At 45.2% G+C, this 288,358-nt stretch overlaps 2 protein-coding genes across 2 annotated transcripts; one reads left to right on the top strand and one right to left on the bottom strand.

Moving 5' to 3' along the window:
* Positions 1–3,071: 3,071 nt before the first annotated feature.
* Positions 3,072–193,098, bottom strand: TRRAP (transformation/transcription domain associated protein). The gene is given in 74 exon segments (XM_072982772.2): positions 3,072–4,377; positions 7,721–7,915; positions 9,011–9,214; positions 15,031–15,051; positions 15,053–15,151; positions 15,153–15,217; positions 21,243–21,460; positions 22,833–23,058; positions 38,014–38,275; positions 39,706–39,905; positions 41,594–41,684; positions 45,786–45,950; positions 50,067–50,268; positions 54,382–54,482; positions 57,576–57,841; positions 60,047–60,242; positions 65,059–65,250; positions 72,461–72,596; positions 74,772–74,884; positions 76,686–76,823; positions 80,094–80,381; positions 81,903–82,022; positions 83,028–83,174; positions 84,877–85,056; positions 89,178–89,391; positions 90,469–90,590; positions 91,171–91,373; positions 94,447–94,593; positions 98,822–98,947; positions 100,371–100,584; positions 107,246–107,392; positions 110,078–110,188; positions 110,328–110,462; positions 110,900–111,058; positions 115,055–115,261; positions 116,752–117,018; positions 118,553–118,681; positions 119,026–119,224; positions 120,668–120,849; positions 122,125–122,289; positions 124,182–124,301; positions 127,461–127,580; positions 129,591–129,611; positions 135,314–135,382; positions 137,784–137,954; positions 139,923–140,044; positions 142,567–142,663; positions 144,248–144,409; positions 145,815–146,075; positions 146,749–146,946; positions 148,002–148,219; positions 149,617–149,816; positions 150,953–151,104; positions 155,539–155,739; positions 157,279–157,535; positions 158,523–158,688; positions 161,934–162,125; positions 163,998–164,192; positions 164,410–164,507; positions 166,030–166,357; positions 169,293–169,527; positions 172,033–172,111; positions 173,080–173,218; positions 176,368–176,464; positions 177,940–178,028; positions 178,925–179,002; positions 179,437–179,562; positions 179,753–179,809; positions 181,691–181,774; positions 183,114–183,218; positions 184,450–184,560; positions 186,809–186,858; positions 188,438–188,609; positions 192,961–193,098. Coding segments are annotated over 73 exon segments (11,535 nt in total). The 5' UTR covers positions 188,538–188,609; positions 192,961–193,098; the 3' UTR covers positions 3,072–4,092.
* Positions 193,099–198,376: 5,278 nt separating this feature from the next.
* TMEM130 (transmembrane protein 130) lies at positions 198,377–219,912 on the top strand. The gene is made up of 8 exons (XM_020808798.3): positions 198,377–198,599; positions 207,338–207,637; positions 208,923–209,094; positions 211,081–211,253; positions 212,223–212,307; positions 215,566–215,768; positions 217,314–217,426; positions 219,158–219,912. Exons 1-8 carry the CDS (start codon positions 198,515–198,517, stop codon positions 219,338–219,340), a joined length of 1,314 nt encoding a protein of 437 aa, XP_020664457.3. The 5' UTR covers positions 198,377–198,514; the 3' UTR covers positions 219,341–219,912.
* The last annotated feature ends 68,446 nt before the right edge of the window (positions 219,913–288,358 follow it).

The following is a 288,358-nucleotide window of genomic DNA, read 5'->3' on the forward strand; positions in this document are numbered from 1 at the left end:
GGATGGACCCAAAAGGGGATAATGGGAGTATGAGCAGTACATTAGCCTCTGGGAGGTCATAGGTCTTCCATCTTTGGGGTAAAGGCTGATTTTAAGCCAAGGGACACAACCTGAGAACCAGGGTGGCACAGGCTGTAGAGGAGAGGGAAATCCTTCTCTTATTCTTCCAGATGTACCTCAGAGGGTTGTAGCACAGATGAGGAGCAGGAGAGCCATAAAGGAAAAATGGGATGCAAATGTGTAAATAAAAAGGAAGTTTGGAGAAGCTTTGCTCAGTAACCCGTTTCCAAAGTTTCCTGAGAAACTTCCAGAGACCTTGAAAGCAGTTGAGACACTTCATTGTATGGCATGGAGAAAGGTCCACTGATCCTGAAGGGCTACCAGATGTACACCCTCTGCGAGAGGCAGAGTCTTCTCAGGGAAAGGTCCGCCCACATTCTCAGGCCTCATCTTACAGCCCGCACTCAAGTGCAATAAAATGCCAGGTTTCTGCAGCCGAGACACCATGGCTGTCTCTCAAAGCAAATGCTGTCTGATCACCTGATGTTAAATTCAGCATGGACCACGTGCAGCACACGCGCACGCGCGCATACACACACACACACACACACACACACACACACACACACACAGAGTACTCTTGGGTCACCAATATCCTCTCAGAAGTGTATATGCATTTTGAACAAAAATTAATTTGGCTCAAAAAAGTACAGTGGTGCCTCGCATAGCGACGTTAATCGGTGCAGCAAAAATCGCTGCAAAGCAATTTTGTTGCTATGTGATTTTAAAAAGTCCATAGGAATGCATTAAAAGGCATTTAATGAGTTCCTGTGGGCTTAAAACTCACCTTAAAGCAAAAATCCTCCATACGGCGGCCATTTTCACTGCCCGGTAAGTGAAAACACAGCGGGCGGCCATTTTGCAACTGCCGATAAGCTGTTAGAAAATCATCACTTTGCAATAATCGATAAGCGAAACAGGGTACTGATCATCGCAAAGCGATTTTTCCCCATTTAAAACATCGCAATGTGATTGCAAAACATCATCGCTATGTGGTTTCGTCATTAAACGGGGTACCCGTTAAGCGAGGCACCACTGTACTCTTGTGCTCTCGTCAAGGAGGGGAGGGAGATGCCCCCAAGCACCTCCCATACACATCAAAAAGTTTTCTAATTTGTTGTTGTTGTTGCTTGTAGCACTATGGGGCGGTATATAAGTCCAATGAATAAATAAATAAAATAAATAAAAATGGCCACTAAAAAGCCAAAGGAGGCTTTTTCCCCCCTACATTTTTCTTAGAAGAAATATGGAGATTGCAGGATGAACTGAGGAATGGGGCTATTCTGCAGCAATGTGCCCAGTGAAAACATTAATTTTTTGTTTCATTTTTGAGTCCTTGGGGTGGTGGTTTTTTAATTGTTCTTGTACATAGGTCCCTTAATTTAACACAGAAGGCACTGTCACTTTCAGGTGTTCCAATTCGGAATTTCCCCCATTTATGTTTTCTGTTGCTTTTCCAAAAAAGCCCTAACAAATCTTGATTTAAAAAAAGCAGAGGTAAGGCAACACAGCATCAATCTACTCCACAAGCAGGAAACAATACACTCAACCACCACCACCACCAAACAGAACAGCCCCCCTCCCTCCCACCCCCATGAAAATATATACTCATAACAGAATGAATGCACTGTCAATTAACCAATTTTTAAAAATCAAACAGCAACAGCAGCACACATGGCCCCCTCTCTCAAGGGGCGTGAGGACAAGAAAAGCAAGTGAGCAAATAAAGGTGAAAAATGCAATCAAAGCATAGACACCCCAAACCGAGATGACTAGAAAATGGTAAGATTTCTCTCCTGCTTACCTCTTGGCTCTTCCCTTCTCTTCTGTTCTTTGAGTCCAGCAACAGGCAGGCAGCAAAAATAATCCAGGTAAAGAAAGGACCAAAGGGGTGTGTGTGTTGAATCCCCAAAGATATCAGGAGGTATTTTTTTTAAAAAAATCCATGCTGGCACAGTCAGGCAACCCAAGATTGAGGGTATCAGGAGCTCACTCACCGCAAGAAAGAAGCGAAACAAGGAAAAACCAAGCACATCCTCTGCTTTCCAACCAATTCAAACCCTTTTACAGCACCCCCTCCTCCTAGAACTGTTCTAAGTGGCTCCTAACAGTAGCCCTCGTGATGCTGCCAGATGAAAAATTTCCTGGGCTATTTGACACACGAGGGGTGAAGGAAAGGTTGAACAAAAAAGAGAGTCTCATTTGTCACCCCTCGCCTTTGATGAAACACAAAAGTCCCATCTCCACCCTTTAAACAAACTCACAAGAGAACTAGGATTTTTTTTCAAGTAAAGATGAGTACATAAAATCTGGGAACGTACTATTTAGGAACAAATTTGCAGGAACTCAACTAGCATCATAACAGGAGAGGCAGGAAGCCTCTATCAGACAAACATTTCACCCAACAGCTATCACAATCCATTACAGTTGGCCTTCCTGGCTGAGGTTTTAGAGGGCCAAAGGTTGGCTGCCTTCTTACACAACTGCCGGATAGCTCAGTGGTTTAGGGATTTGGCTGTGGAAATAGAAATTGGGAGTTCAATTCCCCACTGTTCATCCTGGGCAGGGGCTCAGCTTGATGATCCACAGGGTCCCGTCGAGCCCCTGCAGTTCTAAGATAAGGATTTTTATTATTCTTATTCTTATAAACACTGTGGCTACAGCATGATCCACTGCTACGTGTCTACACCCTCTCTGAACTAATTATTCAAATGTTAATTATCCAGCAAGCATATGATGTTCCAGACCTTGTTTGAAGAAGCACAAATGGCTAACAAATTAATTTATTGCACCAGGCTCTCGGGCTGTACGGTTTCTTGTTCGCAAGTTGATTTAATATCAGCTCTCCAAAGAGAAACGCAGAACTGAATTACGATAAGGATACAGAGATGCAGGACTCAGAACAACTCTGAGCAGCCCACCATCCCTCTATTTGTTCTGGATGCTTTTCCTGTTCCCTTTTTGGCCACTGCTGCTGGAAGTCCATTACAGGGAAATAAGCACCACTAAAGCATTTTAGAAAATATTTATTTTGTCCAAAAAAGGTTCACTCTGTACAAATTTGAACTGCGACATTCTCAACACAGTGAGGTTTATAAAAATGGCTAACGCGGACCCAAATAAAAGCGATTCCTTTTTTTTTTCCTTTTTCCTTTCTTAAATTACAAAGGTAAACACTACAAAACGGTTTCTCAACAAGCTGCTTAATGATATATATTTAAATGTGTCAAATCTCAAAAAGAAAACAAAAATGAGGGGGAACACCACCAATTTATCATATATACTCTTTGATTTGCGCTGCGTTGGTTCCATCCGAATACCTTCTCTTAATGGAAGTTAAATTTGCTTTTATGGTTTTCCTTTTATGTATGAGTCACTCAACAAGACTGCGGCAACAGGTCCATTCTGAACTGTACAATGTTCTGGCAGGATAAAACTAGCACAATTCCAATTTTTTTTCTTCTTCTTCACCTAACAACCTAAAAAAAATGGAGGGAGGCAGGGGATGATTTTTCTATACATGTCATTAAAAAAATTCTGTACAAACTTCACTTTAATGGATGTCTATTTTTGACTGAGTCAAAAGGGTACTTAAGCATATTTTGTACCAATATGAAGAAAACACTTAAAAAAAAAAGAGTTCACATAGTAAGATCCAGAAAGCAGGGATACAACTTTCTTTACAATGTTTTTTAAAGGGATTACATATAGGAAATGGGAAAATCTGAATCTCTTTAAAGTTATCTTTGTTCGCACTTGCAGCCGCCACCTTTTTTCTTGAATGGGATCACTGCTGAATAAGCATGCAAAATGACTCGAGAGGGTTTTGCTGAGAACGGCAGCACTTCTGTAAACAGGATCACACCAAAAACAGTCAAGAAAGTGGGGATCGAGACAGATGAACTGTCAAGGAGGCAAGGAGCAAACTTGAAAAAAGAACAACAACAACAAAAACAAAAACAAAAACTCAACCATTCTTCTTCCATATTTGCTGTCTTCTTGACTACAGCGCTAGAGCGTCACAGCGCTACATCAGAGCCACGGGTGCCAGGCGGGATCCATGCGGCAGAGGTTGTCGAGGGAATTTGCCGCGGCGACCAGGGTGTTGACTTTGCTCTCTCCTCCTTCAAACTGTGCCAGGTTATGCAGGCGAGTCATGATGGCGGTAACAGCTTTCTGAACCAGCGAAACCAGCTGCTGGCTGTCCATGTTCTCGGGCTGTCCAGCTGCCGAAAGCGGGGAGGACGTGTCCTCCTGGGTTTTCTTGTGCCAAGCAATTATTTCATCGCGTAGCACCGTCTTCAGGATCCCGTCAACCTGCAGGTTGGAGAGGAGAGGAAGGGAGTAGGGGAGGAAAAAAAAGAGAGAGAGATAATTATGTTTAACTAGAAGGAACTGTCAAGGGGATTATGGATTTAACAAAATGGGAATGAAAGTACACCATGGCACCTTGACCCTTCTGCATAAATCGAGGGGGGGGGGGAGGATATGCTGGCAAGTTCAAACCACTGCAAAAAGCTGTGTTTATTTAAAGCCATTTAAAAAACCCTTTGCAATATTTGTTTTTAATTATTGTTATTGTTGGAGTAATAGGCAACTACAAAGTATCATTGCATCATCATCCATGCCATTCTTATTCTTTATTTATTTAGAATATTTTGCCCCGCCCCTTCTCCTAAGAAAGGATGTTCTACATAATTAAAAACACAATATGAAAAGTTAAAAACAATATTCAAATATTGTTCAAATATTTAAGAAGTTTTAAAAGTTAGGTAAAAGCAATACTAAAAACCAGATTCAGAAGCTACAAAATATAAAACCTCCTGTTTATTGTCTCCTAGATAACCACTCAGGGAAAGCTTGCCTGAAGAGAAAGGTCTTTGCCTGCTTGCAGAAGGACAGCAACAATGGGGCCAGGCTGGCCTCCAGTGGGAGGGAGTTCCAAAGTCTGGGACCAATGACAGAGAAGCCCTCTCCTGTGTCCCCATCAATCATATAAAATTATTACCATCATTATTTCATTGGGTTAACCAGCAACTATGAAGTATGTTCCTCATCACTTAGAAGTATTATTTCCCTTTGGGAGAATTGAACTTTTTTGATATACCCGTGTATTCTCCTTAAAAAGGAGATTTCTCCTTAAAAATGACATTTATGATTGTTTACAAGTGGTAAGAGTTTAATTTTAAGGTTCTTTTTTTAAAAAAGCAGGTGGGTGAACAGTGTAGAATAGCTTTCCCACATACAGTAAACACTAAGACAGGTTTCTGGAACTATTGTCCAAAAAAACTGGTAACATCTGGAAGCTCTGCACTGCATAAATGATACATCTGTAAAATGTCACTGGGTCTCTTCATGCCTTCAGGATCTCCCCGTCTTGTTCCGCTACACCTAACCCACTCCTTAGCCCTTTCATTTCATATGTCCGTAAGTTTATGTGTGCAAAGACGGATGTTTGTGTCCCATAAGCATAGACACCACGTTGCAAGGTATTCTCCAAGGTGGTATCTTTCAGATGTTTTAGACAGCAAATATTCCCATCCCCATCTCCTGGGAACCCTGTCTGGAGCTGATGGGAGCTGTAGTTCAAAACATCTGGAAAAGCAGCCCCCCAGACGGCTGCCAATGTATAGTCTCAGAATTCCAGAGCACCCAGGTGTTTGGGGGGGTCAAAACATCTGGAGGATCAAAGGCTCAAAGCCGGGGCTTAGAGAACTTAGGCTGCCTCTTCAGAAGGTGCTGGATTCCAATTCCCATAATCCCCTGCTTGACAGGCCATGGGTGAGGGATGAGAAGAGCAGTGGCTCCTCTTAATTAGGCAAGGAACAAGTTCTTCGGACCTGGCTGGCAGAAGAACAATCAAAATACAACCTCTTCAGATGTTAGCAGATGATTAACTCCCGTCCTCCCTAGAAAGTACAGTCAATGGCAAGGAATGCTGGGATTTGAAGTCCAATAGTATTTAGAAGGTCGCAGGGGCCTCTAAGGCCATGGTGTCCACCCGCCTGCTCAAGGCAGGAAAGCAAATCTGACAGAGGATTGTCCAATTTTCTCTTGAATGCCTTGAGAAAGGCTGGACGAACACATGCATAAGTGTTTTTATCAACAGCATTATTATGGAGGCTTTGCACTCAGTTGGGGGAGCCGGTACCCAAGGCTTATATATTTTAATCCTCTCCACTCCCTTCCCCCCTTTACTTCTGCTTCCATTTAAAAAGTTAAGGAAGGATTTATCAAAACTGCAGAGGCACAGTCTTAAGATGCCTAATTATGAAACTCACACAACGCACCGTGTGCTGGGCTTTTCATGCAGGAGGCGGCGACTGCCAGCCGCCACCCAGCTGAGCGACGTTTCCTCCTGGGGAAATCTCACAATTTAAAAGAAAAATCAGCCCTGTTCTTTGAGGGAAGTGCCCCCTGCCAAGAGCGGGAGTCCATCAAAGCTCCCGCTGTATCTCTTGGCTTCCTAACAAGCTGCCAAGATAGATTCCTCTTTGCGGCATTCTTCCGAGAGAACTCAGTAAGGCTGCATTTGTCATTCGCATCCCCCCCCCTTGGCTGCAAAACCCAGCATTTGCTGGAACCGAACGACAACCACCGAGGCATATTGATTCCAACCCAATGGGCTGTCGGACTGCAATTCTGCCTGAGAAGCTGGGCTGAAAAGGCCTCTGCTGGACAGTTTATAGATCGGCCGTTTGGACAACGGAAGTTAAATCGTTCCCTGATGGTCTGGAAAATTCTTTCGGGAGAGGGTAGAAAGAGAGAAGGCTTGGGTCTGGAGGGGCTTCCACTTGGTACAGAATCCACTGCACTGATTTCTGTGATGGTGGCAGGCGAGAGGCACTTGTCTGTGGCCCGTGGACTGAGCAAGGGGGAAACACCACCTCAGAATTTAGCAGAACATCCCCACTTCCTCTGGTCACCGAGTACTCCAGTCTGCACCATCATGCCTGGAGCACTGGAGACCTGGGTTCAAATCCCCAATGGATCATCAAACTTGCTGGGCAAGCTTGGGTCAGCATTCTTAGCCTGACCTACTTCACAGGGTTGCTGTGAAGCAAAAATGGGAGAGGAGCTTCAAGCACCTCTGCCTTCGGCCCACTGGAGAAAAAGGCAGGATATAAAGACAACTGATAAACAAGTACCGTATTTTTCCATGTATAAGACTATACTTTTGTCTAAAATCTTTAGACTAAAATTGAGAGTCATACACGGAAGCTGAGGCAAGAACAAACACAAGTGGAGGGGAAAGCAGGGATCAAAGCGATCCTGCAGGGCTTTGATCCCTTTCCCCCTACACTTGCTAAGCCCCACTTAGATTTGTTAATTTGGGGTTAGAAAAGTGGGGGGGCCTCTTATACGCGGGGGTGTCTTATACACAGAAAAATACGGTATATAAGTATCGAGCAGCACAGTATGGATTTCTTCAGCCGTCTGGTCTGTCAGCAGGCGCGAGAGAAGAGGATGGCAACTGGTGGCTCTCCAGATTAATATTCAAGTCTACTTTATTAATGGCTCAATATGGGGGGGGGGGTGTGAAATCAGCAGAAACAGCAAGAAGAAGAGGAAGAAGAAGAAGAAGAAAAAGGAGAAGAAAGAGAATAGGAAGAAGGTTTAATGGAATTATTTTGCACTGAAGCATCCGCCAGAAGCTTACCTTAAAGTTTGGTTGGGCAAAACAGCGTGCGACAGCAATCATTGAGGCGGTGAGCGGACCAGAGACCCCAATGGTGGTCAGGAACTCGGAAATGTTCGGCGTGAGTCGGAACGGGACAGGGCGATTGGCGTCGAGATCTCCTGTGGCATCGTTGATATCAAACCGGAAATACGCCACGTTTAGTTTGCCAGTATCCTAATTGTTTTAAAGAAAAAAATATATATATCTATATATCTCTATATATGCAATTCTGAGTGGGTGTACAACTTTATACAAAAGCCAAAGCCTCCCTTTAATGTTTTTCCTTGGGCTCAATGCATTAAACTGGAATAGAATGTAAAGCAGCTTCCAGAAGCAGTTCAGCTTCACTGGCCTCCAGCTCAGGCAATACCTCTTAAGAGCAACAAATGATTGACAAGAAGGTACCCGGCAAGGTATCAATCTTGAATAATGGACTTTGCGTTGGTGCGAGTAGAGATCAGGGGCAGAGAAAAATAGATCCACTTGAATGTCAACTCTGAACGTACCCAAGGATGTCTGTGTGTGCTTCGAATAAGGGGTTGGAGGGTAAATGTAACATTTAGATCTCACATCTCCACCTTAGGTCCTTTCTAATGTAAGACTGTACATTTCAGAACCATTTGCATTCAAATCTATTGTGAGGTTTATGCTCTGACAGTGCAAGGCGATGTGAGATAACTAATCCATTTTATGAAGGGTGGGTCATTCATATTACATTTGGAATCACCGCTTTCTAATGAATAAATATGGATGAGAGCTTAGAACGGCCTTCCTACAGATGCTGTGGAATCTAATTTCCATCAGCCCCGGCCAGCATGGTCAGGAGTTCTGGGAGTTGTAGTCCAAGACACATCTGGATGATGCGTTAAAACCAGTGAAAACCAGGTCTGAATGCCAAATCGCCAGGAGCTGGGTGTCATTCCCTATCTCTCTGCTTGGTCTACCTCCCAGGATTTTGGTGAAAATAAAACTGGCAGGGGTGGACTTGGGGAGAACCTTGAAATCCACTCTCGGGAAACCCAAAACAGTCATCGTATAGTGGTTTCTTCATTTAACGAGGCAATCATTAAGCGAGGCACCACTGTATATTATTTGCCAGCTATCACCATGCAGGCCAACACGGGTGAAAAAGCAGAATGTATTCTTTGTAACAGCTAAATTTGTGCGGGGTTTTCTGATTACGAGGACCCGCTCAATGTGATTTCAGTCCGGTGGGGTCACCCAGGGTTGACCCATGCGACAGTGCGACCCAGCCCCAACCCTGCGCACCTGGGCGATCTGCAGCATCTCCGGGTTCAGCCTGTTCAGATGGAAGACAAACTCTGCAAAGCCGATCAGGGCCAGCTGGATGGTGAACATCTTCCGAAATGTCCAATAATCCATGGCGTTGGGGAAGGTGTGCAGCGCCCACTCCTTCAGCATGCTCCGGGGCACCATATTGCTTTGCACCTCTTTCAGGATATCACGGAGAACCTGGAAGGAAGAGGGAGAAGAGCTGTGAGAAAAGGGGGGATTTCTCTCGGGCAGAAACAGGGAAACTCATATGTGTGTGTGTCTGTGTGTGTGTGTGTGTGTGTGAGAGAGAGAGAGAGAGAGAGAGAGAATGGGGAACAGGACCCAAAACTGTGGTGTGTTTCAGTGTTTTCGGAAGGGGAAATAACAAGAGCTGGGAAAACACCAGAAAAGTGTAAAAGGGGGTGCTGATCATCTGTCTAGGGAGCCTTAGGAGGCCAGATCGGGGACAAGGGGGTTCCAGAGAGGCCTACCCTGGCTTGAAAGCTTTGGGGCGAGGTAAAGACCAGCAGTATTTTAAATACAATGTACCGCTATCAAATTATACCATTGAGGCAGATCTACAACAGAAGGAGGCTGGTGGCTTCTAAGGCCATTTGGGGGGGGGGGGTCGGTCTTCCATCATTCCCTTTTGATGAAGTTAGAGGAGAAGGAAGAAGAAAAACGGTGTCTCCAGAAAACACAATCCTCCTTTGCAACAGAAATGTGAAGTACGCCTCCTTTCGCCTTAGCCGACAAATCGATCCGGGTGGAAAACGAAAGGAACATCTGATCATTTCTAGTGTTTCGGGGATCCGGGAAGGTCCGGTGAGTCCCCGGACCTTGCAAAGCGGCCCATTTCTAAACATCCACATGGCACCAGGAATGTCTTTCCTGCCCTGCATCAATTCTTGCAAGTGTCGAACCCCTTGGGAGACGGTCCCGGCTTTTCCCAACCTACGGAATACTCAGGTACAAATGGGACCAGCTTCCAGTGCCTGGTTAATGCAATGCTGCCACACACTGCGCATCCGAGTTATGCCTCCCATGTAAACATCTGTGAACTACCTCCGTATTTAATTACTACAGCATGGACTGGCCTAATTAATTAGATAGAGAAATAAATAGGGGACCTGCTCCGGTGCACTAGAAAAAAAAATGATAATCACACTTGCTTAAATTAAATTACTCAGGGAGACTCAATTCTCGCTACCTGACGGGGAGGGCCTCAAAACATGTAGTACAGAGAATTTATAAAGAGGATATTGTCCATACCTACTCATTTGAAATAAATCTACAAAATTAAAAATGTTTATTAAACCTTAACTCAAATACACCTGGAATCTACAAACTACATGGCAAATGGACCCATGAACACTTTCATGCATTAAAGGGACACCAAAAGTTTCTGTGAAAGACTGACTATCTTCACTTCAATCTTTTAAAAAACATCATTTGCAATAACACTCATTCGACGGTAAGTTCTCCCCAGTTCTCCGTTGACCTACTGAAATGATCCCCTACCATCATAAATGCAGAGAGGCCCCAAACCAAATGAGAGAGCTGCTCCAAGAGACTTCAAATGTAATGGAACTGAAAGGGAGTATTTTGTCATAAAAGACAAGCAAGAGAGAGAGGATGGAGGATGAGAGGAAGGAGAGACAGAGGAGGGAGAGGAAAGCAGAGAGATGGAGGGAGGGAGAGAGAGAGATGGAGAGAGAGGTTGATGGAGGGAGATATATGCCTTATACATATACATGATGATGATGCATATATATTTACACACACACATACATACATGCATATATACGATACATATATACGTATGTATACATATATATATATATTTACTTATTTTTATTATATTTTACTTAATATTAACATTTAATATATTTTCAACCCATTAATATAATAATTTTACGATTACCACATTAATATTATGTCCTCATTTTTACTATTATTAATTTAATTACCATATTACTTTATTTTACCATTATTATTATCATATTTTACTACAACATCATATTATTTACCACATAAATACATATACATTATCATATATACATACCATACTATATTTTATTTTTAATACATTATATGCTCCATTTTGTCCATATTTACTTATTTTTATCATATACGCTCTATGTCCATATATTTATATTTATGCATATACATATATATATTTAACCTATTTTTTACATATATTTACTACATTATTGATTACATTTACTTTTTACTTACATTTACTTACTTTATCATTATTTACTATTGATGCACACATATTTACTTACAGAGAGAGAGAGAGGGAGAGAGAGGGAGAGAGAGAGAGAAAGTGAGGGAAAGAGAGGGAGGGAGGGAGGAGGGAGAGAGAAAGAGAGAGAGAAAGGGAGAGAGAAAGAAGGAGGGAAGAGAGAGGAGGGAGGGAGAGAGAGAGAGGGAGAGGGAGGGAGGGAGAGAGGGAGGGAGAGACAGAGAGGGAGAGAGGGACTGAGGGGAGGGAGGGAGGGAGGGAGGGAGGAAGAGAGAGGGAGAGAGAGAGAAAAGCAGGGAAAGAGAGAGAGGGAGGAGGGAGAGATGGAGAGAGGGAAAGAGAGGGAGGGAGGGAGGGAGGGAGAGAGGGAGGGAGGGAGGGAAGAGGGGGAAGAGGAGAGGGAGGGAGTGAGGGAAAGAGAGAGAGAGAGGGAGGGAGAGAGAGAGAGAGCGAGGGAGAAAGAGAGGAGGGAGAGAGGGAGAGAGAAAGTGAGGGAATGAGAGGGAGGCAGGGAGGGAGAGACAGAGAGGGAGAGAGGGACTGAGGGAGAGAGAGGGAGGGAGAGGGAGGGAGGGTAGAGGGAGGGAGGGAGAGGAGGGAGGAGGGAGAGAGAGGGAGGGAGGGAGGGGGAAAGAGAGAGGGAGGGAGAGAGAGAGAGAGAGAGGGAGGGAGAGAGGGAGAGAGAAAGTGAGGGAAAGAGATAGAGAGAGAGGGAGAGAGAAGTGAGGGAATGAGAGGGAGGCAGGGAGGGAGGAGGGAGAGACAGAGAGGGAGAGAGGGACTGAGGGGAGAGAGAGAGGGAGGGAGAGGGAGGGAGAGAGAAAGTGAGGGAATGAGAGGGAGGGAGGGAGAAAGATGGAGGGAAAGAGAGAGGGGGAGGGAGGGAGAGGGAGGGAGGGAGGGAAAGAGGGTGAGAGGGAGGGAGAGAAAGAGAGAGAGAGATAGAGAGAGAGGGAGAGAGAAGTGAGGGAAAGAGAGGGAGGGAGGGAGAGAGGGAGAGAGAAGTGAGGGAATGAGAGGGAGGGAGGGATTGGTCATTTCATTATTACATTTTATTTCATTTTATTATTTTTTATTTCATTTTACTATCATTACATTAATTTTATTACACATTATTACACATTACGTTCAATTTCATTATTTTTAATTTTATTTTATTTTACATTATTCTTACTATCATTATTACTTTATTTCATTTCATTACATTTCATTTGATTTTTTTAAATTACACATTTTATGATTATTTTTGATACATTAACGTTGATACGATGATGCATTCCATTACTATTATTATTTTACATTACTTTACATTATTATTATTTTAATGATGCCATTAATAATATTTGATTTTAATTTCATTTCAATACATTTTATTACAATTTCATTTTTTTCATTACATTTTATTTTATTACGTTCATTATTATTCAAATCCATTATTACGTCTCATTTTATTATTATTAGCTTTCATTTTATTTTTTACCATTTTATCATGTCATTCTATTTTATCATTTTATTTTATTTTATTATATTTTATTATTATTATTCCATTTTTTATTACATTTACTATTATTTTTATTTCATTTTATTTATTTTATTATTATTCATTTTTAATTACATTTTATCATTTTAATTTTTATTATTTTTCTATTTTATTATATTTTATCCGATTATGTTATTATTACTATTATTTCATTTCATTTAATTTCATTACATTATTACATTTCATTTAATTATTATTATTACATTATTTTATCAAATATACCATTCTATTATTACATTATTATAATACATGAATCCATTATCATTAAATTTTATTTTATTATTTCCATTTTATATTATTTGATGATGATGACATAAATTCTATCATACTAATACTTCTATTTATTTTATTTTATTTGATTACATATTTAATCGATTATTACATTTTATCATCATTTCATTTTGGAAAGAGGGAGGGAGAGAAAGAGAGAGAGAGGGAGGGAGAGAGAAAGTGAGGGAGAGAGAAAGTGAGTGAAAGAGAGGGAGGGAGGGAGGGAGGGAGAGAGAAAGTGAGGGAAAGAGGGAGGGAGGGAGGGAGGGAGAGAGAAAGTGAGGGAAAGAGAGGGGGAAGGAGGGAGAGACAGAGAGGGAGAGAGGGACTGAGGGGAGAGAGAGGGAGGGAGAGGGAGGGAGGGAGAGAGAGAGGGAGAGAGAGAAAGTGAGGGAAAGAGAGAGAGGGAGGGGAGAGAGTGTGAGGGAAAGAGGGGGAAAGAGAGAGGGAGGGAGAGAAAGAGAGAGAGGAAGAGAGAAAGTGAGGGAAAGAGAGAGAGGGAGGGAGGGAGGGAGGGAGGGACAGAGGGACTGAGGGAGGGAGGGAGAGAGAGGGAGGGAGGGAAAGAGGGGGAAAGAGAGAGGGAGGGAGAGAAAGAGAGAGAGAGAGAGGGAGAGAGAAAGTGAGGGAAAGAGAGGGAGGGAGGGAGAGAGGGAGAGAGAGAGAAAGTGAGGGAACGAGAGGGAGGGAGGGAGGGAGGGAGAGACAGAGAGGGAGAGAGGGACTGAGGAGAGAGAGAGGGAGGGAGAGGGAGGGAGGGAGAGAGGGACTGAGGGGAGAGAGGGAGGGAGAGAGAGGGAGGGAGGGAGGGAGAGAGAGTGTGTGGGGGAAAGAGAGAGGGAGGGAGAGAAAGAGAGAGAGAGGGAGAGAGAAAGTGAGGGAAAGAGAGAGAGGGAGGGAGGGAGGGAGGGAGAGAGGGACTGAGGGAAAGAGAGAGAGGGAGGGAGAGGGAGGGAGGGATAGAGAGGTAGGGAGAGAGGGAGAGAGAGTGTGTGAGGGAAAGAGGGGGAAAGAGAGAGGGAGGGAGAGAAAGAGAGAGGGGGGAGGGAGGGAGAGAGTGTGAGGGAAAGAGGGGGAAAGAGAGAGGGAGGGAGAGAAAGAGAGAGAGGAAGAGAGAAAGTGAGGGAAAGAGAGAGGGAGGGAGGGAGGGAGAGGGAGGGAGGGAGGAGAGAGAGGGAGGGAGGGAAAGAGGGGGAAAGAGAGAGGGAGGGAGAGAAAGAGAAAGAGAGAGGGAGAGAGAGAGGGAAGAGAGAAGAGTGAGGGAAGAGAGGGAGGGAGGAGAGGGAGAGAGGAGAAGTGAGGGAATGAGAGGGAGGGAGGGAGGAGGGAGAGACAGGAGGGAGAGAGGGATGAGGGAGGGAGAGGGAGGGAGAGGGGAGGGAGGAGGGTGGGAGGGAGGGGGAGGGGAGGGAGGGAGAGAGGGAGGGTGGGAGAGGGGGAAGAGAGAGGGAGGGAGAGAGGGAGAGAGAGGTGGGAGAGGAATGAGGGGAAGAGAGAGGAGGGAGGGAGAGAGAGTGAGGGAAGAGAGAGGGAGGGAGGAGAGGTGGGGAGGGAGGGAGGGAGAGAGAGGGAGGGGGAGGGAGAGGAGGGAGGGGAGAGAGAGAGAGAGAGGGAAGGGAGGAGGGAGGGAGGAGGAGGGAGAGGAGGGAATGAGGGAGGGAGGGAGTGAGGGAGAGGGGGAGGGAGGGAGGGAGAGAGGGAGTGAGGGAGAGAGAGTGAGGAGGTGAGGGAGGGAGGAGAGGTGAGTGAAGAGGGTGGGAAGAGAGGGTGAGGGGGAGAGGTGGAGGAAAGAGGAGAGAGGGAGAGGGAAGAGGGAGAGAGAGAGAGAGTGGGAAGAGAGAGGGAGGGAGGGAGGGAGGGAGGGGAGTGAGGGAAAGAGGGGGAAAGAGAGAGGGAAGGAAAGAAAAAGAGAGAGAGAGAGAGCGCCTCCAAATGCGTTCGTCACAGATCCAGCACCTGGTGGCTGGCCTGGGTCCCCTCGCGCCTGGACAGTCGCCAGTCGGTCGTAGTAGCGTGAAATCGGGCTGTCGTGCTCAATGCCCTTCTTGGTGCAGCGCTGCTTGTAGATCTCCACGAGGGGAGAGAGAGGAGGGGTTGTCTTCCACCAGGCGCATCTGCGGAGAGACGGCCACCACTCGGGGTACTGGGGACGGGAGGAGGGAGAGAAAGAGCGGTTGAATACAATGTCTGAAGAAACACAGCTGACAAGCCCCAAATATATTTCCTCCTTTCCTAGGACATCTCTCTAGCAATCAAGCCTTCACAGGTATCCATAGGCCAATGGTTCCCAATCTTGGGTCCCCAGGTGTTCTTGGACTACGACTCCCAGAAATCCTGGCCCGTACAGCTGGTGGTGAAGGCTTCTGGGAGTTTTAGTCCATGAACATCTGGGAGCCATTGCCATAGGGTTCTTCCTACATCCTTGGCTATGGCTTGCCTACTGTCTTCTGTCATGCCAAGACCTCCTGGTCCCTTGGATCTGGACTCTTGACAGTGGGATCAACCTTCCCTCCCAAGATCTGTGAACACTTGGTCAGGCTTGGAAGGGCTAAAAGGGAAGGTGAGCAAAAACTTAGGCAAAAAGGCTTTAGTCCAGAGGGGGAATGTGCAAAAATGAATGAATGAATGAATGAATGAATGAATGAATGAATGAATGAATGAATGAATGAATGAATGAATGCATGCATGCATGCATACGTACTGCATACATGATGAGAAGGACGTAAATTATGGAAAATGCACATGAATTTCCATACAGGAAGGAAAAAATATATAACATTGCAACCAAGATGGGATGGGAAGGTAGGTGAGATTTAGAGAAACACAGAGAATATTCAGAGCTTTTCATGTCACTCTGCAATTAGGCAATTTTAGACCAAGACTAAGGAACTTTGGGCCTCCAGATGTTTTCAACCACACAGCCGCCAGAGCATCTTCCCTTGGTCTGGTTTTGTTCTTCTCTTTCTTCAAGGTGAAAAGCTGGGGAAACAGGCCTGTGACAAGCCAAAGTTGCAGCTTCAGATGTCACGACAACTCATGGTTTGAACAAGCCAAAATCCAAACACCTACATCCAAAAGCAAGGTTCCGATGGTGACTTGTTTCTAGTTACTGAAACATGGCTTGTAGAGAGAAGTGGGTTTCAACTTATCACCCAACAAAGGTTCAACAGACCACACCACGGCTTGCCATCATCTGTGAATGTACTCATTCATTATCGACACTCAAAGAGTTCACCAGAGCTTCATGGCTTTTCTGGCAACTGAATTTACAAATCACATGACATCAAGTCAAGTCTGACTTATGGCATCCCTGTGCATGAGCCGTCTCCAAAATAACCTGTCCACAATGGCCCTGCTTAGCTCTTGTAAAGTCAAGCCTGTGGCTTCCTTTAGGGAGTCAGCCCATCTTGTGCTAAGTCATCCTCTTTTCCTGCTGCCTTCCATCTTTCCCACCATTATTGTCTTTTCCAGAGAATCCTGCCTTCTCATGATGTGCCCAAAGGAGGACAGCCTCAATGTTTTTGCCTACAGAGATAGTTCAGGTTTGGTTTGATCTACTCCTGGGTATCTACATTGCTCTCCTCCAGCACCACATTTCAAACAAATTCCTTTTTTTTCAGCTTTCTTCATTGTCCAGCTTTCACACCCATACATGGAGATCAGACATACAAGACTGTGGATGATCTTGGTCTCTAGTGACACATCCTTACACCTGATGGATATTTTCGAATTCCTTCATTGCTGTCCTATCCTTCTTCTGCCTTCTTGGCTGCCATCTCTATTTCGACTAGATGACTAAACTACGGTGTACAAAAACCTTGAACTATTTCAGTTTCTTTAAGGTCAATCAAGTGGGACGTGGTGGCGCTGCGGGTTAAACCGCAGAAGCCTCTGTGCTGTAAGGTCTGTAGATCTTCGGCTGTAAGATCGAATCCACGTGACGGAGTGAGCTCCCATCACTTGTCCCAGCTCCCGCCAGCCTAGCGGTTCGAAAGCATGCAAATGTGAGTAGATAAATAGGGACCACCTCGATGGGAAGGTAACAGCGTTCCGTGTCTAAGTCGCACTGGCCATGGGACCACGGAAGATTGTCTTCGGACAAACGCTGGCTCTATGGCTTGGAAACGGGGATGAGAACCGCCTCCTAGAATCGGACACGACTGGACAAAAATTGTCAAGGGGAACCTTTACCTTTAAGGTCAACCAAATGAGGGAGGGTCCCTATGAAAAGCATGTGCTTCCTCATGGAGCTACAGAGATCTAAAAACAGAAAATCCTGTTTTAGATCATAGCTCAAGAATCTCATTGACAATAGAGAAAAAAAAAGGAAGGTAATTTTCCAAAGGTTTCTTTCAAACAACAGGCTTGCTAACTATGTCATTTGGTCAACAACTGAAAGGAAGAGGCGTTGAGAGATTAATCCCTGTAAGCAAAACAATGTGGTGGCTGCTAAATTAGCATGCAGATATCAGTTCTCCCAGGGCTGTGATGATGATTGAGTGAAGTGCATTGAGTGCCACTCTCCACCTCTCTCAGCACCTTCGAGAGCTATGTTGTGAACGAGAACTCGCCAGAAAGCACGGCTTGTTTTTTTTTACGAGACACCAGTGCTCGCAAAGGCATTTCTGAGTGAGGAATTGCACAGCCCTTAAAGGAAGGAAGACAGACCACTGAGTGTGTATGTCCCCCCCCCCACCCACCCGCTGCTACGCCGTGCCATCTGGAAACCCGGAAACCCATGGCCCCTTCGTTCCCTTTTATGTAAGAGACAAGCATAATTTTTGTTCAGATAAGAATCCACCGACTGCTGACATGCCTGCTTGATCCGATTAAGCCATGAAACACAGTTTCTCATTCCAAATATGGGAAGAAGAAGGGGAAAAATGCAGCCCAATGCTGGCTCAAAATTATAGGAGGCTAGGAAGAAGAGCAGCAGCTAGAGCGAAAAGGCCTAGCCAACAGTGCGGAAGAGACCTTCAACAGCAAAGTCATTTCGGGATTGCCGACGTTCTGCTGGGCTGCTTTTAACTCAGCTTTACAAGGGGGTGCTGATAAGTATTGAGCCTTTCCCAGAAAAAAAATGAGCTAGGAAGCTGTAACTGCCAGACTATTCTACCTATTCCGCCAGGAAGTTAATGCACTTGCAACATCTGCCCTGCAGCTTCTTAAGGCCCTGCAAATAAAATCCTTCCAACTGCTGGTGTAACCACTCATTTGTGGAATTAGTTGTCTACAGAACAACATCCTTAAGAGAACAGCATTCTTAACAGCAAACCGGTCAACATCTCCAACAAAGGAGACTCTGACACCTTCCAAAGATGAGCAGGTGCCAATGGACCTACAGAGTGGAATGACAGTCGTGCCCCGCTTAACGATTACCCCGTATAACGATGAATCCACTTCACAACAATGTTTTTGCGATTGCAATTGCGATCGCAAAACGATGTTTTAATGGGGTTTTTTTGCTTTGCGACGATCGGTTCCCTGCTTCAGGAACCAATTCTTCGCATTATGACGATCAAAACAGCTGATTGTTGGGTTTTCAAAATGTCCGCCGGCTGCTGAAAATGGCTTCCCGCTGTTTTTAGGAGGCATTTTTCGCATAACAGGCACCCGAAAATGTATGGAGGATCCTTGCTGGATGAGCAGGTATTCAGCCCACTGGAACGCATTGAACGGTTTTCAATGCATTTCAATTTTTTTTCGCTTGACGACATTTTCACTCTACAGTGATTTTGCTGGAACGAATTAACGTCATCAAGCAAGGCACCACTGTAGTGTCAAGTTTCCCCAGAGTAGACCACCCCCTTATTCCTTAGTTTTTCTCAACTGGCGCTTACGGTTTCCATAATTCACTCAGAAGCACTGGTAGGAGAAAAGAATAAAATGTTCCATTTCCTCAAAGTTTTCCATAGATTAAAACAAACAGTATTCGGAATGAATAAAAAATTAACTCCTTATGTGAAAACAGCTGAACTGGTTAACCAGCTTCACAATCAGCAACATGGGTTGCTGGACTGACTACATGGATCTAAGTCTCCACACACTGGCTAACTGAAAAAAAATGCAGGAAAAGCATTCTTGAGAGGTGTGGCTCTCTTCGAAATCTGGGGCAGAAACGGAGCAACAAATACTGGATTGACTGATGCTCATCCCAGCCCAGAGAGGTCCCTTCCACCTCTCAAAGCCAGTGCCTGAAAGTTGCCAACAATTCCAACAAAATCTGCAGAACTACTTCTTGGGGCTTTGGTTCCGGATCCTGTCCCCTTTTGGTCACCCTCGTTTGGACTCATCCCAGGTTTTAATTAGACTTCTTGAAACATTGGGGACGACGATAGTATGCCAGGGACGGTCCGCCCAAAGCCGAACAGAGAGGGACCCGAGCTCGGAGGCAGCCGGTCACGGGGGATAAAGCCAACTTGGAGGGAAAAACCCTTTCCTTGCCTGCGGAAGGACTCGGGAAAAGCAGGCCAACCTGAGGTTCTCAATGGTTGTTCTGGGTTTTTCGGGCTCTTTGGCCATGTTCTGAAGGTTGTTCTTCCTGACGTTTCGCCAGTCTCTGTGGCCGGCATCTTCAGAGGACAGCAACCTGTGCTTTCTGAAGATGCCGGCCACAGAGACTGGTGAAATGTCAGGAAGAACAACCTTCAGAACACGGCCAAAGAGCCCGAAAAACCCAGAACAACCATTAGATCCCGGCCGTGAAAGCCTTCGCAAATATACTGAGGTCCTCAGCTTGGTAGCAGCAACAGAGAAGGCCGTCCCTTGTCTCCTCGCCAAGCTGGAACGAATATGATTTAAATCCAATCGGTTTAAAAGCTGTGGGTTGGAACTTTTTTAAAAATGATTTTCTAACAATTTAAATTTTAAAAATAGATTTTTTTAAAAAAAAATTAATCATTTTTTAAAAAATCATCGCTTGGTATCCACCTTTGCCCAAATGCCACCCGCGACAGTGGTAGGACCAAGAGAAAGGCTTTCTTTGAGGATTTCAAAAGCCGAGTGGGCTCAGAAAGGGAGATGCATGCTTTCGTGGAGCTTGGATCCAAGCGATGCAGGGCTTTGTAAGTCAAAACCAGCACTCCGACCGGGTCCCAGAAACAGACCAACAACCAACAGAGCTGTTATAAGGGGTGGTGTGTGTGTGTTCATGTGCTCCCTGTAACTAGCTCCAGTTGCCGTATTTTTCCGTGCACAGTGGTGCCTTGCTTGACGAGGATAATTTGTTCCCTCGAAATCGCTGTTAAGCGAAATCCTTGTCAAGCAAAACGAAAAAGCCCATTGAAATGCACTGAAACTGGTTCAATGCGTTCCAGTGCGCTAAATACCTCAGCATCCAGTGAAGATCCTCCACAGGGCAGCCATTTTGAGTGCCTGTAAAGCGAGGAATCCATCATGAAAACACAGCGGGGAGCCATTTTGCACAGTGGGTGGCCATTTTAGAGCCGCTGATCAGCTGTTTCAAAATAATCATTTAGCGAAAAATCGGTTCCCGAAGCGGAACCGATCATCGTTAAGCGAATTTTTACCATTAAAACATCGTTTTGCGATCACAAAAGCAATCCCAAAACCTTCATCGTCAAGCGGTTTCATCATTTAATGAGGTAATCATTAAGCGAGGCACCACTGTATGATACTTTTTCCTAAAATAGAGTAAAAATTGAGGGTCATCTTATACACGGAAGTAAGGGGGAGGGATCAAAGGGCTGTAGGACCGCTGCCCTTTGATGGTGCAGCCCTTTCATCGCTGCTTTGCTTATAGTAGGAATGAAGTAGACAACCCCCCCCCTTTTCTTATTTGGGGTTGAAAAAGTGGAGTTTGTCTTCTACATCGGGTCGTCTTATACACGGAAAAATACTGGCTGCGGCGTTTTGGATCTGCTGAAGTTTCCGGACAAAAGCAGCCCCACTTACAGCACGTTAAAACAATCCGTTACAGCAGTCTGATGTTCTTTTAAAAGGTGTGGCTCAATTATAAGGAATCCTAGCAATTTCTCAGCTAGAGCTGCCTAGCCCCCTTCTCCAAAGACTGCAGAGTATTCCAAGAACTTCCACCTAAAGAGAAATCACGGAATTCCTGAGAAATGACTCACAGCGCTCCGGACAGCATTAAACGGATACATCGATGCAGTGTCGCTCCACGTGCCGCCCGCTATTGGCGCACTCACCTGTGAAAAACAGATGTCTCTTGGTGGTTTCCTTCCTCTTCTCCAAACAGGGGTTCAGGAGGCGAAGGAGCTGTAAAACACGCTCTTCTCGGCGGGACTCGGTCAGGCAAGCATCGTTCATGACGAGATACGGGTAAATCTTCCCATTATGGCCTCGGATATAGAGTCTTCTGGCAGCAGTGTTATGCTTTTGTACTATCTCCACTCTGGGCATAAATCTATTAAGAAGAGAGAGAGAGAGAGAGAGAGAGAGATAAATACACCTGACTTTTCAAAGCTTAAAGTTTCATTTCTCTCCTCAAAGATGAAAGCTAATTTTTTTAAAAAGGGGGATTGAAATGCCGTACTTAACGCTAACAAAGGGAAGCATATTAGTGACCGCGCTGCTGCTCAGACCAACACTCCCATTATGAATTTTCATAACGACGCAACCTTTTAAGCAGCTATTTTCCCCCCCTTCTGTTATGCTGCTCAGCCAAGATTCAGTATGAAAAGCTTCCACAGGTGTGTGTGTATCACTCTCTCTTTGGTCTTCTTCAAATTGAACAACAAAAGTTCCTTGGTTTTGAACACAAAAACGGCGTGGAACACAGAAAATGGTGTAGAACGGGTTCCAATTTTTGTCCTGCTCGCAATGAACCCACATGAGGGTGTCTCATGGGTGTGTAAGCACAAAGCTGAAGAACTTTGGAATTTGAAGCTTTTTGGAACTCCAAAGAGCCAATCTTAGTATACCTTAAAAGGTGAGGGAATCAAGTGGAGGCACATCCTTGTTTAAATGGATTTAATGACATTCTTTAAAACCTGCCGTCCTCAAAACTGAGAGCCATCGTATGCAGCAGCAAGAGTGTTGACTCAGGAAAACTGGATTTAAACCCTCGAAAAAACTCACAGGGTAAAGTGGGGTCAGTAACCTCCATCTCAGCTTGACCTCCCTCAGAGGGTTGATGTTAATGAGGAGGCGGAGAAAATAAATGAAGTAACAGACAAATGCCTGTGGACAGCCATGTGCTCAACAAGACCCAAAAAATCACAAAGGGATATTTTAGACCAAAGATGAGAAAGCAGGCCTTCTCAGTGGTGGCCCCTCCTCTGTGGAATAAGCTTCTACCTGACGTGCCGGAGAAGCCATCCCTGGTGATTTTTAGGAAACCACTAAAGACAGAACTTTATAAAGCAGCCTCCAAGAACATATCCCAAGGGTTTCTTCTGTTTCCTTGACTCCCCACACAGCCAACCACCCGGGGAGACTTCCTGTCCTGCCTCCTTGCCAGAATGGTCGGCTACTCAGGGAGGCGGGGAAGTGCCGGTCGGGCTCCTTCCCAGAGTGATGTGATGATGACAACGAAGAACCTGAGCACTAGTGAGTGGACCGGCTGGTTCTGGAGGGGGGGGGGAGAGGGAGTGTGGTGTCATGATTCGTATCCATATCCCCAGGAATACGAATACAAAGAGCCCACATCTAGTCTACTGCAATGGACTAGCAACTGGATTTAGTCTCACTCGGCACCTGTAACTAGTTGTAACTAGAACTACTCCACCACAGAGAACATCCGAAGGATGGCTACCTTTCCACAAACTCTACTTTACCTTGCAATCTTGATGTAATAATGCGTCGGTTTTGGCATCAGGAATTCCCCAGGAATTTCGACTTCAGCTGTTTGGGCAGAGAAGTTGCTCAGAAAGCGGCATTTTTCCTCGATGAGGAAGAACTTGGGAAGCTGTTTGGTCTTCGCCTCGAGGATTTTGATCCATTTCTTCAGCTTCGAGATCAGATTGTGAAGCTTCATGGAGCCTGGCACGCTGAAGTCAAAATCTAACGATTGAAGGAATACGTGTTTTTTTAAAAAAAAACAGTAATAATAAAATAACAGAAACACTGCTGGTGAAAAACAGGAATTATGCAGCTACCCAAATCGTTGTGGTGAAAAAAGTTAAGCGTAACTAAGGTCCACCGGCTGCCAATCCATTTCTGGGCACAATTCAGAGTGCTGATTCTAACCTATAAAGCCCTAGATGGCTTGGGTCCAAGTTACCTCAAGGATTGTGTCACCCTTTGTGAGCCTGCTTGAGTGTTAAGATCATCAGGAGAGACATTTCTCTAGGCCCCACCCTTTCACTGATGGGTTGGGGGGGGCGGGAGAGGGCCTTCTCTGTGGCTGCTCCCAGACTTTGGAACTCCCTCCCACAAGAGGCCCAGCTGGCCCCCTCTTGGCTGTCCTTCCACAAGCAGGCAAGACCTTTCTCTTCAGGCAAGCTTTCCCCGAATGACCGTCTGCCTGCATGGGGTCCTCAAAGGGAGGGTTGTACCTTCCTGCTTTGAATGTGTTTTCGGTGTTGCTTTTATTTTTACTGCTTTTGAGGGGCATTGTTTGTTTTATCTCTTTTTTTTAACTATTTGCATACTTACCGTTTTTAGCTTTAAAGATTGTCTTTTAAGGAGGAAGACAGTGTAAAAACATTTAAAATAACATGATAATAAACTATGTTTGATGTCAACATCCTGCATGGTTAGATATATCAAACTGCATTCCTCCCTGTCCAGCTAAAATTTAAAAAGGAGGAGCTGCAACAACAGTAACATGAAGGGAATCTGGGAAAACGATTATTGGGTAATTTAAAATTATTATAGCTATTTGATTTCAACCTAACACAAACATTACCAAGCCAAGCCATGTATAAAACAGATGAGCCTTGTTGGCTAAAGGTGATTAAAAATGATCTGTTCCCATTTACACAGAACTAAAACGGCAGAGATTAAGCATTAAATCTGCTTGTTTCATCATTTATTCCAACATCATGTGGGCACTATTTTCTTATCAGGCAATGCTTGCACCTGATTTTTTTTTTTGAAAAATACCGTATTTTTCACTCCATAAGACGCACCTTTCCATAAGACGCACCAATTTTTCAGAAGAAGAAAACAGGAAAATATAATCTGTTTTCTTCGCTCCATAAGAGGCACAGACTTTCCACCCCCGTTTTGTGGGGAAAAAGTGCATCTTATGGTGTGAAAAATACGGTAATAATATTATGAGCTTCTCATCCCACACTAAGGTAATAAATTCTGATAACTGCTTCATCAGTGGCTTAGTGGTAAATTTATAATTATCGGTGCTCATGATGACAGTTCTTTTAGCCAGCCCCTTCCACAAGGAGAGTCCAAAAAGTGCAGTAATCCAGACTGGTCCAGGAGCAGGTCTTTTGTAAAGTGAATGGCTCTTAATTGTCCATTCAAGACCAAACTGCCTTCAAATACTTTGTAGCACAAGAGGATATTGCATTAAACTCTGTTCCTGGGAAAACCCATGTCTCTCCAAGCCATTTTTAAAATGGCAGCTGATCTTGGTGTGTATGTGTTGTGTGTGTGAACATGGAAGCCTCACAGAGTCAAAAACTTTCTGAATAAAACCATTACTCAGAAAGGTTTTGACTCTGTGAAGCCTGGCATCAGTACAATCCTGCGTATCTCCCACTGGCCTGAGGTAAAAATGAAGCTGGATTTGGATCATCCCACAACTCTCAGGTAGGACCCAAATGTGATCTGGGCAGCTATCCATGGAGAGCAGCTGCAGTTCCAAATGAAAACTAATTGAAAAAAAATTCTTACACATGAAAGCAGACCCGGGATCAAGTAGAGATGTATGCCCTTTCCCCAATTCCCCAGGTACTTCACATATATTGCACCTTTTTGATGCAGTGTTTGGCTTGTACGAAGGCTGATAAGTTGCACTAAAGATGGCCCATTCCATCACTTAGGACTTGGTGAGTCCATTGACTCAAATGAGCTTACTCTTGCTGTGATTCACTACACCGAGGCCAGTTGTAACTAGAGTTGGCCCATTTGAATCAATGGAACTTAGGCGTTGACGGAGCAAATCTCAATGAGGCTAAGCCACAGGATTTCAGGCAATAACCCTTTAGAGCAATGGTCCCCAACCTTGGGCCTCCAGGTGTTCTTAGACTACAACTCCCAGAATCCTTCACCACCACCTCTGCTGGCCAGGATTTCTGGGAGATGAAGACCAAAGGTTGGGTATCACTGCTTCAGAGGAAGACCTTTAAGAGGGAGATGGCCTCTGAAAAAGATCCAATTGCTAAATGAGGAGGCAGGGTGGAAAGAAAGCCAACTGACTGTTTTGGAAGGAATTGTTGTTTAGTCATTGAGCTGTGTCCGACTCTTCGTGACCCCATGGACCAGAGCAAGCCAGGTCCTCCTGTCTTCCACTGCCTCCCGGAGTTGGGTCAAATTCATGTTGGTCACTTCGATGACACTGTCCATCCATCTCGTCCTCTGTCGTCCCTTTCTCCTCTTGCCTTCACACTTTCCCAACATCAGGGTCTTTTCCAGGGAATCTTCTCTTCTCATGAGATGGCCAAAGTATTGGAGCCACAGCTTCAGGATCTGTACTTCCAGTGAGCACTCAGGGCTGATTTCTTTCAAAATGGATAGATTTGTTTTCTTTGCAGTCCAGGGGACTCTCAAAAGACTCCTCCAGCACCACAGTTCAAAAGCATCAATTCTTCGGCGGTCCGCCTTCTTTATGGTCCAGCTCTCACTTCCATACATCGCTTCTGGAAAAACCATAGCTTTGACTATACGGACCTTTGTTTGCAAGGTGATGTCTCTGCTTTTTAAGATGCTCTCAAGGTTTGTCATCGCTTTCTTCTCATGAAGCAGGCATTTTTAAATTTCACGGCTGCTGTCACCATCTGCAGTGATCATGGAGCGCAAGAAGGTAAACTCTGTCACTGCCTCCATATCTTCCCCTTCTGTTTGCCAGGAGGTGATTGGACCAGTGGCCATTATCTTAGTTTTTCTGATGTTGAGTTTCAGACCATTTTTTCCACTCTCCTCTTTCACTCTCATTAAGAGGTTCTTTAATTCCCCCTCACTTTCTGCCATCAGAGTGGCATCATCTGCATATCTGAGGTTGTTGATATTTATTCCGGCAATTTTAATTCCGGCTTGGGATTCCTCCAGTCCTGCCTTTCGCATGATGTATTCTGTATATAAGTTAATTGTGAAAGGAGAAGAGTGGGGAAAACCAGAACTGGAGGACAGATGGAATGGATTGGCTGAAATCCTCAAGAGAGAATGTTCTGAAACCTACAATCCTTATACTGTCCTTTCCTCAATAAAACACCAACTTCTACATGCCAAACGGTGACATATAAAAATAATTTACAAGCAATCTCTGTAAGCAACCATTTCAAAGTGTACTGGAGTCTTCAAAACATTAAGATTTTTATTTAAGGTTCCACTGTGCTCAAACACATTCCCAGCCATTTGAGTGAAAAAACGCTCCATCCCCCATTCAAAACGTCCCTCGCCGTCTTTTGAGCACTTTCCCAAAAAGTTAGGTTAGAGCAATTTCTGCATTCCCTATAAATCCAAGGGGGATTCGTTTGATATGACTTATGGGGGGGAAGGAGACAGAAATATTCCACAGAGACTCAGCTGTTCATATACAGGTGTCTACTTGAATCTTCAAATGAACCTTTAAAATGTCTATTAGACATCATCAAAAGAGATCCAGGCTAGATCCAGCCCAGAGGGATTGGAAGGGGTGAAATCAATGGGTTGCACTGATTTCGGGATCCCAGTCACGTGACCTCCAGGAACTCTCTTGAGAGCAAAGATCACAGAGAAACAGGAAAGCCATCAGAATGCTGGATGAGGCTCGGAAGGATTTAAGTTCAAACTCTCTTTGGCCACAAAGCTGATGGGGTGACCTTTGGGTCTGTCACTATCTGCCCTCCTCATGGGTCAGGAGGATAAAAGCAGGGATGATGGATGATGATGTACACCACCTTGAACTCTTGGGAAGAAAGGCAAAACATAAAGCCAGCAGACATCTGAAGGATAAGGAGGTGTTGAACCGAATCGGTAGATGCGGGGCCCACATTGATGATGTTGTGCCCATTTGGTTAAATGAATTTATTAAGAAAAATGGCCATCATCTGCCATCTGGAACACTGCTTCAGGGCTACAGACTCACGGAACAATGTAGTTGGAAGGGCCCTACAAGGCTATCAAGTCCAACCCCCTGCTCAAGGCAGGAATACAAATCAAAGGGTATCTGCCAGGTGGTTGTCTAAGTTTCTCTTGAAGGCTTCCAGCGTTGGAGCACTCACGACTTCCCAAGGTCATTGGTTCCACTGTTACACCGTTCTAATGGTTAGGAAGCTTTTCTGGACATTTGGCTTCCTGTAACTTGAGTCCACTGTTGCATATCCGGCACTCTGGAATGATCGAGAACAGATCCTGCCCCTCCTCTGTAGGACAGCCTTTCAAGGATTTGAAAAGTGTTATCCTATCTCCCCCCCTCAGTCTTCTTCCTTCAAGGCTAAACATGCCCAGTTCTTTCAGTCTTTCCTCATAAGGCTTGTTTTCCAGCCCCCTGATCATCCTTGTTGCCCTCCTCTGAACGTGTTTCAATTTGTGAGCATCCTTCTTGAAGTGTGGCATCCAGAACTGGACACAACACTCAAGGTGAGGCCTAACCAGTGCTGAATAGAGGGGGACCAGCATCTTGCGGGATTTGGAAACTATACTTCTCTTGATGCAGCCTAAAATAGCATTGGCCTTTTTTGATGCCACATCACCCTGTTGGCTCATATTTAGCTTGTGATGATTCTATGATGATTCCAAGGTCCTTCTTGCTCAGAGTATTGCTGAGCCAGGGATCCCCCATCCTTGCAATCAAGTCAATTCTGACCTATGGTGACTCTTTTAACAGTTTTCCAGGTACAGAGTATGCAGAAGTGGTTTACATCCCCCTCTCTTTTTTCTGGGGGTATCCCTGGGACGGTGCAGCTGGCCCAAAGCTACTCAGGCGGGCTTTTCTCCCAGTGGGGAATCAAAACTCCCAAACCCTGGCTCTGAATCCAGATATCTAAACCACTGAACTATCCAGCCAGAAGGACAATTCGTAATAATTTTGTCGTAAAAAAATTAAAAATAAATTATTTTTAAAAACACACACACACCAAACTAAATTTTTTTTTCCAGAGTTGTGATCAAGACTGAAAATGACTGCCAGCCCCTCATGGCAGGTCATATTGGATCTTCATGCGGCCGGCTCCTTTTAGACCAACCGCATCGACAGGGTTATAAAAATCCGATTATAATTCCAAGCCTACCCCCTAGTGAACAATCGGAGTAAATCACTCGGATGGGGAAAAGAAGAGAAGCAGAACAGAAGTGTAAGGCAGGCCACCGTTTGCCTCCAAGGGCTCTCTGAAGCTCCGGGGAAATGAAGTCACCAAATGGAAAGTACAGTATTCTCACTAATGATATGCAAATAATTTAAGCAAGAATATTCAGCAGTGTTAATTAAAAAAAATAACCACGGATTCAAGCCATTCATTTGACCATAGGAGATATCTCCAGTTGCTGAAAATATCTATTTTAGACTGGTTTTCCCCCCTTTGTGTTTGGCTTCTCAGTAGCAGATGGGAATGACAGAATGCGTGCAATTAATTAGCTGTCTTTCTTCGCATTACAGGAGATCCCGTACAAAGCGGGTCTGAGTAAATCCAGACTCTAGAAAAGGCCAAGAATTACAAGCAATATGAATGGCATGGTGTGGCTTCCTTGCTTTTAAGACAGCTTAATTAGGGAGGAAAGGAAATCTCTTTGATATCAATCCCAATTTAAAAAAAAACACCAACTCTTATGGCCTGCACTGCTTTAAGGGCTATAGAATGGAAAAGAGGATGATTTTTTTTTTTAATATAAAGAACCGACTTAGTGAATTTCCTCTGCAGGAAGAGTGGTGGGGCAGGGAGAGAGAGTTGGATTAAGACTTCATTATTGCACAGAAGTAGCCGTGGCCAGTTATTAAAGGAAAGAATGAAATGGATTAGAAAGTTCACTAACTATATACGGCAACCTTCTCCAATAGGAAGCATCTCCAGATGCAGGAGACTATGAACATCATCCTCCGCAGAATTGGAAGGTACGGCTGGTTGAGGAAGGCTCATATGAACTATCTGGGTCTCCAGATGTTCTTGGACTAAAACTCCCAGAAGCCTTCCCCACTAGCTGTGCTGGCCAGGATTCCTGGAAGTTGAAGTCCAAGAACATCTTAGAATCTAAGGTTGGAAACCACTTTGATACATCTGATGCTCATAAGTTATGTGACTACATTTCCCAGAATCCAGCAGTTTTCACAACTAGTAACAAAGAACCGTCTAGGAGTCCTTCAACCTCCAACTGCCTTGCTCCTTCCAACCTTGGAAGCAACCTCTGACTGCTTGAGGCAGGAGGACACCTCACCTGCTCCTCTTGTTTGCGCTGCCAGCTGTTCTTCCTTGATTGGTTAAGAGGAGGGGGATCTGCTCATGGGCCCAAATCGGAGAGGAGCAGGTGCCATCCAAAAGGATGAAGGCTTTGAGAAGAGGGGACGTGGTGGCGCTGCGGGCTAAACCGCAGAAGCCTCTGTGCTGCAGGGTCAGAAGACCAGCAGTCGTAAGATCGAATCCACGCGACGGAGTGAGCTCCCGTCGCTTGTCCCAGCTCCTGCCAACCTAGCAGTTTGAAAGCATGCAAATGCGAGTAGATAAATAGGTACCACCTCGGTGGGAAGGTAAAATGGTGTTCCCCAGTCACGCTGGCCACGTGATAACAGAAAGTGTCCTCGGACAAGCACTGGCTCTACGGCTTGAAAACGGGATGAGTGGCGCCCCCTAGAGTCGGACACGACTGGACTAAAAATGTCAAGGGGAACCTTTACCTTTAACACTTCCCAGAGATGTTAGATAGGGTACCTCCCTCCCTACTGAGGTTGCACAGTTACCTGTAGGGGCCTCTGGAGATGGAAGCCAGCACAGACAATAAGAGGCTTCATTATGCTCCTAATGAGTTGGCCACATGTGAGAGAAGCAACTCAGCCCCTCTAACCCACCACATTGTCCTAATTTTCTTTAAGACACCCCCCCCCCGGAAATCAGGATGTTCTGAAGTCCTTTTCTATCCCATTTTAGTTGCAACAGGGAATGCAAACGTAGAAAAGAAGACTTAGAGATGACAGGCCAAGCTCTCCCTCGTTCTGCACCTCACTCCTTCCCTAGAACATCTCCCGCCAACCTACAGAACTCTGCCTGGCTGCCTGAACCAAGGTTAAACTTAATTTGGACACATAAAAGTAGATTAAGTCTTCCCAATGAGTTGCTCTATTTTAGAAAATATCTCCTTTTACAGTGGTGCCTCGCTTGACGAGGATAATCCATTCCAGTGAAATCGCTGTAGAGTGAAATCCTCGTCAAGCGAAATTAAAAAGCCCATTGAAATGCATTGAAAAGCGTTCAGTGCATTCCAATGGGCAAAATACCTGCTTGTCCAGCAAAGATCCTCCACAGGGCGGCCATTTTCGGGTGCCTGTGCAGCAAAAAATGCCTCCTAAAAACAGTGGGGAGCCATTTTGAGCAGCCGACAGCCATTTTGAAAACCTGACGATCAGCTGCTTTGATTGTCGTAATGCGAAGAATCGGTTCCCGAAGCAGGGAACGGATCGTTGGAAAGTGGATTTTGCCCATTAAAACATAGTTTTGCAATCACGGATTTGTCGTCAAGTGGGGTAATCGTTAAGCGGGGCACCACTGTACAGTACTTTAGTTGTACCTGCTGAGGTGGGAATACAAGTCTCCAGAGGGAAGAAAGAAGTCTTAAAGCAAACAAGGAAGAACCAAGAAAGCATAAAACACACCAAGCACAGAAAACCAGAATACTTGCGTCATGCAATGGGAAACCAAGTACAGATCACTACAGCTGAAGGTAAAATAAATACTGTACAGTGTTTCCCCGAAAATAAGACAGGGTCTTATATTAAATTTTGCTCCAAAAATTGCATTAGGGCTTATTTTCAGGGGATGTTTTATTTTTTTCATGTACAACAATCTACATTTAAGTAAAATCATGTCATCATCTTTTGGCTGCTGCCCAATGGTGGAGTGTGGGGCTTCACTTAACTGGGGCTTATTTTGGGGGGGGGGTAGGGCTTATATTACAAGCACCCTGAAAAATCATACTAGGGCTTATTTTCAGGTTAGGTCTTATTTTCAGGAAAACAGGGTAGGAAAAATTCAGGAAGGAGAGGAGTTTACTGACTTGACAAACGGAGTTTGGATATAACATCATTATTTAGATGTGCTACATCCCAAGTCTGAATAACCATGACAACGTCTTATATTCAGGAGGAGGAGGAGGACGAAGCACATCAAAAACAGAGTCGGAAATGTATGTAAGGGGGGGGGAAACGCCTTGAGAAACTCAGAAATTGTGGGGGGTCAGTTTCAGTGAGTGATAAAGTTTAAACTGCCTCTGGCCAGAATCCTTGTATTTACGTAATGGCAGTATAAATCAAATGACATAAACCACACCAGCACAATGCCGTTAATCAATGAGTTGTTGCTTCCTTTCCTCACCGGGCACCAACTTGGCAGGGGGACCAGCAATGCAAGCGTGAATTCTTTTAACTAGCAGCAATTCACCCATTGAGATTTATTCCCACCACTTGACTTGACACTAGTTTCGGTAAGCAAAATGAGAGTCAAGCGTGATGTAATGGATTCAAATCCCTGCTCAGCTATGGAAACTCTCTGGCTAAAACCACACGTTGAATATTTCACACACCTTTAAAAATCCCATTAGGGCATGGATGGCGAACCTATGGCACGCGTGCCACAGCTGGCACACAGAGCCATAAGTCGCCATAGAGAAATACTTATGCATCCTCCAATCCCGGATTTCGGCACTCCCCTCTGCTGGTGCAATGGTCCAGCGGAGGGGTGCAATGGCAACCATTACCGGTCTAGCCCAATGGGGGACTGGAGGACCAGTAAGTATTTATTACTGCCTATGGGGGGGGGGGGGGAAACCAAGCATTTAACCCTTGCAATGCAGGAGCAGTTGTGTGTTTTTTTAAAAAAAACAAAAACCTCAGCATTTGGGTTTTAATTACAGTACAGTATTGGCACTTTGAAATAAATAAGTTGATTTTGTGTAGCAGTTTGGGCACTTGGGCTCAAAAAGGTTCACCATCAATGCATTAGGGTGACTATAAGTCAGATATGATCTGAAGGCACATAAATTCAGAATTGCGGCCACTGATTTTTTAAATTTTTTTAAAGGTGCACAGAGATCCAAACCATGCAAGGATAGGACCCCAGTCAGGACAAAAAGACCACACAAATTAAGGATTCTTCCTCAGCTGTAGACCACTATGGTAATTAACTTTGGCATTAATTCAGCAGCATAGAGTCTATTGCTACTGCAAATTAATCAAACACTTATTTTCTGAAAAATGTATTAAATCCCAAGACTCCAAAAGGCAAGTATATTAAGCAACTTAAATGCAATCCTTTCCTTCCACTCTTCCTCTTTAATTCAAAGCCCAAGTTTAACAGATTGAAGCAACCTCATCATTCACTCACTAAAACAGGGATTTTAATCCTGAAACTACTTGGACCTAAATCATAACAGAACAATAAAAATGTTCCAAATCTACAAAAAGATACCGGAAAGTTTCCCAAAAGTAGACAATCCTTTTAGTATCTTCATTGCTTTAACGGGTTTTATCTCAGAAGTTGAGAGGTATTGGTTCTGTTCGTTTGAACATGAGGTACGAAGTTCATACAAATGAAATGTAGTCCATTTTGCATATGGTGCCAACACATGCAAAACACACACACAGTGGTGTCCAACTTTGGCCCTACAGATGTTCTTGGACTACAACTCCCAGAAGCCTTCACCACCACCTCTGCTGGCCAGGAGTTGAAGTCCAAGAACATCTGGAGGGCCAAGGTTGGGGACCACTGCATCTAGATGCCTTCTTCCAGCTGGGGAAGAAAGAGAACTAGGGATGTGCAGGGATCTCCTGAGGAAATCTGAAGGCCAGTATGGGGCTTCCAAATGAATCTCAATTCAGACAGCTAACTTCAGGCATCTCTGGACTCAGAAACTTTAAAGTTTGCATTAAAAAAGATAAAAAAGGAGATTTGTACCCTTCTGATTTCCATTGCAATCTAGACAAAAATTGATCCGACTGGCTTAGCTTTGCTCAGGAATCAAATCCGGCAATTCTGCCTCAACCCAGATCTGATCCTAATCGGTCTGAATCGGGTCGATTTCTTTAATATCCACAACACAGCCCACCTTCAGACTGAAGTCGTTGCACAACACAGCTTCCTTTCATTTCAAAGGGCTCACTCTGCTGATTCTGGCCAGGATCCAATGGCGTATTTCACAATTGCCTGCCAGGAGAAGCAAAGATTTCCATGCCCTCGCATGGAGGCCAGGAACCAGCTCAGCAAGCGCGTCTCAACTTTCCACAACTGGTTCTCACAGGACGCGTGTCAAACCGCCCGGGGGGAAAAGTGGGACCATCGGTTCTTGCTAAAGCAGCAGGATCCGCTGGAACTGTACGACTGGATCCTGCCCAACACTTTTTAGATCAGCATTTCCATTTTTGGCAGTAAGCATTTGGCTTGGGCTGCTGCTGCCATGGCTGAGCTTGAGCGCCAGATGGTGATTTTGGCAAATGAAACGGACATTTGATAAACGAGCTGGCTAATGAAATCAAAGAGTAAGCCCTGAGTCCACATTCTAAAACACAGTATTCTTTGAAACCTTCCAGATTCTTTTCCATCCAAGAAAATTAGCCGAGCTTCTGGAGTACACAGTCAATACGTATCGGCAGAAGCTGTGACGGGACCCTTCGGAATTTCCCGGCAAGGATGAGTGAACAAAATCTGCCACTTACAATAGAATCATAGAATCAGAAAGTTGTAAGAGACCTCTATAAAGTCATTGTGTCCAACCCCCTGCCCAGTGCAGGAAAAAAACCAAAGGGTATCTACCAGGTGGTTCCCTAAATTTCTCTTGAATGCCTCCAGTGCACTGGAGCACTCATCATTTCTCGGGGTAACTGGTTCCACTGTCATACTGCTCTGTTAGGAAGTTTTTCCTGACATTCAACTGAAATCTGGCTTCCTGTAACTTGAGCCCATTGTTGTGTGCTCTGAACTCTGGGATGATTGAGAACAGATCCTGCCCCTCCTCTGTATGACAGTGTTTCAAGTACAGCGGTGCCTCGCTTGACGAGGATAATCCATTCCGGCAAAATCGCTGTTAAGCGATATCCTCGTCAAGTGAAATAAAAAATCCCATTGAAAAGCATTGAAAACCTGTTCAATGCGTTCCAATGGGCTGAATAACTCACCGTCCAGCGAAGATCCTCCATAGGCCGGCCATTTTCAGCTCCCTGTCTTGCGAAAAACCATTCCTAAACACAACGGGGAGCCATTCTGTACACCCAGCGGCTGTTTTCAAACCCAACGATCAGATGTTTTTGATCATCGTAATGCAAAGAATCGGTTCCCAAAGCAGGGAACCGATCGTCGCAAAGTGAAAAACACTATTCAAACATCATTTTGCGATCGCAAAAACTTCATCGTTAAGCGATTTCCTTGTCTAACGAGGTAATTGTCAAGCGGGGCACCACTGTATTTGAAAAGTCCTATCATATCTCCCCTCAGTCTTCTTTTCTCAAGAGAATGATGTTCTTTGCTAACAGCAGCCATTTGACTTTGATCCACCATGGATGGCAGGCTATCATCATTCCAAATGGCACCCTTGGTTTAAAAAAGGAACAAAAACAAGAATACCATCATGTGAACACAATAAAAAAAATAGACCAAAATTAAATCTGTCCAAGATCAGACTGATCTTGAACATGTACAAGTTAAACATTGATATTCACTTATATAAATACCCACACACAAATGAACATTTGACCTCTTTACTATCAGAAAGTGTAGAGAGAGAGAGAGAGAGAGAGAGAGAGCTGGGGATAGATTAAGAAATGATTCTGTGGGCTGCCCCTCACTGGGTAGGGGAATCAAATGAGCCTATTTCAGAACTCAGCTGGATTCATTGTGCAACCTGAATCCCATCGAGTTTGGGGAGGAGGAGAATTACCTCTAAGAACAATGTACTTTTGCAAAACTTCCTTGTTCAACAGAGTTTTAGAATCAACGTCCATCATGTCCTCCTTTTATAGAATATGCCCCCGTCTAAGAGGACAGACGGAAGCTGAGATGACACAAGAGAGCTACTTGTTAGGACTCCGACACTAATGTACTGCTGATCCATAAATAATGGAAAGCAACAGTGGTTAATAGAAAGTGAACAGTAATGGCACTAAGCCTTCCAAACAGTCTTTTCAAAAGGCCGAGAGTAGCTATCGCCCTATCCAGCTCAAATGGGGAAAATTCACCCAAGTAATTTCATGATCATCCTGTATCCACCTTTCAATTACGTCATCTCTGCAGATGCTAGTTTGAGCGGAAACATCCACGTTACTGTTCAGTTGCTGAATTTCAAGAGACTTATTCCTGTCCCATTTTAACCATAAACCTGGGGTGTCAGGAAATTATGGATACCCCAGTGTGCTGTATTGTATAGAGTGAGGAACTAGGATTCAAATCCCCGCTCGGCCATGGAAACTCCCTGGAAGTGTGGCACTGGTAGAACCACGCCTTAAATATCATACTTGTCTTGAAAGCTTTATTAAGGTCGCTATCATTTGATTCCAGTTTGATGGCACATAACAGTAACCAGGAAATTACTTTCTTATCCACAAATGGTTTCTTATAATTCTGTTTTCTAAGCACTTAACGTATTCAAGTCTTTTGTCAAGTAACCACCCAGAAAAAGTGTTCTTAAGGTCATTTCACAACATTTCACAGTAGATGTATTAACTTATCTGATGACTGAAACTTCCGTCACTCACTATGCTGTTGTGCCCAATTATTCCTGAATACAGTAGTGCCCCGCATAGCAACGATAATCCGTTCCAAAAAAATTGTCGCTATATGGATTCGTCGCTATGCGGGACAAAAAAGCCCATAGGAACGCATTGAAACCTCTTCAATGCGTTCCTATGGGCAAAAAACTCACCTTAAAGCGAAAATCCTCCATGCGGCCACCATTTTCGCTGCCCGGTATGCGAGGAAAGGGCGCAAAAACGCTGCGGGTGGCCATTTATTTTTCCGGCAGCCACTTTGGAACCACCAATCAGCTGTTTTTTAAACATCGTTATGCAATAATCGGTAAGCGAAACGCTTACCGATCATCACAAAGCGATTTTTAGCCATTGAAAACATTAAAACCTCATCGCTATGCAGATTTGTCGTTAAATGAATTGCTCGTTATGCGGGGCACCACTGTACTCTGCAACGTTGGCCCGCAGCAGAAAGGGTTAGGTTCGGATAGAAACCAGTTTCTCAGCTTTGATGAGGAGCAGCAACGAATGCCAGGTTTACCTGTAACTTGCCTCCTCTTCTTCCACACTGGCAAGGATTTCAAAAGATTTTACTTTTCAACTAAACACAGTTCTTGCAACATCAAATTGTGACTACTTCAAACTGTGGTCAGTGGGGGGGGGAGGAATATATGAAAGCATGGTTTAATCTTGGCTTGTTTTTGCAAATCGTACTGTGTGACAGGGTAATGACTTTCCAGAGATTGGTGAAGTATAACTGCCATCATGCCCTGCCAATGTCCAGGCTGCTGGAAACTGGAGTCCAACATCATCTCAAGGTCTACAAGTTCCCCAGCCCTGCTATAGACAAGCCACCACTTCCAGTATTTAGATGTCACAGGAAACAGCTGTAAGGGGAAGCGAAAATTGTTCAGTTTCCTTTTCTCAGATAGGAACCATGAGAAAAATCAAGCTTGGGGCTTGTTTTAATAGGAAGGAATCCGAGTACAGTGGTGCCTCGCATAGCGACGATAATCCGTGCAGCAAAAATCGCCGAAAAGCGATTTCGTCGCTATGTGAAAATAAAAAGCCCATAGGAATGCATTAAAACCCATTTAATGCGTTCCTATGGGCTTAAAACTCACCTTTAAGCAGAAATCCTCCATACGGCAGCCATTTTCGCTGCCCAGTAAGCGAGGAATCGGCACGAAAACACAGCGGGCGGCCATTTTTTTTACCCGGCAGCCATTTTGGAACCGCCAATCAGCTGTTGGAAAATCATCACTATGTGATAATCGGTAAGCGAAACAGCATACCGATCATCGCAAAGCGATTTTTTCCCATTTAAAACATCGCAATGCGATCACAAAATCTTCATCGCTATGCGATTTCGTCATTAAACAGCGCGCCCGTTAAGCGAGGCACCACTGTACTCTCTTACGTGTGAATCCTTCTAATTCTGGACTGATACTTAATATTGCTTAACTCTTTTCTTAAAGAAGCAGCAACCGTTCTTTTGGATAAGAATTTAGGGTGGAAAAAAACATTTCCACAATCCATTTTCAAGGATTCAGAATGCAGTTAAAATGAATAAAAATCAGCATGGGAGAAAGTCTGCCTCCACTCCATCCTGAACCCTTCAAACTGAAGTAATCATCTACAAAGCCAGCTCAATGTGACAACAGAATGGGGCAGGGCAAGATACTGAATTAACCTCTTTGCATATTAATTTTTGTCGCCGTTGGAATGCCTGATTAGAGCTACTGCCTTTTAACCCCATGGTTCCCAACCTTGGGTTTCCAGATGTTTTTAGACTACAACTCCCAGAAACCCTGGCCAGCACAGCGAGTGGCGAAGGCTTCCGGGAGTTGCAGTCCAAGAACACCTGGTTTCAGCCCAATGAGCCTGCCCCCTAGTGGTCAACACGGAGCATGCCCAGGAGCCGGGGTACGAGAGATAGGTTGAATGGCGAGCGAGCCCCTAACGCCCTAAGGAGGACTCACCCGTTGTGAACTGTCCTTTCAGTTTCTGAAAGACAGGATCTTGAGCCGTCGCCTGGGCCCTCCTGGCTAGTGACTCCGAAGCGGCGCTGGAAAACATGGTGGAAACGTTGGAGACGTTCTCCAGGCCGACGCCAAAGGTGCTGACCAGCTTCTTGACAAAATTCAGCGTGTGGGGGGTGATCTTGGCATCCGAAACGGCCCCGCTTTTCTCAAAGGCGACCGAGTAACACTTGGCAAGGCCTTGCTGCAGCTGCCGGAGGACCTAACGCCGTAAAACACAGACACACAGAGAGGACAAGAGAGGCCTTTTAAGGAGGAACAAAATACGCACGCTGTGCTCCATGGATTCCTGCAGAGATTCATGTCGCCCTGCCCAACCCTGGGGACTTTGCATGCGCAGCACAACCCCATCGCGTTTGGGCAGAGATGTATTTTTCATCACATTTAGCATTAATATTAATTGTGTGTCTATATGCAAGGAATTGCTTTCTCTCAAATCAGAGGTGATATTCCTTCTTCACATGGATGGCTCTCTAGCTTAATAGGAAGGAAAACTCCAACACGTAGAAGAGGACGGGATGGGCAAAGAGGATGGGTGGTGTTTTAAAATCCCCATATTACATGTCTCCCTTCAAGAAGGCTGGGGCTGGGGCACTGGACCCCCGTGTAGGTCGAAACTGAGGTTTAACTCTAAATCCCACCCCCAAAATCCATGCATAACTCTTAAGACCCCCCTACAAAGCATAAACAGTTGATTAACACAGTGGCCTTCAACCTTGGGCTTCCAGATGTTCTTGGACTTCAACTCCCAGAAATCCTGGCCAGCCGAGGTGGTGGTGAAGGCTTCTGGGAGTTGTGGTCCAAGAACATCTGGCGGCCAAAGATCAGGGACCACTGGATTAACACACAGAGAAAGAACCACTCTCTCTGTCGGGGTGCTCCTCCATAACATTGACAATCCTTTCCATACAGTACCGTGTGTAATGAGCCTTAAAGGTCCTTACGAACCCCTGATCTCGAGGCTAGAGATGTATCTGGGGCCAAGGAGACCAATTTGACGCCTTCTGTGTTGAACTCGTAGGGTTCTGGGTGGCCAAGGGCACAGTATTTATTGAATATTTATGTATTTATTTCTTTATTGGGATTTCTTTATTGGAATACAGTGGCGCCTCGTTTAACGAGCGCCCCGTTTAACAACAAATCCGCATAGTGATGTGGATTTTGCGATTGCAAAACGGATTGCATTGCGATGCTTTAAATGGCAAAACATTGCATTGCGATGATCGGTAAGCGTTTCGCTTACCGATTTTCGCATTGCGATATTTAGAAAACAGCTGATCAGTGGTTCCAAAATGGCCGCTGGGTAAACAAAATGGCCACCCGCAGCGTTTTCGCGCAGTTTCCTCACTTACCGGGCAGCGAAAATGGCGGCCGGATGGAGGATTTCCGCATAGCGGTGAGTTTTTTCCCCATAGAAACGCATTAAACGTGTTTTAATGTGTTCCTATGGGGTTTTTTTTGCCCCGCATAGCGAGGAATCTGGATAGCGACGATTTTTTTGGAATGAACCATCATCGCTATGCGGGGCACCACTGTATTCATTTGTTTCTTGGGGGGGAAATTCCATGTACCTCCCAAATCAGGCTGCTCAGACCTGTGCAACTCAAGGGAGAGGTGGAATTGAAAAAATACCTCCTCGTGCCAGTTCTCCCGGAACCAGACCATCTGATCCACAATCCCCTCGAGGGAAGAGAGAAGCGTGGGGTGCAGTTCGCGCTGCATGTGCATGATCCGGCTGCAGCGCCACATGGGAGCCGTGGCTCGGATTGGGCCCGGATCCGAAGCCGAATGGGACTGGCTCCCCACGGAACTTGGCTGCTGCTGCCCAGAATCTGAGAGAGAGAGAACATGATGAACGAGGAACATGAATACTTTAAAGCACTCCACAGCCTGGAAAGTAAGTTGCCATTTCACTGAACATCAGAAAAGAAATTGCAATCTTGTTGCACATTACAGACACGTTATTAGCACAATCGTTTACAGGCGCAACTGGTTGCAACAAGGCCCTTTTTTTGCTTCAGTTTTAATATAATTCTTGGAGAAAAGGTTTCCAAGTAGATTTCGAGCTGGGAAAAAAACATAACTAGCTTTATGCTTCTGTCGAAATGCCTGATGCTTACCGTGTTTCCCCAAAAATAAGACATGGTCTTATATTAATTTTTGCTCCAAAAAAACACACATTAGGGCTTATTTTCAGGGGATGTTTTATTTTTTCATGGACAACCATCTACATTTATTCAAATGCAGTCATCTTCTGGTTGCTGCACAAGGGTGGAGGGCGGGGGGCTTTCACTTAACTGGGGCTTATTTTTGGAGTAGGGCTTATATTAGGAGCATGCTGAAAAATCCTACTAGGGCTTATTTTCAGCGTATGTCTTATTTTCGGGGAAACAGGGTACCATAAAACTGGTGTGCCACCGACAGCGAAAGTGTATTTCCAAAATGAACTATCCAAGCAGGCTTTCCTTTCATAAAATCTCATGACCAGACTAGACTCTAAATTGACATTAACCAGAACGGTCATTTCCCTGAAGGACTGTCCATAAAGAAGACAGTCCTACTGTAACCTATGTAAAAAAAGAAAGAAAGTAAGACAAAGCTGTCCTTCACACAAAAGGGGAAAGACCAAAATAACTCCACAATAGGGAGGGAAATGTTTCCAGAAGATGCTAAACCTCCTTCGTTTTGTGTCTGTGTGTTTCAATGTGAACGGCAGGAGAAACGTTAGCGCTCCACTCTTAAGGCAACAGGAGAACCAAAGAAGGCTCGTTGAAATGACAACCGTTATGTTCCCACTGATGTAGAATTTAGGAAAGAATGATGATAATTATTAACTTTATCCCTATATCTCCAGCGTGTGTTGAATTACAGGCAAAAGTATTTGAGATCAGATCCAAAACAAGCTAACATGGGGGGGGGGGCATCAGAGAAGTCAGAAACTACCCCAGTCTTTAAAGCTATTAAGTTGTGTTCAATATTAAACAGAAATCCACATCCTTCCCCTGCCTCCTCCAGCAGGCACCCACTAAGAGCCAGCGTCCCGGGCTTCCCTCCCCTGCCTCCTCCGGCAGGCACCCACTAAGAGCCAGCGTCCCGGGCTTCCCTCCCCTGCCTCCTCTGGCAGGCACCCACTAAGAAGCAGCGTTCCGGGCTTCCCTCCCCTGCCTCCTCCGGCAGGCACCCACTAAGAAGCAGCGTCCCGGGCTTCCTTCCCCTGCCTCCTCTGAGTAGGCACCCACTGGAAGAGGCAGGGGATGGAAGCCAGAACACCCAAGAAACATCAGTGCATCCAAAGAGCGAGCCATTACGAACTTTTGGTTCATGCCCATCTCTCTAAACAACAGCTATGATTTAGCCAAGGTCTGTTTGATGATACTGTCAGATTTGTAAAGTGCTTTTTACAAGCACAAGTGAGTTCAACAAGGACTCTGCCTGTTAGCTGACCTTAAAGGACCCCACAGCTCATGTGAATGGCTAATCTGAGAACAGGCCACTCAGGACAAGAAGTTTGGGAGCTTACCGCTTTTATAGCGCTCACGTTGTTCGATCTTCAGGGTCAAATAGAGGGTCCGGATAGGAAAGTAGACCGCTTGAGGGTAGACTCGCCCGACCTATTTAGTGATAGAACACCCACACAGAAATCAGTGGTTTTAAGAGAAGTGTCATGATTCCTGATGTTTTCCTTTCCTCTCTTCTCCTATTGTTTGCCTTCCATCTTGTTGAATTTGTTTATTATGCAATAATCCTTTTTATATTTATCTGTGTATTTTATGTTGTAAGCCGCCTAGAGTGGTCATAATTGACCAGATAGGCGGGATATTAAATGAATGAATGAATGAATGAATGAATGAATGAATGAATGAATGAATGAATGAATGAATGAATGAATGAATGAATGAATGAATGAATGAATGAATGAATGAATGAATGAATGAATGATCTGGTAAACCCCCCAACTGGTTTACGCCTAAACTTTCCTATATGAAACCTATTCCTTGGCAATTAAGGACGATGGCTGAAGTTGAGCCAAACTTCCTGTGCGCATCTCAAGCTCCAACCACATCTGGCCAAAGATGGTCTGCTTATCTTGAACATTTTAATTACTCTTTGATTTTGCCTGTATTTCACGTGCATCCATGACTTTGAATTAGGCAACCCTCTGATAAGAATAAAGAAAGAAACCCCCTCTAAAAAAAAAAAGCCTTGTACAGAATGAGTGAATTCCGGGACACACTCTGACCCCACGGGAATGTTGACTTCCTGATGTTGCTGGGTTGTAACTCCCAGAAGGCCTCACTATTTATTCCGATGCTTAGGGCTGATGGGAGCTGCAGTTCCATTCTGGAGAATGGCACTTTCTCTATGCCCAGTTTATGTCCTATTTAATATACTAAGGCTGCTATACAGTTACCTGGTGCCAGAAGCAGGACAGAAGCATGGGGTGTGGGGGATGCACACAATGTGTTTTTTTCTCTCTCTCTTGCTCCCCCCTCCCCAATTGGGGCCGGATCCAGAGAAAGGCTTAACATAATATAACTCCAAAAGGGGTGCATTTCTCCTCGACTGCCATGTCAAGAGACCCTGACCAAGATTCTATCAGGCTCCTTTGTAAGCCGAGCATCTGCATAATGAGAGTGCAGGCCAAAGACTTTAAAAGCCTCACTGATGCAGAGACACAAGACGACACAATTTAGTCTTTAAATAAGACCACAATTCCCAACGAGCCAAGCACTGCCTGTGAGCTGGGCCCATTAGAGCGTAACCTTACTCCACAAAACTGCCGCACTCAGGATGAAAAACGGCTGTTTAATGGGATGGGGTGTCCCTTTTACCAAGCGGAGGTTTCTCGGCTCCTCCAGAAGGCAAACTGCTGAACACACACGAAGGCACCCCCCCCCCTTTAGCCTTTAAATCTATCGGTTTCGGTGTCTATTAAAGGAAGGAAACCATCTATCGGCTCAGATTGCACAAGGAAAGACAGATGATCAGCTGTGGGGAGAGTTCTTCTTTAACATCCTTTCCCCCCCTTAATAGACACAAACACACACACACGCCTTGAGCAGCTATACGAGGATGCAGGCTACAGCTTTAATGGTCTGCAATGAATTAAGTTCCATCTGCATTAAGCCACCTGAGATCAGTGGAAATTGTGCAGTTGAAATACACCTAGAGCAAGCCAACAGAAGAGAGTGCTTTGTCCCTGTCTCTTGCGCACTGAAATTAGAGGTGTATATGCTCAGATCTCTGGCTGCAGAGCCAGAAGCTGAGAGTTCGATTCCCCGTCCCCCCCCCCAGTTGCCTGGGGCTGGACTTGATGATCCAGAGGGTCCATTCCAGCGCTGCAGTTCCGGGATTATTAGAATGGCTGGATAGCCCAGTGGTTTCGGCATCTGGCTGCGGAGACAGAGCTGGGGAGTTTGATTCCCCCACTGGGCCTTGCTTGACAGGGGTTGGACTGGATGATCTCTAAGGCCCCTTCCAGCTCTGCAGTTCTAACAGGATGATGATATTTGTGGTTCCGGAGGAACAGCACCCAGATCACTGTGGGAGGCGAACTCAAAAAACACAAACATCCACATCTTCCATTGAACTGTTCCTTTTAAAGAAGAGACTAGCTATTTAGGGAAGTAACGGGACTGGCTTGCCTGCATCGTCTCTCTGTTCTTTTCTGAACCAGACTGAATTTTTTGGTACTACTGGATCAAGCCCTTAAGGGTTTGGGACCCCGCTCCTTCTTGAAGTATCTTCTCCAATGAACTTCTGCCTGTGCCACCCAATCCTCCCAGGCCGTACTCTTGCAAGAGAGTCCTACCAAGAGAGGCAAAAAAAGACCTCCGCTAGGCGATGCCTCCATCATTGTGGAACGGGCTTCTGTTCAGAGATCTACCTGGCCTCCTCCCACCCAATTTTGGAGAGGATGCTAAAGATCGAACTTTTAAAAGAAGCATTTAAGCGACAACCCTCTTTCTGCAACAGTTGTGGATTTGCGTCACCTGTTCTGCCATCATTTGGGTTTGTGCCCCCCCCAAAAAAAGGTGTGGCGCTTAAAGCACTCTCTGAGTGGTTTACATTTTAATTATGCAAGCGACACATTGCTCCCCACCTCTCCCTGCCACCAGCAAGCTGGGTATTCATTCTGCCAACCTCGCGAGCCTGGAAGGCTGAGTGAACCTGGAGCCGGCTACCTGGGATTGAACCCAGGTTGTGATCAGAGTTTCAGCTGCAGTCCTGCAGTTTAACCACTGCACCGCGAGGATATCTTGGGTTTAATTTTTGCTGGTGTCGGTGATGTTGGTTTATTGGAAGGCGTTCCGCTTGGGAGGGTTGATTTTCTAATCTTTATTGTCAACCGCCCAGAGTGGTGTGCGTCACAAAGTCGGGTGGTATATAAGTATCAAAAATAAATAAAGAAACGGAGACCGCCGTCCCAATCCAGTGAAAGCAAACCATGCTTCAGGTATCCTTAAAATAAACAGCCTTAAGATGATCACGGCTAAGGGACACCCCTATTTCCAGGAAGCCAGATGTGCCTGGCATTCCCTGGCTTGTCGTACCGGAATGCCAAGCAGTAAAGCATACGGCGCAACATCCGTCGCTTTATCATGTCCACGGATGCCAGCTGTAGCACAACTTGCACAGAAGGGAGAGCACATTATGGCCCTAACGTCTAATCCAAACAGACTACAGGAAATGTTTCTAGCTGGCTGTTGGATTTCTTTTTCCGTCCTCCCACAATCCAGCCTTAGAGGGGGGGGGGGGGGAATGTTTACAGCCCTTCTACAGCGCAGCACTTCTAGAAGCAGAACCTGAATGAGAACAATCATCTGACCATTCAGCAGCAGCACGCCACCGCTGAATCAAGCCTTCCTTTGGTGATCTTGGAAACCGGCTGGATAGCTTAGGCTTCTGGGTACAGAGACAAAGATGGCAAGTTCGAATCCCCGCTGTGCCTCCTGTGAGCAGAGCCAGCCTGGGTAGCCTTGGGCCAGCTGCACAGTCCCAGAGTGCCTCCAGTGGAAGGGAATGGTAATGCACCTCTGAGTCTTCTCTACCTGGAAAACCCTGGAAAGTGTGGCCATAGTTCAGAATTGACCAGATGGCACACAGTTATTATTATTTAAAACTGGCTGAATAGCTTAAGTATCTGGCTATAGAGCCGGAGGTTGGGAGTTCAATTCCCTACTGTGGCTCCTGGGAGAAGAGCCAGCCTGGGTAGCCTTGGGCCAGCTGCACCGTCCCAGGGATGTGCCAAGGAGAAGGGAATGGCAAAGGACTTCTGAGTACTCCTCCAGCTAGAAAACCCTGAAAAAAGTCATAAGTTAGAACTGACTTGACAGCACACTGCTATTATTTTGTGATTGTGGAGAGCATGCAACTGAGTCATCCAGTGTGGCAAAATCGCAAAAGGAAGGCATCCATTTGAGGCCATCTGCCACTGCCGATGGCGTCCTCCTCATTGCACAGTCACTATTGTGGAACAGGATCCCACCCATAGCTTCCCACTCACCTTTTCAGAAAGTGTATCTGTTCACAAACACATACGAAACAAGGATCCAGACACAGCGCTTGGCACAGTAATTCTAAATTACAAGAGCCAGAATCCCCATCCAGCATGGTCTGTGGGGGCATTCTGGGAACTGTAGTCCAACTGGCTCTGTCCATGGGTCCCTCTCCCCTCCCCCCCCCAATCTACGGCGGTAAGGCCAACGCACCTGACTAATAAGGTTCAACAGGAGTTTGCCCTCTGACCCAACCAGGCAGGTTAACAGCTGCGGGATCCACGCCAGCCACTGGATTGGAGGGACGCCAATGCAGTATTTGTCAATGGCATCCGCCAGGGTGTTCTTGTCGTCGTCAAAACTCAGCAGCCAGAGGACCTGAAAGCAAAAAGGAGAGCAGGAGTCACTAGCATCACATCCTGGGCAGAAAGAACACTGGGAAAATAAAGGTCTCCATGTCATACACAGAGTGCCGCATCTACCTGCTGCCAAGACTGTAGCAGTGACAGAAGCCAGACCCCACTCCACCCGACTTTTTACATTTTAACACAGAGACGTATTACTGAGTCAGACCCCTGGACCACTGGGTCCAAGGCCAACCACTCTGTTAGGCAGTGGCGTTCCAGGGGTTCAGGTAGGATCTCCGGCCAAGGTACTAACAAGACTCAACCGTGCTCATCGTTTGAAATCAGGTGGGATCAGGTAGGGTCAAGGTAGTAAATGCAACACTAAAACACATTAAAAGCAGTAAGGTACAACTATCCATTTAAAAAACCCACTCAGGCAACCCTTCATTCAGGGAAAGCCTGCCTGAAGAGAAAGGTCTTTGCCTGCCTGCAGAAGGACAGCAAAGATGTGGCCAGCCGAACTTCCAGTGGGAGGGAGTTCCAGAGTCTGGGAGCAGCCACAGAGAAGCCCCTTTCCTGTGTCCCCCTTCCGTAAGTGACCTCTCACCAGGTCCTAACCTATGGAAAGAGAACTTCTTAATCCACTGGCAAACTCTAGCAGGCAACACGAGATGTCTAGATCCTGGAAACATTAACATTTCTAGACTCCAAATCCTAAAAGCTGCACTTTTCTTCCTTTCTGCCTACAAATCCCAAACTACTGCAGTTGTCCTTTTTGTGATGGCTGCTCCCAGGATGACGTAACGCTGTCTGGAGAATTCTGGGAACTGTAGTTCCCAAAAAGTAGTATTTCCAAGCACTTATAAGTAATGTAGCCTATCTACCTGTACCGATGCGACTGTTGCCAAGGCATGCCCTTTAAATTAGCTTTGGAGATTCCAAACTTCAGACCCCAACCCCGTCACACAAAGGAGGGGCACATGGACCCCATCCAGATGTTGCTGGGACAGCCGGCACAGTCAACTGGGAGAGACAGTTAAGAGCTGTGCTCCCGTCACAACACTCGCTGGCCCACGTATTCCCTATTCACACTTTATGCTGTGGATCTAAATCAAGATGTATGTAAAGCTGATCAAAAGGCATATCCTGGCCCATAACATCAAAGGTCTTTGGACAGGATCACCTTAGGATATTCTATTGGAACCGTAAGGACATATTCTACACAGTAGCACACACCGTAGCAGGAAGATTCATTTCCTGTGTTTACAAGCTATGAATGTTTTACACAATGTTTGCACAACCTGATATGAAACAGCTGCAGGGTTGAAATTGGCTTCCTAGCGAAACCGGCAGAGTGGTGCTTTCTCAAACACGGGCGCAAAGAGGCAAGAAAACTGGATTTTCGTCTTGACTCGTTTTACAGAGCCACAAAAACACATTCCTAAGTATGTCCGATTTGAAACCCTCGCAATGCTGAAGAACGCCCTTCGAATTGGTTTGGCGACTCGTCAAAAGGACTCTGGAGCATTAAATACAAGGCAGTACGACAGTCCTTTGTGAAGAATTAGTGTGGGGGGGGGGGGTTGGAATCACATCAACTTAAAAAAAAATTGGATTTAAGTGGGAGCTCAACCACAGCACAGGCACCAGCAGCCAGAATCTATTATTAACTTTTCATCTCAAGACAGTACAGTGTGCGAGAGAGATGTTTCTAGACATGTTTAGACTTTTTTCAAATGGAAAGCACAGTAATAACTGTAATGAACTTCTCATTCGGGTAAATGAATCGCCAGTGTTGTATGGGAAGCAGAGTCTTGGACTGGGGCTCAGAAGCTTCAGGTGCAGCCGAGAAACTCACTAGAGTGTTCCTGGGCCATTCCCTCCATCTGCCACATCTCACAAGGCTGCTGGAACAACAGCAGCAGCAGCGTATATACTGGCTGTTGTGGGTTTTTCAGGCTCTTAGGCCGTGTTCTGAAGGTTGTTCTTCCTAACATTTCACCAGTCTCTGTGGCCGGCCTCTTCAGAGGACAGTACTCTGTGCTCTGGTGTAGTTGGCTTGGGAGTGGAGTATTTATGACTGTGAGATCAGCTTTTGTCCTTTTCAGGAGATGGGTGATTATGGTGATCAGTGTGTTTTGTTGTGGATGTATGTACATTTTGTTGTGGGTGTATGTTGTGGGTGTATGTACAATACACCCGCAACAAAAACACACTGATCTACCATATCACCCATCTCCTGAGAAGGACAAAAGCTGATCCAACAGCTATAAATACTCAACTCCCAAACAAACTGCACCAGAGCACAGAGTGCTACTCCTGTCCTTTGAAGATGCTGGCCACAGAGACTGGCAAAACATCAGGAAGAACAATCTTCAGAACACGGCCAAGGAGTCCGAAAAACCCACAACAACCATTAGATCATGAAAGAGCCCCCACACACACATACACACACACACACACACACACACACACACACACACACACACACACACACACACACAAACACAAACACACACACACACAGAGGGAACAATAAGGCTGTCCTCACACTGCAGCAGCACAAGAGAAATGGGATTCTTTAAGAGACAGAGAGTGACGGAAGGAGAAAGTGATCAGGAATCCACATATATTCACATAGAGAAATTATACTATGACTCTGGAACTCCCTCCCACGGGATGCCCGGCAGGCCCCATCTTTGCTGTCCTTCTGCAAGCAGGCAAAGACATTTCTCTTCAGGCAAGGCTTCCATCTTGGACTGAGTGTGATTTTTAGATGGATTGTTATGCATTAACTTTTTTTTAAGTACTACTACTCTTTTCCATAAAGAAGGCCGACCACCGAAGAACTGATGCTTTTGAATTGTGGTGCTGGAGGAGGCTCTTGAGAGTCCCCTGGACTGCAAGGAGATCAAACCTATCAATTCTGAAAGAAATCAAGCCTGAGTGCTCACTGGAAGGACAGATCCTGAAGCTGAGGCTCCAATACTTTGGCCATCTCATGAGAAGAGAGGACTCCCTGGAAAAGACCTTAATGTTGGGAAAGAGTGAAGGCAAGAGGAGAAGGGGACGACCGAGGATGTGATGGCTGGACAGTGTCATCGAAGCGATCAACATGAATCTGACCAAACTCTGGGAGGCAGTGGAAGACAGGAGGGCCTGGCATGCTCTGGTCCATGGGGTCATGAAGAGTCGGACATGACTAAACGACTAAACAACAACAACAACAACGATTTTTCATTTCTCAGATTGGTATTTGTTTCTTCCTTTTCAATATTCGTATACTTCCTCTTTTTAGCTTTCATGTTATACTTTAATAATATAAGTTGAGTCTTTATACTCACTGTTTTCAGCTTTAAATATTGGCTTTCAGCGTTCGTAGCTTTAAATATTAGCTTTCAGTGATGTAAACCACCACTGTATACTCCTTGTTTTCAACTTCAAATATTGTCTTTCTACAATTAAGCCACCTTGCATCGTTTTTCATGAGAAAGGTGGGGTAAAAATATTTTAAATAAAATAATCATTTTAAAAAAGGGAAAGCTGTCAAGACGGATGGGACATGGAAGCCACTGGCTACCCATCTGCCCTCCTCATGAACATACCGGTTGCTTTCTTGCACGGCCAACAGCTGCCAGCAGCTTGCTCTCCCCAGTGCTAAACCCAAACCAACTTCAGCTAAGAGCAAAGTGTTTATTGGGGAACCTTTCAAAAGGAATCCTTTTCTCTTGCGTGACTGAGGACCCCAAAACGGAGCCCGCCAAGGCAGCCACGTCTGCGCTTTGCCCAACACCGTCTCGGAATGAAAGACACATTCGTCCCCGTGAACTCTAATGAACTTTGCCGGAACGCAAGAGGCCGGTGGTCTGTGCAAGAATTACGCTGACTTCCCTTGACAGCCGGGCTTGGCATTTAATGCTTATGCTTTCCAACATTTGCCGAAGCCTCCAGCCTAGTGTTCAAAATGCGCACAACATGCGCTGTATCCGTGTCCTTGTCACAACAGCCCACATCCAGAAGGAGAATCTGTATGTCAGGCAAAAAAACGCAGCAGCTTTGATCTATTGCTCTGCAGACGCATAAACACACACACACGCAAGGGAGAAACACGCCTTCGCACCAACATGTCCCTCCCGATGCTGCTCACCTTTGCTAAATATTTCCTGGATTTGCTCTCATTCTGATGGCGGCAGGCGTGCAGGTAGCAAGTGATCGCCGAGACCCCGAGATGCAGCTGGCGCTCCTTCACAAAGATGTTTTCCAGGTAATCACCCCACATCGCCCAGGCTTTCACGAGGACATCATGCATCTGGACGGCCGCGGAGAAAGCTTTGTTGGCTTCTTCGGACCTGGAGAATGAGGGAAGGGGATCGAAAGGTCACAGCACTTCAGTCGGCGCAAACAGACTCGAAGCGAACAAAACAGAGCCATCAAGGCTTTTAGGAAGAAGTCATAAAAGCATCTATCTCTGTGATGCAAATGGAAATGCACGCTTCTTCCTTTTCTTAAAAATGCATTGTTTGTATTTTATTTTCTATTGGTATTTTTCTAATTTCTAGATGCATCAGGAAAAACATTACCCACAAGGAGAATTCATTCATAAATCAATTAAAAGAACAAGGTGCTTCATAAATGGTTAAATGTAAACCTAACAGGTTCAAAACATTCTTCCATGTGTTTTTATATGGAAAGCTATTATTTTTAATTATTTTTTAACATTTGAAATCATTTCTTGTTTTTAGCTCTCTCTTTTTTTTTTAATGATGTAAGCTGCTGTGGGTCCTTTTATGGAAAGATGCAGGGTAAAAAATGTTTTAAATAAATAACATAAATAAATAAAAAAAGTTTACAACTGCAATGTATATCCAGTGGCTCTCAAGATTTGCCTTGCATAGCCCTGAAAGCCATCAGCCATTTCTCTTGACAGTACAGCCGGGGAGCAGCGAATAAAGTGCTTTGGGTTGGCTTCTCAGATTGCGGCTTTCGTGTTGCTAATAAGCAGCAGAGAAAGTGCTACCTGAGTACGGCCGACCTCTTCCAACCCTCCCAGCAATACTGAAAAATGTGGATTATAGCAAACTCTACTACTGATATCTATACATATCATGGTCTCTGGCTCCTTCTAGTGGCCAGTTCTTGTAACTTCACCTTTAGAAATATAGATTTCTAACATTCTTCTTTTTAATATTTCAGACCATGAATAAGTCCATTAGCAGATACCGATCCTGCAGATACGAGGGTCCTACTGTAGTGCATTTCTGTGCGAGTGTTGTGTTCCTGAATTCCGTAGGGCACCTTGAAATGTGTTAATCAAGGCCGGTATGCAATTACAGTGGTGCCTCACTTAACGGGCGCCCCGTTTAACGACGAATCCACATAGCAATTAAGTTTTTGCAATCGTTTTTTCGATCGCATTGCAATGTTTTTAATGGGAAAATATCGCTTTGCGACGATTGGTAAGCTGTTTCGCTTACCGATTTTCGCATAGCGATGTTTTCCCAACAGCTGATCGGCGGTTCCAAAATGGCTGCCGGGTTAAAAAAACCGGCCGCCCGCTGTGTTTTCGCACCCATTCCTCGCTTACCGGGCAGCGAAAATGGTGGCCGTATGGAGGATTTTCGCTTTAAGGTGAGTTTTTTGCCCATAGGAACGCATTAAACGGGTTTTAATGCATTCCTACGGGCTTTTTTATTTTGCATAGTTACGAATCCGTATAGCGATGATTTTTGCTGCACGGATTATCGTCGCTATGCGGGGCACCACTGTACTTGAACAAAAAGGTAGGATCGTAGATGAAATACATTCACACTTTTCACTGCTTGACATGGACCACGATTCTGATGCAGATCTTCTGCAGTTCACTGAGCATCTACGCATCTCTCCCTTCTAAGCAAGAGGCTAAAACAGACATCAGTCATTCCATCTCGGCAGAGAAACGGGAAGCAGGAAACGTTGTGTGCCCTCTTCCTTCCCATCCATGCAGCCCCTCTCAGTTTTCATTAAGTTTCAACCAGCCACCTAACCTGCAACTACAGCCTACAGCCATAAAAAAATTGATGGGACCCAGAGAAAGACATGGCAAATGGAAAATAACCTTATCTGTCAAATAGCTTATTAAACAGCTAATTAGCCTGGGAATTACTCAGCCCCCTCTTCATCTCCCCCCGCCCGCAACAGCTTTCTCTGTCCTAGGCTGGCACAGTACGGCACCTTATTAAGCAAGGAGAAGGCAGCTAATGACCTTGCCTTATTACTGTTTTTCTTCTGCTAAGAACGGCTTTGGTCTTTATCCTTCCCACTTCTCCGCTGCCTCTTTTTGAGTTATTCAGCACAGCCACCAGCACGAACACCTCCCAGAACGGACCTCCCTTCCAGCTGCCTCGCAGGTCGGCCAAGCAGAAGGCAGGAGGAAAATCTGTCCATTGGGCAAGTGATCTTAGGGGTCTCAGGCCAGGTAACAACTAGGAAAGGTTCACACATCAACCCACCTTTGACATCCATTCTGAATACACAAAATGGGAAGAACTGGCTCTACTATAAAGCTTGGATATGGACAAGAGGATAGCGAAAGCTAGCTCTGGAAGACCATCTTCTGTGCAAATCATGGACAGGAGATCTGTAGTTATTTAACCTACCCGTCTTCATGAAAAAGGGTGAAAAAAAACTTTCTGAACCAGGACCTGCAGTTATACCTTCTCTGCTAAATTAATTACCTCTCCCCTATTAAAATTCACTCTAGGTTTCCTCTGGAGAGGAGCTTGATCACATCTGCCGTCAGCAACTGTGAAGCTGAGGAAGATCTATTTTGACAGCAGAGAGATTTTTTCTCTCTCTCTCTCTCCTTTTTTGGCCTCAGAAGTGGCTCCACCAGAATGGCAGCGAACATCCTCATCAGACCATTCGCCGTACTTTGCCTCAAGTTCAGTCTGGAATGATTCTGATAAGCTTAGCTCATAGACCACGGCAAGAGTCAACCCTTACGGCTAGTATGAGCAGGTGCGTTTCTGCACTCAAGAGGAAATGAGATCCTTCGTGGCGAGAGTAATCCACTATTACAGATCCAAAGGAAAGCCCACCTCACTCTTACATTCCTGATCTATACATCATGATGGGTAAAACAAGATTTAAGCAGCCCATCTTCTTTTGTATATGCTTTTAAAAAAGAAGTTATTACTTCTGAAGCTTCCATTTTGCAATAAAATGCAACTTTTGCAGGAAATAAAGCTCATTCTTCTAAATCTCTATTTGATCTCAGTCTCATTTTTTAAATCTCTGATAAAGGAGACCACAGAGACGTCTGTTTAATGCCCAGAAATCAAACAATAGATTTAGATTTGGTAGGATTGCGGTATCTATACTGAAAAATGCGGAAGTACAGTATTGAATACTATACATTGCATGGTCTCCGGCTCCTTCTAGTGGCCTGTTCTGGTAAATACACTCTGGAAATATCTATAAATATGTATTTCTGAGGGTTTTTTATTTAGTTTTTCAGGCAGCAGATGAACAGCAGATATTGATTCTGCAGATAAAGGGGTCCTACAGTAATCATATGTTTGTCCACTCTTTATCTATCTATCTATCTATCTATCTATCTATCTATCTATCTATCTATCTATCTATCTATCTATCTATCTATCTATCTATCTATCTATCTATCTATCTATCTATCTATCTATCTATCTATCTATCTATCTATCTATCTATCTATCTATCTATCTCCCCGTACATTTTGTAAGCATTAAACAACCACTAAATCACATCCTACCAACGTGATTCTCAACAACAGCCTTGCAAACCTGGGTCTCACCCTTAATCCTTACCCAAAATATTGAAATCCTTCTTACAAACACATCCAATTTCCCAACCCAGTCACCATCCCCCTCCCCCAAACTGGCTTCCAGTCCTTTTGCCCTAGACAACCTCCTTCCACTGGGCGTCCTCTAGGCATTTTTGGATCAAAACTCCTGTAACCACAAGGCTATGCCGTCTGGAGCCGATGAGCGTTCCGGTGCAAAAACAGGTGGAGATTCAGTTGCCAGAAAATAACTATTGCTTTAATTTCCAGGAAGGATCTTGCCCTAGCTATAACAGAGAACTGCACTGGTGGTAGGTAATGAAGTGAGGCAATGGGGGGGGGGGAAGATCTCTGTTTATTGGATTTATTTGCTATTTCAGCACAGTCCGTGTTCAAGTCTGGAAAGGGGAGAAAAACAAATCATTTTGAAAGATCCATGTCCCTGGTTACTTGCTTTCATGCAATGCACGTGGGGAAACACAGCAACACAGTGGGTGACAAAACCCATTCTTCCTACAGGGCTGCATAGGGGGTAGATGATTACTACTACTACCCAGACGGGAACAATCGTTTCTATGGTCTTATTTCCTTCTTTGCTTAAGGCCTGACTTGCGCCATTCCCAGCTGCGCCTTCCCACCCTCCTCTCTTCCCGCCTTTACATACTTGTTGATCTGCGCTAGGAACATCCCCTTCAGTGCATAGAACTCGGCAGTCATCTCCTTGGTAAAATACTTCAGGTTTGTCGATTCAATCACCTCCAGGCCCTGTTGAACAGAGGGTTGCATAGCCGGGTTTGTAAAATATTCATCACAGCTAGATCAAAAAGTTAAACTCCCATCCCGCCCCCAAATCCACAAATCAGGATTTCTTAAGTTTCTTTTATATGTTTCCAAATGTAACAGAGAGGTAGACCACAGCACAAATAATTTGTTCTTGCTTAGAATGATTTCCCCCCCCCCACAAACAAGCAATGAATTTTTTGCTGATCAAGTTGCCATCACAGTGGCATTCCACTCTCGCACACACAAACCATGGGAATTAGATTTGGCTCGTTCCGATTATCTGAACAGAAACCTCCGAGGCCGTCCCACTGTATTCTGCAGAACTTCCCAGTAAGTCCATTTAGGAGTGCAGTCTTAACATCTCTAGAACACGAGATCAAGTTTGCAAGGATACTGACTAAAAGCAAGATGGTACAGACCAGACCTGTGAGCGCTCTGTACTATAAATGTCAAAAAAGAAAAAAAAAGAAAAAAGAAAAAGGGGGAAAAAAGAGAAAAATGTCGTGGCATCTCAAAGACTAACTGTTACATTTTAATGTGACCGTTTGTATACAAGTCCACTTCCTCAGATATAATAAGAGAGAAATACAACACAGTACATAAAGGGACGTGGTGGCGCTGCAGGTTAAACCGCAGAAGCCTCTATGCTGCAAGGTCAGAAGACCAGCAGTTGTAAGATCGAATCCACGCGATGGAGCGAGCTCCCATCACTTGTCCCAGCTCCTGCCAACCTAGCAGTTCAAAAGCATGTAAAAATGTGAGTAGAGAAAAAGGTACCACCTCAGTGGGAAGGTAATGGTATTCCCACCAAGTCTAGTCACGCTGGCCACGTGACCACGGAAACGGTCTTCAGACAAACGCTGGCTCTATGGGTTGGAAACGGAGATGAGCAATGCCGTCTAGAGTCGGACACGTCTGGACAAATCGTCAAGGGGAACCTTTACCTTACATATTTATACATGGCATCAAAATACATATTGTGGTTGGTTGGTTGGTTAACAAGTCAACGGGTATCTACTGGGTTTTCCCAAAAATAAGACAGGGTTTTATATTAATTTTTGCTCCAAAAATGCATTAGGGCTTATTTCCAGGGGATGTTTTATTTTTTTCATGTACAACCATCTACATTGATTCAAATACAGTCATGTCATCTTCTGGTTGCTGCACAAGGGTGGAAAGTGGGGTTTCAGTTAACTGGGGCTTCTTTTTGGGGGTACGGTTTATATTACGAGCATCCTGAAAAAAATCATACTAGGGCTTATTTTCAGGTTGGGTCTTATTTTCGGGGAAACAGGGCAACTGGTATAATATACTGGTATATTCCATTGGAACTTGTGCTGTAAGTATTCCGACTCAGTGGCATATACCTGTATATCAAAGAGGCTATCACCCCACTGTTAAACACCCATTGGCTTCCCATCCATCCATCCATCCATCCATCCATCCATCCATCCATCCATCCATCCATCCATCCATCCATCCATCCATCCATCCCACCATCCAACCATCCAACCATCCCACCATCCATCCATTCTTCCATCCATCCATCCATCCATCCATCCATCCATCCATCCATCCATCCATCCATCCATCCATCCATCCATCCATCCATCCATTCTTCCATCCATCCATCCATCCATTCTTCCATCCATCCATCCATCCATCCATCCATCCATCCATCCAACCAACCAACCAACCAACCAACCAACCAACCAACCAACCAACCAACCAACCAACCAACCAACCAACCAACCAACCAACCAACCAACCAACCAAGACCTCTGTATTTTGATGCCATATATTCACATTTACCATGTTCTCTCTCTCTCTCCTCTTATGTCTGAGGAATTGGACTTGTCCATGAAAGCACACATTAGAATATAACAGTTAGTCTCTAAGGTGTCATCATGTTTTTTCTTTTTTATTTGTCCTTTTATTTTATTTTTTTATGTTTTGTTTTGACCTATAATGCCTGCACAGATTAACGCAGCTACTTTTTCTACAGCAAAGTAAAATAGAAAAACCGTCACCTTCCGTCCAAATTATATGCAAGGGAAACTAAATTGAGGATTGATGGATTACCAGGGGCCCACCTTGTCCTGCAGCACTGGGCGTGGACCATTTATTTCAAAGAGAGGCGTACCCCCCATGCCCTTTGGTATTATTTACTCTCAAAGCAATGCAATGACATGAAGCCACCAAAAAATATGAAAGCCCAGGAACACAGGTGTATTGCTTTGAAAAAGGCATTCTTTTGAACTAGAGCTCTTTGAAGACCCTACCCATTGGGTAGGCTTGACTGAATTAGCCTGGAAGCTGTTGCTTAACAAAGTAACTTCTCCAAGCTTCTCATAGATGGGAACAGCACAGAGGGCTCCAAATCATGATAGCGCCATCATCACCTCCAGGATAAAAAGACAGAGGACTCAATAGGAGATGAGCCACACGGTGCTCTTCCACTCAATAACCTCTGTGTGGGCTTCTCAGAGGCATCTGGTTAGCCACTTAACAGGCAACCACAGCTTGAGAAAGTTCCTTTTTTGGACTACCAGAACCTCCTAGTCAGGTTTCTAGACTAAAGCTCCTAATATGCCCCAGCTAGCACGGGTAGCTGTAAGGTAAAGGTTCCCCTTGACATTCAGTCCAGTCGTGTTCTACTCTAGCGCACAGTGCTCATCCCCATCTCCAAGCCATAGAGCCAGCATTTGTCCGAAGACAATCTTCCGGGGTCACATGGCCAGCATGACTAGACACGGAACGCCATTACCTTCCCACCAAGGTGGTCCCTATTTATCTACTTGCATTTTTACATGCTTTCAAACTGCTAGGTTGGCAGGAGCTAGGACAAGCGACGGGCGCTCACTCTGTTGCGTGGATTCGATCTTATGGCTGCTGGTCTTCTGACCTTGCAGCACAGAGGCTTCTGCGGTTTAAACTGCAGTGCCACCAGCCCCCCCTCAAAAAGTAACTTTACACACTCTGCGCACACAGTAAGGAAGAGTTCAAGAGGAAAACCAAACTAGGCAATCCATTCCTTTTATTTTAAAAATGCCTTCAGGCACGTAGGAGAGTTACCTGCATGCACTCGTTTTTGCCCATGACTCCAGCCAGTTGGAGGTAGCATTTCACCTGCTGGCGAATCTTCTGGAAGCAATCCACGATGGGCACCGTGGGGATGGTGTGAATGCGGCTCAGGATGTCCAGCGCCACGTTGACCAGCCCTTGTTTCCGGGCTATTTTCCCATACTGGATGATGGCTGACGCTGAAGCATGCACGCCAAGCATGGCATTGTTGGAGCTGGGATCATGTTGAGAGCTGTTCTCGTACGCGCTTACAATGGCTGGGAAAGACGGAGAGAAAGCCAAAGTCTGATGTGGAAAGCAGCCACGAGATAAATCTACACATCTCTATTGTTTTTTATTTAGACCCTGCTTTTCTTCCACACAAGAACTTACTCACGTGATGCATATCCGAGATTCCCAAACCTGCTTTACGTCAGTAAGAATACTGGATCTGGTGCCTTTTAGACTACAGTGGTGCCTCGCTTAACGGGCACCCCGTTTAACGACGAAATCGCATAGTGATGAAGATTTTGCGATCGCTTTGCGATGTTCCCTATGGGGAAAAATCGCTTTGCGATGATCGGCACCCTTTTTCGCTTACCGAATATTGCAAAGTGATGATTTTCCCCCAGCTGATCGGCGGTTCCAAAATTGCTGGTGGGTAAAAACAAATGGCCGCCCGCTGTGTTTAGGGACGGATTCGTCGCTTACCAGGCAGCAAAAATGGCCACCGTATGGAGGATCTTCGCTTAAAGGTCAGTTTTAAGCCCATAGGAACACATTGAAGGGGTTTCAATGCATTCCTATGGGCTTTTTAAAATCACATAGCGACGAAATCGCTTTGCAGCGATTTTTGCTGCACCGATTAACATCGCTATGCGAGGCACCACTGTATATGCTCAAGGATGATCTCAGTGTTTTATTAATTTTTGTCATGTAAAATGTTGCCAACGCTGGATGTTTCTCTTATCTGTTAAGGATTACCTTGTTGACTCAACCATTTTCCTGATTGTTAATGTTGCCACTTGCCCCTGTTTTTTAATGAACTGTTTTAATGGGTCTTACTGCCTAAAATTGTTTTTAGTCATTTGTTGTTGCTATTTTTGTATTGCTTTAAATCACTCTGAAATTTAAAAAAAAAAAAAACAGCACACAATCCTGAGGAGAAGGAGACTCTTAGCACTGCAGAACTAGAAGGGACCCTCTAAATCATGGAGTTCAGTCCCTGTCAAGGAGGCATAAGTAGGGAATCAAACTTTCAACCCTCTGGCTCTGCAGTAAGATCACTTAAACCACCAAGCTATCCAGCAGTTAAGGAGGAAGAGGAGAAGGAGATCCCTCAATTATCTTGATCTTATAAAGCTCCTCCTTTGGATGCTCCTACTGTAAAGCGAGTATAAAACTAACAATCAAGTTTGGGGGCTTTGGGAAGGGAACCCAGCATGTTCAGTCTATGAGATTTTCTCGTTTTTCCAAAGCAATTCTGCACTTTTCTCAAAATGTACCCATTTCTATCAGCTATTCTCCCCCAGGAAATGTGTGCGCCCCTTGCTGTGATATACTCTTGGTTGTGTACAATTCCGTGTACTACCAGAACATATTGATATGTTACTTTATGGATGAACGTTGACTCTAAAGGCTGGGGAAAGGCGTTGTCTAGACCACTGGTTCTTAACCTTGGGTTACTCAGGAGTTTTGGACTGCAACTCCCAGAAGCCTTCACCACCAACTGTGCTGGCTGGGGGTTCTGGGAGTTGCAGTTCAAAAACATCCGAGTAACAAAGGTTAAGAACCACTGGTCTAGACGTTGCCTAGAGGGGCGGGGTAAAAATTGAATGAATGAATGAATGAATGAATGAATAAATAAATAAATAAATAAATAAATAAAAATAAATAAATAAATAAATAAATAAAATATACATGCATGCTTCTCTCCGTTGGGATTTGAACCCAACCCATGTCTCATCTAGTCCTAACTTGGAACTCCCATTTATGGAATACAATCTTTAAAAGATGCCTCCCTGAGGCCACACTGAGCCACTTTAAATTTACAAATTGAAATTTACCCAGGAGCTCTTGAATGACTTGTGTTTAAGCTGCATTAGCCCTTATTCTGTTCAAAACTGCACCTATCACCAACTCATCCACCCCACCTTGGTTATAACCACTTAAACATGTATTCTGTTTTAGTCTCTGAAACATACAGATGCAAAGTCCTGAAGGGAAACCTAAATTCTAACTGCTATCTCAAGGCAGAGTAGACCTACGGAATCAACGAGATTCACTCAACAGTTGACGTGACGTTCAACAGGTTTTCTCCAGATGGAAGTAGACGCTGGATTTAGGACAACGTCATCTACTCTGGCAAAAGAATATGAAAGAGAGCCACGCACTTCCCTTGTTTGCTTGGGAAATGGGGCTTGGGACACCCCTATCAGTTTTTTTTCTCTAGAAAACTGTATTCCAGGCTCGGCTGTCCTCACCTTGGTAATGATGTTGCCTCCACATGAAAATGCTGCTCCAGTGGGATAAGTCGTCCGACACAATCGGCAGCCTGTTCCTCCAAGTCTTAACCACTGTTTTCATGTCATGCAGGCTGTTATTCCTCCCGAGACTGGCCGGCTGCAAGCCTGCGTTTATTTGGGCCGCTTCTTGAAGCTCAATGATCTGCTGTGCCGCCTAGGAGGAGGATTGAAGGTTGATATGAAATTGGAGCACATTCATCCTTCTTTGCCCACTGGAGGAAAGTCGCTCTTAAAACAAGTACTGTACCAACAGCAGGACAAGCCAACTGGGTTCTTTCGCCCAGTGAAGGACGCTGCAGTCAAAGTCAAAATAAAGTTAGCTTTTCTGCTAGCAATGACGTAACACACTACGTCGTCCACCCTCTTCTAAATTCCCAAATAAGGACAACCGTTCTGTTCAGAAACAGTTTGTGGGCAGCAGGGTGGAGCTAGACCTACTTGGGTTTCAAAGCCTTCCAGTTCAGGCCTTCACACCAGGTGAGCTACATTTAGGTACAGTGGTGCCCCGCAAGACGATGTTAATCCGTTCCATTGAAATCGCTGTTTAGCGAAAACATCGTCTTGCGAAAAGTGTTTCCCCATTGGAATGCATTGAAATCCGTTTAATGCGTTCCAATCGGGAAAATAGTCGTCGTTCTGCGAAGATCGCCCACAGGGAAGCCATTTTGTGAAGTGCCAATCAGCTGTTTAAATCGCTGTCTTGCGAAGCATCGGTCCCGAAAACACCCATTTTGCGAAGATCACCCCTAGGGAAGCCATTTTGCAAAGCCACCGATCAGCTGTTTAAATCGTCATCTTGCAAATCATTGATCCCCTGAAAAAAAAGTCTTGCAAAGCACAGACCGAAACATCACCCAGCGAAAATCGGCCATAGGAAACACTGTTTTGCGAAGCGCAATGGCGATCGCAAAAACTCGTCACCATGCGGATTTGTCATTTTGCGGGGTAATCGTCTAGCGGGGCACCACTGTATCTGTAAGGTGTCCAGGAGGCAGTGGAAGACAGGAGGGCCTGGCGTACTCTGGTCCATAGGGTCACAAAGAGTCGGACACGACTTAACGACTAAACAACAACAAGGGGTCCATCTGTGAGGGAGAGCACCCAGAATGGAGGATGATGGATCTGTAGTCCTCCCCAAAATTCCTATCACTATTATGGGATAAACGTCTCAGACTATACAAAGGCTGTCCTACCTAGAGCATACCATTCTGCTGAACACACAGTTTAGCTAACTGATGAGTAGGCAAGTCAGTGCCCTACACTATTTTCAAACTACATCTCCCATCAGCCTGCCCCCTGGTGAGAGATTGTTGGAGTTGCAACTCAACCGCATAAGATGGACGCTGTGCCATGAACGTATCAGCACACTGGCAAGGAGCTTGATAGCTGTAACACAGTCACATTAAGATCATTAGCCGGTTAACCGGAAGACAATATACCGTATTTTTTGCTCCATAAGACACACTTTTTTCCCTCCAAAATGTGGGGAGGAATGTCCGTACGTCTTATGGACCGAAGGCAGCAATTTCGTCGCCACTGGCCCCATGGGGGGGAGCGTCACAAGGTGAGCCTTCCAGGACCCTTGCGAGGCTGCCCCACCCACCCCCACGGGGCCAATGCCGGCGAAATCGCCAGCTTCCAGGTGGGGGAAACGTCGCAAGGGTCCTCAAAGCTCACTCAGACCCTTGCAACACTCCTCCCACCCCCGCACAGGCCAGCACCGGCAAAATCACCAGTTTCTAGGAGTGTTTTGAGGCTTCCCAAGCCTCAAAACACTCCCAGAAGCTGGTGATTTTACCCCCCCTGGCCCCGTGGGGGGGTAGGTGGGAGCGTGGCAAGGGTCCAAGGGAGCCTCCCAGGACCCTTGCTACGCTCCCCCCACCCCCCACCCCTCCACAGGGCTAGCCCTGGTGAAATAGCCAGGTTCTGGGAGTGTTTGGAAGCTTGATAAGCCTCCAAACACTCTCAGAAGCTGGCGATTCTACCCCCTCTGGCCCAGTGGGGGGGGGGAGCGTGGCAAGGTTCTGAGGAAGCCTCCCAGGACCTTTGCCACACTCCCCGCCCCCTGCACAGGGCCATCACCGGCAAAATCGCCAGTTTCTGGGAGTCTTTTGAGGCTTGGGAAGCCTCTGAAGAGTCCCAGAAGGTGGCGATTTTGCCCCCTCTGACCCCCGAGGGGGGCAGGGTGAGTCTCTAAAGCATCCTGGAACACACCCTAGGACCCTTTGGAGGCTCACCCTGCCCCCCCCGCTGGGCCGGGGGGGGAATCGCCAGCTTCTGGGACTCTTCTGAAGCTTCCCAAGCCTCAAGTCCCAGAAGCTGGCGATTTCGCCCCCTAAGACCCCCGGGGGGGCAGGGCGAGCCTCCAAAGGGTCCTAGGATGTGTTCCATAAGATGGACCTCTCCATAAGGCTCATCAATTTTTAGGAGAAAACAAATTATTTTTTTCCTGTTTTCTTCTCCTAAAAATTTGGTGCGTCTTGTGGAAAGGTGCATCTTATGGAGCGAAAAATATGGTAAATGACGCATCCCAAACTCCGCACCGGTTAACTTCAAACTACAGTGGTGCCTCGCTTAACAGGTGCTCCGTTTAGCTACAAAACCACATAGCGACGAATTTTTGCGATCACAAAAGCGATCGCTTTGCGATGTTCTCTATGGGTGAATTTCGCTTTGCGATGATCGGTTCCCTGTTTCGCTTACCGATCATCACAAACCAATTTTTTAACAGCTGATTGGCGGTTTCAAAATGGCCACCCGCTGTTTTCTGGGGACGGATTCCTCGCTTTAGAGGCACCGAAAATGGCGGCCATATGGAGGATTTTCGCTTTAAGGTGAGTTTTAAGCCCATAGGAACGCATTGAAGGGGTTTCAATGCATTTCTATGGGCTTTTTAAAATCGCATAGCGACGAAATCGCTTAGCAGCGATTTTTGCTGCACGGATTAACATTGCTATGCGAGGCATCACTGTACTCTTCCTGAACATGCATTCTGCATTGGGGACAGAAGAGAAAGCAGGAGCATTTTCAAAGCTGCCACAGAAAGGGGAACCGAGTAAAGTTTAAGTAAGCTCTGAGATGCTTACAAACTTTACCCAAATTTAAATCCTTGGCAGAGAACTGAACCGAAGCAAACCATTCACAAGCTACTTCCTGAGAGATAAACACTTGCGTTAGCTATTAATCAACTAACTAAGATAACTGTCTCTCAACCAGAAATAAAAAAAAGTCAAGTCTATGCTTGCAGGCAAATCTGTAGAAACAAAATAAATTAAACAATGTAATATTCTCTCTCTTCCCACCCCGGCCCATAATCGCCACCGTATCAGCTCTCACAATAGCTTCACCTTCATCCTTCTCCCATTCATCATGTAAATTTAATTTTCTAGCAGGTATTTAATCACTCCCTATCTGATGGAGGAAAAAGTAATTACTGCTGAGTAGCTTCATTGCTGCGTTGGTAACTTTGTCGTTCGAGGCCTATTTCAGCCATTTTTGACAAGGAGGATATAAATCAGGAGGGGCAGGCCGGGCGGCTACAGCGGCCAACGTTTTGCACCCAAGACTCTTTGGGGGCCACACAGAATGCCAACAATAGGGAAAGTGTGGAATTTAAAACCAGAAGAGGCCCACAAGTCAAATGTTGGAATTTGGTGGTGTTCAACAGCCCAAGAGGGCCCCTGTGATCCATTTCGAAGGTGAATTACTACCCCAGGAGTTGTGGTTCATTGGGGGGGGCAGATTTTTAAAGACAGGGCTGAAGGATGATGCAAGCAACCCACGGGGGCTGCACTATGCCCACTGTGATATATACCAAGATTTTAAAATTGGTTGCGAGCAAATTAGTTCAACCTTGGCTAAAATCCTATTACAGTGGTGCCCCGCATGACGACGATAATCCATTCTGTTAAAATCTCTGTACAGCAAAATCGTCGTAATGCGGAAAAAAACCCCACTGGAATGCATTGAAAACCGGTTAATGTGTTCCAGTGGGGAAACACCTCATTGTCCAGCGAAGATCGCCCATAGAGAATCGCCGATCAGCGATTTCGTCGTTCAGCGGGGTAAGCAGCTAGCGGGGCACCACTGTACTTATGTAGCATATGAGAGCAAGCCCACTGGATCGGTGGAGATTGGGTGAGTCAACTCCTCCACAAATTCCATTGACTTAATGGGCCTTCTTCCAGATGTGACTTACTACGCTATGCAACAGGACTGCAGCCACAACTTTTTGGAAATAAGTTATATTTTGAATGGCAAACATAAATGGCACCCTTTGAGTAACAGGGAGAGGTGGATAAGAACACACAAGAAAAAGAAATTTCCACACATCTGCTCCAGGAAATGGAGCCTCCCGCTTATTAATCCTCTTAGCCCCTTTAGAGATGACTATTTCACTTAAGAGGAATGAGGGGAAGGGATTTATGCATTAAACCAGGAGAAGACCATAGGAGCTGCTTCTTCCCCAAGCCAGTATACAGATGTTTAAAGCCTAGCATACAAACGGGAATAGGGAAATACCCCTTCCCGTTCCCTTTCCACTACCCAAATCTCCCCTCAGAAGGCAACGCTTTTAATTTTTGAGACACAGCACCCAAACCTGCCCTCCCCCCGGACAGCCATCACTCTCCGCCTCACGAATGAACGAAGGTGCTCCATTAAACCACAGTGGCAAAGAGCTGCTGATAAACCTATCGTCTTCAAATCCTTTCAAATAAATGTTCCGCTTCATTTCCATATCTTGCTCTCTGCTCAGCTCCTGGAGGCAAACCTAGAAACAAACCTTGGTGGAGATAGCTGCATTTTAATTTGTAAAGAACCCTGGAGTACCAGAGGGAGGGGAAGATACTCAAAGATACTCTCCCTCCATGCTTCCTCCCATCTCCTCTTTGCTTTGGGATTACTACAACGAAGGACGGGAGGAAAAGCGCAGCAAGGCCGATCTCTCTCTCTCTCTCTCTCTGCCTTACCTGGAGAAGGGGAGTGTGGACGTGCGACACCACCTGGGGCAGCCTCCGCCACTCACGAATCGCCAAGCCACTGGCCATCTCCACCAGGCGCTCAATGAAGTTCAGCTGTTGTTCTTCAGGATGGCAGATGGCCAAGTAGCCCCGGTACATATTGACCTTCCACGCCATCTCTTTGGGGCAACTCAGCTCCACCTTGGAGGCAAACAGGTTCCAGTTAATTAAGAGACACCACTTCCAACACTAAAATTTTTTAACAAAAGAAAGGGCAACCGGGTTCACAAGTCATGGGAAAACACTGCTAACTTGTTTCCCAAAGATTCAAGTCATAAGACAGGAGATTTCAACTAAACATTAGAGATAATGCTATACAGTGGTGCCTCGCTTGACGATTACCTCGTTAGACAAGGAAACTGCTTGACGATTAGTTTTTTGTGATCGCTATTGCGATTGCTAAGCGATGATTCAATGGTTTTTTTTCCGTTTTACGACAATCGGTTCCTTGCTTCGGGAACTGATTTTTCACTTAACGACGATCAAAAACAGCTGATCGTTGGGTTTCAAAATGGCCGCCCGCTGTGCTTTAGGATGGATTCCTCGCATTACAGGCACCGGAAAATGTCCACCCTATGGAGGATCTTCGCTGGACACTGAGGTATTTCGCCCATTGGAATGCATTGAACCGGTTTTCAATGCATTTCAATAGGCTTGTCATTTCGCTTGACAAAGATTTTGCTTAACAGCGATTTGAACGGAACGAATTATCCTCGTCAAGCGAGGCACCACTGTAACAGTAAGAGCCGGTCAACAGTGGAGTGGACTGTCTTTGAAGATGGTGGTCCTAAATTCATGGAGGTTTTAAACCCATCAGTCAAGGATGTGTTAGCTGAAGATTCCCTACATGGGCAGGGGGTTGGATGTCGTGAGCCTTGGGGTCTGTTCCAGCTCTACAGTTCTTATGATTCTGTAAAGGGAAACTCTGCTTTGTGCTGACTGTAATGAAGAACGTGATTTAGAACCACTTGTTCGCTTTCATCCTCCATGTGCTCAGAACTCAGTGATGGACACCTACTATCCGGGCTGCAACTTACCTCGTAAGGGAGAGCATCAGCTCCTAATTATGACTTGCTAACAGGCTAGCAACAAATTACACCTAACACCAATGGTGGACTGAAAAACCAGTCCAATCCTCCTCCCATCAAGCCAATCAAGATTTGCGGGTAGGATGAAGTTCGGGGACGGAGATCCTAGATCCAAATGCTAGTCCCAACAACTAATTTAACTGCTGAATAACAAGCCAACATTTCTGTAAAACTCCACCGATTTAATGGGTCTTCTCTAATTGAGTCTAGCATTCGGATATTGGCCATTAAAGAAGATCTTGGTTGCGCAGTCCCAGGGCATCCCCAGAAGAAGGGAATGGGAAAACACCTCTGAATATTCTGAAAAACCATGAAAACGGTTGCCATAAGTCCAAATTAATTTAATGGCACATAATGATGATGAATGACACAAACCCTGGATTGTACGCTATGGCTGAATTCCATGTGTGTATACACCCGTGCTATGAAGATATACACCACATAATTTATTAGATTTACCTGTTTACTGAGATTTCAAGATACCCTTTAAATAACAGTCCTCATAGCCATATTTTTTTTTCATTAAACATCTTGGACAAGCTTAACCTAAAACAGAAGTCTGATACGCTGGGCTTACTGCTTTTAATTAGTTTAGATATTCTGGACCTTGTTTTGGGGAAGAAAAACCACCCAATGCAGCAGACAAAAAGAGCCAACAATTACGGTTACTAAAATACCTTTTCCCGTGCATCAGCTGAGTGGAAACTGAGGTTATACAAGAAAACAACAAAGACTGAAGTGACCCCCTTTCAGACGGAGAGATCTGCTACAGTGGATTAACAGTAGATAAATAGGGACCACCTCGGTGGGAAGGTAAACAGCGTTCCGTGTCTAAATCACACTGGCCATGTGACCACGGAAAGATTGTCTTCGGACAAAACGCTGGCTCTATGGCTTGAAGAGCGGGATGAGCACTGCCCCCTAGAGTCGGACATGACTGGACAAAAATTGTCAAGGGGAACCTTTACCTTTAAGTCCCTGGATGCAATTTTGTAGATAAGATAGCTTTTAGTGTTTTATCTGTTTATTCAATTGTATTTTAATCAGATTTATAGTTTGTTTTTAATGTATAACTTATATTTTTAATTCTACTCTCTTTAATACTGTGAGCCACGCTGGGTCCCTTTACTGGGAGAAAGGTCAACAGCCAGGCAATCAATCAATCAATCAATCAATCAATCAATCAATCAATCAATCAATCAATCAATCAATCAATCAATCAATCAATCAATCAACCAACCAACCAACCAACCAACCAATCAATCAATCTAAAGTCTGAACTGTTTTAACACTTCAGAAGTGATAAATCCCTCTTATTATGGGAGGCATCTGACATCCAGCACCCAGAAAATTTGATCCTCAATTTTAATTCAAACTTAAATAAAGCTAAAAGTTGATTCTTTCCAGAATCTCACATTTGCTAGCTTCTAATGTGGGATGAAAAGCAATGCCTGCTTCCTCATCTATTCAACAACTCCCATGGTGGATATATATTTTATAACACTGTTTTTAAGCCTGAGCCAAGATGGAACCATGTATTAACCGTGTATTTCATTAGCTAGCTGGATAGCTCAGTGAGTTGGGTGTCTGGCAGTGGAGCCAGAGGTTGGGAGTTTGCTTCCCCCACTGGGCCTCCTGGGAGTAGAACCAGTCTGTGTAGCCTTGGGCAAGCTGCACAGCCCTGGGGCTCCCCCTAGAGGAAGGGAATGAATGGTACCCCATTTCTGAGTATCCCCTACCTGGAAAACCCTGAAAGGGGTCACCATAAGTCAGAATTGACATCATGATGATGATGATGATGATGATGATGATGATGATGATGATGATGATGATGATGATGATGATGATGAACCCTATTCCATTATTTAAAGCAAATTCTTTTTTTACGACATAATTTGCAAGATCACAAAGCGCAACAGTAGTCTGGATGAATACAAATGTTTCCCAATGAACTGCTGGACAGTTCAGTGGTTTTAAGCATCCGGCTATGGAGCCAGAGGTTGGGAGTTCGAATTCCCACTGGCCCTCCAGGAGAGAGGCTGGATTCGATGATCTATATACAGTCCCTTCCAGCTCTGCAGTTCAAAGCTTATTATATTATCGTCTCCTAAAATGGTCATCCAATGTTTTAATCCCTAAATGTTAATGAGATTTTAAAAAGCCTTCTTTGCCATGATTTGGGAACACTGGCATCAAACTGCTGGTCAATTTTTCTCTCTCTGTGTCCTGAGTTCTCTCTTTTAAAAGGAGCAGTCAAAAGCTACCCCCAAATGCTGTGTTTTATTCTAGGAGCTGCTCTGAATCACATTAATATACTGTATACCACTTTAATACACCTCTAGCAAAAGAGCATAGCTGCATAGCTACTACTCAGCCAAATATGCCCCTAACATCCTTGTATTTATGAATGCGGCTCCTGGCACATTTAAAATAAAACCTCGACAAACGTGACAAAAATCCCAGCAACTAGATTTGCAGCTCCACTATTTTCCTTATAGTTCATTAGTCAAGGCGTCGTTATTGAAAAATCTCTGGTACAAACCGCCACTCGCCAGAGCGCCTCCCCGCCGTCACAGGTGACTGTCACGTCCGTTCAGCCTGCAAGCCTTTGCCAGGAGAAGCTGTCAGACGCAATCAATTCACTTGGCTGCAACTCAGGGCTTCAACGCTACCCCATAATTTATTCTTTATTACACAGCCGCAGGAAGACCAGGAGAGAAAGGGGGGGGATCCTCCCACCCCACCCCCGATAAACGTGCACACGCACATGCTTATTATAAAATGATCACATAATTATGTAAAGGATCGGGCTCCCTTAGGTGAGGCACAGGACTGAGCTACAGAGCTTTAAAATTCCAAACAAATAGGAATTTGCAAGACAAGTTTTTTTTTTATGTTGTCGCTCTTCAAGGAAGGCGTCCAGGAGGTGAGATGGGGAGGGCCGTATTATTTGCCCCCAAGCAGCCCATGGCTCACAGGGGCTTGATGAAGTTCCTGTTTATTTTTTGTATACAGTGGTGCCTCGCTTTACGATTTCCCCGCATTACGACAAAACTGCTTAACGACAATCTTTTTGCGATCGCAAAATGATGGTCTGAATGGGGGAATTTCGCTTTGCGATGATCGGTTCCCTGCTTCAGGAACCAATTCTTCACAAAACAATGATTTTTAAACAGCTGATCGTCGGTATCAAAATGGCCACCGGGTAACTAAAATGGCTCCCCGCTGTGTTTAGGGATGGATTCCTTGCTATACAGGCAGTGAAAATGGCCGCCGTATGGAGGATCTTCGCTGGACGGCGAGTTATTGCCCCATTGGAACGCATTGAACAGGTTTCAATGCATTTCAATGGGGTTTTTATTTTCATTTTACGATATTTTCGCTTAATGGCGATTTTCCTGGAATGGAGTATCGTTGTTAAGCGAGGCACCACTGTACCTACGTACAAAACCCTCCAAAATCCCCTTTCTCTCCTGCTGCATCTTAATATTTTACATCTTGGATTTTTACATATTTGTTGGTTTTATTGTTTTTAAATTTTGTAAAGCTGCCCGGAGTAGACCCAGTCTAGATAGGCGGGGTATACATCTAATAAAATAAATAAAAAATAAATTAAATGCACTGCACAATGGGGGAGTGGTAGCATTTAAAGGGCGGATTTTCTTTTTAAAACCAGGTCCAAACTACCCACACCTCTCATTTACCTGCAGCGCTGTGCCATGAAGGTGAAGAGGAGGCGTCCTGTTTTAAAAGGAAAACACCACTTTGAAAGATTCCACCTTTGTGGGCTACAAACCCCCCAAAATCATGCAGGGGTGAGCGCTGGCAAGGGGCCCTTACTGCCCCCCCAAAGGCCAGCCTCTCTCTACATAAGAGGTGGCAATCCACACAATCAAACCTCAGTTTTTAAGGACACACACACACAAAATTACTTTTCCTGACAACAGTCTGAAGTTTCGATCCCCCATTAAAAAATTCAGAAAGGCTCTTCTCTTGAAACCCTTTTTTTATCATGAGGTGTTTACTTCAATCAGCTCTTTTCACAGCTGAATGAGAAAGATAGCCGGCGTGATTCATAGGCTTAGTCAAGCTTTTATTATTATTTTTATTATTATTAATCCAAAATCGTTCTTCGGGAATATAACCAACACTAAAGACACAGAATTGTTTTGACCTCCTTTGTCAGTGTTATATATATATATAATGCAGTAACGGGGCACTGTCAGTTAAGAGTCTCACTTATTTCTCACCAAAAACTTAGCTACATATACAGGAAAAAAAGTTGTGGAACTGATTTTAATGGAACAGCTACACAGACCTAAATATAGTCCCCAGCATCCCCTCAATCACAAAAGACCAAATACAGTGGTGCCTCGCTTAACGATTGCTTCGTACAACGAAAAATTCACTTAACGATGGCTTTTTCAGAGCGATTTTGTGCTTCACTTAACGATTTTCCCTATGGGCGGTTTTCGCTTAACGATTTTGGGACCATGCTTCACTTAACGATGACAGTTTTAGGTCCCCTTGTTTCGCTTAACTTTTTTTTACAGCCCCGTTTTTGCTATTTTTAAAATATTCTAAAATGTTTAAAAATGTTTGAAATGCTTGGAATCGCTAGTGCACCTAATAAAACCTTCGTTAACTTAATTTGGCTTTGTTCTGAGTCTTTTTGAATTTTTTGTGAATTTTTTTCTCCCATTGAAATGGGCTTCAATGCATTTCAATGGGTTTCGCTTAACGTTTTTTCCTATGGGGATTTTCGCTTAAGGATGGTAATCCGTTCCAATTGGAACGGATTATCCGGTTTTCAATGCATCTCTATGGGAAATGGTGTTTCGCTTAACGATGTTTTCACATAGCAATGTTTTTTTTGGAACCAATTAAAATCGTTAAGCGAGGCACCACTGTATATATTTTGAAATTGTCCCCAAAAATCATTGTGCACCTTCTGGGACTCTGTGTGTGGGGGGGGAATTCTGCTACATTTTGATAGCTTCCCTTCACCTCTGCCCCATTCCTTTTTTAAAAATAAACATGTGCAGATAAAGTGCACACACAAACACGTAAGCGAGCCCTGTGACACAGTGGTTAAATTGCAGTACTCCAGTCAAGATTCTGCTCATGTTTGAGTTTGATCCTCATTCTGCTCATGTTTGAGTTTGATCCTCATTGGATCAGGTAGCCTGACTCCGACTTTCATTCTTCTGAGGTTGGTAAGCTGAGAACCCAGCTCAAAGGATGGTTTAAATGGAAGTTTTTCGTTTAACTATGATCGGTTCCCTGCTTCGGGAACCGAATTTCGCTTTACGATGATCAGCAAACAGCTGATCGTCGGGTTTCAAAATGGCCACCGGTTGAAGAAAATGCCCCCCCCCGCTGTTTTCTAGGACAGATTCCTCGCTTTACAGGCACCGAAAATGGCCGCCTTATGGAGGATCTTCACTGGACGAGCAGGTATTCAGCCCAATGGAACGCATTGAACGGTTTTAAATGCGTTTCAATGGGCTTTTTAATTTTTATTTTTGCTCTACAGCGATTTCGCTGGAACGAATTAACATCGTCAAGCGAGGCACCACTGTACTTCAATATCACTGAGTGATTTATAATTTCCATTTAACATATTTGGATGGAAATAAGACTTTCACATTACCCTGGGGGCTTGAGTGATTTTTTTAAAAAAAACTTTTAGACAACATCTCCCGGAATCCACCAGCCAGTATCTCAGTGGCTATAATGAGAGAGGAATTTGCAAAAAATTTGCAAAAAATGCAGATTCTCAGTAACCTATTTTGTCTTCACTGAGGTTAGCAAAATTGGAGTTCATCTCCTCCTCTTGTTCCTCTGACTGCAACTCCTGATGCCTCAGGGACTGCAGCGATTCTGTTATGCTTTCATTCCTTCCCTTTTGAAAAAAAATTCCCCAAGAGCTGGCTGGCCTCCCCAGACAAAGGACAGTGAGCGATTAACAGCGGAGTGACTTGCCTGAGCTAAATTTGCAGACGCTCAATCAGCATATTCTTTCCCTGGAAGAAACCACTAAAAACATCAGCAACAAAAACCTGAGGGTCTCTCAGGAATAAACTTTTACGACCAGGAAAGCCAGCTGGCTGGCTCCCTTCACGAGTAATTCCAGCCACACACACCATAAACACCCAGTTTTCACCCGATAAGCCTTTGCAGGGTTGCCACAGAAGGACTGGACTCTGTATTATCAAGGTTGAAAGAAGATTGCCCCGTTTACCACCACAAAAGACACTCACCTGCACCAGGGCTTCTTTCATGGCTGTCCAGTTGGAGACCCGCCATGCACATTCCAGCACGAGGTAGGGGTTGATATGGCCCTTTGACTGGCCGTACTCGGTCAGCGCTTCCCACTGGTTTAACTCTTTAGAGCACCTTGGGAAAAGAAAATATAACAGCAACCCCATTGGTTAGGGAAATGCAACTTTAAGTATTTCAGGGGTTTAGGTATTTAGCTATGGAGCCAGAGGTTGGGAGTTCGATTGCCCTCTTTGACAGGGGCAGCACACGATGATCCAGAAGGTCCCTTCCAGCTCTGCCATTCTAAGATTAGTATTATAATATTATTACTGTATTTTTCTGTGTTTAAGACGCCCCATGTATAAGACATCCCCCACTTTTCTAATTCGAACTTAAGAAATCTAAGTGGGGCTTCGCAAGTGTAGGGGGAAAGGGACCAAAGTGCTGCAGGATCGCTTTGATCCCTGCTTTCCCCTCCACTTGTTTTTGTTCTCTCCTCAGATCGCTTTGATCCCTGCTTTCCCCTCATTTGTTTTTGTTCTCTCCTCAACCTACTTCTGTGTATAAGACGACCCTCAATTTTTCGTCTAAAGATTTTAGACAAAAGTATAGTCTTTTACACAGAAAAATACAGTGTTATTCCTTACAGTCAAACACACAAAGGCTGGCTGTTGTAGCCAAATTCTACTTGACACCTTTCACATGATTTAAAAAAACAAACAAACCCTCCCAGCATGCCAGTGTGGAGTAAATTTTGATTTATTTATTTCTTTAAATAGCTTTGGGAAATATAAGACTCTGTAACTTATATATATTAGTCCTGACATGGAAGCATTCACTTACTTTGAAAGGGAAATAGGAAGTTATCTTAAAGCTGTACGCTAAATTTTAAAGCAGCACACAGTCCAGAATGAACAATAAAAGAACAACAGTCTAGTCTGAGAAGGGCTTTTAAATGGATCATTGTGCCTTGTTGCTTTCAAATGTCTTCTTGCCGTTGATTTTTTATTACCATTTTTAGTGTCACATATTGTTTGATTCCTTTTAAATATCTGTAAATGCACTGTGTTTAACTTTCAAATATTGTCTTTTAATGATGTGAGCTGCCTGGGGGTTGGAGGAGAAAGGCACAGTAAAAAAATATTTTAAATACATAAATTATTTGTAAGCTTCCTAGAGTAGTGCTTGGAACTAAATCAGGCAGTATATAAGCAAACTGAAACAAAGTACGAAAGTTTGACTTGAAGCTTTACCAAGCAAAAAGAACGGGATGAGATTTCTTCCTTTACCAGTTTTAATCAGAACTAGAGATGGGTATGAACCACCAGTTTGTGCTCATTCGCTTCTTAGCTGAACAGGTGTACAGCACTTCAAAGCACCGCCTCCTCCTGTGGACATCCACTCAGAGGCATTACTTGGAGGAGGCGAGGTAGAGAAGCCAGGGTTTTGCCTCTGAGGGGCCGCCTGCCAGAGGAGGCGGGGCTGGGAAGAGCCAAACTCCTGTTCAGCTGAGAAATGAGCCACTGTTTCAGCGGTTTGTGCCCATCTCTAATCTGAACTACTGTATTTTTCCATGTATAAGATGCCCCCATGTATAAGACACCCCCCACTTTTCTAACCCAAAATTAAGAAATCTAAGTGGGGCTTAGCAAGTGGAGGGGAAAAGGGATCAAAGCGCTGCAGGATTGCTTTGATCCCTGCTTTCTCCCATGGGGTTTAGCAAAAGGAGGGGGGAAAGGATCAAAGCAATCCCGCAACTGCACGATCATTTTGATCCCTTTCCCCCTTATAGAGCCACAGGATTGCTTTTGATTCTTTGTCCCCTCGTTTTGATAAAACCCATGGGACTTAGCAAGCAGAGGGGAAAGCAGGGATCAAAGTGATCATGCAGTGCTTTGATCCTTGCTTTACTTTTGCTAAGGCTTAGCAAGTGGAGGGGAAAGCAGGGATCAAAGACCTGCAAGAACAATTTGATCCCTGCTTTCCGCTCCACTTGCTTTTGTATTCTCCTCAGATTACTTCCATGTATAAGACGAGCCTCAATTTTAGTCTAAATTTTTTTAGACAAAAGTATAGTCTTATACAAGGAAAATATGTTAATTTTTTTTCTGCTGATGTCTGCTCCCTAACAGCTTGAATCCAGAATCCAGTGGTATCTGAGCCACTGCTTTTTTCTGCCTATGGCTCCGCCCACCACTACAACGTCAACGCAATAACTTCTTCCGAAATTAAATTTAGGATGAAAGAAGGCTCTCCCGCTTTGATTTCGCATCCCCCAAACTTAGGAGTGAACTGAATTAATCCACCTACCGGATCCAGTGGTCCTCCCAGAGCTGATACTCCGGGAAAATGGCTGGAGAAGCGTTACTTCTCTCATGTTCTTTCTTTGCTTTCTCCATTGCTTTTTCATAGGTTTCCTGAGCCTTGAAGAAATGGAAGGACACTTCTTTGGTCACTCGGTCCGACAAAAAGAGACGGGCGCTTAAACAGATGCTTCACCAGTCATTCCACACTTTGGAGCTGGGGATCGGGGGTGGGTAAAATGTGCCCGTGGGAGACATCTGCCCCTGACCACCACAGGTGAAAATGCACGCCCCACTGGCATCCCTCCCCACTGGATTTGCACATCTGGGTACCAGCCAGCCCAGCAACCAGGTATTGGGCTTTCTTGTAATAGTGAACTATTCGTTCACTAACTGCTGTTAGTGAACTAACATGCCTGAAGGCAGGCAGATTGGCCTGGTTATCCCAGTCACACAACACATTTACATCCTTCTGTCAAAATCCCTGTTCTTGTTGCAGTTCTGATTGTTCCACTGACCATGCTGCCCAGAGGATTCTGACACCCATAACTGGAAAAGTAACTTTTTCCAGGCTCTGGACATGCACAGAGCAATGGAGGGGTGTTTGGAGTGAAAAAGCCAGAGCAATGCGGTAGCCCCACAACAAGCTGCTGCTGAAGGCAATAGGAGGAAAGACTGAGAGAACTGGGCATACTTAGTCTTGAGAAAAGAAGACTGAGGGGAGGCAGGACAGCTCTTTTCAAATACAGTGGTGCCCCGCATAGCGAGGTTAATCCATTCCGGATTAACCTTCGCTATGGGGAAACATCGCTAAACGGAACGGAAAAGCCCATTCCAAATGGGCTCAAAACTCACCGTTCTGCGATGTTTCCTCATGTTCCGGTGGCTATTTTGGGTGTTCCGGCGGCCATTTTGGGTGTTCTGGTGGCCATTTTGGAACCGCCGAACAGCTGTCCCCCCATCGCAATGCGATAAAACATCGCTATGCGATCGCATTAGCGATCGCAAAATCCGCATCGCTATGCGGATTCATCGTTAAACAGTGTGCTCGTTATGCGAGGCACCACTGTACTTGAAAGGTAGTTAAATATAGGAGAGGCAGGATCTGCTCTTGATCATCCCAAAGTGCAGGACGCGTAATAATGGGCTCAAGCGACAGGAAAAACTTCTTAACTGTTACAGCAGTATGACAATGGAACTAATTACCTCTGGAGGTGGTGAACGCTCCAACACTGGAGGCATTCAAGAGAAAATTGGACCACCACCTGTCAGATCTGCTTTGATTTGGAGCCCTGCCTTGAGCAGGAAGTTGGACTAGATGGCCTTATCAGCCCCTTCCAACTCCATGATTCTATGGTATAGACAGCCCTGGTTGTTGGAGGTGCGGAGAGCATCTCCCAACAGACAGATCATCTCAAGAAGCCAGGATCTTGTACATCTTCCAAAGAAGAATCGGAAGCAAGAAACAAACCTTCTCAATTTAAAATTATGTTTCTGATGGGCAAAAGGTGACCGTCCGAGCCCAAAACAACTAAGGCGCACATCCCAGAAGGGTTAAAATACCTTCAAGCTTGTTTGGTGCATTCCACTTCAGTGGCAGTTAAGGACCACAACATCATCGGTCAGATTGATATTCAAACATTGCCCGTGTGTGTGTGTGTGCAAAGGCCCCTAAGCTGTAACAAGCTATTTACATTGTTAGGTGCAAACAGTATAGAACACAGCAGAAATAATCCCAGGGGCTTCTGGTGAGCATCTAAGCTTGCAAAAAAGCCTTTAATTAAATTTGAGGATGCCCTGCTCAGATGTCAGCCGGGACCGGGGAACAGGCATCATCAAGGTTACCAGCATCGGACAGAAGAGTGCTTCTTTTCCCAGCGCTCCCCAAATTTATATGCCTCATTTCAGTCTAATATACTACCTGTTCGAAGAAGCCATGCTGCTCGTAAGCTATAGCCGTTGCCGTCTCTGGGAATTTACAACGCTTCTGCCACAAGCCGGCCCACATGTCCTCCTCCTGTAACAAGGCGTACAGCTCGGCCAGCGAATCGAGAATTTCCTGCGCAGGAGGAGGAGGAATGGCAGAAATAGAACACAATGTGATATTCCAGCGGCACAAAACCTCCCGGGAACAGCAAAGGACGAAAATCGGCAACAAACATTTCATGCAGTAAGGCGGCAATGTGGAAAGGTCAGAACTAGCCGGCTGGAAAGCTCCATGGTTTAGGTCTCTGGCTGCAAGAGCCAGAGGTTGGGAGTTTGAATCCCGACAGAAGAGCCAACCGGTGTAGCCTTGGGCCAGCTGCACCGTCCCAAGGTTGCCCCCTAGAGGAAGGGAATGGGAAACCACTTTTGAGTATTCTCTACCTGGAAAACCCTGAAAACGGTCACAGTAAGTCAGAACTGACTTATCAACATATTATTATTATTATTAGGATTATTTTGGGGGGCAGTTTGCCCAAGCTTGTGGGCCAGGATCTAACCATGTATTTCCACTGGACTGCACTGATTCTTGTACAGCAGTCTGTTTTGCCCTCTTCCACACCTTGCAAGCCCTACTCTGGAGGGCTGGGAAGCCTTTTGGAGCAGGCTTTAGGGGCCATGGAGGGAGGCTGCTGGAAACGAGGAGCTGCCACCTGCAATTCCACAAACAATGGATTTTAAAGGACGCTACTGGATTTTGGCCTGTCTTCTGGAGGTGACGTCCCGGAGCCTGCGTGGCAAGACCTTCCACAAGGGAATTCCTTACGGAATTCCTGGAACAACAATAAATAGCTTTTATTTACAGTCATACCAACCAAAGAATAAAGATTTTTTTTTAAAGGAACAAATTATGGAGGCAGGGCAGAAAAAATGAAACAATGATAGTTCTTTGGGGAAAACGATGAAAACTGAGTCCTATTCACCACTTCTGAATTAAATTTTAAAAACTAATGATCGGTTAACTTGGTTATACACCATCCGACGACATTTAGAAACTGTGGCATTTGTTCAGAAATAAAAACATTGGCTCAGACCCAAACAACTAATAATAAAATCTCCTGGGCTCCAACTGGAGATCATTTTTTATTTTAGAAGAGAGCAAAGTCTAAAATTCAACCTTTATCGGAGCACTAACATATATATCTGAAAAAGCAAGCCTTCAAATCGTGTGGGACTATTCATCAGGATGGCACCGCAAAGCTGGAGTTTGGAAGAGAAACAGAAAAAAATCTAAACAAAAAATAAATTTTTAAAAAAATAATCCCATCTAGACAATGAAGCTCCAGCCTCTCTCTCAACATATAAAGAAATGTTAATCACCCAATAAACTTTCCATTATTGTTTTGCTTTTTTGGAACTATATGGCTTCCTCAGAGCAAATGCACTCAAAGGGTGGTGAGTTACACATTGCCTCGTCCCCCAATAAAAACTGTGACAGACAATGCTTAAGAGATAGTTTATACCTCCAAAAAACTGTGGGAGTAATAACTTAGCTGCGTGCAAAACCTTTTGTAAATCTGCCCTCCACAGCTTTCCGAAAGGAGACAGTTCTACTGTACCAAAGAAATCACATTTCTCGATTTAGAAACAACCAAGAATCTTAAGAGACAGACAGCTATCAGAAACAGAATGGGGCATTAGAGTGACCTACAGCTGTACCAGCCTTTCCCACATGGGTGCTCTCAAGACTGGTCAGCCTACAACTTCGACCCTAACTGGGGAGGCTGAGCGACACTACAGTGCTGCCTCACTTGACGAGGATAATCTGTGCCGTTGAAATCGCTGTTAAGCGAAATCCTCATCAAGCGAAATTAAAAAGCCCATTAGAATGCATTAGAAACTGGCTAATACGTTCTAATGGACGAAATACCTCATCGTAAAGCGAAGATCCTCCATAGGGCGGCCATTTTCCAGTGCCTGTCTTGCGAAAAATGCCTCCTAAAAACAGCGGGGAGGGGAATTTTGAGAGCCAACGGCTATTTTGAAAACCGCCAATCAGCTGTTGAAAAAACATCATTTAGCGAAAAATCGGTTCCCGAAGCAGGGAACCGATCATCGCTAAGCAAAAAAACCCCATTCAAACATCGCAAAAACATCATTGTGAAGAGGATTCATCGTTAAAAGGGGTAATCGTCAAGCGGGGCATGACTGTACTGTCATTCATAAACTTCACAAGAACCTGATTTCATTAAGGCTTACAAACAGACCAAACTCGTCCAATACGTCTAGTCAGCAGACACTTTGGTGGGATCGTTGTACCCAAAAGGCATTAGAGGCTGACATGCCAGGGCCCACCTCCACAGTATATTGACAGGGTGGCGTAGGAGGCATGCAGGAAGAGAAGAGGAAACAACACTGGAGGCTCATACAAGTCCCACATTATCACAGCTCTCTATTATTGGTGCATCCAACCCATGGCTTGTCTTCTGCTTACTAGACAGGCGCCTAACTAGCCCCAAGTAGAACAGACTCATTGAATCAATGAGATTTATGTAAGCACTGACATATCAGCAGCTCATTCTGTGCCCAGGACTCAACTGTGATTTACTACATGGGGGTCACCAACTGAAACATGGGGAAGCTGCTGTTTTGAGAGAGAGAGGCCCATTGCTCACGGGTCATGTGCCCCCATCATGTGACTTAACAAGCAACAGGCATTCTCTATGAACAGCTGCTTGCTGTTGTGACTGACAACCCATGCACAATTGTTGTTGTTCAGTCCTTTAGTCGCGTCCGACTCTTCGTGACCCCATGGACCAGAGCACGCCAGGCCCTCCTGTCTTCCACTGCCTCCTGGAGTTGGGTCAAATTCAGGTTGGTTGTTTCGATGACCCTGTCCAACCATGCACAATAAGTATCAGTAAAATTCTGGGATATTCGCAAGTCTTTGGTACAAAGTCCCTTTTTTCCCCAGAAAAAAAGGGAGGGGTGGGTGGGTTCCGAGTCACGAGTCAAGTGCGAGCTACGGGGGGGGGGGGATCGAGTCAAGTCACCGCTGTGACTTAAATCCAACTTGACAGCGAGTCCCAAACTTAGTAAGATTACATCCAATGGACTTAAAATTAAGTTGGAACTAGCCACTGGATTTAGGCCACAGCTGGCAGGGAAAGAGCATCTTTTCATCCAAAGCACAGAGAAAATTGAAATCACTTTCTTTTCGTCTCCCTGTTTCTCCACCATAGAATGATGGGAGTTACTATTAATACAACAGTCTGTACAGATCTGAGCTGGAAACAGGACCCAAGAAAGAAAAAGCAACTGTGCATACATGCATTATTTGCTCAGCAGGTTTATTTATATTTTTAAAAAGAAAGCGACGGTGCCTAATGCAAGCCTTGCGCCCTACCTGCTGCGGAGGAGTTATGCTTTCCTGCTCATAAAACTCTGTGGTCTGTTTGGGCTTAATCTGAAGGCTGAGACCTTTCTCGAAGGCTTGGTGCTCCAGCATCAGCGTCGAGCGGAACCAGAGATTGTGAGTTTTCCCCAGGTATTTGAGCACGCAGGGCCGGATGGGGATGGGGGGGACGCACTGGGACATGGCTTCCACAAAGCAGTTGAGCGCGCTCGGCTGGCAGTCGCGCTGCACCTGGTGGCTCCCGCTGCACAAGAAAGGGCTGATCTCCCCTGCTAGAGCCTGGAAGGGGTGGAGGGGAGAGGAAAAAGACCATCACGCAAAGGCTAAAAGCTTAGGAATCCACGCAACTCCATCGCGACTCTGTTAATGCATGCAGTCAACTCCAGCGCTCTCGAAGAGCAAGGACGTGGAACACTCATACTTCCTGTCTTCAAAATACCCAACCTGGCAGGCTCATTTAATAGACCCTGAAGCTTCTTCTCTCCACCGAGAACTGGCAGGTGGCTATGGTCAAGGGTAGGTGAAAGGAACGTTGGGATCAGGTCGGTTGAAGAATACAACAAGGCGGTGGCTCATTAATTCCAGAAAGTGGGGAGCTACCCTACACAGCCATAGAACCTCCTGCATGACTCCTCTGCAATGAGTTTGTTGCCTCTGCATGAGTTTGTTGCCTATCAGACTCCGTGTGTGTCTGTACAAAAGTGAGTGAGCAAATAAGTGTGCATTTGTGTCACGGCTCCACCCAGCATTCTTTTTTCCTCTCTTCTGTCCCGCCATCGACCCCAATGGCCACCATCTGCCACCAGGACCACACAGTCTTGTCTGATCTTAGGAAAAGACCCAATTCATTTCCAGAAGTTTGGGAGGGAACATTTCGGTTCCTCGAAGTCCGATTCTGAACTACAGTGGACCCTTGACTTACAGACGGCTTGACTTACAGACTTTTTGAGTTACAGACTTCTCTGGCCGCAAAATTTAGGTTTGACTTGCAGACTGAGATTTGACTTACAGACCAGAAAAAAACCAAAATGGAACAAAAACGGCCTGTTACGGGATTAATCGGTTTTCAATGCACTGTAGGTCAATGGAGACTTGACTTACAGACTTTTTGACTTAAGAACCGCCTTCCAATACGGATTAAGTTCTCAAGTCAAGACCCCACTGTATGTGTAGGGAAAGCGCTCCTTCCTCCTCTAGTCTCACATTGTGGAGGACCGACCGTCAACTGCAAAGAGCCTGATCATCGTTTGGAGACAACACACATGCCTTGTTTGGATGCAGCAACCTTATTAAAACCAGAAGCAGCTACTTGAATCCTGAGTGTGTGAGGGAAGAAGGAGAGTAAGCCAAAGGAAAATTATTCCTAAGCTCAGATAGGGTTGCAACGTTTAAATTATTTTTATGGAAGATTGAATGGTTCTTCCTAGAGGATTCATGATGCAGAATCCTTAACGTACTTAACATAACCTAATAATGGAGTGGGTGTTTCTTCCAGAAGTAATGTTTTAACTGAATCTGCCAATTCAGACCATTGCACAGACTCAAGAGCTAAATGAACGCCATCAACCCACAGTTCTTGAAGTGACTGTTCTGATATACTGTCTCTTTCTAAGGAAGTTTGAACCATCTCCTTTTCTCTGAAGTTTAAAGGATATTCTTTCTGCAAATCATTAATACACAGAGTAAGGGGCTATAAAAGATTTGTGCTTCAAAATTAAGGCAGTGAAATGTTTCTGAAATTCACATTACTGTTCCACATCCCCCCTCCAACCAGTTTAGTTTTTTAAAAATTGCACTCACATGTTGCTGTCTATCCGACAAGATTTTCCACAATCTGGAGAACAGCTGGATCCAGGTTTTCTCAGCTAAGGGCGTGGAAATGTGACACAGCTGGACAAACGCACTCAGCAACGCACCAGTCTTCAAATAAAATAACCCAAGTTAGTGCAATGAACAACAAACGGTCTCCTTTATCACTAAAACCGCTATTCAAGTCACAGAAACTTAAGCAGTGATCCCCATCTCACATTTAGCGATACAACTTATGGACCTACACAGCACGTTTAAAGAAATATAACTAATGTGATCTATCTTTTTCCTAATGCGAGCTATCTTTTAACCTCTCTCAGGAAGACATCAAGCCTCAAAGTCTGATGGGTTTAGGGGTTCAATAAAAACCAGTCTTTTTACTTTAGCTCTCTCTACTTATGAAGAGTCTGGACCTCTCGCATACTGGCATGATTGTGTTTTTAATGGAAGTGCGCACCATTTCTCTATGTCTATTTCTTTAAAAGGTTCATAGATCACACCACTCAGGGCCGTTTGTGCGTATAAGAACAAAGGATCAATAAAATCACAACTTTTATGGTAAATATAAACACGCCAACAGAAAAGATACCCACGTTTTAAAGTATTAAGATGGTAAGAGGCAGCAGTAAAGCTTAAATAGTAGAACTAAAACCCAAGATTCTTTTCGCATTTATGGACAACAAGCTTCAACTGCAGAAGCGAAAACTATGATCTAACATTTTTGTTGCTTTAAACCTCTGAGAAGTAGTGCCAAAAAATAAAAGGACAATCATAACAATAACTACAATAACATATAAATAAAACAATACAAATAATAGTACAGAAGGACCCCCCATATCAGTGAGGGATCCCCCCTGCAGATGCTGTAAAAGGCAGATTATAGTGAACACTATTATAAGAGCAAATGCTATACATAGCACAATCTCTGGCTTGCTCTTATGGCCAGTTCTCGTAATTTCATCATTAAAAATATACTTTGGGGGGATTATTATTGTAATATTTTTAATATTTTCAGACCGCAGATAAAGCAATCAGCAGATACTGGTCCCGCCGATAAGGGAGTCCTACTGTAGCTGAAGTCACCGTCACCTAAAAGTGAGGCATCAACAAACTAACCTTCACTTCTCGCAGAGAATCAAGGAATTTATCATGGCGGTTGGTCAGCATGTGCAGCTGGTTTCCAATGTCCTTTTCAGAAAGATCTTTGGTTTTAGGGGTGCTCGTCTGATCCCCCGGAGCCAGCTCAATGTCTATCTCCACATCCTGGAAAAAAAAATTTTAAGGGAGGAGAAATTGGGCGGGGAGAGAAAGGAGACGTTTTTGCCGTTATTCACCAGGTACCCAAAATGTCCCGATGGGGAATCAAGGTGTCAGTTTTTTTAATGCTAACTGCTGCTGGACACCATTTTCCAGGCATGCCAATGGAGGGTAAAAGTCAAGTTTCACTTGACATTTAGTCCAGTCGTGTCCGACTCTAGGGTGCGGTACTCATCCCTGTTTCCAAGCCGTAGAGCCAGCGTTTGTCTGTAGACAATTTCCGTGGTCACGTGGCCAGCGCGACTAGACACGGAACGCCGTTACTGTCCCACCGAGGTGGTACCTATTTATCTACTCGCATTTGCATGCTTTCAAACTGCTAGGTTGGCAGGAGCTGGGACAAGCGACGGGAGCTCACTCTGTCGCATAGATTCGATCTTATGACTGCTGGTCTTCTGACCCTGCAGCACAGGCTTCTGCGGTTTAACCCGCAGCACCACCACGTCCCTAAGGATGCCAATGGAAGGTCGCAAGAAAGATTAGGGAGTGAGTGAGTGAGGAGCTGTCACCGTGCTCGCTCTGTCTATGTGAGCCACACAACGATTCTGTCTTGCATTTTTTTGAGCTGTAGGTTTTGCTGGTGCATGGCGAGCTATGAAGCAACCTTTCAAGGAACATTGGTGAGCCTTCAGTTCACAAAGGCCGGCAAGGAGGGGGCACTGCCGTCTTCTCAAGGGGCCCACGTGGAAGACAACAGTTTTGTCCAAGATGCCTCACAGGGTCTCGGTTCATGCTTTAATCTCATTATTTCTGAAGAAGTTTCCCAGGGAAAGGTTAGAAGATTGGAAACCCCTGCCCAAGTCTTGGGGAGAGAGGGTTGTAGTGAAAACAAAAGAAAGAATGGAGATAGTATTTTAAGATCTTGTTTTGGGAAGGGCCGCCAGTGAAATAGCAAACCTCCGGGCTCCGGAGGCATGAGATTCAAACATGGGCACTTCTCTTCGATGGGCATTTCCAACGGTTCAGTGGTTTAGGTTTCTGGCTGTGGAGCCAGAGGTTGGGAGTTCGATACTCCACTATGCTTCTTGACAGAGGCTGGACTCAATGATTCAGAGGGTCCCCTCCAGCTAGGCAATTCTAAGATTATTATTATTATCTCACATTTTGTAGCTGTGTTGACTACAAGTTAGGGACCAATGAAAATCTGGGGAGTCTGGATTGGAAGCTACTGGTCAAAGGCAGTAAAGCCTGATGCTACTGGAATACAACTCCTATCATCTGGGACCACTAGCTATGCCGGGGGGGGGGATAATGGACACTGTAGAAAAACAGTATCTGATGCTGAGATACTAATATGTAGATTTGATTTTTTGCTCTCAGTGCAAGAGGACCTCGATTCAGTTTTCAGAGAAAACTCTACACACTGGCAAACAGCTCATGTCTTTTCAGGGTTTGAGTGTGTCAGCTCAGCTGGCCGGGGGTCTGCCTGGCAAACAGAAAGCTCTTTCACTCTTTAATCCACAGCTAAAAGGATTCAATCACTGGGACTGGGAAAGATCTCTGCCTAAGATTTCCAGGAATTATCAAAGCAGGTAATAGAGAGCAAAGCAAGCCTCAGCCTAAGGCTAACCTGTGTAGCCTGGCATGCCACATTTCATCATGCAGGGTGGGAGAGGGGGTTTATATTGCTATCCAAGAAAGGAGTTACCTCTTCCTTCGATTCACTGTTTTCTCTCTCTCTTGGCTCTTGCTTGACGTGCGTCACCATCGCAAAGGCCGCCCTATCGTGACTGTCTGCCAGGTTGATCACGTTCGTGATGGACGGGAGCATGGCACCTTGGCAGCTGGTCCCAATCGTCGTGTTCCTCTCGCATACAGCCAAAAGGAGCTAAGGGCGTTTAAGAAGACGGTTTTCATCGCAAGTTCTCCTAATTTCAGCTTGAATAATTACTGCACGCCTGGTTTTACTACTGTGTGTAAATGGCTTTTTGTGCAGATGTGCGGCTGAACATCTCTCGTGATGGCTTGAGGAGTGACACAGGGCTGTGAGATCCTTCTCGTCTCCCCCAGCACACATCCCCTCCCTTATCTTACTTTGTTGGTTTTAAATGGGACGCCTAGAGCAATGCTGAACTTGCATCTTACAACGAAGGCACACCAAGCCCAACCTAAGGATCAGTCTGGTCATGAAAGAGAGGACAGAATACAGTGGTGCCCCGCACAGCGACGATAATCCGTTCTGGAAAAATCGTCGCTATGTGGAATCGTCGCTATACGAAACAAAAAAGCCCATAGGAATGCATTAAAACATGTTTAATGTGTTCCTATGGGCAAAAAACTCACCATACAGCGAAAATACTCCATACGACCGCCATTTTCACTGCCCGGTAAGTGAGGAATCGGCATGAAAACACAGCGGGTGGCCATTTTTTTTACCCAGCGGCCATTTTGGAACCACCGATCAGCTGTTCTAAAACCATCGCAAAGCGATTTTTCCCTATTTAAAACATTGCAATGCGATCGCTTTTGCGATCGCAAAAACTTAATCACTACGCGGATTCGTCGTTAAACAAAGCGCTTGTTATGCAGGGCGCCACTGTATGTGCTTGACAGTGTTCAAGGAACTCACAAGCCTGGAAGCCCACAGACCTGAATCAAGCTAATGTCAACATGGAGAAAATGGTGCTGGCAAACCCCTGGAAGGTCTTTACTACATTCACCATGGGGTTCTACTATCCCTAAGACTGGGTTTTGAATACCTAGCCAGGTCGTTCAACATCTGGATGAGAGAACTTTAGGGCCCCCAGATGTTCAATCCCTAGACGTCCCAGCCATCATTTCAGATGAGGAGGAGTTACAGTCCAAAACACCAGAAAGTCACCATCCCCTGATCTCTGCCCTGCACAAATCCAGCTGCAGCATGGTGACCTTCCTCATCTTTGAAAATAGCCACTTCTGTTTTGGTTGGGAAAGTGTGAAATGTCCAGGCATTGAATAAAAGAAGCTCGGGTTGCGCACATGAGTCTCCCCTGCCTTCTTCCTGACACGGCACTCAGCACAGTCTGGGCAGCCTTCACTTTGTCTGTGAACTAACCAGAGTTTGCCATGTCACCCAAACTCAAGGGATGACAGCTAGGTCAAGCTGCCATTAAAAAGAGGGTCACCGCCATAAACCATGGCTTGGTTTCTGCCGGTCTGAACTAGCATCTGATTCCTAATTTGAAATGAACTAGAAATCACAGCGAACTCTGTCTAGTCTTAAAAGGGAAGTGGATGCTTCCGTTCTCTCCTTCAAAGCTATAGTGAAAAAGGCATGCTCTGTTCATACAGCGGGGTGGGTGGGGGAGATCTCAGATTCAACATCCCCATCTATTCCTTGGGGTGGGGGATCTGAGGCTCTCCAGATCACTTCCCCGCAACGCCAACCTTTGTGGGTTTGCCACTTCCTAGCCAACCTTTAGCCCCTTATTTGAAACAGCATCTCCTATGTTTGCCACTGGCCAGTGGGAGCTTTGCCCTACAATATGCTAGGAACCAGGCCTTTTCAGTGGTGGCCACAACACTCATCCTCGCTCGTGGATATTCTCCAACCTCCTGGCTTTCAGGAAAGTGGGTTAAATTTGAGCTCTTTCAAGAGGCTTTTGGAAACATCCTGCCTCTGTGAGAAATATATCAACCCACGACGTGTAAATTTTATCTGGCTTAGCTCCTGACCTATGGAGGTTTCTGTTAATATTAGATCTTCTCCTTGGTCGGGTGGGTGGGTGGGGACTTTGAATTGTTGTACACCAACAATCTTCAACAATCAATCAATCAATCAATCAATCAATCAATCAATCAATCAATCAATCAATCAATCAATCAATGTACCTACCTACCTACCTACCCTACCCCACCCCTTTTACCTTTGGTTAGTCCTATAACAGGAAGGTGTACCTCCCCCAAGATTTCAGTGAAACCGAATTTGGCTTTTGGCGAACCCCCCCCCTCCACATTTGCCCACCCTCAACACAACATATTTGAAAAGGCCTTTTACAGAATAGGAAGAATTCTTTCCAGGAATTCTAATATGTTTCCAGACCACTACCAGCCATTTCTCTCTTCTCCTTTCCAACCTAAAATACACAGTTTTAAGAATTACAGTTTCTAAAAAAGCCATTCATCTCTTGAAAGGAAAAGTTTCAGAAGTAGAATGTTTTTATAGATCTGGCTCAACCCCCTTCAGGGCTTTGTGTACCGATTCTTTGGCGAGGTAGGGGGTAGCCGGCGACATAAAAGTAATTGCTTCTCATTCCGTTTCCTTGTTTAGTGCTTAAGTGATTGTTTAGTATTCACACAGCAAGCACTTACGTTATGTATTGCCTGCACGTTATTTTATCTTCAATCAGGAAGTGCTTTGTATTCCTGTAAGCTTTAACCTTCCGCCTTATTAACTTGATTTATCCTTCACTGTTCAACACAGATGCCTGTGTTACAGTGAATCCATGAAAGGCAGGGGGGTTGTCAAAGAAAAATCAAAACGAAAGGCATGTTGTGCGTATAGTATCCAAGATTCATCAACAATAACTCTGACTGGCTAGTAACTGCCCACTTTAAGTGGCCTGTCTATTTGTGTACAGGTACCAAATGCATTCTGAATGGTCAACATTTACTAGAATGTACAGTCATGCCCGCTTAACGATTACCGTGCATTGTGATGAATCCGCTTCACAACAATGTTTGTGCGATCGCAACTGCGACCGCAAAACGATGTTTTAAATGGGGTTTTTTCGCTTTGCGAAGATCGGTTCCCTGCTTCAGGAACCGATTCTTCGCATTATGACAATCAAAACAGCTGATCATTGGGTTTTCAAAATGGCCACCAGGTGCTCAAAATGGCTCCCCGCTGTGCTTAGGGACGGATTCCTCGCTATACAGGCACTGAAAATGGTCACCTTATGGAGAATCTTCACTGGACAATGAGTTTTTAGCCCATTGGAACACATTAACCGGGTTTTAATGCATTTCAATGGGTTTTTTATTTTCGCTTTATGACGTTTTCGCTCTACAGCGATTTCGCTGGAATGAATTAACGTTGTTAAGCGAGGCACCACTATACACAGACCTCGACCAGTTCCCTCCATGAAATAAAGCCCTACGAGAAAAGACTGGAAGAACTGGGCACTGTTTAGCCTTGAGGAAAGAAGACTGATGGGGAGATAGGATAACACTTTTCAAATACTTGAAGGATTGTCATCCAGAGGAGGGGGCAGGATCTGTTCTCCATCATCCCAGAGGGCAGGACACATAACAATGGGTTAAAGTTACAGGAGGACAGATTCAGACAGACTATCAGGAAAAACTTCCTAACTGTTAGAGCAGTATGACAATGGAACCCATGGCCTTGGGAGGTGGTAAGCTCTCCAAGGCTGGAGACATTCAACAGAAAATTGGACCACCATGTCTCAGATCTGCCTTGAGCAGGGGGTTGGACTGGATGGCCTTACAGGCCCCTTCCAACTCCATTATTCTAAGAGTCTACGATTCATGAACAGGGTGAAATAAAAGAGATTTTTCAACAAAATATTGTACTGTCACCCACAAATTGACAAACCTGCGCTCTGTGTTCTGCTTTTTTCCTGCACCTTCTTTGCCACCTCCTCCTCCTCCCTCCACTGTTTCACCTTTTCCAGTTCCACGATGTCTTTTTTGAGGTGCGGCGACCAGAACTGTACACAATACTCCAGGTGCGGCCCTATCAGTGTTTTGTACAAGGGCATTTTCATGTTGGCTGTTTGATTTTCCATCCCCTTTTTAATGAGACCTAGCATAGAATTGGCCTTCTTCACTGACGCCGCACACTGGGTTGACCCTTTCATCCAGCTGCCCACCAGCACACCGAGATCTCTTTCCTAATCTGTCATGGGCAGCTCAGAACCCATCAGCTGAAAAGTACATTCCACCACACCCTCAAGACTTTTAAGTTATTAAAAAAAACTCAGCAGAAATTTGGATGATGTGTCTCCCTACCTCAATGCACTGCTTGATCCAGAAGTGGTTTCCCATCGCTTCCCAATTTTGAGAACACGTTATGTACAGCAGGCGCTCGTAGACGCGACGCTTCATGGAATTGTCGAAAACCTCAAAAAATTTGGCTCGGATAAGCGGCTGGGCGCAGCGAAGTCCTGACAGAAAGGCTGGCTCTAGCTTAGCCGTCAGCTCGCTACCCGAAAGGTTTTCATCCCTATGAGAAAATGGAGGGATTTTAAACTGAGAATCTGGAAAGATGCAAGAAGAGGTTCGTAACAAAGGCAAGTCAATATATACCAGCTGGGGGATGAGTTTGGAAGAGAAGAGTTGGAAACCTAATAACTCTTCCATTCACAAATACTTTGCCCTTTGGAAAAACCTCTTAAGTATTGTTTTTACAATAGCCACATGGATCTACTATGGTTCAGAAATAGGCGTGACCCAAAGGTAAAAGATAACAGCAAAGTTCATGCTTTATATACAAAATGCCCAAGGGTTAATCCGCAATGAATCTTTACTTGAAATGATCTGAAGTTATAAAGAACAGAAAGCCTTTGGTTTGAGACCTTATAGAGGGACGTGGTGGCGCTGCGGGTTAAACTGCAGAAGCCTCTGTGCTGCAAGGTCAGAAGACCAAGCAGTTGTAGGATTGAATCCACACAACGGAGTGAGCTCCCGTCGCTTCTGCCAGCTTCTGCCAACCTAGCTGTTCGAAAGCATGTAAAAATGCGAGTAGATCTGAACCTCAAAACCCTCAACGCCTCCAAGTGAGGGTCCTTCTAACTATGAGCTGCACAGCTTTGGCATGCCTGACATGCCCGTGAGCTGGAAATCTGCCCAGTTAAATACTTGTTGTAAAGCGATTAGATTTTTTTTCACCCTATTCGAAAACAGTCCCGTGAAATACAAACAAAGAAAGGGACTTTAAAAAAAATTAAAAATCCGATTTACCCAGCTATTAGGAAATGAAACATTCTGCACTTCTGCAACCCATTATTATTTATGGTACAGACAAATTCTGTCAGTTTTGTATGGAGAGAAAAATGTAATGCAGCATACAGATGGTGCAGGAAATACTTCTTTTCATTTAAAAAGGAGTCTGGTTTAGGATCAGAAGAGGACCACGTACACTTCCTCAAATTGTGAAGAAATTGACTGTTATTTTAGCCCCGTCCCTCCCCTCCAAAACTCCAGATCAGCATTAAAAGATGGATGGTATGTTATTAAGGTCACACATGGGACAAATTATGGACGAGTAAGCTGAACCAGTTGATTAATTGCTATAATTTACCTATAGACGTAGTTAACAAGGTCTAAGAACTGGGCATTTAATTCAAGGTCTTCTGGAAAACGTTTTTCAATGTAGGTCATCATTTTAACCAGCAAAATGGACTTCTCTCGGAGGGTCGGTATCTATTTTGGGGGGAAAAAAAAGAAGAACATAGGTTTGCCCAGTGGAGAAACCAAGGAGAGCCTTCAAACACATGTCCTGACTCTTGTGTGGCTGTTGCAACATCTCTGCCCTCATGTGCAGTGGTAAACGGAATAATATCTAACATCTGACACTCTTCCAGCAAATAGGAATATCTTGAACATTCTAACTTTCCAAAATGCACAGCAGAAAATGTAACCAACTCAGCTTTTGCCACCATGCTGAATCCATTGCGGGTTTTCGTCCAAACTTCAGCTACCTATGGTGCTGAACCTATTTCAGAACCTTGGATAGCTCCTGTTGAGCATGGACAAAAACCCAAAGTGGATTCAATGCCACTGTAAAAACTGGAGCCACCAGCCTCTTGGCAATGACTTTAATCAGTGGTTGAAGTATCTGGGTGAGGAATTATAGGTCGGGAGTCCAATTCCCCACTGGGCCTCCATGAGAGGGGAAGGATGTGATGACCCATAGGGTCCCTTCCAGCTGCACATTTATAATTATTTGTCCTTCTTCTGAAAGGACTTTCATACAGTTCACATCAACCCTTGGAGGGGTTACCTGGTTGGTAGCCAACGAAGAGTTATTTTTCACCCACTCTTCCACTATTTTGACCACAGCACGGAGAATCTTGGTATCATTGGACTTTTCAATGAGTGACGTCAGAATAGCCTGGATGAAATTCTTCCTCATTTCCATGCTCATTACAGCAAGGCGGGTTTTGACCAAATCCAAGCTCAGCATGACCAGTTCGCTCGTCCCAGCTACGGAGGGAATCGAAACACAACTGTGCATGTTATTTGACAACCTATGTGTGTGGGGGTGTGTGTGAATGAATGTTCTCCATTGGTTAGAGACGTTGACCCCTTCCCCAACAAGCAATGGGAACAGCTTTCAATTCAGGGGACCATTTCATAAGCCATAAACCCATTTCTGTGTACGAGGCTCCTAAAAAAAATGCTGTCATAAAGTCATGCAAAATAGCTGCCAAGCACCCGGGAATGGAAATATCGTTTTAAGTATTATCATCTCTCCGTATTGAATTTAAAATTTTTGAAGGGAGGAAAATAAACACACATATTAGATTTCTACTCCGATGAAGACATAGGATGATGGGCGTTTTGATCCAGCACATCTGGAGGAACGCCAAGTTGTAGAAGTCCGGACAAGAAGCTTCCCCATTTTTTGCAATATAGAATAGAGATGGGCAGGAACCCAACGATGAACCAGAAAAACTGATGGATTGGGATTTGCAGTTCAGTTTGCAACTCAGTTTGGGGATCCCATTTCGCTGAAGCAAAACAAAGCACCAAATCCCCCCCCCCCACACCAAAGCACTTTATTTTGCTTCAGCAAAATGAGATCCCCAAACTGGGCCAGCCTCTGCATCCATGCCCGCCACTCAACGGATCCAGGGGGGGGGGGATCAGGCACCTGCGCAGAGGTAGCACCCGATCTCCTAGAAAGGAAGCTGAGCTATGGCAAGGATGTGGAGGCAGTGGCTCAACAGGATCAACTAGCGCCCCCCCCCCCCGACACACAGGGCACAAGACAAAAACTGTACCACAAACCGGTTCAGTTTCCAGCACATTAGTGGTGATTTGGGGTTCGAGGCTATCTGTGAACAACGAACCCTGATGAACCACCATTTTCCAGGCTCATACCCATCTCTAATACAGATCCTTCTTCAGTCCATTTGTTAAGGAGATCGTCTCTAGCTGGCTCTTTTAAACTAAGGTTCTATTTGAAACCCAGTCTCCGGCCTTCCTTATACAGTGGTGCCCCGCATGACGACGATAATCCGTCCCACTTAAATCGCTGTTTAGTGAAATCGTCATCATGCGAAATCCGTTACCCCATTAGAATGCACTGAAACTCGGTTTAATGCATTCCAATAGGGGAAATACCTCGTTGTCCAGCAAAGATTGCCCATAGGGAAGCCATTTTGCAAGCGCCGATCAGCTGTAAAGATGGCTGGCCTGCAAAGCATGGGTCCGGAAAACACAGGGCAGCCATTCTGCAAAGCCGCCGATCATCGTCGTCTTGTGAACCAACGGTTTGCGAAGCACAGACCTAATCGACATCCAGCGAAAATCCCCCATAGGAATGATAGTTTTGCGAATCGCTACAGCAATCGCAAAAAGTCATTGTTATGCGGATTCGTCATTTAGCGGGATCGTCGTCTTGCGAGGTACCACTGTGTAAGGACTGTGTTGCTTCACTAGACTGCAATACGTTTTCTACGAAATCTGCATTTTCGCCCAAGGCAAGATATGGTGACTCCACCATTCTGTCTTCATTATTACCAGTATTACTGGATGTATTGTGATACCCATCTGTCTACTAGTGATGCACCAAGTCTGCGTGGATGCACGCGCACACACCCCAACTATTTTTCACCTACCAAGTCTGATTTAACAGTTCTGGAGAACTCAAGAGCTTGTACAGCTTTGTGCAACTGTCACCAGCTGGGTGGTTAATTTTCAAAAGGAACTCACTATGCTATTCTTTACTTCTCAGCAGAGAGGTGGCTGTTATTGTTATGACTGCGCCAATCACAAATGCAATTCATTGTGTTGAATGGAATTAGCGCCTCGCGTTGATAGCTGCCCAGAAAACCTACAGAAAAATACTCGCTGATTCCATCTGTTGTTCAATTCCAATTATCACACTTTGCAAATATATGTTTGTTGTTATCTGCCATCAAGTCAGAACCAACTTGTAGCAACCCGAAGAGGGCCTTCAAGGTAAGCGAGATATTTAAAGGGTGGTGTTACCAATTCAACTCCCCCATGGCTGAGTCGGGATTTGAACTCAGGTCCCCTGAGTTCTACTCCATCTCTCCATCCACTACAACACACTGTCTTTGTGTAAATATTTGCAAAATAAAGATAAATGACCGAAACAAAGTCATCTTGCTGTTTAATATTAATAAGAGAAAGGCATAAAACTGGAAGAATTTCCATCTATACACTTGCAAAAAAATGACTTAAAATATCCTTTTAAATCAACATTTGAAATTAACTGAAAATTTTACTCATTATACCGTGAAAGGAACTTTGTAAGTACAGTGGTACCTCGACTTGGGAACTTAATCCGTATTGGAATTAAGTTCGTGTGTTGAAAAGTTCGTAAGTCGAGTCAAACTTTCCCATTGGAATGCATTGAAAACCATTTAATACATATCTGCTGTTTTTCCTTCTTATTTCGAGGCGTTGTTCGTAGGTAGAGGCGTTAGTTCCCATAGGAACTAATGCAAAGCCAGTTAATCCGTACTTTACCACTAGGGGTGAATTTTTTTATTTTTTTCTTCTTTTGACCTAAGGTGAACTTAGATCAAAAAAGGACAAGAAAGGTGTAGTTTTTCTTTTTGGTTCACAAGGTCGAAGCCACTTTTTGCAAACGGAGCCGTTCGTAACTCGAATCGTTTGCAAGGAGGGATGTTCGCAAGTCGAGGTACCATTGTACATGACTTTTACTGTAACTTTGTATCTATACTGCTCAGTAACCCAAAAAGTAACTGGCTATAGGTAACTATTTCATGAACAACTAGTTCCTTCTGAGCTCTGGGACTTGTAGATGTTCCCATGAGTTGCCTTCCTCGTGGATTCTGCTTGGTTCTTCCGGACGAATGCAGAACAGCTTGAGTTATTCATTCTAACACTGTTGCCGTTTCTGTTCTCAGGTGCACCAACCCTGACGAGGCTGTGGCAACCACTATGGAATTCAGGGGCTTTGGGGTAGGCTCTCTAAAACTGTGAAATGCAGAGATGACCATACTTGGGGGGGGGGGAGGGTGCAACATTCAAGGAATGAATGGCGCAGTAGAGCAATTACCCGTGTTCGCTTCCGCCGTTCCCGCTTGCGATTGTTGGTTCAGATGCTCCCTCACCATCTTCTGGAGAGACCGCATGAAGACCGAGATCAGTCGGTCGATATAGCTGGGATTGTTGCTGCAGGCAGACTTCAGAATCATCAAAGTTCCTAGAACAGCACAACAGAGCAAAAGAAAACCCGACATTACCCAAGACGTTTCTTTTCGAAAACTGAATCCATTTGTCGCTGTCCGGTTTGGAACAAGCCAATCAAGAGTCCTTTCCTTTTTAAAAACGGCAGCAGATCAAATATCTCACTTTGCCCAAATCAGGACAAATTTACTACTGTCTATAAACCTGATGGGACGTGGTGGCGCTGCGAGTTAAACCGCAGAAGCCTCCGTGCTGCAAGGTCAGAGGACCTGCAGTCGTAAGATCGAATCCACACGATGGAGTGAGCTCCCGTCGCTTGTCCCAGCTCCTGACAACCTAGCGGTTCGAAAGCATGTAAAAATGGGAGTAGATAAACAGGTACCACCTCGGTGGGAAGGTCACAGCATTCCGTGTCTAGTCGCGTTGGCCACGTGACCACGGAAACTGTCTTCGGACAAATGCTGGCTCTACGGCTTGGAAACAGGGATGAGCACCACCCCCTAGAGTTGGACACACAACTGGACTAAATGTCAAGGGGAACCTTTACCTTTATCTATAAACCTGATAAATATATATTTAAAAGGGTAGACCAAGAGAGTCTTGCTCCTCGTACAGGAACATCCCAAATAGGCCGGATGAGGAGGCTAATCCTGAGAGAGGCCCGGAGGGAGAAGATGGGAAACCAGGCCTTCTGGGCGGTTGCTCCTCGGTTGTGGAATGAACTCCCTCCCATAATCTGTCTCGGCCCTTTGCTCGCAATTTTTTAAAAAGTCATTAAAAACCTTGTTATTTGGACAGGCATTCCAAAACGTCAAGACTTGAGGATTCAGCTGGGCTTAGTTAAGCCCACTTGGTCAAGTCTGCCATTTTAAATGTTTTTAACATTTTATGTAAAGGTGGGTTTTCAATGCGTATGATTGCATTGTTTATTTGTATTTTTTGTTATTTTTACTTCCTGTTCTGTTAACTGTCTTTTTATGATGTTGTTTGTTGTAAAACTGCCCAGAGTGGCCTTTGGCCAGATGGGCAGTATAAAAAAAATGAAATGAAATGAAATGAAATGGAATGGAATGGAATGGAATGGAATGGAATGGAATGGAATGGAATGAATGAATGAATGAATGAATGAATGAATGAATGAATGAATGAATGAATGAATGATACATTAAAACTGATTAGAAAAAGGAAGTTGTAGACTGATGAAAACACATTCTGAAATTCACATAGACAAAACAGGACCAGTGTATAACAAAACTCTCCAACAAATTTCTCTCCTACTCTTAATGTAATCCAACTTTACTTAATTTAATTCTGTACAGCTAACACACAAGCGAGGTGGGGGGACCTATAAAGCCATCTGCACCACATACCCCTCCGCGTTCAACCTGAGGACTCCCATCCACTCCTACTTCCCCACCCACAGAACTCAATGGTCTAAAGGCTGGGGTAGAGCAGTTGAGCGTCTGGGACTAGAAATCAAGGGTGCCAGCTCAAATCCCCTCTAAGACATAGTGAGTGAAGTTGGGTCACTCAGCCTTTCGGCTTGATCCACCTCACAGGGATGTTGCTCTGAGACTAAGGCAGGGACAGGAAGAAGCAAGTGCGCTATTTGGAGCTGAATAGATGAAAAGTAGGACATCAAGTAGAGTAGCTGCTGGATAGCTCAGTGGTTTAGGCAACTGGCTGCAGAGCCCGAGGCTTGGGAGTTGGATTCCCCCACTGTGCCTTCTTGGCAAAGGCTGGACTCAACAATTCATAGGGTCTGCGATTCTAAGATTATTATTAACTAACACACTCGCCCTAACCGGTGTCATTGCAAAAGACTAAATGCAATTGCCTTTTTCTATACCTACAGGTACTCAAAATATCGGCCTTGAACCTGAAAAATGGCCAGACAGAGTGGCAGACGTACAGAGCAATGCTTGCCCTCCAATCTGCTCTAACTAGAATGGCAGCGCAATCCAAACACAGTCCTTTAATCTCCCTATCTTTTGCTATCCAGACAGATAGCTCAATACTGTGTTTCTCCGAAAATAAGACAGGGTCTTATATTAATTTTTGCTCCAAAAAAAATGCATTGGGACTTATTTTCAGGGGGTGTTTCATTTTACAGTCGTGTCATCTTCTGGTTGCTGCACAATGATGGAGGGCAGGGTTTCACTTAACTAGGGCTTATTTTTGGGGTAGGGCTTATATTATGAGCATCCTGAAAATCCAACTAGGGATTATTTTCAGGTTAGGTCTCATTTTCGGGGAAACGGGGTAATTCTACAGAAATTCCACTAACTGGTTGAGACATTCCACTCTGAGTAGTCAAGGGAATAAGTAACTTACTGTACTTCATTTTCCCAAGGCCTCTCTCTCTCTCGCCTCCCTTTTCATCAAGGGTGCGTGACACTGGTGTATTCTTTATGAGTCTGCAGCCCGGTTACTTTGGAAAGGGAAGGAGAGGACCTTCAGTAATACTGTATACGAACTCAAGAATAAAAGGTTTCAGGGGGGGTGATGAGGCCACGAGGCTCTATATAACCTTGGAGTATTCTGAGCTCATGATAAAAAGAAGGATTTCTCTCCCCGCAACTTTGGTCAATGGTGTTCTACAGCACACCCTGACACCTGACAAATAGCCAATTCCCAAAGTGAAATTACAGCTGTCTACACAGATCGCAGCCCGGGATGGTGAAGGACATTTGCCATTTAAAGCAGGCAGCGCTCCAAACCAACGCAATCTCTGGCCCGGCGTTATTGACAGAAGCAATTCCGTGGCCAAGCTGGAGAAGGACCCCACTTGCCAAACGGTCTCATCATCTCAACGCATCGGCAGTACCCACACGGCCTCCGCTCTGGACAGATCTAAAGAGGAAACGCCATCCCTCGGCTTCTTTAATCAAAAGTTAATATGTGAATGAAAGCCGAGATTACGGAAGATCTGAAGGAAGGGAGGCAAGACTCCCATAATTGCCTCTGGAACAAGTTTATTGTACCGGAAATAAAAGCACAGAAAATGTATGGAGGTTATAGACAGTTGGCAACAGAGGTCCCTCCGCTGGCACACATGCCTTTATTTTGACATCGAAGTACATCCTGTACTCTCTACGACGCGGTGGACAATTTTGCCAACTTTTTGGCATCCTCTCCTATAACTGTTTTAGGTCCGTAAGGCACCCTACACAAAAATCCATTCTGAAAAAAAAATTAAAACTGTGATTTTAAAAATGGAAATCAGATTTTAAAAACATTTATTAGTGAAGGAGCTGCGTGACACTCCCCCATCAATTCTGTTAACATATGGAAGAGGGTGGATCCCATAATACAAGTCGCTCATAAGCTACTAAGGCTCTGGTTTACGTTTTAGGTTGATGAGGGATCAGAAAAAGCACTTAAAAGGGGGGGGGGAGGGAACCACCACACTCTGATTATGCAGCGCCCTTCCTTCCTTAACCTTACTGAGCTTTCAAAAGACATCAAAACTGAATTATATTGTCGGGGTTTTGAACTTTTTGTTTTCTTTCAAGAGCTCTGGTTAACAACAACAAAAACCCTACCGACAAATCATTTTAATTAATAAAGAACAATCATCATAAATTTTATTTCTTATTTATTACGGTCGAATAAAAATAAATTATTTAGATAAAATCACATAATATCAGATAATTGTGGGAGGCGTTGTGCAAGACTTGTCACCATCCATGAGTCGTCCGGCTCTTTTAAAACATAGCAATGAAGACAGAAGTTCTATGTTAACCAACAGAACTGAAGGGTATAAAAGTTTACAAAACATCACACCAAACACATCATATCAACACAGCAAAGTTTCCGCCATGTGTGACTTGCTGAAACAGCGGGCATCTCCAAGAAGGCACCGGGGTGAAAATGAACCACCAGCTGGGATGGATGTGTCACATTAAGACTCAAAACGTTCAACTCAACCTTAAAGGTAATCCGATGAAACTGGCTGAGTCACATAAACACAATCTGATCTAACTTCATAGGGTTTCTGTGACAATAAAGGTGCAAATAAAAGGTACAGATGGAAGCTGCTGGTTGCATTCCCAGGGCATGGGGTCAACTTATAGGACTGGGTGCATGCCCAGGAACACAACTGGCACCTCGTGAAAGTGTGGCAATCTTCCACCCCAACTTAAAGCATCAATAGGATTCTGGCATTCTCTCAGCTCAAGGTGGTCAACGGACGACACCCTTTTCGACCCCACACAAACGACGTGACGGCCCAGGAAACTTACCAAAAAGTTGAGAAGGGTTGGCATTTGTGGCTTTTTCATAATTGGTAAGCCCTTCGTAAATAACTTTCCCGACAGCAGCGTAGAGACACTCCAGCTCTTCATATTTAGAGGCAACGCTTGAAGTACCTAGACAAAAGGCAAACCATCAGGAAGGCCAGACAGATTACTTGATAGGCATCCAAATCTTATTGCTTTTCGTTCAAGCTGGAAGACAGCTGACATGGGGCAGAAGCCACGACGCCAGGATATTACACTGTTTGTAATATGCTGCTATACCCTTTCTTATTGAGTTTCTTTAACAGGTCAAGCAAGGGCTGCTGTCTACCTTTCCGATCTGAAATGCTTTGTATCTACTCAAACAATGCAAGATTTATGAAGACGCTTGGCTTCCAGTGAGAACACTGAACATTTAGTTGCAACAACTTCAGAAACAAGCGCTACGCATCTCTTCCGAAGCTAACACACACACACACACACACCCCCGGTTAAACACAAAGAGGCTTACTTTCAAGTAAGCGATGCTAGACTTCAGTCTTAGGGCTCAGAATGTCCCGCCGAATTAATAGGACTCTTTAAGTCAACACTTCTATAAGTCCCACTGATCCAATGGGTCTACTCGGGACTAATCACTGGGCTTAACTCTCAATCTCCTTTCTTCCTCTTCCCACTTACTTCCCGTTACTTAAAGCCTGTCTTTACACCCAATTTCCCTTCCTTGTCTTATTAAAACAGCCATGTTCAACAACTGAGAAACGGCACCTTCAAAGCAGAAAAATGGTAATTGCAAAAGACATTAAATTTATGACACGCATTTCTTGAGCCAAAGTAATAACTGACACAGGTTATTAAGTTTTTATGCCACTGGATAATGATGTATTTCTCGTGATTACTTATTTCAACTTTTCTTTTAATTGGGGTGGAAAGTGCAAGCTCAAAAACTCATCTGTGAAAAAAAAAACAGCACAAATGAGACGGATGCGCATACGGAGATATAACGTCCTCTCTGAAATGGGCAGCGTATCTCAAAACTGGGTGGTGGTGGTGGTGGAGGTATTCCAGTAAGAGTGTCCATACCAGGGTAGGGACTCATGCGTCACAACTCATTGTGGAATCCAGCTCAAGTTACACTGATGACTTGACTTGAATTCAACTTGGGTATTTTTTGGGAACACTCGAACTCGACTCATTACTGGCACCCATGTTTCCGAATCACATTTTCGACTCCCTATTCGGGATGCGCCTCCCTATCTGCTCCTGCCACTGCTGCAGCACCCCCTCCACGAAGGCAGCAAGCCTGGCTTCCTTTTCAGGTTGCTGCCTCCACCTGCGCAGCCAGCTGATAGGCTGGCGCCTGCGCAGAAGCGGGCTCTGGGAAGGGAAGTCCGCCTGCTGCCTGTACGCATGCGCATGCGCCCACCCGGCTTCCCTTCCAGGCCTCCTGTCCCTATGCATGCACCACTCCCGGGGGCAGGGCAAATGACTCGAGACTCTTTGGGACTCGGGACGCGGGCCAAAGACTTGCCCACATCCCTGGTCCACGCGAACATACTTGGTTCTGTAGGAAAGTTGCTCATCAAACGGGAAAGCAGGGTGTGGACAGCTCTCAGGACCTTGGTGTTCCCGCATGTCATGCAAGAGGCGATCCCACGCTGCAGAGGTTTGAAGCTGCTCAGAATCGCCGGCGACTGTAGCACGGTCAGGAGGAAGCTGAGCACCTCCAATCCGGTACAGATATTGGCGAAGTTAGCTTGGTTAGGCTGTTCCTGGAGTGAAAGATCAAGGGGAAACACAGAAGGTCTTAAGACAGACACACTTGACACCATAAAAGACTTATTTGTAAAACCATATAGAGTCCCTACAGTCAGAAGAGACACAACTGGAAAAATGACAGATCATCCTCTTAGAACAGCAGAGCTGGAAGGGACCCTATGGATCATCTAGTCCAACCCCTGCCAAGAAGGCCCAGTGGGGGAATCGAACTCCCAAACTCTGTCTCTGCAAAAATGCAGGAACCGATACCCAACAAAAATGGCTGGATAGCGACTCCAGAGGCCCCGATAGGTTTTCTGCTTTTGCATTGAGCCTCGTAAGGAGGTCCTGTTCTGAAGGTGAACCAACCTGCAGGAATGAGAATCTATCTTTTTTTTCACTGGATGAAACCATGGGTGGCTGAGGGGGGTATTAAGAGGCTTGGGGCCACAAATGCGGTGTGGGGGACACTTTGTCCATTAATACTTTAGGGAAATTATGTCCTCTTTTGGAAAAAAACAGCAAGTAAACCTCAAGTCTTGGGTGGGGAGGAAGGGAGGAAGGAACCTTGAGTAATTCATGTTGGGGAATGTCAAAGCTGGCCTTGGATCACTACATTTGCCCATTCCTGGGCCAGACAAAGAAACAGAATGATCTGGGATCAAGCTATATCCTAGGTTCCTAAAGCACAATAAATATCCCAACCAATTCCTTGTGAATATGGCGGTCCCACCATATACAGGCTCGACTGCTAAATAAATAAATCCTAGAAAAGGAAGACTTCTTTCTGGGCATCCAATTTATTGGAACATAAGAAATCAAGAGGATATTCAGAGGAAAAGACTTAATTAATGGCAAAAGGATAAAAAAATCTTTTGGGACTGCAGGGGAAAAAATCTCTTTAAAGAGCCATAGGCAGTTTTGTGAAGCACAAATGTGTCAATTCTCTCTATACGGTGGTCCCTCGCATAACGAGCACACTGTTTAACGATGAATCCACATTGCGATGCGGATTTCCCCATCGCTAATGTGAGGGCATGCTCGCATTGCGATGGGGGAACAGCTGTTCGGCGGTTCTAAAATGGCCACCGGACACCAAAAATGGCCACCGGTACACTCAAACTGGCCACCAGTACACTCAAAATGGCCGCCGGTACACCCAAAATGGCCGCCGGGGACACCCACAATGGCCACCAGAACACAAAAAAAATGGCCGCCGGGGCACCCAAAATGGCCACCGGAACATGGGGAAACATCGGAGAATGGTGAGTTTTGGGCCCATTTGGAACGCATTAAACAAAGTTTAATGCATTCCAATGGGTTTCCCCGTTCTGCTTAACGATGTTTCCCCATAGCGAAGGTTAATCCGGAATGGATTAACCTCGCTATGCGGGGCACCACTGTACTTGGACTCTATTCACAGCATCATTTGGACATCCTATCTGGATCATGACAAAGCAAGGAGAGTTGGACTAAACATGAGGAAGAACTTCCTGATCAGTCTTGAGAACGGAAAGGACCACTTCAGGAGAAACTGGGCTTCACTGAAGGCTTCTAGACAGAGGTTGGATGAACATCTGTTGAGAGATGGCCTTAGCTGTGGATTCCCTGCTTTGCCGAGCAGGTAGACTCAATGGCCCTTGTGGTCCCTTCCAGAGTTACAATTCTCAGATTCTACTGGGCTCCCAATGTGAGCTCCTTTTGCCAAGCCACTCAAAAAAAAAAAAAAAAAACAACCCTCCAACCGGTGCTAGAATAATAGATTTGCATTCAATTATTCAGAACGGGGAAGGGAGGCCAAAGATAATTCTTACAGCACTATGTAATGCTGCTTCATTTGTAAGAAGACAGACAAGGTGCAGAGGAGCTGCTAAGTAATTCAGCTTGATCTTCCCTAGTACTTCAGAACTAAGTGCTGAATTTTAATGGAAGCGCTCTCAAGTTGACTTACAAAGCAAGTCAGAAGACAGCATAGAGAAAGCAGCGAATGTTTGAGAAAAAAGAAATGGAGAAGCATCACTGTTCAGAGAAACAGCAAGGATCTCAAATCAATCTGTAAAACACATACACCCGCAACCTGGTAATAACCTGTAAAAGTAGCTTGCTGTTCAGCTGGTAGCAAAGAGCAAGTACATTCAGAACAGAACATAATACTTGTACAGTGGTGCTTCGCAAGATGAATGTAATTCGTTCCGCGACTAGTGCTGTCTTGCGAAAAAATCGTCTTGCAAAGAGCAGCTTCCCACAGGAGTGCATTGCAATGCATTCCTATGGCAACCTTGCAAAACGAATGATTTTTTTTTTCATCTTGCGAGGCATCAGTCTTGGGAAAAAATCATCTTGGGAAGCATGGCCGTAGAAGAAGCCGTCTTGCGAAGCACCATAGTGATCGCTAAAACCATTCGTCTTGCGGGTTTTTTGCCCCGCGAGGCGTTCGTCTTGCGAGGCACCACTATATTATGGAACAAGCTTTTATGGGCTGCAACACTTCATAACATGCATGACACATTGTCCTGACATCCCGGCATATGGATGGAGGTAGTCAGGTAGGCGCAAACTAAGAGCAGTGGGCTTCAGGAGAAATGAAAGGCAGGATACAAAGGCCAGCTATAAAATAAAATGTCCTCTACATGTCATTCGCTTCTGCACTCACAACATCCCCAGACACAAAATGCATGAACCAGAAACTACACACCAGGAACCAGCATGGTACCTATTACAAGATTAAGACTAGAGAGAACTACTTTCAGATCTCACTTAGCCACAAGACATATTGATTTAATGGCCAAGATCATTTATAAACCAACTCTTATCTATCTGTCTGTCTGTCCTGTCGTGTCCTGTTCTATTCTTATCCCACCTTTCTCCTTAAAAAGGACCCAAGGTGGTTTTACCTTCCTACACCTTACTGCTTTGGATGTGTTTTGGTGTTGCGTATGTTTTTTGTATCATATCTGTTTGATCCTTTTCAGTAATTGTATACTCACCATTGCTAGCATGAAATGCTATCTTTTAACCATGTAAACCACCCTTGGGTCCTTTTAAGAAGAAAGGTGGGGTCAAAATATTTGAAATACATTTAAAAAATGATGAATTCTATCAGAGTGGTCTGGTAGTCCAGATAGGCGGGATACAAATCAAATAAATAAATAAATAAATTAAAAGACAGTATTTAAACAGCGGTGAACGTACAAATACTGAAACAGATCAAACTAATACCATACTTAAAATGTAAAAAAAGCAACACCAGAAACACAATCAAAGCAGTTAGCTAAAACAACCCATTTAAAAATCCCACCCGGGCCGCCAGTCACTACAGTCACCTGGTACAGTCACTTTGCCTGCTTGCGGAAGGACAGCAAAGATGGCGTCAGCCAGTGGGAGGGAGTTCCAGCGACTGGGAGCAGCCACTGAGAAGACCTCTCCCAGGTCCCCAGCAAAAGCATCGGTGAGGATGGTGGGATTGAGAGCAAGGCCCATCCTAACGATCTTAATGCTTGAGCAGGCTATTAAGAGGAGATAATATGGACCCAAGGCGTTTTGGGCTTCAAAGATTAGAATTCCAAATTGTGCCAGAAACGGATCAGCAGCCCGTGGAGCGGTTGTGACAGGGGAGTCATATGTTCCCCCAGGCTCACTCTGCTTGCTCGTTAGCTCAATGGGGACAAGAAACCTAGATTTCCCAGGTACAGGACCCACACCTTTGACTGCCATGCTCCATGGAAGCCACAGCAACCCAACCACACGAGACGGTTGTGAGTGTATCTTTCTTGACAAGAGATGGGCAAGAACTACAGCTGTTCATGCTGGTTCGTTTAGCAATGAGACAGGTGTTTGGCACGTCAAAGCCCCGCCTCCTCTGGTGGGCACCCAATCAGAGGCAGCGCCCTGGTTTCCCTACCCCGCCTCCTCCAGGCCCTGCCTCTGAGTGGGTACCTGCCAGAAGAGGCGGTACTTGAAACCGCCACACACCTGATTGGCTGTTAAACAAACCAGCACAAACCACCGAACCAGAAGTTCATGTCCACTTCTGGTTCTTCTCCATATACTTGCAACTGCTCATACAGTGATGCCTCGCAAGATGAATGCCTTGTGCAATGAAAAACTCGCAAGACGAAACCATTTTACAATTTATTTGGTGACTCGCAAGACGAATTTTTCTATGGCCATGCTTCGCAAGACGAATTTTTTTTCAATGCATTCCTATGGGAAAATTCACAAGATAAAATTTTTGCAATACGAAATGACTCGTGGAACAAATTATTTTCGTCTTGTGAGACATCACTGTATTTTCATGTTCTAATGTTTCACAACTCCCAACTCACTTGCCCTAGCTCTTAAACTAGTGCCTTCCTTGTACATCCTACACACAGGGAGAGACACACATTTCTAAACACGGAAAGAGAGAGAGACACACACACACAGACACAGCTGTTCCAGTGTTTTCGTTGCTGTTGGCAAGGGTTGATATTTAGGAAAGAGGTAAAGAAATATAGCCATCAAAACATTCCTTTTGGATATACAAAATCCTCTTTCCTTACACCATTCATTCACACCATAATTTACAGCCTTAATTTCCTCCACAGGAAGCCATGTTCAAACGAGCCAACGAAATGCAAAAACCAAAAGTGTAATAATGTATACAAGGAAAACACATCGTGGCTAAAAAGAACCATATAAAAACATATCACAGGAGCCAAAACATCCTAAGCTAAATAATGGATTTTTAAATGAGATGTTGGAAAAGAAATATTGGCAGAAACCAGAGAGAGGAAGGAAGTCTAACCTTCCCTAAGGATTCTTAATGGTTAATCTCAGGAGGTATGAAATTGGTGTCTAAAAACCTACTAGGGTTGTGTTGCAAGAAGGCTGCTCATTGCAGCTGGCTAAACACCTTTTCCATCGTCCTTACTACAGCAATTTGGAGGAAAAACACTGGCTGACTTCTAGACATATGAGGAAGCCAGGGTTAGTGAGTGTAGTGGTTAGAGCAACTTCTTTCCTCCACCACCACTTGATGTTCTCTAGATCACTGGTCCCCAACCTTGGGCCTCCAGATGTTCTTGGACTTCATCTCCTAGAAATCCTGGCCAGCAGAGGTGGTGGTGAAGGCTTCTGGGAGTTGTAGTCCAAGAACATCTGGAGGTGCAAGGTTGGGGACCACTGCTCTAGATCACTGGTCCCCAACCTTGGGCCTCCAGATGTTCTTGGACTTTATCTCCTAGAAATCCTGGCCAGCACAGTTGGTGGTGAAGGCTTCTGGGAGTTGTAGTCCAAGAACATCTGGAGGTGCAAGGTTGGGGACCACTGCTCTAGATCACTGGTCCCCAACCTTGGGCCTCCAGATGTTCTTGGACTTCATCTCCTAGAAATCCTGGACAGCAGAGGTGGTGGTGAAGGGTTTTGGGAGTTGTAGTCCAAGAACATCTGGAGGCCCAAGGTTGGGGACCACTGCTCTAGATCACTGGTCCCCAACCTTGGGCCTCCAGATGTTCTTGGACTTCATCTCCCAGAAATCCTGGCCAGCAGAGTTGGTGGTGAAGGCTTCTGGGAGTTGTAGTCCAAGAACATCTGGAGGTGCAAGGTTGGGGACCACTGCTCTAGATCACTGGTCCCCAATCTTGGGCCTCCAGATGTTCTTGGACTTCATCTCCTAGAAATCCTGGACAGCAGAGGTGGTGGTGAAGGGTTTTGGGAGTTGTAGTCCAAGAACATCTGGAGGCCCAAGGTTGGGGACCACTGCTCTAAATGTGTTCTCCGGGTGTATTCCATCGGCCATGCTAGCTGGGAATCACAGGAGTCAGAACCTATCACAAATGGCTGGGAAAGGTTGACTTAGCACCATGGTCCCCCAGATGTTCTTGGACTAAAACTCCCAGAGGAATTAGGAAATCACTAAGTCACTTCCCCCCCCTCCGTGGATCAAAGTGGCCAGTCTAGAAAAAGGAGCAAACTTTGCTCAGCCTGTAAGATCATTGGTTGTTATCAAACCAGCTGAACTTAAAATAAGTTATTTCAGGGTTTTTTGTTTTTGTTTTACAAGAATAAAGGAAGAGCGCTCTTTTTTGCTACTCTGAGCTTCTGGAAGGAAGACCTGGATTAGGAAAAAAAATAAAACAAAATAAAGATCACTCCGATAAATGCTTGAGACGTTAATAGCAGCGGCCAGCTCATCTCAACGAATTCTCTAGGAGCTGTAAAAAGCAACACACACATCAATACCAGCATCCTATCAAGGTTTCAACGCAAAGCCTATCATTCACGCCAAGCATCCATTTCCAATTCTCAGCCACCCGACTTTTTTTCCCCTGCTAATCCTGATGTCAAGAGAAGGGCAGGAGTAATTATTTGAGACTCTAAATCAATTCCATTAAGCCGAACATTTTCCAAGTCGTGACATCAAATTAAATTGGCAATTAAATAGGCTAACATGACACTTCAAGTTCTCTGTGGCAAGCCCTGTGCTGTTTACTTCAGCATCCATACACACACGCATACCGAGAGGGAGCGAGGACGAGAGAGGGAAGGGGGGATTTTCACAGTTTCGAGATGAATCAAGAAGTCTGGAACACCATTGACACCTCATAATGCAGATCAGATCGTTTATTAAGCCCTGGAATTATAACTGCACCTTATTGATGCTCAAGAGTTACATCAGCCTCCAGCCCAACTTACCACCGTCATTAGAAGCTTATCGAACCACTGCAATTTGAGTTCCGATTTAGGCCACATGTCCGGCCGCAAAGCTGTCTTCAGAAGGTTAACGCAGCGCCGAGAAAGCAGTTCTCCCGGGGAACCGGCAGTGTTTGAGTTGTCATTTACCTAGCAATTAAACAAGAATAATTACCAAGTGGCAAGCATTTCTCATCATCATCTTTTAGAACCCATTCATATTTGAATGCCATCATGCCTCCTGCGACAACTGTAACCTCGTTTCGCTTTTCCGAGAACACCCATTAAAGCAAGAAAAGGCATTATTTTTAAGGCAGCCTAGCTAGAGTATTAAAAATTAGTTGAAAAAAAAATCCCAGTACCCAGAATCTCCCAGCTGACCATGGAATTCTGTGAGCCGAACTCTGTCCTCCCTCTACAGATTACAGTGGTGCCTCGCATAGTGACGTTAATCAGTGCAGCAAAAACCACTGCAAAGCGATTTCGTCGCTATGCGATTTTAAAAAGCCCATAGGAATGCATTGAAACCCCTTCAATGTGTTCCTATGGCCTTAAAACTCACCTTAAAGCGAAAATCCTCCATACGTCGGCCATTTTCGCTGCTCGGTGAGCGAGGAAACACAGCAGGTGGCCTTTTTTTTTTACCCGGCGGCCATTTTGGAACCGCCGATCAGCTGTTAGAAAATCATCGCTGTATGATAATCGGTAAGCGAAACAGGGTACCGATCATCGCAAAACGATTTAAACCGAATCATCGCAAAACTGATCATCGCAAAACCATTTAAACCATCGCAATGCGATCGCAAAAGCAATCGCAAAAAGTTCGTCGGTATGCAAATTCGTTGTTAAACGGGGCGCCCGTTAAGCAAGGCACCACTGTATTGAGAACTGCCTTATTGGTCTATCTATATTTGCTGTTTGTTTTTAGTATTCTATACTCCGGTCATGATCAGAGTCTTCAATGCAGTACTGCAGTTTACCCATTGGGCCATGAGACTTGCATCTTAAATAATAAAAAGATACGTTTCATGGCCCAACAGTTAAACTGCAGTACTGCAGTGAAGACTCTGATCAGGACCTGAGTTTAATCCCAGGATCGAGGTTGACTCAATCTTCCATCCTTCCAAGGTCAATAAATTGATTACTCAATTCAGGGGTGGGGGAATGTGTAGCCTGCATAATTAAATTGCAACCCACCGAGAGAGTGCTTTAAGCTCTATGGGGCGGTATAGGAGCAGCACATTTTGCTTTGCTTTTTATTTATGTTACGCTTGTTTCGCTTTGGATGTAAACCAGCCAAGAGGAGTGCTTGCCATTCATTAGTGCATTACACAAGTCAAATCAATCAATCTTCTATCCTGTACTGATCAAAGTGTGATAAAGCAGTCAGCCACCAAATCTGAGTTATGACGTTTGCTTGTTGCAAGGAACACACTGTTAGGATTAGCTGTGGCAGTATTGATTTTATAACCATTTTTAACATACTTGTTTAATTCTTTTTAAATATTTGGACACTCACTGTTCTTAACTTTTAAATGTTATCCATTTAATGACGTTAAGTCGCCTTGGGTCCTCTGGAGGAGAAAGGCGGGATAAAATTATTTCAAATAAATAAATGAATACCGTATTTTTCCACGTATAAGACTATACTTTTGTCTAAAATCTTTAGACAAAAAATTAAGGGTTGTCTTATACACGGAACTAAGCTCAGGAGAGAACAGAAACAAGTGTGGGGGGAAGCAGGGATCAAAGCTATCCTGAAGCACTTTGATCCCTTTCCCCCACACACACACACCCTTGCTAAGCCCCACTTAGATTTCTTAATTTTGGATTAGAAAAGTTGGGGGGGCATCTTATACAGGGGGTGTCTTATACACGGAAAAATACGGTAACTAAATTAACAGTCCCAACTGTTTAGTATTTTGATAATATATCCTAAAGACTATGGCTTGCCCTTAAAGGGAAACAGAAGCTTCTGAACACCGTCCCATGGCTACAAGAGAAGAGGAAAATGTGGAAAGAATCCACAGTTTAACTGAGCTGTGTGAACCGTATACACCAGGAGCTTTAAAAAATCTTTAAAACCAGGAATTCTCAATTTTTGGCACAGCACGAGTTTTGTGACTTCATTTCCCAGAAGCGCCCACCAGCACAGCCAACAGGCAGGGATTCTGCGTGTTCAAATCCAAGGTATCCAGAAGGGCTTTTTCAGTGGTGGCTCCACATTTTTGGAACATATGCCCCCTCTATTAAAACCACCCTGCACTCTATTAAAACCACCCTAAATCATCTGCCATTTTTATCATCAGGGAATACTCCCCCCCCCCCCCCGGTATCCTCTAGTTTTCAATCTTTCATTTTTTATGCCCACTACAAGCTGCTGTGAGGAGCTTACTGTGAAGAGTGAGAGACTGAACATCATCAACAATAATACACCCGCTATGGTCATGCACAATAACATGTCCCCCAGGGGTCTCAAACTTTCTCTTCCCACCACGACCAACCCTAAGCTCCTGTCATCACAAATCCTTCCACTGCAGCTGAAAAACAACTCAGCAGTAGAAGGGGAAATTGGATTTTAATTTGGGGGGTGAGGGGCATAGCATGCAGTTGTTTATTTTTACAGATATGATTTAAAGCACGTTTAATTTAATTGCTATTTAAATCTGCCTGTGCCCCAACATTAGACCTTAATGGCCCTCACCTACCACCACTCCCAGTTCGAACAGGGTCAACTCAAAGGGGATTTATTTAAATGCAGAATCAACCTTCAGCGGTCAATTCAGGGACTTGACTCTGATTCCAGCGGCATTCGGTTTCCAAAGGTCACCATACCTGGCAAGCAATTCTAATGAGGAAGTTGACGACCGTGTCAGTGTGTTGCTTCTCGATGGGTTTTGAAAGCAGGGCATCCGCTCCCGGCAGGGACTGGCTGCGTCCAAATACCTAACAGCAGAAGGACGACCACATCAGCCCTACAGCGCTATATCACTGTCCCCAAACTCGGGGTCGTGGGATATTAAGAGGAAAGAAGGGGGGGGCATGATTCCCAAAGAGAGACAGACAGTCAGAAAAACAGCCTTACAGCACTTATTCCTCCAGTGGCCGTCCTGAACCGCTTCACTTCTTGGCCAGAATCGACCGAGAGTCCTCTTTTCATAGCAGATGAGGCAGAACTGGCTCCTTCGCCACTGACCCCCTGGTCCATATCCGAATCCGGCTGGAGGAAAGGGAACAGAATGTAAGCCGACCTTTCTGGATCAGACCAAAATCTGTGCGAGTCCAAAATTATTTCTCACAGTGGGCCGCCAATGGCTTACAGCAGTGATTCCCAACCTTGGGTCTCCAGAGGGTCTTGGACTACAACTCCCAGAAATCCTGGCCAGCACAGCTGGTGGCGAACGGCTTCTGGGAGCTGCAGTCCAAGAACATCTGGGGGCCCAAGGTCGGGAACCACTGGCAGGACACAAATACCACCGCATCCTCAACCTCACCATCCCCAGCAACTCAACAGATGGGGCCATATTGCCCGTGACGTACAACCGGACTTGTGCTCTCAATGGCCCTAAACTCCAGAAAACAGCTTTGGAGTCTGGAGTTGGTGTAGAAATGCAGAGACTTTTCACAGCAGGTGCCAAATCCACTAAGCCCCCTTACCTGCTGGTCCTTGATGCGTTGCAGTTCCCACTTGATGACCACTTCGGCCAGATCCACTGCCAGCTTCCGTTGCTCGATAGTGACGCTCGGAGTGAAGCCGAGCCGCTGCATGGCGCTCACCATGTGCTGCACCAAATGATGTCTCACTGGATAGTAAACCTGAGGAGAAGCAAAACTCCCCAATGTTAGTCCCCATGTTAATATGTATGTACAATAGGATCCCTAAATCCACAGGGGATCGGTTCCAAGTCCGCGCAGATACTGAAAAAGGTGGATCACTATTTTCATAGTGAACACTACAGATAGCATGGTCTCATGGACAGTTCTGGTAACTTCATTGTTAAATATATGGATTCTTAAAATATTTTTAATATTTTCAGACTGTGGATAAGTGAATCAGCATATACTGATCCTGCAAATAAGGAGGCCCTACTGTACCTTCGAGACATCACCTTGCCAACAAAGGTCCACATAGTCAAAGCTATGATTTTTCCAGTAGTGATGTATGGAAGTGAGAACTGGACCATAAAGAAGGCTGACTGATGAAGAATGGATGCTTTTGAATTGTGGTGCTGGAGGAGACTCTTGAGAGTCCCTTGGACTGCAAGGAGAACAAACCTATCCATTCTGAAGGAAATCAACCCTGAGTGCTCACTGGAAGGACAGATCCTGAAGCTGAGGCTCCAATACTTTGGCCATCTCATGAGAAGAGAAGACTCCTTGGAAAAGACCCTGATGTTGGGAAAGTGTGAAGGCAAGAGGAGAAGGGGATGACAGAGGACGAGATGGTTGGACAGTGTCATCAAAGCAACCAGCATGAATTTGACCCAACTCCGGGAGGCCGTGGAAGACAGGAGGGCTTGGCGTGCTCTGGTCCATGGGGTCACGAAGAGTCAGACATGACTTAATGACTAAACAACAACAACTGTCCCTTCAAGCACACACTGAGAGTTAAAAAAGGAGAAGGCCCTCTCTCCTTTCCTATGATTTACTATAACTAGAAAAAACACCAGAAAGTTAAGTTTTCTTGCTGGGCTTTAGTATTGTTTCAGTACCCTGATGTTCTAATATCTTGATTCCATTTTGTCTGTTCGAATTTTCAGTACTGAAGTATTCATAATTTTATTGACTGCCCTTGTTTATATTTATTTGGGAACAGCCCAACAGCATTGCCTGTTGAGTGGTATTATATCTATTTGGAACTAACAAAAAGAGCTGAAAGGGAGGATCTGTTCTCAATCATCCCGGAGTGCAGGGCATGTAATAATGGGCTCAAGCTACAGGAAGCCAAATTTGGGCTGAATATCAAGAAAACGTCCTGACTGTTAGAGCAGTACGACAATGAAACCAATGACCTCAGGAGCACTCCGGTGCTGGAGGCATTTAAGACAAAATTAGACAACTGTGTGTCAGATTTTTTTATTTGGATTCCTGCACTGCACGTCGACTGACATTTCCCACTGATTTCCAGGGGTCTAACATCAGTTGGTACTGACCACAAGATTTCCACCTCTATTTTCTACACCTTAGGATGGAATCAGAATGCTGGTGTAAAGACACTGCAAGCAACATATTCAAAGGGAGAAACAAGAAATGGTTTTTTGGGGGGGTGTTGACCCAAGAACCTCAGAATTTCGGTTCCCCCCCATACAGGGACATGGCGGTGCTGCAGTCGTAAGAGCGAATCCACGCAACGGAGTGAGCTGCCGCCGCTTGTCCCAGCTCCTGCCAACCATGCCGTTCTAAAGCATGTAAAAATGCGAGTAGATAAATAGGTACCATCTCGGTGGGAAGGTAACAGCGTTCCGTGTCTAGTCGCGCTGGCCACGTGACCACGGAAGATTGTCTTTGGACAAAACGCTGGCTTTATGGCTTGGAAATGGGAATGAGCACCGCGCCCTAGAGTTGGACACGACTGGACTAAATGTCAAGGAGGACCTTTACCTTTACCCCCCTCCTATGTTGATAAAAATATGCCTCATAAGTTGTGATGCTAGGCAGAACAGAAATGGTCTAACCTTTCCTACCCAATTCAAGCTGTACTAAGTATAGGTTGCTGACAGACCTAGTCCATCAATTTTCTTTGAAACCTAAGAGGGACCTGCAATGAAGAAAAAAAAAGGCAAGCCTTCTTGTTTAACTCTAGTATTTCAAGTGCCTCTGGCCAATTGATTACAGAATCTTTTCATCTTAAGTTTGTGATTCGCTCCCGAGTCCACTAATAGGGAAAACCTTTGGGGTATTATTCTGAAATGGCAAAACCAACCGACCGCTCTCATTCACACCGTAAGCCAAATGACTGAGAACACGAAGAAAGAAAGGAGAGCCATTCCCTGGAACAAGGATTGGAACGCAAAAATGACTCCTCTGACCCTCAGGCCATTCAACGCAGGCCATGCTTTACAAAGTACTCTTTCCTGCAATAAATCATTCCAAATTTGATTTGTGTCCCTGCCCTTCGGGAGCACCTACGAGGGCTGCGGCAGCGTGACCTGTTTTGTGCCATGCAAACACTTTTCATGACGTTTCCTGATTTCACAATCATCTGTTGCCATCATTTTACAATTAAAAAAAACAGATCTTAGACATTGTCTTTGAATGAGGCAAGCCATGTGGGTTCTTCTTAAGAAGAAAGGCAAAGAAAAAATATTTCAAATAAATGAAATAAAATAAAATCTTTGATCTGCACAATATCTGATTCACATAATTTGCAGCAAATATCAGAGAATTGGAAAAACAAACAAATCCAGAAGCTTGGTTAGAACCAAAGAATGTATTTGGAGTCACTACAGTGGTGCCTCGCTTAATGATTGCCCCGCATTACGATGAATCCGCTTTACAACAATCATTTTGCGATTGCAAAACGATGGTCTAAATGGGGGAATTTCGCTTAGCGATTATCAGTTCCCTGCTTCGGGAACCGATTTTCACTTTACGACAATCAAAAACAGCTGATCGTCGGGTTTTCAAAATGGCCGCCAGGTGCTTAAAATGGCTCCCCGCTGTGCTTAGGGACGGATTCCTTGCTATACAGGCAGCGAAAATGGCCGCCGCATGGAAGATCTTCGCTGGATGGTGAGATTTTACCTCACTGGAACCCACTGAACAGGTTTCAATGTGTTTCAATGGGGTTTTTAATTTCACTTTACAATGTTTTCGCTTAACAGCGATTTTCCTGGAACGGATTATCATCGTTAAGCGAGGCACCACTGCACTTTCCTTTAGATCATTGCTGACCCACCTCAAGTGAGCGGTGTTATTCTCTATTTTCTCTATATGAAACATTTTAAATCAGGAAACAAAGATGGTCAACTATTTTATTGTATGGATTAAATAAAAGAACCACACGGCGGTCTTCTCTTTTGACTGAACGGATGGAGGAGAGCCACTGAAACAATCGGATTTACAGAAACATAAGCAAATGACTTAATGGCCCGGATCTAGCTCTAGTTAGCTGAACAGTCATCGTTGGGACTAAGCCAGTGGTTCCCAACCTTGGGTGATCCAGATGTTCTTGGACTAAAACTCCCAGAAGCCTTCACCACTCGCTGTGCTGGCCAGGATTTCGCAGAATTGTAGTCCAAGAACATCTGGGGACCCAAGGTTGGGAACCACTGAACTAAGCCCTTGGATTTGGGTCCAATACTGCAGGAACATCTCTCTTTTCCAATTCCACTATTTGGGGAACTCTTGGATTTCAGCTGAGAGGTATTATCTTCATCTCTAAATATATTCTCCGTAGAGAAGTAAATGTGTCGTCCCCCTAATATATCCAAGTGTTCTCTAGCCAATATTCAGATTTTGACCTGGTGTAGGTTTCTCCAGATTTTCCATCTCTCCAAAAATCATTAATGCCTTGAAAATTGATTGGGATAAATTATGTGCACATTTAACTAATTTACAAAATAACATTAAAGAGAGAATTAAAACACATACAACACCCCGTACATGCACATAACCACACATAACATTGTTTTTTAAAAATAATATAATCACAATGCAACTCCAAAACAGCCAGTTCTACCCCATTCATTAAGTTACTGGCTTTGCAGAACAACAGATCTTTTTCAATGGGAAACAACTAAAGTAGTGCGAACTTTTGCACCCCACACCATTGACATACCTCCTAAGAATATGATCAAGTGAGTAAAATACCTTGAAGTGCTGGACGATTAAATGCAAAATATGAACCAGCTGAGGAACTGTATGACCCTCTTCGACTATGATCTTCCTTGTCCAGTGGGTCAACATCTGGTGCCCGTCTTCCATTCGAGCAGGCACGGCTGGCGTGAGGATCGCCATCGCTTGCCTGACGATGGCCCGGGCTTCCATGGCGTGAGCCTTCAAGAGACTATGAAACACCTGGAAAGGAGGAAGACACAGACGGAACAAAAACGTAACGCAGGAAAGTCAAGAGAGGTTTTGAGAATGGATCCGTGACGCTTGGACAGGTCAACGGTCAAAACGCAACCATCATTGTCCATCACAAGAGAAGGTGGTCATCCAGGTATATTTTCACACCTAAGGCCTTCTCAGAGGTCCTTCCATCTCCAGTTCCCCAAACCTCCTCCAAATTCACAACCATCAATCAGCCTTTTAAAAACAAGCTTGCTCGGTAAGTTCGGGGAGCCCAAACTCCCTATCCAGCCATGGCAGAGCAGACATCATTTGCACAGCATCTTTAGCCCCCGTTGCTCCACCGAAAAAAAGGGTGCACAGACTCTTTCTCATCTTCCCACATCCCTAAAAATTCCTCCTTTTCATTTTTGTATTTAAATATTGTCTGCCCCACGCTGCCTCTTGGGACTGCCGCCGAGCTGAGCCGGCATTTCCCATTTGGGTCTATCTACTCACACCCTGGAACGCTTATTTGAACGGAAGCCAAAAACAAAATTACTTTCTCCCAAGCAAGAAGATAAAGGACACGCTAGCTGAAATCCTGTTGCTTAGCACAGCTAGGCGGCAAAGGGAGCAACCCCGCTGAATGGGTGGAGATTTGGGGAGTCAATTCCTCTTCGAAGTGCCACTGATTCAACAGACTTACTCTAGTTGCAACTTACTATGTTAAACAACAAGATTTCAGCCACCACGGTCTCCTTACGTTCACTCTGCTGTTGCTTTTACTGGATGAACTTTCCACTGTGGGTGAACCACGCACAGGAGGGCATGAAAGACGCAGCCACGCACGCATGTAAATAACCGTCTTCCCCGAAAATAAGACCTAATCTGAAAATAAACCCTAGTAGGATTTCTCAGGATGCTCATAATATAAGCCCTACCCAAAAAATAAGCCCTAGTTAAGTGACATCCCGTCCTCTACCCTTGTGCAGCAACCAGAAGATGACACAGCTGTGTTTGAATAAATGTACATGAAAAAATAAAAATAAAACACCCTCTGAAAATAAGCTCTAATGCTTTCTTTGGAGCGAAGATTAATATAAGACCCTGTCTTATTTTCGGGGAAACACAGTAGTACAGTATGGACCATTTTATCCACAGGGACTTTGTTCCAAGCTGCCCCGCAGATGTCGGAAACAGCGGATAAAGGAAGCAGTTACTTCCAGTTCCTCTGGTGTCCGTGCAGGGTTGAGAGAGGAGATTTTAGCCAAGTGTTGCAAACTGGGTTTCCTGCCCTCCTGTTCGCAAGGGAGCCTTTCCTGAAGCAAGCAACTACTATCTCCCTCCCTGCCCCACAAATGAGGCTTTTCCATGTCACCGGAAGCTGCTTGTCACAGCACAAATGTGTTTCTGTAAAGCCACCTTTATATAGCCTAGTCTCTGATTCCATCTAGTGGTCAGTCTTGATAATACACCTTAAGAATGTGTCTGGGGGGATGCTTTTTTATTATTACCTGTAAGACGATCTTCTTGTGAATGGCAAATTTAGCAATGATGTGGGCGAGGAGCAGGTGCCCGCTATACTTGCAGGCCGGGTCGACGCATGCCTTGGACAGCAGGCAAGGCCACGCAAAGGTCATGAGGCGCCGCAGTTTGCTGTTCCGGTTCTTGTTGTTGTCATGGATGTGGTGTGGCGCGTGCTCCACCAGGAGGGTGGCAAACTGCAAGAGGTAGATCCGGAGCGAATCCAGCATGTCCGGCTGCTTCTCTGGATCCAGGACCTGACCCCACAAAGGAGAAAAGGAGATGGGGCTTCAGAGGCGCGGCGCCCAAAAGGCAGTACAGTGGTGTCCCGCATAGCGACGATAATCCATTCCAAAAAAATCGTCGCTATCCGGATTCGTCGCTATGCAGGGCAAAAAAACCCATAGGAATGCATTAAAACATGTTTAATGTGTTCCTAGGGGGGGAAAACTCACCGCTATGCGGAAATCCTCCATACGGCCGCGATTTTCGCCACCTGGTATGCGAGGAAACCGTGCGAAAACGCTGTGGGCAGCCATTTTGTTTACCCGGCAACCATTTTGGAACCACCAATCAGCTGTTTTAAAAACATCGCAATGCGAAAATCGGTAAGCGAAACGCTTACCGATCGTCGCAATGCGATGTTTTGACATTTAAAACATCACAATGGGATCGCTTTTGCGATCGCAAAATCCACATCGCTATGCGGATTTGTCATTAAACGGGGCGCTCGTTAAGCAAGGCACAACTGTATCTCTCTCTTCCAAGCAAAGGCTAGAAGCAGCTGGAGACGGAACCGACCCCCGAAGGGCACGTAACCTGCCTTGCTTTCTGGGCTGGGCTGTTTCGGCTACACACCGGAGTTCTTCCATAAGGCAGCAAAGGGCTCCCAGGTACTGGGATGATTCTGCTCACCCAGGCGAGCCACTCAGATGCACACAGCAGAAGTACCGCAAGGTGTGGAATGTGTGTGGCCTTTCTTATGGTTAGACTACAATTCCCATCATCCCTAGCCGGTCATAGTGAAAGGTGAAGGACAGGAGGGCCTACGACCCAGCAACGTTATCTTGCCCACAGAGTTCAGGCTGGGGGTTTTTATTTCCCTGGGGAACAGGAATCATGACAAACTCTGAGAAGTCTGACAGCCTAGATCTCAACTCTTGGCACAAAACAAACCCTGGACAGCTGCCTATCTTTCAGCCCTTCTCCACCCATGGGCAAGTTAGGCTTAGGCTCTTGCACTGGAACCAAGGGAGCAGAAAAAGAAGAATTTCGAATATTAATATGCCAGAAATGGCTTTCCTCTAATGAGTTCAAAGAGATAAACGTGATTTTATGGCTCCCCAGTCTGCCTCAACCACCACCTGATACAACTAGCCCAAGGTCGCCTCGTGAGCTTCATGATTCCCCCAAGACTGGGGTCAACGATATATCCTCTACACCACCTTAACGTGAAAACATTACACACTTTGGACAAGTCACATCCAATACGTGTTCCTCTGCTTTTTAGGCTGAACTACCCAAACTATCTCTGGAGGCCAAAACATTGAACACTAAGGCTGTTCTACTTTGGGCGCATCACGAGAAGGCAAGATTCTCTGGAAAAGACAATAATGGTGGGAAAACTTGAAGGCAGCAGGAAAGTAGGAAGGCTATGGATAGACTTCCTAAAGGAAGCCATAAGTTTGGATCTACAAGAGCTGAACAGGGCCAGTTGAGGACATTTTGAAGATCATTCATTCATAGGATCGCCGGAAGTTGGAGTTGACCTGACGGCACGTAACAACAAACCTTGGTTATGAACACACTGGTGATGCTTTCGGGGTTATCCCCTTCTGGGTTAGGGGGGCCCAAGAGTTGCTCCCCTTCCCCCTTTTCAAAGCTGTGCAAGAAAGCCGGATTCAGGATGTGTTGCAGAACCTGCAGATCAGAAACGAGGGGAGAAAAATCAGAAACAATAAGAAACATCCATGTACTCCTTCAAAGCACGAGTCACCTGCTATTCTAGCAGAGCTACAAGCACTGAACATAACAGGATCCTGCGGATCCATCGAGAAATTAAGCTTTCTCTGTCAAGATGAGCCCCATTCAAAACAAAGTTTGATGAATTGCCGGCTTCACCACTTCTTGCTCTTCTCTGGGCCTGGCATTTTCGCCAAAGTGGCCTCGCTAATTATCAGTGACATTTAAAGCAAGCAACTTTGGAGGCCTAGGGAAACAAAAAGTTAAATAAATACCAAACTGGTTTCAATTCATTTGCTTACCTTGGCTTTCAGTTCGTCTCCAAAGTTAGGATCCGCAAAGTCAACAAAACGGAAGAAAAGAGCCCGTTTTTGGGGAATGGTGTAATTTTGGGGGATTTCTTCCTCCATGTATTCTTTCAAAAAAGTCATATTGCACAGGAAACGCCCCGTAAAGGCTCGGAGGAGCTGGAAGAGCAACTCAATGTCACCGTAATTTCTCCTGAGGGGGGGGGAATAAAGGGCAAAAAGTTAAGAATCAGCCAGCTAAAACAAAACAGATTTACAAAATACAGTGGTGCCTCGCTTAACGAGCGCCCCATTTAACAATGAATCCACATAGCAATGAGGTTTTTGCGATCGCAAAAGTGATCGCACTGCGATGTTCTAGATAGGCAAACATCGCTTTGCGATGATCGGTAAGCGTTTCGCTTACCAATTATCATATAACGATGTTTTAAAAACAGCTGATCGGCGGTTCCAAAATGGCCGCCGGGGAAAAATGGCCACCCACAGCATTTTCGCGCCCTTTCCTTGCTTACCGGGCAGCGAAAATGGCGGCCGGATGGATGATTTTCGCATAACGGTGAGTTTTAAGCCCATAGGAACGCATTCAAGGGGTTTCAATGCGTTCCTATGGGCTTTTTTGTTTCGGATAGCGACGATTCCAGATAGTGACGATTTATCCGGAACGGATTATCATTGCTATGCAGGGCACTACTGTACTGGCTATACTCCAAGAGGGGCAAAACCAGTTACACCCCAAGGGCCAAGCACCAGAGACATTCTTGGGAGTCGCATTCAAGCAGGAGGCAAACCCCAAAAACACTGCATCATTTTTTACCTTAGGCCTCATTTTAAAAGTCAGCGAACCTCAAGAAAGGCATTTTAAACTACTGAAAGAGGGGGAAGACACACATAAGCTGGGAAGCCACCCAAAGATGGTGTTTTGAGGAACGGGTGTCTGGGGAAGACCAAAGGGCCACACTGGGACCACAAAGGGGGCCAGGTTCAACTCTTGGGATTAAGGATTCTCATTCCTGTACAGTAGGACCCCTGTATCCATCAGTATCCACAGTTTCACTTATTCACCATCTGCAAATATTAATAGAAAAAAATCCAGAAAACCCTATTTTCACATGTATTACCAGAACAAGCCACTGGATGGAGCCAGAGGCCATGCTATGAATACAGGTACTTGTTAATGAGGAGTACACAGCATGTTCCCTAGTGCCATCTTGTGGCCAGTTCTGGCAATGCATATGAAAATATGGTAGTAGGTCTTTCCGGCTGTCTGGCCATGTTCTTGAGGTTTTCTTCCTAACGTTTTGCCAGTCTCTGTGGCCGGCATCTTCAGAGGACAGGAGTCAGAACTCTGTCTGTCGTCTGGTCTGAGTTCTGACTCCTGTCCTCTGAAGATGCCGGCCACAGAGACTGGCGAAACGCTAGGAAGAAAAACCTCAAGAACACGGCCAGACAGCCCAAAAAACCTACAACAACCACCGATGCAAAAAGCACGATTTCTCTCTACATTTTGGTTGGGGCTCTAGGTTACTTTTCATCCTACGTCTCGCTTCTCTGCATGCTTAATTCAGAATCTTGTTACCGTGACCTCCAACGGCAATGTTTGCTACCGGGAGAGCACTGCGTTCATGGATCTACGTACTTGCAATAATTCAGTAAGCAATATGCCAGGAGTTTGGGCTCCTTCCAATTTGTTGCCGCCATGTTCTCTTTCCGGTGCCTTTCCTGAAAAGCTTCGCTGACCCACACTCGCCTGAGTTGGCTGACTAAGGAATGCTGGTTGGCCAGCCAGCATTCATCGTTCTTCACAATGATGCTTATGATCTGTTGGAACGAACACAAAATCATTTGTACGGATGTTCAGTTCTTCAATAGGCTTAAGCGGGTGCATCATTAGGGCCACTTAATGTTCCCTTTCCAGTAATTCCGGGAAGGGGGTGGACAGGTGGGAAGCATTAAGAACCTCCCATCTTTTGAAACCATAAGCGAAGCTGGCCTGTAAAGAAGGGGTGGAAAGAACCAGCAATACCAAGCAAGTACCGAACAATACGTTTCCGAAAGGTCAGATACAAGGAACCAAGGACATGTATTTTTATGTTAATTAAATGTTATTTTTTAAAAAACCCAGAAATTTAGGGACAGCACATTAAAATATTAAATATTACCATTTAATATTAATAAACACAGGATTATTATTAACATTATTCCTTTCTGTCCAATAAAGGCTCCCAAAGCGATGTAGAAAAACAAAAGCAACTCTTTAAAACAGATATAAAATACATCTTTAAAACCAATTTCTGAAAGGCATTTAAAAACAACTTTTCTTTATTAAAGGCTTAAAACTCCGAATTTGGTGCATCTTTTGGCTAAAGGAGTTGTTCCATACACTCGACGCACCTGACTTCTCTCTGTCCAACTCGACTGATGACCACCTTTATTGCATTCTGTATACAGTGGTGCCTCGCTTAACGGGCGCTCCGTTTAGCGACGAAACCGCATAGTGACGAAGATTTTGTGATTACTTTTGCGATCGCTTTGCGATGTTTCCAATGGGTTTTTTCACTTTGCGATGATCGGTCCCCTGTTTTGCTTGCCGATCATCGCAAAGAGATGATTTTTAACAGCTGATTGGCGGTTCCAAAATGGCCGCCGGGTAAACAAAATGGCCGCCCGCTGTGTTGCCTCACTTTAGAGGCACCGAAAATGGCTGCCGCAATGGAGGATTTTCGCTTAAGGTTAGTTTTTAAGCCCACAGGAACGCATTGAAGGGGTTTCAATGCATTTCTATGGGCTTTTTAAAATCGCATAGCGACAAAATCGCATCGCAGCGTTTTTGCTGCACGGATTAACGTCGCTATGCGAGGCACCACTGTATAAGGTCTACCATCAGTTTAAAACGATTCTAAGAACTGATCTGAAAGCCGCTTTTTAAAGACCAAAGGCCCTACAGAGCCGTGGAGTCTTGGCTTATCTGCTGGAAACTCAACAAGGATGGAGTTGCCCCTTCTAATACACTAAAGAGATATTCTCAAACCAAAACAGGGGTGGTTTTGGGGGGCTCAAGAAGGCAGCAAAAAACGAGTTGAAGGAAAATGGTACCTTGATCGCCTGAAACTGGAGATCCAAGCGCATCGTGCTGGTGCTGGGGGAGCCCGGACGGACGGCTGCTTGGGTACCGCCAGGTAACAACAGGGTGATGAAGCGGTTCGGGTTGGCCGCCAGAACGTCACGCAAGGGTTTCGCATCTTTATGCTTCAAAAAACTCTGATGTAAAAGGAATTGAAAAAAAGGCAAATTCTGATGAGGGCATGGGACTCAGCCATAGTTCAATTACAGCCGGACACACGCTAGCACTTCTGCGCTTAAAATCGGGTGCACCGATTCAATGCTCAAATTTAATCATCGTCATCATCATCTTGGAACTGAAGAGCTGGAAGAGACCCTATGGATCATTGGGGCCAGCCCCCTGTCAAGCAGGCACAGTGGGGAAATCGAACTCCCAAACTCTGGCTCCACAGCCAGAGATCTAAACCACTGAGATAGCCAACAGTACTGGATGTTATAATAGTGGCGGAAACAATAAAAATGGCAAACTGTTTCAATGGTGCACATTCTAGTGCCTATGAAACATTGATTCTTTTTTAATCATAATTCTCTCTTAGTCAGTATGGCCCTCAACCACATTGCCTGGAGAATTTGGGGAACCACTGTTCAAAAAAGTAACTTTTCCAATACGTAAGGCCTGCCCCGAACCCACAGTTCCTTCTCTGTACAGCTTCTCACTCTTGCCAGACCCAAGATGTTGTCAAGGCTGACACAAGCACCCATTTGATTGTGTCATTTAACAACCACCAAAGATTCAAATGTTGTGGTGTGCATTACCCAGTATAATCCCCATAATGACCTTGTAAGGTGGAGGGGAGCCCAGCACAGAACTCAGAAGCACAGAAACCCTTAGACAGCACAACCAGCAAGTAAAGCCCTCTGGGAACAAGAACGGGGGAAAAGTTACATTTCCAAACCCTTAAGCAAGACTATCGCCCATCCTACAGAGGGTGGAAACAAGGATAGAAGCAGCTCTCCTGCATTCATCAAGCAAGTTCATAGCAGAGAAGAGACTCAATCCAGAAGCTTACTGACTGATTAGTTTTACCATCTTCAGCCTAATTTCCCCAAATTGCTGTCCTGCAGAGGGACAACACCCACATCTCTCTAGTCAACATCACTGAAGAGGTTGGGATTTCTACTCCAAAGGAACTGGCAGGCATGTGTCTGAGAGAGGCTATGATACCCGCTTGGGACACATCCTGAGAAGATAGGATTCTCTGGAAAAGACCATAATGCTAGGAAAAGTGGAAGGCAGCAGGAAAAGAGGAAGGCCAGGCTTGAGTCTACAAAAAGCTGGACAGGGCTGTTGAAGACAAAATATTTTGGAGATTTATTTATTTTTATTTTATTTATTTTATTTATACCCCGCCTATCTGGTTGGTGAGGACCATGAGATGGCTCATTCGCAGGGTCGTCAGGGGTCAGAAGCAACTTCATGGCACATAATAACACAATGCCAGAAAACCAGTGTAGCCTGGTTTGAGTCGGGACAGACAGATCAAAAAGTCCCTGGTTTGCATCTTCTCGAACACCATGAGAAAAAAAGCAAACTAAACCGCATATTTGAAGTGAAATCCTTGCTAAGCAGTAAGCATAGTTAGGTAAAGGTAAAGGTTGCCCTTGACATTTAGTCCAGTCGTGTCCGACTCTAGGGCGCGGTGCTCATCCCCTTCTCCAAGCCACAGAGCCAGCGTTTTGTCCATAGACAGTTTCCATGGTCACGTGGCCAGCGTGACTAGACACGGAACGCTGTGACCTTCCCACCGAGGTGGTCCCTATTTATCTACTCGCATATTTAAATGCTTTCGAACTGCTAGGTTGGCGGGAGCCTAGTTAGGCAGAGTCAAAGTAATCCTTAATCATTAACGTTGCAAGAAGGCCGGATGGCAGAGGGGAGTTTGTGCTCTGGAAAAACGGGAGTGTATCCCTCAGTGGCTCTCACACTAAACACCTTGATCAAGCTTAAGGGGTCTAAACAGCTGCGTCTCTGCCTCTCCGCCAGCCTGCCGACGGCCTTGATCTCCCTATATAAATGGAATACCAGTTACCATGAACATTCTGCTCCACTGTGGATCATTTAAAGTAGCTTCCATCATAAAGAGCTCCACGGTCTGGGATGGATGGCGCGTCAGAAACTTGATTAACGGCTCTCGGAATGGGCTGCCAGCCTGCGAAAATAAATCACCAGGACGAAAATAAGCTTCATTTAGCATGTGGGCAAAACTCGGGAGTCGCTTGGGGTTGTATTCCTGGGACAAACACTCCTACCGATTAGAAATGCAGGGCTCGGGGCTTCTCCTTCGGCACGGCTGAGTCGACATCATTTTCAAGGAAGAAGGGTTTGAAATTCTGTACATCTCAGGTTCCTGTCTTTCTTTCAAGGCTCGGGATTAGAGATGGACACAAATTGCTGCTTTGGCTGTTCGTGCCAGTCCATTTAGTGGCTGAACAGGTAGGTGTTCGGCGCTCCCCAGGCCTGCCTCCTCCGTTGGGTGCCCACTCAGGGGCAGCATCCCGGCTTCCCTGCCCTACCTCCTCTGGGTGTTGCCTCTGAGTGGGCGCCTGCCAGAGGAGGCAGGCCTGAGAAGCGCCGAATGGCTGTTTGGCGGACAAATGAACTGGCACAAATCGGCAGTTCGTGCCCATCTCTAATCAGGATGTAGATAGTTTATGGGGTGCCCACTCAGAGGCAGCGTCCCTGCTTCCCCGCTGTACCTCCTCCAGGTGTTGCCTCTGAGTGGGCGCCTGCCAGAGGAGGCAGGCCTGGGAAGCGCCGAATGTCTGTTCAGCGGACAAACTGGCACAAATCGGCACTTTGTGCCCATCTCTAATCAGGATGTCGACAGTTTATGTTATTTGCTTCTTAATTTCCTACATGTACCTTACGCCATTCAACATCATCATCCTCTAGAAGAGAGCAGACAGGGGCAAAACAAGCTGACAATTCAAGTGTCATCAAAACAAAAACTTGAGCAATAATTTGGGGGTGTGTGTGTCGATTTGCTTCGTTTTTGCCTTCCAGCAGGGGGGAAAAAAGCACAGAAGCCAGAAAATAAAAAAATATGCATGAAGCAGCTTTCTCCCATCTGGATCCCACCAGGTCCTGGACTAAAGATCCCATCCTCCACAGCCAGCATAGCCAGTGGGAGTTGTAATCCAAGTATTCTATTGAAGGGAATCAAACAGCCCTCACATGTGTTTTTGAGATCATTTTCAAACAAGAGCAGGAAAGTTCTGAGGACCCTTCCCCACGGCCCAGTATGCTACAACTGGTATAGCTAAGGAGTTGGAACTCCCAATGGTTTGGGGTTCAAATTTCCACCGTGGTTCCCAAAATGGGATTGCTGAGATCCCCCAAAGGTGTGATCTGCTTTGGGGATTATGTGCCTTGGGCACCTCGGCAGCCTTCGGACAAGCGGTCTGGTTTCTGCAGCGCTGCCAGAAAGAAGAAACGGCAAACCATTTCCAAGTACTTTATGCCTAGAAAATCCTGGGAAGGATGTCAAATCAATGGAACGTAATTATTCATTAGAGCTTGCCGTAAGCTGCAACATGCCCCCGAAATTGAAACGTCCACTTCCAGTTGCTTAAAAAACAAATCATTTATTGATGAACAAGAGGGGCCAGGGAGGTGAACTTTGTTGGGGGGGGGGGTGGAGAAAGAAAGGCAAGCTTCCCAGAGATTCTGTGAATACAGAATCTGTCTTACTGGGGAAAAAAATTGTTGGTGGTTTTTTTTCCCCAGAAATGAGCGGATTGAGGGACCTCAATGCCAGCCCATACTTCAAAAGCCTGAGAAGATTAACAAAGAAGATTTTTGGTCAGACTGCATGAGACACCAGCTTCCTAACTAGAAGCTTGAGCCTTAAGGGATGTTTCTGATTTTTTTTTCATAGCCCAAAATTCCTACAAATCCCCCAAGCTGCCAATCCGCTCACTTCTAATTGATGATCGATCAGTGGGAAATAAATGAGCTTTGTGTGCAGGCTAAAAGCACAAACAGGGCAGTTTTGAGAGAAAACGTCACTAGACAAATGCCATTTTATCACCTTCTAATTGCAAAAGGGGAATCCCAGTGTGGCATAGTTGATAGATAGATGGAGTCAGACTCTGGAGAACAGAGTTCAAATCCCACTTGGCCATGGAAACCAACTGGGGATGTGGAATTGGTAAAACCACTCCTTAAACGTCTCATTTATAGAATCATAGAATAATTGAGCTGTAAGGGGCCTATAAGGCCATCAAGTCCAACCCTCTGCTCAATGCAGGAATCTAACTCAAAGTACAGTGGTGCCTCGCTTAACGACGATAATCCATTCCGGGAAAATCACCGTTAAGCGAAAACATCGTAAAAAGAAATTAAAAACCCCATTGAAACGCACTGAAACCCGTTCAATGCGTTCCAATGGGGTAAAAACTCACCGTCCAGTGAAGATCCTCCATACGGCGGCCATTTTCGCTGCCTGTATAGCGAGGAATCCGTCCCTAAGCACAGTGGGGAGCCATTTTAAGCACCCGGCGGCCATTCTGAAAACCCAACGATCAGCTGTTTTTGATCCTCGTAAAGCGAAAATCGGTTCCCGAAGCAGGGAACCAATCGTCGCTAAGCGAAATTCCCCCATTTAGACCATCGTCATAAAGTGGATTCGTCATAATGCGGGGCAATTTAAGTGAGGCACCACTGTACTTCTGACAGATTACACCTCCCAGGTTGATTTGTTCTACTGTCGTACCGCTCTAACAGTTCAGAAGTTTCTTCCTGATAAATTCAGCCTAAATCTGGCTTCCTGTAGCTAGAGCCCATTATTACGTCTCCTGCACTCCGGGACGATCAAGAACAGATTCTGCCTTTGAAAGCCCAATTAGGGTCGCTATAAATCCATTCTGACTTGACAGCACAGAACACACATAATTGCAAAGCTCGTTCTTAGGGCCCTTTACCTGGCATTGAAACAATTATGAAGGTGATAAGTTTTTCCAAAGGGGCATTCCACAACTATGGTACCACTGCTAAGAAGACCTATTTCTTGGTCATCCCCCCTTCCCTTAGGAGGGGACCCACAGCTAGACTACTGAAGCTGATCCCAAGGGACAGTACATGTGGCTGCCTCTTCCAAAGGCAGATTCCCTAAATCTACATTAAAATCTTTTGTCAGCTCATTAGACTCCATGAGACCTATCCCCAAACTTATTTTTGAAACAGAAGACAATACGAGCCATCAAACAGAACTGCCCAAGGGATTCAGAGCCATGCCAAATACGATTAAGGCAAATATTACAAAGGGAAGAATGGAAGCAATTAAGGAAATTAAATGTTCCCTTATTACCTCTATCAACATAGCCCGTTCTGTTTTCATGACAACTTCCAGCAAGGGTTTAACGAGCGTCTGAGGCGCGGCCGGGATCAGATGAAACAGGTTTATAATTGCTGAGCAAATCTTCATTTCCTACAGGTAAAACGGAAACATTAGCAAATATCTTTTTTTTTTTTAAGTCAGTGTTCAAACACGACACATTCTAGCTGGAGCCATCTCCCCTCTTCTGGATGGGGGCACAGCTGTCAAACCATGGTAAGGCATTAAACCACAGCTACTTACCCCTGGGCTCTTTTGCTGCATTTTTAAAGTTTTCCTTTTAAAAAAAAAAAGAGGGAATGGCCATCGAGGTACCCAGGAAGTCTAATCCTTGAGGCCACCAAAAGGTGCGTGACTCACAAAGTCGGAACCGGTTGTCAAAAACTTGACTTGTGCAAAAGCGATACAGGAATACATCTGTTCAGCCTTACGGGGGCCAGCATTACGTTTCACCTGTCCCTAGGGACTAGCTACTTCAAAATACATTCCTGCCCCTCTTCACAGTTCCCCTAGAGCAGTGATTCCCAACCTGGGGTAGGACCCCAGGGGTACAAACCAGGACATTTAGGGGTATGCAAAAATATTTATTTATTTATTTAGATTTACACCCCGCCCATCTAGATCAAAGGTCTACTCTGGGCAGCTTATAACCCTGATTATTGACCAGAAAAGTCACATACATTACAGTGGTGCCTCGCTTAACGGGCGCTCCATTTAGCGACGAAACCGCATAGTGACAAAGATTTTGCGACCACTTTTGCGATCGCTTTGCGATGTTTCCAAAGGGGTTTTTCTCTTTGCGATGATCGGTACCCTGTTTCGCTTACTGATCATAGCAAAGGGATGATTTTTAACAGCTGATTGGTGGTTCCAAAATGGCTGCCGGGTAAACAAAATGGCCGCCCGCTGTGCTTTTGCACGGATTCCTCGCTTAAGAGGCAGCGAAAATGGCCGCCGTATGATCTTCGCTTTAAGGTCAGTTTTTAGCCCATAGGAACGCATTAAACAGGTTTTAATGCGTTTCTATGAGCTTTTTAAAAACGCATAGCGACGAAATTGCTTAGCAGCGATTTTTGCTGCACGGATTAACGTCGCTATGCAAGGCACCACTGTATTTATATCAGTGAGGAAACCCCTTGAAAGTTTCTTCCTTCTCTCCCCGCCCACCCTGTGCGTGCCCAGCCAATTGGCTTCTGCTTCAGGACGGCATCTGCTCCTGGTTCCGCCATTAACATGGAAACTTTTGCCTCCTGCTCCTATCCTCTCAACAGCTCTCCGTCTGGGACAAAACTCCTTCCGGATTTTAACCCCTTCACTGGTGTGTTCATGCACGCTGCTGGAAGCAACGAGGAAGCCGCCTGAAGATGAGGGGGCGGAGCGTTTCCCCCTTAGCCCCGCCCTACTAATAGGAACGGTACAATTTATGGAAATGGGCTGCCAAGGGGTACAGAAAAAAGGTTGGGAACCACTGCCGTAGAGAGAGTATGGCTGTTTCTATGTTAATCACACAGACAGTTTCCTGGAAGGAAGTCAAATACCATAAAAAGAAGGGAAAGGATGTGTGCATGCATGAACCCTGCAGAGTAGTTTCCATACGGTAGTTGCATTTCCGGAAGCAAACTCTTTATGGGAACGTTTTCCAACTGCCCTCGAAAATTAGTTTTACGGAAGAGACCTATCACCTCTAACGTTGCTTTTTAAGCCTGTTCCTTTTGGCATGAGCTCCTCAAAGCATTTCACTTCAAAACATCGAGAGGCGACAGCGCCGCACCCCAAATTTCCCAACAAAACAGAAAACAAAAAAGAACATGCTGTAAAAGTCCTTCCACGGGTCACAGTAAAAGGTTACTCATACCACTCCGCCACAGACAAAAAGAATAAGGGGGAAGAAGAAAAAACAACAACATAGGACAAGTCACAGCACTGCACTCAAAGGCACAATGCAGTTTGCCCGGGACGGAACAAATACAACTCGGAACAAACCATAGCAAAAAAAAAAAAAAAAAAAAAAAAAAAAAACACCAGGAAAGACAGAAAGGAAAAAAAGAAAGAAAGAAAGAAAGAACAACTTCTTGGGTGCCTCCACTGGAAAGAAATTCTCACCTCTACCCCTTCCATGGCAGGCTGAACCGAAAGAAAAGCAAAACGAAAAATCACAGCGTGAACAAGAATAACAAACAAAAAAGAAGACACAAATGCAAAGTATGTGTGTGTCTGTGTCTGTGTGTACACACACACATGCCGTGCTTCAGGTTTGCAGTCCGAAACTGGCTTCTAGTAGGTTTGGTTTCTCACCTCAAACTGATAGAACGGAGACAAGGAACGTCTCCCGCACTCGAAAATGCTCTCCTAAGGAATGGGGAGGAAAAACATCTCTTTTTTTGTTTCCTTGCTATTTGTATACACACTGAACATATACAAGTTCCCATATAAAAGGAGGAGGAGGAAGAGGAGGAGGAGGAGAGAGACAACCTGTACACAACAAAGGGGCAAAAGAATACTAGGATTCATTAAGACAATGAAAGCAGATTTCGGTATTATCTTAGGAGACAGATAAGAGGCCATGGAAATGGGGACAACAACAGAAAATCCTTTTGAAGGCTTGACGGAGGAAGAACTGAACCAATCAAGCCGACGATCACCAGATCCACCCATCTCCCGGTGAAAGGTTTCAGGAACATCACTATAAACCTTCTGAGCTAAAACAGAATGCTGACATTTGAAGAGGGAGCGATATTACCAGTGAGGAGACAACAGGCACAATACAGTGGTGCCCCGCATAGTGACGATAATCCATTCTGCAAAAATCGTCACTATACGGATTCGTTGCTATGCGGAACAAAAAAGCCAATAGGAATGCATTAAAACACGTTTAATGTGTGCATTCCTATGGGCAAAAAATTCACCGTTATGCAAAGATCCTCCATACGGCCGCCATTTTCGCTGCCCGGTAAGCGAGGAATGGGCATGAAAACACAGCGGGCGGCCATTTTTTTAACCCGGTGGCCATTTTGGAACCGCCAGTCAGCTGTTCTAAAAACATCGCTATGTGAACATCGGTAAGCGAAACAGCTTACCAATCATCGCAAATTGATGTTTTACCATTTAAAACATCGCAATGCGATCACAAAAACGATCGCAAAAAAATAATCGCTATACGGATTCGTCGTTAAACGAAGCACTCGTTATGCGGGGCACCACTGTATGTGTTTTTTACCACCAGCTGGATAAAAATCAGACCAAGTCATTAGATGCACATGAATGGCTAGAGCAGTGGTTCTTAACCTTTGTTACTCAGGTGTTTTTGAACTGCAACTCCCAGAAACCCCAGCCAGCAGAGCTAATAGTGAAGGCTTCTGGGAGTTGCAGTCCAAAACATCTCAAAGGTTAAGAACCAGTGGGCTAGAGCAGTGGTCTCCAAACTTGGGCCTCTAGATGTTCTTGGACTTCAACTCCCAGAAATCCTGGCCAGCAGAGGTGGTGGTGAAGGCTTCTGGGAGTTGTAGTCCAAGAACATCTGGAGGCCCAAGGTTGGGGACCACTGGGCTAGAGGATGGAAGTGTAGTCTTCTTTAAAAACAAAATATGGACTGGTTTATCAATCTGCCCAAAGAGAAGGGACGCTTTAACAAAATATGTGAAAGATTTATATGATGTCATTGATACATTGCGATGACCTATGGTTTTAAGCAATCAACCAATAAGTTAAAGTATCAGCCACAAAATATGTGTTAGGCCAAAAGAGTTTAGAGTGCATTGCTCCAGGCCTTTCAAGTTCCAGAGTTCAGAAAATTCATTTTGGGGATGACGGAAGGAGTGGCTATGCTGGCTACAGAATTCTGGGAATTTTCATCCAAAAAAAAGTAACTTTTCCAACCCTGCGCCATGAAGTACATTGGGAAACTGTGGTCAATTGGTATTTTTCAGCTGGATTTCTCTCACAGGGTTGCAGAGGCGATAGCTGGAGGGGTTAAACGTCAGGTACAGCACTTTTACTTTAATGAGAAAAAAGGCAGGAGATGGAGTAGAGCAATTTTGCTGTCGAACATTTTTGGATTAACGGAAGGCGTTTCTCTGGATGGACCTCACGTGATGTTTGCCTACTGGTGTCCTGTGAGCATCTCCTTAGTAACGCTTTATGCATCAGCCTCAGTTTTTAAGCCACAAAGCACAGCTTAATTAGGATGTGGAATGCAAGCTTTTGCAGGCCTGCAGATATAAAAGCAAAGAAACGTGTTTTCTCCCAACGGGTAGGGAAGACGACTAATGAGTCCTAGTATGCAAAAGAGTGCAGTGGGGAAGGAGTGCTAAAAGTGAAACTCAGGCCACCCAACAATCGAGTTCTGTTGCTTCCACTTGAACTGCTAATCTCTCCATATTCTTCCAGTCTTCGTCCTCCCCATGTATCCGAAAAACCTCTTCTGGAGATCTTGGAACCCCCCGGGAGCAGTTTTGGGGGCCACGCATGGTTGCAGTGGGAAGAAAAGGAAATCCCAATTCTGCTGGCACAGGATACCAAAGATCACCAGTGAATATCGGCCTTAACATGTTCATGCGGGCAGGCGACATGTCCCCTTGCTCTAGAACAGGACGGTCTTCCTTGGAATGTTAAGGGTTACAAAGGACTCCTAGGGGATATCCCGACTCAAAGCTGCACTGTGCATTACCTTGGAAGGGAAGAAAACCACACCTCCCCAAGGGCAAAGGAAGGTCATCCCGTTGGCTTTGGAGGCTGGTGACTCCAATTCCGCAGGGGCGGTGAATCTGCTCCAGGTTTTAGTCTGAGCTTCAAAGGATCTGAAACACGTCCAATGCTTCAGATAGTTCTTCTCATGTTCAGGTTAAAACCTGGGGCAGATTCAACAGCCCAACAAAATCAGAAGTTGCCAGTCTCTAATACATGAGAACCTATTCTACATACAAAGGAAGAGGAAGATCAGAAGACAGCAGGGAGACATAAATAAGAGTCACCTCATCTGAAAAAGGCGGATGTTGGCCATGGCTGCTACTCAACTCTCCTGCAACTGTGATCCAAGAACTTTCCTAGCTTTAATCCAAAGTGTTACTGTTAACCCTGACAAATGCAGTAGTTTTCAATAGCTATTCTGGCCAAATGAGAAATTTGCTTTGGCTCCTGGCCCCTTTAAGACAAAATATACCGTATTTTTCGCTCCATAAGACGCACCAATTTTTTAGGAGAAGAAAAAGGAAAATATAATGTTTTCTTCGCTCCATAAGACGCACAGACTTTCCACCCCCCCTGTTTTGTGGGGGAAAAGTGTGTCTTATGGTACGAAAAATACGGTACCTTCCAAGAAAGCTCTAACACAGTGGTTCCCAAACTTGGGTAACTCAGATGTTCTTCGACTACAACTGCCAGAAGCCATGGCCACCACAGATGGTGATGAAGGCTTCTGGGAATTGTAGTCCAAGAACACCTGGATTACCCAAGGTTGCGAACCACTGCTCAAAGCTACTTCCCAAGAAGTTAAGACTGCTGTCTGCCAGCCTTGTTGTTATGCCTAGCGGTGAATTATAATCACCCCATGAATCTACAGTTAACATCTAGTAGAGTTTTCCTTTTATGATCATGTACTGCCGAGAGAGAAAACAACACAGCCCACAGAACTAAGCCAGATTGGATTACTATCGGTGATCATTTCCAGGTTATATCTTTCTTGACGCAGTGCGGAAAAATCACTATCAAACTAGTGTTTATGCCGTTCATGGACACTGGTTGGGATCAAATGATGGGCTTTCACAGCAAAGGATCATACTGGTCCAGCTAAAACGGGTGAATCTCAATAATAAAGTGCATCATTGGGTCTCATTCACGATCTGCAATGGTCCTTTACAGCCACTAGAAAACAACTTGAATATCACAGAAGGTATTGACCCACCATCACCACCCCGTCCCTATGACCCAAACAATTAGATCATAATAGGCTAACCTTGCAAATAATAAGCACTACCTCGCCATTTTCAAGAGAGAATGAAATGAAACTCCAGGTCTGGAGGATGTACAGTGGCGCCTCGCAAGACAAAAGTAACTTGTTCCGCAAGTAGTGCTGTCTTGCGAAATTTTCGTCTTGCGAAAAGCGGTTTCCCATAGGAATGCATTGCAACGTATTCCTATGGAAACCTCGCAAGATGAAAATAATTCATTTGTCTTGCGAGGCATCAGTCTTGCAAAAGACATTTGTCTTGCGAAGCACGGCCACAGAAGAAGCCATCTTGAGTGATCACAAAAAACATTCATCTTGTGGGTTTTTCATCCCACGAGGCATTTGTCTTGTGAGGCATCACTGTATAGCTTAAAAAGTCAGATACTTGAGCGCACTATTCATCTTTTTTTCACCACCTAGTTGGCCAATGGGGAAAAACAAGCCCCAAACTTAAGCTCCCATTTCCTGGGTAAAGCCCAAAATAAGAGGTTAATTACGCCTGAAAACCTTTAGTTGCAAGAAGCTGGATGCTCACCAAAAGAAAACTGCAGAGAAGATGCTAATGCTAACCATTACTACTACTACTACTACTACTTACTACTACTATTTATTATTATTATTATTATTATTATTATTATTATTATTATTATTATTATTATTATTATTATTATTATTATTATTATTATTATTATTATTATTATTATTATTATTATTATTATTATTATGCATAAACGTACGGTAGCAATATATCCCATACCAGTCTGGAATGAAAGTCTGACATAAATCAGCCAGTAGAACTCTATATAAAGAGTCCCCCCCCCAAGTTGCTTTCATAAACTAAGTCCTAGGGCTTAGTGTTGCTTTTATATAAGCCATCTATTCAAACAGTCATAGGTATTAAATATAGCAATCAAAAAAATAAAGATGGAGGAGCTTCCACGATGTATAATTTGTCAGGTTGGGCACGGACTCTCTATTAGGTCACAGTGTTCTTTTTAAATATAGATTACTGTTAATGACAGTATTTGTGATTCTAGTTTAATTCAACCCGCTAAGACTAATTGCCAGTGAAATCAATAGCAGTCTAGCCAACAGAGTTTTCATAATGAAGACTTCCAGAGTTCAATCCACCTGACAAAATACACACCCTTGAGTGGCCTCCTTATGTCCTTCAAGGACATGACACCAGTATCACAGGGTGGGTGACAAGAAAACACCAGCCACCAATATCAAGTCTTAGGGCCGTTGACCAAAAGTGTTTCTTTAGTAAATGGCAGCTGAAATCCTATTGCGCAACTCCCCATGCCCAACGGAGATTATGTCATCATTAGCAGCAAGCTAAAAAGGATGAAAAGTGAGTGTAGGATGCAAGTAACTCATACGTAATCTCATGAAGTTGCTACACCCAGAAATCTCCCACAAATATTTTTTATTTTGTCCCTAGAGGTGGGCATAAGCTGTCGATTCGTCGGTTCGTCCTTCAGATGAATGGGCGTTCGGCACTTCCCAGCACTGCCTCCCCCAGTGGGTGCTCTGAGGCAGTGTCCAGAGGAGGTGGGGCAGGAAAGCCGGGATGCGGCCTCTGAGTGAAGGAGGCGGGGCTGGAAAGCTCGGAACACCTGTTCCTCCAAAGGAAAAACCAGCACGAACTGCCGAATCAGTTCGTGCCCATCTCGATCCGCCCCGGCTCACAATATATTCACCACTGGGTGTATGGTGCTGCACAACAGGATTTCAACCTGCATGTCATAAACACACTCTTACAAACAGCTGTCATTAAGTAGATCAGAATCAAAGCAAGCTGTTAACGGTCCCTTTCCTCTGACATTTTACTGAGTTGACCTGGGCATCTCATGCCGCAGAAGGCGACCAGTCGACTTACGTTTCCATCGCTCCTCTGCCCTCCTTTGTGGGTTATGACGACCACCTCCATCCATTTGCGCAGGTGTTGCTGCAAGGAAATCCAAGACTGAGTTACTTCCTACCATCTTCCGACGTCTGCTAGCCAAGAAAGCGGGCATGGTCCGTGCAATTACTGACAATAATTATTGACAACAGTATTTAAGACCATGGTGATATCTTAGTCATTCTGGGTTTAAATTTAGTCATTTTGGTCTTTCTTACTTGAGGAGGCAGGATTGGTTTTTTGTTTGTTTGTTTTTTTGAGGGTGCTGATGGCTTGTATCCAAAAAAGGTTTTATGCCAAATTGTCTTGTGATACCTTAAGGGCTGATGTGTTTTATTTGACATATTTCATTCATGGACTTCAGCCCATGTCCTCAGATGTCATGGAGTTTTGAATCTTTGTCCAAATAACAGCCGCTAAGAAGGTCCTCTACCCTTGTCTTAATCTGTAAGAAATTTGCATGTACGCCTGAATGTAGAACATATTCTAATAAATGTTCCTATCGTAGTTTCAGACCAAGTGACTTCTCCAAATCACTACACGCTAAGCTCACCAGGACCACCATTCTCTCTGCAATCATGTTTTTTTTTTTCTCATGGGACAGATATACCATAAAAAAACAAGGTTGTATCAATATCCCTTCTTGGCCTGTAACCCACCACATCCCGATTGACAACTTCAAGGAAACATTTTGAGCCAGAGAGGAAGCTAATTTCTACTGAAGTTAGTTTTTACAACCTCGCATGCTGCCTTTTAGTAGGTGTGGCTGGGATGACTGTCAATCTATCCAGCACTAACCAATCATTCCTTCCCACCTCTGAAATGAGAGCCCCGCCTCTCTGCTGAGTGTTCTCGTCCCTTCTCTTTCGTGTGTGAAAGGCAGTTGTGGGTTTGCTGTCTATCTGTTCACAACTGTAAGTAATGAAGCATTTTTAGTCGTTCTCCTACAAATGTCATAGAGTGAGTTATTGAGAACTTAAGTGCCAAGTAATGAAAAAAAAAAGGGGTGGGATATCTGGGGAATGTGTAGCTATTATCCTCCGTGAGTCTCTTCACTTGTACTGCATAGCAAAGGAATTCTAACAAGGAATTCGAAACTCTGCAACCATCGCTTCCCGCCACCAAAATTGAAGCCTAACTCGTGTGACCGTCACTGAGCTAGACTGAATGGCTGGAATCCAACTTATTGGAAAACTGTAGGGCGACATGATCAAGGTTTTAAGTATCTACCGCCTCGGTTATCTGGACCAGCGGTTGGGGTAAGGTGGGGCACATGCACGAAGGGGCACTCATGTGGGCATGCGGGCACTCGCATGCATGCACAAAGGGGCAGGGGATGCTCGTGGGGGGCACGTGCGTACTCACACACATGCACAAAGGGGCTGTGCAGGGTAAGTGGGAGATCTTTCTCTGCAGCCCAGTCCAGCCCAGGCTACAGACCCCTGGTCTGGACACCCCCTTCTCTGCAGACCACAAAAAAACAAAAAACAAAAGTAGGCTTCCATCCTCTGTCTGTCGGGGAACAGCCCACCGAGTAATGGGATTTGCTTGTGTTAGAATTCAAACTGTGATAGGAAGGGAACTGAGGATTGGTGGAGAGACAATAGGCTGCTAAATAATAACTAATGGTGTCTGTAATGCCTGTTAGCAGGAATTGGCAGAGAGAAAATATAAACACAGAGAGGGGGGAGATAAGCAGAAGCTGAAGTAGGAGAAACTGTCCTGGACTACAGTAGAGGAATGGCCAAGGAAAAGCCACTGGTTCTACAATAGGGCTGGGGGGGAAATGAAGCCTGCAGGCTATATATGGTTCTCTGAGCCCAAATGCAACAGCCACCACCTTTGGGGCCTCCAGGAGCCCCCCACCACCACATTCACACAAATATGTTTTGTGCATGTCCTCTGGATGCACGGGGCACCCTGGAACCTTCTCGCACACACCGCTCAAAAATTAAAAATTTTTTAAAAATGGCCACTAGAAGGCACCAAGATAACTTTTTCCTTAGAAACCACTTATTTTTCTATGGAAAAAAATGGGGAGGGGAGGTTATGGGAGAAAGTGGTGGTTGGACTCTCTGAGGTCAAGGAATGGGACCGTGCATCAACTAGAGAGATCGCCCGTCCCTCTTCTATAATGTCAAGAGCCAAGACTGCACTTGCAGACTTCTCCTTTCTTATGGGGAGCAGAGCAGTGGGACCTATTGCAAGCCCCCATTCTTGAACAGCTCCTTGCCTGCAGAAACAAGAACAGAGGCCGATGCAAACCCCACTTTCCAGAGCTGTAAACGTTTATCGAAACAGTCCAACCCATCTGTGATTCCTTCTCGTAAAAGGAAAAGAGGCACCCTCCAAGCTGGAGTTCGCTCGCCGTCAAGGAAGGCAAAGCCAGATCTGTTCGACAGCTGTGCGGCTTTCGGTCCAAAACACCCCGTTTCGAGATTCTTACCATCATCTGATCGCAAAACTTATCGTTAAAGGAGTTCGGGAAGAGCCTCGTCACGGAGGTGAGGCGGTTCACCACATTGAGGGTCAGACTTCGGTAGTCCCCCAGCATCATGAGCAAAGGCCTCATGTGCGTGTGGATCTGGTCAACCTCGATCGTAGCCCCTTCCAAAAACTGCAAGGAAACAAAGCAGGCACTGACGTGAGAAGTCTCTGTATTCACGACTTTATCCTAGCTGTGCTTTAGGGCTGCACACTCAATGAACCACGCAGCATGACCCCGCCGACCCTAAGGGCCAAGTTTGTGCAAGTTTCCCCCCCCCTTTCTTTTTGGAGAACAGTAAGAGCTTTAATTCCTCAAAATGCAACTTTTTCCAAACTCTGCACCATTGCAGCTTCTCATAAACGGCTTTTCTAAGCAGTAGAGGAAATCTGCACATCCTGTACTGCAATTTGCCACCAACCTGAGTAAAACAAGCGAAAATAAAGAAGACCTGGGTTGCTTAAAGTGCTCATTTTAGAAAATCATCATCATCTGCCATCAGGGCAATTCTGACTTAGGACGACCCTTTTCAGGGTTTTCCAGGTAGAGGATACTCAGGAGTGGTTTACCCTTCCCTTCCTCTAGGGGGCAACCTTGGGACTGTGCAGCTTGCCCAAGGCCACCCAGGCTGGCTCTACTCGCAGGACCCACAGTGGGGGAATCGAACTCCCAACCTCTGGCTCTGCAGGAAGAGACCAAAAACCACTGAGCTATCCAGACAGCGATATCCTAAACCAATATATCCTAAGAGCCAACTTTCCTCGCCTGGTGCCCTCCAGATGTTTTGGACTGGGCTTCCTAGCGTTCCTCCCAACTGGGAATGCTGCTGCTCAGCATTTATGGGAGCAGAGGGTCCCAGACACTTCTACCAGGGGTTTCCCCGAGAAGGAAACAGTAAGAACGAGCACCTCCCTCGAGGAAAGCAGCTCTCTTCCCTTAGAAGCTGCAACTATAGAGAAAACTGCTGAGTGGGTTCAAGGGCCCAACTGCAGGAGGTAGGGATCAGCCATGAAACCAATGGATCCAAGGGCACAAACCCTCCCCCTGCCAACACTCTGCAGCCTGGAGGGCTCATCCGCTGAGCAGGGAGACTCTCCGTCCCGCCTCCGACAGCAAAGACGTTGTGTCGACTCCTTACCGTAAGCTTTTTTTAGATGCCCAAATCCTATCACCAGGAGTTTGGAAAATTAATATATTTTTTCCAAATACTTTAAGAAGTCTTCAGCTTCATTACCGGGGGGGGGGACCTACACTCATCTCCAAAATGAGGTAAAGGTAAAAGTTTGCCTTGATATTTTTAGTCCAGTCGTGCCCAACTCTAGCACGCGGTGCTCATCCCCGTCTCCAACCCATAGAGCCAGCGTTTGTCCGTAGACAGTTTCCGTGGTCACGTGGCCAGCGCGACTAGACACAGAGCGTTGTTACCTTCCCACCGAGGCAGTCCCTATTTATCTACTCACATTTTTACATACTTTCAAACTGCTAGGTTGTCAGGAGCCGGAACAAAGCGACGGGAGCTCACTCCGTCGCATGGATTCGATCTCATGATGGCTTGACTTCTGACCTTGCAGCCCAGAGGCTTCTGCGGTTTAACCCGCAGCGCCACTACGTCCCCTCTCCAAAATGAACCCCGTACCTATTGTCTGTCCCAATGCCTTTTAAAACTCTCCCTTTCATTCTGAGCTGCATAACAACTAAAGGCAGCCATCAACCGTCCACCTCAGCAGTTTCGGGACTGTCATTAGACACACATTCACGTGCCTTTACAACTTCAAGATCAACAGCCCACTCCTTCAGATTACGGGACCAGTAACAGCACGCCATCGCCAAAGCACCTTAGGGGGGAAAATTGCTCCCAGCTTCTTAGGTGGAGGGACGTGTTTGTGAGACAGTGGGAAAGTTGGTGCCATGAATACGTCAGCCCTCTCTCCCTTCCAAAACACGGGCCCATTAAACCTGCACCGTGCAAACGTGGATCTCGACAGAGCAGCCATTAATTCCAATAGCAACTGAGTTCCCTTGTTCCTTCGGTGGCCCAGAAAAAAAAAAAGAAAGAAACAGTCAATACAAAGGAGCGTTGTTTCAATCAGCGCTACCAACCTTTCTCATGCAAGCCTCTCCGGCCTCCTGCAGTTCATTGTTTGTTGAGTTAAGTGCTTTGAAAAGCGCGGCAATGATTTTCTCCCTGGACTGTGGCAAGTAATTGCAAGCAGCTAAGGCATCTGCAAAAATCAAAGGGAAATTAGGCTTCCTTATTAACTGGGAATCCAAAGCGGAGCGAGAAAGGAGGCTTTGTTTTCCTTTCCAGGCGACAGCGCCTTTGATTTCTTCCAAAAAGCGTCACAGGCTTGGCCAGCAGCAACAGGCAGCCGCGGGAGAAGGGGAAAGAAAGGAGGAAAGGAAAAAAATATAATTTAGCACTTTTATGAGCAGTCCGGGTCCAAAGAACATTTAGAATTCTGGACCGCTGCTGTGCCTGAAGAGAAAAAGAAAACATTCTGAAAAGGGGGGGGAAGGACCTTGAGGTGGATCCAGATTTAAAAGTTACGGACCATTTCTGCTAATAATAAATAATGATTAGGTACTGTCAAGAATTAGGGTGACTTCTTCCAGGATACTCTAGGCATAAAGTACTCAGAAGTGTTCACCAGCTGATCGGTCTCCTACCTACCTACCTACCTACCTGTTTCAACCTACTGTTGTTGTTTAGTCGTTTAGTCATGTCCTACACTTCCTAACCCCATGGACCAGAACACGCCAGGCCCTCCTGTCTTCCACTGCCTCCCGGAGTTTGGTGTCAAAGTCATGTTGGTCGCTTCGATGACACTGTCCAGCCATCTCGTCCTCTGGCATCCCCTTCTCCTCTTGCTTTCACACTTTCCCAACATCAGGGTTTTTTCAAGGGAGTCCTCTCTACTCATCAGATGGCCAAAGTATTGGAGCCTCAGCTTCAGGATCTGTCGTTCCAGAGAGCACTCAGGATTGATTTCCTTCAGAGTGGATGGGTTTGTTCTCCTTGCAGTCCAGGGGACTCTCAAGAGCCTATACAACCTATACCCAACCTATACAGCACCCCATAGTGCTTGGAGAACTCTCTGGGAGGGTTACAACAAGGACCACTCTGCCCCTCCGCTCATTTTACTGACCTCAGAAGGATGGAAGGCTGAGTGAACCTTGAGCTGTCTACCTGAACCTGCTGGGATCAAACTCTGGCCATGAGCAGAGGCTAGACTGCAGGACTGCAGTTTAATCACTGTGCCAAAAGGTTCATTCTGGCCTTATCTTCTGGGGTTGCTCTAGGACTGCATAGCTCTCCCAAGGGCACACAGCCTGCTCTTCTATCAAGAGGTACAGCAGGGAGTTGATCTCTTCGATTTTTAGCTCCACCACCAGATACTCCAACGCACTGAATTATCTACCCAGTTACCAAAGTACTTCACAACCGCCATGGTTGAAACCATCACCAACCGCATCCTCAAGACGTTGGTCTAATTCCAGTTTGAAGCCATCCAGGTTGGCAGCCAGCCCACCGTTGCATCCCATGGTAATGAACTCCAGGGTCTAACTCTGCAAAGGATGTGAAGTAGTTCCTTTGATGTGGCATCAATGCTCCCATCAGTCAGTATCATTGGCTGAAACCCTTGAGGGCAAGGACCTCTTGCAAAGGCCTGCTAGTCAGAGGAGAACCACCGCGGGACAAGATCAAGAAATCATGCATAATAATCATCAGGATCATGTGCCGTCAAGTCAATTCTGACCTATTCAACCTTTTTTTAAGGGCATACTTGGAAGTGGTGTCCCATTCCTTTCTTCTTGTGCAGCTTGCTCAAGCGCTCACAGGCTGGCTCTTCTCACAAGAGGCGCAGTGGGGGAATCGAACTCCCAGCCTCTGGCTCCGTACCCAGAGATCTAAACCACTGAGCTACCTAGCCAGCTATCCATGTCCATATCCGTGTCTCCATATATCTCCAAATCCACATATCTCTATATCTCTATCCATATCTATATTCATGTAATTCAGTCACTGCTTAGCTAGCTGCTCCAGAAGACAAAGACAGCAGCCCATGGGCTTTGTACATAAAGTAACCCTTGAATCATCATGTCCAGAACAGGGAACACAGCGCACCATATTAACTTAGCTCAAGCTCTTGCTGCCAGCAAATAAATTTTAGGAGAGACTTTTTTTCTTTTTCTCTTTGAAGCAGGGTCTAAGAAAGGCGGAAGCCCCCAACCATGTGTCATGGAGAAGAGGGCATGGCCATCTGGGGAAGTCCAGGTGACCAGAGTCTTCGCTTCCGGGGGGGTTGTCAGATTAGAAGTTCTGCTTATTAGAGATGGGCATGAACCCTCGGTTTGGTGATTGGTGCTGGTTCAGCAGACGGCTGGACAGGTTAAGCATTCCACCGCTCAGCACCCCGCCTGCTCCGGCAGGCGCCCATTCCGAATCGGCATCCGGAGGAGGTGGGGAAGGAAAGTTGGAACACGCTGCTTCTGGGTGGGTGACCCCCAGGGGGGGGGCGGGCAAACCTTTTGGCCCTCTGCCCAATCAGCATGAATCGCTGGTTTGTGGCCCTCTCTAATGACCGTTGACATCATTCCGACCCTGCTCAGCCAGATGTTCCAGAAGACAACAGAGCAGCCGATGGGGTTCCACGTATCAACCCCCCCTTAAAAAAAAAACACCATCTTTCAACATCTGCTACCTGAACATATTGCAACTATATTTAAAGTGGTTTGGACTTACTCAATGCTGCGATTCGAAGAGGAACCAGGGAGGGAAGGCTCTTATAGCATGGCAATTTCATCAAGGCACTGTCTTCCGCCTCGCACAAATTCAACAGCTAGAAATAAAGAACCAAAGGGTTTAGCCCTCTAACCATTTTCAGAGGGGCTGGTCCTGTTACCGCCTGGGGGGGCAAATTTCTCCGAGTCCCGAGACTAACTCTGACTTCAAAATTGCTTTGCCAATTATCATCATAAGACACTCCGAAGCAGAACGTATCTCAAAATATTCAGTGTTGCATTTCAAAAGGCTCCCCAATCACTGTCCATTTGTTTCCGTGCAAGTACGTTATTACCGCCTGCCCTGTAATTACTTCGGGCAGTTCGCGTTGATTTAGAGATACATAGAGACAAATTATGAACAATTACGAAAGCCAGCTCATCTGCATCATCCAACCCCCGTTTCCCAACGGACTCTCCTATCAAATGGACCCCATGCCGCCCTTAACAGGGATCATCCCAAATTCCTAGCCGGTCACATTAAAAAAACAAGAATTCTGTTTCATCTTACAGAGACCCTGTTATTAGAAAAATAAAAGACGTTTGATAGGAGCAAGGGGAAAACCCTTTAAGGAAACCTTGGCAAAGATAAAATAGGGATAACTAAGCCAGAAACAGGGGGTGACAGGCAGTACGTAAGATGCACCCCATACTCCTAGTAATCAGATCTGTCCAGTTTTTCCCCACCTCGTTTTGGGGGGGGGATATTTGGAGCTCTTATGGGGTGGAGGGTGTCATTAAGTGAAGAATTCTGCTTTCTTAATTTCTTTTTCTTAATTTTTTTTTCCTTATTAAGAAATGGAGAAAAGAAATCAAGTTTCTTCATTTTTCATTACTGCAGATGGAAGTCCTGGGGGGGGGGCAATAAAAGGATGCCCCAGGGTCCACATAACGGTCGGTTCTAGTATAAACTTTATAATATCCATGTGTTACAAAAGAAGAATGATCACAGCTCACTTCTGTCCCCTGAAAGGCTGTAAGTCTTAGATAAATACAGTGGTGCCTCGCTTTAGGATTGCCCCGCATTACGACGAAACCGCATTACGACGATCTTTTTGCGATAGCAATTGCGATCGCAAAACGATGGTCTGAATGGGGTTTTTTCGCTTTGCGATGATTGGTTCCCTGCTTCGGGAACCAATTCTTCACAAAACGACGATTTTCCTCCAGCTGATTGGCGGTTTCAAAATGGCCGCCGGGTAACTAAAATGGCTCCCCGCTGTTTTCTGGGACAGATTCCTTGCTGCACAGGCACCGAAAATGGCCGCCCTATGGAGGATCTTCGCTGGACAGTGAGTTTCCAGCCCATTGGAACGCACTGAAGGGGTTTCAATGCGTTTCAATGGACTTTTTATTTTCGCATTACGTTTTCGTTCTACAGCGATTTCGCTGGAACGAATTAACATCGTAATGCGAGGCACCACTGCATTCTCAAGATGACACCCAAAGAGTCAAGATTAAGAGCAACAGAGAGAGGGTCATGTAGACCAGTGGTTCCCAACCTCAAGTCTTTAGACTTTTTTTGGACTAAAACTCCCAGAGGTCTTCATCACCAGCTGTGCTGGCCAGTTCTGGGAGTTGTAGTCCAAGAACACCTGGGGACCGAAGCTTCAGAAGCGCTGATTTAGATGCATGCCAGGTACCTCCGTATAGAATACTTTGTGCTCCATCACATTGAGATCCATAGTGAAAAGCCTGGGCTGAAGGGTGGTGCAGAACGTGTTCCCTTCCATCAAACCAATCTGAGCGTTGGCAGGCTGGTGTCTCAGCAGGTGCTTCTTCGGAGGAACCATGTCTTGGAGGACCTAAGAAAGAGACAGCAGAGTTAGGTCAGCTCTGCATAGCTTGAACATCGCCAGCCCAAATTCCACGCCATCCCTATCCACGCGAAAAGTCTCAAAACAAAACAACGCAGGGCCATCGGGGAAAAGACTGGGATCTAACCAATCACCCTTGAACTAGCTGACTTTCTACTTGCAAGGTGTTCCTTGTTGGTGCTGTTGTTACTAGTAAATCATAACCGTCACTTCCACCTATCCCCAAACTCTGAAGACAACAATGGTACATAGCGGTGGTTTCCCAATCTTGGGTCTCCGGATGTTCTTGGGACTCCAACTCTCCAAAATCCTGGCCAGTAAAGCTAGTGGTGAAGGCTTCTGGGAGTTGTAGTTCAAGAACAGCTGGGGACCCAAGGTTGGGAACCACTGGTATAAAGAATTGGAGACAGGCAGTAGTAAGTCTCCATCTGTCCAGGTGAATCTGGATAAAACCACTTCTCAAGCAGATTCCTTAAGTTTCCAGTCTCCATTTAAGGGCTGAAGTATCTCCCATCTCCCTGGCCTTAACATCTGGCCAGGATGATCTCTGAGCTTTTCCCATTCTATTATTCTCACCTCCTGGCAAATAGAAGGGGAAGACATGGAGGTAGTGACAGATTTTACATTCTTGGGCTCCATGATCACTGCAGATGGTGACAGCAGTCACGAAATCAAAAGGCACCTGCTTCTTGGGAGGAAAGCGATAAGAAACCTCAACAGCATCTTAAAAAGCAGAGACATCCCCTTGCCAACAAAAGTCTGAACAGTCAAAGCTATGGTTTTTCCTGTAGCTATGTATGGAAGTGAAAGCTGGACCATAAAGAAGGCTGACCGCGGAAGAACTGATGCTTTTGAATTGTGGTACTGGAGGAGGCTCTTTAGAGTCCCCTGGACTGCAAATGGAACAAACCTATCCATTTTGAAAGAAATCAACCCTCAGTGCTCACTGGAAGGACAGCTCCTGAAGCTGAGGCTCCAATACTATGGCCATCTCATGAGAAGAGAGGACTCCCTGGAAAAGACCCTGATGTTGGGAAAGTGTGAAGGCAAGAGGAGAAGGGGACGACAGAGGATGAAACGGTTGGACAGTGTCACTGAAGCGACCAACATGAATGTGACCCAACTCCGGGAGGCAGTGGAAGACAGGAGGGCCTGGCGTGCTCTGGTCCATGGGGTCACAAAGAGTCGGACACGACTAAACGACTAAACAACAACAAACACACTCAGCCTAAGGAAGAGTTTTGGAGGATTCGAAGCTTTCTTTCTTGAATGCTATTTCAGCAGGGCGGTCAATCTATTTCCCGAGTCTGCTTTTTTCATTATGCGGTTCATTCCGCCAGCTCATGTGGTCACATCCACCAGGCAGGCCTTGGGGAAGGAACAGGGGCCTCACCTCTTTATGTGGCTCCATGATCACGGTGACGCTTTTCCCCGTGACTTGGGCGAGGACTTGCAAAGAGTGCATCGCCTGCTTCCGCACGGTGGAATTTGGAGAGGTCACTTCCCGCACCAAGTCATGGGTCACGTGGTGGAAAGATTTCTCCTGAGCGGTGAGGATGTCTTCCGTCTTCTCCTCATCCTTCAGAGGAGTCGCGCACCGGATCAAGAGCTGCTCGAGGGTGGTTTTGGCCATCGCCACTGCTCCGTTCGAGACCTACGCCAAGGGCAGTTCAATTAGGGACCAGTAACGCAAGGGACTCTCAGTCAACCAGGCTGTCAACCACATCGCAAAGAAAAGGCAGGCTCAAGAACAGATTAAAAGGCTTTGCAGTTCAGCGACAGACCGAATACTGCGCCGATCAATTGCAGTAGCTAAGAATGACTCTGCTATTGATCATTCCCAAGGCACAAGGGCTTCAAAAGCCTCAGCTGTTAAGCCCAAAGTGCTGGAAGCAGAGTTTATTACAAAATTTCATTCAATAAACTTCAGTTCCCATGGAAAATCTTGTTCATCCATCCCCAGAGTGTTCTTCTCGCGCATGTTCCATCACTCTGAAACGCTGCTAAGTAGCCCCCTAAAGTCCCTGGTATTCTACGCAACCTAGTGTTTAGACACACATTTTATCAAAGAGAAAAAAAGCTAGCGCAACACATAATGATTCTGTTCCAAACTTGACTTATGGACCATCCTTGTATCTCTCTGGAAAACAAATCCTTTCTATCCTTGCCTTCAATTATGATGAAGGGATTTGGTGACACAAATATCAGGGTTCCCGTTTCGCCAAAAGGTTGTCAACCACCGTTTAAGGACGTTAAGGGTAGATTTGAATGGGGAGGTCCAGCTCCAAAGCAACTGACCGTACGCCCTAAATCTGTTGGGAACATACCTCTCCGGTGAGGTCCATCATGACAAACAGCAAGGCCTTGAGGAAAGTCTGCTGGTTCTGAAGCACCCAAATGAGAGGCAGCCGCTCCATGAGAAACTTAATCGACACCACGCCGCCCAGCTTGGCGTACCAGGCTTGCTCGTAGCAGCAGGCGCAGAGACGTTCCACGATGTAGGAGAACAACGGGAGCTGGCAAGCCTAGAGTGGAGGAAGAGACCGGCACACATGTGGATCAGCTAGCCAAGGGTACAAGAAGCGGGCACTAGCTGCACGCTTTGGCACATAACCAATCACGTACAGAGTGGGAAACTAGGGGAACCATCAGGTTCACCAGAGAGAGAGAGAGAGAGAGAGAGGCCACTGGAAGAAGAAAATGGCCACACAATGGACAGCCCTTGCCAACCGATTTCTCCAACAAGATGCACTGGGAATGTTAGCTGTACCTAGGTGTGATTCAGGGGACACGTAACCGTGGTCCCTGCATTAGGGAAAAAGCAAGTTACAAATACAAATCAATCAGTGGGCCCCAATCTCGGGTCGCCCGGGTGTTCTCGGACTGCGGCTCCCAAAAAGCCTGGCCGGCACAGCTGGTGGCTAAGGCTTCTGGGAATTGCGCTCCAAGAACGCCCGGGTGACCCAAGGTTGGGGACCACTGAAATAAACCAATCAACGGGACACAAACCTACTTGAGTCAATGGGAGGAATACACTAGGGCAATGCATATACAGTGGTGCCTCGCTTAACGAGCGCACCGTTTAACGAAGAATCCGCATAGCGACCCGTTTTTTGGGGTTGCTAATGTGATTGCATTGCGATATTTAGATAGGCTAAACATCGCATTGCGATAATTTCTGCACCCGGCAACCATTTTGGGAACAGCTGATTGGCGGTTCCAAAATGGCCGCCGGGTGAAGAAAAGGGCCGCCCGCACCATTTTCGCGCCCTGCCCTCGCTTACCGAGGGTGCGAAAATGGCAGCGCTATGGAGAAACTTCGCAGAACGGTGAGTTTAAGAGCCATTCTATGGCATTTTCCGTTCCGTATAGCGATGTTTCCCCATAGCGACGGTTAATCCGGAACGGATTAACCTCGCTATGCGGGGCACCACTGAATCTTGAAATGCATGCGCCTTTCAGAAAATACATTACAAGGAAGGGTTTTAAAAAAGGGGGGGAAGACATGCATGGACCAGGTGAGAACGAGGAAGTCCAAGAATGCAGCTCAAGCTGATGTGCATAGGTCCAGCTTCCTCACCCTTTCCTTTGATCCCAGGATGATGCTGGCAACGTCGTTCATCACTGCTAGCGCCACCTCCCCTATTTTGCAAAGCTCCTTCTCCTCGTAGGCCATGCAGATGGCGATGGCATCAATCAGCACCAAGGGATCCATGCCTTTCGATCCGTTTTCTTCACTATGAAACATGGCGGTGCTAGGCTGGCTCCCAACCTGGTAACATTGAAGCAAGAAAGGGCCTGGAAGAGAGAGAGAGAGAGAAAAACAAAGGGGGGAAAGATAAGCAAACGTAAGATTCTTCAACTAGACAAGATTACACAAGCAAGCCTACTTGTACAGGAAGAAGAATTCACCCACTGACATTTCGGTGCACACTGCTCTTGAACATGGAGGTTCAACGTAGCCATTTATTTTACATTTCCTTATTAGCTTTCTACCCTGCACCATCGCTATCACTGCTAATTCTAAAGCTGCCTAGGTCAATCAGCTGTTACCAAATTAAGGGAAGGGGAAATTCCATAATCCTGCATGGTGCGAAGAAGCACTTTATTCTGCCTGCTGCCTTAAACTTTCTGCCAGACCGTTCCATTAAGCAACGTCACGCCTTTACTGCCTCCCGAGTTCTGGTGGTGTGGTCAGGAAGCATCCTCTTCCTTCATATGCAAAAACTTAACGGGGTTCTATCAAAGGGGCAGAAAATGTCCTGTCCTGAAGCCACATGGTGCACTTAGTATTATTAAAAAAAAAAAACTCTTGGATCGTTATCACTCCAAGCCTCCATAGAACCAACTTCCCTAGCAAACCCTGAAGGGACAAGGAGAAGACACAGGGAGCAGGAAAACATTGGAAGGTGTCAGACCCTTTGCCCATTTAGCTCAACTTTGACAGCAGCAGAAGAGTTTCGGGGAGAACTCACTCCTCGCTCTGCAAGGAAATTGCTGGTGTTCCCCAGTAGTCTCTCATCCAACCGGATCTGACCCTGCTTAGCTTCCAAAACCAGACAAGCTCAATGGGGTTTAACAAGGGAGGGCAGAAAACGAAAGAAGAAGAAAAAGAGAGGAAAGGGTCGGAGCCTGGTGGCCTTGGTTTTGCGAGGGATTGTGAATCCGCTCCAGCTTTTAGTCCTCCCTTCAAAGGCGCCGAACATGTTTTGAGGAGGGGACTCATAACTTTGGATAGTTGCTATAAAGTTTCTACTAAACCCCAGGAAGGATTCGTCACTCTTGCTAGATCGGGAGGCAGCAGCTTTCACGAGTTGTGGCCTGGACTCTTTTCTCTCTGCCTCTACCTCCTTTTGGCTTCCGCTCTAAAGCAACCGATACAGTGCTCTTGAAGATGGAGGCTCAATACAACCATTTCTTTTATAGTTCCTTATTCGCTTCCTGCCCTGCTCCATAGCCATCCCTGCCGTGACACCTTCCTCCTTGAACATGGGTGGTTTGACTAAACTAAAAAAAAAAAACACTGGCCATCCCATCTCACTGCATCCTTCCGGCTTCGCCAACATCCCCGCCTCCCATTACAGCCAGGTAACTTGTATTTAGCAGTCTGATTTTTTTTCTCTCTCTCTCTCCTAAATATGTGCAAGCAGATGGAGCGTGTCTCATTCCAAACGGCGAAGCTATCATTTACTCACCACACTGCTGGGCTACGGCCACCATCGTATAATGACGAATTAAGCTGGCCACAAAGGGAAGCGCGCTGGGGCGTAAATCTTTGATCACGGCCGACATGAAGGCCCCCGTCAAGGCCTGCTCAAAGGTTTTGCGGGCGGGCGTGTCCTGGGCTTTGTACCGGTGGGAGATGATGACGCTGGGAATAGACTTCTCCGTGAAGCTGCAAAGACCAAGGTGAAGCCTGGAGATGCAATCAATTATGGCACTGACGGATCTCAAGACAGTAAACGCCATGTTCTAAACCAAGCCGGGACAATCTTGTCTGTGCATCCAGTGTTGGAGCTAAAAGCACTTGACTGTACAGTGGTGCCCCGCATAACGAGCGCTTCGTTTAACGATGAATCCGCATAGCGATGTGCTTTTTGCGATCATTTTTGCGATCGCATTGCGATGTTTAAAATGGTAAAACATCACTTTGCGATGATCGGTAAGTGTTTCGCTGACCGAACAGCTGATCGGTGGTTCCAAAATGGCCACCGGGTAAATAAAATGGCTGCCCGCAGTGTTTTCGCGCCCTTTCCTCGCTTACTGGGCAGCGAAAATGGCGATCGCATGGAGGATTTTCACAGAACGGTGAGTTTTTTGCCCATAGGAATGCATTAAATGTGTTTTAATGCATTCCTATGGGCTTTTTTGTTCCGCATAGCGACGAATCCGTATAGCGATGATTTTTTTGGAACGGATTATCGTCGCTATGCGGGGCACCACTGTAATTCTGCAGATCTGGGCCAAATTATAAACAATCTTGATGGCTTGTTGGGAAGAAAGGGCGGCAGGCAAAAAAACCTGACACCTCCCCTCCCACATCATAAACCACACTGTGGTTTGTTAATATGTGTATCGTTGCAGGGCATAAACCCACTTCTGCAAACAAGCCATGGTTTGCCAACCCATCAAAACCCATGTTTTATTCTGGCTTGTTCCAAACATGGCCTGTTCTGGGTTTCCTTCCTCAGCTGCCCACTCTTCAAGATATCGGTTGACAAAAGAGGGTAAGAGGAACCCGCATTAGATATGGAGGCACACCATCAGTTGTTTGATCAAACTTGTTGTGCAAACTGAGGTTTAAGGAACAAACCATGATTAACACAAGTTTATAGAAACAGAAGGTGCAAATGAACTTACTGCTAACTGGAAGGTACGGACAGTAACCCATACACTTTCCAAATCCCTCACCTCCTTATTTTCATTTCTTTCCTTCCTAAATTACAAGTAATCGGCCATCCTCAAGAACAAGGCATAATCTACCAAACAGAGGGGTTTTAATGTTTCCTTTCTGCAAAAGAGTCCTCTTACTTGGGATGCGCAAGAAGCTGATACAAAGCATGCTTGTTATCATCCAGGTTCATCATGGCCACCAAGAAGCATTTGATCACCTCCCAGGCCTGCCTCCGATAGTACGGCTCTGTGTTGGCACTCTTCAAGCAGTCCAGAGCCGTTTCGATAGCCTTGAGAGAGAACAGAGGGAGAAAAAGGAAAACATTTTCTTCAGCAGGCACAGACAAAGAGCAGAGCTTCGCGCCGTGCAGAACTCAGGGGAGTCCATGTTATGCACAAGATAGGAGGGCCAATGACTCTCAAAGGGGGTTAGACGCAGGACACGTTGAGTTGGCTTGGCTGGAGTTTAATGATGGCCGTCAGCCTAGTTAATGAAAAGCAGGTCAGGCCTGATTCTTGTAAATGCATTATTGAACAGTCACAAAAGCTTAAGCTTATTAAAAAATAAGTATCCTTCACATCCTCTAGGCAGGAAATAAATAATGCAAGCAGCCAGAGCAAGGAGATCAAAGGTCCATCTGTTCCTTTGGAAGGGAAGCCACGTGGACATCTGGGGCAGGTTCCAGAGCCACCCCATCACACAGCTGAGCACCTGATTAAACAGAACTAGAGAAGGGCACGGACCTCTGGATCATGCCAGTTCGTTTACCAGCTGAACTGGTGTTTGGCGATTTCCAGCCCCATGTCTCCTGGCTGGCACCCACTTGGAGATGGGGCCCCAGCATCACCTCCTCTGGATGGTGTCTCTGAAGGGGCACCTGCCAAAGTCGGGGCTGGGAAGTGCTGAACATCTGCTTGGCAGGTAAACGAATCAGCAATTTGTGCCCATCTCTAGACAAAATTCTTCCATGAAAAATAATTCCTTTCAAAAGATGCAATAGGATTAGAGGCAGTTGCTGGAGACAACGAACAGGAAAGGGACTGTGTATCTGGGCCCCATTTCTAAATTTCATCAAGACATCACACTACTGTGGATGAATAGAATACAGTGGTGCCTCGCTTTATGATTGCCCCGCATTACGACGAATCCGCTTAATGACAATCTTTTTGCGATCGCAAAACGATGGTCTGAATGGGGGAATTTCACTTCGCGATCATCGGTTCCCTGCTTCGGGAACCGATTCTTCACAAAACGATGTTTTTTGAGCAGTTTCAAACTCGCCAGGTGATTAAAATGGCTCCCTGCTGTGTTTAGTGATAAATTCCTCGCTATACAGGCAGCAAAAATGGTCGCCGTATGGAGGATCTTCGCTGGACGGTGAGTTTTTACCCCACTGGAACGCACTGAAAGGGTTTCAATGTGTTTCAATGGGGTTTTTATTTTCATTCTACCATGTTTTCGCTTAACAGCTATTTTCCTGGAACGGATTATCGTCGTTAAGCGAGACATCACTATACAGATGCAGATGAGCCTTTGGTCAAATCCAGCAGAGGCCTTCCTCCATGATCGATATCTTGTAGACAAAACTACAATGTCTTTCTCCCCCGAAACTTGAAAAATCAACGGAGTTAGCACACGCTTTCCCTTAAACCCAACTCTGTGTAGCCCAGGGGTCAACTTCCTGCCTCCCCCAGGGAAAATCCAACAGCCACAAAACCCAACCGACAGGACCACGACCAGCAATCTCCCCGCTTTAAATTGGTCTCTCCCACTCCACGACTCCCCAAGACATCTCCTAGATGAATGGGATGCCTAGATGCCCCCCAAACCCAGAGGCGAGGTCTAGGAGACTTTTTATTGCCCCAAAAGGTCCACGGCATGACCGCATCAGACGACCTCAACCATATAGCCTGGCAGGGCTCCAGTAACAGGATTTAGGTCACACTGTAAGGGTAGTCAAGTGCCACTTTTGAGTAGCTTATAAAAGAATTCAAACTTTCATACGCACATGTACGAAAACACTACACACCAGAGCGTAAGAACTCCATAAATAAAACTCCAGAATGAGACAGTCGGCCTTGAGGCCAACTTAATGACAATTTACAGGAATCTTTTTACGGCAATGATTCCACGAAGCGCCAGAGATCGCCGTGTTCCCAGATGAAGGTGGCCCAATAAAACTTATCATCCCGTCGTCTTTCTCACCGTCTCTCTCCCTCTCTCACACGGGCAAGCCTTCTTCATTCCCCCCCCCCTTTTTTTGGCTCTAAAAGCAAAAAGGCAACTGCCTCCCCTTCAAATAGGACATTGATCAAATGTAGTCCGGCTGCAAAATTCGCTTCAGAACCATGAAATAAGAAATTTCATTGCCTAACGGACTGCAAAAGGAAAATCCAATCATCCATGCTTAAACACTTGATATAAAATTATGTAGATAAAGTGACCTTTGGATCCTGTGGACTCCGCTCCGCCACCACCTCCTTCTCAATTTGGAAAGAAATATCCTTCCACTCTTGAATTCATCTGGCCTCCTGCATCTCTTACCCAACCTTTATTGTGTTTGCCAAAAGGGGGGGAATGAAATGCACACAATGAATTTCCCACAGGCCACTGGGGTGGAACATGTCTCACCAGGAGAGCGAACACAAAAGATGGATTTTCGGTGCCTGCCCTGTGTTCAGATTCTTGAGGTCTACAGATGCGTGACGTACACAGAGATGGCTTCTGAATCAAACTCAAGAAGCCGACAAACACTTTCATTCTGAGCAGGCACACTTGAAAACACTTTGTGTTATGCTTGCGTCATGCTCAGAGCTACGTAGGAATCAAGAAAGGGTAGACGGATTTGCCTTTGCCAACTTTCTGGCAAGAGCAAAAAAATAAAAATAAAATAAAATGCAGAAAACTTGCCAGGCCGCAACATATTACAGTGGTGCCCTGCACAACGAGCGATTTGTTTAACAATGAATCCGCATAGCGATGTTTTTTTGTGATTGCTTACCGTTTTGCTTACCGATTTCCACATAGCAATGTTTTAAAAACAGCTGATCGGTGGTTCCAAAATGGCCGCCAAAAAAATGGCCGCCCGCTGTGTTTTCGCGCCCTTTCCTCGCTTACTGGGCAGCGAAAATGGCGGCCATATGGAGGATTTTCACATAACTGTGAGTTTCCAGCCCATAGGGACGTACTGAAGGGGTTTCAATGCATTCCTATGGGCTTTTTCATTTCGGATAGCGACGATTCCGGAGAGCGACAATTTTTCCGGAACGGATTATTGTCGCTATGTGGGGCACCACTGTACTATGTCTTATTTATAAAGCATTACCAGGAAGGCAAAGAAGACATCGACTTAGATCAGTGCTAAGAGGTGGTCGCTTGATGGTGGACAAGGATTCAAGAAATCACAGTTGTGATGTGGACCCAATGCCAACCAGAAAGCACTGTCCATCATATAAATAAACAGGGCATGCTCCACTAGATTAATTTCCACGACAATGTAGGAAACGATCATGGTAGGACCCCCATATCCGCGGGATCGCGTTCCATGGTTTCACTTATCCATGGTCTGAAAATATTAAAAATACGAAAAAGAAAAAAAATCCAGAAAAACTATTTTCACATGTTTTACCAGAACTAGCAACTAGAGGAGAGACCACGCTAGGAATACTCGTTAGCAAAAAATATAGAGCACAGCCTCTGGTGCCCTCTAGTGACCAGTTTTGATTATGCATGTGAAAATAATTTTCTGGGTTTTTTTCCCCTTTTACCATGCTATCTATCTATCTATCTATCTATCTATCTATCTATCTATCTATCTATCTATCTATCTATCTATCTATCTATCTATCTATCTATCTATCTATCTATCTATCTATCTATCTATCTATCTATCTATCCATCCATCCATCCATCCATCCATCCATCCATCCATCCATCCATCCATCCATCCATCCATCCATCCATCCATCCATCCATCCATCCATCCAATATTTATTATTAAACATTACTAAATTTTAATTTATTAAATATGAAATATTAAAATATTTTTAAAAAATCATGAGAATGGCACTGGGAGTCATGGGATGGGGGTGGCATTTAACTCCCCAAAACAGCCACCCACAGGCTGAACCTTCCAACAGCAGCAGTCTTTAGGAATTAAAGACTCCTCAAATTGCCCCAAAAGTAATCAACAAAAGGGATCCCATGGGATCTTGGGGGGAGGAACTGGGGAAAAAATGTTATTTCTAAAAAACCACTGCAGCTGGTGACATCATCCTCCTGATATGGAGCAAGTTATGAAAAGGATCTGGGCCATTATATGTGGTGGTAAGCTCATTTAACTCAGCAGACTTCTTTTGCGAGAAAACATTCGTAGGATAACAACACCAGGGACCCCTTATATTCACGGCAATGGCGGTAGAAGTTTAGAAGGCAGAATAAGAGGAATTTGTTAGCAGGGAAGAGGTAGTCCTCCAGAGGCAGATGGGCTGCAATTCCCATCAGCGCTAGCCAACACAGCCAGCAGCGAAGGATGATGGGAGATGGAATCCATCGAAAGAGCCTAAGACACCCCTTCCATGACTTCCTGGATTTAGGGGTTCAGAAGGGCTGCAACAGAAAGCAGTTCCTTGAGCCTAAGATGCCTACGGTTGGCATGAACATCTGGAAATGTGTGGCTGAACAAACAGCCCACAGCAGGGAGAAAAAAAAAAGCAGACCTCACCTTCTCCATGGGGAGCTGGATGGAGGCTTTGCAGTCGGCGAACTCGGCGGTAATGCTGGGGCCTTGAATCTCGGTCACGACGTACTGCAGCTTTTGAGACTCCTTCAGCATCTTCCGGTTGCTGCCGCCAAACTTGCCCAGCACCCGGTAAGCCACGTGGGAAATGGTCTCGGCAGGATTGCGCAGCGTCCGCCACAAGGCCTTTGGAGGAAGTTTGGAAAACATTCAAGAGTGGGGTTCAGAGACCGTTTGGCTCGCTAAGCGATTGCTTTGGGCGATTCATTTTGCCAATCACCTTCTCTGGGAGGGGGAAACCTTTTTGCACCGCAGGGGACGAACAGGAAGAAACTGCAAATTCCACTAGCATAGGATTAAAATATATGTATAGCCCGAGACCTTGGCCAATATCACATTTTCTGTTTAAAAGCAAATTTCATCCTAATTTATATATACTTCTCCTTTCAACAACATTGGGGGTTGGGGATTCTGGACACCTGTGTCCTTCAAGATCCACGTATAAGGCTTTTAACAATCACAATCGAGTCCCCAAATGCCTTTTAAAAGTTAAGACTGTTTTTAATGTTTATTTGTGTTTCATTATTCAATTGTATTTTATTTAGCACAGACTTTAACTCTTTTTTTTAAACTTATTATGTTTTTAATTCTATTCTTTTTAATACTGTGAGCTGCTTTAGGTCCCCTTCTCAAGAGAAAGGCAGCTTATAAATAAAATGAACAAATAAATAAATTAAATTAAATAGAACTTGTGTGCTCTCCCAAAACGTTACTATGAAGCATAAACAGTTGACTGACACACAGAGAGAACATATGAGTTTACTGTATCGGCCCAGAGGGCTGCTATAGCTGGGCCACCAGCAATAGGGGCCTCGGTAAGCCCACGAATCTCGCCTTTCTCAGGCCACGTCCTCAAGACAAAGAGTAGCACAGCTGAATATTTATTTCTTGAAATATATGCTTATGTACTGCTTCACTGTGGTGCTGGAGGAGACTCTTGAGAGTCTCCAGGACTGCAAGGAGAACAAACCTATCCATTCAGAAAGAAATCAACCCTGAATGCTCACTGGAAGGACAGATCCTGAAGCTGAGGCTCCAATACTTTGGTCATCTCATGAGAAGAGAAGACTCCTTGGAATAAACCTTGATGTTGGGAAGATGTGAAGGCAGGAGGAGAAGGGGACGGCAGAGGACGAGGTGGATGGATAGTGTCATTGAAGCTGCCAACATGAATTTGACCAAACTCCGGGAGGCAGTGGAAGACAGGAGGACCTGGCGTGCTCTGGTCCATGGGGTCACGAAGAGTCAGACACAACTAAACGACTAAACAAAATTGATTTATTGGGGGAAAAATCTGTGCAAAACCAAAACTGTGCTGCTCGAACCCTTGCAATTCAAGGGACAATTAGACACTCTTTCGGCTCTCTGACCTTAAAAAAAAAGGAGAGCAAGCTATACTCTTGATCAAATATGATTAAAAAGAAGATCCTTTCCTTTCCACTGCCTCAGCCCAAAGGCAAAGGTTTGCACATTAATGTTTTTGTCGGATGATTCTCCGGGAGAGCCCTCTGCTTTGCGGATACGCCAAGGCCTGTTTTGTCAAGAGTGGCTTTCAGGCCGCAGCCCCACCCAAGGAGAAGATGACTCGCACGGACGCCCAGCTGCTCAGGTAGCCGAGGGAAGACTGACCTCTAGCGTCTCTGGGTGGCAACTGCCTCGTCTTACCTGCATCAGTTCCGCCCGCACTGGCTGAATGTGGTCGTACAGGAAGTCCGGCTGCAGGTTGTCCACGCACAACTCCAAGGTGCGCAGGCCCTGGCTGACCAGCGTCTGCGAGCCATTTAAGGCCGACACCAAAGGATCCATCAGCATGGGCAGGTAAGGAAGGAGGGAACTGAGGCGCACCGGCACGGTGAGACAAAGCTCGACAAATAAATCCTTCATGTGTTGCTTGTGCAGGCCGCTCTGCAGCATGTTGAGACCTGGAAGGGAGGAGCCGGCGTCGATAAAAACCCTCGCGCCGCCGTCAGCTATCATACCCTTGAACATTTTTACAGACCACCCCCCAACAATAAGAGGCCCACGCGTCAACATACAAATATAAAAGCGAGAAACGGTCCATAGCACCAAAACCAGAAAATCTCTCTTTTTAAATTCCTGTTGTGCATCTTGCTGCTGGAACAGCTCATAGAGGCATCGGGCTCGTAACACAGATGTTGGCAGCCTGAATCCCCACCTTGTGAACAGAGCCAGCCCGGGTGGCCTTGGGCAAGCTGCACCGTCCCAAGGCACCCCAGGAAGAAAGGAAGAGGTAATCCACTGCTCAGTACTTCTGTATCATGAAAACCCCAGAAAGGGTTGATGTAAATTTGGACTCAAGCTGACAGCAGCCAGCTACTGTGGTCAACTCTGAGAATGGCTGATGCCAGCTGATTTGAACAACTAGGCAGGATCAGGTCTAGTTAGCGCTCTGAAGGAAAAACTACTGGAGTCCATAGTAAAACACATGTTCAGTATGCAGAAGAACAGCAGCCAAATCCCCAGCATTTCCAGGCAGGGCTCCAAAAGAAACCTACCTGGAACTCAGGAAAGCTAACGCCACCACTCAAGAGGCAACATAGTGAGGCTGGATGCATCAAAGGATCTAATACATCGTAACATTAAAAGACTTGTTCTGAGACATTCATTGACATAGAAGGAAGTGCACCCATCTCTTATCGTTCTTGTTGGCTGGCTAGCTCAATGAATTAGGTATCTGGCTGCAGAGCCAAAGGTCGGGAGATCAATTCCCCGTTGTGTCTCCTGGGAGAAAAGTCAGCCTAGGTAGCTTTGGGTAAGCTGCACAGTCCCAAGGCAACCCAGGTAGAAGGGAACGGGAAACCATTTTCAAGCAGTCTCCACCTGGAACCCCCAGAAAAGGGCTGCACTCCGTTCTTATTACTGTACTACTCTTTTATCATTCTCCTTACCTTGCAGTAAGTTGGGTAACAAAGGCAGAAATTCCTGATACAGGAGATCGTGGCTGCCCCCGCCAATGGATCGGAAGAGAGCCCGCAGCAGCAAGAAATAGTTGTAGGGCTCCTTAGCCGTCTGGGCGAGCTCCATGGAGCTGTTCACTATCTTGTGTAGGTGCGGCTGTTAAAAACAGAAAAGAAAGGAAGAAAGAAAAAGAATACATTTAACATAAAGGAGGGAGGGAGGAAAGAGAGGTTTTAAAAAGACTCCTTTTAGTTACTTAAACCAGCCAGTTCCCAATGACAAGGTTCTTCTGAGGTCATAGTGGCAGCTTGATGAGACTTGGGAAGTCCACCAGACCAACCCTAAGCCATCCTTGAATGGGGAGACCAGTAGACGGAGCCTCTCTTCTAGCATAGCAGTTCTGGAACGCCGCTCTCCCAAGATGCTTTGCAAAGGCACCGCCAGCTGCAGCCTAGAAAACTACCCAGCAGGATGACATGACAGGACGACATCATTTCAAACTCTCATAACAGAAGGCAAGTCGTATGCATTCATTTGCGTTGGTAGCCCTACCTTGGCACTCCCAAGGAATGTGTGGTAGAGAAAGACACCCAAGGCAGATGGCCAGCGTCTAAGTTAACATTCTCACGCTTTTCCCCCCTGCTGAACATCTAAACGGAAGCAGCACTCTAGCAAACACAAATGGCGGTCCATTCATAACTCAATACCAACCCGACGTACAATGTCCCCAACTCAATGTGTCGTCAAGCCAATTCAGGGCTTCAGAATATATCTGGGTTCTGATTCTGGATAGGTCCGCAAACCTGGTTCTCCTCACTCTGGGCACTAAACCTGGGTTTCCTTCGTTCAAACTGCTCTGGACCTTTTAATGTATCTGAATCCAAGGCATAGCGCTATTTAATAAATCTACAATGTAGGGAGGGGAAAGGAATTTTTTTAAGATTACATTTATGCATCACTGCCACCTGCAAAAAAAAACAACCTGAAAGCAACATTAAAAAAAAATTTAATATTCCTTACTTCCCTCTGACATTTATAAACCACCCACCACCACACAATGAGTGCACAGCAAAATTCTGGGCAGTGTACATATCAAGTCTTATAAAGCAAACTAACAGCTTACAGTTGCAAACACTCAGGGTGGATTTGATGGAAATCAAATTGATTTAAATCAAAACATTGGACTTTTTTCTACAATTTAATTTTTTAAATCTATTTTTTCAATTTAATTTGTGATTTAAATCAATTTGATTCAACGTGTGTGTTGAATCAAACTGATTTAAATATTTTGCTGATTTTTACCCACACTGCAAACGGTGCTCTCAGGTCTACTACTGCCCCTGTTTCACTTTATACTCTCTCAGAATACAGAATACATCAAATCCAAAGTATGCTCCAAAAGAACGTCATTGTTATTAGTACAATGAAATTCAGATTAAAGTACTCTCACAAAGAAAAATAAAACGTAAAGCTTTCTGCAAACTATTTCAGGGATGGAGGGCAGACAGGCAGCCTCACCCCGGGTAAACCTCTAAAATAATTATGGGTTTTATTAACATCTAAAGGCCTTAGACCTTGCAGCACAATTGGTGCAAAAGAGCTTTCGGTGCTCAAATTAAATTGCCTACCGAAGGCCACACCATCAATTCCCGAGAATCAAATAATTTAACAGGCATGGCGTGGTGATGGGCGGTATATCACACCATTTAAATTGGATTTGCCGTTCGTAAAAGGAAAGTGACCTTGGTTCCAGCAGCTGAAGAAAGGGACACAACGCCCCACGGCAGGGGAGCGCCACCCGCATTTAGCTGGTCTTTACAACACAGGACGTACTTGGGGTGTAATTATTAACCTGTCAATAATCGGGACCATACGAAGAGACAAAGGAAAGCAGAACAGTGGGCTGCGGTTTTTTTAAAGGCAAGTTCTCAGAACTAACCAGGTAATAAAGAAGTCCAGTAAAGAGAAATATAGAGTCTTAATAGACACTCATTGGAATCGGAGCAAACTAGTCACGAAATAAAGGTGTAGTTCAAGTCTTCAGATGGATTTGTGGGGTTCCCCCCCCCCTTTTTCCACCTATTTCAAGAGCAAACCCTACAGTACATTGCAAAACTGGTTTACGTTATAATTTTTTTTTTTCAGATTTCCTAATCGGTAGAATAGCTTCAGCCCTATTGTGTGCCAAATTTCTTCCCGAGCATGATAAGAGGTGTGAAACCGAGATGTAGCCTCTTCTTTTCCTTTTAAAAGGAAGTACGATTGTCAGTGCTTTACTGCACGTCACCCTAATGGCTGGAATATAAACCAAGGCATAACCGAAGATTTGTGGTGTCGTCTGAACGTCTTCTGCCAAGTTCAACTGCCTCTCTGTGAGGGTGTTAACCCCCAGAGAAACCCGGAAAATGGTAACCAGAAACCAGATTCTCTCTGCAGTTGGAATGCTCTCCCGCAGGAAAACTGATAGTCACTCTCCCTTTACATATGTAAAAAGTTCCTAAAAACGGAACTATTCAGAAGCTTGCAGGGAGAATCTCCCCCAAATGCTGGGACATAGGAGGGGGGAGGAGAGGAATAATGTAGTACTGTTGCCTGTGCTGGAAATTTTTTCGCTGCCTGTCGTGGGTTATGATTTATGTCTGGGATAGTCTATGATCTGCACTATTGTATAACATAATTTTAATTATAGCACTTCTCAAATATGTGAAAGGTAGTCCTACAGAGGAGCGGCAGGATCTTTTCTCGGTCATCCCGGAGTGCAGGACACATCATAATGGGCTCAAACGACAGGAGACCAGATTTAGGCTGAATATCAGGAAAAATACTTCTTAACTGTTACAGCAGTATGACAGTGAAATTGACGACCTCGGGAGGTGGCGAGCGCTCCAGCGCTGGAGACATTCAAGAGAAAACTGAACAATCGTCTATCGGAGGTGCTTTGATTTGGATTCCTGCATTGAGCAGGGGGGTGGATTCAATCCCTTCCAACTCAGTTATTCTGATTCCAAAATTTGTGGTACACCACCCAGAGTAGCTAGATGGGTAATGCATTGAGTAAAAAAAGACGCACCAAACCCTACCCCCTACCCCATGCACAAACTAACCCACCATGGTTTAGATGTAACACACCATATTGAGGTTTGTTTGGCTTTCCAGACAGTGTTGCTCCTTAGAACCCATGAGAACCAACCGCTGTAACTTCCTCTTCCCTCCCTTTGCTTTTTTCCTCTTATGTTATGTCTCGTCTTTCCAACATGATTATTATGGAACCGGTTCAAGAGCCTGTTTGAATGGGAAGCCAGCCGAAAGCGCAACCAATCAACGGAATACAGCATTTTTCAAAAGGCATGCTGGATACACGACCAGAAAACCTTCCATTCTGGTTCCTTTTGCAGCCTTACCTTCAGCATCTGTTCGTTCTCTGCGGCAAAGAGGGAAACTGAGCCAAAGACTAACTTGAAGAGTTTGAGGTAGAGGTTGGACAGCTCGACGTTGGAGCCCATTTCGGGCAACCGATCCAGGAGATACTCCACCAAGATTGTAGCAAACAGGGCCGAGGTAGTTGGGTTGGCCAAGAAAGAATTGGCGACAATCTGTCAACAGACCAAGATAAAAACATCGTGTTTTTATTTTTGCATAACTCACCCATCCCAGGACAGAGCCTCAGAGTCACGTTTTGCTGGAGAAGTCACTCCATGCTAGACCTTGTAAGGTCGACATTCTGCAATACAGTGGTGCCCCGCATAGCGACGATAATCCGTTCTGGATAAATCATCGCTATCCAGAATCGTCGCTATCCGAAAGAAAAAAACCCATAGGAACGCACTGAACCCCCTTCAATGCGTTCCTATGGGGGATAAACTCATCGCTATGTGGAAATCCTCCATACGGCCGCCATTTTCGCCGCCCGGTATGCAAGGGAAAGGGCGCGAAAACGCTGCGAGCGGCCATTTTTTCTTCCGGCAGCCATTTTGGAACCGCTTACCGATCATCACAATGCAATGTTTTGCCATTCAAAACATCGCGATGCGATCGCTTTGCGACTGCAAAATCCGCATCGCCATGCGGATTCGTTGTTAAACAGGGCGTCATTATGCGAGGCACCACTGTACTGTCCCCTTGCTTCAGCTGTGATCATTCCCCCAAATTTTAGTCACAAAACACCCAGTTGTTGTTTTTTAAAGAAAAAATCAAAAGCAGCTGGGTGGGGGAGGGAATATCCCAAAAATCTTTTGCATTTTTTGTTGTTGTTGTTCCAGTCAGTAGGAACAAATATACGTGTGTTTTTTCCAGAAACCATGGCACAGTAAATCAGAACCAGCATGTTTTTTTTAATTAGCAGATCCCCAAGGAGTGTGGCCCAGTTAAATTTGAGACACGTAAATTAAACTCTAAAATTAACCCTAATCCCTGATGTTAAGTGACTAAGCGCACGTGTAACACAATTGACACAAGTGTGCTTTTGAGGAAAAAGGCAGAGTAAATATATTTTAATATTTTAAATAAATAGTCAAATATTAAAATTCTTACTGAGGTCACAAAATACTGCTGAATATATACACACAGAGAGAGCAAGAGAGAGACACAGCCCAATATATAAGAGCAAAGAATGCTGCTTACATACTATCCCATAGCACTTAAAGTATTCTCTAGCGGTTTACAGTTTAATTAAGCAGGCCACACGCTGCCTCCCCCACCCCACCTCGCTGGGTACTCAATTTACCAACCTCATAAGGATGGAAGGCTGAGTGAACCTTGAGCCATCTACCTGGGATTAAACCCAGGGTCACGAGCAGAGTTTCGGCTGCAGTACTGCAGTCTAACCATTGCTCCACAAGGCTCCAACATTCAGCTCAAGTTCCTGGATACAACGAGCCCACATGGAAACATTTTTAAAGTGCTCTAGAATGCTCATCATACAACCAACCACTCACACCATTAACACAGAGAGGCGATTCGTATTCTCAAATCACTAAGTCCGTTTAAAGCTGTATTCAAGAAACTCTTTTTATTGAGATTTCTTTTCCCCTAGCACCCTGCTGCAAGCCTTTTAAAGGATAAGGTTAGGTATATACCAAATAGTCCCACAATGCCTATGTTCATGTCTAGCATCAGGAATTAGGTAACCAGCCCATTTGGGTGCAGAATGTTGATCTTTTCACTTATTTTATTTACATTTTTTCTTTCCACAGTCTAAATCACAGGCATAGAATCCAACTCCAACCTCAACCAACTCTTAAAATCCAAAGGTATTATAGATATTATTGTGGTAGATTTTTCGGGCTGTTCGGCCGAGTTCTGGAGGCCAAACCTCCAGCCTGAAAAACCTACAACAACCATCGGATCCCAGCCGTAAAAGCCTTCAAGAACATATTATAGAGATTGTCTTTGTTAGAATTTATTAAGCCCAAGGCACCAAGTTCAGGAACGGCTATTGTCACTGTCGAGTGCACAGAAGGTACTACCTGAAGGGCATAGTTCTTAGAGATTCTTTCCACCATGTAAGGAACTGTTGTCTGAAAGATTTCTTTAAATGTCAAAGGGTTCATCATTGTGAAGACGCCAGCAAAATGCTCTAAGACCTCCTTCTCCTCCTTCATCCTGACCGTCTGACAATTCGCAACTCGGATGTACGTCTGGCCATTTCCAGCTATTTGAACCTATGACGAGAGACATTGGACAGAACCAGCGTCAGCTTTATTTTATTTCCGCTCGGATCAGCTTTCTCTCAACATATCGAGAAGTCCCTTTAAAACACAGCTCTGCAAGGAGAGGGTAGGTAATCCTAAAGCAAAGAAAAACCTCCAAAGCAAAACAGGTAAAGGACACAGGCAAAAGAGAGACCAATAAAAGCAAAACATCGGTTAGGATACGTACCTGATAAATATCCAAAGCCTGCATTGCATATTTGACCAGTTTAATATAAATCTGTGTCTCTTTAGGCTGTAGCTGTTTGTTGGGAATGAACTGAGCTTCTGCAGAAACAAAAATGGAAAACAGAAGGGAACACGTCATAGAACAATGAGTTAGTGTAACAACATTTTATCAATTTATTTCAGAATTGGGCAGGCCTATTATTATTTGTTAAATGTGCACACCATCTTTCTCTTACTCAAAGTAACCCAATGATTTAGGAAGGCTTCTGATGACAAAAGCTATCTCGGAAAACACAGCCTCCCTTCTCTCAGACTCCAGTGAGAATTTTCTAAAATAACGCCTGCGATGAGAACGGAATTGTCTATCTCAGTGATGCTCAATGTTGGATCCCCCAGGTGTTCTTGGACTGCAGCTCCCAGAAGCCCCCAGCCAGCACAGCCACTGGTGAAGGCTTCTGGGAAATGCAGTCCAAGAACACCTGGGTGACCCAACATTGGGAATCATGGATCAATCTGAACACAAGGGCCAACATTCAGCTGAAGTTCTCTGGACACCATTAGCTGACATGGAATCATTTTTCACATGCTGTGGGATGCCCCTCACACAACCAACGACTCACACAATCAACTGCACAACGAAAGGAAAAACTGGTGCAGGACAGAGCAGAGAACAGCTCATACTGCTGGAATGATTGTTAGACAACTAACACAAACCAATAGGATTCTAGCCGAAGAATTGTTTCAGTAAATTGTTTGCCCCCATGGGTAATTCTGTATATTTATCACGCCAACTGATCCTATGCATATTTAAAATAGCTGAGCAATCAAGCTGAAAGCCAAATGCCTAATTGCCAGGGCCGGCTCTACCATAAGACACAATGAACCAGTCACCTCAGCCAAACAATGCTAGGAGAAATAGAGGCAACAGCTCCATCCAAAGGACTATGGCTATTCTAATCAGCCGGAGGCCAAAACATTCTGCTGGCAATAAGCTGCATTTCCTAAGAGACATACAGGATTCCCCATCATAATTCCACTGCTAGGTAAAGGTAAAGATTCCCCTTAACATTTAGTCCAATCGTGTCCGACTCTAGGGCGTGGTGCTCATCCCCGTCCCCAAGTCATAGAGCCAGCATTTCTCCAAAGACAGTTTCGGTGGTCACGTGGCCAGCGTGACTAGACATGGAACGCTGTGACCTTCCCACCAGGGTGGTACCTATTTATCTACTCGCATTTTTACATGCTTTCGAACGGCTCGGTTGGCAGGAGCTAGGACAAGCAACGGGGGGAGCTCACTCCGCCACGTGGATTCAAACTGCTGATCTTTCAACCTATACTGCTAGAGCATATCCCAAAAGCATCCTTTCGTATTTCAACTCAGGCAACTACATGTAATGAAAGGGCAACATCAATCCGTTCAACGACAATAAGTGCCTTGAATCAGGGTGGATATTTGATTGAAACCCTCCTTCAAACCGATTTTTTAATTTTAAAAATCAGATTTTTAAAAAATGATTTAAATTTTTAAAATTTTGATTTAAAAAAAAATTAAGCAGTGATTTGGACCAATTTGATTTATTTAAAAAAAAGGAGGAAGGAGTCTAGTTCATTACGACATTACCCCCAGGTGCTTTGCACGAAGTGATGCCCCACGTAATCGTCTTGACGCCGCAGACCAAGGTCTTGACCAGGCTCCGGCAATCGGTGACCTGGAACGTCTGCTTGTCCTCTTTTTCCTTCTCTCCTTGTTTCTCGAAGACGGGCCCCGAAGGTGGGGCCACGGGAGTGGTGGGGGCAGGGGACGGCACAGGGACCGGAGCCCCACCGCTTCCGGCAGGTACCCCAGGCAAAGCCACTTCTGCCACCCCAAGCTCGGACTGAGGCTTGCACTTCTTAAAGATGATGGAAAGCTGATAGCGGGCAATGGTGTGGAATTTCAGGACAAACACCTGGAGCACCAAAAAAAAAACAGCGAAGAACACAACTAAGATCAGAACAGCCACAAAATATCTCACAATCTTTTTCCTCCTATGAGGAAAGACAGAAAGAACTAGGCATGTTTAGCCTTGAGAAAAGAAGACAGAGGGGTGTGATAGGATAAAACTTTTCAAATCCTTGAAAGGCTGTCATACAGAGGAGGGGCAGGATCTGTTCTCGATCATCCCAGAGTGCAGGACATGCAACAATGGGCTCAAGTTACAGGAAGCCAGATTTCAACTGAATATCAGGAAAAACTTCCTAACTGTTAGAGCAGTACAACAATGGCACCATTGACCTCAAGAGGTGGTGAGCGCTCCACCACTGGAGGCATTCAAGAGAAACTTAAGGCAACCACCTGGCAGATCTCCTTTGATCTGTATTCCTGCATCGAACAGGGGGTTGGTCTTGATGGGCTTATAGCAGTGTTCCCCAACCTTGGGGCTCCAGATGTTCTTGGACTACAACTCCCAGAAGCCTTCACCACCATCTCTGCTGGCTAGGATTTTTGGAAGTCCAAGAACATCTGGAGGTCCAAGGTTGAGGACCACTGGCTTATAGAATCCTTCCAACATCTCTATTTGATGATTCTATGATTCAACATTTACTGGATTAGCTATCTTCACACCCTACCTTCAATGACTCCAAGCTGGCATTTGTAGTTCCTTCCTCCCTATTTCATGGTAGGGTCAGACTGAGAATGGCTGGCTCAAGATCCCACAGACCTTTCAGGACAGAGCAGAGTCTTGAACCTGGTCCTCAAAACTCCCAGTCCAATGCTCTCCCCGCCTCCCCTCCAGCTTTTAATCCAGTTCACGAACAAGATACCCAAACAAGACTGGGATGCAATTACGCAAGAGAAACCAGAGTAAGTTTGGATTGCACACATCTTTCTTAGGTCCTGCAGTTCCATTCGTGGAGACAAACCATGAATTGTCATTTGCCCATGCACAGACCAAGAATGATGGGCAAATCGTAAGGATTATAAAACAGCTTAAACCATCATCTGAGATCTTAGCTTGGTCGATAGTACAGTGGTGCCTCACTTAACGATTACCTCATTAAACGACGAATCCGCTTGACAATGAGGTTTTTGCGATTGCTTTTGTGATCACAAAATGATGTTTTAATGGCCAAAATTTGCTTCCCGACGACCAAATTTGCTTCCCGAAACAGGGAACCGATTCTTCGCATTACGACAATCAAAACAGCTGATTGTCGGGTTTCAAAATGGCCACCCGCTGTGTAAAACGGCTCGCTGCTGTGCTTTAGGACAGATTTTTCGCTGCACAGGCATTGGAAAATGGCCACCCTATGGAGGATCTTCGCTAGACACTGAGGTATTTAGCCCACTGGAACACACTGAGCGGTTTTCAATGCATTTCAATGGGCTTTTTTATTTCGTTTGACAAGGATTTCGCTCTACAGCAATTTCGCTGGAATGAATTATCCTCGTCAAGCGAGGCACCACTGTATCAAGCCGCAGACTGAGAGGCAAGAGCAGCCTATCTCTGCCTCCCACACTGAGGAGAGCAATTACAATACACAACTGAACACTGGAGTGCCAGGCCTGAGTACCACTTGTCCATCGTTTGAATCCCAATGAGGAAGTGGATCCTACTCCAACAAAGCTCACATGGAAAGAAACCTGCTAGATCACAGTCCTATTTACATGTGATCACGTTAAGTGGAAATCGAGTAGGGGTCTCCTGCACACACTCCCTGGTCACAGGCCAGCTATGAAATGAAGAGCATGACCAATCAATCATGTTAAGGACAGCTTGCAGAAAGGAAAAAAAAACAATCTGCAATTGCTTTGATACAGACCATTAGTTATCGGTCTGGTTTTAGCCTTCATCTTGAAGGTGCTATAATAGTTCGGAGTTGCTGCTTTGTTTTCGATAAACGGTGAAAAAGACTATCGTGACCTCTTAGAAAACGGTTTCAGGTTTATTTATATGTCAGTACCATCCTATGTCAATGCCACCTGGCAGGACAAAGTTCCAAATAGAGTAGTCCTAGAACGAGCTGGAATTTTTAGCATGTATACATTACTGAAACAGCAACGTCTACGTTGGCTTGGGCACGTCGCGAGAATGGCTGATGGTCGGATTCCAAAAGATCTCCTGTACGGAGAATTAGTGCAGGGAAATCGCCCCAGAGGGAGACCACAGCTGCGATACAAGGAGATCTGCAAGTGGGATCTGAAGGCCTTAGGGATGGGCCTCAACAGATGGGAAACCCTGACATCTGAGCGTTCAGCCTGGAGGCAGGCGTTGCATCACAGCCTCTCCCAATTTGAAGAGACCCTTGTCCAGCAGGCCGAGGCAAAGAGGCAGCCCCGAAAGCAGCAAAATCAGGGAGCTGGACAGGGGACAGATTGGATTTATCTTCAGCATGGAAGGGATGCTAATTCTTGAATCCGCCTTCTCAGCCAGTCTAGACACTGTTCCAAGCCCTCCATACAGAGCATGTTACCAGTCTCTCAAGACTGAAGGATGCCTAACTAAATGCCATCCTAAAATTCTCAGTATGTTTTAGCAGAGAGGTCCTGTTTTTTAGGTGCAGACAGAACTTTAAGAAGAACCTCAATGAACTTCTGGAGAGCTCAGTGGGGTTAAGTCTCTGGCCGTGCAGCCAGAGGTTGTGAGTTCGATTCCCCACTGGGCCTCCTTGATAGAGGTCAGACTCAATGATCAATAGGGTCCCTTCCAGCTCTACAATTCTGAAGTATTATACCATAATATCCATTTTTTTAGACCAGTACTCCTATAATGGCCTTATAGACTTCTGAGAGCCATAACCTAAAAAACAGCAACTTTTCTAAGCTGCGCCAAGCAGCAAGAATCCCTTTGAATGGCATCCTAATTACAGTGATCCCAGTTAAAGTAGATTCCCCACTTTTACCTCCAACATCCTCATGAGGATGTCTCGGCCATTTCCGTTTTCCTGTTCGCTCTTGGAGCGGATACAGTCCACCAGGTTGAGCAGAAGTTTGCAGGACATGGTCTGGATGCTGCTCGGTAGCGACTCGTCATCAATATTCTTCGCAAACAACTGGACCGCCAGGGAGAGATCATTGAGCGGCAAGTGTTGCCGGACGTGATGCACCAGATCCGCCAACGTGCTGTAGGCAAGGGGCCTAAGGAAAAGACACCGAGAACAAAGGAGACCAGTTACACTAGTGGAATTCTTTCCAGATTGTTCGGCAAGATAAACAGCTTTGTGGATTTAACCTTTTTTTGGGATGAGTCAAGCAGGAACTCGCGGACTGGAAAATCTTCTGCTTTGGTAAGTTTCTGCAGAAAATATTCCAGGCCAGCCGGTATCCTGTTCAATATTGACGCACATACGAGTGTGCAAGTGCTGCCAAAGTCACACAACGGCCTAGCAAGCACCTCATCGAATCATCACAGCAGCTTCCATAAGCACTCAACAGGAGACTGGCCCTCCAAGTTCAGAAAAGCATCAACTACATGCTACTGACCCACTGGAATAAATGCAACATGGGTGGTATGACAGTCAAACATAAACTTCCCACCCTGCAGCAATGATCACTAAGGAAGCAGGCACCCCTGTCTGTTTGTTTTCACCCCACCTTTCTGCTAAGAAAGAACACAAGGTGGCTTACATCATTAAAAACACAGTATCAAAAGCTAGAAATACAGTGGTGCCTTGCTTAACAATTGCCCCGCATTACGACGAAATCACTGTACGATGATCTTTTTGTGATCGCAATTGCGATAAGAAAACAATGGTCTAAATGGGGGAATTTTGCTTAGGGATGATCAGTTCCCTGCTTCGGGGACCGATTTTTGCTTTACGACGATCAAAAACAGCTGATCGTCAGGTTTTCAAAATGGCCACCAGGTGCTTAAAATGGCCCCCTGCTGTGTTTAGGTACGGATTCCTCGCTATACAGGCAGCGAAAATGGCCGCCGTATGGAGGATCTTCACTGGACTGTGAGTTTTTACCTCACTGGAACGCATTGAACGGGTTTCAATGTGTTTCAATGTGGTTTTTAATTTTGTTTTACAATGTTTTCGCTTAACGGCGATTTTCCTGGAATGGATTATCGTCGTTAAGCGAGGCACCACTGTAGTAACTTTAATCAAATATTTTAAAAGAATTAAATAAACGTTATATTAAAAATGGTTCAGCTATCTGACATCAGAGGCAGAGAGGTTGGGAGTTCGATCCCCCCACGGGGCCTCCTGGGAGAAGAGCCAGCCTGGGTGGCCTTGGGCCAGCTGCACCGTCCCAAGGTTGCCCCCTAGAGGAAGAGAAGGGTAAAGCACCTCCGAGTCACTCTCTACCTACAAAACCCTGAAAAGGGTCACCAGGAATTAAGAACTGACTTGACGGCATACTATTATTATTACTATATTAAAAAGGTTAGGAAAAAGCATTATTAGGGGCAGATTTAAAAGCAACATAAAAATACAAAGCCTCCCTTTTTATAACCTCCCCTGGTCCGTCAAGGACAGCAAAGACTGTCCAGCTTCTTCTGATTTACGATGACCTGCTAAAATCAGCACAGTAACAGTTCTCCGTGCCTGCCTTCTAAACTAGGCCAACAGCCACAGCCATGCAGACATGCAGATTCCCCAAAAGTCACCAGATCAGAAATACTGATGCATAAAATTAAAACTGAATAACACAGAGGGAGATCACATGCACGTCTACCCCAAGCACAGCTGTTTTTAAGGCTTCTGACCTGCCAAGCATTCCACCCATACGGTACACCCACGGAGAGAGGTGCAGAACACATCGAAGCTTAGGAACTTGTATTTTTTTATGAACCTCTCTTTGGCACAGGTTAAGCTTCATCTTGAGTACTGTGTCCAGTTCTGGACACCACATTTGAAGAAGGATGCCAACAAACTGGAGCAAGTTCAGAGGAGGGCAACAAGGATGATTAAGGGACTGGAAACCAAGCCCTAGAAGGAAAGACTGAAAGAACTGGGCATGTTTAGCCTTGGGAAAAGAAGACGAAGGGGGAGAGATAGGATAGCACTTTTTAAATACTTGAAAGGTAATCATATAGAGGAGGGGCAGGATCTGTTCTTACTCATTCCAAAGTGCAGAAGACATAATAATGGGCTCAAGGTGGAGGAAGCCAGCTGAATATCAGGAAAAACATCCTAACTGTTAGAGCACTACGACAATGGAACCTATTACCGTGGGAGGCGGTGAGCTCTCCAACACTGGAGGCATTCAAGAGAAAATTGGATCACCCTGTTATATCTACCTTGATTCAGACTCCTGCATTGAGCAGGGGGTTGGACCCGATGGCCTCGTAAGTCCCTACCAATTCCATGATTCTATGAGTATGACCCCAATATTGGCTCCCATTATCCCACGTTTCAAAGAAAGTACCATTTTCAGTTCCAGCTCCATCTATCCATGCACCTCCTTGTCTCATGGAAAAGCGAACCCAGACATGTGCATGCTCTCCCCATCCTGGGGAACCCTGCACATGAGAATCCTCATATCCCTGCAGTTGGGTCTCATAGTCCCAACGTCAAGTAGTGTGATCACCTCATCTAAATCCTTTCCATCCATGAAACATCCCACATGCTGACTACATTAGACATCACACTGGAAAAAAAAAGAGTCAATGAAGGATCCTGTTCCATTGCGCACCTCAGTGTTTCTCGGGCGGTGTATCCAGAACCTATCAGTATAGACTCGTCGAAGAGTTTGTCCATGCATGGAATGAATTCTGTAACAGAACATTAGAAAAGAGCAGAGTCACAGACTTTTTATATATATTCAGGACAAGCCTAACAGCTGCACTTCAGCAAGGATCAGGGGACACACGCCCTCTTCGTTACTGCTAGACTGTAATACTCCCCAGTACTCACTCCCCAGCTATACTGACCAGAAGCTATAGGAAGTGAAATCCAGCTTCAATAGAGGGTCAAAACTGTCACCCTTCGCCTTAGAGAGAAACAACCTCAACATGAGAACTTTAAACATGGGAAACACAGCTTTGACTTCTGTGGCTCCATGGGACCTTAAAAGGCCCTGATTTTCATACCTTGGATACCACTGATGAATCGCACAACCTAGTTCCAAAACAGTTACACTCACAGTTTTAACACTGCTCAAATTAGGTTTGCAGAAAATAGTTTAACAATGAAGAGCATTGACAATTAGGAGTTGCTATTTAGCGAACACCAAACGGTAGATCGTACTCTACCTGTAATCCAAAGGCAAGAGACCTGCTGCCTCTCAGGAGCTTAGAACTACAAAGTCCAAAAGCCCCAATCTGTTGGCCACGAGGTATGGAAGCTGCAGTACAAAACTGCAGGAAGGCATCACATGGCCTGTCCCGGCTGCAATCATCATCCATGCAAATGTTTTACTGCTCCAAAGATGCAAAGCCAGGCTGCTGGATGGATGGCTCAGTGAGTTGCCTACCTGGCTGTGAAGCCAGAGGTCATGGGTTCAATCCCACACTGTGCCTCCCAAAAAAGAAGCCAGCCTGGGTAGCCTTGGGCAAGCTGCACCATCCCAGCGCTCCCCCCCCCCAGAAGAAGGCAATGGTGATCCACTTCAGAGTACCCAATGCATAGTAAATCCTGGGAAAGCTTGCCTTACGCCCATAATCAGTTTAAAATCAGAGTAGCTACGCTGACCTCCAATGTCCAGGAGAAGAAGAATAAAAAAGATATGGAAGTTACATACGGCTCCTCAAATCCGTGGTGAGAATATGCTTGGCTGCGATGAGAAGTTCCTTTCTTAGGTGGGCTGTTTCTGCGGGACAGTTGCATAGTAACTGCAACATGCCTTTGACCATTTGCTGTGAATATTTTGCCACCAATTCCTGGTAAAACAAAAGACATACTGACATTCCAGCTACATTTCTATCCCTTCAAATCCCTCCTGAATAACAGCCTGCATAGAGATGTTCTTTTTTTTTTCTACAACAAAGGAGAGTAGGTAGCGCAACAGATGAGAATGAACTCTAAGACCCATCACCCCTCACCACTGGCTAGGCTGGCAAGGGCTTACGGGAGTCGCCAGTCCAAAAGCATTCAGGCCGCATAGGGAATTATGGGAGTTGTAGTTGGAAAAGGAAAAAACCCCACCAGAAACCTGCATACCTCTATTTTAAGCTATTTATTATTCAACAGTCAATCAAAACTATAAAAACATTGACTGGTATTATATAACAGATACTGTACTAGTTTTAACCAAAAACCTAAATATCTGGTAAATATCAGCGCCGTATGTATGCCATTCCTAATATTGCTATTTTTTTTGTTGCTTTGATTGTGTTGTTTCTAAGATCTGCAACTGCTTATAATACTGTGTGAAATTTCTTGATATTGTTCCCAAAGCTCGAAGGACAATGGCAGCCACTGAGTTATGTTTCATCCACAAGCAGGATGTTTCGATGGCCAGGTCTCTGTATTTTGTTAGTTTTTCCAATTCTTTATGTTCAAATCTAGCATCCCCCAGAATTGCAATGTCAATGATGCGGACATGTCTTCGTTCTATTACTCCTACGTCTGGTGTGTTATGTTCAAGGTGTCTATCCATTTGGATCCAGAAATCTCACAGAATCTTGATGTCATAATTTTTTGACACCTTCTCTACCTGATGTTCCCATGGGTTTTCGGAGGCTGGCGAGTTATATTTTTTGCATAATGACCAGATTATTATTATTAATCTGCTGCCATTTACCCCCATGGGGGAAAAGCAGCTCACAACAATAAAATCACACAATATTAAAAAGTGTAAAATGTGCCTTGTTTAACGACGAAACCGCATAGCGACGATGTTTTTGCAATCGCTTTTGTGATTGCATTGTGATGTTTTAAATAGGGAAAAATTGCTTTGCGATTATCAGTACCATGTTTCGCTTACTGATTATCGCAAAGCGATGATTTTCTAACAGCTAATCGGCGGTTCCAAAATGGCCGCCGGGTAAAAAAAATGGCTGCCCGCTGTGTTTTTGCGCGCTTTCCTCGCTTACCGGGCAGCGAAAATGGCCGCCGTATGGAGGATTTTCACCTTAAGGTAAGTTTTAAGCCCATAGGAACACATTAAATGGGTTTTAATGCATTCCTATGGGCTTTTTAAAATCGCATAGCGATGTTTTCATTCTGCAGCAATTTCTGCGGAATGGATTTACGTCGCTATGCGGGGCACCACTGTATATTAAAAAACAATTAAACACTGGTCAGGGTTCAAAACTCTTTTTAAAAAAACATTTAAGCAATGACTGATCACACTGAGTTGGGGGAGAAAAGGAAAGAAAGCTAAATCATATCGCCTAAATATTTCAAGGTGTGCTTTCAAGACACAGACTTCTGGGGAGAAAGAAGTCACATTTAAGCACCAAGGAATTCTTCTATATGTTCTCAAAATCTCCCTTGAACCGGTTCGTACTCCTTAGGTCATCTTTTCCACCTGAAGCAATTTGCATTTTTCATACATCAGCAGTATCAAGCTACCATTGACCATCAAAAAAAAAAAAAAGTAGAAGCCAACTTCTGTGCACCTCCAACACCCAAACGTTCCAATCAAAAGCATGCACGTCCTGGTCTTAGACCAACTGGAGAAGCAGTGACTGATCACACGGAGTTTTTTAAAAAGGGACAGACCTCCAACAAGAGCTGCCATATGGATCACAAGCACCAGCCAAGCAACAATGGCTCAGGTTGAGAGAGACACCCCCCATCATCACAGCAACCAGCCCATGTAGCCCCCATGTTGCAGAGGCAAGATAAACCATTCGACATCTCCCCTACAAATTGCCTCCACCTCCACAGCTTCTAAAGTACAGTAGTGCCTCGCAAGATGAATTTAATTCGTTCCACGATTAATGTTGTCTTGCGAAAAATTCATCTTGTGAAACGCGTTTTCCCATAGGAATGCAATGAAATCTAATTAATGCGCTCCTATGGGCAAAAAAAGTCAGAACAAAGTCAAATTTGGTTTAAAAAGGGTTTATTAAGTGCTCTTTAAAGCCATACATATTGCGCAGATGATTTAAAAAATGTCAATCAAAAAACTTTAACTTTTTAAACATCATAGAAAAACATTTAAAAATCAGCAAACATGAGGCAGGAACAAAAAAAGGGAAAACATTCGTCTTGCGAAGCACGGCCATAGGAACATTCGTCTTGCAAGTCATCAACCCCATTGCCAAAACCATTCGTCTTGCGAGTTTTTTGTCCTGTGAAGCATCTGTCTTGTGAGGCACCACTGTAAACCTTTAGAAGTAATCCTTAATTAAATAATTCTTAACACAAGCGGCTTCTGATAATTCTCTGCAAAAGGTACCTCAAAAGAAGCAACGGCCACATGAGCCATTCCCAGGGGCTCTGCCAGATGTTTTGGACTAGAATTCCAATCTTCCATGGCTGCTGGCCACGGCTGATGGGCGATACAAATCAATACACATCTGGAGAGGCCTATGTAGTAGAACAGGGTTTCCCAATCTTGGGGTCCCAGATGTTCTTGGACTAAAAGCCCCAGAAGCCTTCACCAATCGCTGTGGTTGGCCAGAATTTCTGGGTGTTGCAGTCCAAGAACATCTGGGGACCCATGATTGGAAACCACTGGCTTGGAAGGTTGTTGTAGGTCCAGTAGGAGGAACATCTGACCCTCCAGAGGCCAGACTGCAATTCCCAGAATTCGTGGCCAGCAGAGCTAATGGAGAGAGATGATGTGACTTGCAGTACAGCAACATCTGGAGGCCAACACCATCTCCACTGCTCTTGTAGAGCAAGATGAGAAAAGAATGCAAGCAGGTAGGGAGCCTCTGGCTTTCTTCTCTCCCGCTTTCTCCCATCACCTTGAGTCCATCCCTGGAAATCCTCCCTTCTGTATTTAACCAGAGAAAGGGCTATGACAATATAGACACCTTTTTACAACATCTTTATATCTGCAAGAATTGCATGCATGCCTGCCTGTAGGCACAAAACATCTTTGACCAAAATGTTCAGTTTTACTGAGCCTCACCTGATAAATTCTTATGATGTAAGCCAAGAACGACAAGGTTTTGATCTGTGCAGCAATGAAGTCAGCATACAGTTCTTTATTGTAAAGTTTATGCTGCCTGAAAATAGAAAACGGATTCAATTATGTCTTTCGGGGAGAAAAGTGATTATGTAACAAAAGTTTAAACGAGGTATAGGCAACCTGAGGACTTCCAGCTGTTTTGGCCTGATGGGGCTCCATCGTTCTTTAAATATTGACGCTACTGGCTATAGATCAATGGTTCCCAACCGTGGAGTCCCAAGTGTTATTGGACTAAAACTCGCAGAATCCTTTATCACTAGCTGTGTTGGTCAGGATTTCTGGGAGTTGTAGTCCAAGAACATCTGGAGACCCAAGGTTGGGAAGCACCACTTTACATGATGAGATCTGTAGTCTAAACCAGAGGTCCCCAACCCCTCATTCTCAGTCCGTGGCCTGAGCTGGACTGGTCCGCAGAGAGAGACCTCCCACCCACCCCCGCACAGCCCGTTTGCGCCAGCACGCCCGTACAAGAGAGCGCTCCTTCACGCATGTGCACGAGCACAGGGGGGTGTCACGCCTTCCCTAGCCGGTCCATGGGGCTAAAAAGGTTGGGGACAATTGGTCTAAACATCTGGAGGGCATCAAGGTGCCTATTCCTTCCATCCACACTCTCCCCCCAAAAGAGGCCTTCCCACTGGAGAAGGACCATAAGAATGGGTCACACATCTGTAAGACAGAGCAGATACAATACGCACCTACCAACAGTTTAACCGGCAGTTCAAAACAAAGAAAAGATATCTCAAGAGAACAGACTGTGGTGCAAGAAAGCGGCTGAAATAAACCAGTGCCTTCAGGTGCATTATTTCTACCCACCCAACTGAGATGAAACCAACCGTAAGAGTTTTGGTGCAATGACTGTAGTTTGCTTAAGAAACTCTCACTACATTCAAGGTCGTTTCTTCCAAATGAAGAGCACCTAAGACTGCAGACTTGGGCAAGTTTTGTAAAATGAATCAATAAATAGAAGTCTAGCAGGAAAGCTATGGAAGCTACTCCTCATAATTTATAATACTACAGATCTAATGGAAGGTGCAATCCCATAATAAAGCGTGGATTACAATTCCCACCCATACCCAAATAACAAAACCAATGGTGAAGAATCATGGGAGTTGATGTCCAAAATACCTGGAGGGCAAACAAGTGGGAAAATCTGTCTGTTTTTTTTTAAATAAGGCTTCTGATGCTCTAAATCTTTTCAGGCAAAGCCAATTTTTTTATCCTAACTGGAGTAGACCCATTATAATGAATGGAATTTCTCACCCAATGCTACAATAAATCCTAACAGCTTCCAGGGGAGGAAAATGTTATTTAAGACTCAGAAGTTACTAATGGATTAGAAAACTGGAATTAAACCTGTGGATCTTTGTGTCTTTTGTCGCAACGGACTAGTAACTAGCAGGCAAAAGTTGTTTCCTGAGTAAATCATTTTCCATTCCTGCCATTGGGAGTTTGCTAACGTGGCTAAGTATCTGCTAAATATATATATATATATATATTGCTCTCTAGCCTTACCTTGCTTGTGTTGAAACTTGTATAATAATAGTGTTCATGATCAAGGGAACAAATTCAGCTACCACATTATGGATGTTCAGTTTATACAACTAAAGAAAGCAAACAGATGAACATGTAAGAGAAAACAACTGAACATTTTGTCTCTACACTACTTTGAGAACACACACAAGGAGTTTAACGCTTTAGGCATCTGAAGTCACATCTACAAACCATCTAGCTTTCAGCTAACAGAAGTACAGCAGTTGGCAAGGGAAAGCAGAGATAATAAAGGCTTAGAAATAATTTCTCACAAGTAGTTCATTCTTGTAACTATGGCATAACTGAGTTACATTAGTTTTTCTTCAGAAGAGATAACTTAACTCCTTTTTGTAATATAAGTAACTTCCTACAATGAAGTTTCTGCTATGTCTACCAATCTGATGTGCATGTCAAGACAACAAAGTGAACCAGAGGAGGGGTGCTTTATACCACCTGCCAGCAACTTGTGGTATTACAATGTATTTTTAACTAAACAGCAATAACTAACCTAGTAATATTAAAGAGCCAGAAAAGTGAAGGGTTATTTTCAAAGTACAGTGGTGCCTCGCAAGACGAATGTAATTCATTCCGTGAGTAGCGCTGTCTTGCGAAATTTTCGTCTTGCGAAAAGCGGTTTCCCATAGGAATGCATTGCAATGCATTCCTATGGGAACCTCGCAAGACGAAAATAATTCATTCATCTCGCGAGGCATCGGTCTTGCGAAAAACATTTGCCTTGCGAAGCACGGCCATAGAAGAAGCCGTCTTGCAAGGCACCACAGCGATCACAAAAACCATTCGTCTTGCGGGTTTTTCATCCCGTGAGGCGTTCGTCTTGTGAGGCACCACTGTACTGTAACTACACTGTTGACAGGCTACTTTGAGGGGCCTTGAAAATATTCACTCATTTTTAAGAGTAACTCGCCCAGTTACATGAGATATTTATGTGAAAAGTTCCCATACTTACCTGATACATGAGAACAACAATAATAGGCAGCTCGGCTAACACTTTCAAAGAGAGAGACCCTCGAGGAATTATGGAATGCTGTCAAAACATAAGCAAACTTCAGACAGAGGCAACGGTAAATGTTTCAAAAACATGATTTTCAAATTTTCCCTGTCGTTCAGATCCGTGGCTAAACATCTCAATGCAGTTTTAAAATTTCACCTGGCATTTACACGTCTCTTTTTATGCTGCTTCTGTAGACTCAATTATGGTAAATACAGTAATTTACTTTTGCTTTGAAAATCGCCTTGAAATTTTGCTTTGTAAATTTCCCCAAGGGAGGGATCTCTAGGCTTGAAGGACCAGGTACCAAAATCTAAAGCCCCAAATTGGTTGTGGTGCATGTCTTTGCCGGTCCCCCTCTTTGGGGACCCCCCCTTGGCACTGATCAGGGTCACACCCGATTTGTTCCAGCACAGAAAGAGCGTAAACAAGAACATTATTTCGAAAATAAAACTGTTGCCTATACGCACCGTTCTCGTTTCACTGTCATCTCGTTCGGGATTTACTTTCACGGCAATCGTGGTGATCATACCGACCATTTCGGGGGTTGGAACTGTATTCTCGGGGATGACCTGAGGGTTCTCGAAATACCGATTCTGTCACACAAAACGAGACAAAACAGAAGCGACCCAGAATGTTAGCATCACGAAGCAGAGTTACAGATTTCAAAAGGATTGGAATTAACACTAATTCAGGGCATTTTAGCTGCACAAGATCAAGGTAGGGGATTTCAAAGTCCATCTGCATTTCACTCATTATCAGGAAAACAACACAAACAGCACCTACCACTACTTTTGGAAGTTCCTTGTAAATCTGTTTAACAAAATCCAAGAAATGGTGTATCTGTGGAAACAAATGAAAAGCAATGAGTACATTTCAGGGAGAAAATAAATTGCAATCTACGTCAGGGGCTTTCTTTCATTAAACAATATTACAAGCAAAGTATTACATTTTAACAGGCTTTTAAAATAATTTACAAATGAATATTAACACAATTCTTCTATATATCACATGTTCTGACATGAATAAAGGGAAAAAAGCAAAAGACAGTGACAGCCAGAATGCCCTATACAGTGGACCCTCGGCTTATGGAATTAATCCGTATTGGAATGGTGGCTGCAGGTCGAAAAGTCTGTAGGTCGAGGTTCCATTGACCTACAATGCATTGAAAACCGATTAATCCGTAACCGGCCGTTTCTGTTCCATTTTGGTTTTTTTCTGGTCTGTAGGTCAAATCTCAGTCTGCAAGTCGATTCTCTGACTGCAAGTCGAACCTAAATTTTGCAGCCAGAGAAGTCTGTAACTCGAAAAGTCTGTAAGTGGAGCCGTCTGTATGTCGAGGGTCCACTGTACTATCTCAGCATATTAAGGGGGCGTAAGAGCCTCCATTTCTTTATTTCAAACTACAGTGCTGCCTCGCATTGTGACGTTAATTCGTTCCAGCAAAATCGCTGTTGAACGAAAACGTCACAATGCAAAATAAAAAAGCCCATAAAAATGCATTAAAATGCGATTAATGCGTTCCTATGGGCTTAAAACTCACCATTCAGCGAAGATCCTCCATAGTGCGGCTATTTCTAGTGCCTCTTAAGCGAGGAATCTGTCCCAGAAAACAGCGGGCGGCCATGTTTTTTCCCGGTGGCCATTTTGAAACCACCAATCAGCTGTGCGAAAATGGTCACTTTGCGATGATCGGTCATCGCAAAGCGAAAATATCCCATAGGGAACATCGCAAAGCGATCGCAAAATGTTCGTCACAAAGCGATTTCATCGCTAAACGGAGCGATTGCTATGCGAAGCACCACTGTATTTAGCTTTCAAGAGCAGGCTTCCATGCGATATTGTACAGATGAAATCCATCCGGGCACATTTCCCCATCTCCTAGCTAACAGCTGCAAACCACTCTCATAAAAACCAAGGGGAGCCCACACAAACGACAGGAGACTAAAATATCATATACATAACACTCTCAGCTTATATGATCCTTCACGGGACGGAATCCTTGAGTGTCTAGAAATCACAATTTGATTTCAATCACAAAACTGGATTTTTTTAATGATTTAAATTTTTAAAAAATCATTTTTAAAAAATTTAAGTCATGTTTTAAATCACAGTTTAAATTGATGTGTGTGTGTTTTTAATTGATTTCTCTTTACCCTGGAAATCAGGCATTCCCCCAAAGGAAAATATGAAGCATGACCAAGAAACTGAAAAGATACGAGCACAATCATACCCTCTATCCATAAAATCGACTGTGCTGATTCTCAAACACCTTAATCTACCATTGTTTCCTACACCTCTCAGAGATTCATTAATGAGATGCCAGCGCTGGCACAGTTCTGCTGCCTTATTTCAACACCAGCCCTCCAAAATCTGAACCAATAAAATTTGATATTTAAAATTTGAAAGAGCAAAGGATCTAAAAAATATCCTAATGAGGACTTGCCTCCAAAATAAGAGTCACTAGTACAAAAGATTAAGAGGCACTGTGACATGACTCAGACTTGATATAAGACACGACTCCGATTTTCAATGATTCGGACTCAATTCGCGAGTTGGAACACACACCCTGCCCCTCCCTTTTTTTTTTCCTGGGGCAAAAAGCTTATTTTCAATAGGGACTCCAACCTGGGCCTTGGTAGCAAAGACTCAGACTCGGACCCAAAGTCAAACCGACATCCATTCCTAAAAGTCTCAGGAAGGGACGTAAGAAAGTAAACTCACCTCTTGTGTGATGGGTGGCCGGAACTGTTTGTGCAGTTCAATAATGATCCTCAAGCAAATAAGCACATTTTCTTCATTTTCAGTCTAAATAGGGGGAAGGAGCAGATGAAGTCATGAGTAAAATCCTGAACACCTTCTAATTAGTTTATGTGAATTAAGTTTACACACTTTACATAATATACAGGAAAGGGTGTCTGCTCCCGGCAAAGGCAGAGATGATCCACTTCTGCGGTGTTTCACAGATGAAGTATGGACAGCAAATAGACAAAATCAGAGTAAATGAGTAATTAATTTAATTAAATAACCACATGCTGTCACATCAGTTCTGTCTCATGGCAACCCTTTTCAGAGTTTTCCAGGTACAGAGTACTCAGAAGTGGTTTACCCTTCCCTTCCACCAGGGGCGCTGTGGGACTGTGCAGCTGGCCCAAGGCTACACAGGCTGGCTCTTCTTCCAGGAGGCACACTGGGGATTTGAACTGCCAACCTCCGCAGCCAGACACCTAAACCACTGAGTTCTCCAGCCAGCAACCAGATATTTAGGACTGCTTATTTAGATCCAAGAATGACAAAATGTCAGGGGTTACAGTCTCCCGTGATATGTCACCCTTCTCACAAATACAGTGGTGCCCCGCATGATGACGATAATCCGTTCCGTGAAAATCGCTGTTTAGCGAAATCATTGTCATGCGAAAACCACTTCCCCATTGGAATGCACTGAAACCCATTTAATGCATTCCAATGGGGGAAATAACTCGTCATTTTGCGAAGATCACCCATGACAACGACATTTTGCAAGCGCCAATCAGCTGTTTTAAGTCACTGTCTTGAAAAAAACAGGCCCGAAAACACCCATTTTGCGAAGATCAAGCTGCCGATCAGCTGTTTTAAATCATTGTCTTGAGAATAAACGGTCCGCGAAGCACGGACCAAATCATCGTCCAGCGAAATTCCCCCATAGAAATCACTGTTTTGCAAAACAAAATGGCAGTCGCAAAATGTCGTCGTCATGCAGATTCATCATTTTGAGGGGTAATCATCTTGCCAGGTACCACTGTACAAGCTTCCAAACCCCTGAGAACCATCCTTCAATCAGCAGTCTACTGCTCATGTACCTGTTTTTTTTACTGCTTCTATTCTAGCTCCAGCTACCCTAACTACTGTACGAACACAGTATGAACAATATTGTTTCAGATGTCCAAAAAGAAAAGGACTGAATAGTTAACAAAGAACCTAAAAGAACATTGGAGAGTCTGAAACAGCAAGTAGAATTGCATACAAGTGCTTAAGAACAATAAAACGTCACAGTGATGTTTAACCAACTTCCCACTGTTTCTAGTTACCCTCCCAATTATGAAATTATAAAGACCGGAAAATCCATGTCAGAACTAATGCTAAAAAAATTCTGAAAAGACAAGAGTACCTCTAGAAATCTGAACATCACGGATAAGATGTTCTTGGTGTGAGGGCGCAGATGTTCATTTGTTGGTATTCGATGGATTATTTCCAGAACTAATTTTCTCAGTTGCTGGGAAAAGGGAAGGAGGAAGGGATTAGAACTTCAAAACAGGAGGCACAATGCAGGATAAAAAGGCATATTCTGTCAAAAACTTCATTTTAAATAAAACATTTGCAGTTAAAAAGCCAACATGAATAAAAACTTCCTTTAAATTTCAGACCGATACACAAACTTCTTGACAACTATATAACATGTCCATTTGTTGAATCAGAAAAGTAGTAATAAAAGGTACTGACTCATATCAAGATATATAAAGAGTGTTAGCAATACAGTTTGCAGAATTATCAGCTGATTTTTTTTCAAAGCACAGAGGAAGGAACCACAGAGAGTCTATTGAATCGGTCTTTGACTTGCATGAGATAGAAATCAGGAGAACACAATGGCTGAAATCCAGCAGCGTAACGTACGCTGCTTAAGGCTGTTATAATCATCCACGGCAGCTTTTCAGAAAAATGTCCCATTCCCCTCAACCAAATGTCCCCAGGCTCCTGTAGAATCCCTTTAACCATCAGAAAGAATTTGGGAGCCACAGGACATGAGAAAGAGACCTTCAATTTCCTACATTCAGCACCATCCCACCAGCAGCGTTTTTCAGTAACTCAAGACTTCCTCCTCCTGTCCTGCAGCACCCAAGGACATCTTAGCCATGAAAATAATTCCACAGGAGCCTCTGAACCTTAAGGGAAGAAATCAGAAATGTTTTATTTCTGAAAAATCACTGCTGCTGATGACATCAAGAAGCCTTGCATAGTGCAAGTGCACAAACAGGATTTCAGCCAAAGTTTTCGAAGTACTACATTTCAATTTTTTAACATTAAAACTCAAAGGGAGATGCAAAAGAATTTGTCTGCAACCTGAAAGACATAATCCAGTTTATTGTTCCACCCCCTCTATAACGACCCCAGAGAAAGATTATTGTCACTTATTATCCAGTCGTTCCCTAACTGCACACTCAAGAAATTAGTATTAAGATTGTCAGAGATGCTCAAAGGAGAGCATGTTTTTAAAACATGCAGTTTAAAAATGTATGTTTCTAAGACATGGATTTTCTTTTTATATCATACGTTGCATATTGAAAAGGCCTATGGCCATAAACAATAAAGTCTTGACTGACTAACACTAAAACTTTAACATTAAAGCATGCTACCGGTGACAGAAAATATAGCTTGTGCAACTGACCGATGAAATTTACAACAGTTTCAGGCTGTCTACCCCACCACAATTTGTTTCCAAAGTATACCTGTGCGGGTTTCTCCTGCAGAAACTGCACTTCTCCGTCTTGAAGAAAGGTGAGAAATCGAGGGATGATGTGCTCCAAAAATGTTGAATACTGGGGAGATGATGTCACATTCTAGTACAAAGAAAACAGAAGCATCTCCGTTTTTGAACATGCAGGCAATGCAGAATTCAAAGTTTTAACTCTTCTGGCATCAGAAAGCTTCACAACTGACCCCTGACAATGAAAGTTAACCCTCCTGTTGCTGCAATCAATTAAAAAGTCTTCAACCAGCTATTTCATGTTAGCACAAATCACAGTTTAAAGGAGTTGTGTCCTTGACAGAAGGCACTCTCTCAGCAAAACTGGAAGTAGGGTGGTCCCCCCCTGCTTTATGCACCCTTTAAACCTGCTAAGAAATCTTCCACAGCAGGTTTCCAAGCAGTGCAAAGAACTTCAACAGAGAGAAAGGAAATCTTGCTATGCTAGAGGATTTGATTCTGGATGTAATACCCATATTCCTAAACTTATTTTGAAAACGCAGCAGCCAACTCGGGGGTCCAGAAGAGGATAAGGAAGGAGAGCGCAAGAGGGCATGGTGTCTAAAACCCAGCTATCATCTCCTCGATCCTATCTTTTAGCTCATACACACATCTCCAATGAGCCTAATTAGACAAAGAGTCCTCAGAGATGGATGATGGAGTTATTCACATTTGTCCTGCTTGAAACCCAGTTCTTCGTATGAGGAACAAAATTCTGATATCCATCTGTGACATCGCAAAGGACCAACTATGGGGAAGGGAAGATATAAAATGGATGATCACAAACTCCTTCTATGGGCTTAAGTAACTTCTTCATTAAATATTGTTTGGGATCCTATCAGAAGTACAAGGTGTGTGTGAAAAGAATCCCAGCCAAAATACGTTTCTGACTTATACAGTGGTGCCTCGCTTGACAACGATAATCCGTTCTGTTGAAATCATTGTTAAGCAAAATCGTCGTCAAGCGAATTTTAAAAAACCCATTGAAATGCATTGAAAACCGTTCAATGCATTCCAATGGGCTAAATACCTGCTCGATTTGCGAAGATCCTCCATAGGGCGGCCATTTTCCGGTGCCTGTAAAGCGAGGAATCCATCCTAAAGCACAGTGGGGAGCCATTTTGCACAGCAGGCAGCCATTTTAGAGCCGTCAATCAGCTGTTTTAGAGCCATCGTCTAGCGAAAAATCGGTTCCCGAAGCAGGGAACCGATCGTCAAGTGAATTTTCCCTATCTAAACATCGTTTTGCGATCGCTATTGAGATCGCAAAAACCTCATAGTAAAGTGGATTCGTTGTTTAACGAGGTAATCGTTAAGCGAGACACCACTGTATTTCAGAGCTTAGAATGTTCCTTTCTGGTAAAATAATTAATGTCATCCTGACAGCCACTGACAACTGGAAAATGGTAGATACCCAGGGGGCATACAGCATCATCCTAATTATGCTGGATGGCTGCAGCGCGTCTTCATATTCATTCAATGGTTCCGAGTTGTCTTAATTCAATTTCAATTCGATTTCAGGCCGCTGTGCTGCATGGCTTAGACCGAGCCATCTTGCCCAAGGGATGAACCACTTTTGGCCAGCCCAGGGACTAAGCTTCGGCCCCAGAACCCTCTAGGAACCACACAGGATGCTACAAATGCAAGTGGATCCAGACGTCTATACCCAGATTGGAAAAACTAGTATTGGGAAGATGTTGAATCATGCAGGCGGGCTTGTGATTGACTTGAACACACTCCTGGAGGTGCTACAAACTGCAATTCACTACACTGATCTAAATTTATACTGTAGGCTTATCACACTGTAAATCAACAGGAACAGCCTAGCCCCCAACAAGAACAGGCTCCTGAATGTCAGACCATCTTTGCAATTAAGTCTGTTTCCACAGTCACTTCCGTGAAAACTTGGGAAATGGTGACCTCCTGATCTTTCGGACTTCAGTTTCCATCAGCCCCAATAGCCTAGTAAACGGGAAAGAATGATGGAACATGGAGTTCAACATCTGGAGGGTCACAAACCCCACAGTTCCATGGTGGATTAAAAAAAATCATTAAAAAAATAGATTTAAATCATGATTTAATTGTTTAGAAATGTTTTTACTTAAATTATCAAAAAAAACAACTTTTAAAATTTAAATCGTGATTTGAATCCATTGGATTTAAATCAAATCCACCCTGCTCAGCTCCCAACTTAAATGCAGAAGAAGCCTGAGGAATGGAGCTCAGAAGGATTTGCTAAGATACCTCCTCAAACTGATACTCAGCAAATCCAGGCGAAGGAGGAAATTCTACATCACGTCAAAACCGTGACACAACAGCAGGGATGAAGGACGGGTTGTTACCTCAAAGTTCTCGCTGACTTCTTGCATCATCTTGAGCTTCGTTTCATCGGCTAGGAGGGCAAGAACGAAAAAGCAGTGACAAGGTTCAAGAGATACGAAAGGACACTCGTTTGACCCAAGAGATACGAAAGGACACTCGTTTGACCCAAGCCGGCCTCACTTCCAGAAGCAATCAGATCTTATCAGTTTGGCTCTCATCACCCCAAATAGTTGTCAAGTACCGCAACTGTCAATCACACATCTTCACTCGCTTCTCTCACACACTCACACGCAAATTATTTTTGTAGGGTTCGAGGAAATATTGATCATCATTTTGCTTCTTTCTTAAAAGCAGGGGGAAAGTCGATTTCCAATCTTTTTGGACCACAGCAAGCCACACATTTTCCCGATTCTCTGCAAACCTTATTTGCTTGTCAGACACTGACCCAAATTACACCTTTATTTGTTTATTTAAAACATGTTTTCCCCTCTTTTCTCCTTAAGAAGGACCCAAGGCAGCTTTGATCATTAAAAGACAATATTTAAAGCTAAAAACAGTAAGTTTAAGTAAGCCACTATGGGTTCTTTTTAAGGAGAAAGGGGAGGATAAAAACATGTTAAATAAATAAATAAATAAATATAGAAATACAGTGGTGCCCTGCATAGCAGCGTTAATCCATTCCAGGATTAACATCGCTATCTGGATTTGTCGCTATGCGGGGGGAACGCATCGCTATGCGGATTCGTCATTAAACAGTGCGCTCGTTAAGCGAGGCACCACTGTAAATACTGCAACCCCACCCGGACAGCACATAGGAGAACTCAAATGCTGGCTTAATGAAAGCTTAATGTTACTCTGGGGCCCTCTTCTTAAGCCAGTTCAAATCCTGCTTTCAGACAATAACCATGTCTGCAAGAAACATTCGGACAAAATCCTTCAGAGGCCAACCTGAGAGATTCTGTAAGAAACAAGCATGGCAGTACATGCTACCTGATTACTCCTGCTTGGCTTTTCTTGCAGTAGCTCTGTAGGAACCTACCAGAGCAGCAAAGAGGACAGGAATGTCTGAACGCAGCTCCCTTCTAAGAAGTGACCGTTCGAAAGCTGGGTTGTTAGAGAAGCATCAAGCCATGGCCCAGACGAAAACGCTGTCCTTTCGCATCCCGATTTTTTTTTTTTTTTTTTTTTTTTTTTTTTTTTTTGTGAGCATGCTTGGAGGAAGAGCCAAGCAGGAGAGGTTGGTGTGCACAAGTAAGAGACAATGCGGGAGAAGTCTGGCTAATGATCATGTGCAAATGCAGCCCAAGGTTAAGCCAGGCTCAATGGCGAACATCAGCCAAACCTAGCTTTGGAAAGAGGTAACGTTCTAGACTTCCATACAGAAGGTAGACCCAGCTAGGGCACACCCGTTGAAGAAATCGGATTGACAGAAGTGCCGACTTGATGGGTCTCCTCGTTTTGGAAGGTTCAGCTCGATTTGGGCTCTAATTGCACCACGAATCAACATGGGCCGGGAAGAGGAATGGGGGGGGGTGTCATGTCTCCTCCAAGACTAGCTCCTGGATCTTCAGACCACAATGAGTGCCCTGGCTTAATCACAATAAGAACCCAACCAAAAGCCAGGAAAATCACCCCAAAAATAAACTCACGTGTATTAACATCTGTCAGGGCGGCCACAAACTGAAGGTACTTTTTCATCAAAGTCGTTTGGTCAACCACAGTCGGTCCTTGAGTTGAAACGAACGCCATTGTCGCTTCTAAGTGCTTGTTAGGGTGTAGGCAGAAATATATATATATATACAACCTGAGGAATTAGCCACCCTGTTAAAAAGAAAATGCAGAATTATTTTGTCACCTCCATCGCTAGCGGAGACCTGCGCGCACACCGATTTATTCATAAAACCGTGTAACTGTTCAGCTGGACCCATGTCAAAGGCATTTGTTTTATTTATTTGTTCGTTCACTGAGATCCTGGCAGAACCAAAATAAATAAAATAAAAACGCAACCATTGAAATAGAAATCTGTTACATCGTTAAAGCACATCTGAAATTAAGACCCCTTGATTAAAATATTTTGCCTTAAGGAAGAGAAGACTGACATATTAGCTAGAACCTTTTGATTTAAAGATCTTCATTACCAATGGCCTGGCTAATTAAAAAGCTCTTTTCTTACAAAGAGAAAGACAGCAGGGAGTGGAAATCCACAGCTAAAACATCCTTGACAAATGGCCACCCAACCTCTGCTTTAAAACCTCAAATAAATGAATTTTGTTGTTGCATTCTCATATGCTGTCACGTTACCTGCGAATTACGGCGACCTTATGAATGGCTGATCTCCGAAATGTCCTATCCTCAACTACCCTGCTCAACCCCTGTACACTCAAGCCTGTGGCTTCCTTTAGAGAGTCAGTCCATTTTGCATTTGATCTTCCTCTTTTCCTGCTTTCTTCCACCTTTCCCACCTTTATTGTCTTATCCAAGGAATCCTGTCTTCTCAATATAGTCCATCATCCTTCTAAACAGCTCTTGGGGTTAGAAAGGTCTTCCTAACAATTAGCAAATTTGTGAATAGTTCATTTTGAATTTAGGGCTCAAAAGTGAACCCTAAGTTGGTTGTTGCAGCAACACAACCAGTGTGTCATAAAAAAACACACAACCCTAGTCAAAGACCCTTGCTGTCGCATTGTGCTTCAATGGATATTTTCGACAGCAGCCCCATCCACCACAACCACCAAACTCATGTTACAAATGTGAAGGCGTGGAGAAAGGAAGAAAAACAAAGGAAATTTCAGGGAAAAGGAAGGGTGGTTTCTCCCATCTCCATAGAGAATTTTCAATTTTTCCACATGCTTAGACAGCACAAGGTGCAGTGGCCTTACAGCTCTGTATTCAGTCTACAGGAGCAATATGTAATCTTCTCCTGCTCAAAGGCCTTTTGCAGAAGTTGAAAAAAGGGAGAGAAACTCTCTCGGGAGGGGGGGGGAATGAAAATATACAGTCGTGCCCCGCTTAATGAGGAAATCGCTATATGGTGAGGGTTTTGCGATCGCAATTGCGATCGCAAAACGATGGTCTAAATGGGGGAATTTCGCTTAGCGATGATCGGTTCCCTGCTTGGGGAACCGATTTTAAGATCAAAAACAGCTGATCGTCGAGTTTCAAAATGGCCACCGGCTGAAGAAAATGGCCCTCCGCTGTGCTTAGGACGGATTCCTCGCTGCACAGGCATGGAGGATCTTTGCTGGACGGTGAGTTTTCAGCCCATTGGAACACATTGAACGGTTTTCAATGCATTTCAATTGGGTTTTTTTATTTCGTTTAATGATGTTTTTGCTCTACAGCGATTTCGCTGAAACAAATTAACATCGTCAAGCGAGGCACCACTGTACATGCAAAATTTTCTATGACACCTTCAGTACAAATGGATTTTTCCCTCATCCACGCAAGCTGTCTAAACGTATGACTATATAAACAGTTCCACTCTTATGTCCTGAGGAAGTGGAGTTGTCCACAAAAGCTCACGTTAAAATACAGCCGTTAGCCTTTAAGGTGTCGCAACGTTTCTGCCGTCTTCTTTTTTATTGATCTCTTCGTTTTGCATGATCATATATACAGGAGTGATACTTAATCTCCTTTTTCCTCACGGACCTCTTGAAGAAGTTGACGAAAGGGACAGAACCCCTCCGGGGGGGGGGCAAGAAAATATAAGTGCAAAATTTTAACAATTAATGGCACAAAAGGGTCTTTCTCACAGATAGAATTTTTTACACCTACTTGGACCACCATACAGAAAATCCAAGGTGCAAAGAAGAAGCCAAAGTGAGAACACCGAAGAAAGCGAAGTGATTCTTCCACAACCTTGTGATGCACACATCCATACGTAGTGTCACAGATCCATTTCAATACCACATAGTGGGGGGGGGGGGAACCCTTGGTATTTCTTAACTACCCTCCTGTGAAGGAAATGCCACTGAATAAAGCAACACACTTCTGTGAAGCTCCAAACCCAGGAATGCTGTTTCTCTCTCTCAGCAAAATTCTCTCCAAACCGATGAACAACGTCTGACCTGCACCCTGTGCATACAGTAAAGATGCAACTTGCAATCGTGCACAGATTCTACTAAAACTTACAAAAACATGGTTATGACCTTTTGTGGCAAAAACCAACAACAAAGCACGGAGAGGAGGGAGGCTGAGACTTTGATTTTAAGACAAAAGGCAGGCACACGGCCCCTTACTCTTTAACCACCTCACATATGCCCCCCACCAAAACTAAGAGCAAATAACCCAAATAAATAATCAATTTGTAGCCTGGATCCATTTGTAAGCCAAATGAACAATCCATTTGGAACTGAATCTCTGGAGGGCCTGTGCAAACCCAGCTCTCATTCCCTGTTGTAGAGGGAAAATTGAGGCCAATTCGGATACGTCAACAGAGAACCTTTAAGGCTGATGAATGCAAGCAGACTTCTCTCTTACAGCACTCTTCGTAAGCCTTTGATGGAAAAGCCCTCATCCTGCGCTCTGTGTTACAGAAACAGCACCCACGTTCCTTCCACACAACAGCTTTCACCCCAAACCGAACCCAGCGCTCAAAATGATTTGGGAACGGCATCGACGGGCATGACACTTTTCAAAAAAGCTACTCAGCCACAAAACTCGCCCGGCAAGCAGCCACGCTGATTCCCAGCCAAGCCTACCTCGCAGGGGTATTCTGCAGAAAACCGATGCAGGGGGGAAAGTGTGTTTTCTGCGCAGAGAAGCACGGAAGGCACCAGACAGCCGAATGGAGAAGGGACACTGCTGTCCCAAAAATGAACAATTCCAACACCCGGCAGGCAGATTCCAATGACCCACAAGGTGGGAAAGAAAGAGAATATCCAGTATGAAAGGACTTTGAATTATTTATTCTGCAGAATACAGGAGGACACATGAGTTAATTCCCAAACAACATTTCTTGGAGTTTATAGATGTGTGCCAGGGTTTATATAGCCTACTAGTTACGTATCAATTGCCTTGTCTGCATTCCTCATTAGGCGAATATAGCTGATCTCTGCTTTGGGTGGCATCTACCTTATCTCCAATCTGGCAAGCTAATACAAAAAAATATTCCTTCTACTAGGCACAGACATGATTGCAAATGAGGTTCTCGACATTGTGGCATTCGGGTGGAACCTCCTGCCACCCACAGCCGGCCGAGCAAATGGTCCGGACCTCAAACCCAAAGTACAAACGGGAGACCGAGACTCGAGATGAATAAAAAAAGCTGGCAAGGCAGATTTTATTCTTATCTAAAAAGCTCAGCCTCGACGCGTTTCGGCAGTGGCCTTCTTCAGGAGAGAAGAATAAAATATCTATTAACTTAGAAAAGCTGGCTTGAGACACTTACAGCTGTTTTTTTTTTCCTTATCCCTACAGTTAGCAATATAACAAGATCCATAAACTCCCAGTACAGTGGAATGACAGCATATATAAGGTACATACCAAGGTTTAAGAACTTTTGCTTCTCCTTTGGTCTCTGCCAGCTCCAACATTAATCCAAAATGCAAATGCAAAAGAGGGATGGTATCTAGTTATTCTTAGCTGGCAGGCAAGCCAAGGACAGTTTGGAGACGACCAGGGAGGCACTGGGAAGGCTGTGCAATATAGGAAGGGCAAGAAAATCTACATTTTTTTAATTGAGCCCAAAAGGGGCTAATGTGCTCAACCAATACCCAAAGAAAGAACCTTATCATGACTTATTTGCTATGTTCATCATCATCATCATCATCATCATCATCATCATCATCATCATAGGTTGGAAGGGACCCTCTGGGCCATCAGGACTCAAGGCAGGAGGCCCGGCTCTCTCCACCCACACAACACCCCTGCGAGGTAGGCCAGCCTGAGACAGCATGAAGTCTCTCCCCCCTCCACAAACACTTCCGGGCTCCACCCCCTTAAAGGCAACAAGCAGGCCCGCTGGCCAATCCCCACCGACCTTCAGCACCGGGCCCCGCCCAGGCCGCAAGCCCCGCCCCTGCGGGCTCCCCCGCTCCGCGCGAGTCTCGCTGGCCCCGCCCACTCTCTTTCCGCCGCCCCCCCCTCCGTGTCTCCCCCCCTCCTTTTCGACCCCCTTCCCGTTCCGGCCGCTGTTCCCCCCTTCCCGGCCTCCCCGCCCTCCTCGCCTCACCTGCCCGGGCCGCGCAGCCCCTTTCATGCCCGCCTTTGTTGCCCCGCCAAGCCTCGCCTCGGCCGGAGGCGATAGAGATGGCATGGGCGCCTCTCCCAGCCCGCCTCGCGCCGGAAGCTGCGCCTCCCGGCCACTTCCGGCTCCTCCTGCCCATAGAGATAAGCTAGGGCCGCGTCTGGAGAACACTTCCGGGTTCAGAACGAAATGGGGAGGTGCCACTCTCCAGGATGGCGCAGCCGCAGATAGCGTGACGGGCTAGGACTACTCTGGATCTGTGGGTTCGAATCCCCGCTCCGCCGCGGAAACTCACTGGGGAATTGGAGCAGGTGGAACCGCTCCTTAAATATTCCACTTACCTTGGAAAGCTCTCTTAGGGTTGCTACAAGTGGGTTCCACTAGGAAGGGTGTGAAGCTGGTAAAAACCACTCCTTAAAAGTCTCCCTCCTCTTGAAGACCCTCTAAGAGGGTCGCAGAACCGCCATTTGAGGGGCAAGTCCCAACAGAGGCGCCCGGCATGGGTGCGATGTCGACGCACACCGGAAGTCTATATAACTTTGATATCACGAGCCGTGCTCTAGCTCTATGTCCTCCGTCGGCCTCTCCCGCCCTCCGCCAATCAGCGCACCGCTGCTGCCTTTCGCCAGCCAATCAATGCAAAGCTTTGAGACTCGCCAGAACTTCTGCCTGGGTCTCCTTGCACTCAATGGGAAGAGTCCCATTGAGTGCAAGGCGGATTTCCTCAGGGGGCTCCCCAGCCTCACTTGGGGGTCAATGACCGGGGGGGGGGGAACACACAACAACCAGGGGATATGCAAGGTCTCCTGATGCAGGTCCCATTCATTCAGTGGGTCTACTCCAGCTGGATCTCCCCAGAGGCTATGTGGTGGAGTGGTTAGAGCTGGACCTCTGTAGACCTGGGTGTAAATTCGCACTCAAGTCTTGAGGCTCCCCGGGTGAGCTCTTGGCCTGATCTGACCTTGCTGGGCTCCAGTGAGGACCTGGAGCTCATTGGAGGAAAGGTGGCATGTAAAAAAAATATAAGAAATAAAATAAAAACCAAGGAAACAGAAGGGGACCGAACTATCACCCCTTGAATCTTTATGTCCTGCACCATTATGGTGCACATCACAGGCTGAACAGCTGGGGGAAAACATCTGGGGAACTCTGCAGTTCCCACCAGAATTTGGAAAAGTTACTTTTTTGAACTAAAATTCTCAGTATCCACTGACAGCAGTGTAGTCTGAAAAGAATTTTGCTAGCGGAACCTCTCTACTCATGAAAGTCCTCAAGTGGTAAGGCTGGCCCGACCTTACAACACACCCAAATCCTTACGAATTCATCTTACTCTCCTTCCAAGAAGCTGGGGAGGGTATACAGCAGCCATTCTCTCATTCTTTGACACACACATGGCTTGTATTCTCACAACCGCCCTGCGAGGTGGATGATGAGGGAGGTGGTAACGAGCAAAGGGCTGGCTGCTGTGCTTCTTGTAATGTCTCAGAATGGCTTCTGGATCCCAAACCCGCCCACTTGCTTTAAAGGAGATTGTTGGAAGACTTCAACTCAGATTCTGCAGCTCAGTAATTACCTCCCTGTCAGTAAACAGATTTAAATTACAGAAATTTAAACCCTGAGGGGCTCCGTTTAAGGAATGTCACCCTCCGTTGTATGATTCTGTTTTCAGCTGTTCTCCTGTCTGGGGTTATATATTTCTTTCCCACCATTTTCCCCCCCATAGATGTTTGGGCTATGGTTCTGTATGAGAAAAGTTCATCATTTTCCAAGATTCAGGAACCTGGAAGAAAACACTGACGAAATATATAGATTTATTTTTTTATTTATTATTCAATTTCTACCCCGCCCCTCTAGACAGAGTTTACTTGGGGCGGCTTGCAAGTACAGTGGTGCCTCGCTTAGCGAGGTTAATCCGTTCCGGATTAACCCTCGCTCAGCGAATCCATCGCTAAGTGAAATAAAAAAGCCCATAGGAACGTCTTAAAACTGATTTAATACGTTCCTATGGGCTTTAAACTCACCGTTCTGCAAGTTTCCTCCATTGCGGTGGCCATTTTGGATGCCTCGTTAGCGAGGCAAAACAGCGGTCACCATTTTGTTTTAGCAGCGGCCATTTTGGAACCGCCGATCAGCTGTTCGCTATGCTTTGATCGCATCTGCGCGATCATCGCATAGCGAAAAAAGCCCATAGGGGCCATCGCTAAGCGAACACTCCAGCGATGGCCCGGGAGCCCTCGTTGTGCGGTTTCATCGCATAGCGAAGCACTCGCTAGTCATCATAAAACAATCACATAATGAAATCAACAAATTTAGAAGTTCAAAATGGGGGAAAAGGAAAACTAAAGAGAAAAAAAAATCAAGTGTAGGCTGGAGGGAAGGCCTGCCTAAAGAGCCAAGTCTTTAACTGACGCTTAAAAACACCCAGTGAGGGAGCCAGGGTGATTTTCGACAGCAAGGTGTTCCATAGTCGAGGGGCCACTACCGAGAAGGACCAGTTTCTTGTTCTTTCTTTCTGGGCCTCTCTCGGTGTTAGGCCCCTAAACCATCATCTGGATTCTCAGAGTAGTGTGATCGACTAGGATACTGGAGAACAGGATTCGAATTCCTGCTCAGCCATTGGGACTGACTGGGGAAATGTAACTAGTAAAACCACTCCTTAAATACTTCACTTACCTTGAAAGCCCTATTTAGGAAGGTTGCTATAAGTCAGGTCCATCTGTTGCACCCAAGTCAACAAATTGTTTTGTTGCGCCTTAAAGACTAAGACGTGGTCTGGATAACTCAGTGGTTCAGGTAGCTGGCTGTGGAGGCAAAGGTTGGGAGTTTGATTTCCCCACGGGGCCTCCTGAGAGAAGAACCAGCCTGGGTAGCCTTGGGTCAGCTGCACAGCCCCAAGGTTGCCCCGTAGGGGAAGGGAAGGGGAAACCACTTCTTTGTATTATCTCCCTAAAAAACCCTGCGAAGGGTTGCCGCAAGTCAGAATCAACTTGACAGCATGCAGATGATATCAATATATACTAAGAGGTTTTATATGGTATACTAAGAAGTTTTATCCATGGACTTCAGTAGCATAAGTACATAGTCACCAAAGTCACAGTGAAGGACACTGGTACATCTGGAGTGGCATCTGGATCGTCTAGGGCAGTGGTCTCCAAACTTGGGCCTCCAGATGTTCTTGGACTACAGCTCCCAGAAGCCTTCACCACCATCTCTGCTGGCCAGGATTTCTGGGAGTTGAAGTCCAAGAACATCTGGAGGCCCAAGGTTGGGGACCACTGCTCTAGAAGATGGTTGGACATCAAATGAGCTGCTAGCGAGCAACTTGTCTCCTGAATCGGCAATAATGACAGTCTGCATGCCAAAACAAGGAAGTCCAAAAATGCTGAAACAAAACCAGTTTATTTCCTATGCACCTTTCCTGCCTGGGATATTTTTGTGGTTCTCCTTGGTGTGAACGAGCAGTGCACTTAAGGTTATTTTAGATACCGGACTTAGCGCCCCGGCTGGAACCGTCAAGATTTAATTGTTTGCAGAGAATTGCTTGGGATGGTGATGTGTAGGATTTCCCTTATCGCAAGTGGTCTCGCCCGCATCACTTCTTTCCAAATGGGGTAAACCAGACCTGTTGGGTCAGAGGCCTCCCCGTTCACTCTGTCAGCCCTGGGCTGGTGCACCAATATCAAGGCCGGCCCTGGCGTTAGACAGAGAGAGACAGTGGCCTCAGATAGCAGGATCCTGGGAAGCATCACTGTCGTGATAAATCTGGAGTGGCAGTCTGTTGCAGAGCTCTGATATTTTCTTTAAAGCTAAGCTCCTCTAACTGTGTAGCAGAACAGCAGGGATTCAGAGCAGAATAGCTTCAAGTGAAATGGAGTAGTCCACCCCTTTCTCACTGAGCCAGCACTTACAGTCTCAATTATTCCATCTGAAATCTTAGTACAGTGGTGTCTCGCTAGACAGTTACCCCGCAGGACAGTTTTTTCGCTAGACATTGGCTTTTTGCGATTGCTATAGCAATTCGCAAAACAGCGATTCCTATGGGGCAATTTCGCTGGACAATGTTTGGTCCCTGCTTTGCAAACCGATTTTCGCTAGACAACGATTTTGACAGCTCCCTCCGCACTCGCAAACAGGTGTTTTCGGGACCTAAGCTTCGCAAGACAGCAATTTAAACAGGTGATCGGCGGTTCGCAAAGCGGCTTTCCTATGGCTGATCTTCGCTAGACAACGACGATTCTTCCCCATTGGAACACATTAAACAGGTTTCAATGCATTCCAATGGGGAAATGCTTTTCGCTAGACAATGATTTCGCTAAACAGCTATTTCAGTGGAACGGATTATCATCGTCTAGCAAGGCACCACTGTAAGAGAAAAAGGAATAAAAATATTTATTTACTTACAGTTGGGAACAGATCAACAGCAAACTGACAAACATGGTAGTTTCCAACGGGCTTAAACAGACAAAAGAGAGGGGGAAAGCACTGAGCAGAGACCTGGGGTTCGCTTTGTATTCAGCGACAGGGAAGGAGCGATTGGTTGCTGGTGGACAAATTGACAGTCACCCCAGCCCATAAAGGTCCCTCCCAGCCAAACCTGCTAAAGGCAGCATGTGGGTTTGCAATAACTCCAACCCAATCCTGATAGCAAGACCCCTCAAGGAAAGACCAAAGGCCGATCTGTTCAACAGGTGAGGAGTAACCTCACCTGATGAACAGATGGAGAAGGAGCAAGACCAAGGCACATATAAACGCCTCTGCCGTGAGCCGGTGCTGCTGGTCTCAGCTGCAAAAAGGTGGGGAGAGGGACCCCTGCCTCCAAGACACCTTGCACTCAAAAATCAAACTTCCTCCTCCTCTCACACGACTCGCCATGAGACCCCGGGAGGGGGGGGGGGAAGACCAGGTAAGTTTCTTGAGACTTCAAGGAACACCCTTATTACACCTGGCAACCATATACTACCTCTGTTGATCCTCATCCTGGGGCAGATCTACCCGGAAACTAAGGAAGCTTCCGTTTCAGGGCCCTGGGTGCGACTTTAATCCAGTGCTCAAACCCGTGTTTGTGTATGCACACGTGTCCTAGATCTGTGAGTGGGTCAGAAAGAACTCACGACAGGTATTTAAAAAAAACTGTTCTTCCAGGGGCCGCCGCTAAGCTCGAAAGGGAAAGGGTGAGGAAGGAGAGGGAAAGATCCCAACGCCCCCACCCCCATATACACACCCTCGTCAGAAGCGCCATGCTTTGCACCCAGGGCTGTGAAACGTGTTTACTGGCCTGAACCCAGCCATACACGTTCCTGCAGACCCCGGTCGTAACCGCAGCTGCTGCGGCCCCAGCTGGAAAGGCGCGCGGGGAGGTGCAGTACCCCCAGACGGCCCCTAGGGGGCAGCCCTTGCAGTCACTGCGGGGCAGGGACTCCCCGCCCGCTTTTTTCCCCCCAAAAAAGGAGAGACTCCCGGCGGTCGGAAATGGAGCGCCGGGGCTGATGCCGAGGGCGGGCGGGCGGCCAGCTGGGGTCTGGGAACGCGGTCTCGTTCAATGGCTCTGGCGTCTGCCTCCCCCGTTAGCCCGCCCCGGCTCGTTGCCTGGGTGCTGCTGCTTTCCCATGCCGGCTGGACAGCAGGTAGGACGGCTGGCTTCTCTTTGGGGGGGGGCAGGGGAGACTGGGAGGGGGCTCGATCCCCTCCCAGGGACAGCAAGAAAATCATCCTACAGAGGCTTGCATGAAAATCTCTTAATGGCTGAGCTGTAAGGCTGCAAGGGAAAAAAAAACACCGCATCAGGGTGTCTCCCAAGAAATGGCCCTTAAAGTCATGGTGTTTCCCTGGGAAAAAATCGAAATCTCCCCCCACTGCATGGCTCATCTCATTAAATCGAGATATCTCATTTCTCGGAAGAGGCTATAACTGTCTCAAAGGCGGAGCTGCAGCCCTTTGGCTTGTCGATCCGGGATTTTCCAAGGAATGGGGGGGGGCCTTCGGCATCATCCGCTTCTTTGCTCCCTCCCAGCATCGCTGCGATCCTCATGGTCGCTGGGAGAGAAATGGGTTTCCAAGGAATGGTATATTGTTCCGAGATGGCCCTGTTGAGAAGGGAAGCCTTTAAAAGAGGGTTTTGCCCTGGAATGCGCAATTAAGAGCCGTTCACTTTACAAAAGAACTGCTCTTCATAGATTGATATGGATGGATCCATTCCTGGACTGTCTTGGGGGGGGGGTATCCATAAGGATAGTTATAACAAGGCCCTGGACTGCCAACTTTTCCACTACCACCAGTTTAAGCACAGTCATAAAAATGGCTGTGATGTAGCACAGCTGATATCCATAGCTTTAAACTTCAGCAATATTTTTGCTAGCAGGAGTCTAGATGTCATCTGCTACTGCATCCAACGCTCCTGTGCTCTTTAAGCTTAAGCTGCAGTCCTCACAATAAAGGCAGGGGAAATAAATTTCAACATGTTGCTATAAGTTATCCAGTTGGTTACTTTGGAGTAGTGTGATCCGGAGGAGAAGTGTTAAAACTGGTTTGTGGATATGGATCAGCACAGCAACCTGTATTTCTTGACTGTCCGGAAACCATACTTACGTTGTGTGTGTGTGTTATCACACAACATAAACTCGGAGATTAATTTCAAGACCTTTGTGTAAATTCAGTAGCAAGAGTAACTCTAGGGCAAGCAAAGTAATGGGGGGGGGAAGTGTTGGAGTTTTTACAACCTCGCCTGCTGTCTGTATAGCTGGGAGGGACCTTACTGGGCTGGCGTGACTGCCAATCTAGTCAGCAGTAACCAATCATCCCCCCCCGCCTCTGAATTCAAAGAGAGCCCCGCCCCTCTACCAAGTTCTTTTCCCTTCTCTCTAGTCTGTTGGAAATCTTCTCTTTTTTTGCTATTGATCTCTTTGCAACTGTAACTAATGAAACATTTTTATCCATTCTCCTATAAATGTCTCAGAGCAAGTTATTGAAACCTCAAGTGCCAGTTAATGAGAAAGGGGTGGACTATCTGGGGAACTTGAAGCTATTCTCCTCTGTGAGTCTCTGTTCTTCTACTGTGTACAGCAAGGAATTTTATCAGATATTCAAAACTCTGGAACAAAAGGCAAGGGTGTTTCTGAGCATGTCAGAATTAGGACTGTGCAGTTGTCTGTTGGTTCACTTTGTAGTTCAGTTTGAGGTTTTAGAAAGCATTTTGATTTGGTATGGAGTAACCCAGTTGTAAATTCAGGTCATCAGCTATAACTTTTTTGTTTTTCCACTGAACAATTCCCCCCCACACACTCAAAATTGGAGTCCTGATAAGCTTCTAAAGGGGAAACCTGCCACATTTCAGATGCTTGAATTCAGAGGTTTGCATACCAGGCACATTTAAAATACTGTCATCATTTTTTTCAAAAATCTCTCACATTCATTTTCCATTAAAAGCTGGTTCAGTTTGTGTTTCACGCAATTCCATCTTTGTCCCAGATCCTAAATTCGCTTTGCTTCATATTGAAACCAAATCTGGCCAGGACACCTTTGTATATACAGTGGTGCCTGGACTGACGATGTTAATTCGTTCCAGCGAAATCGCTGTAGAGTGAAAATGTTGTAAAGCGAAATAAAAAAGCCCATTGAAATGCATTGAAAACCATTCAATGCGTTCCAATGGGCTGAATACCTGCTCGTCCAGAGAAGATCCTCCATAGGGGTGGCCATTTTCGGTGCCTATAGTATGAAAAATGCCTCCTGAAAACAGCGGGGAGGCATTTTGATCAGCCGGCAGTCATTTTGAAAACCCGACTATCAGCTGTTTTGATCGTTGTAATGCGAAGAATCGGTTCCCGAAGCAGGGAACTGATCATAGCAAAGCGAAAAAAAACATTAAAACATCGTTTTGCGATCGCAATTGCTATCACAAAAACATTGTCGTGAAGTGGATTTGTCGTTATACGGGATAATCATTAAGCGGGGCATGACTGTAATAGCAATCATGAGCTGTCAAGTCAATTCTGAGTTGTGACAATCCTCAAGAGGTTCCAGGCAGACTAATGCAAAATGATTTCCCATTCCCTTCCTCCAGGGGGCACCCTGGGATGGTGCAGTTTGCCCAAGGCCACCCAGGCTGGCTTTTCTCCCAGGAGGCACCGTTGGGGAATCGAACTGCCGACCTCTGGCTATGAGAGTAAAACAGACATCTCAGAACCCAGAGACAGCAACCGAGCCAACCAGCTTTTAAAGATCTACAGAAAACTGGGGGGAAGTAGTAATCCAAGTTGTTACATCCCCTGCCAAATATTTACTTTCATCATCTGGAGCCAAGCATTAGATGTGTCACATACACCCCGAGTGCTCCTTTAAATAGCTCACTGGTTATGGCGGTTCTCGGTTTACACTGCACATCACACAGGAGTGTAAAAATCTGACATCGATATAACAGAGGAGGAGGGACTTCAGGAATTTGGACTTCTCGAGTTTTGTGATGCAGTGCAGGATCTTGGTGAAACCACTCACAGACCAATTTATCCCTTTACTGATTCAAACAGCCAGTCTGACACGAGGAGGAAGATGAGGATGATGGTGGGCTGTTAAATTGATTCTGATTTTTGGCAACCCTTTTTAGGGTTCTCCGGGTAAACAGCGCTCAGAAGTGGTTTCCCCTTCCCTTCCTCTAGGGGGCACCCTGAGACAGTGCCAGCTGGCCCAAGGCTACCCAGGCTGGCTCTTCCCCCAGGAGCCACACTGGAGAATCGAACTCCCAACTTTGGGCTCCGCACCCAGGTACCTAAACCACTGATAGCTGCTGCCAAGTCAAGGAGGAAAGTAGAGTGGTACCTCGCTTAATGATTACCTCGTTAAACAACGAATCTGCTTGACGATGAGGTTTTTGCGATCGCTTTTGATGTTTTAATGGGCAAAATTCACTTCCCTGCTTTGGGAACCGATTCTTCACATGATGACGGTCAAAACAGCTGATCGTCGAGTTTCAAAATGGCTGCCCTCTGTGTAAAATGGCTCCCCACTGTGCTTTAGGACGGATTTTTCGCTGCACAGGCATCGGAAAATGGCCGCCCTATGGAGGATCTTTGCTGGACACTGAGGTATTTAGCCCATTGGAACACATTGAGCGGTTTGCAATCCGTTTCAATGGGCTCTTTTATTTTGCTTGACGAGGATTTTGCTCTACAGCGAATTCGCTCGAACGGATTATCCTCATCAAGCGAGGCACCACTGTACTGGGTTAGAGGGGTGTAGAGGGTGATCAGAGAGGGCGATAATTTGCATTTTGCACTCACAGCGTGGTTCAGTGTGAACTACTTCCTGGCAATCACATGATGCACAGGAGATTGTGAACCAGCCCAACCCTGATCCATCTCTAAGCCGGACCTTTCTGGTCCAGGGGGAGGGCTACACAGTTTGGGGAGTGGGCTATTGTGATTCCTGAACAAACAGAAGACTAATTTTAAGGGCAATCACTCCCAGTTAGGTGATCAGACACAAATCCTCTCTGAATCCTTCCTCAACCCCTTCGATGGTTCCAGACAGTTCAGCCAGCATAGGGCAGTTTCCTAGACTTTTCATCTTACGTGGCTAGAGTGGGGCCACATCCCCAAACGTGTTAAGAAGTTATACCCCATCTGGCCATGTGCAAATACAGCAGTTCGCTAGAACAGTTCCTGTTTTTGACCTAATTGTAGCAGTAACCATGCTAGCTGGGGGAATTGGGAGAGTTACAGTCCAAGACAGTAAGCTGTGCCCTGCTTAACGATTACCCTACATTACGATGAATCCGGTTCATGACGATGTTTTTGCGATCGCAATTGCGATCGCAAAACAATGTTTTAAATGGGTTTTTTTCGCTTTGCGAAGATCGGTTCCCTGCTTCGGGAACTGATTCTTCGCATTACAACAATCAAAACAGCTGATTGTCAGGTTTTTAAAATGGCCACCGGGTGCTCAAAATGGCTCCCCACTGTGCTTAGGGACAGATTCCTCGCTATGCAGGCACCAAAAATGGCCGCCCCTATCGAGGATCTTCGCTGGATGGTGAGTTTTTAGCCCATTAACCGGGTTTTAATGCATTTCAATGGGTTTTTTATTGTCACTTTACGACGTTTTCGCTCTACAGCGATTTCGCTGGAACGAATTAATGTCATTAAGCGAGGCACTACTGTAACTTTTTACCAGCTCTGGAACTGAGATAAGAGTTCCCATCCCACAACAACTGTTAATTTTGCTCAGCCACCCTTGCCGAGGGGAGAAAGATGCCCGTCAACAGCCTTAGCTTGATGTGAATTACTGGGAAACTCCGAGGTTTAAGCCTCTGACTGCAGAGCCAGAGTTTGGGGGTTCGATTCCCGCATGTGCCTGCTTGAGAGGGGTGGGACTTAATGATCCCTTCCAGCTATGCAGATCTAAAATGATGATGATGAGATGCTAGAACTCTCAAACTCAGACCTCTTTCAGCTGTCCTCTAGTACAGCAGTTCTTAACCTTTTCCTTACTGTGGGACCCCCTTTGGTTGCTGCAGACCACCAAGACTTGACTTCAGATTTAGAACCCTAAATCGAATATTTATTTAAAGTTTCTCGTGAAGGGTCGTGTCGACAGATATTCCTTGCTATAACGGCGGCACTTCTTAATTTTATTTATTTTTTATTTTATTTTATTAGATTTATACCCCGCCCATCTAGACCAAAGGTCTACTCTGGGCAGAATTACAAATTTAAAAAGAGTAAAACCAATAAACATGCAATTTTTGTTGAACAATTTCTTGTGACATTTCTAAAGAGGACTGGAAGAAGCTTCGTTTTGCTTTGAACAAGACGCACAACATCAGTTCTTTTAGGTTTAAAATTCACCCGTTCTGAGGCTCAGCCAGAATGTTTTGTTATGAAATTCACTGCGATAATATTGAAAACTTGTTTACCTGACAATAACCAAATGGTTTTATGAGCAGAAATTGAAGAAGAAACACGATCACAAAGTCCATCCAAACACTCACACTGACACTGCCTGACTCTGACTCTCTCTTCCCACGGCTTCTGACTGTCTGCGCAGTAGCAAGAAATGCCATGTGCTGTCTCTCAGCCATTCATCCTCATTCACTTCCATTTTCTCACCATGTGCAGAAATATAAAACAGTTATTTGCTATCAAACAGTTATTTTCGTAACCTATTTTTACTTTTGTTTGTTTTTAATAGAGGTGATAGGTTAGAAAAGCCAGGTTCTACGCAAACAAACGAGGGAAATTAAGATTTTGTTTCATGTTTCCTTTTCTTTCTCGCTTTCATTCATTCATTCATTCATTCATTCATTCATTCATTCATTCATTCATTCATTCTATTTTAACTTTAAAAAATCATAACATTTCTTCAAGCCCTCGCAGATCTCCTGTGAGGACCTCGTGGCTCCCAGGGGTCCACAGACCACAAGTTAAGACTTATGACTTATAAAGTGACTTACCATATTTTTCCATGTTTAAGACTATACTTTTGTCTAAAATCTTTAGACTAAAAATTTAGGATCATCTTATACACAGAAGTAACCTGAGGAAAGAACAAAAACAAGTGGAGGGGAAAGCAGGGATCAAAGCAATCCTGCAGCACTTTGATCCCTTTCCCCCTACACTTGCTAAGCCCCACTTATTTTTCTTAGTTTTGGATTAGAAAAGGGGGGGCATCTTATACATGGGGCATCTTATACACAGAAAAATACGGTATATCCTGAGCCATCCGTGGTCAAATTATACATGAAAGGGAATGCATGCACCTTCTGTACAATCTGCCCATTTCTGTACCACAATGGGATTTTCATTGGAGGTCAGTGTTTCAGCAATTGGACTTCCAAATTATGCCTTGCAGTGACCAATCAGGAAACAAAGCATGCTAAAAGGCGTGCCCTATGACAAGCAGATGTCTTTCTTCCCTTGTTGGAGCACCACCTGTAAATGCATGCTAATTCTATTCTCTAGTTTGGCCTTATAATGGTCTGACCTGTTAGAAGGCAACTAATGTGTGTGTTTGGGTGATCCAATCTGACCCACCCTCATTCCCTGCTTTGCTGTGAAACCCAGATCCCCCCCCCCATGCAAGCTCCCCACTGGAGTTTGGTCTAGAGCAGAGATGCTGAATGTCTGCCTTGCAGGCCAGATGCGGGCCACATTAGCTCCCCATCCGTCCAGCAAGCTTTTTCTGTTGTTGTGCAATCACAGTTGATCAAGAAGGGGCTAACTGAAGCCTAGGAAACGTTTATGGGCATGGGATTCTGGCCAACTAAAGTTTTGTGTCCCTGTTTAGGGGTGCCTGGAGGGTGGGGGGGGGCAAGCCTGGGATTAGAGATTATTTTCCGAATTCAAAAGAAAACAAGCAAGCAAGCTTAACATCAGTAAGGTCCGCTTATCTAGGAACAAGTCCTTATCTAAAGGGATTCAGCCAGCGCATGATAGCACGTCATCCCAAGAAAGAGGTCACCTAGTTCATTTTGCAGGAGGCTTAAGCAACTTTACTTTGTCTGCTACTGGGGGAGAGATGAGTTCCAATAAAAAGGATACCCAGACAAATTTGGAGCTTCTGTTGTCTCTCATGTTTACTTCTGATGTGACCCATAATTCCACAAGATAAAACTACTCACGTAGTAACCTGGAATACTGCTGATTCCGTGGCATGGACTCACACAATCAAACTTGTCCTCGTGTCTTCCTTGCTACATTTAAAATTGGTCCAAAATCTGGGGCTGGGGTAGAAAGTGGAAAAAAAAAATTAAGTACTTGACTACAGTTGAAGAGCAAAGCCCCCAAAGTATTTCATTGACATAATAGTTACAATTTAAAAGCAATCATTACATGTGAAGTAATTAGAATAGTTATATGTGGAGTAACTAGAATAGTTATATGTGATGTAACTAGAATAGTTACGTGTGAAGTAACTAGTTACATGTGAAGTAACTAGAGTAATTACATGTGAAGTAACTAAAATAGTTACATGTGAAGTAACTAGAATGTTGACTTTTGGTGACCTCTTTTGAAAAAAACTGAATGCTACAAGAGGCTGGCCTGTGGTACCAATTACATTCTCTCTTCCTGAGAGTGTTGTCTCATCATGATAAGAAACGAAAAAAGTTTGCGCCAGAATTCCCAGAATCCCCTAGCCCCAGCATGACTGGCGGTTGCACTGGCTAGGGAATTCTTGGAGTTGTAGTGAAAAAGATGGCTTTCCCTGAGTCTGTCCTACAACAGAGCATGAGAGAGCGGCTGAAGACACACACGAGCTGGAATCATCATCCTCCGCCACCATTTTGGGCTTTTCCAGATGGAGAACTTGTTCTCCTTAAAATTACAGGTTTTGCCGTGATGCTGTTGGTACGCTTCCCATCACCTGTGCAATGTTCCTCTTGTCTTACTTAGTACAGTGCTTTTTTGCTTTGAGTTCCACTCCTTGTCATCCTTCCTGGACACTTGGTGTAGTTTTAGCTTCCCTTTCCTCCGGGGGCCAAGTTTAGCGCTATAGCACTTGCCATTTCACATGGACATCCACAATGAGACCTTGTGGCCAGCAGGAAGCTTTCAATTAACATTCAAAAAACAAACAAATGGAAGGCTACATTGGAGAAGTGGATTTCTTGGAGAAAAGCCGTTTTCTTAGTTAGAAAAGAAGAAAATGATTTTTAAAGAGACGTTTGAAATCAAAATCCCAGTTAACCCCACATTGCTTTGGGTTTTACTGGGATTTGAGAGAAAGGGGGTGGGAAGAGCCTCCATCTGGAAGAGGAGCAAGGTCACATGCACTGTACTCACAAAAGTAACTAAAAAGCTACAGGTACACCATGGAAGGAGTGATGATGTTAACCTTTGTAAAGTCACAGTTGGACTATAAGATAGTTATACCTCCACTATTAGAAAACAGAAAGAATGAGAAGTAACTTATTAGTAACTAGTTACTTTCAAAATTATGGGAGGGGGTTAGAAAATGTGCCTCCTGCTTAAAATACTCCTTTCTGTTTCATGACGGTGCTGTTCTTCCCACTGGAATTAAATTGTGCATTTCTATTTATTTTATGGCTTCTATTATTATTTTTCCCTTGCTTTTGAAGGGCTTTGCCTTGAAACGGAGCATGCATGTATTTCACCAAAATAAACGTTCACCTATTGCATTCACATATTTCAAATATCAGTGAGTGTTTTTTTTAACATAGATATGTGCATTCCAAAGCACTTCAGTCTCCCGAACAAAAATCTACAAGTTCAGGTATTCCTTCATTGCATACCTAGAAAACCAAGGCAGACGGTGTTACGGCATTCAAGGTTTATTGCTATTGTTCTGTAATAGCTCTTTGAACTGTCTCTTTAAAAATGTAAATGAATTTTAAAATGTGTTATTGCTACAGTCCAGTATGACCTGGAAGTCACAAACAACGGCCCTATCACTAAAGACGCGCAGGCGACGATCCACTGCACCCTGCATATGAAGAATGAACGGTCTTCCTCTGTCCGTGGGCAGCAGTACCAGTTTAACTGGATTTATGCCCCCTTGACGCTGGTGGAGAAATTGGAGCAAGGGGCCAACTCGACCATCGTTGTGACCAGTCCTTTCCCGGGGGTCTTCTCCATTTCAGTCCAGGTGGCCCCCGCAGGCTGCTGGTTCTGCCCAACCCTTGCAAGAGGCCTGACAGTTCTACAAATATCAGGTAAAACACCCCATGTTTTATGATATAGCCAAACAAGAAGAGCAACATTTGAAGGTCTTTCGTGAGTGATGGCCCACCATTATAAGCCCAGATCTCCTTAGGGCTTAATCCTCGCTCGCATAAGTGATCCTCTGCTTTGGCCGTCACAGCTCTGCCCCTCACGAACTGGGAGGGCCACTGAGGTGGACGGATGCTAGCGATGGAGCAGGCAATGTGTTGGAAATTCCAGAAAAGCCCATCTCTATTCTGGCTGCTAGGAGAGCCCGTATCATGTCTGTCTTCGTACAGCGCCTGTGAAAGTGGAGGATTCTGGCCATTACAGTACTGTCATACTTGAAAGAACTCCATCCTGTTTCTCAAAAGGCACTGAACTGTTATTTTATTTCTTCCTTCCCCCCCCCCTCAAAAAAATAATCCAAATATTTTTCATTCATCAGCACAATCGAGGGATTGAACTACAGTGGTGCCTCGCTTAACGGGCGCCCCGTTTAACGACGAAATCACATATCGACGGACTTTTTGCGATTGCATTGCGATGTTTTAAATGGGGGGAATCGCTTTGCCATGATCGGCACCCTGTTTTGCTTACCGATTATCGCAAAGCGATGATTTTCTAACAGCTGATTGGCAGTTCCAAAATGGCCGCCGGGTAAAAAAATGGCCGCCCGCTGTGTTATCGCGCGGATTCCTCACTTACCAGACAGCGAAAATGGCCACTGTATGGAGGATTTTCGCTTTAAGGTGAGTTTTAAGCCCATAGGAAGGTTTCAATGCATTCATATGGGCTTTTTAAAATCGCATAGCGACAAAATCGCTTTGCAGTGATTTTTGCTGCACCGATTAACGTCGCTATGCGAGGCACCACTGTATGTGATTTATAGAATAATGAAGTTGGAAGGGACCTATAAAGCCATCGAGTCCAACCCTCTCTCAGTTCAGGAATAGAAATCAAACAATATCTGCCAGGTGGTTGTCTAAATTTCTCTCGAATGCCTTCAGTACTGGAGCACTCACCACCTCTCAAGGAAATAGGTTCCGTTGTCGTACTGCTGTAACAGTTAGGAAGTTTTCCCCGATATTCAGCCAAAATCTGGTTTCCTGTAGCTTAAGCCCATTATTATGTGTCCTGCACTCTGGAATGATTTTTTTTCCTGCTCCTCCTCTGTATGACAGCTTTTCAAGTTTTCTGCTACCATATCTCCCCTCAATCATCTTTAGAAGTTTTGGGGGGCACCCAATGAACCACATAGCTAATAAATATATTTGTTGTCTCTTTCTTCTACAGAGTTTATAGTAGGGAATTTATCGGTTACCCAAATAGAGAACAGCAGTATGCCAGAGAAACTCGGTTCTCATCCTGCAACAGCAACGCTAATCCTCGTCTCCTTCCTCCTTCACGATCCGAGCCATTATTTTCAGTCAGCATCCTTTGTTTATAATTGGGATTTTGGAGATGGGTATGTCCCTATGCCTTTCTCTGCTCCCACCCTGCCATACATTTGGGCCAAAATCCTGTCCGTTGTACCCATTGGCCTAACACCGTTGGCGTAAACATGATTGATGAATGACCAGAAATTCAGAAGTTAGCGTGATACATGCTGAACAAACAGCACATACCTAGGCTAACTTTTTGCACTTGAAGCAATTACAGTGGTGTCCCGCATGACGATGAAACCGCTAAATGACAAAACCACAGGACGATGACTTTTTGCGATCGCTATAGTGATTCGCAAAACAGGCATTTCAATGGGGGAATTCCACTTCATGACGATTTGGTCTGTGCTTCGCAGACCGTTTATTCGCAAGATGACGATCTTTACAGCTGATTGTCGGCTTCGCAAAATGGCTTCCCGCTGTTTGCCAGACCCGTGCTTCGGAAGACAGCGATTAAAAACAGCTGATCGGCACTCACAAAATGGCTGCCCTATGGAGTATCTTCCCTGGACGATGAGGTATTTTCCCCTTTGGGAACGCATTAACCGGTTTTCAATGCATTCCAATGGGGAAACTGTTTTTGCATGACGACGATTTCACTCTACAGCGATTTCAGGGGAACGAATTATCGTCATCATGCAGGGCACCACTGTATCTGCTGAGATTTGCACCAACCGTGTGACGTGGATGTAAAAACACGACTCATTTTAGCCATTATACATTACAGCTTTATCATGCACACACGGACAAGCATAGTTTGACAGCCATGGCTTCCCCACGGGGCCGACCAGAGATCTTGTTTTCCTTGAGGTCGAAAGAACACGACCCCAGGCTTCACAGATGCAGCCCTGCTCCTACATCCTTTCTGTATCTACATGTACATCCAGCTGCACTCTTCCATGCTGTGCTAGAGGAGGAGCTAGAGGCAGTGATCCCCATCTTTAGTCCTTTTCCCCAAAGCTTTGTCTGGAGCAGTGGCTCCCCAATCTTGGGTTGCCCAGGTGTCCTTGGACTGCAACTCCCAGAAGCCTTCATCATTAGCTAAGCTGGCCGAGTTTTCTGGGAGATGTAGTCCAAGAACATCTGGGGACCCCAAGGGTGGGAACACCGGTTGAGAGGGGAGGAAGAGAAAGTCTCCGTGGGTCGTGCCGTCCAGCAGGAGGAAAGGATACGGCAGTTGGACATCATCTTCATGCCCTCCATCCGTGGAAAGGCTTTGCTCCAGGAGGCCCTAAGGGCAGCAGATGTATAGACTATCCCATTATGTATTCCCTCTAAGACCTCTTGAGGTGGAGCATTCCCTCAGAGAGACAGCTGCTCACAATAGCAACTCTGAAGTGACCTCCAACACTGAGGGAGCTTTGCATTTGTCCCCTGAGGCAACCCCCTCAACACCACAGAGGGTAGGGCTGGCTTGGTCTCCTCAGCCATTCGGCTGAGAGTTCTTGTCCCTATGGGCCTCGCCAGCAGAGCCATCATAAACAAAGCCATGAGGTATAATAAAGGAGGAAGCTCTCCAGTCCACAGAACATCCAGTTTGCACAAGGTTGAGACATGAACCGCAGCCACCTACCAAGAGGAAGGACAGAAAGCCTGCCTGTCTCCACCTAGAACTGTCCCACCGTATCTGTAATTCCATCACCATCAGAGAGAAAAGCTGGATTGGTTTGTTGAACGAAAAATCCTCACATCCTATAAATAACTAGGCCTGTTCAGAGCAGGAGAAGCTGTGTCAGCCATAATTCCTGCAGAGACATGGTGGTGTGTTAGGGTATCTCGCAGTGGAGCCAGAGGTTGGGGGTTCGATTCCGCACTGCCTCTCCTGGGAGTAGAGCCAGTCTATGTAACCTTGGGCACCCTGCACAGTTCCAGAAGAAAAGAGCGGGAAACCAATTCTGAGTACGGTCTACCTGGAAAACCCTGGGAAGGGTAACCACACATCAGGATTGACTCGACTGCACACAATTATAAATATGAATAAAGTCTCCCCATTTCTCCCTCCCATGCAGAACAAAACTGACAACAGATGAGCCCTCTGTCTATCACAATTATTCCACTCCCGGGAATTGCGTGGTGCGCCTTGAGGTGACGGCAGAATGGAGACAACACAGGATGAAGACAGAGCATTCAAGAAAGGTTGTCCAGAGAACAGGGCATTTTGCTGCTGCGTTGGAGCTGTTAGGTAAGGTCAAGTGACCTGGCCAGACCCAGGCAAGATCACGGTGTAGTCAAGTCCCATTAGAAACACATTGGGCTGTGGGGAAGTCATGGGACAGCTTGTCCCATCTCGGGCTGTGGTGCTGGTTTGTTGTAAGGCAAGAAGCTTTCGCCACTAGCTGTGCTGGCCAGGATCCCTGGGAGTTGTAGTTCGTGGACACAAGGAGACCCAAAGTTGGGAACCACGACCCTCGTGCAAGGTGGGGTCCTCACTCATCCATGGACAAACACCCAGTGGCCTGGAAATTGAATTATTGTTCAACACCTGGGATGGGAAAGTGTCCTCTAACACAGTGGTCCTCAACCTTGGGCCTCCAGATGTTCTTGGACTACCACTCCCAGAAGCCTTCACCACCACCTGTACTGGCCAGGATTTCTGGGAGTTGAAGTCCAAGAACATCTGGAGGCCCAAGGTTGGACACCACTGCGAAGCAGCAGGCTGGTTTATGTAATTGCATACAGCTCTCTCCTTCCCAGCCTTGCTACCACCTGCCAGCATCTTCCTGCACAAGTAGGAACCAGAGACCAGAGCATTCACTATAATCCACGTTTTTCAGCATCTGCGTGGGGGGAGGCTTGGAACCAATGCCCTACAGATGTGGGGACCCTACTGTAGCAGCAAGAATCCTATTAGATATATATATATCCTTGTGTAACAAGGAAGTTGACTAAGCCTTGGCAGCAAATTGACACTCAATAACAAAGCCCAGGTGACATTCCTGGGCACATATATGACCACATAGTTAGGTCCAATCCTAGAAACACAGCCACCACCTTGTTAATGAGCAATAGGTTTGGGGCCAGTTGTGATAGTAACTGAAATATGTATTCCTTCACAATTTGTCTAAAATACCAATTAAATTAAAAAAAATCACTGCAGTTGAAAGTTCGGCTTTGTGGCTGCAAGTTTAAGGTTGTTTATCCTCCATTTCAGATGCCGTACAAAGTATTAACATCATCGGATCCACAGAGGCTCGTGTGATGGAAAACTTAAACTTCTCTCTGCATATCAAGGGCAGGTAAGAAACAAAAAAATTAAAATCTGTATATCTGTTTCTTGATTTCCTTTGAGATAATCTATTTGCATTCCTTCTCAAAGAACAGCTAAGCTGTTTACACACACACACACACACACACACACACACACACACACACAGAGAGAGAGAGAGTTCACACGAATATAAAGGCTGGAATTTGTTGTTGCAGATTTTGGCTACACAGCAACAGTGCAGAGTCTCACAGAGAAGAATGGATGCACGTTTCCCAGATAATCCACCCCTTTCTCATTAAATGGCACTTACAGTCTTAATGACTCGCTTGGAGATATTGGTAGAAGAAAGAATAACAATATTTCATTATTTATAAATCTTATTGTGAGATCTTACTTACTTGTGAGCAGATCAAACAGCCAAACCGACTTCAATGGACTAAAGAGAGGGAAAGGAACACTCAGCAGAGAGGCGGGGCTCCCTCTTAATTCAAAGGCAGGAAGGAATGATTGGTTCGTGCTGGATAGACTGGCGTGTCACCGCAGCCCAGAAATGTCCCTCCCAGCCACACTTAATAGAGGCAGCATGAAAGGTTGCAAAAACTCCAACATTGGTTACACCAGGTCCAGGACATATAAGGCTGATATGCTGAACCTGGAGAAGTGGAGAAGTAATGGGCCTAGTAGATGGCCACTAAGTATTAGGAAGGATTTCCTGACGATAAAAACTGTTGAGTAGGGATGGACTTTTGAATTTAGTAGACTTACACCACCTGCTAATTTGGTGGGAATCATCAGCTTCCCGGAGACATCCGAAGCTGCCAGGGAGGACGAGACCCAACAGAGACTCACCAGAGGAACAGTCAGGAGGCTGGAGGTAGATATAGGGGCTGTTCCAATTTATGCTGTTATGTAGCTTTCACTCCCGTAATTCAGACTGAACTGGGAGGTGGAAATCCACAAAATGCAGAAGCGCCATCCCTCCCATAAGGTGGAAGAGTCTCCTTCACTGAAGGTTTCCACAGAGCGGTCGGATGGGCATCTCTCAGGGAGAAGTCAGCTGTGGATTCATGTGTTGGTGGGAATCGTCATCATCGTCTTAGAAACCCAGACCCTATGGATCATCGAGGCCAGCCCATCTCCAGAAGGCCCAGTGGGAAATCAGACTCCCAGCTAAACCACTGAGCTATCCAGTAATGCAATGTTCCCCAACCTTGGGCCTCCAGATGTTCTTGGACTTCAACTCCCAGAAATCCTGGCCAGCAGAGGTGGTGGTGAAGCCTTCTGGGAATTGCAGTCTGAGAACATCTGGGGAGCCCAATTGGAGAACCACTGGACTAGATGACTTCTAAAGCCCTTTCTGAGTCTACAATTGTGTGATTTTACAGTGGTGCCTCGCTAGACGATGATAATCGATTCCACTGAAATTGCTGTTTAGCGAAATCATCGTCTAGCGAAAAGCATTTCCCCATTGGAATGCATTGAAACCTGTTTAATGCGTTCCAATGGGGAAGAATCGTCATTGTCTAGCGAAGATCGGCCCTAGGAAAGGCGCTTTGCGAACCACCGATCAGCTGTTTAAATTGCTGTCTTGTGAAGCTTAGGTCCCAAAACCACCTGTTTTGCGAGCGCGGAGGAAGCTTTCAAAATCGTCGTCTAGCGAAAATCGGTTTGCGAAGCATGGACCAAACATTGTCCAGCGAAATTCCCCCATAGGAATCACTGTTTTGCAAATCACTATAGCGATCGCAAAAAGTCAATGTCTAGCGAAAAAACTGTCATGCGGGGTAACTGTCTAGTGAGGCACCACTTTATTCTTCTGTGTAGATTCCCTTTAGAGGGAATCAAATGACATCCCAGACACAGGCAAGGAAAGCAGATGATAGCCCCTCAAGAATGTGCAGTTGGCGCTGGCTGTCATAATTGAGGTCCAAAGAGCACGTGTTCATCTCTCAACTCATCCGAGCAAAGTTCTGTTGATCTTTCTTCAAAGTATACCATCACAGGCAGAAATTGCACCCCCAGGCAAAAAAAAAATGCCACTGGGTGTCGTAAACATAATCAGCAAGCTAATGAACTTGGAGTCAAGGCTGGTTTCTGCTCCAGGTGATGTTTACACTTCCAGCAAGGCTGTTACGTTCCTGCAGCGCTGGAGACAAGGAGCTTCCCTGGCAGGATGTTGCCCTTCTTTGAGGAAGAATAATGAGCCAAGTAACAATTGAGAGGGTTAGAACGTACATAGATCCAACCTACCAAGGACACAGAGGGAAAAGGGCTGCAGCCAAAGTCCATAGAAGACAGAAACAAAATTCTAAATAGGATCTTGAAAAGTTTAAGTCAAAACCCACATGAGGAAGATCAAGAGGGATGCAGAGGCTTGCAGCTAAGTAACAGAAAAGAAACTCGGAAAAAGAAGGCATAGGAAATCTGGCTTGCCAACAGTACAGTGGTGCCTCACTTAATGACGACAATCCGTTCCAGGAAAATCGCCGTTATGCGAAAACATCGTAAAGCGAAAATAAAAACCCCACTGAAACAATTCAATGCGTTCCAATGGGGTAAAAACTCACTGTCCAGTGAAGATCCTCCATACGGTGGCCATTTTCGCTGCCTGTATAGCGAGAATTCCATCCCTAAACACAGCGGGGAGCCATTATAATCACCCGGCGGCCATTTTGAAACCGCTGATCAGCTGTTCAAAAAACGTTGTTTTGCGAAGAATCGGTTCCCGAAGCAGGCAACCGATCATCACAAAGCAAAATTCCCCCATTCAGACCATTGTTTTGCGATCGCAATTGCGATCGCAAAAAGATCGCCATTAAGCGGTTTTGTCATAATGCGGGGCAATCGTAAAGCGAGGCACCACTGTATGTGTGAAAAGAACCTAGGAGTGTGTTGACAGGGCCCAGTTTATGTTGTTGTTACATGCTGTCAAGTCACCTCTGACTTAACAGTGACTCTAGGAATGACAGCTCTCCAAACCTATCTGTCCTCAACTGCTTTGCTCAGCTCTTGTAGACTCAAATCTGTGGTTTCCTTAAGGAGTCAGCCCATCTCATGTTGGGTCTCCCTGTTTTCCTGCTGCCTTCCCCCTTTCTGAGTATCCTTCTCTTTCCCAGAGAATCTTGCCTTCTCATGATGTGCCCAAAGTAGGACAGCCTCAACATTTTTGCCCCTAGAGATAGTTCAGGACCCACTTCCGTCGGGGAGGGCAATGATGGGCCGCAGCACATTAAAGGTTGCCTGTGCCAGTGTAATGAAATGTCTTTTGTGCTTCCCTGGTTTCCAGCCCCCCTCTCGGCTTGTGCTGGTTGATCAAGACCGAATGTGTTCCGTTGGAGGGGGACCAGTGCCACCTAGTGGTGACCAATGCTACTGACTACTCCCTGAACCACGTCTTCAGCGACGCTGGGCAATACTGCCTCAGCGTGCGGGTCGAGAACGGAGTGAACAGGTTGCAGTCATACCGAGAGATTCAAGTCAAGCCTTTAGGTGAGAAGGATAAAAACAAGGACTCTGCGTGGCTAAGCACCTTTCGGTGGGGCCTGTGGGTTCTGCTTCCATTCTGGCTTGGTCCTGCCTCTTCTTGATGGGTTTGTGGGTGTGCTCAAGTTGACACATGTGGGACCTGTGCCCACAAAGGAGCCACGCTAGGACTGTTTTCATACCAAGAGCGATTGCGCGATCTTTTGGAGCTGGGATGCCAACCCGTAAGACAGATTAAGGCAGCTGCTTCAAACAGAAGATAATTGGGGGTCACAAGGTGGTGTCCCATACCCAGAGTGTTGTTAGTAGATAAAGTAATGGACTAGGACTCAGGAAAACAGAGTTCAAATCCTCACTAAGCCTCACTGGTGAAACTACTCCTTGAATATCTAAATACAGTGGTGCCTCGCTAGACGATGATAATCTGTTCCACTGAAATCGCTGTTTAGCGAAATCATTGTCTAGTGAAAAGCATTTCCCCATTGGAATACATTGAAACCCATTTAATGCATTCCAATGGGGAAGAATCGTCATTGTCTAGCGAAGATCGGCCATAGAAAAGCTGCTTTGCGAACTGCCAATCAGCAGTTTAAATCACTGTCTTGCGAAGCTTAAGTCCCAAAAACACCTGTTTTGCGAGCGCGGAGGGAGCTGTCAAAATCGTCATCTAGCGAAAATCGGTTTGTGAAGCAGGAACCAAACATTGTCCAGCAAAATTCCCCCACAGAAATCACTGTTTTGCGAATCGCTATAGCGAACGCAATGTCTAGCGAAAAAACTGTAATGCAGGGTAGCTGTCTAGCGTGGCACCACTGTATTCTTCTGGGGGGGCTCAACCTTATTTTTCTCAAGGATAACATGCCTTGGTTTCCAGTCTCCTGATCATCCTTTTTGCCCTTCTCTGAACTTGCTCCAGTTTGTCGGCATCTGTCCTAAAATGCAGCATCCAGAACTGAACACGGTACTCAAGATGAGGCCTAGGTAAAGGTAAAGGTTCCCCTTGACAATTTTTGTCCAGTCGTGTTCGACTCTAGGGAGCGGTGCTCATCCCTGTTTCCAAGCCATAGAGCCAGCGTTTGTCCAAAAACAATCTTCCGTGGTCACATGGCCAGTGCGACTTAAACACAGAACACTGTTAACTTCCCACCGAAGTGGTCCCTATTTATCTACTTGCATTTGCATGCTTTCGAACCGCTAGGTTGGCGGGAGCTGGGACAAGCGACAGGTGCTCACTCCGTCACATGGATTCGATCTTACGACTGCTTGGTCTTCTGACCCTGCAGCACAGGCTTCTGCGGTTTAGCCCGCAGCACCACCACGGTTTAGGCCCGCAGTTTAGGCCTGCGGTTTAGGCCCACAGCGCCTAACCAGTGCCAAATAGAGGGGAACTAGTATTTTATGTGATTTGGAGACTATACTTCTGTTAATGCAAACTAAGATAGCATTGGTCTTTTTTGCAGCCGCATCGCACTGCTGGCTCATATTCAGCTTGTGATCTACAACAATTCCAAGATCCTTCTCACTCATAATATCCTTCCCCCCCCCTTCTAGGTATTCATCCGGCTCTCTTTGTACTCCCTTGCCTCGCTCTCTTATCAGTTATGCTGGGTTTAGCTGTTTACGTGACTTTCCGAAGCAACCCACAACAAAAGGATCTTGTAGAGGTATGGCATTATCATCTCCTTTGGTTACACCAATCTCTCTCTCTCTGTCTCTCTCTCTCACACACACACACACACACACACTTACACTTACTTTATCAACATAAAAGCCACATGCCCAACTTCCAAACTACCCTCCCCAATTATTCTTTTAAGAAAAATGGAAATATCACAAGTTAAAAGCAAATCAAAGGATTTGTACATTTAGAAAACATTTCAAGAGAACAGTTTGTAAAGGGGAAGAGCCCCATTATCACGGCACCATGAAATTCAGATTGTCGTATAGCTCAGAGATCAAGAAAGAAAAAATAGAAATAAAAGGTGTGCTAGCTTTTCAGGTAGAACATAGGATATGACAAGCTGCATATAAAGAAAGCGATAATCTTAATAATCTTGGAATTGCAGAGTTGGGGGGGGCTATGGATCATTGACTCCAGACCTTCCCTGTCAAGGAGGCACAGTGGGGGATCGAACTCCCAACCTCTGGGTCAATATCCAGATACCTAAACCACAAGCTATTCAGCTGAAAATATACTGTAACTGTCCCCAAAATGTTCATAGATAGATAGATAGACAGAGAGAGAGACAGACAGATGGAAAGCAACATCAGACATGCTTTTTTACAAATTTGAATGCCATCTCTGAAGTACTCATGGCTTAAGAATGAAATACTGATGGTTTTTAAAAAGCATTAAAGAATAGAATGATTAATATAACCAAAATATACCAGTCCCTGAACCGGCGGGGGGGGGGAGTGACTTTAGCTTTTACGAACATTTGCCTAATAAATATTCAGATGTTTAGGCACTTACATGCCAAGGAATATGGTTAGTTACTATATTGGTTTTAAATCATTTTAGTTTTGTATATTTTCTTGTTTGTTTGTTTACTGTTGTAAACCACACACAGTGGTGCTTCAGCACTAATGGGGAGCAGTATACAAATTTAAATAAATGAGCTGACATATGAATTGACTTTGTAAACTAGCCATCTTCAACCGAAGAAGTTGGGAGTTTGATTCCTTGCTGTGCCTCTTTGATAGGGGCTGAATTTGATTACCTTGTCTAGTGGTTCTTAACCTTGGGTTACTCAGGTGTAGTTGAACTGCAACTCCCAGAAACCCCAGCCAGCACAGCTGGTGGTGAAGGCTTCTGGGAGTTGCAGTCCAAAAACACTTGAGTAACCCAAGGTTAAGAACCACTGACCTAGTCTGTATGTTTGCAGAAGGGATATGGGATCAGGGCTGCAACTGTGAAGCTTGGGGATGAGGATGATGATGATTACATGGTGCCCTCCGGATGAGTAGAGGCCAGGCCGTTAGCCTGCCAGATGTGTGAGTCTACCATGTCTATCAGGACCAGCCAAGGTGGCCAAAGGCAAGAATGTATGCAAATTACATTCCCAACATCTGGAGGCCAGAGGTTTTCCCCACCTGTAGTGTAGACCAGTGATCCCCAAACTTGGGCCTCCAGATGTTCTTGGACTACAACTCCCAGAAGCCTTCACCACCACCTCTGCTGGCCAGGATTTCTGGGAATTGAAGTCCAAGAACATCTGGAGGCCCAAGGTTGGGGACCCCTGGTGTAGACTGAAGGTGTGTAGATTTGGGGTTTTGGATTACATTTCCCAGAATTCCCCTGGTGGCCCAAGTCTAGACTTCTCTAAAACAGAGCACTGTGTAAGATGGGCTAGAGTTTGGAATTGACCCTGGTCTTCTCCCTTGCCAATCTACAGGTGGCGGATTTTGACTTCTCTCCTGTCTCCGACAAAACCCCTTCAAGCTCTGGATGGAGTTGCGGCCCCTTGTGTTGCCAGATGTGCGTCCTCTGTCCCTCCCAAGAATCTTGCAACACCGTCCGAGAGCATCACCACCTCCTGCACCCATTGCGCAAGCCGGTGAAGATGTACACCAGATGAAGGATGTGATTCCGGCTGGCTTTGTCCTGCTTCCTTCCATCCACCCAGGAGGGCCTCCTGGATAATCAATATGTATTTCTATGTTGCTAGTTACTCCCAGAACAGTGTATCATTCCATCTTCTACTCCACGGTAAACTCTGAAGGTCTGGAGGACATTTCTGGCCTCCAACACTGTCAGAAGAAAAAAACTGAACTATTTTCGGTTTAAAACAGGGTGTCGGGTCCACAGAATAAGAGAACTGCATTACACGTGGAAGCATCACTCACTCACTCACACACACACACACACACACACACACACACACACACACACACACACGTTTGTAAACATTTGAAAATTTGGTTAGGTGGCAGCACAGATGTTACACCTACCTTTCGTTGAGTCCGAAAAGGAGAGAGGTGAAGGCTGAATTTAATGTGCAATTCCTGCCCTAGTTTACTCAGAAGTAATTCCCCTGAGATCACTGGGATTTACTTTTCCAGGAAATATGGGAAGAAAAAAAGATGGATTATCTTAAGGCAAAAAGAGGCTTTGGTGATGCCTTGGAATTAAACAAACTTCCAAATCCAATGGTGAGCAGAATTATCATTAAATCATCATCATCACGTGCCATCAAGTCAGCTTTGACTCATGGTGACCCTTTTCAAGGTTTTCTAGGTAGAGAGTGCTCAGCAGTGGTTTACCCTTCCCTTCCACTAGGGGTGCTGTGGGACTGTGCAGCTGGCCCAAGGTTACACAGGCTGGCTGGTCTCCCAGGAGGCCCAGTGGGGGAATCGAATTCCCAACCTCGAACTCGGGCTCCACAGCCAGAGATCTAAACCACTGAGCTACCCACCCAGGCAGAAGGCTCATTAGGTTCATCGTAAATTTACAATATGTGCAACTCTTCATGAGCCTAGATAGCCCAGAATTTTTAAAAGGGGATGGGGAAAGCATGAAAGTCCCCCTCCAGGGAAAAAAATGTTGCCTACCACTTTTTGTGAAGTTGTAGGTGATCCAGAATAAGCTACAGCTCACTTCTGGTTTGGGGTTTTTATCAGAATCTCAAATTCTGTGTTATCCTGTTTATGAATTACTTGCCGTGTTTGGTTACATACTGACCAAAAGAATGAACCAAATCTTACCCCTAGTTTAGAGTTGCATCTTAACTCAGATTTGTAAAAATGCTGACAATAATTTCTATAACAAAGGTGCTGCCATACTGTGCAAGCGTCAGACATAATTTAGAATAATTTTAGAGGCAAAGTTTTTGCCTGAAGCCCTTAGCATTCCTCTGATCCTTTCGAAGAGGCTGATGTTTTGTCAAGAAAAAACATGTAAGAGATACAATACCTACTTCAGCTCCTATTTAATACAAGTGTGCCTTTCAGTTGCTTATTAATGTTAATAATGCTTATCAATGCAAAGATCAAAAAGACATTCTTTGAAATAATTTTCTTTTTTAAGAAAAATCCTATTCCCCCCCTCCATTTGAAGTAATTTTAGCTTAAAATAAGCTATAGATTTCATTCGTGAAGAGATTTAGAAACTAATATTTCCATGACATGACTCAGTTTTTTTTTAAGGAAAACTCATGGAGTCCAGAATTTGGGAAATTTTCTTTTTTCTTCCTTTTTTAGTAGGCTGTCTGGAAAATTCTGGAGGATGCAGTCTTTAAAAAGTAATTTTTCCAGGTTGTGTGTCCAGATTCTCATCTGATGATATCACCAACATAATTAGGAAGCATTCCAGAAAGTGCCTACAGAAGTAGTAAATTCCCACAATTTTGGGTGGCTGTCTCCTCGTGCTTGGAAAAGTTCCTTTTTTAAAAGACTACACTCCAACTCCCCCAGAATCCCATAACCAGCAGGCAGGCTGGAGGATTCTGGGAGGTGAAGTCCAAAAAAGGAAAGATTGGCTGCTGCATTATGTTCACTGACAAAAATCCATATGGACTAGTGACAGTTTGAACAGGGATGGGGGCTCTTATTTGCAAGACAGGTACCAGCACTCAGCAGAAAGCTGCCATCTAGAAGTGTCAGTATATCTTAGTGTGAATAGATGATGAGAAGAACAACACCTGGGACATTGCATGGCTGTCAAGCTTGCAAACCTATGGCATACTGTTAGCGTCGACATGCCACGTAAAGGTGGCATATTTCAAACACAATTTTCAAGAACACTTGGGAATGTTTAACTTCCAATCTGCTGCGGATTCCTCCCAGAACCCATTCTAAAACAAAACCAGAAGAGGGTTCGTTTTCTTACACACCGTCTTAATAAAGCAAGCGCTGATGCCCTGAATGCACAAAAAGGGTGTTCATACATGTTATTTGCAGAAATCGGATACTGTATTTCTGGCATCAAGCATGGGTCCCATAAAATTGAAGTCACTGGTCTTTGTCTACTAAGAGGGGATTTGAGCCCATGTCTCACCGGTCCCCTGACATTCTACCTATTACACCATGCTGATGATGTTGATTAGGGTCATGTGTGGGAGAGGAGGAATGATACCTTGGAGTTTCTCTCCCCAGGGGTGGAAATAAGGACTTCCATTCTTAGAAAACAGCGGCGTTAGGATTCTTGTGATCTGGGGGCAGGAGAGAGAGCATGGGTCTCAATCCCTGGAGGGACATCACCACTCAGTACTCACAATACTGGGCTAGGTAGACCAATGGTCTCACCCAACGTGTGACCTTTTCTTACATTCCTAATATTTTGCCATGTCTCTTCTGGAATGGGCAAAATGCAGGCCCTTCAGATGTGGCTGAACATCAACTCCTGGACGAGCGAGTGGAGAGATAGGCTGGGAATCTAAATCCGACCACGGGAAGACTACTATTTGTGCGTTCCTGGTCTACACTTCCTACCGGTGATGGTGATGGAGACCACTATGAATGGTGGGGCAGATAGTTGCTGATAGGCAGAGTCAGGAACCAGGCCAGGGGTAAATGTGGGTATTAATAAATGCACAAGTGGGTGAAGAAACAAGGATACGCTGCTACAGCAGGAAGGGGACACCTCCGGGCAAGCTGGGAAGGGTCAACCGACCCAGGGGTGGGGAATCTCTCATTTGCTCTTTACGGACCAGTGGCCTCTTCTCTTAACATTCCTCATGAACTGCAAATCACAGGAGTTTCATTGCCATTATATTTACTAACTAAATCTATGTCATTTTATGCGGGGCCATAGGCTGGTTGAAGAGCTCGTTGGTTTATATATCTGGCTCTGGAGCCAAAGGTTGACAGTTCGATTCCCCACTGGGCCTACTGGGAGAAGAGCCAGCCTAGGTGGCCTTGGGCAAGCTGCACCATCCCAGAAGAAGGGAAGGATCAACCCCTTCTGAGTCCTCGCTGTACCTATAAAATCCTGAAAAGGGAACTAGTAAAACTGCTCCTTAAATATCTCACTTACCTTGAAAGTCTTATTAGGGTCACTCATATAAGTTTATTCCGACTTGATAGCATATAACAAGACGTTATGATAAATACTGTATTTTTTGCACCATAAGACTCACTTTTTTCCCACAAAACAGGGGTGTGGAAAGTCTGTGCGTCTTATGGAGCTAAGAAAACAGATTATATTTTCCTGTTTTCTTCTCCTAAAAAATTGGTGCGTCTTATGGAAAGGTGCGTCTTATGGAGCGAAAAATACGGTAAACTAAATAAACTATATACACATGCTAAAATAAACATTTAAGAAAACAGAAACAGCCCATTTTCAGATGTCAACGCGGGGGGAAAAACCACAAGAATACCATTTTTATTGTGGCAGAAGAGATCATATATTTCCTGCATGCACAGGAGTATTAATGGATTCATTAATTTGTCACGGAAAACGACATTTTGCTTTAGAAAACGGAAGGCGGAAGGAAAATTGAGCCGCAGAAAGCAAAGCAGAGTGAGGTCTCATTATTACACCACCCTATTTTCCAATAAAATAAAATAAAATAAAATAAACCCTCAGGCACACCCCCACGGAATGAATTTTGAGAACATTATAGGTCAGTGACCTGGAAAACAGAGTGTTCCACAGAACGATGAAACGAGCTGATTTAAAGCAAGAACTCGGGATGCGGATGGTGGGGAACCATTCAGCCGAAACAAGCAGGGCCAAGGATGAAGAGATGGGTGGTTTATTAAGCAACTCACTGAACAAAATTATGAGGAAATGAATCCGAGGAGGAAAGTGTAACATTCATGGGAACACAATGACAAAACCACAGAGGAGTGGAGCGCACAAGGGCCCTGAAGGAAATGGCCAAGACTGAGGAAAATTGAGAGGTGTTTATCTTTAGGATCAACCACCGATCTGTGGAATGTAGCTCTAATCAGCCTTACCGTCTCTCTGAAGGAAATGCTTCATAGTACCTTGAGGAAACTATCATGGACTCTGGTACAACTTCAGCTGCCTCACGGTTGGGAAGCCGAAGGCTGTCCAGATGTTGACGACTCTTCTTCATCACCCACCATGGTTGATGAAGAAGATCCGTCAACATCTGGACAGCCTTTGGCTGGACACCATGGTTCAGGTTAGTCAAAGCTGATGGGAACTGGAGTCCATCAACATCTGGTTTCCCAACTTTGGGTTAAACTCCTTTGAATAAAGCTGTGCGGAACCAGGCTCTTTAAGTGTGCCTGGTCTACAGCGGCCAACTTCTCCAGCTAGCGTAGTCAGTGGTGAAGTACACTGGGGCCACATCTGGAGAATTGTGCTTTACCTACGCTTGCTTTAAAATCCAAGTAAGCCCGCCCCAAATGCATACAGGCATTCGGCTGGCAAAACAAATATCAGCATAAGACTGTGGCTCCCAACCTCGGGTTTCCAGATGTTCTTGGGCTACAACCTCCAGAAATCTTGACCACCACAGCTGGTGATGAAGGCTTCTGGACGTTTTAGTCCGAGAACCTCTGGAAACCCAAGGTCAGGAACCACTGCATTAAAGGCAGTTGATTCTGATTTCAATGGGTTTGCCATGTTGAATTGTACAGGACTTATATAAGCTGCTGAACCTATTTTGGGGGTAGAGTTCACAAACTCCTGCAAAGTTTGGTTTGGAACCTGTAGTGCACGCAATACCCCATGACATCCATGTCTGGGAATGCAAGGTTAGAAGCTCCTGCCCTAAAATATAGAACCGGCACCAATCTGAATCCCTAGAGCAGGATCACAAAAACATTACAATGGATTATCTTGCAAATGTTTGCCTCCAATTGCAAAAGAAAGAGACAAACACCAGGTCCTGGTCCTCTGGTTACAAATTTACCAAGCCCTTTTATCAAAAGCATCATGGAGCAGAAAGCTCAGCAAAGGGTGCAGGATTCCTCTCTCATGTAGGTTTGGGGCTATTGTTTGGCAAGAAAGCTGCGCGAGATTTCAGGAGCAAAATGGCATTGTGACCCGTTTAGTCCATAATCAAGGCTTGCATCCATTGTTAATGTCTTCATCAACAGCTTTTTCCATAGCCGCCTTGTGTGCTGCGCCTTTATATACACAGGGTTGGAAGCCATTCAGCCGATTTTCGCCTGAGATCCTCCCAGGATATTTAGGCAGAAGTTGGAAGCATTCTTTTTGGGAACTGCAGATCCCAGGATCCCCTCCCCGAATAATCTCTGCTGGGAATTGTAGTCCCTGTCCTCAGAACGAAATATTTCCAACCCTAATTCTGCGTAACTAAGATTGATGAAACATGTAGAAATTAGGTAGCTGCACTGTCTGTGGACAAATATGAAGAGACAAACCCAGTCAGGGGTGTCTGAGCAACCCAGGGTGGGAGAAAAAGCCCAGAGGGATTACCAAGGTGGAGCTCATGTTAGATCCTGCATTTGTCTATCACAGAAGTGGAGAAAAGGGATGATAAACAAAGCAAGATGGTGAGTTAATTGCAACAGAGAAGCAGAGAATGATACGTAGGTTAGAAGCGATGCTCCCTTTCTGGTGGAAAGTTGTTAATTAAAGCATCAAAGTTTGTGGCCACAGCACTCCTAAATTCGGGTCCAGGAGCAGGAAAGGAAGAGACAAAGTGAAAGGATGGAAAACATAGATGAGCAGGCCCACTCCATTGCCCTTTTAAGACAGAACTTAAGAGGACTGTGCTCATTGCCCTTTTAAACTCGCTCCCTCACTCCCTGTCTGGTGGTTGCCTTAGAAAGCCTGTTAGGGCTTTCTTCTAGGGGTAGAAGAAGAGGGAAATTAAAACAAAGCAGAGCTCTGCCCTACCAACTCTATTTAATCTAAGAGCTGCCCTTGTCATTTGTGTTTCCCTGTTTACAGCAACAGGGTCTTCACAGAGAAGTAAAAATGCACAAATACTCCTACTGGCCCAGAGAAAGCTTGGGTCAAAGTGTCTCCAGAAGGGCACAAGGAAAGTTGGCCCCTGATCTGTGCACGGACTGGGTCAGGGGGACCGGTGTACATTCCTTGTAGAAATAACAGTATTTCCATATCATCAGAGGCCACTTCAAGCACCTGAAAAGAGCAGCAAATTGCCAAAAAAATATAAAATAATAATGTATTCATTTAATGTAAATACATTAATGTAAAAACAATGTTAATTAATGTAGAGACAATCACACCGGGAACGGTAGAAGGCAACTGGAAAAGAGGAAGGCTAAATGTGAGATGGGCTGGCTCCCTAAAGGAAGCCAGAGATATGAGTCTACAAGAGCTGAGCAGGATTGTTGAAGACAGGACATTTTGGAGGTTGACAGGGTCACCACTGGTCAGAGGCCCCTTGACGGCACAGAACCACCACCACCATAAATAATGTACTATTATTATGCTCACAGGAAAAGGAGGTGCTTATGGTTTTTCGGCTGCCCAAATAGCCCTATCTTTGACATTATTCACCTTGAACTGAAGAGGGGGTACACGCTTTTCCTCCTTTTAGGCAGCAAGACTTTGTCAGTTTTCCAAAAAAATTAAAAAAATAAAACCCACACACACAACCTTGTGCCTTATTTAAGAGGTGGCCTTATATTACCTCTAAACGAATTGGCACTTGACGTCTTAGAGGGAAAGAGAGCAGGGCGATGCTTCTGAGAATCTGAAAACTTCATCCTGTCGGCCTGAAGCTTTTGCCAAGAAAAAATGTAAAACAAGCAGATGCCAAAACATCTCCCCAGTGCTTCAAGGTCAGTGAGGTTGCTAAACCGGAGCCATTTGAGTTGGATTCGGGCCCGAGCCTTTTCAGCATCAGATTCCCATGTCCGAAAAAAGTTATTTGAATGTGTTTATACCGTCAACCACCCATCAGCTGAAGGCTACCCATTTAAGCTCCATGTTCCTTTGAAACAAGCCTTCAAAGAGACAAAAGGAGGGTGCGGGGGGGGGACATACCTTCCTGGCAGGATCTTTAATAATAGAATCAGACCTTGGCGATCTTGATGACAAAGATATTCGTGTCCTGAGTCTACTTTTCACCTAATACACAAAGGGAACTGGGTTGACCACAGCCCCATCTCAAAAACAGAGTGTTTTTCTGCAAAAATTGTGGGGTTCATGGCAAAGCTGTGATGCTGCAAAAAAAATCTTGTGCTCAACAATGTTTCCTTGGCCATAAGGGTGTGTTCTGTGGAACCATCTAGTGGTGGACTCAGAGCAGTCAAATGGCCTTTGTGGGTGAAACAAGAGGGACAGAGAGAGAATGACATACAGTGGTGCCTCGCTTAATGAGCGCACCGTTTAACGACAAATCTGCATAGCAACGCGTTTTTTGCGATCGCTAATGTGATTGCATTGCAATGTTTTAGGTGGCAAAACATTGCATTGTGATGATCGGTAAGTGTTTCGCTTACTGATCTTCGCATTGCGATGTTTAGAAAACAGCTGATCGGTGGTTCCAAAATGGCCAACGGGTGCAGAAAATGTCCGCCCACAGCGTTTTCGCGCCCTGCCCACGCTTACCGAGGTGGCGAAAATGGCGGCCGGATAGGGAATCTTCACTTACTGGTGAGTTTTCCCCCCATAGGAACGCATTAAACGGAGTTTAATGCATTCATATGGGGTTTTATGTTCCGTATAGCGATGTTTCCAGATAGCGACGTTAATTCTGGAATGGATTAACGTCGCTATGCAGGGCACCACTGTATTTGTTTCAAGTCAAAGGGAGGCTGCAGCCAAGAAATCAGAAGAAGACTGAGACCCGGCTGCGATGAAGGAACTGGAAAAGATCATCAAGTGTACGGATGGCTCAAGTGTACGGGGACCAAGATCATCCATAGTTCACCACGCACAAGTGTGAGAGCTGGATGGTAAAGAAAGCTGGGAGGAAAATAATGTATTCATTTGAAAGGTGGTGCTGGAGGAGAGCTTCGCAGATACCCTGGACTGCAAGAAAGACAAACAAGCGGGTCTTAGATCAAATCAAGCCTGAACTCTCTCTGGTGGCCAAAATGTTGAAACTGAAGCTCTCCTACTTTGGGCTCGTCATCAGAAGGCAGGATTTTCGGGTAAAGACAATAATGCCGGGAAAGGTGGAAAGCCGCAGGAAAAGAGGAAAACCGAGTATGAGATGGACCGACTCCCTAAAATCGGGAGTGAGTCTGCAAGAGCTGTGCAGGGTGGCTGAGGACCAGACAATTTGGAGAGCGCTACTTCACAGGGTCGCCACGGGTTGGAGGCAACTTGATGGCACATCACAACCGCAGCAACAACCACCTTGTTTTCTCACCCATAGCATTCAGAATAGGATTGTGCTGAGGCCTCCCAGTCTCACTCCCACATCTGTGGAAAGCTATTTTCCACCAGAGTTGACAACCTTTGCCTTGACACCTGATGTACAGATCCCACGTTCCTAACACACACAAAAGAGATCGAACCAAATCTTTTCTGATCCAGTACTTAAGATGTCACAGGAGGTGGGGGACAAGCTGGAAACTTGTCCAGGTTAGTTTTTCACTCTGGTTGTTACATCGCTGTGCATGCACTTAGCACTTTGCACAGTAGGTGTCTCTCTTGCACAGGAATCTCTGCAGAAAGTGTTGGCTAACATTCCGTTTCTTCCTTGTTCTACTTTGGCTGCCTGTTAAAGAGTTACATCGTCTCCCTCTGACTGATTACACGCAGCCCTATGAAAAGAAAGCCAGCCCGGTGTGGTGGTTAGATAGTCAGAGTGGGACTTAGGAAATCTATGTTCAATTCCACACCCCAAGGGGCATCAAGCATACGGTAGGAAAAGGTAAAGGTTCCCCTTGACAATTTGTCCAGTCGTGTCCGACTCTAGGGTGCCATGCTGATCTCCGTTTCCAACCCATAGAGCTAGCGTTTGTCCAAAGACAATCTTCCATGGTCATGTGGCCAGCGCGACTAGACACGGAACACCGTGACCTTCCCACCGTGGTGGTACCTATTTATCTACTCACATCTACATGCTTTCAAACTGCTAGGTTGGCAGGAGCTGGGACAAGCGACAGGAGCTCACTCAGTCGCATGGATTCAATCTTACAACTGCTGGTCTTCTGACCTTGCACCACAGAGGCTTCTGTGGTTTAACGCGCAGTGCCACCATGTCCCTAAAGCTTACGGTAGTATGCATTTAGTATGCCTTCTTTTATGATTGGTCCCTGGAAGGCCATCACGGGCTTAATTTGCATGTCTGCTTGCTGAGGCATGCATCTCTGAGGATTTCCTGTTACAGTTAGGGAAACGGGTAATTTCAGGGAATATGCATTCTCTGGGAGGTCTACTTTGACCCTGAGCCATGAAAGTTACTTGTTGGCTTTGGGTTCAGAGGGCCCCTCTCTCTTTTTCAGACACACAGGACTGTTGTGAAGTTAAAGCAGAGGTGGGCAGAGAACCATCTACACCCTCATAAAACAATTGGATTAAAGCTGAAAAGATGTCTAGTTGTTGAAGTGCACGGAATCAAAAAGAAAGTCCGATAAAGCTTCAGCTTTCAGGTTGCAAGATCTAACCAGGGCTCTTAATGACAGCATTTTTCTGAGATCACCCAACGTATAAGACCATGGTTAAGTCGGAAGGCACGTAACGACAGAAGACACCCAACTGGAAATATTGTTCTCTTTTGTTTTGAATGAGAATTCGACTGTAGGCCTGAGCAGGCCACCTCGGTGTATCGCGTGCGCCCGAGAAATTATAGTTAGGCTGGCTTCAAGGATAAGCCTTAAATAAAACACAACCAATTTCTGGCAAAGCCATGCTGGGTTCCTCCCACCCCACCCCATCATCCCACTAAAGTATGTGAAGAAAAAAAATCAAGTGAAGCCAACTGTATGCATTTTGTATGAACTGGCAGATCCTTAATGAAGGGCAAAAAAAGAAAAGTAAGTTGAATTCTCAGCAGGGGAATGCTAACTGATAAACAGTGCATGGGGGAAATCTAAGGACACGGACATTTGGGAGACATTTAATGGCAACTACCTGACAGTGGGTTGCCTATTTGTAAGGTTTTCCAGGGCCTTTTATTACATTGAAAAGAAAGAGAGGGAAAGGTAAAGAATTTCTGACATTTAAAATCTTTGGTGCTTGAAGTCCACCTCCAAATAAGAAACAGGCAATAACACCTCCTGGTAAATGAGTGCCCTCCAGATGTGTTCACCTACAGCTCCCATCATCCTTGGCCTGCATGGGCAACAACCGCACTGTCTAGGGATGTTGTTTTGTCCCATCTAGTCACCTCTGACTTGTGGCGACCTTATGAATGAGCCATCTCCAAAAGGTCCAGTCTTCGACTGCCTCCCTCAGCTCTTGTAAACTCAAGCATGTGGTTTCTTTTAGGGAGTCAGTCCATCTCATGCTTAGACTTCCTCTTTTCCTGCTGCTTTCCACCCTTCCCGGCATTCTTGTCTTTTCCAGGGAATCCTGCCTTCTCCTGATGTGCCCAATTTAGGACAGCTTCAGCCTCAGCATTTTTGGCTACAGAGATAGTTCAGGCTTGATTTGTGCTAGGACCCACTTGTTCATCTTTCTGGCAATCCACAAAGTTCTCCTCCATCCTTGATTCAAATAAATCATTTTCCCCCAGTTTCAGCTTTCTTTACTGTCCAGCTCTCACACCCATTCCTGGTGATCAGAAGTAGAAAAGTGCGGATTGTCTTGATCTTGATCTTCAGTGACCCATCCTTACGCTTGACAATTTTTTCCACTTCCTTCATTGCTGCCCTTCTGAGTCTCGGCCTTCTGATTTCTCGGCTGCCTTCTCCATTTGGATTGAGGGTTTAACAAAACCTCTATTTCCATTTATTTCTTGTCAACATGAAAGTTGTGCCGTTCTTCTGTAGTCATGATTTTGGACTTCTGGTTCAACTGCAGTCCTGCTTTGGCACATTCTCCTTTCACTTTCCCTCAAACTCGTTGCCCCTTTCTGCCAGTAAGATGGTGTCATCTGCATATCTTAAATTACTGATGTTTCTTCCATCCATTTTCACACCTCATCCATCTTAATGTAGAAGAAGGATGGGAATTGTAATTAAAACAGCTGAGGAGCACGAAGTTCGGGAAGGCTGAGCTTGAGGCTTCTCCTATGTCCTTGATATCAGAACGTATTTGTATAACCCAAAGATGTGTGCAAGGATGTGGTGGTGCTTTGGGTTAAACCACAGAAGCTTCTGGGCTGCAAGGTCGGAAGACCAGCCATCGTAAGATCGAATCCACGCAACGGAGTGAGCTCCCGTCACTTGTCCCAGCTCTTGCCAACCTGTGTGTGTGTTTAGTCGTTTAGTCGTGTCCGACTCTTCGTGACCCCATGGACCAGAGCACGCCAGGCCCTCCTGTCTTCTACTGCCTCCCGGAGTTGTGTCAAATTCATGTTGGTTGCTTCGCAGACACTGTCCAGCCATCTCATCCTCGGTCGTCCCCTTCTCCTCTTGCCATCACACTTTCCCAACATCAGGGTCTTTTCCAGGGAGTCTTTTCTTCTCATTAGATGGCCAAAGTACTGGAGCCTCAGCTTCAGGATCTGTCCTTCCAGTGAGCACTCAGGGTTGATTTCCTTTAGAACTGATAGGTTTGTTCTCCTTGCAGTCCAGGGGATTCTCAAGAGCCTCCTCCAGCACCACAATTCAAAGGCATCAATTCTTCGGCGGTCTGCTTTCTTTATGGTCCAGCTCTCACTTCCATACATCACGACAGGAAAAACCATAGCTTTGACTATTCGGACTTTTGTTGGCAAGGTGATGTCTCTGCTTTTCAAGATGCTGTCCAGATTTGTCATCGCTTTCCTCCCAAGAAGAAGGCGCCTTTTAATTTCAGGGCTGCTGTCTCCATCTGCAGTGATCATGGAGCCCAGGAAGATAAAATCTGACACTGCCTCCATATCTTCCCCTTCTATTTCCCAGGAGGTGATGGGACCAGTGGCCATGATCTTAGTTTTTTTGATGTTGAGTTTCAGACCGTTTTTTGCACTCTCCTCTTTCACTCTCATTACAAGGTTCTTTAATTCCTCCTCACTTTCTGCCATCAGAGTGGTATCATCTGCATATCGGAGGTTGTTGATATTTCTTCCGGCAATCTTAATTCCGGCTTGGGTTTCTTCCAGTCCAGCCTTCCGCATGATGTATTCTGCATATAAGTTAAATAAGCTGGGGGACAATATACAGCCTTGCCGTACTCCTTTCCCAATTTTGAACCACTCAGTTGTTCCATGACCAGTTCTAACTGTTGCTTCCTGTCCCACATATAGGTTTCTCAGGAGACAGATAAAGTGGTCAGGCACTCCCATTTCTTTAAGAACTTGCCATAGTTTGCTGTGGTCCACACAGTCAAAGGCTTTCGCATAGTCAATGAAGCAGAAGTAGATATTTTTCTGGAACTCTCTGGCTTTCTCCATAATCCAGCGCAAGTTAGCAATTTGGTCTCGAGTTCCTCTGCCTCTTCGGAATCCAGCTTGTACTTCTGGGAGTTCTCGGTCCACATACTGCTGAAGCCTACCTTGTAGGATTTTGAGCATAACCTTGCTAGCGTGCGAAATGAGTGCAATTGTCCGGTAGTTGGAGCATTCTTTGGCACTGCCTTTCTTTGGGATTGGGATGTAGACTGATCTTTTCCAATCCTCTGGCCACTGTTGAGTTTTCCAAACTTGCTGCCATATTGAATGTAGCACCTTAACAGCATCATCTTTCAAGATTTTAAATAGTTCAACTGGAATGCCATCACCTCCACTGGCCTTGTTGTTAGCCAGGCTTTCTAAGGCCCACTTGACTTCGCTCTCCAGGATGTCTGGCTCAAGGTCAGCAACTACATTGTCTGGGTTGTCCGGGATATCCACATCTTTCTGATATAATTCCTCCGTGTATTCTTGCCACCTCTTCTTGACGTCTTCTGCTTCTGTGAGGTCCCTCCCATTTTTGTCTTTTATCATGTTCATCTTTGCGCAAAATGTTCCTCTAATATGTCCAATTTTCCTGAACAGATCTCTGGTCTTTCCTTTTCTGTTATCTTCCTCTATTTCTTTGCATTGTTCATTTAAGAAGGCCCTCTTGTCTCTCCTTGCTATTCTTTGGAAGTCTGAATTCAAGTTTCTGTAACTTTTCCTATCTCCCTTGCATTTTGCTTCCCTTCTCCTCTCTGCTATTTCTAAGGCCTCGTTGGACAGCCACTTTGCTTTCTTGCATTTCCTTTTCTTTGGGATGGTTTTCGTTGCTGCCTCCTGGACAATGTTACGAGCCTCTATCCAAAGTTCTTCAGGCACTCTGTCCACCAAATCTAGTTCCTTAAATCTGTTCTTTACTTCCACTGTGTATTCATAAGGGATTTGGTTTAGATTATACCTGAGTGGCCCAGTGGTTTTTCCTAATCTCTTCAGTCTAAGCTTGAATTTTGCTATGAGAAGCTGATGATCAGAACCGCAGTCAGCTCCAGGTCTTGTTTTTGCTGACTGTATAGAGCTTCTCCATCTTTGTTTCTGATCATGGGGCGTTCTTGGCAAAGATACTGGAGTGGCTTGCCATTTCCTACTCCAGGTGGATTGCGTTTAGTCGGAACTCTCCACTATGTCCTGTCCGTCTTGGGTGTCCCTGCACGGCATAGCCCATAGTTTCTCTGAGTTACTCAAGCCCCTTCGCCACGACAAGGCAGCAATCCATGAAGAAGCTTGCCAACCTAACCGTTCGAAAGCATGCAAATGCAAGTAGATAAATAGGTACCACCATGGTGGGAAGGTAACGCCGCTCTGTGTCTAGTTGCGCTGGCCATGTGACCACGGAAACTGTATTTGGACAAACGCTGGCTCTACGGCTTGGAAACAGGGATGAGCACCGCGTCCTAGAGTCGGACACAACTGGACTAAATGTCAAGGGAAGCCTTTACCTTTACTTAATGAATCAAAGCAGGTAGGCTATAACGGAATGAGAAGCAGAGGCGACCCCAAACGCTAGCAGATCATTCATAGAGATTAGGGATAAGCAGATGTTATTGTTATGTTTGTTAGTGTTGTGCCCTTTTAATCTTGTTTTCAGCCCCCCCCCCCCCCGGTTCCCAGTCCTGGGGAAATGTAAACTATGAATTAAATAAATAACTACATAAATAAATAAGCTAGCCTGCCAGTTTTGCTTTTATTTGCAGTTTGGGAGTACAGTACTCGAATCAAAAGGGGGGGAAAGCTCAAAACAAAAATTCCACTTCTCTCGAAGACAAAGGAAAAAAGTTTCACCCTGCGCTTCAAATTAGTTATTTTGATTTCCCCTGACCAGCCCACCCATGCTGTGTTAATCATTGAAAGCATATACTGATTAAAGCGACACACAAAAGAGGAAATGCCAGCACATTCCCATTTCTTTCCCCCTCCTTGTTTCGCTTTTAGGTGACACCAGAAAAGTGTACAGCTAAGACAAACAGGTGAAGAGATAGATAAATGTAGTAGCCAAAGCCATTCTCAAGGGAGAGCTATTTACTGCAGCAGAGAAACAGTAAGAAAAGAAGCCTTTAAATAATCAAAGAGGACGGCTATAACGAGAAGCAAAGGGAGCCAAAAACAACGGCAGAATCACGATGGATCTCTTTGAGGAAAGAGAGGGCAGAAGCCTTGAAAGATGAGTAGATCTGGGAATCCACTTTTGCTAGCCTTTGCCATTTTCTTTAGAAGCTTTCCAGCCCAGGCAAGGAGGAGAATCTGGTATCCATCAAAGCATCGGTGCCACACCCCAAAGTACAAATGGTGGGGAGAAGATGGGGCTTTATTAACCTGAACAAGGAAGCCCAGAAGGTCTGTTGGTGGAGGGATGTGTTCTGATGGGGAAGAGAATACCTGGGGGGGGGGGGAATCAGGGAGCAGCAATGGTTCAGGACAGGGAGAGAGATGGTGGGGGACAGCACTGGCAGCATCATGAGAGAGAGAGAAGGGCCAAAGGAAATTGGTCGCTCCAAAGCTGTCCCCAAACCTGGATAGCTGGGATAGCTTGGGTGACAGGCCGCCTGGGCTGAAAACGCTGCTGTTAAATGCCAGGTTGGTCAAGGGGGAAACAACAGCCATCTGGGACTTGATCCTGGAGGAGCAAGCCGATCTGGTTTGCCTCACAGAGACGGAGCTGGGGGTGTCAGTCTCACCCAGCTTTGCCCACCAGGGTTGTTCTGTGCAGCAGCAAGCCAGACCTGGGGGAGGTAGGGGGTGGATTTGCAGTGGTCTATAGTGAGGCACATGGTGGGGCTGCGGGTTAAACCACAGAAGCCTCTGGGCTGCAAGGTCACAAGACCAACCGTCATAAGATTGAATCCACGTGACAGAGTGAGCTCCCGTCGCTTGTCCCAGCTCTGCCAACCTAGCTGTTCAAAAGCATGCAGATGTGAGTAGATAAATAGGGACCACCTCTGTGGGAAGGTCACAGTGTAAGGGGCAGAATAAGGACCCCCTGGGACAAAGTCAATGAGGAGTAAGGGGCAGAATAAGGACCCCCTGGGACAAAGTCAATAAGGAGTAAGGGGCAGAACAAGGACGTCCTGGGACAAAGTCAATGAGGAGTAAAAGACAATAGCCATATTCGCTAAGGGATTCTGGAAATTGTAATCCAAAAAAATAATATTTCTAAGCCCTAGTGAAGAACAAATTCTTCCAAAAGACCCTTGCCCTTCCTGGCTTATAAAAACTGCCAGAGAAGGACTGGTTGATTGGGCCCAAAGGGGTCATGAATGCCTCCTTACAGCCCTCCCTTTATTCATCTTTCTTTGTCTCTTATACTCTAGCTTACCTTTTCCCCAATGAGAGGAAGATGGAGCACAGGGCTGTCCTTTGCCCCACGTAGAATTCACAACAGCCCTCTGAGGCAGGTCAGGCTAGAAAAGTGTGATAAATCCAAAGTTACCCAGTGCATTTCATGGTCAAGTGGGGATTCGAACCCAGGGCTCCGGCGCTCCTGTTCCAAGGCTGTACCACACTGATGCTTCCATGGTGCCTGAGTCCACGTTTGTGATCCGCTGAATGTATCCGCCCCTTAATAGGACTGGCTACTTGTTACGCTTTGTAAGGAAGGAAGCATTCTGGTTTCTTTGTTCTCTTCTTCCCTCCCAGTCCTTCTTTCTTTTTTGTTGTATCTTTCAGACTGCAAGCCAGTGCGGAGGGAGGGTCTCCTTTCTGAGAACTGTAAGCTGGCCAAGAAGGATTTTGATGAGCAGAGCTAGGTAAAAATGCAGTAAACAAAATAATAGGTTGACGCAGCATGAACTAACCGGCCACTGTTTGCTGGGATAGGGATGAAGAGTTGAACCATAGAATGAGTTTTTAGATATTTATGGGCAGCTACTTGCAAATGAGTAGCCTTCTTCATTAAGTATCTTCAGGCTCTGCCTTGACTCTAGCCACATCATGTTAGATGTTTGATCTTCCTAGACAGAATGAAACAAAAGGCGGGGTTTCTCATTTCCAAGCAAGCAATAAATCCTTCTCAGCTTTGGTAACTTTTCCCACCCATCCTTTGTCTTTTGACTTGACTTATTTTTTAAATCGGTCTTAATTTGTTCTTCAATAGGGCTTGGAAATATTATTTTTCAGATTACTATTTCCAGAATCCCTGGCCATTGTTTTTTACTCCTCATTGACTTTGTCCCAGGAGGTCCTTATTCTGCCCCTTACTCCTCACTGACTTTGTCCCAGGGGGTCCTTTTTCTGCCCCTTATTGACTTTGTCCCAGGGGCTCCTTTTTCTGCCCCTTACTCCTCATTGACTTTGTCCCAGGGGGTCCTTTTTCTGCCCCTTACTCCTCACTGTCCCAGGGGGTCCTTTTTCTGCCCCTTACTCCTCACTGACTTTGTCCCAGGGGGTCCTTGTTCTGCCCCTTACTCCTTATTGACTTTGTCCCAGGGGGTCCTTATTCTGCCCCTTACTCCTCATTGACTTTGTCCCAGGCGGTCCTTTTTCTGCCCCTTACTCCTCATTGACTTTGTCCCAGGGGGTCCTTTTTCTGCCCCTTACTCCTCATTGACTTTGTCCCAGGAGGTCCTTATTCTGCCCCTTACTCCTCACTGACTTTGTCCCAGGGGGTCCTTTTTCTGCCCCTTATTGACTTTGTCCCAGGGGCTCCTTTTTCTGCCCCTTACTCCTCATTGACTTTGTCCCAGGGGGTCCTTTTTCTGCCCCTTACTCCTCACTGTCCCAGGGGGTCCTTTTTCTGCCCCTTACTCCTCACTGACTTTGTCCCAAGGGGTCCTTGTTCTGCCCCTTACTCCTTATTGACTTTGTCCCAGGGGGTCCTTATTCTGCCCCTTACTCCTCATTGACTTTGTCCCAGGTGGTCCTTTTTCTGCCCCTTACTCCTCATTGACTTTGTCCCAGGGGGTCCTTTTTCTGCCCCTTACTCCTCATTGACTTTGTCCCAGGAGGTCCTTATTCTGCCCCTTACTCCTCACTGACTTTGTCCCAGGGGGTCCTTTTTCTGCCCCTTATTGACTTTGTCCCAGGGGCTCCTTTTTCTGCCCCTTACTCCTCATTGACTTTGTCCCAGGGGGTCCTTTTTCTGCCCCTTACTCCTCACTGTCCCAGGGGGTCCTTTTTCTGCCCCTTACTCCTCATTGACTTTGTCCCAAGCCTTCTGCATCTGTTCTTCATTCTTCACTGGCTTTGTTCCACAGGCGTTGCTTCTGCCTTTCTCTCTTTATCAACTGGTTTATTTTTCATGGTTTGCAGCCTAGCTCAGACTGCTGACAATGTCCCTAGTAATGACAAAAGAATGCCATAAAATGAAATGCTATATTTTATTCAGACGAAAACAGTTGGAACACCAGGCAGAAATACAGCAGGAAAAAAGTTAATCAACCAGACTGAATCTCCCTGCTGCTTAAAATCTATAATTTCCCCCTTCCCTTGGAGGTCTCATTCGAAAAGATCAAATGTTGATGGGTAATACTCAAAGGAATCAGGATTTCTGCCCAAGTGCACGGCTCAAAGTTCAGACATTGCCTTGATGCCTTTGTGATCTGTCAGAACATTTATCATGAAGCTGCAAAACTACCTGTAAATTTCAAGAGATCTTTTTGTAATTTTTTTCATGTAAAAAAAAAATCCAATATTTCAGCACTTCTTGTCTCCACAAGGGACCCAGAAATGCTAAGACATGCAGTACTCAGGTTCTTTCAGAAATATCGAGGAAGGTGGCTTCAGAGAGAGAACGGTTGTCACTTCTAATAGTCAGGGGTTTTTGGTTTTACCCTCCTTTTGTCTTGGAGGCAGGGAGGAAATGATCCTAACAGACACGGATAAGGCTTGTGAAAAAGCGCCCTTACGAAGAACAAGCCAGCCATGACGTACAGTGAGACAGATCCTCCCGGCAGCCGGTTTGAGATGTCATGAAACAGCAACAACTTATTGGTGATTCCATGTGTTCTACCATGTGTTGACAGCCAGATATGGTCAGAGATGGGCATGGAAATCGCTGCTCCATGTGCCAAAACAGGGCATATTTGGAGACGGTTCAAAGTGCTGGTTCTAACTTAGAAAGCCGTAAACAGCTTAGGTCCAAACTATCTTTATAAACCTGCTCAGGTGTTATGATTATCAGGCGAGGCCTTTCTGTCGGTCCCACCACCCTCACAAGTGCATCTGGTGGGGACACGGGAGAGGGCCTTCTCTATGGCTGCTCCCAGACTCTGGAACTCCCTCCCACGGGAAGCCCGGCTGGCCCCATCTTTGCTGTCCTTCCACAAGCAGGCTCAGACCTTTCTCTTCAGGCAAACTCTGACTAACTGCTTAAGTGGAGTTTTTAAATGAATTGCTGTGCCTTACTGCTTTGAACATGTTTTGATCTTTTGGCGTGGTTTTCTTTCGATCCTTTTCTGTATTTGTATGCATGCTGGTTCTAACTTTGCATTTTGTCTTTTAAAGATGTAAGTCTTCTTGGGTCCTTTTTAAGGAGGAAAGTGGAATAAAAAGGAAGGAAGGAAGGAAAAGATAGAATGATGGAAGGAAAGAAGGGTAAATGGAGGGAGGAAAGATTAAAGAAAGACAGGAAGGAAGGAAGGAAGGAAGGAAGGAAGGAAGGAAGGAAGGAAGGAAGGAAGGAAGGAAGGAAGGAAGGAAGGAAGGAAGGAAGGAAGGAAGGAAGGAAGGAAGGAAGGAAGGAAGGAAGGAAGGAAGGAAGGAAAAGATAGAATGATAGAAGGAAAGAAGGAACAAAGGGTAGAGGGAGGGAAGATTAAAGAAAGACAGGGAGAAACAAGGAAGGAAGGAAGGAAGGAAGGAAGGAAGGAAGGAAGGAAGGAAGGAAGGAAGGAAGGAAGGAAGGAAAAGTCTCCCTCCCTATCCATTGTCCATCTAACAAGCCTATTTAGACCAAGGGGAAGTGAAACCAAGGTGGTGGATATATCCAGAGGTCTCCTAACAACTCTCCTCAGACTCAAGAAGCTACTTGGATGAGGAGTGAAGTGTTTCAACCTAACAAGAAAGAACTCCAAGTTGCCATGACTCAGCTTCCAGATTTACTCTGAGCACAACAAATCATGAGGAGAAAAATAACAATGGCTAGAAATCCATTAATTAATTTAAAAGCATGAGAACTTTAAAAACACACTTAGAAAAAACAAACAATAATATAACAATTTCTTTTCCAACAGAGGGAAGTGGCCAGAGGGCTCAGGAGAACTAGCTTGGAGGATAAGATTGCTTCATTCAAAACTAACTGCAAAATGTCTTCTTGTGAATTACTGACTTGCCACAATTCAGGACGTGAACTGAAGGAAGGCCAACGTTCTGTGCTCCTCGTTTTTTTTAATTAACTGAATTTTGGAGCGATATGGCAAAAAAATATTGATTCATAAGTGGAGCAGAGGAGAGAGACCAAGCGCGGCTTTGGTGCATGTGTCTCTTTTTTTGATAAATTATAAAGCTCTCGTGCCCCACCCTTTGGGTCATACGTAGAATCGCCGATCCCTCCCCTCAAAAAAAAAAATTTGAAAGAAACTCTCGAGATTTGCCAGTGGATGAAGAGGGGCAGAAGCAGGAATTAGAAGTACCCGAAAGATGAGCCTGCAAAAATACACGAGGGACAGAATCGCAAAGATGTGTGCGCACAGATCCCTGCACCGCAACCTCATTAAAAAGAGTTTCCCTCAGAACTTTTCTTTTGAAAAGGTCTGGAGGAGATTATAAATGTTTTAGGACGCAGGTTGTGTTGCGGAATGCGCAGCTGGGAAGAAAAATCACAAGCCTTTCGGGATAAAGAATAGGAATCGCTACAGTCAACTACAAACCTGTTAAATTTGATTGTGTGTTCCCCCCTTTCTTTCTTTCCTGACAGCCATACAAGTTCTGATGGTCCCCTGATGGCAGAAACCTTTAGTTTTTCCTCAGACCGGCTTGACAGGGTGTCATTTACCTCACGGATGTATATGTTTCAACCCAGAAGTGACTGACTAGTCAAGCAGAGTTGGGGGAAGGAGGAGCCCTTTCCAGTTTTTTTTTTAAAAAAACCAGGATTTTCTTACAGAAGAGCACTCTTTCTCCTATGGGGCAGAGCCCTGCTCTAGAGGACAATGGCTGCTCCTAGATACCTCTAAGGACAACAGTTTTCGTTTCTGTGCCAAAAAAAGGGGGGGGTCTGGAAAGGACCGAGGGGACCACAATGATGGCCTCACACTTCATAGGTGGCTGTCAGGCTGGGTATTTCTCACTCCGTATTTAAGGGGGAAGGTATGGGTGGGAACCGCATCTTCCAGGGGCAACCTGGAACCAATATTCTCTCTATTTAATAACCTCCTTCTCCAGATCACGGTGGAAGGAATTTACAGAGAATAAGTCACTTCGACTCCTTGCTTATTTGTGAAACTGTGAGAAAACTTAGAACTCCAAAGATTACTATGACAAAATATGCCCTTTCTGTAAACACGGAGGTTCACGCTCCTGAAAGCCTCCAGGAAATGCTTCTTAACTCCAGAACGTTTCTTTCAGAACAACATGAAGGAACAGACTTTTAGGTCACGTCTAGTTCTGGAGGAAGGGTAATCAATGTTGCAGAGTTTTGAATTTCTGATTAAATTCCTCTAGCTGTGCAGCAGAAGTGCAGGATTTCACAGAGCAGAATAGCTTTCAGTTCCCCACAGTGGTCCACTCCTTTTCTCATTAACTGACACTTACAGTCTCAGCAGCTCACTGTGAGACACTGATAGTAAAAAAAAAATATATAAGGTTTCATTACTTACAACTGAACACATCAAACAGCAAACTGACAAACCTGACTGCTTTCAGTAACAGACTTGAGCAAACTCACTGCTTCCCACAGAATACAGAGAGGGGGAAAGGACACTCAGCAGAGAGGCGGAGCTCTCGTTGAATTTAGAAGCAGGGAAAGAACGATTGGTTAGCACTGGATAGATTGACAGTCACCCCAGCCCAGAAAGGTCCCTCCCAGCCAAATCTACTAAAGGCAGCATGCGAGGTTGCAAAAGCTCTACCAATCAGGGCCACCGCAAATCCTGGGTGGGAGACCATTAGTTATCCGTCCATTCTTCGGTATGCACAAAACAATACACAAGCATCACAAAATGGAAAAAGTTAAAAGAATACATGAACACAGAGACATGCTTACAAAATGCATGAATTTTTTAAAAAATATATATTCACAAAAATATGTACTGTATCTATTGTGGGGGCAGAGAACCGAAGCAGAACAAGGTTGATTAGGATGTGTAACCCAGAGGAAGAAGATCATTTTTAGAATGTGTGAGTTAGCACATTAAGGATTGTGTTATCCTAGACGTTGCTTCAAATTATTTCTTCTGAACCGGAGACTGGCTTCCATTGCCAGAAATTTGTGGGGTGGGGGTCAAAAGCCCCTGTTTCGTTTCCTGCGGCTGTTTTCCTCTCTTGATGTGTTGTTTTTCATTTACCTTCGGAGCTCTGTCGTCGGCACCGAGGGGGTAAGTTTGTAATGTATTGTTTATGCCTTTGTAAATCTGTGGAATATGGAATTATGTCACATCTGACCCACTTTTTTTCCCAATGAGAAAACCACGTGATGCGAGGAGACACTCGGAATATTTATGTATAAGTCAGACAGGCACTTCGGAGTATCTTTCTGCATCTGTTTCCATAGTAATGATGCATCACACAAAACGACTGAACACCACTTCAAGGAATTCTACAAATGCTGTCTAGAAAGTAACAACTCTCCACATGTCCTCTCTGGACCAGACTGAGTGCCCAGACAACAGGCTTGTTTGTTTAAACCTACATCTTTACCAAACAATTACGAAGAGTCTGGTTTTTTTTTTTAAGGAAAAGTGATACCTGCCTTAAACAGCATCACAATATTATTCATTTCTTTATTTGCTGGTTATCAATATTATTAAGGTCAGTATTAAAATCCTGCCCTACCTTATTAGGTCAGAGCAGCTCATAATTTGCATAAAAACACACCGTGAATACAGATTACAAATGACATCACAAATTACAATGAATTGCAAATATTTAAAACTGCGGGCCGTAAGTACCGTATTTTTCCGTGTGTAAGATGCCCTCATGTATAAGACACCTCCTCTTTTCTAATACAAATTAAGAAATCTAAGTGGGGCTTAGCACGGGTGGGGGGGAAAGGGATCAAAGCGCTGCAGGATCGCTTTGATCCCTGCTTTCCCCTCCACTTGTTTTTGTTCTCTCCTCAGCTTACTTCCATATAAAAGATGACCCTCAATTTTTAGTTTAAAGATTTTAAACTAAAGTATAGTCTTATACATGGAAAAATATGGTATCTGCTTAGAACACCACAAAACAGTCAAAGATAAATCAAACATGTGCTTGTTCTCTCAAAGCTGACACAAATAGATTTATTTCACCCAGTGCCAGAAAGATAAAAGTGTACAGGAAATCTGGATCTCTGGCTGAAGGGTGTTACATAACTGGGGCATCACCAATGATGATCATATCAGGTAGGCCAAATTGAAAGAGAGAGAAAGAGAGAGAAGTCCAGAGTCATTAGGGAAGCCACACAGTTTAGTGGGAATTTGAATCTTGCGCTCTCAGCCACCACATCCATACATGACATCATTGGCTTTCTCTATACAAATCAAAAATATTGTTTTTGCATTGTTTGCTTTGACTGGAAGCAGTTCTGCAAGGTATTGGGAAGAGAGACTGCATCTCCACTCCAGTTTTCACGCCATTTTAAGGAACAGTGAATCTACAGCTTTTTTAATTTCTTAGCCCAGACTTTACAAAAGTTTTCGGTGGGGGATTGGTTAAAAAGTTTCTAGATATTTGGTTATTCTTTTAGTTAGCAGAGTGTAAGGCGATTTTTTAAAAATGGAGAGATCCACCCAATCTCGCCAAACATTCCCAAGCTGTACACAAAAGCTAGTTTATCTGAAGTTAATCTAGAAGCATTTTAAGTAGAAAGTATATCTTTACTCACAGTACTATCTGTAGTTACAGTCAGAAGGGCAGAAAGGGAATAAATGGAGTTCCCAGACACAGAGAAAGCCCCCATACCTGCTTGGTGACCCTCTTCAAGATTTTGCAGGTACAAAGAAGGGGTTTACCCTTCCCTTCTTCTGGAGATACTCCTGGGACTATGCAGCTTGCCCAAGGCCACCCAGGCTGGCTCTGCTTGCAGGAGGGAACTGGGGAATTGAACTCCCAACCCATAGCCAGATACCTAAGCCACTGAGCTATCAGGCAGCTACTCAAGCATCTCATATATATTGGAGATTTTGCAACCTCGCATGCTGCCTTTAGTAGATTTTGCTAGGAGGGACCTTTCTGGCCTGGGCTGGGGTGACAATCTATCTTCCTTCTCTGCCTCTGAATTCAAAGACAGCCCTGCTTCTCTGCTGAGAACTTTCCCCCTCTCTTGACTATGTTGGAAGCAGTGAATTGTTGAGGCCTATTGCTCAACACAATTGTGTTTGTCAGTTTGCTGTTTGATCTGTTCAACTGTAAGTAATGACAATTTTTTATTCTTTCTCCTACTAATGACTCAGAGTGAGTTATTGAGTCTGTAAGAGTTAATGAGAAAAAGGGGCGGACTAATCTGGTGAAATTGAAGCTATTCTGCACTTCTGCTGCACAGCTATTGGAGTTTAACCAAAATTCCAAACTCTGCAACAGTATATTAGCTGGAGGGCCAGCCAATGAATGTATCATGGGGAAGGGAATATGATTATCTAGGAAATCCCCGAGGGCCCAATTGAGGTCCCATGGGGCCCGATTTCACCCCCAAGCCTGGAATGCCTGCTCTAAACCTTGCACAGCCCTGGTGCATTCGGCGTTTGCTAATTTGTGCTTTGCCAATTCGCACGCAGGGCTGTGCAATTGACAAAAGCATCAAACAAACCCCCCCTCCACGCGCGCCTGGCATCTGTAATGCTACCAAGGAGGGCCGGAGGATCTGTGTGTTCATTGAGAAATGTCAGCGTAGGCAGGAAGTAACTGTGTTTGCAAACTTCAAGGCAGCTTGTGGAGCTGTTCGCCCTGCAAGCGGGCTGTCAATCAAACGCCGTTGGGCAGCAGCAGCAGCTTGGAGGGGGAAGAAGGAGTGTTTGTGAAGATATTCATTAATTAGTGCTCGATCTTGTTTGGGCAAGAGGAAGGGGGAGAAATGCATCGTTCACAATATGTCACGGCAATTCACCAGGGCCCGGTGAGCCTCGTTGTTTCCTACACTTATTAGCGGGCCTGCCTCAAAGAGAGAGCGTTTTCCATTTGATTAAATCTAATGCATGTTTAATGCGGTGTCTGCACACTTGAAAATGCTACTCTATGGAAAAGAGCAGGGAGGAGAAGAGGGGAAATTGAATCACAGGCGCCACGAAAGAACAGATCCACCCTGCAATAAATAATAGATAAACTGAACTCTCTCTCTCTCACTCGCTCGCTCGCTTCTTCCCACATGACTAACAGGCTCCCAAATTGTGGAAATCCTATACAAACAGCAGAGGGAAAAGAGGGAACGGAGTACAACATGCTGATAAGATACAGTGGTGCCTCGCTAGACGACGATAATCAGTTCCACTGAAATTGCTGTTTAGCAAAATCATTGTCTAGCGAAAAGCACTTCCCCACTGAAATGCATTGAAACCTGTTTAATGCGTTCCAATGGGGAAGAATTGTTGTCTTGAGAAGATCGGCCATAGGAAAGCCACTTTGCGAACCGCCGATCAGCTCTTTAAATCACTGTCTTGCGAAGCTTAGGTCCAGAAAACACCTGTTTGCAAGCGCGGAGGGAGCTGTCAAAATCGTCGTCTAGCAAAAATCAGTTTGCGAAGCAGGGACCATTGTCAAGCCAAATTCCTCCATAGGAATCACTGTCTTGCGAATTGCTATAGCAGTCGTAAAAAGCCAATGTCTAGCGAAAAAACTGTCATGCGGGGTAACTGTCTAGCGAGGCACCACTGTACTCAGATGTGGTTGACCTTTCCTTTCCTCTGTTGTTCTGGTGATGGTGTGTCCTGGGACTATGCAGCTTGCCCAAGGCCACACAGGCTGGCTCCTGGGAAGCACTGTTGGGAATCGAACTCCCAACCAGATGGCCAAAGCACTGTGCTACCCAGCCAACTAACAATAATTGCATGCCATCAGTTCTGATGTACGGTAACCCTTGTTCAGCAAAATTCCCCCCTAGGAATCACTGTTTTGCGAATCACTATAGCAATCGCAAAAAGTCAATGTCTAGTGAAAAAACTGTCATGCGGGGTAGCTGTCTAGCAAGGCACCACTTTATATTAAATCTAGTCTGAGGCCTGCTCCAGAGTCGTTCCACATGTTGTTTTCCAGAGGGGAGGAAAGTAAAGCTGTCCAAAAAAATAAAAAAATTCCAGAGCTCATAAAAAGGTAAAGGTAAAGGTTCCCCTTGACATTTTTAGTCCAGTCGTGTCCGACTCTAGGGGGCAGCGCTCATCCCGTTTTCAAGCCGTAGAGCCAGTGCTTGTCTGAAGACAGTTTCCGTTGCCACATGGCCAGCGTGACTAGGGAATGCTGTTTTACCTTCCCACTGAGGTGGTACCTATTTATCTGTGGGAACTTTGTCTAAAGTTCCATCTTGTGGCTATTAAGGGATACATCACTGGTGTTTAGCATAATCAAGCTATTGTAGTATAAAGATGCATTGTTCTATGATTCTCTCTCTGCGCAGGCGTGGAATGCCTTAAGACTGATAACCACACGACGCCTCTATGGGCAAATTCTTATCTTATGCTAATTTTGCTTGTTTTGCGTGCTTAATAAAAACGTCTGGGGTGAAGAAGGTAGTCTTCTTCTTCTTCTCTACCGGTACCTGAATACTAACAAGATAAAGTCTGCAGTGTCTTTTTTCTCAGAGAGTTCTCTCATCAACTGTTGCCGGGCAGGCCTGGTAATAGTTCCCTGGCTATTTTCCCACATTTATCTACTCGCATTTTTACATGCTTTCGAACTGCTAGGTTGGCGAGGAGCTGGGACAAAGCGAGGGGAGCTCACTCCGTCACATGGATTCGATCTTACGACTGCTGGTCTTCTGACCCTGCAGCACAGAGGCTTCTGCAGTTTAACCCACAGCGCCACCACGTCCCTGTTGCAGCTCAGCTTACTCTTCTTGAAAACATTGCTTCTCTCAGCCAACCATCCATCCCTAAATGTGTGGCTCCCTTCATAATGTGGAAAGGAACACTAATGAGCGCCACCATACCAAACATTTAAATTATACAGAAATTATCTTCTGCAAAAAAGGAACCTCCAACCATAGGAAGGTTCCATAACACAAAGTTTCTCTCAAAATAAGGGAGGGGAGGACATGTTGTTATCAGTGCTTTCTGGAAGAACTAGAGGGGGATACCCTTAAAATATACTGAGCAGGGTGAAATGGGAAGGAAACTGTCAGCAATTTGTGTTGGGTATCCCAGCAGTATGATGCAGGATTTTCAGTTTTTGGTTGAATTCCTTTAGCTGCCCAGCAGGAGTGCAGGGATTTATAAGGCAGAATAGCAGCAAGTTCTGCCAGAGTGGGCCACCCCTTTCTCATTAACTGCCCCTTAAGGTCTCCATAACTCACTCAGAGACATTGCATGTTGCTGTTTTACAGAACCAGACTTCAAAAGAACTACAGTGGTGCCCCGCATAGCAATGATAATCCGTTCCAGGAAAATCGTCGCTATCCGGAATTGTCACTATACGGAACGAAAAACCCCATAAGAACGCATTAAACCCCATTTAATGCGTTCCTATGGGGAAAAAACTCACCACTATGCAGAAATCCTCCATCTGGCCACCATTTTTGCAAGGAAAGGGTGCGAAAACGCTGCGAGCGGCCATTTTTTCCAGCGGCCATTTTGGAACCGCTGATCAGCTGTTTTTTAAACATCACAATGCAATGTTTAGCCATAGAAAAGATTGCAATGTGATCGCTTTTGCGATCGCAAAATCCGCGTCGCTATGCGGATTCGTCGTTAAACGGGGCGCTCGCTATGCAGGGCACCACTTATATCAAACAGAGCTCATAAATTCTTCTGAAATGCAACCAAAACCGCTGTCTCTTAGTGAATGTTTTATTGGGTTGTCTCTGTTTTCTAACACATATGTCCGAACAAGTGAACCACGTGGCACAAAAGCTTACATTAAAATATAGCAGTAAAACGCCACAATGTGTTTTTTTGCTTTGCTTTGTTTTGTGTTTCTTGTTAAAATGTTTGCATGGACCAACATGGCTACAAATCTGAAAATGATCTTTTAAATAGTTGTGTTTCATTCATCCTAAAATATTGAAATATCCTTTCTTGGGCTCAGCTACCAGCAGCAGGTGATTTATCTGTTGGCCCTTATTCATCACCCAAATTCAGCCTCCGAGGAATTTAATTGATCCCTCTAAGAGCCCAAATCCATATTAAAATACTCTCGATTGAAATCAAGCTTTGCCGGTTTCACGTTGATTTAAATTTGGGCCCTTAAATAACTCCACCTTTGTGAAGGCTCCCTCCAGAGCAGGACATCTGAAGGTGTTCATTTTGCAACAAGAATGCTGTAATGTTCTTATCACAAATGATGTTATAGCATCCTTAAAGTGGATCCTTAAAGGATGCTACAGCATCCTTAAAGTGTTACAGCATCCACTTTGATCTAATAAGATCAAAGTGACACAAAACATTTCTGAAAGAACTGCTGGTGAGCTCAGTGGTTTAGCTCTCTGGCTACAGGACCAGAGGTTGGGAGTTCGATTCCCCCACTGGGCCTCCTTTAACATGGCCTGGACTTGATGATGCACAGGATCCCTTCTGCAGTTCTAAGATGATGATGATGGAAATCAGGAATGCTCTACACAGCCATTCTGGAAGCAGCTGGGAGATTCTGCCAAAGCGATCGCAAAAACATCGTGAAGCAGATTCGTCGTTATATGGGGTAATCGTCCAGCGGGGCATGACAGTAGTTGGAAATAGGGCCTTTCAAAAGTCAATTTCCTAAATACTCACAGGTGACTTTTGCTGCCTGCAGGATTCTAGAGTGTTGTCCAAAAAAAAAAAAACTTTTCCAAGCTCTGGAAATATTGGAGGGGGTGTAATTTGCTAAAAACAAATATAAATATTATATTCAGTGATCCAAAATAGCATATCTTTATTCTTTCTTCATCCTTTCCCCCCACCACCACCATTTCCCAACTTTCTCTTTTTTCTTTTCCTGTACAGTATTTGTATTTTAGTTATGGCTTTTAATATGCTACCATCTAACTTTCTCTCTTTTTTGGCATTTATACTATCAGTTCCTCCCACATTAGAGCTGGATCTTACTTCCAGGGTTGCTTTTGAGTTCAGAAGGCTCTCAGTCATGCTTACCCAGAAAGCATAAACTTAGACACAGATATTATACATAATCTGTCATTACAGTGAAAAAGTAATAGCATTGGAGATATCTGATTCAGGGAGACTTTTATAGTTAAAAATATTCAGACTTCAGTTAATTGCCATGATTAAGTCCTGGAAACAACATGAAACCGATTTCTTTGCAAAGCATCCAATGGAGATATAGATTCTGGAAAGTGTAATCCAAGAAAGTAATTTTTCCCATCTTTGCCTTGGCTAGAGAATTGTAAAAGTTGCAATTATAGAATCATGAAATTGGAAAGGGCCTACAAGGCCATTGATTCCAACTCCCTGCTCGATACAGAAATACAAATCAAATGATATCTGCCAGGTGGTTGTCTAAGTTTCCCTTGAAGGCCTTCAGTGCTAAAATGTTCACCACCCCTCAAGGTACAGTGGTGCCTCGCTTAATGAGCGCCCCATTTAACGACGAATCCGCATAGCGATTTGTTTTTTGCAATCGCAAAAGCGATCGCATTGTGATGTTCCAATGGTAAAAAATTGCTTTGCGATGATCGGTAAGCTGTTTCGCTTACCGATTTTTGCATAGCAATGTTTTAAAAACAGCTGATCGGCGGTTCCAAAATGGCCGCCCGCTGTGTTTTCGCACCCATTCCTCACTTACCAGGCAGCAAAGATGGCGACCGTATGGATGATTTCCGCATAACGGTGAGTTTTAAGCCCATAGGAATGCATTGAAGGGGTTTCAATGCATTCCTATGGGCTTTTTTGTTCCACATAGCGACGAATCCGCATAGCAACGATTTTTCCAGAACGGATTATCATCGCTATGCGGGGCACCACTGTAATTGGTTCTACTGTCTTACTGCTCTAACAGTTAGGAAGTTTTTCCTGATATTCAACCGAAATCTGGCTTCCTCCAGCTTAAGCCCATTATTATGCATCCTGCACTCTGGGTTGATTGAGAACAGATCCTGCCCCTCCTCTGTATGACAGCCATTCAAATATTTGAAAAGTGCCATAAAATCTCCCCTCTGTCTTCTTTTCTCACGGCTAAACATGCCCAATTCTTTCAGTCTTTCCTCATAAGGCTTGGTTTCCAGCCCCCTGATCATCCTTGTCACCCTCCTCTGAACTTGCTCCAGTCTGTCAGCATCTTTCTTGAAGTGCAGTGTCCAGGACTGGACACATTACTCAAGGTGAGGCCTAACCAGTTCCAGATAGAGGGGGAAAGTACCTCATGGGATTTAGACACAATACTTCCGTTAATGAAGCTTAAAATAGCATTTGCCTATTTCGTAGCCACATCACACTGCTGGTGTATCTTCGGTTCCAAGATCCTTCTCGCTCGTAGTTTTGCTGAGCCAGGGCTCTCCCATATTGTAACTGTGCAATTGGTTTCTTTTTCCGAGGTGCAGGACTTTGCACTTCTCCCTGTTGAATTTCATTCAGTTGATTTTGGCCCAGGGCTCCAGACCATCAAGATCATTTTGAATTTTGTTTCTGTCTTCCAGGGTATTAGCTATTCCCCCCAATTTTGTGTCTTCTGCAAATCTAATACTGGATAGTAACGTCCCCAAATTCCATTCTTACGAAGTCTGAGACACCTCTCTCTCTCTCTCTCTCTCTCTCTGTCTCTCTCTCTCTCTCTCTCTGTGTGTGTGTGTGTGTGTGTGTGTGTGTGTGTGTGTGTGTGTGTGTGTGTGTGTGTGTGTGTGTGTGTGTTGCTGCTTGGCCCATTTTCATTTGCATTGCTGGCAACAGACAAATCCTGCACTCAGACAGCTTCTCCTTAATCCATTTATTCCAGGGATTAGAAGCGTAATTGCCTTAAAATGTTCAGTCTTGTAATGACATGAAGCCTTACTCGAAAAAGTACAATAGGTTTCCATCTTTTTGGCAGACCTTCAACATCATCCCCCCCACACACTCCAAGGGGCTTTGGAGCAGCATTTCCAAGGCGCCACCTCAGCACCCAAACTGGCAATTTCCAAGACAAAAAAAAAAAGATTTTTAAAACTCCATTCTATCAGCTGTCCTCACCATAAGAAGAAAGGGCTTCGCTCGTGGCCTACACCTGCGTGGATGTCACCCTTAGTGGCGCATCGGTGACACTTTGCTTCTGGTGGATGACACCCCATCAGCTGCAACTTCAGCCATGCCATGCCGATGAGTCCCAAGGACACCTTATTCTATCAACAGTCACTATTCCCACCTTAGCAGGAAAGAGGAATGATGGGGGGGGGGGGAAGCCATGCTGCTTTGCATGCTATTGAAACACCAGACGTTGTTCTGAGGGTGTTTTATGCTTGACCCACCTTCGAGTGTGTGCCTCTTGATCTTCCTCTTCTAACCATCAGCCTATTTCCTTTTATACTGCTAAAAGTATGGGGGGCAACCCAGACACCTCCCTTTCGGAATTATTTAGTTTACTTATTTGGAACTTTGGAACTTTGTCCAAAGTTCCAAATAGAGTAGTCCTAGATCGAGCTGGAACTTTTAGCATGTATACATTACTGAAACTGCGACGTCTACGTTGGCTTGGGCATGTCGTGAGAATGGCTGATGGTCGGATTCCAAAGGATCTCCTGTATGGAGAAATGAGTGCAGGGAAATCGCCCCAGAGGGAGACCCCAGCTGCAATGCAAGGACATCTGCAAGCGGGATCTGAAGACCTTAGGAATGGACTTCAACAGATGGGAAACCTTGACATCTGAGCGTTCAGCCTGGAGGCAGGCGGTGTAGCATGGCCTCTCCCAATTTGAAGAGATCCTTGTCCAGCAGGCTGAGGCAAAGAGGCAGTCACAAAAGCAGCAAAATCAGGGAGCTGGACAGGGAACAGATTGGATTTGTTTTCAGTGTGGAAGGGATGGTCACTCTCGAATTGACCTTCTCAGTCACACTAGATGCTGTTCCAAGTCCTATATATAGAGCACGTTACCATAGTCTCTCGAGACTGAAGGATGCCTAATCTAAAGTTTACTTATCTATTTCCTATATTTGCAAATGATTAGTGTGGTGTAATAGATAGAGCACTGGTTCCCAACCTTGGATGCCCAGATGTTCTCGGACTCAAACACCCAGAAGCCTTCACCACCAGCTGTGATTGCCAGATTTTCTGAGAATTGGCATCTAAGAACATCTGGAGATCCAAGGTTGGGAACCTCTGGGATAGAATGACAGACTAGTATTTGGGAGCCCTGGGTTTCAATCCCCGCTCAGCCACGGAAAATAACCAAGTAGGTGGAATTGGTAAAGCTTCTCTTAAATATTTCACTCCTCTTGGAAACACTATTAGGGACTATTACAAGTCGATTCTGACTTGACAGCACAGAACATAACATCAAACATGGACTACGGGCTCATCGGAAAGTCTACTCCAGGGCAGAGGGGGCAATGAAGAAGCCATTCTTCTCTGCCACCATTTCGCCTGCACAGAACCATCCAGAGGAGCCCGTACAGGTGACCTGGGGCCTTTTGCACAGATGGCCACAAAAGAAGGATGTGACAGCCTGCTGTGAAGATTCCGCACAGCACTTTGCAGATAACGTCACTCAGACCCAATCTAGCTTTAGCGGATGCAGGTCCTGCTGATGTACCTGTGATATACCTGCTTGCCCTGTTATAATAACGGCTATGTTTCAGTCTCTGTCGTCTCAGGATGCAGCCAGGATCTCTGGAGAGGTAAAACTCACTAGAGATGTGCTGGACTCCGGCCTTTCCTGGTTTACAAAAGCTTCCAGAGGGGGACTGGCTAAGTGGGTTAAGGGAGGGGTGAATGCCTCCTTGCATCAGAGTAGGATCCCCGCATGTTTAAAGGAGGCATGAGTAAGCCCTCCTTGGATACCACTCCATGGGAGAATTATTGGCCGGTCTCCAATATACCATTTTTGGGGAAGGCCTTAGAGTGTGTTATGGCCTCTCAGCTCCAGAGGTCCCTGGAGGAAGCAAATGATCTAAATCCATTTCAGACTGGCCTCGGGCCTTCTGATAGATCAGAGATGGCTTGGGTCACCAACGCTGAGAACTTGACAGGATGCGTGTGTTCCTGTTGGTTCTGCTAGCCCCCCCCGCCCATCGCTTTTGAGACCATCAACCATGGTATTCCTCTGGGCCATCTCTCTAGGATGGGTCTTGGATGTACTATTTTACAGTGGTCCTGATCCTTCCTGAATGGCCAAACTTAGAAGGTGGCATTGGATGGATCTTATCCGACACCCTGGTCATTGGTCTGTGGTGTCCCTCGGGATTCAGTCCCGTTCCCTATGCTATTTAATATCTACATAAAACCACTGGGCCGAAATTGCCTAGAATTTGGTGGTTTGGCACCATCAGTATGCTGGTGGCGCTCGTCTTTATCTCTCCTTTCTGATTGCAAGGAACATATTCTGTGCCTAGACCAGTTTCTGTTGTCAGCAATGAACTGGATGAGACATAAAACATAATCCAGAGAAAAGAGGTATTCCTGGTCTGTAAAAAGGCCAAGCAGGAGATAGGGGTTCGTCCTGTCCTGGATGGGCTGGCTGAACCATCAGGGTTGCAACTTGGGTGCCTTTCTGTACTCAACCCTGAGCATAGATGGATGCACAAGTTTCTGGAAAGGCCAGGAGTGAATTTGCACTGTTAAAGCTGGTACACCAGCTGCCCTCCGTTCCTTGAGATGTCTGATTTTGGCTACAGGGATGCATGCCTTCATTGCCTTATGTCTGGATTACTGTGATGCGTTCTACATGGGGCTGCCTTTGAAGAGTGTTTGGAAACTTCATCTGGCTCAAAATGCAGCAGCTGGACAGTTGACTGGCTCTCGTTTCAGGGAGCGTATAACTCCTTTATGACAACCACTTCTCTGGCTGCAAGTCCGTTTCCAAGCCCGATTCAAAGTGCAACTCGGATCCAGGCTATTTGAAGGATCATATAAAAAAGGCTGACCGCCGAAGAATTGATGCTTTTGAATTGTGGTGCTGGAGGAGACTCTGGAGAGTCCCCTGGACTGCAAGGAGAACAAACCTATCCATTCTGAAGGAAATCAACCCTGAGTGCTCACTGGAAGGACAGATCTTGAAGCTGAGGCTCAAATACCTTGACCATCTCATGAGAAGAGAAGACTCCCTGGAAAAGATCCTGATGTTGGGAAAGTGTGAAGGCAAGAGGAGAAGGGGATGACAGAGGATGAGATGGATGGACAAGGTCATCGAAGTGACCAACATGAATTTGACCCATCTCCAGGAGGCAGTGGAAGATAGGAGGGCCTGGCGTGCTCTGGTCCATGGGGTCACGAAGAGTCAGACACGACTTAACGACTAAACAACAACAAATCGCCCCATATGAGCCCTCTCAGGTGTTAAGATCTTCAAGGGAAGCCTTTTTTCTTGCTTCCACCACCTCCCCAACTTGGTGAGGAAATGGGGCAGGGCCTTCTCAGTGTTTGCTCCCAGGCTTTGAAATGAGCTGCTCCAAGAAGCAAGCTTCACTTTTCCTTCTTATCCTTCCGTCGTCAGGCAAAGTGTCTCAGAAATGCTTTGTTTATTAAACTTAGAGGGATTTTTAAATGTTTTTTAAATGTTTTTAAAATCATTACAAATCTTGCTTTTAACCCTGATATATGTTTAATTGGTTTCTTAGTGTGGCATTTATATGGTATTTTTAAACTGTTTGTTGTCATATAGTTTTAGGCGTGAGCTGCTTTTGGGTCCCCGATGGGAAGAAAGGCAGGATATAAACAATATAAATAAACAAAAATGGAAGGAAAATCGCATCTCCTTTATTTATATCCCGTCTTTCTTCCAGTTAATGAATACAAGGTGGTGTACGACTATTTTAAAAATAATGTATAAAAGCATCATAAATTAAGGCATTATCTTTAAAATAAGATTAACCCCCCCCCAAAAAAAAAGTATTAAACTCCATGAGTTAAACAGTCAAAACAAAATTAAAATATCTGATTTTTAAAAATAAAAATGCAGATTAAAATGTACTGTATCTCATTAAAAAAAAACCCCACAGTCCTGCAGGTTTAGAGGTGAAAATCCAACTTTAAAAAGAAGGTTTTCACCTGGAAGAAGAAGAACTGCAAGGAAGGGGCCAACTTTACCTCATGGGACAGAAGGAAGCAGTGACTGGAAAGGCCGTCTCTCACGTCCTCACCATATGCATCTGTGAATGCAGTGAGACAAAGAGAAAGGCCTGCCTTAATGATCTTAAAACAGGCTATTGCTCCAACAGCTGGCTCACTTTTTAAAGTACCTGGCTGTGGAACCAGAGGTTGGGAGTTTGATTCCCCACAGTGCATCCAAGATGAAGAATCTGCCTGTGTAGCCTTGGGCAAGCTGCACAAGGGAGCCTCAAGAAGAAGGGAATAGTAAACCTCTTCTGAGTACTCTCCACCTAGAAAACCCTGGAAAGGGTTACCGTACGTCAGAACTGATGGCGTGCGATTATTGTTAGCTGGCTGGGTAGCACAGTGCTTTGGCCATCGGGTTGGGAGTTCGATTCCCAATGGTGCTTCCCAGGAGCCAGCCTGTGTGGCCTTGGGCAAGCTGCATAGTCCCAGGACACACCATCACCAGAACAACAGAGGAAAGGAAAGGTCAACCACATCTGAGTACAGTGGTGCCTCGCTAGACAGTTATCCCGCATGACAGTTTTTTCGCTAGACATTGGCTTTTTGCGATTGCTGTAGCAATTTGCATAACAGTGATTCCCATGGGGGAATTTCACTGGACAATGTTTGGTCCCTGCTTCGCAAACCGGTTTTTGCTAGACGACGATTTTGACAGCTCCCTGCGCGCTTGCAAACAGGTGTTTTCTGGATGTAAGCTTCGCAAGACAGCGATTTAAACAGCTGATTGGCAGTTCGCAAAGCAGCTTTCCTATGGCCGATCTTTGCAAGACAACGACGATTCTTCCCCATTGGAATGCATTAAACAGGTTTCAATGCATTTCAATGGGGAAATGCTTTTCACTAGACAATGATTTCGCTAAACAATGTTTTCAGTGGAACGGATTATCATCATCTAGCGAGGCACCACTGTACTCTTTACCTAGGAAAACCTGAAAGGCATCACCACAAGTCAGAACTGACTTGACAGCACATGAATATGATTATGATTATCAGTGCCACCAAGGCTGGTTGGGTGGCTGAAGGGCTGCCCCGAGATGATGCCAGCGGTCATTGCCAAGATTATTTTGCAAATGAGGACAAGGATAAGCTTCCTGTTGCCAACGTTCTCCCTCCAACACGTCCAACCACCAGCAGTGTGTTTTCAGTGAGACTGGTTGAAGAATGGCCACCCCACTGCGTTTCGACACAGCCATCTGTTGATAATATTTATGGATCATTAGGAGGATGTTGTGAGGATTGGTTGTGTTTTTCAAGCAGCCGCTTGGCATTTTTTCAGAGAAAAGCGATGGGTGGCCGAGCAGCATCTTTTATTACCACGATAAAGGATATAGCCTCAGGAGCTTCCTGGATCCCCAGTCCAGCACCCTAAACTTGTATTATTTCCAGGAAAGAAATAGCGTCGTGGCCATTTTTTATGTCTTTGCCTACTATGGACTGGTGTTTGCAAAGCATGTCAGATAGTTAAGGCAAGATCTCTATTAATAGTTCCTTTTTGTGCGTGTGGATTTATAACTTGTCCCAGTCTGCCAAACTAAGAGAAAAGAATCATGTTTCAGCATAAAGGGGGTGGTGGTAAACCCAGCATGTCAGGTAAAATATGTCAGCATATACAGTGGTGCCCCGCATAGCGACGATAATCCGTTCCAAAAAAATTGTCGCTATCCGGATCCGTCGCTATGCGGGACTAAAAAGCCCATAGGAACACATTAAAACACATTTAATGCATTCCTATGGGGGGAAACTCACCGCTATGCGGAAATCCTCCATATGCGAGGAAACCACGCAAAAACGCTGCGGGTGGCCATTTTGTTTACCCGATGGCCATTTTGGAACCGCTGATCAGCTGTTTTTAAAGCATCGCAATGCGAAGATCGGTAAGCGAAACGCTTACTGATCATCGCAAAGCAATTTTTGGCCATTTAAAACATCGTAATGTGATCGCTTTTGCGATCGCAAAATCCACATCGCTATGCGGATTCGTCGTTAAACAGGCCGTTCGTTAAGTGAGGCGCCACTGTATAATACTTTAGACGTTGGTCCCACTAATTTTAATGGGGCTTAACTTCTTTCAGATTTGGCTCGATAGCTCAGTGGTTTGGAGTTCAATTCTCCATTGTGTCTCCTGGGAGAAGAGCCAGCCCATGTAGCCTTGGTCAAGCTTCATAGTCCCAGGGTTGCCCCCTAGAAGAAGGTAATGGTAATACACTTCTGTGTCCTCTACCTGGAGAACTCTGAAAAAGTTGACCAGAAGCCAGAATTGCCTTGACAGCACATGGTGATGATGATGATTAACTTGGGCCAGGTATGCTAAATGCCAGAGGACCAGAGAGGGAAGAGAGACAGATCTTGTTCTTCCAACACAATGAATAAATATTTAAGGGAAAACATCTAGGAAGCTGGCAAAGAAGCTGTGCAAAGGACTGGTGACAAAACTTGTAGAGTTTTATTATTATTTTAAAAAGTAACTAGTTACAGTTATAACTGCAAGCTCCAAAGAGCAGTTATCGTTATACAGTGGTGCCCCACATAGCGACGATAATCTGTGCAGCAAAAATTGCTGCAAAGCGATTTCGTCACTATGCGAAAATAAAAAGCCCATAGGACTGCATTAAAACCCGTTTAATGCATTCCTATGGGCTTAAAACTCACCTTTAAGCGAAAATCCTCCATACGGCGGCCATTTTTGGAAAATCATCGCTATGCAATAATCAGATTCACCAGACTTTGAAGTTTTTACACCCATTCAGTGGAGACTCTGATAATAAAATGATCATGTGCTGTCAAGTCAATTGTGACTTACGGCAATCCTTTCCAGAGTTTTCCAGGCAAAGGGTTTCAGAAGTAGTTTAAACTACTTGACAGCACATGATCATTTTATTATCAAACTTCAAAGTCTGGTGAATCTGAAGATAAGGGGACGTGAAGTCCCCGACTCTTGAAGGCAAATGTAGCTGATCTCTAAGGAGGAGAACATCCTGCCAAAGGTGCTGAATTTGAAAATATTTATTCACAATCACGGTGGACAGTGTTGTGACCACGGGATTTCATGTGGCCACTTCTGTGGCCCTCTGCCTTCATCCAGCCACCGAGCTATCCAGGCAGTCTCCGGTACAATAGAGATTGTACCGTTGCCCAATTTTAATTCATCAGAAACAGAGAAGAGTTCTGTGCCATTCTAGAAACTACCCAGTTTTATTTTGCAAACAAAGGAGCAAAGCCTTCTCCAGTCTTAATTCATTGATTGCCGTGGACTTCCTTGGTTCTCATAGGGTGTTGAACATCCAGATGGTCAAAGGTTGCTGGACTATGTTTCCCATCATCCACCACCATTGGTTGTGCACGCTGGGATCCATGGGAGGTGTCGTTCAGCAACATCTGGAGGACCACACCCGCCCTTCCCTCCCTCCAACCCACTTTAAGCTGGAGTCGGTACTTGTCAAAACCAGTTTGCCCAAAAATTAGAAAGGAAAAAGAGCTTTTCAAGATGTTCCTTTCAAAGCCACTACTTGTCTCTCTGGAGACAAAGGCTAATTTAACTGTAATCAGTCCCAACCCAACTAACACAATTACTGAACTTGAGCAGCCCTTTCTTTTAAAGTTGTTAAATGCCTCCTTGGAAAGCTAGTTAAAACTACAATGAATGCTCTAATTAAAATGTTGGCAGGCACATAACGTCATGCCGAGTGATAAAAGAGGCTTTCATCTCGAATGGAAAATCCGACCAGACAGAAAGGGAGCAAAAAGGCAGGAAGTGTGGCTCTCTTGTGCATAATAATCATGGAGAGAAAGGTCCATTCCGTGACTTTGCTTGGAAAAGTTACTTTTTAGGGAGTAAAAACTTACAGAGTGCCCAAGCTGGCTTGGTCACCGACCGAATGAGGTGGGGGATTTGGAAAGTTTGTCCGCATAAAAGCACAGCATGTGTATAGCCTTCATAAGAACATGCCACTTCAAACCACTGCTTAGGAAAGTTGATTTTCCGAGTATGTTTTTCAGGATCCCAGATGATGCCCCTAGCATCAACCTTTGGGGCCACGCAAGCTGAGGGGTATAATCAAAGAAGTGGGTCCTAGATCAAGCCTGAACTATCTCTGGAGGCAAAAATATTGAAATTCAGGCTGTCCTGCTTTTGGCACATCATGAGAAGGCAGGATTCTCTGGAAAAGACAATAATGTTGGGAAAAGTGGAAGGCAGCAGGAAAAGAGGAAGGCCAAGCATGAGATGGACTGATTCCCTAAAGGAAGCCACAGGCTTTGAAAGAGCTGAGCAGGGCTGCTGAGGATGAGGCATTTTTGAGATGGCTCCTTCACCATATGTTGGAGGCAACTTGATGGCACATAATAACAAAATCAAGGGAAAAAAGGAACTGTTCCAGTCTGATCACATTCTACCCACCATCCAAATCTGAGACAGCCCAGAGTGTCACTTCGTGCTGAAATCAAGAGGTGCTTTTGGCTCTGGATTGTGGCCACAAGGCTTGATTAGTTACAGTTTTATCGATAGGGCTTTCTCCAAATGATGCTGCGCTCTCCATCCAAGCGTGTAATCAAGAAACACAGAGCTGCATCCACCGGCGAAATTATTTGTGCTCTTGTCTCCAAATATTTGCTTGCCCTCCGTGCAGTAGACAAACAAATTGTAAAAGGAAGCGATTTGATTTGGGGCCAGACTGTAAACAGTTTCAGTGTGCTCGGTTTGGTGAAGGAGATAATGTAATTTCCCAACATCTCGGCTCCTTTGCAATAGAGCCAGCTTCCCCCAGACTCAGCCACTCCCTCCTCCCCCAACAGCCTTGGGGGTTCTCACTGTCTGCCTGCCAACATAAGCAGTTAGGTGAACTGCCAGATAGCTCAGTGGTTTAGGGCTCTGGCTGCGAAACTAGAGGTTGGGTGTTCGATTCCCCAACTGGGCCTCCTTGACCCATAGTTTCCTTTCTCGCTCTGCAGGTCTAAGATTATTCATTCACCTGGCAGGTGTAATGAACTAGAGGAGGATTGTGCAACAAGATGAAGAAACACACCTTTAAGGTTCCCCCATTCCCCATTAGAGGTGGGCAGAGCAGAGCAAGAATAAGTTGGGAAGTTCCTTTTTAAAAGTAAGTAGTTTTCCTTATTTGTTATTCCTCAGGGATGGGCTTAGTGAATTATCATTCTTTGTCTTGAGAGGACGAAACACCAGGAGGAGGAATTCTGAGGCCCCCATAAGGTTCCTCCACTCTGCTAAAAATGAGGAGGACTCATTTTTTGCCCTCTCAAGATTTCTGTAATTTGCACCAAATATCACTAATCTCCTTCCCCTTGGAGAAGAAAAGTGGGCATATGCACATGCACACACAAGTATTCACACAGCAAGCAGGATACGTCTGATTGGTTGTTAAGAAAGATACAAGCAACCCATGCAAGGCTTCAAATTCTTCCATCAAGCAGGAGGCTACGTAGTTTTGGACAATTCGCAGAAATCAGGCACTTTTGCAAATATTTGCAATTTGTTTTTCAAAATCTCTTTCTCACCAATATTAAAACACGATCACGTATGTCAGAAAATTCCTCACCATTCTTACTGGCAGGAAATGCTTCCATTCCTGTTCTTGTCTGTGAGGCTGAGACAAGAATGGTTGTATGGAGAATTAGTGCAGGGAAAGTGCCCCAGAGGGAGACCACAGCTGTGATACAAGGACATCTGCAAGCGGGATCGGAAGGCCTTAGGAATGGACCTCAACAGATGGGAAACCCTGACATATGAGCATTCAGCCTGGAGGCAGGCGGTGCATCATGGCCTCTCCCAATTTGAAGAGACCCTTGTCCAGCAGGCCGAGGCAAAGAAGCAGTCCCGGAAGCAGCAAAATCAGGGAGCTGGAGAGGGGACAGATTGGATTTCTCATCAGTGTGGAAGGGACTGTCACTCTCGAATTGGCCTTCTCAGCCACACTAGCTGACACTATCCAACCATCTCATCCTCTGGGTTCAGGACTTGTTTGGTGGGCCCCGTTTTCACCTCACTATTACACTTAGCACTGCCTGTTTGGTTGTGTGCCTCTGAGCCCAGGATCTGCCTGGTTTCATTGAGTGAGATGGCCCCGAAGTTGGCATCATGCCCCTGTTGAAGCAACAGGGTTTGGCTGGCCCCCCAACACTGCCAGTTTCTGGCAAATGGCCCTACAGACAAAGAAGGAGCAGCTACTAAGCTTTCATGGCCGGCTTCTACTGTTTTCTTGTTTACCAGGAGACTCAGAAGGAGAAAAGCTGCAGAGATACCACTGGGAAACCCTCCTCTCTGTTTCAACCATCCCATGTTGCTACCCTTGAATGAATGCAAAGGGTTAAAACAACTAGCCCTTGCAATGTCCACAGAAGATTACCTTTTGCAATCTCAGCCTTTTGCAATCTCAGCCAGCCCCCTGCACGCCTCATGGTCATTTTTTTCCTCCCTGTTAAAAGGGTCCCCTGGCAGCTGTCCTCGGCATTCATCCAGCAGATATCAGCTCGTATTGGCACACAAGCTGGAGCTGCGTGACCTGTTTCCTTCCCCCCCCCCCCCCCGCATCTTGGCAGCAGAAGCATTGTTCCTGGGGCGTACCCAGAATTTGCAATGGGTTGCCGTTGTTGGCTAGGCCTGGCCTTTCTTCTGGGACCTACTGGGATCTGCCACACGTTAACTAAGCTGCCACCAACCATTCCCTTTAAGAAGTCACACAGACCAGGGATGGATTTTTAAACAATAAAAAGAATAAGGTTTATTTAAATACACACAGGGATAATAAAATGATTAGGTGAATAAAATAAAGTAACGTGGCTTATTCTCACTCATACAAGCATACAGTTTGGTTCACACAGAACCTTTAACTTGAAGCACAGACCCTGAACCTATCAGTTCTGGCTAACCAACAGACACCTGAACCTATCAGGTTGGTACTCTGACACACAGAAGTACCCTGTCTGACACACAGACTCCCACAACAGCTCCTTCTTCCCAGCTGCTGCTTCGTCACAACCCAGTGTCTCTCAGCATCTCTCAGCATCTCTTCTCTCACCACACAGGCTTCACATATTTATACAGTACAGCCCCTCCTCCTGATGTCCCGCCTTCCACTCCCCATAGGATGGAACTTTCCCTCCAAACCCATGACAGACAGGTAACATCAGTGCTGTATGTAACACCTCCCCTCTTTATAAGTTGTTTTGTAGGGGGAAAGCTAACGTGCTTTTCACCAAAAAACAACCTGAATAAAATACACAACAACAGTTATACATACCATATCATACTTTCTTATACTTACACTCTAAGTTAACCATAGCAATTAGGCATTTAAACATTTACCATATACATTACATCAATTTACCTTTATTCATACAAACCAAATTCAGAAAACAGGTACATTAACTTTTTGTCATCATTATATACACATAGTCCATGTTCTTTCGCCGTCTTCATTCTTCAGGTCTTCTTGATAAGGCGTCAGCAACACAGTTCACTGACCCTCTGACCACCTTCACTTCAAAGTCATAGTCCTGTAGGTTTAAAGCCCACCTCATAAGTTTGCTATTGTGGGTTTTCATTGTCTTTAACCATTGCAATGGTGAATGGTCAGTACACAGAATAAAATGTCTTCCCCAGATGTAAGGCTTGGCCTTCTGGATCGCGTAGACTATGGCCAAACACTCCTTCTCCACGGTTGCCAAATGTCTCTCACCTTTTTGAAGTTTCCTACTCAGGTAGGACACTGGATGCTGGTCACCATTCTCATCCTCCTGGCACAGAACTGCTCCTACCCCGCTGTTAGACGCATCGGTGTAGATGATGAACTCCCGGTCGAAGTCTGGAGCCCGCAGGACAGGATAGTTGATTAACGCCTCCTTCAACCTCTGGAACGCCGCCTCACAGTCGCTGGTCCACGGGATGCGGTCATCAGCCTTCTTCCTCGTCAGATCGGTCAGCGGAGCCGCAATCTCGCTAAACCTCGGGATGAACTTTCTGTAGTAGCCCACCAACCCAAGAAATGATTTGACTTTTTTCTTGGTGTTGGGTCTAGGCCAATCACGAACAGCTTCTATTTTGGCCTCCAGGGGTTTTATCATTCCTCCCCCTACCATGTGACCCAAGTATTTTATTTCTGGGCTACCCAGCTGACACTTGCTGGCCTTTACTGTTAGCCCTGCTGCACTTAACCTCTGCAGCACTATCTCCAGGTGTATCAGGTGATCTTCCCAGGTATTACTGAAGATCCCTATGTCGTCAATGTAGGCCACTGTAAAGTCACTGAGCCCTGCCAAGGTCTGGTCCATCAGCCTTTGGAATGTGGCTGGTGCATTTCTGAGACCAAAGCTCAGGACTCGAAACTCATAGAGACCAAAAGGGCTGCAAAAGGCAGTCTTTTCTTGATCCCTGGGATCAATTCTTAATTGCCAATATCCCTTTACCAGGTCCAATGATGAGATGAACCGACAACCCCCTATGGTTTCAATCAGGTTGTCTAGCCTGGGCATTGGGTAGGCATCAGGAGTGGTTACACGGTTTAATTTCCTGTAATCAACACAAAACCTAATGCTCCCATCAGGCTTGTCCACAAGGACTATCGGAGAGGACCAAGGACTAGAAGAGGGGACGATTATGTTCTCCCTCAGCATTTCGTCCAGCTCCTTCCGCACCTTGTCCCTATAGGGTCCCGTTACTCGGTATGGGGATACTGCCTGCGGGGGTGCATCCCCTGTGTGGATCCGATGCATCACTCCCTTCACTATCCCCGGCTTGTTGGAAAACACCTGTTGATATTTACTAAGCAGCATTTTTAGTTCTTGCTGCTGGTCTTGGGTGAGTGCAGGACTGATCTTTACCTCCTCTGGGTTGTATTTTACTTCCCCTCTACCCTCCCAGAAGGGTAATTCAGCTTCCTCACTCTCAGCTGCTTTTATCGCGAATAAAACCCTCTGTTCCCCTCTGTAGTAGGGTTTTAGGGCATTCACATGAACCACCCTCCTTGCTTGGTTCTCCTCCTGCTCTATTAGGTAGTTCAGGTCTGACATCTTGGAAATGACCCTATATGGTCCTGCCCATTTGAGCTGCAGTTTATTCTCTCTGCAGGGCCTAAGCCAAAGCACTTCCTCCCCTGGGTCAAAGTGCCTCTCTCTAGCTTTGTGGTCATACCATGTTTTCTGTCTGACCTTCTGAGCTTGCAGGTTTTCTGCTGCCAGCTCTAGATTTCTCCTTAGGTCATTCATCAAGGTGTCTATGTATGTCACAACGTCTTGTGGGTCATCCTGGGTGATCTGCTCCCAATTTTGTTTGATCAAATCAAGGGGCCCTTTCACCCCTAAGTGTGCAGCAGACATGTCAGAGTGACCCCTTTGTAAGATCATGGGGCGATACTTTTCAGGTACCACCAGCTGACTTCTGATCCCATCTCCCCCTTTTGAGATATTCCTCAGGGTTTCTCTATATAAAATCCCCTTTTTCTCCAGAAATCTCACTGGGGTTTCAGGTGTTAGCTGGGCGTCAGTCACCTGTTCAAAACACTTTTGGAGAGTGGCGTCTGCCTTTTGCTCCTGTCCAAATCTGCTGTCTGTGGTTAAGGTTTCCACCACAGCTTCTGAACTCCCCTCTGCTTCCGTCTCTGGCTCATCATTACCCCCCTGAACTGTCCCTGTGGTGGCTTGTGAGCGTGTAATCACTAGCACCCGTTTCACATGTTCAGCCAGGTCATTTCCCACGAGCACGGCTGCTGGCAGAGCCGATGAAATCGCTAGCCGCCAATCTCCCCTCCAGCCTTGAAAGTTGACAGGTACCTCTGCTACTGGCAGAGAGATTACCTGCCCCTCAATCCCTGCCACCTTCATGTTCTCATTTGGGATTATAAACTCCCTAGGAATAATATCTGGATGGCACAGGGTTACCTGGGAACAAGTGTCCCGCAGCCCCCTATACTGACGGTCAAGTATTCCTACGTCCACCCCTGCTGTCTCAAACAACTGAGAATCTGTTTTCACCAGCAAGCAGCGCTTTACCTCCACAAGAGGACCATTTTCCTCAGCCTGATCAGCAGAGGTAGCTGTTCCAGACTGAGTAGTCATGGCAACCGGCTCCCTCAGTGACAATGAGCCTTCCTCTCTCTGGACACAGAACACAGCTTTTGGCTTGGTCCCACTAGAATTCTGAGGCACCATTCCTTTTAGCTGCTTTAATTTCTCACACTCTGAGATTAGATGACCCTTTCCCTGACAGAAATAACATTTTCTGGTGTATTTTGATTCTCTCTCATCTTGTTTTGGTTTTCCCTCCAAAATCTGAGGTCTTAGTTTCATGTCTGAGGGCTTCCCTTCACCATGGGCCCCTCCCCCTTGCTGGCTTTTCCCTGGTCCCTGAGAGTACTTGCTGTAGGTTTCTTTGGGTTTACCTACAGATTTCCCCTCACCCAAGGGCTTTCTTATTTGCGAAATAAAATCTGCGACCTCCGCGGCTGCTGCCACAGATTTCGGTTTCCTTTCCCTCACCTGGAATTTCAATTCCCCTTGCAGGACTGAATAGAACTGTTCCAGTGCTATCAAGTCTTTAAGCTGCTCATAGGTCTCTATCCCCTCCTGCGATAGCCATTTCTCAAGCAGCCTCACCAATTGGGCCCCCACTTGGGTAAAAGTCTGTTCTGGCTTCTTGGTGAGGGACCTGAATCTTTGTCTCAGCTGCTCCGCATTTATCCCATGTCTGGCAAACACCAGTTTTTTAAACTCTGCAAAATCTTTCATCAGTTCCTCAGGCATCTCGGCATAAACCTCAGCCAGGCTACCACTGATTAAAGACCGCATGATGGTCATCTTCTCAGTTTCCCTCACTGAGAAGTCCACAAACGCTCTTTCCACTAAGGAAAAGAACACCTCGGGACAATCTCCCTTGTGGTACACAGGGAATTTCTTCAGGTCAGCCTTAGACAATTGGCCTCCCTCAGAATCCCTATTGTTATTATTGTTCTGGTTCATCAGTTCCAGTTTTCTTAATTCAAACGCCATTTTTTCTTTCTCCAGAGCAATTTTCTCTCTCTCCCTCTCCATTTCCATTCTCTCTCTCTCCAATCTTTCCTCCCTCTCCATTCTCTCTCTCTCTCTCTCTAATTCAAACGCCATTTTCTCTCTCTCTAATCTTTCCTCCATTTCCCTCACCCTCAGTTCATGCTGTTGGGCTAGGAGTATTTTTCTGAGTTCTGGGTTCTGCTCTCCTGTGCTGTCACCCTGCACTGAGCCAAATTCATCCTCAGAACCTTGGTCAATCTGGGGGTCTTTCACTTCACTCATTTCTGCTACTTGGCTTCGAGTCAAGGGCATAACCCCCCCTCAGAACAGGCTGCTTTAAAAAGTCAAGCCTCAAAATAAAACGACCACTTTTTTCCTTCTTGCCTCAGAACCAGCCTTCTCTAGGCTGCTGTTCTTCAGCACTAACTTGCAACAGTATCGAGTCAGAGCCTACCCCCCTCTGCTGGGCCTCTCAGCTGGCAAGCTAGCTCACTGTTACTACGCAGTTTTGCCTCAGCTTTTTCCCGCCAAAACTAGGCTGCCTCAGAGCACCTTAATCTAAGTCTCCCCAGTTGGCACGTTCTTCTACTAGCGCACCTCCCCGTGAGGTACACCTAGAAGATTACCTACGCGCCTCAGACTGTCCCTGACTAGACCCCCCTTGCTCTGGGCACACTTGCCAAGGCTTTGCTGGACCACTGGACAACTGGACCAGTCGTATCCCACACGCTGGACACCAATCAATGTGACAAACCCAGACCTACTGGGATCTGCCACACGTTAACTAAGCTGCCACCAACCATTCCCTTTAAGAAGTCACACAGACCAGGGATGGATTTTTAAACAATAAAAAGAATAAGGTTTATTTAAATACACACAGGGATAATAAAATGATTAGGTGAATAAAATAAAGTAACGTGGCTTATTCTCACTCATACAAGCATACAGTTTGGTTCACACAGAACCTTTAACTTGAAGCACAGACCCTGAACCTATCAGTTCTGGCTAACCAACAGACACCTGAACCTATCAGGTTGGTACTCTGACACACAGAAGTACCCTGTCTGACACACAGACTCCCACAACAGCTCCTTCTTCCCAGCTGCTGCTTCGTCACAACCCAGTGTCTCTCAGCATCTCTCAGCATCTCTTCTCTCACCACACAGGCTTCACATATTTATACAGTACAGCCCCTCCTCCTGATGTCCCGCCTTCCACTCCCCATAGGATGGAACTTTCCCTCCAAACCCATGACAGACAGGTAACATCAGTGCTGTATGTAACAAGGGTCCCCTGGCAGCTGTCCTCGGCATTCATCCAGCAGATATCAGCTCGTATTGGCACACAAGCTGGAGCTGCGTGACCTGTTTCCTTCCCCCCCCCCGCATCTTGGCAGCAGAAGCATTGTTCCTGGGGCGTACCCAGAATTTGCAATGGGTTGCCGTTGTTGGCTAGGCCTGGCCTTTCTTCTGGTGCTAGCCGCTCCCAGCTCCCCAACTGGTGATGTGGCTATGGTGAAGAGACATGCCGCCGACCTGCGGGCACTCTTCTCAGAAGAAGAAGACAGTGCAGAAGCACAAGAGGAGGAGCGCCGCCTGATGCCCACATTCAATACTTGCATGCTTCATTGTATTTCCCAAGCGATGTCGAGCACGGTGAGCATAAAAAGAAGCATGACACTCTCTCAAGGCACGCAAGGTATGGTACCTGAATGGGAGGGATCAGGAAAAGGCTCAAAACCTCTTTTCCAAGGGTCTGCCCCTGGGAACCCTAGAACTGTTCCTAAGGCGGAGGCTTAAAAGGATGAATGATGCCCACTTGCAAAAACAGCATTAAGTACTATTCAATGAAGCAATCTCTCAGGTTTTGTTCACTGTTACTAAAAGCAGTATCACCATACATTCAGGGGCTGTTGCTTCTGTCATCTCACCTCCAAATGTTTAAGACTTGTTTCCTAATTAATAATTTTTGACCCTTGTGGTCAGCCCACAAGCCCTCACAATGCTGAGAAATAATCTCCAGGATTGCTTTGACTTGTTCCCTTGAGCGATGCTGCTGACTCCTTTAGCTAATGTTCCTCTGCAGCTCTGTGTAGGGAAGGCAAGCTCTTACCTCAGTTAAAAAAAAAAAAACACACACACACACACACACAACATATCCAAAGAGGTATCGATTTCCCATCTTGGAGCTAGACCATAGGTCGAGAAACAGGAGTCAATTACCCCAAATTGGGTAAAAGTGAAAATCCTGGGGGTAATGAGCAGAGAATACATGGGCCAACCTTAGGACCCAGAGAAGTTGCTATGGTTTGGGCAGTAGGTAAAAAGCTGCTTGACTTTCCGTTCGTTCCAGCGTGAGAAGTGGGGCTCTCTTTTCCTGCCTGTCGGTTTTCCTCCCCTGCCTTTTTGCTTGGGGAGGGGGGGAATTGGTGATCGAGGCTGGTCTGGGGATGCCAAACCTTTTTTTCCCCAAGCGATGCCGCATGTCAAAGCTCGAAAGTTGCTCCTTTGCATGCCTGGGAAAGGCTTCCTCAATTGCTCTCCCACCTTTTTAAATTTTGATTTACTGGGCTGGGCTGCTGGGGGGGTAGAGCTAGTGAGCTGTGCTTACTAGCTTCCTGCAGGGTGTGGGGGTGCTTTCTGGGAGGGAAAAAAACCTTCAGAACCAAGGAGGTAACTGATCGCCCACTCCGGCTGTGCATTTGTTTATTAAAAAAAAGAAGGGGCGAGAATTCCCATTTGTCACAACCGCATCCTCTTTTACGGAGGAAAAGTCAAAAGCATGGATGTTTACAGAGGTCTAAAATGCAAGCGGGTCATTTATACCCTGGAAGGAGCTTTAACATATGGTGCAAGGATTTAGTTCCCCCTCCAATGCCTTTTTATTATTAAATGGTTTTTTGCCAGAAGGTGAAGGGAATTGCTTTGATTGTAACAGGAAATGCTGGATCCACTCTTCTTGATTCTTCATCTTATAGGGCAGTGGTCCCCAGCCTTGGGCCTCCAGATGTTCTTGGACTTCACTTCCCAGAAGCCTTCACTGTCACCTCTGCTGGCCAGGATTTCTGGGAGTTGAAGCCCAAGAACATCTGGAGGCCCAAGGTTGGGGATCACTGTTATAGGGCAAATAAGGAGAGCCAAGAGATGGAAGGATTGTAGTTTGTTCTCAGAACTTCTTCTCCTTCCAAGCAGTGCTGTTGTCACATGTTAGCAAGAAAGTACAGTAGTGGGCCGGGGGGGGGGGATCTTAAATTGTGCATTAAAAGTGTTGCTGAGAGAAGCAGTTTTTAACATGCCCACCCCTCTCCCTCCTGTTGCTCTGGAGGAGGTTCTCCTTAAGCCAGAGGTCAGGGAAATTTTTTTGCCTTTAACCGTCTATATCTATATCTATATCTATATCTATATCTATATCTATATCTATATCTATATCTATATATGTACGCCATCATTACCCCCCCTTGATTTGAAAGGAAGGAAATCATACATTATTTGAATTTAAAATATTATTGAATCTACACAGGCTGTGTACCGAACTAGCAGGATATATCATCAGTATCACTCCGGCTCAGCCAGGCAAGACGCTCATGGCTACACAGCGGTGATTTTATCTTTATTTTATGTAATTTTATATGGTTTTTATAGCTTTTGTTTAGTTGAAGTTCCTATTCTACTTCTTGGCTGAAGGCATGATTTTAACCTTGGCAAAAGTAAACACAGAGATAATGACCACTGGAGCTGCCGAGAGATATTAGAAATACCTCTGTACGGCAGAATTACACAACTGCAGCCTTGGGAAGAAAACAGAAGAAAATAACACCGCTACTGCGGACAGTAAGCACCTGCTTGAATCAAGTCTGCAAGAAAAACATTTACTTTGTTTAAGAAAAGCCATCTGCCTTCGGGGGTTGTTTGGCATACAGCAGGGGCGGATCCGCTGACTCCGTCAATCTACAATTGACTCACAGTGAGTAAAAGTCCTCCAAGGAACGGGTGGAACAACCTGCCCCTTTAATGGTTTATGTTTGAGTGTTTACCGGAGCTAAGAAGTGTTTTTATACAGCTACTACTGACCGTAACTGTGAAACCCACATTCTTCTCCCTTTGAGTGGTAGTTTGCACCTGCAGAAGTAGAAGGGGACACTAAATAAGCTTAATTTGTGGAGTATAACTATGGTCACCACTAGGACCAAAAAAACCTATGGCAAGTTAAAAAAGGCTCCCAAAAAGCGAAATCAGAAATCTATAGCAGACTTCTGTGTGGTCTCAGATCAACGTGAACATGTACCCTCCTATAATCAAAGGCCGCTGAGGGAATTTACATCAAGTACCCCACTTACTACGGACAATGTAGGCATAAGTAATGGAGAGACATACCAGGGGGCTGCAGTCGGAACTCCGCACTCCGGAGGAGAAATTGGCAATTGGTCTCTGGACCCAGAACTCATAGAGAAGGCTCTCTCTGCCTCTATGGAATCATTCTATAAATACTTAAATCTATCAACACCTGGGCCTAAGGAGAACCATATGGAAGGAACAGTAGGCCCCCAAGATGCTCAAGGGCCCGAGAGTGAACAAACTAGGATTATTTACACCCAACTACGTGATCAGTGTCTCCTCTCAGCTAAATCCAACCAGACAATTTTCAATAATCTGCATGATCTAAAGAAAGAAATCGCTGATACTAAAGCAATACTACAATGCATTGCTGACATGATAAAGTTGGGGATTTTAAAAGCAGCACCCCCCTCAAACCCTCAGAATACTGAACAGAGAGGACTTCAGGCAAAAAAGGAGCTGGGTACAAAAGATCAAACACACAAAGATAACTCCCTAGCCTTTAAAGGTCAGAGTTACCCACAGTTATCAGAAAAAGCAACTCAGGACCGAATGCCCATCTCTGGGAAGACCCCAAAGGCCTGGGCTGATCCAGATGAGCGAAATGAGGACACAGAGGACACAGAGGGACCTGACCTAACATCCTCTAATCTAGAGCTAATAACCATAGACGAATGGTGGGGAAACACCCCAGAAGAACCCTATCCCCAGCATCCACTTGCTGTGACAACATGCAAGGAAAATATACAGATTAAAAAACCCCAATGGTCAGCAACCTCAGACAGTGAAGGGTCCACCCCTGCTGAAAGCCCATCACTCAAGCCTGTGAACCACATCACCATCTACAACTGGCCACTAAGAAAACCAAATGGCACCTGGGCCTCCAACTCAGAAGTATTGTGGACAATAACAGAAATTCTGGGCAAGGATTGGGATGCTCAAATGAACACAAAATGTTACTGCATCTATCCCAGCAAGCCCGGGCAACTAAGAGGCAGGGTGCACTTGATCTTCGCCAATAGTGAACAGGCCCATCATTTTTGGAGCCTGTTGTACAAGTTTGAAAAAATAGCAGTATCTTTCAAATGGGGAATACATACAACGTACTCAAATATCAACCTAAGACCGATCACAAAATTGGACACCTACAAACTAACAAATACATCCAGAGAAATTCAGGTTCCAGAACAAAGAGATGGCCCCACAGCCGCTTCCATAAGGAAGATAACAGCCGAAAAACCTAGCTATGACCTGTACAGAGATAGGGCTGAAGCTTCCACCATTTACAACAGATCACCTTCCAAAACCAAATCAGATGGCAGAGGAAAGGAAACGCAGATCAATGTTGCAACCTTCCCAAACAATATCCCAATTAACAAGCCTCGTGATCTTACAAGCAAAATCAAAAACCAGAGGAATCAGGTGAAAATGCTCTCAAGGCCAAGGCATCTTTCAAAAGGTATTACATCCTCCAGAAAAAATAGAATATACCATCCATACAAAGAGAAGTTACATCCAGCCTGCTCAACGGGAACTATTTCCGACTCCACCTCTGAGTGGCATATGGGCAATAGATATGCCCCTTTAGTAGCTTATCCCCAGAACTGACTATTGGAAGGCAAAAAATATAAACATCTTAAGAAGCCTTTGTCCAGGAATATTGCATGGGGGGAAAACAAACAAAAAGTCCAACTCCACAAAGATACCACATTTCCAAACACAACAACGACTACCTACCTGGGTAGAGCTGAAAGATATCCCTTTAGCAGAGAGACACAAAGAAATCAAAACAACAAAGACTGGGCCCGTAAAGATTATCCTTTTCCCACACCAGCTGCTCCCCTCACCTACAGAGGATGTCAGTCATCAGATGTATCCCTGCCTGCTCTGGAGAAGCTAACGTTATACAAGGAAGGGAACCCCATTAAAATGCTGTCTGCCACAAGAGGGGAAATGACCCCAAAGGCAGAACAACTGAACATTCAGGAGCGAAATGAGGCACCAGACACTCAAGAATCACGGTGTGCCCCAGAAAGCAACCAAACATCTGCATCTAAAATTGAACTTTTATCATGGAATGTGGCAGGTTGGACCAGATGTATCTCCCAAACCCATGATACTCCTTTCTTTCGTAGCAAATATGACATCATTCTTTTGCAAGAAACTTGGTCTGACAAAGATATAATTCTAGATGGTTTCAACTCTTTCATGGTAAAGGCAATCCCAGGGCGCGGACCGGGGAGACTGAAGGGGGGACTGAGCATCCTGGTATCAACGGCTCTGAAAGTGAAATCTACGATGAAACCCCCCCTGAGACAGCTGGCCATGGCAGTAGTACTTACAGGAAGTATGAAAACCCTATTGATTATTAACATATACTTACCTCCCACATCCAGAAAAGCTGAAACAGAAGGAAACTGGACAGACCTTGAAAACTATGTAAGAGAGCTTATCATGGAACATCCGGATGCTCTGGTCCTGACTGGTGGGGATCTAAACGCCCGTATGGGACCAGATGATGACTATCTGGGAACCAAATTTAAGATGATAGCCAACATAAGAAATGATAATGTGGGGACCCTGAATCAGGAGAGGGCATCTAAGGACCAACATGCAAATTATGCCGGGGCCTGTCTGTACAAATTTGCCTACAGACTGGGCCTCTCAGTTTTAAATGGCACAATCACAGGTGATACTCCAGGAAAATATACATTTATGGCAGCAACTAAAGCTAGTACAATTGACTACATCCTGGTGTGCAGGGGGCTCCTTTCCATGGTCAAAACTCTCCAAGTACTTCCTTACATGGAGGGGGATCATTTCCCCCTACATCTAAGTTTCCACCTAAACGTCAGAGGTTTAGACACAGAACCAAGATATCATACTGAAATTACAGCACTAGAAAGAGTGGGTTGCCGAGTAAGATGGTCACCTAAACTGGCACAAAATTTAAAACAACTTTTAACTTCGAAAAATTTGATTGATGCCCTTAATCCAGTAGGAAGCCAGACAGTCCACTGGAATCCCATAGATAAATATGAAACTCTCCTACAACAATTACAGCCACATCTCGTCCACTCATATAGCAGAAACCTTCAGAATTCATATAACCGATCCAAACCTTGGTTCAACCAAAGCTGTAAGGCAGCAAAACAATTAGTTAATCAGACATACCAGGAATACCTGAGAGCAGAAGACCATGTCAAAAAAGAGGTCCTCCTAAAACTACTGGTACATAAGAAAGAATACAAACAGCAGATACATCACAGTAAAAGAGAACACACGAGAGAACTATGGAGGAAGGTGATTGAAGCAGCAAAAGCCAAAAATCCATCCCTTTTCTGGAAACTAATCTCAGGCAGACTATCAGAGCCCAAACACCCATTATCCTCTTGTATTCCACCAGATAAATGGGTATCCCACTTTACAAGTATGTATGAGGATGTTATTGTACCCCCTTCTCCAGTAATGCTTGGAAGCACTCCCAAATGGCCCCCGGTGACCCCAGGCGAAATAATAGCTCATATAGATCAGTTAAAAAATGGAAAAGCCCCAGGCCTTGATGGCATCCCACCAGAACTCCTAAAAGAAAACAAGACATGGTGGGGCTCTTTTCTAGCACCTCTCTTCACCCATATTAATGACACAGGCCAAATCCCGATATCATGGAAAACGGCCACAGTGGTCCCATTTTATAAGAAAGGGAAAAGGGAGGATCCAGCCAACTACAGGCCAATAAGTTTGCTGAATATTATAAGCAAACTATATGCAAGGCACCTCCTAGACAAACTCCTGGAGTGGCTCGAAGTAGAAAATATCATTGGGGCAGAACAAGCAGGCTTTCAGCCAGGGAGATCCACAATAGAACAATGCCTAATTATACAGCATCTTATAGAGAAATACTCAGCCAAAGGAGTAACATCACTCTATGCTGCCTTTGTGGACTTTAAATCAGCATTCGATTCTATATCGAGAACACACCTCTGGGACAATCTATCAAACTCATCTATAGACAAAAGACTTCTATATCTAATCAGGGCCCTACATGAAGAAACATACCTGAGAGTCAGGTGCAGCAGACAGGGACACCTCACGGAATCTGTGCAAACGCACAGAGGTGTTAGGCAAGGCTGCCTGCTGGCACCAGCATTATTCATATTTTACATAAACGACTTATCAAGCTGGCTTAACACCGCCGATCTCCATTCACCTAAACTTACAGATAGAACAGTGCCAGCCTTACTCTATGCTGATGATACAGTAATTCTATCCAGAACCCCCATAGGGCTGAGGAGGGCACTTAAGAAGCTTGCCTCATACTGTGAATATAAATCATTAACGATTAACTATCAGAAGACCAAGATAGTCGCCTTTGGACAGAGACCCAAGAGTAGGTCATGGCAAATAAATGGACACAGTATCGAGCAGGTGAACAGCTTCAAATATCTGGGGGTAGTATTACAGGCCTCAGGATCTAGGCTTCAGCATAGTAAATTTGTGGCTGATCAGGGAGAAAGATCGGCAAATAGTATAGTAAAATTCCATCTCTCCCAAGGAGGGTCCTTCATACCGGCAGCCCTCAAATTGTATAGAGCAAAGGCATTAGCCCAGCTGCTGTACGGCTCATTCATGGGGCCACCCAGTTCTCACTTCGCACCACAAGAAATAGTCCAATCCAAATTCTTAAGAACTATACTCCAGGTCCCAAGATGCGTGTCAAATGCAAGGATAAGGCTAGAAACAGGATGCCTTAAAGTAGAAGCCTGGATTAGAATTCAGTCTATATATATGTGGCTAAAGGGACAGTTAAATCCAGAAGGCCTATTTTCCTTATTATTTAAAGATAACTATCAATCTAAGTGGGTTAAATCGGTCCAGGGCTACTTGGGGAAAATTGGCCTCTCACCTCAGGCACTTATATCCTCTGGAATAGAGCAGGCAAAACAAATAGTTAAACAAAGAATAGAGGACAATGAATACCAAACAGACCTTTCTAGCATCCAAAATATGGCAGCACGGACTTACATCAAAAATTGTATGGTACCGGCCAAATACTTAACATCTTTGGAAATTAAAGGAATTAGAAGAGCCTTTACTCTGGCAAGGTGTTTGGCCCTCCCCTCTGCTGTACTAGAAGGGAAGTATAAAAATACCCCTTTTGCTGAAAGGTTATGCTCCTGCCACCTGAGGGAGATCGAGACCATACAGCACATGTTCTTCACCTGCCCATTGTATGAAGCAGTGCGAAAAGAGACTATAACCCCCTTAATAGATAGATTGCCAGGACGTTCGGAGGGAAATAGGCTAGAGTTCCTTCTCTCAGATGTTGATGTCCAGATCACCTGTCGGGTTGCGAGGTTCTGTGTAGCAATTCTTCGATTGCGGAAGTTAAATACCAATTAGATTGCCGTTCCCAGTTGTATGTATGCCAACATGTTCTAATGGAATACTGAAAGTTAGAAATTTTAAGGTTTTAAAAGGTTTTATACTTATGTGACTGGTCTAAGGACTGTAAATAAACTATTGATTGAAACATCAGTATCAATGGCTGCCAGGCTATATACCGAACTAGCAGGATGCACCAAATTTGATAAAGATGTGCACTGTTTTTGCTGGAACACATTGCACTCCAGCCATGAGGTGGCATAGGGAGTAGTAAGGTGTCCAACATGCCTTCTAAGGGAGGAGCTGTCACCATTCCTCCTCTTTCTCATTATCATAGAGAGCTTGCCATAGAAGCCTTTCCTTGGGCCAATCAGAGGGCTTGATTAATTGCCTTTCCCCAGACCAACCCTAATAACATGATGTAACCATTGTCCTATCTGAACCCTATTTACTATCTGTAATGCTGTCACTACCTGTGACCTTGTAATGTTAATAAAAGGACAGTCTTCTGGGGGCAGAACGTCACAGACGGAGAAGACTTCTCATTCTGCTTCCTTGCTGAGTCGCCCACCAGGAGTACTGCTGGCAGACATCTATCTGTGTGTGTGGCTGACTTCTTTAATCTACAATGGTGCCTCGCATAGCGAGGTTAATCCATTCCGAATTAACCCCCGCTATGTGAAAACATTGCTAAATGGAACGTAAAAACCCAACGATGTTTAATGCGTTCCAATGGGCCCTAAACTTACCGTTAAGCGAAGTTTCCTCCATAGCGGCAGCCATTTTCGCGCCCTCGGTAAGCGAGGGGAGGGCACAAAAACGCTGCACACGGCCATTTTGGGCATCCGGCGGCCATTTTAGAACCACTGAACAGCTGATCCACGGGCATCGCAAAGCGAAGATCGGTAAGCGAAACGCTTACCGATTGTCGCTATGTGAGTTTTGCCCATTGGAACCATCAATATGCCTCCGCATTAGCGATCCCGAAAAAGGGATCGCTATGCGGATTCGTTGTTATACGGTGCACTCGTTATGCGAGGCCCCACTGTGTTGCTAAGAGACTCTTTGCTATCCATTATCTGGTGATCACCACAAAGCCCATCAGCCTGCTCATTGCCTGAACCCAACACAAGTCAAGTTTTTGGATTGCCACATATGCGCCCCATGAACTGTGCTGGGTTTTGGGGAGTGTTTTTTTACATGTCTTATCATCTTGAAGTCCTGCACTTTGGCTTTGTTATGCTGTTCTGCAATTTACAAAGTACAGTAGATTGGTTTCTGGTGGACACTAGCGTGGAAGAAGAGGAACAGTTGATCCTAAAAACATATCATTCATCCTCTCCTTCAACCCAACAGGCTGAGTGGACTTCAACTGCTGTTGACATGTCTCCTATGCTTTGCCTTACAGGTAAGGACCATGAATTTTGCTGGGGGCTGCGCCTCCGTTCCAGGAAGGGAAAAAGGCTCACCAAAGCCTTTCTGTTCTTCAACCTTGAGCAGCCTCTGAATGGGAGCCAGCCATCTTCTTACCGCCTCCTTCTCACCACTCCTCTGGCACAGCTTCAGCATGTGTCACCAGGGCAGGGGAATTGGACCACCAGGCTGTTGAGCAGCAAAGCGTGCGGCCTCCACTTCGATGTGACGGAGCCGTTCCGCCGTGCTGAAGGAGGCCAGGACACTGAGATGTGCGTCCAGGCCATCCGCCCAAAGGAAGGTGTCTGGGAGGCCTTTCAGCTTCACCTGCAGTGCCCGCCTTTCTTGGCCTCTTTGTGGCGAAGGCTTCTCCAGCCTGATGGCTAGGTGACCAGAAAGGAGATCCACCTTTGCTCCGTAATGGAGGATGACACCTAGCAATTGGGGGATGAAAGGTGGGAAGGAGGGAATCCAGATTCATATGTGCGCTCTCATACTCCAGTTCAACTGCTGAGATGCCAGAGGAAGTACCATGACAGACTTTATTACTACACAAGTCTTCCCAACTCCAGCAGCATATAATACATTGAACTACAAGGCCTATAGTCACTAGTCATGCTGGTTCACAAGACTGTTATTGTACTATGCTACCTCTGGAGGGTGCAAACTTGGGAAAGGGTCACATGGTGTCATCAGATTTCAATGAGCTGGGTGTCATCTTTTTCCATTAATGTGAGGGTGCCATTCCCAAGGTTGCTAAGCCACATGGGTGTTGTAGTGAGGGAAAACTCTCCTAGCATCCTGTGGCTGCTTCTGAGGGGAGGCGCTGCCATCATTCTCCCTCCTTCTCATTATCATAGAGAGCTTGCCATAGAGGTCTGTCTTTAGGCCAATCAGAGGGCTTGATTAATTGCCTTTCTCCGGACCAACCCTAATTACATGATGTAACCATTGTCCTATCTGAACCCTGTTTACTATCTGTAATGCTGTCACTACCTGTGACCTTGTGATGTTAATAAAAGGACAGTCTCCTGGGGGCAGGCCAGATCGAGAGAGACCTAGAGAGGAGGAGAACGTCACAGAGGGAAAGACAAGACGACTTCTCATTCTGTAACCTTGAGTCGCCCACCAGGAGTACTGCTGGCAGACATCCATCTCTGTGTGTGGCTGACTTCTTTAATCTATTGCTGAGAGACTCTTTGCTATCCATTATCTGGGGATCACCCCAAAGCCCATCAGCCTGCTCATTGCCTGAACCCAACTCATTAAGGTAACTCTTGACATTTTCAGTCCAGTCGTGTCCGACTCTAGGGCGCGGTGCTCATCCCCATCTCCAAGCCGTAGAGCCAGCGCTTGTCCGAAGACAGTTTCCGTGGTCACATGGCCAGTGTGACTAGGGAACGCCGTTTTACCTTCCCACCGAGGTGGTACCTATTTATCTACTTGCATTTGCATGCTTTCGAACCGCTAGGTTGGCAGGAGCTGGGACAAGCGACGGGAGCTCACTCCGTCGCCTGGATTCGATCTTACAACTGCTGGTCTTCTGACCCCGCAGCGCCACCACATCCATTACACCTCTATTTCTATCTCTGCTGCTAACAGTAAGAAAGAGGGGGAAATTTTGTACAATGTATCTCTTTTGTGGACATAGAAAATTATAAGGATAAAAATAAAAGATTTCAAGGGTGTCCTTTGCACTATTATGACATAACTTTTGAGATCTTTTGGAATCCAACCATCAGCCATTCTCACAACGGATTCAGCCGCTGGACAGATGGTTCTCTGTCCTGGAATGGCGCAGCCGACGTTTGCCCTCCATCCTGGAGGATGCGAGACTTCCACGGGTCAATTGATCAGCTGGGATGGGCGAGTGCAAGTAGTTAAAAACGCACTCGCCCTGCTGTTGCCCTCTTTCCCTTTTGGGCTTCAAGACTGGAGGAGTTTCGGAGGATCAGCTGTTGAGCGGGCTGATAGCATTGGATCACTGCGAAGCAGCTGCGGTCCTATCTGTGGACGGGAGGGCTGCTTTCCACGCACCCCTGGTTTTATACATTAATATAGGCTTATTTATATTTTAAAAATGGTACTAAGAAATTACTTCTAACCTCACTTCTTCGATATTTTTCCCTGTGCAACTTCTTTATACTCAGGGAATTCTTAAGGCATGGCAACTTTGCAGTTTTGCTATGCAGGACCTCTGCATTCTTAAAAATATTCTGCAAAAAAGCTAGGTAAAATTATGTCCTTCTACCTGCCATATCACTGATGGTGGTGCTTGTGCAAATAAGCTTTTCAAACCTTTGGTTCCTAGATTACAAAAAGGTGACTTGGTTGGTCCAGTTCCCAGCGAGCACATCAGGCATCCTAGTTAAGCTCTGCTGGGTGATTCTGAAGATTCACCTGTCCTTGGAGCCAGAATCCTTCACCCTCTTTCAGTTAAACAGTACACAGTATCTTAGAAGTATGCTCTAAACACATTAGGACTCTGTTTATATTATGCCCCTGGCTGTGTTTTCCCTGCAAGGTTTTTGGCTGGGAATGAAGGCCAGGTATGTTGCAACCCATCAGGGAGTACAGATCCTAAGTCTTGTTCTGGCTCCGGGATCAGGTAGGTCAGGCCTATTTGATCACTTCTGTGTAACTATTTGGATTTGCTGCCAAGGAGATCTATAAATGCTTTGTGGCTCTCCTTGAGGGCCATATTTATAGAGCTGAAGTTAAAGCTGTCCCAGGACTGATAACCTATCTAAAGGTAAAGGTAAAGGTTCCCCTTGACAATTTTTGTCTAGTCGTGTTCGACTCTAGGGGGCGGTGCTCATCCCCGTTTCCAAGCCATAGAGCCAGCGTTTTGTCCGAAGACAATCTTCCGTGGTCACATGGCCAGTGCGACTTAGACACGGAACACTGTTACCTTCCCACCGAGGTGGTCCCTATTTATCTACTTGCATTTGCATGCTTTCGAACCGCTAGGTTGGCGGGAGCTGGGACAAGCGATGGGAGCTCACTCCGTTGCGTGGATATATATTGCTAGAATAAACACCAGGCAAAGGAAACTATGTGATGAGATGAAATTTTCCAGCAGAAATGTCTTGGTGGGGAGCCCTTCTTTACTGTTTTTCGCCAGGTGATTCCCACTGCGACCCTTGTCCCTCTGTGCTTCCTTGGGCCCTGTTCAGACAGAGATGGGAGGAAAGCCAGAAATACCACTGCAAAGGTTCTATTTTTCACAGAATGGGGCAGGTGGGTGTCCATGGGGAGGAAAGGGGGAAGAGGACACGCTCCCTTACCAACCAGGGCTCCTAAATTGGTTTGTTTATTTTAATCTCCAGAGATTTGTGCCCAACTAGGCTGGCTGTCTCAAACAATTAGGGATTGCTCATACAGAAAATATCCGAGTTCTGTAACAAGAGTCACACCATTGAGTACTCCAGAGAGACAGACATGCTTTTACATTAGTTAAAATGTATGAATAAAAAGTCTGGTCACCGTGTGTAAAGTCAAATGAGCAGCTGGCTCTTCTACAACCCCGAACCCTGATTAAGGCTCCCCATTTCTCCCCCTTTCCATGGGCCAAAGGGACACCAAGGAACCCATCCCTACGGGTTCCCTCCATTGTTGTTGTTGTTGTTGTTGTTGTTGTTGTTGTTGTTGTTGTTGTTGTTGTTGTTGTTGTTGTTGTTGTTGTTGTTGTTGTTGTGTGCCATCAAGTCACCTCTGACTTTTGGTGACATTATGAACAAGCAATCTCCAGAATTCCCCATCCTCAACAGCCCTGCTCAGCTCAATCTTGTGGCTTCCTTGATGGAGTTAATTCATCTCATCTTGGGTCTTCCTCTTTTCCTGCTGCCTTCCACCTTTCCCAGCATCGTGGGCTGTTCCAGAGAATCCTGCCTTCTCCTGATGGGCTCAAAGCAGGAACATTTTGGCCTCCAGAGATAGTTCAGGCGAATTTAAATCAAAGACACCCCCCTTGTTCATCTTTCCGGCCATTTGGGGTTTCCATAAAGCTCTCCTTGAGCATCACATTTCAAATGAATCAATATTTCCCTGCCTGCATTCTTTCCTGTCCAGCTGTCACATCCCAGACAGGGATGGTTGGAAATGGATGGATGGATGGTCTTGCTCTCTTGTCTCCAGGGACACATCCTTACACCTGACAATCTGTTCTAATTCCATCCTTGCTGCCCTTTCCAATATGGAGGAAAGGATTCTAGGACACGGGGACCGTTTTCCTGAGAAGACCTCACAAACATGGGTCCTGATGATAACTAGCCAAGGTGGCAGACAACTGGTTGAGCTGGCACTCATCCGAGCTGATCCAAAACCTTTCAAGGTTTTGGATCAGCCAGGGACGTGGTGGCTCTGTGGGCTAAACTGCACAAGCCTTTGTGTGCTGCAGGGTCAGAAGACCAGCAGTTGTAAGATCGAATCCACGTGACGAAGTGAGCTCCCGTCGCTTTGTCCCAGCTCCTCGCCAACCTAGCAGTTCGAAAGCATGCAAATGCGAATAGATAAATAGGGACCACCTCGGTGGGAAGGTAACAGCGTTCCGTGTCTAAGTCGCACTGGCCATGTGACCATGGAAGATTGCCTTCGGACAAAAAAAAACGCTGGGCTCTATGGCTTGGAAATGGGGATGAGCACTGCCCCCTAGAGTCGAACACGACTGGACAAAAATTGTCAAGGGGAACCTTTAATTTTACCTTTAAAACCTTTCAAGGTTAGAGAGGTTGGAAATTACTTAGGACTCGCCTCACCCTGACAAATATGATGACTTTGAGTCTGGGCCAGGAGGAGCTGGTAGCCAACAAAACCTGATGCCTTCCCCTCTTCCACTCCCCCCCCCTTTTGGGGGGCACACCCTAGCAAGCACAAGCAGTAGGGCTGCCAAACCTGAGATCAGATTGAAGAAGGCCGAATTTCTGGACACCAAAGTCATCTTCCCATTCCAAACCCACCACAACTACCAAACCTTTGAGTCTGGATTGGGTTTGCAACCTTGCATGCTGCCTCTAAGTAGGTTTGGCTGGGAGGCACCTTTTCTGGGTTGGGGCCATGTCAATCTATCCAGCACTAACCAATCATTCCTCCCCTGCCTCTGAATTCAAAGAGAGCCCCACATCTCGGCTTTGTATCTTTCCTCCCTCTCCTGAATCTATTGGAGGCAGTCGAAGGCTGTTGACCAAAAACTATCATGTTTGTCAGTTTGCTGTTTGATCTGTTTGATCACAAGCAATGAAACCTTTTACAGTGGTGCCTCACTTAACGAGTGCCCCATGTAATGACGAAACCACATAGCAATTTGTTTTTTTGAGATCACAAAAGCGATCGCATTGTGATGTTCCCAATGGTAAAAAATCGCTTTGCGATGATCGGTAAGCTGTTTCACTTACCGATTTTCGCATAGCGATGTTTTAAAAACAGCTGATCGGCTGTTCCAAAATGGCCACCAGAAAAAAATGCCCACCCGCTGTGTTTTCGCGCCCATTCCTCGCTTACCAGGCAGCAAAAATGGCAGCTGTATGGAGGATTTTCGCATAACGGTGAGTTTTAAGCCCATAGGAACACATTGAAGGGGTTTCAATGCATTCCTATGAGCTTTTTGTTCCGCACAGCGACAAATCTGGATAGCAACGATTTTTCCGGAACGGATTATCGTCGCTATGTGGGGCACCACTGTATTTTTCCCCTTACTAATGTCTCAAAGCGAGTTATGGAGACGGTCAGTACCAGTTGATGAGAGAAAGGGGTGGACTAATCAAGGGACCTTGAAGCTATTCTGCTGTGTGAATCCCTGCACTTCTGCTACACAGCTAGAGGAAGTTAACTAGAAATTTGAAACTCTGCAACAGATTGCACTGCGTGCCAGTCTTGTCATAAAGGTGTTTATGTTAGAGGGAGGAGAGTCTTATGTTTTTGGTGAAACTGTGGCATGAAGGGAAAGTGGGAACTGAGAAGAGGAAGTGGCCGCCAGGGCTCTGAGGGAAGCCATCATCACCACCAGCGCCGCCACCAACACCAACACCCCTTAAAGTGACTGGCGATGGGCGCAGGGTGGAGGGGAAAGATGGAGGAGGAGGAGACCTCAGAAGAGTCAGTAACTGAAGGACTGATTGAGGTGGTGGGGTTGAGATGGAGTGGCGACAGACTGAAAAGAGACCATACCTTCCAAGCCAGAAGGAAGCGGGGGGGGGGAGAGAATAACTCCACAACAGGTGCGCAAAGGCGGCCTCCAGGTAACAACAAACAGGGCTATCAATCATTTCAGGAGCAGGAAAGGGGAGAGAAGCAATTTGTACTGGTGAACTATAGGGCGAAATAGGAGGTAAAGGGAAGGAGAGATGTGTTAGTTCTCTGTCAAATTTGGTCATAAGCACCCACTGTGAGATGTGTGTTTGTGTGTGTGTGTGTGTGTGCTTTTGGCACATGCCCATGGTGAAGGTAACAGCAGCGATATGCCCAAACAGATGCACTTATCCAGATGTCTTAATCATGTGAAAAGTAGTTGTGATAATAGGCACTAGGGAGACCACTGTGGAAAAAACCCTCATCAGATCCCACTCTATCTATCTATCGATTGATTGATCGATCGATCGATCTGTCTATCTGTCTATCTGTCTGTCTGTCATTAGGACATAGAACCTGTTGTTAATTTATTTGAATCCCACCACTGACTGGAAGCCATCCAAACCCCTGGCAAAGTAGAAAGAAGGGATGCTAGAGGCAAGGAAAGAGCATCCGTCTCATTCCCACTGATGTATGTCAATCCAGGCTGGCTTTAAAAAAACCCAAGCAACTCTCTGGATGGGTAACTCTTTGACTACCTGGAGGCAGCTTTGAGAAAGAATATGGTTCCCTTTGCTCTTTTCATGTTTTATCTGGTGGGGAAAGTGATGGAAAGTTGGCACCCAGGAGTGTCACTGCATAAAAAGGTATCTTCCGAGTCACCTGTCTGCATTCATGGAATGGCTTATCCCTTTGAAGTCATTGGAGACATCCATTTAGCATAGGGTAGTGTATCTTGGGGGGGGGGGCATATTTTTCCTAGTGACTTGTTTTTATGGTAGTCTTTTTCCATGGCATCTTGCAAAACAATGCAATAGTCCCTGCCCATAATCTTGCAAACTGATATACACAGCACAAAAGGAAAAGTGATTAGGAGGGAAGAGGAAAAAGGCAGGCTTGATTTTCTATTAACAACGTTCATCAGATAGTATGTCCAGATCAGCAGGGTAATCCATTCAGAAGGCCAGAGAGCTGGCTTTAACATAGTGGTCGTATTGCAACCTCCTCTCCTTTTCAGGCCACACCAGGAGCAGCTGGAAGCTCAGAAAGAGACTGTGAAATTTTATTATTATTGTTGTTGTTGTTGCTTCTGCTGCTGCTGCTGCTGTTGTATTAGCATGGCTAAGATTGAAGATTCTGAGATTTGTAATCACCAAAAGCTGTTTTCCTAAGCTCTGGAAGCAGGTTATAGTTGCCCTGGAGGTTTGCCTACCTGCCAGTTTTTAACAATTTTATAGTTATTACTATTATTGTTATTCTACAAATAGGATGCCAGTTCCTCCACTTCATTAGAGATGGTAGTTTGGCATTTTGATCGCTTGATTAAGAGAGCTGACAAATAACAAAGGTCACAAACACCTAAAACATGAGAACGAAAAAAGCCCATAACTTGGAAATAACTGGTCACATGTAACTGGATCGATGCTTTAATTCCTTTTACCAACAACTACAGAGGAACTGCAGTATAACTACAGCTTAATGAAGAAGACCTTCACAGATGTTATGGGGTAAATTGCAATTGTTTTCTTAGTCACAGGGTCTGTGACCTCACCAAATATTGTAGAAGGAATAGCACATGGTTCCAGTGCATGTGGATGCTGGAAGTCATGCTGCTGCCTTCTGCTGTGTTGTCAGCACTGAAGCAATGATGAATAGGGGAAGAAATGTTTTAAACTACACACCCACAGGCTGTAGCATCCAGGCCTTTAAAACTGGAGATTAGAGAAGAAACATAAAGTTACTTTCTTAAAATGTCTAACTATAATGATAACCTACCCATTCAGGGAGCTTTGCATTTGTAATTGTAACCAAGTGATTTCCGGAAAAATAACTTTTAAGCCTGGTATATGTTAAATTGCAGAGGTTCTGGGGTGACAAACATGAGGATCTGGCCATAATGCATGCCACAGTGCAGCCCCACAAAAGGCTGAAACATGGCCCATGATGTTGCTGAACAGCAAACGGGAGGGATGTTATGACAGGGGTGAGTGATCACATTAGTGGGATCTGTTGACTCTAATGTCAGTGAGATGGTGAATCCACTCCAGGTTTTACTGAAGCTGTCCAAGGTGCTGAATCTTCTCCCAAACTGAATCAGCAGCTTGGATGAATCCTTTAAAAACCAATGTTGGTTCACTCTTCCTCAATGACATTGCAGCTGTCACGTTTCCAGGGGATACAGCAGGTGAAAGTCCAATAAGTCAGTCAGAAGTCAGGGAAATACAAAACAGATGCCAAAATGTCAAAGCCAAAAGACAAACCATAGTCAGAAGTTAGAGTCCAAGAGCCAAGGGTCAAGTAAGCAAGGTTCAAGACAGCAGGAACATGGACGCGAGCCAGAGAATAGAGTTGTTGCTTCCACAGGCTTCCAAGCCTCTAGGTACAAATTATATAGGAGCAACAATCATCAAACTCCTAGAAAATACTATATCCTGTTAAAACTCAGGGCTGGTCGACCTGATGTTCCTGTGCGAAGCATTCATGCGAGCCTCAGACCTACGTGTTGTGAGTCCCTGCCAAAGCTTGTCCCTCACTCTGGCTAGTGGGGGAGGAGAATCTGGTGGTGATTCAATTGTCTCTGATTCTAATTCAGATTCCAGATCTTCTTCGGCTGAACTCATGACAACAGCCAGCACAGCCAACAATCTTAACCAGGTTAGGGTGTAAGGAAAGGCATGGTCCCTTTTATGCAGCATGCATGCTACTCATGAAGCATGCTGGACATTCTCCATAGAGTGTGTTCTACAGAAGGAAAAAGGACTGATCCATTGAGTCCCATCTGAGAATAGTCAAAGTGAGAGAAAGCAAAGGACTGGGGTGATGGAGGATGAAAACATGGAACAGCAAAGTACCAAGGATTATATAAAGATGCCCAGGAGGGCATCTTTCCCAAGGGACCCTCAAACCCAAAAACATCAATGCAGAGCATTTACACATCATTGTCATTAGTTAGGTACATTATCCAATGAGATCAAGGCAACAGACAAGGTTCTTTTGTTGTGGCTCCTCCCTGGTCAAGGTCATTTTCTTTACGTCTCAATGAAACTTTAACTTGGATTTCCCAAGACATGGATGAGACATTGACCTTAACAGAAAGAACATGTGATCTGAGATTTCCTTCTTTCCTTCTCCAGTGAGATTATGGTGATGTGCATGGTTCTCCCCTCATCCTCCCAACTTTGCTATCCCAACAATTAGAGTGAGTGGCAATTCCTGTCTTGTAGGCATCCTGTGAGTCGCATGACTTCATTAAGACTAGAAACATGTTCTCTTAAGTCCCAGTAAAATTGTCAAATCACTGCCCTTTACAAACTAAATACACTGATAGAAAGTAATGAAGGTATTTGTCAAACAGATACCATAGCCTGAACCAGGGAAGCTTGACCAGCTGGGTAGCTCAGTGATTTAGGCATCTGGCTGTGAAGCCAAAAGGTGGCAGTTCGATTCCCCACAATGCCTCCCTGATAGAATCTGGATTTGTTGATCAATAGGGGTCTCTTGCAGCTCTGCAAGTCTAAGATGATGATGGTGGTGGTGGTGATGGTGATGAAGCTGTCAATGCAAGATAAGCCTGTCTTTCATGATCAACACCTACAGTGGTGTAATTGTGCTTATTCATTACCTGGAACTGTTGCACCAAATTAATCATCCCCAGAATGAGCATGAGTCATTATTATTTTTATATTCGAACCAACCTTAGCCTTCTGTTGCTGCACAGAGAAGGGAGAAAGCGATGACTATTTGTGCCCAGTGTTAGCTTTAGGGAATGTAAAACCCCCACACATAGCCATATGTTTGAGGGAGTCAGCTAGCTGTAGGCCACCATTATGTATCTTTAAGATCAAAGCAATCTGGCCACTTGGGGCTCTCGTCAGTCCATGAAATATGCTTCCATTCTTAAATCCATCTCACCTACATAGAGGTTTAAGCAGCAACGAACCCTATTCCACTGATGAATTCCACAGTGATGTAACCCTTCCATATAATTCCAAACTAAACAGACTGGCTGATGCTGGTGTTCTAAACTGTGTGGTCTGATAGCTAATTATAAAAGCCCTGTGGCCACACAAACGTTTGTGATGAGAGTTAGAAGTAGGTAGATCTCTCCAAGCAAGCTGACTCACTTGATGGGCTTCCCAGGAACGGCTTAGTATCCTTGCTGTAATTATAAATATCTAAGTTAAGACAGTTCAGCTAAGAGAAAAGGGTGCAATGAACATTTGCAACCCTTCCCATCTATCAAAGGGGTATTTCAGACGTCTGGTTGGAAAAAAAATCCACTATAGCAGGAGTTTTCCCTCTTGCGCAAAAGCAAAATGATCAGCAGGTGTTTTTTTTAACACTAGCTAGCCCACCCTGCAAAAAACTATTTGGGGGGGGGATATTTATATGATTTTTTGATTTTTGATCTTTGCATATAAGTGCAAAATTGCAAGAAACAAAATAAAATAAAACCCAGAACACATTTATAAATTCACCTCGGGGAGAAAGCTTGCAATTTTTTTCCCATTCTCACGTGAAAGAATTATATAAGCAAGATTCTATATCCCTAATATACAATGGACATTCTTTGTGGAGTTAGTCAAGAAGCTACCCAGTTAGTCAAGAAGCTACCCAGCTACCCAGTTGGGATGGGACGTTCAAGTCAACTCAGCTAGAACTACTCTTGAAAGAGGTGGTTTTCTTTTGTTTTCAGAGTCTTTCATGATAAAGTCCTCTGAAATATGATAGACTTAGTATTCCAAAAGAGAAGGCAATGAAATTACCAGATTCCATTCAGATTTTTTGGTTCACAGGTATGGCAAAGGGGAACCATGAGATCTGATGAATCTGCTCATGCTTCTCCTTCGTACCTCTACTACTTGCTGTCAATTATGCTGACTCAGATGTAATTTGCCCCACCTCCTCGGGCAAGCGGCCACTCAGAGGCAGCACCTCAGCTTCCTTGCCCTGCCTCCTCCAGCAACTGCCTCTGAGTCGATGCCTGCTGGAGGAGGCAAGGCTGGGAAGCACCAAACACCTATTCCACCTAGAAACAAAGTAACACGAACTGCTGAACCAGCAGTCTGTGCCCATGTCTAGATCTGATGTAAAGTGCCAGCAGCTGCTGATATTTTTTGTGTGCTTGTTTCTAAGGCATTGTTGTTGCTTACCAAAAGACGATGTACATGAAAGAATCCAAAATTAGAAAAGGAGTGCAACCTCCCAAAAAAAACAGAGCGAACCTGTAACAAACCAGATGCTTCCCGCCTGCACATTCCTACCAGCTACCAGAAGGCCTATGGTTGAGTTGCCTGGGAGCTGTCCTGGTGCTGAACTGTCTAGAACATACTTAGTAGGAGCTGTCCTA

The sequence above is a fragment of the Pogona vitticeps genome, chromosome 13 (assembly GCF_051106095.1).
Source record: "Pogona vitticeps strain Pit_001003342236 chromosome 13, PviZW2.1, whole genome shotgun sequence".
In the NCBI taxonomy this organism is placed as follows: Eukaryota; Metazoa; Chordata; class Lepidosauria; order Squamata; family Agamidae; genus Pogona; species Pogona vitticeps.

What these genes read in the sequence shown, in the direction of transcription:
- TMEM130 (XM_020808798.3), top strand. Translation starts at nt 198,515, where the DNA reads ATGGCTCTGGCGTCTGCCTCCCCCGTTAGCCCGCCCCGGCTCGTTGCC. An exon ending in TCTCTGCATATCAAGGGCAG is followed by an intron (nt 212,308 to 215,565) that starts GTAAGAAACAAA and finishes CCTGGTTTCCAG; the next exon opens with CCCCCCTCTCGGCTTGTGCT. An exon ending in GATTCAAGTCAAGCCTTTAG is followed by an intron (nt 215,769 to 217,313) that starts GTGAGAAGGATA and finishes CCCCCCTTCTAG; the next exon opens with GTATTCATCCGGCTCTCTTT.